A 229,124-nucleotide genomic window follows, 5' to 3' on the forward strand; every position below is an offset into this window, starting at 1 on the left:
TGCTCGCACAATCTAAATTACTACGACTTTGAAGTTTGAGCCTGTTGTGAAATGATTCTTTTTATGGACTAGTAATCAATGCCAGGGCAGGAACGCCTCAAAAGATGGATTAACAACAGGCCTCACATCCTCAGTTTCTGATAATCCGTGGTTGTTATGTCTTGTTTTTTTTTACATTTAATTACATGCCCGTTCAAAGAGCTTTATTATATAAGATGAAGACTCTGCAACACATAGAAACCAGAAGGGAGGAAGAGAAGAATGTGTGGTGTGACACACAGAGTACGTGAGCTGGTAGAGGGAAACTATAAGCATGAGGGATTGTTGCTTGAGACAGAAAAATATGACACAATGCATTTACTCTCCCCCAATTTTATTTCTTTTTAAATAGAAAACCTTGTCCATTTAGAAAGCAATAAAACATTTTTTTTAAAGAAAATCAAACCATGATGACAGCACAGTAACTGCTTGTGTGATCAGTGTTATAAATCATGTTGTAATGCTGCAACAAGAGCATAAAGCCAACAGAGCCCTACAGTGGAAGTTCACAGGCAGGCATGAAAAGAGGAAATGATTTACCATCAAACCTGTAAAACTAGACAGGAATGACACGCCTCTCATGTCAACATAAGAGGAACTGATTTGGAAAAAAGAGAAAACCATATGCGAGCAATCAAAGAGCTGCTGCTAATCAAGCTTGAAGTGGAAGCCAGATTTGCACCCACTTCACCCACTTAGAAGATCTGTGATATTTGTGCATCCTCCACTATGGAGCTAGTTTCATGTTCATGCCTGCAAAACACCACACGCACGCACACACACACACACACACACACACACGCACGCACACACCCACACCCACGCACACAGACCCACACCCCCACACCCACGCACACAGACACACACGCACACACACCCACACGCACACAGACACCCACGCACACAGACACCCACGCACACAGACACCCACGCACACAGACACCCACACACACACACCATGAAATGTGAAAGCAGACTGTGCAAACTCTTTGGTGAGAGAGCTTAAGGAAAAGAAAACTACACCACAACTGACAGGGCTGTACAACTGTCCCACATACACATTTCAGCAGATTGTAGAAAATGGAGCCTGCAAATTCAATAAATTAGATAGAAAATAATGAATTGCAGATTCAGCAGTTGGGTCTACAGAAATTAACAATACAAAATATATATATATAAAAAAGAAACAAACAGTGTTAAGTCATATCACCAAAACCATAAGAGTAAATGTAAAAGAAAACCACCTAAATTTGCTTTCCAAAGAAGTGGCCCTGGCAGTCACTGAGCTCTGATTGGAGTTTCATTCATTTGTAAACACACACAACCAGCAACTGAATGTAGTTCTGAGCCCTGCTGGTCTGAGAGGACAGGGACACCAGTCTGCTTTGAACACACACGCCACATATAACATTGAAAGACTTTACTGAGGCGAACATTAATAACCAAATTAACTAGTAGCCTGACGGGTAACGTATGCGCAAAAGGAGCCCCGGCAATAATCAGGAAAGAGAACAGACTGCCCGGACTACTTCTGGGAGCTGCTCATTAGGATGTTTCTTTAAAAAAAGAAAGATATTTTAAAAATATATCAATGTGAATTATTTCATTAAAAAATAAATTAAGCAGTGAAACTACTACTAAGAAGGGAAAGTGAGTTCAATTAATGACAACCCAGCACTTCTTACGCTGTCCTAACTGACCCATTGTTGCTGGCCAGCCTCCTGAAGCCGTGGTTGTTCTTCTCAAGCCAGAGCTCAGCCAACTGCTGGGTGGAGCCATGCGAGGAAGCTCTGGAGCCCAGGCACATCTTGTACTGCTTCACATCCAGGTGGGGGTCACATGTGACTAGATGATGAACGTGAACTATTCCTGTGTCTGTGCTTCTAAACAACTTGATCCCTGACTGGACGAATTTATTATAAAGATCTACATCCTCTAATCCCCAGCCCTGTATGGAAGTGTCGAAGCCTCCAGCTCGAACCAGGTCTCTCTTGTATACACAGACAATCCCAAATCCGTAGTTCCTCCACAGGCCTGTTTTAGAGGTGAAGACGTAGTGGTTGTTGCTGGGGACCTTCCCAGCATATACTACTTTAGGGTCATACTGACTGAAGATGATGGGGAAGTACGTCTGCTCCCCCAGGACAGCGTTAGTCCGACATCTTTTGAGGAATTCACTGGAGAAAAGCAGATCCACATCACAGTAGAAAAGCAGGGAATCATTAGAGAAGTGTAAAGAACCAACTTCCAGAGCCAACGCCCTGGAGAAGGAACCGGGGACAGGCTTTATCTCCATCTCTGCTCGAGGATACTTCATGTGATACTCCCTCATAAGTTCCACCTGCTTCACCCGCTCAGTATTGTTATCTGTGCTAAAGAGCAGGATCAGTAGTTTAACATTTTGGTTGGGGATCAGACATACTCGTTCAAAGTTAGCCATGAAGCGCACAAAGATGTCATAGCGGCCTGACAGAGGTACCAGGATGTTAACCTTCTTTTCTTTGGGCTCCCTCTGATCCTGACCTGAGGTAGCCAGCTTGAAGGGCACCAGCATCTTGAGCGAGTTGGACAGAAATGAGAGGGAGTCTGATTCCTTGTTGATGTGGCTGGCCAGACCTCGGGCATCCATCTCCTCCTCCTCTCTGAATTGGATCTTACTAAAGGTCTGCTGCAGGTAGGCGTGCCTCCTTACAGGAACTGTCATGGTCTTTCCCTTGTGCTTCTTGTACAACAGCAGCAGATCCAGAACATATTCTGCCCCGTACAAGGGATTGACCCTCCTGTAGCCATACTGAATTTCTTTGAAATCAATAACACGACCACGTGTTTTGGCATTGGCGTTGATCATCTCCATCACTTGCATGATGATGTCATCCAGGGCCTGCCTTTGAGAGGAATCCATGCCACGGCGGGGTGGCTGACTGTCAGACGACGAGAACAGGTACTTTCCCGTCAGAAACTCCCACTCCAGAACTTCCTCTCGTTGATGGGGGTGGAAGCGCATGAACGAAGGGGGCATGCCGAGCTGGAGGTCCTCTCGGTCAGGCTCGACTGCTCCGTAGCGCCCCATCTGGACAATCTCCCTGTGCAGCTGAATGGTGTGGTGGCGCAAGTCTGCGATCTTGCGGCTGAGCATGTAGCTGTGAAGGCGATACTGGTAGGGAGGGTTCTTGTTGGGGTGAAGTGTGATGGCTCGATGAATCTTGCTGTTGTGGAGATCTCGTATGTAGCCTTTCTTGTTTGGTTCATAATTCTCATAGAAGAGCTGCTGCATCTGTGGAGACAGGACATCATTGCTTTAAAACCAGTTGGCACTGATTAAATAAACTCATGCTAAAGCTAATATCTGAATAGCCAATATACTTGTGTGCATGCGTTTATTTCTATTTAAGTGCTTACTTTGAACACTGGCAGTTATTGTGTAGTATTTTGCTGATGAGATCTCCATGTGTTAAGGAGTATACTGCACACTGGTGAAAATACGAGTGTTAGAATATTTTTTAGGCCTGCTTTAGAAACCTCCGGCTCCTCGAATGGCACGAGCTTGACAGTGTAAATACTGGAGTCGCTGTTTTTGAGCCGTTAAAGAAGGCAGCGCTTGTGACGCTGTCTTGCAATGAAGGTAGTATCAGAACGGCTGCAGTCTGTAAGTCTATTTTGAGAAGACAACTCTGGACAGGCTATACTGAAAACTGGACAGGAGCAGTCGGAGCAAAATGAAACCTACAGCTAAATATGATCACAGGAAGCGCAAGGGTCTGACTTTGTTTACTTTAACCTACATTTCAGTGCACCCGAGAGGGAAACCAGCCCATCAAAACACGCTGGAACGTCTTCATAATGGGAAGTAAAGTGGAAAGGAGACATCTTCAACCTTTAAATGTTTAACCATGTGAACGCATGTGCAGCAACAAGTAGAAACTGAAAAGACTTGCAGCAGATTTGTCTGACAGGATGTCTGATTACAGATCAGATTTGATATTTATTCAACCTGTGATTGCAAAGTATAACCCCAATTCCAAAAACGTTGGGATGAACACCCTTGTTAACTGATATCAGTACTTTATGTTGACATATTATTATTTTGCTGAATGTATGTACTAACAGGCATAATAGCCACAACTTAGCATGGTTTTAACTAGCATGAATCAGCCTTTTGAGATGACTATGCACATCTGAAAGCAGAATCAGTGCACATATGGTAAAGTACATGTTGCTTTACTTAATGTTTAAACATTCAAAAAAGGTTATTATGAATTTAATAGCAGCACCAAGTCTCTTCTTGGTGTATCAGATGAGTTCTATAGAGACCGGTTTAGAGCAAGGCTTTACTAAAGTGAGGAATAAAAGTGGTAGTTTTTTTTGTTTTTGTTTTGTGAAACAGAAAAGTGTCCATTGCTGTACTTGAACCCACAACCTTCAGCACAGCAGCGGTAAAAGGCCAGCAATTTACCCAAAAAGAGCTGCTTTAGAGGTGAGATCAGGACTATGGGCAGACACAGGCCAACCAATCCACAAATGATATTCATATGAGGGAGGCATGACATGAGAAAACCAGCTTTCTCTCTGCGTACCGGTGAGAAAGGCCCTCGTCTCACAAAATCAGTCATATTGATTTAAAAACTTTGAGCATCCTGACAAGTTGCACTACACATGTGTATATTTTGGTGGGTGTAGAGTGAGTAAAAATGTTTGTTTTTTAACTTTTTAAAAAAAAATTATTTTAATTTTTGCAACTTGGGATTGTAATTTTGAGTCTAGTTGATGCTGATGTTGGAAGATCAGATAATCATCGGCTGACAGCCGCAATGTTTTCATGCCCCTCCCTCTATTGCTTCACCATTATTAACACCAACTCACTTCTTACTTAAAAGTCATTATTGCAATTTCTTCACAGTCATTGACATCACAACATCCTGTCTAGCTAATCAACATAAACAGTTCTTTTGCAACGCCAAGCCAAGAAGAAGTCACAAGTAATTGCTGCAAGCTGAAACCTTGTATGCCTCATTTTAGGCCCAGCTGTTCTAGTGACTGTTCTTACTCATTACATACACAGCGGCTGTTCCAAGGTCTCATCTCTTACACTGAATCCATTATGTTAGACACAACCCTGGGACGAGGCAGCAAAGATTTGTGCTTTTTCACTGAATCCTCAGACACTGCAAGTCTGTGTTTGACTCTAGGTATGTAAATAAGGACTTTAGTCTCAGGGGCCATATTTCCCTCGAATCCAACCGAATTCTCATTGGTCAGTCAATCATATTTTTTTTATTTTCATAAGGAGAAAAGTGCTACATTAACAGTCCGCTATATTTGGCTGGGCGCAAAAAGAGACTGCTTATTAAAAAACAGGGTGTCCGAGTTGAATGGAGCACCTTTGAAATGAACGAGGGAAGAAAGGTTGCTGCGCTACCAGCACTGTTATAAAAGCTAAACAATCTAATATCATCAAATATGCACAAGACAAAAATGGGCAGAAAACAAACAAAACAGCCCAAACAATTATAGGCTTTCATGGCCTGTTAGGGTTAGCATAGTAGGGTTAGCATAGTAGGGTTAGCAGGAGGGTCAGTTTGTCAGTATTTCTTGTGCTATTATGGTTTGATATTTAGAAATCAAGACAATCTAGCCAGATCCTTGTTTAGCTGAAAATTCACTGTAAAACACAACTAAACAGCACAAGTTTGAGAATGATATGGTATCATAATGATGTTATGCAGTATATTAGGATTATACCACTGGACAATGGTGTAACCAATCAAAGAAGGGCAAAGGAATTGATGATGGTTAAATTATCACCTTAAAGGTCTCATGACTGGATTTCAGTGCACCCCCAGTAACCCAAACATTATTTAACACTAGTTATTTTTAGAAAAGGATATTTAATCTCACCTCTAAACAGCAGTGTGCTAAATATCACAAATCTAAAACATGTCTGAAGATTCACCTGAAATTTTTAGCTGACAGTTCATGATTGCAATGAGCTCAACAGGGTTCATGCATTACAGCTTGACTTGCAGGCAAAGGAAAAAAGAAGCCTGAGGCTCACAGCAGGCGGTGAGGCCAGAGGGCCAGTATGCTTGCCATTCCGGCTGGGTTTAATCTGCAGGACAATAAGCAGTGCCTGCCTCAGAGTGCACTTTGCGAATCTAATTGGAGACAGCATTATGCTGCTGTAATTGGCTCTCTTGTATGCAGGGTTGATCTGTCTAAACAAATTTTTCAACTCAGGAAAAATCCTCCCGCACCAAAGACGGCAACACAATAGCTCTGGTATTGACATGTGTGATGGAAGGTGGTGTTCCAGTGACTGCGTTTAGACACTAGATGATTAGCCACCGAACCTGCAAACTGTAGCACCAACACAGAGCAGAACAGCAGCCTGAGCGCTATTCCAACAGAGGTCGATTATCTTCTTAACAATCTCACCTATTCATTACATGAGTCTGGAAATTGTAGCTAATGTGAAAACGAGAGCCTCAAATCAGAAGTACTCTGGAGTAACTCTTAAACGATTAACTTAAAGCAGTAACTTGTAAGCTGGAGAGGAAATGACGTGTCACATATTTACAGGAGCATCATTTAGCCTGGAGAAATAGTTTGCTGCTTTATAAGAAAGACCCCATTCCTACAAAACTGCTCAAAGAAGTCCTGCCATTAATTAATTCTTCGATCTTAAATATGATCAACCTATCTCTAATAATCAGCTATGTACCACAGGCCTTCAAGCTGGCTGTAATTAAACCTTTACTCAAAAAGCATCTCTAGACCCAGCAGTCTTAGCTAATTATAGGCCAATCTCCAACCTTCCTTTCATATCAAACATCCTTGAAAGAGTAGTTGTCAAACAGCTAACAGATCATCTGCAGAGGTTTATTTGAAGAGTTTCAGTCAGGTTTCAGAGCTCATCACAGCACAGAAACAGCTTTAGTGAAGGTTACAAATGATCTTCTTATGGCCTCTGACAGTGGACTCATCTCTGTGCTTGTCCTGCTAGACCTCAGTGCAGCGTTTGATACTGTCGACCATAATACCCTATTAGAGCGATTAGAACATGCTGTAGGTGTTACAGGTACTGCGCTCCGATTTGTACATGTAAATGGAGAGTCCTCTTCACACACAAAGGTCAATTATGGAGTTCCACAGGGTTCAGTGCTAGGACCAATTCTGTTTACATTATACATGCTTCCCTTAGGCAGCATCATTAGAAGGCACAGTATACATTTTCACTGCTATGCTGATGACAACTTCATATATCCATAAAGATATGAAGACCTGGATGACCTCTAATTTTCTGATTCTAAATTCAGATAAAACTGAGGTTATTGTACTCGGCCCTAAAAATCTTAGAAATATGGTGTCTAACCAGATTCTTAGTCTGGACAGCATTACCTTGGCCAGACAGACACTATCTCTACTTTTAAGATTAGGTTTCAAACTTTCCTCTTTGCTAAAGCATATAGTTAGGGCTGGACCAGGTGACCCTGAATCCTCACTTAGTTATGCTGCAATAGACGTAGGCTGCCGGGGATTCCCATGATGCACTGGGTATTTCTTCTTCAGTCACCTTTCTCACTCACTATGTGTTAACAGACCTCTCTGCATTGAATCATATCTGTTATTAGCCTCTGTCTCTCTTCCACAGCATGTCTTTATCCTGTCTTCCTTCTCTCACCCCAATCGGTCGCAGCAGATGGCCCCGCCCCTCCCTGAGCCTGGTTCTGCCGGAGGTTTCTTCCTGTTAAAAGGGAGTTTTTCCTTCCCACTGTCGCCAAAGCGCTTGCTCATAGGGGGTCATATGATTGTTGGGTTTTTCTCTGTATCTATTATTGTAGGGTCTACCTTACAATATAAAGCACCTTGAGGTGACTTTTGTTGTGATTTGGCGCTATATAAATAAAACTGATTGAGGCTTCGTTTTCAGATAAGCCACAGTATCCAGTCTTAGGCTGTACAGATGTAATACTATTATGATAACTGACCTGAGTGGGAGAGGAGTCCTCTGTGGTGGGACTTGACATTGAGAAAGATAACAGCGGATTAAAGTTAGCTAAAGCACTTTCAGAAAGACATCTACGGTAATGAAATGGATTCCCCACTGCTTTGTAATTCATTATTGTAAGTGCAAATGTTATTAAGAAATGATCAGACAAGAGAGGGATTTCAGGGAATACTGTTACATGTTCAGTTTCTATGCCATATGTAAGAACATGATCCAAAATGTGATCAATGGAGCTACAAACTGCTAATAGGAAAAGCCCTCATTCTAAATGGAAAAAAACGACATACTGACAAATGTTTATCTTTTCTTTAGTATTCTGCCAACACATAGCAGCAGTATGATTCAGCATACTGTTTTTCCTTTGAGAGAGATGCCCATAGGGCATCACAGGTACAGACACATTTATGTTGGTTCACTGCAGCACAACCATATGAATCTCTCTTACTATCATTTGATCTTTAATGCTTAGATTGGTCCAGTTCAGCAACTATACCCAGTCTACCAATCAAGTCTTTATGTTGTTCAGTTACAGATTAAGGCTGTCTTTGATGCTCTGACTAATTTGTTTACAGCATTGCCAGCTGGATATCACTGCACAAGCCACAATAAAAAAACAACAACAACAACAAAAAAAAAAAAAACCCAAAAACATTTAATTGATTAACTGACACTTAAAAAAAGCAGCTGAATTATTACCAGTTTCCTCTACTCAAGTTATAGTCTGCTTGCATCACTTGAGCCTTCAATGCTCTAGTACAATTCTAGATGAGCTGAAGGCAGCACAAAGGAAAACCGACAGCAACTCTTTGGGTCTGGACTGATGTAAAATTTGGACTGGGAATTTTACGCTACACTCCAGTATTTCAATTCCCAGTTTTATTTATATTGTGCCAAATCACAACAACAGTTGCCTCAAGAGACCGTATTTACAGGTTTGTACACATCCTGATATGCTGGCATAGAGCTACCATATCAGGACATTTCGACCATCATTAGGTAATGTGACTGCCTAAATTTGTATCATAAAAACTTGTAGATATAATGTAACCTTATTACTATATTATCACAAACACCATCACACATTCAGATCCAGTAGATAACAATAGAACGTGTATCACTGCTAACCAGCTAATGACTCATCTTCTATTGCGACACTGGCAGGTTGACTGGGTTACTCTTGCAGCAGCCCTTGATATCTTTCAGCTATTTAAGCAGACAGTCTCTTGTCAAGTAGCCTAATGAAGACCACATTCACTTGGTCTGAACTGAAACTGGGGACAGTAGTCTTTGTTTTGCCCTGGAGATCAGCTTTGAACCAGAGGGTCACTCTAACCAAACCCCACAGCAGGTGGAGAATTAAATCATGTGTCTCTGTGCTAAGCTCATCAAGGCTACAGAGCAGAAGAAGGACTACCGCTATTAGCTGCAGTTTAAGACAGTGGAGCTAATCTATGAGATGAGGAACTCACTAAAGAGGCAGATGATTATTGCTCTGTTCTTTATTGTCACAAGTACCTAATTTTTTATTAAATTTACCAAAGATTGGGAGTCCGCACACATGCTCATGGATCCACAGTTCTGTAACATCAACACAAAAGGCTAAATGAGAACCTCCTAGAAAAGCAAAGGATGACCCAATGGGTCCCCACTACTGAAAGAACTATATTCTAATGCCTGTGGGAAACACGATCTTGAAACTACTAAAAATATAAATAAATAATAATATAATATATATATATATATATATATATATATATATATATATATATATATATATATATATATATATATATATATATATGCTTTCTCTTTTAGGAAACTTATTAAGTTAAGCGGTTAGTTTTTTATTGTTTTATTTTGATATTAAAATCTTGACGACTTGCAAGGGTCTTCTATTAGTGATTGGTTGAAAGGGTCAGATGACAAAACATGGGAGTTTCTGACTCCAGCTCGTTGGTCCGGTGAACCACCGGTCACCTGACTCAAGCTGACTCTCCTCCACTGTCTCCATTCATAAAGTGCTTTAAAACCCCAAACTTTACGGCTAGCAGCTGGCCTTTCCCATGTCCATGCCAATAGCCAAATAATAAAGAAAGACTTACTGCTTAAGAGACAGAGTGAAAGCGGACAGCATATCCTTGGTTCCTTAACATAAAACTCATTGTTGCTGCCACGGGCAGCACAAAACTTACCCTTTTGACAGACTTTCCCCTGAGTTATTAGTTTTGTTACCAGTCAGCTCACATAAACTAATTTAAGTCTAATTTAAGCCACAACCAACCAACCCGATTATGCCATGTTCTGTACTTGCACAAGATGGCGTTTAAAAACTAATCCAACTACACAGAAAGGGCAGAATGGTGTAACTTAGCCTTTATCCATGAAGTGTTTCATGTCCACATTAACATCAACTTTAATAATATTAAAACAAATCCCACGTGATTTATGTGTGGTGCATTGCAACACTAGGATCGCCTTGATTAGTACCATTAACGCTGCCACGGACTACACTACTCCAGCATAGTAAGAGGCCTAAAGTGAAATTTGAACAGACCCCTTCGTTTGTGTGTCATCTGAGGATTGGATGGGTGACAGAAAACAGAAAAGGGCCTTTGTTCCCTCAGTCCACTATCCAGATGTCTTCTTCAGTTCAGCCTACCCAGGCGAGATGGGAGATACGAGCTATTATGTGAAAAATAGAGACTGAACCCTTTAAAGCCTGAAACAAATACTTGTCAGAAAATCTTTGAAAACGCAGTGTTTATTTAACTGTAGTGACAAATTAAAAATAAAAGTCAAGATTCATTTACATGATTTAGGTTCAATTTGTATCATATTTCCTACATCTGCCCCCCCTGCTTAAAAATATATTGTGCAAGTTGTTTTGGTTTTTCAAGGGAGGGAAAAACACGGATAATGTAACATTATCTGTATGTATGAAAGATAATACAGAGAAGATTAAGGGGTTAAGACCATGACAAAAACTAACTTCATAAAGTAAATAATAACAAAAGCTGAACCAAATTTCACACAGTGGGAAGTAAAAGCTTCCTTTGAAGGAACCTCTGGCAGATCCAGGCTCAGGGAGGGGCAGCCAACGGCCATGACCGATTGGGGTGATAAGAGGAAGACAGAACAAAAGACACCATGTTGAAGACAGCCAGAGATAAATAATAAGTAATGATTAAGTGCAACGTGTGTATGAATAGACAGTGAGTGAAGAAGAAACACCCAGTGCATCATGGGAATCCCCAGGAGCCTAGACCTGTGGCAGTATAGTAAAGTTTTAAGCCAATCTTAAAAGTGGAGGGCGTCTGTCTCACAAACCTAATTTTAAATATCGTAGGAACCACAAGTAAGCCTGCACTCAAATGGTACTATCACAATTATAAGACAATCCAAACATTTCTGACAACACATACGCTTGCTGTACTTTATGTGAGCGGATCTTGCTCACAGTTGTGCACAGTCACCTTGAAAAGCTGATTCCTACTATAATGTGCTTCATTTGCTTTAGTCTTGACTAAACAGTAACACATCTTTGAGTACAGTCGTGATCAGACAATAATGGCATTCATTAATGTTGTTTCTCTTTATTACACATGAACACTAGAGCTCTCTCTGAGGATGTGTGTGCATGGTGCACTCTCTGTACTGTAATAATAAACAGAACAATCTTGGAGGTATAGAGTACATTCAGCACTTTACATGTAGATAAACTATGAGAGAGGACTACACAACAACACGCTTCCAAGCAAAAGCAGAACTACAGAATTGCTCATCTTCTGCCAAAATATTGGTGTCCTTTCAAAGATGGACTCAGTGTACACGCTGGAGGGTCTTTGCCTTACAATATAAAGCTCCTTGAGGCAGCTGCTGTTGTGCTTTGGTGCTACATAACGTCTGCATCTTTCCCATCACTTTGGTTCCAGCTAACTATGGACCTCGTGTTATATTGAATATATCACTACTAAGCTGTGATAGGACAGAAATGTAGAACAGAAAAAAGATCCAAGACATCCCCCACTACTCCCTCACAGCTTCAATCTAACCCTGATAGGATGAGTCAAAATCACTGCAACATACTTATTTTCCTGTATTTGTTCATCAGTTACAATACCACTGCTAATGTTGTCTTTTACTGTGTAAGTTTAGGCAACTGTCCACAGCTACATATGGGCGTGGTCATCAGCTCTATATGGGCGTGGTCATCAGCTCTGTTGCAGAGCTATGTGCTATGAAATGCTACACATTTGTCAGCTTCATATTCATGATACAGGAATCCCTCTTTCCACCATTTCTCCAAGGCACCTCATTGAATTGAGATTTGGGCACTATCTGAGTACAGTGAACTTTAATAATTCAATAATCCAACTCGAGGTGATTTGACCTTTGTGACAGGTTGTGCCATCCGGCTGAAAGTATCCATCCAGAGACTGGTACACTATAGGCCTAAAGGCATGGACAGGCCTAGCAATAATCCTCAGGCAGGTTGCAGCATTTTAACTGTGTGCAGTTCAAATTAGACCAAACTGTGCCAAGAAACTGTCTCCCACACAGTTACACCACTACCGGCTGGGCAACTGCTTTCTAGCCTTACTTCACCAAGCACAATGCAGATCATGAGATGCAGCGGGATAAAGCACACTGCCACTGGACTCTGAACCAGCAGAGACATGTTCTCTGCCAGATGACTGTTGGTTCCTCCTCTGGCGTTAAAAGCAAGCGCCTTTTTCTTGGCATGAATACATACTGCTGCTCACAATATCAGACTTGCCTGAAAAAATGATGGCCCAGAGTTAACTGCTGTGAAATTTTAGCTTCATAGATCACATACTTTTCAAAATCGTCTTTTGGTCCATTGTCCCACTTCAGGCAGTGCCTGAATATGAATATCTCATATTTATGCTAGATTGGGCATAAATTTGTATAATATATAAGTACAGTTAGCGTGTTGTATCAGACTACCAACCATGCCATAACGGCACTTGCAAAATGACTCAGTCTTTATTCCAGACTCAGTCAATAGAATGGATATTTTTCATCATCTTCACTTCTTTTGCTATACTTACTTTTACATGTGAAAATATTTCTAATGGTACTTGTTGAGCTGTTCACCTTTGTTCTTGAACATTGGTACCAGTACACGTCTTTTCCATTTCTCAGAGATTACTTTCCAAAATTGAGTTATTAAATAATCTGGTCAAGAAGTCAACTGCTCTCTCCTAAACATCTCCACAGGTATGTCATCTTCTAGAGCTCATCCTCTTCATAGCTGCCCCCACCTAGTCTCTTTGTCTTCTTTTTTGCCAGCGAAGTAGCTATGACACTGTAGTACTCGCCAAAATGACCTGCAGTGACAGACTCGGAGGTTTTTCCAGTCTGATTAATTATGATACGAGTAAGGCCTTCCTGTCACTTCAGGCCCACAGCAGTTAGTCTAATAAGAAGGCAGCAGATGACAGCTGCTTCACAGAAGGGAACATGGGCGGGTCCACAGCTATGTTACATCGAGACAAAAGGCTAAATGAGAACCGCCCAGAAAAGCAAAGGACGAACCAATATTGGTCTTTTTTTTCTTTTTTTTTTTATTGTTGAATGTAATTATAGATGTGTGGTGGGCAGCAGCATATTTGTGGAGTTGTGAAGGTCCAAGCAGCTAGCATTTAGTGAGCACCGCCCAAGGAAGCCAGATAAACAGGAACTGGGTTATGGCTGTAGGAAAAGCTAAAGACGACAAATCCTAATATGCACACATCAAGCCCATAAATATACTCCTCGCCCTAAACAATGCCACCATTACAGAAACAAATCTGAATTTTAAAATCCACATTTTCACTCTGTCGTGTTTAGGGCTCTCATCAGTGTGTCAAAATAGTTAAATATGCAGGCTCTGCTGTGGGGCAGGTCTTTCCTGCTTCACCCTCTCAGAAGCTGTGAAATCACGAGGACAGAAGCATTAAAAAAAAATCTAACTCTCCATCTGACCAGTAGTGTCGTGGGAAACCTTTCCTTACAGACATCTGTATAACTTGGATACTAGTTAATTATCGTGTTACAGATCTGACTATTATTAATAGTGACTGACTTTAATTAATAAGAGTAGAAAATGGTAAAACATGACGTCCAACAACTAAAGATATTTTGTTAAAGCTTGGCACTTTTGTCTACTAAAGTCGTTCTGAGCATTTCTTCAGCATGAAGATAACAAGACAACATAAGTATCAATGGGAAAGCACTTAAACATATTCGGTATTGTTTAAATACAGCAAGAACTGATTTAACCGACCCAGATTAGAAAACAAAGTGGATTATTTAAAGTGAACAGGTAAGAAAATTTACCCAACTTCCTTGGAGAATCTTTGTTTTGTGTTAACAGGTAGAGCTGGCACTAATGGTTGTTTTAACATTACGCTGTTTTTGTTGTTTTGTTGACTTCTAGTCCTACACTGGTGGTAACACTGCGTTATTTCTTCCTATGTTTTAAATGAGCCATTCTACTATTAGAGCTTACTTATCATATAAATGCATATCATACATCATACAAGGCTGTTAGGACAATTAAACCCAGCGTGCTGTTTCGCACTAGCATCATAACTGCAGTAATCATCAAATTACTTTAAGTACTTTGGGGTTTTAGTTTTGGTCTGATGTGGTGTGATGGTGATTTCGTGTGGAAGTCATTTTGTCTCCGTGTTTGTTTACTTTTACTGCCCGTGTCAGCCTGCAGCCATTGTGAAATGAGTCTAAACAATCTGACAGGATATATCACACATATCTGAAATAAAAAACAGCCACCTGTCTAACACTTCTGTCACAGGTTTATGCTGTGACCACTAGTGCCTAAAAGACCTCTCCTTGCAAATAACAGAATAAAAAGCAGGACACCTCAGATTTTAAAACAACTTAACTATAAAGTCTGAGGATCTACTGTAAGGACCAGTAGTTTTGGTGAGACAACCATTTCCACTGAAGGAAGCAGCACGAGGAGAGAGCAAGAATATGGAAAACATTAGTGCACTTCAAGTCTGCACAGGTGGAAGAGATGGTTATGGTAAAAAAAAAAATAAATAAATAAATAAATTGTGTATACAGTATACACAAGGTATACAGTCCCTCTGCTTGAACTGCTGTTTACACAACAGCACTATTAAGTCAAAGCAAATATTGATATGCCAATAAACATGCACATCCATATTCAAAGCTGCTGAACGAGCTGTCACTCATATCTGAAACTCAGAAGCAGCAGCTCCTGCATAATCTACATATAGTCTGCTGGGAATCAACTGTTCAGACAGGGAGACTCACAGAATCTACTCAGCACAAAGTCAGCTCCATGCTTCACAAGGCCGAGTTTCAGTGGCCTCCATTTTTCTGTCTGCTAGCTAAGCCTCAGCAGAACTCATTGTTGCTTCTAATCTTAAAGCTCAAGGATTGTCAAATAGTGATGCAATCAATTTTAGTTATGAAAACATATCGTCCTGCTGCCCTCGGTGCAGGCCTTTTCTGGAACAAACAGTGTGATAAATAGACATTGCTGACATCCACAGAGCTGTCTTTAAGCTAGAATTAGTTTATTCCAAACTGGAGTAGATCCTGTTTATGTGCTCTTACAATGGCCCATAAAGTAACATGCCAGTTTGGTTCTATTCACACAAATCGAGAACTTGCCAGCTGACCAAATCATATATTCAATCAAGTGAACCAGTATGTGCTTCTAAGCCATCTGAGCATCCAATGCTGTTAGCCGTTAGCTCTCAGAAGCTGCTGAGTGAGACAAAAAAATACTGCACTGAGTGGAACGTGTTAATACAGGACTTGGAAAATCCCCATGTGACCAAGAATTAGAGTAATCCCACCTGTGGACCTGGAACTAGTGAATCTGTAAGTTAGACAAAGACTGTTAGCCTGTATATGGTGTTAACTAGAAGAAAAGACAATCTCAAGAAAACCTATAACAACCATGCACCCTGAAGAGCCAGCTTGCATCCAGCAAAGTTGTTATATTATGTTACAGATCAAAACAAGCACGAGATGGGTGTTTGGACCCGATGCTAACCGCCCTTGTGATGAAAACCTACTCAGAACATGCATGCAGAAATATAATGGTGTGCTTGTTGGCAGGTGGAGAGCAGCACATTACAGAGTGCGCTGGTTTGACAGCCCTGCTGACCACTCAGTAAAAATTAGGATTAGGAGGAGGATTCAAAGCAGTGCAGCCTTGTGATTCCCATTAGCAGGGTTGGAAGTTTCTTTTTGAGCTGGCATGCATGGCAGGAGAAGAAACAGTCTTTGTACTGCTGAGGACAGCAGATCAATGTCATCCATCAAAAACACAACTACAGACTACATCAGATGCCTTTATGGAGGGCTCTTTATCTGTTAACTACAGTTTAATGAAGTTCACTGGTAAAGAAAAGCTATTTATGGCATCACTTTTCTTCATACTTTATTGTCAGAGGCCAGAACTTTGTCAGTTTATGGTTCTGTGACAAACAAATTTATAGGCCTGATTAATCAGAGTTATAGGCATTGATTGTTAAAGGTGCCGTCACAGACTGTGGTTCTTTCCACAATGAGACTGAATTATGATAGAAAACGAGATTTTATACTATATTTGCTAACAGACATTTGACATCTCTGCTGCAGTAACAGCAGCCAAACACCGACACTGCCTACACTAGAAATCACAGGAAATTCTAGTTCTGACAGTAACAGCAAACAGTAAACACAAAACAGATAAATTCAGTGTGACAGAGGTCTGGCTCTTACTATATCCCCCAACACAGCCACATGAGGCTAAACGCGAGAAAGCAGTCTCACCAGAGACACTAGGACAGTGAGTAGATCCAGACTTGGCTGAATGCCTCTAAGTGCCTCTGGACAGCCAGTACGGCCTTTACTGCAGTGACAGAACCAAAGTAACAATTCTGTGGTTCTACTTTTGCATTTGAGACATCTTTTTTCCTCTCTTAACAATGGAAATTGGCTTCCATGCAACTAAGACCTCCAGCACCAGCTAGTTGAAACCCTTGTCGCTTCAATGTGGCAGATATATTTTACTCTGTACATCGTTAAGACATAACATTCTTCATTGTTTTGTGAGCTTTAGAAGCATTATAGTTTTATGAGTAGTTAGACATTTGGAGCCTGGGTTGGGTATAATGTCCGTTAAGGTAACGGCAGGAGGAAACAGTTTCAAATACACTTCATTATTATTTCAGTTTATTAATTAGCGCTTTCCTTCACTGTGTGACATTGAGCGGTACGGAACGTAAAATGCTTCATATTCGTTTTTGATGGCATTAAACTACTGCATGAGAGAAGCAAATGAAAATCACTGTTTTCAGAGATGCAACACTTAGAACTCAGCAGGCACATGCACAAAGAAGCCAGATCCTGCTCAAATACACTGAAATAGAGCTGACCGGGCTGATCTAAATATCGACACCAAAGATGCTAATGGTATTGGATCAATACTTTCTTTCTCTTTTCTGTGTTCAGTATGTAACCCACTGCATTGTGTTAGATAATTGTATTTCTTTTTTTAGAAGTAAAAAATGTATACCTCAAAAACACCTGAAACTTTTGCGTTGACCAGTAAGTCTATTTTACTTACAGCCTAGAGCACGTTTAACCAACAGGCATCGACATGAACTGCTTTAGAGACAGGAACATTTCAGGTCTCCGAAAAAACAGATGAAATTATCAAACTGCATTTTGAAAGTATTTGGGATCTCTTTGTATCCTGTGTTAAAGCACACTGAAATATGCTTGATTATCTGAAACAGTCAAGTGTGACAAATATGCAAAAATAAAAATAAATAAATAAAAAAGCAAGAAGGGAAATACTGCATGTTGTTGCATAATACAAAAAAAGGAACATCAAAACAAAAGTTCACCCTGTCATTACTGGGTTTGGCTGTTTTTGAACTTCAGTGACAATTAAAAGTCTCGTACTGTTTTCTTGCAGAATGTGCAGAGAGTGCAGGAGAAGCTCAATGGCAGCAAAAGGTTTTTCTCCAAATAAGTTATTAAGAAAAACACAAATGACAAAGCCACGAATACAAGAGAAAGTGAAGTATAGCGATGGGACGGACCAATCTAGTTTTTTCCAGGTATAATTTGATTCCACTGTTTAACCAATAAGCGGTATTACATCAGTCTGTCTGAGACTGGAAATCTGTCTGTGATGGCAATATGAGTTCTTTCACATGAGATTTGTGTCCAGCCAAAATAACATGTATATCAACAAGGGAAAATCATATTATTGTTATCAGCCACAATTGTTACAATAATATTTCAGTTTCTTTTTATGAAGGGGTAGCCCGTCTCAAGTGGCTTTAAGTGCTTCAGGAGAACAGAACAGTGCTGTATAAGAATCCGTCAATTTACTGGCTTGTACGGACTGATTCAAAAGCTACCGTAGCTGACATTGCCAGTCCAGGGTGCATTGTTTGTTGTGTATACGGTTTCATAGCCAAACGCTACCCATGCTGATCTCTGTCCGCTGCTCCAAAATGACCATGTGAGCATAAGTAATGTACCACAGAGCAATAGAAGAAGGTGGCTAGTCTGCTATTGCCTACCTGGGGAGCACACGACACCAAAATGCACAGTGGAAAGCAGGCAAGCAAGCAGAGGCCATGTGAAGTTTTGAGCAACGTTCTGTTGCTCTGATATCACAAGATGCCTTAATGGGTCTACTGCAGTCCATGCGTAGCCTCAAATATATCAAGAAAATCTGTGATATTGCTAAATAAACAATAAACATACTGAAAAAGATTTTATCAGCAATTGCATCTGGCAGCAAGCTGCATTTACTCGTGCAATTAACCCTTTCATGCATTAACTATGACAACCTCCATCAGGATTTCTTTTTTAATTCATCTTTAGTCATGAAAAAAAGATTTTTGAAATTCTTTTTTTTTTTTTTTAAAACATGTCCACTGTAGTGACCACTATCAGTGAAAGTTTAAAAAAAAAAAAAAAAGATCATTTTCCATCCTTGTTCTTCAATAGGGCATCATCATTGATGATAAGTTACCAAATTCAAAATGTGACTCTTGCTACACGGCAGGAGCAGCATGACCTGGCTTAAACAGTAGTGTATATTTGACTTAAGAACACACCAATTTTTCCAGTTATTTATTGCAACTACTTAATAGTGGTCGCAGTAAGCAAGTCTTAGTTTCAACTGTAAAGAGAAGACTTCGAGCTGCAGGTTTGAAAGGACGAGTTGCAGCAAGAAATTTATTGACACATTCATGACATCACTAAGATGCCAGAATAAGACAAAGAGGCTTGCCTGGGCCATGAAACACCGCCATTGGACTACTGAAGACTGGAAGAAGGTATTATGGACTGATGAATCCAAATCTGAAATCTTTAGTTCATCATGCAGGATCTCTGTACACAGTCAAGTAGGCGAAAGGATGGTTCCATAGTGTGTGGCATCAACTGTCAAACATTGAGAAGGAAGTGTGATGGTCTGGCGCTGTTTTCCTGGATCCAGGGTCAGTGACTTTTACAGAGAGAGAGGCGCCCTGAACCAAAAAGGATACCACAGCATTCTGCAGTGCCATGCAGTATGTATTCATCCTACAGCAAGCTAGGGCTGGGCGATATGACCCAAAATTCATATCTCGATATTTTTTAGCTGGATGGCGATATACGATATATATCTTGATATTTTTTTTTAAAGCCATAAAGTAAGAACAAACAGAGAGTTCTTAGTCAAAGCTGTGTCCCAGATGTCACACAGGCACTTTTATTAACATACAGCGCTGATGTACATGAAAAAAATTACTCAGAAATAAATTATGAGCATTTATTAAATAATAATGCTCCATAAATAAAAGAAAACTATGTTGTTTTTGTCCATAACAAAAAGCTCACAATTGTGCAGTCAAAATGTAAACTAACAGACGCTGAGCACAATAACAAAGAGACAGATTTCACAGCTGCTCTGTTCCCAACTTCTACTGCGTGACTGACAGCCTGGAGTTTGAAATCCGCTTCGTAACCATGACTCTGAACAGGTGCCATTTGTGGTCCTTATACACACACAGTACGGTAATATTACGTTGAAGCAGAGTACGTATCACTCCGCGAGGCCCCAGACTACGGTAGCCGTAATGCTCCAACAATCCATCAAGCGCTGCAGCTCCGTAGCTTACCAAAGTCGTACCAAAACATTTTTTGACAGATTGCTGAGCACCGTGTACCACATAAAATCGGTTCGCGGTCATCAAGCACAACCAGAATTCATACATAAGGCGCGCTGTCAACTTTTGAGAAAATGAAAGGGTTTTAGGCTGTGCAGCCCCTGTGGGCTGCATGGCGTTAGCGTGGTTAGCGTGGTTAGCTCGTTAGCGTGGTTAGCTCGTTAGCGTGGTTAGCTCGTTAACATGTTGACACCATGTCCATCTTGTCGTTGCCTGCAGATGAAGTGATGGGGGAGGGGGAGTTGTGTTCAGTGAAGGAGAGAGGCGAGGCCGAGTAACGTTGCGTAGAGACAAAAGTGGACGAAAGAGAGGCAAACTTGCGGCTCCACAAGTACAGGGGCTTGCAAAAGTATTGGGCCCCCTTGAACTTTCCCACATTTTGTCACATTACGGCCACAAACATGAATCAGTTTTATTGGAATTCCACATGAAAGACCAACACAAAGTGGTGCACACGTGAGAAGTGGAACAAAAAAATCATACATGATTCCAAACATTTTATTTTTACAAATAAATAACTGAAAAGTGGGGTGTGCGTAATTATTCAGCCCCCCTGAGTCAATACTTTGGCAGCTGCAATTGCAGCAAAAGGTGGTTCTACAGTCTTTCAGGGTCTGTCTCTACCAGCTTTGAACATCTACAGACTGAAATCTTTGCTCATTCTTCTTTGCAAAACAGCTCCAGCTCACTCAGATTAGATGGACAGCGTTCGTGAATTATTATGGCCCCCGGGATGATATTTGATTAGTATTAGAATCGGCCCGCAGGTCACGGCCGCCTGCCGGGGTTTTGCATGCACCAATACTCCATTCCCCACGATGCTCGGCTTCATTATTCATTCATTATTCATCAGCATTCAGAGCAGATGTCAACTCCCCTCCCCAATAATGGCTAAACGGAAGGTGTACGGTGAGCACAGGGAATTTCAAGCCCGGTGGGAGGCAGAGTACAAAGGCAAACCTGTTTGTCTTCTGTGTGGAGAAAGTGTGGCTGTAATGAAAGAATATAATCCAAGAAACCTCTAAGAAACACAAAGACAAGAATATGGACACAGAACAAAGGTGGAAGAATTAAAACAAGGTCTTAAGTCGCGGCAGGCTCTGTCCACAAAAGCAAAATCACAAAGCGAGGCTGCTGTCAAGGCGAGTTTTCTTGTGGCAGAAGAAGTTGCAAAATCAGCCCGACCATTTAGAGAGGGAGAGTTTATCAAAAACTGTATGCTTAAAGTCTGTGACGCAGTGTGCCCAGACAAAAGGCAGCTATTTTCAAACGTGAGCCTGAGCAGAAACACCGTTGCTGAACGTGTAGACCAGCTGTCCACCAATCTAAAAGAACAGCTTGTGGAAAAGGGGAAAGATTTCACTGCATATTCCCTTGCTGTGGATGAGAGCACTGACACAACTGACATTGCCCAGTTGTCAATTTTCATTCGTGGAGTGGACTGCAGCCTGACTGTAACAGAAGAGTTTTTGGCATTACGTCCGATGCATGGCACGACTACAGGACAAGATCTGTATGAAGAGGCATCCAGATGTGTAAATGAGATGGGACTGCCTTTGGAAAAACCCGTGGGATTGACAACAGACGGAGCACCCGCGATGTGTGGACACAGGAGTGGATTGGTGGCAAGGATACGCGAGAGGATGCGGGACGAAAATGTCACAGAGGAGCTGACAGCTTATCACTGCATAATACACCAGGAGTCGTTATGTGACATGTAATGACCATCATAACACGTGCAGTTAACGTCATCAGAAGTTTAAATCACCGCCAGTTCAGGGCATTTCTGGGAGCGTTAGATACAGAGTATGGTGACTTGCCCTATCACACAGATGTGCGATGGCTAAGCCAGGGAAAGGTGCTGCAAAGATGTTTCGAGCTTCGTGAGGAGATCTGTCTGTTCATGGAAAGCAAAAGGAAAGACACAACAGAGCTGCGAGATGAAACATTTATGTGTGAAATGGCGTTTCTGTGCGACATCACAAGCCATCTGAACGTGATGAACCTGCAACTGCAGGGACGGGGGCGTGTCATCTCTGATATGTGCAGTACGGTGACGGCGTTTCAAACCAAGCTGAGTCTGTGGGAGACGCAGATACAGAAAGAAACCTTGAGCCACTTCCCCAGCTGCCAGACCACGAAAGAGAAGCGCTCTACCGCTCAACATACTTGCCGCTGAGTTCCGACGCCGATTTGCTGACTTTGAAGCTCAAAGAAGCAGGTCTGAACTACTTGCCAATCCTTTTGGAGTTGATGTGGAAAGCGCACCACCGAACCTCCAGATGGAGTTGATTGAGCTCCAGTGCAATGACACACTGAGGGGAAAATATGAGCGAGCGGGTGCCGCCGAGTTTGCACGTTTCATCCCCGACACAATGCCGCAGCTGCGCATCCAAGCTGCTCAGACGCTCTCCATGTTTGGCAGCACATACCTGTGTGAACAGTTGTTCTCTTTGATGAAGCTAAAAACATCACACCGGAGCCGTCTTACTGATAAACACCTTGACTCAATCCTGAGGACTTCCTCAGCTCAGAGCCTGACCCCGAACATTGATGAACTCGTACAACAGACGAGACACCACCAAGTATCAGGCTCAGGCTCAGACAAGTGAGCAGAACATTTACGTATTTCTAGTTTTTAATTCAGTTACATTTTTTACATTTGTTTCTACAAGACGGGATTTTTCTTTGAAGTATTGTTTTGTCTGTGTGCCATAGATTTTTGTATTTTATCTTATTGTATTTTATTTATTTATTTATATGTATTTTTCAGTTAATGGACTCAGGGAAAATTGCAGATAAGAGCCATGAGAAAGAATACAACTGATTTGATTTTTTTTTTTTCCAATTTTCTCCTTTTACTATTGGAAAGCAGTAACTGGTAGGATCACAGAGCAGCACAATATCGCACTTTCAGTTTACAATGCGTGCAACTTCATTTATGCATTCATCTTGATATTAAGGAGCATATTTTCTTTATGAATGACATTTACTTTTTTGCTGTTTGCCTGTTGAAAATGTTTTCTTTGGAAATAACTGACAGAGCCATCAGAAAATATTGGATTATTAATTTAATCGTTAAATAATATACAGTACACTGTGTTAGGTCTTGGTTCAACAGGTTATGTGCAATCATTTTAATGTTTTAATAAACATTGAACCAGTCCGGCCCTCAGCTTGTAGCAAATTTGTTTTTTGGCCCTCTGATGTATGTGACTGTGACATCCCTGATATAGATGATGAGATATTCAAAGTCTTTGAATTTTAATTTGTAGATGCAGTTTTTATGTACTGGTGAACGTTAACCCATCTTTACTTCTGACACTGGCAACTGGTCAGTTACCACTTACTTGTCCACCTTATTGTTGCACCCCATCTCAATCTTTTTGGAAACTGTTGTTCTCGTGCTCCAGTTTAGCCCAGTGGGATGAGCAGCTGAACGTAGGCCCGGTTCTCCCCCCTCTCTCTCTCCCTGCTTTCCTGTCTCTCTCCAATAAAGGCCAAACTTGTTGAACTAATCAAATTCAAAATGAGCTAATATTAGTTCCTGGGACTTGCGAACGATTGGTTTCTTTCCAGTTTAATTGGGGTTGTAATATTAGCACAGCTGTCATACAGGGTCCATGGAAAATGGAAGCGTAATGTTGGCTGGAGTCAGCTTGTATGGAGCTGGCTACATTTTTGACTTGTTTTACACTAAAATATGTTGTATGTCAACTGGCACCATTAAAAGTATACAGTGTTAGCACTTTTGTAATGCATCCCAATACAGCTAGTAAAGATACTGAAGCCTTTTGTTGTGATTACTAAGTGAATTTATGGAAGTTTATTCAGAGACAACAGCATGTTGCGCTAAATCGGTCTTAAATCCTTCCAGGTAAATCCTATACCACTTCCTCTGCCCACATACACTCAAATCCACCCATAACTCCCTTGCACCTCACACTTGGAAGCCCTGTGTACAACAACTAAATTACTACACAGATAAATAAATAAACAAACACCTTACCTCATACGACCAGACACACTGAACACCTGCAAATCTCCTGACACACCGGCCCACCTCCACATCTTCATGGGTAGTGTACATCTCCTGTAAACACTCTCTGATATGGGGTACCATCCTCTTAAGAACTTCACGGCTCATGATGACGCCTGGCCCACCCATACAGAAGTTCTCCCCAGGCTCCAGAGCCAGTTTCCCAAGCTCATCCCGGGCCCCCATTCCCGTTTGACCCAGAAAGATGGCCTCACTACTATTGAGGCTGCGCAGGAAGCTCTCGAGCTTCTCACTCTTGATGTAGACATCATCATCAGCCCTCATAAACCATTCATACTTATCCAGGTAATAGTCATGCATGTACTTAAGCATCATGAAGGACTTCTTTTGGGGAGGGTATGAGTCATCTACATTCTTCAGAGCCACTATCGGGATCGGTATGGAGGTGTCAGATCCTTCACTGGAGAAGAACTCCACACGACCTGGAATTGTCTGTGCCCATGTCCTGTAATGAACACAGACAAAAGGAGAGGACTGGTGTTATGATGATATGTCTAAGACAACCAAAAACAAGTGTGTATTCTGCAGAGGACACCACTAGGTACATTCATCTGGGTATGGCTGAAACAGGTGGCACAGTCATAAATGTTCAGCATTTAGAAACCAGCGGCTATTTCAGAGGTAGAAAGCTCATATTTTAGTGATATTCCTAATTTGCATCATAACCTTCCAATAATATTCCTGCTAAACATCAAATATTGTGACAATAACAGTTTTAGTCATTTTGCCTCTGTATAGCACCACATCGGAGTTTAAATCAAAGAAGTTATGGTTGAAGCGCACACTTCCAGCTTGAATTCAAGAGGTTTAACAACATGTAACTGTTTATCAATTACAGGCATGTTTTGGAGCAGGTCCTGCTTCTTTGGGGGTATTCCTGTCCTCTGATTGTCTTCGGTAACAATTAAAAACAAAACAAAGTAAAAAAACCATCTGCGTGTGTGCCAGAGAGAGAGGACGTGAACGCCTGGGTTTGTCATATAACGGACTTAAAGTGAAGGTGAGACTGCAGTAATCCCACCCCATGAGAGCCAGAGGCAGACAAGGAAATGCCCAGGAAGCCCTGGACCTCCACCGCACCCAAGAGAACTGAAGATCCGAGGATAACAACCACGCGTCCACCGACGCCCACCAACCAATTGTTTTTTTAAAGGTGGCAGACATTTCTCCAAACTGTTGTGATCTAGAAATACATTTCTATATTGAGTAGTGCACAAACTGATTTTCTGAGCAGTGCATAGGGCAGTGAGGACTGTAGTCACCTAAGATGCACAGCTTGGCGGAGGTTGGGATACAGCAGCTAAACCATGTGGATCAGTCTTCACATATCCTCTGGACAGGTATACACGATCCCATATCATACATTTAGTTCTCGTAGGATTTGCCTGTGCAGTAGGTTACAGCATAGCCATATTTTGAGTCTGTAAGACCCATTTTGAACATCCTTTGTCCTATAGATCTGAGAGAGTATATAGCCCTGCAGATTGGAAGAGCCAGAGAGTAAACCACTGACCTTCAGACTGGTAGACAAACTGTTCTACCTCCCAAAGTGACCACATACTACAGAATATTATACAAGTGTTCTATGTATGAAAAACGAAAATCTTAATTCTGAAAACAAAAGCGTTAACTGTTACAAAAGCAAACAAACAAGGTAGAAAAACAGATCGCATAACTGCAGCCGACATCAATACAAAATAAAATAAAAAACAATACTGTGCAATTTATTTTGTATAGATTCAAATTGTGTTGGATTATTGGGAAACAACTTTCTAATGTGAACAAAGGACAAAATAAACAAAACTGACAAATTCAGCGATTCTGTTATTTACCTACCACAAAAAAAAAAAAATCAATACATTTACACACACGAGAGATCCAGTAGTGTCTCAATAAAGCGAACTGTGAGGTTCATCTCCGGATCAGATTTGCAGCTTCAGAATCAGAATTCTTTATTAATCCCTGAGAAAATGATGTGGGTTACAGTTGCCCCAAGAGTGTAACAGTAACAGACTAAACTATTTAAATAACAGAATGTTACAGATTTGACAAATGTTCAGTTCAAACTGCACCAATATATACAAATCGCTCAAATATAAATATCAAGAATATTGACAACGAATATTACAGCGGTGGAATATTAACATTCGACTCTAACCTGTAAACTTTGTCGTGTGCAGAAAGGCTGCAACTACTGCAGTGTTTACAGTGTGTTAGATGGAGGAGTTGTACGGGGAGATGGCCACGGGCAGGAATGACTTCCTGTGTGGTTCAGTGGTGCTTTTTGGTCATCTCAGTCTCTCACTGAACGGGCTCCTGTGAGTAGCCACAAATCCGATATGGTAACAACGTTTGACTGTTTCTTTAACCTCTTTACAGCAGGGCACAGGCCGTCTGACAGAAAGGTTCATGGCTAAAGAGTTGGCAACCTGAATTCAATTACTTTAAAAACATGCTTAAAATCCAACATTTTCAACTGTGCTTACTGGTATAATGTCCTTTAGAATAAAACGGGCGGCTGCATTGGTGATATCACTGTGCCACTTTATTTTATCTCACAAGGCATGGACTGTGAAAAAGTATCTGTGCAAATAAAATTCTGTATTGTCTGAGGATTGCATTGTGCACGTATATTGTCAACTGCGCACTGTGCAAGGGTGGCACTACTTAAGATGTTAACATTTTATGGTGCTACCTGCCTTTTTGGGAACACACTTGACACAGTTTGCAGAACTCTGCTTCTTTGTCCAAACGGCCAAAAACTCTCCACGTAACTAAAGTCCTCTTCAACAAGTTCCTTGTCTCTTTAGCCTTAATATTCGACTTTGCTCTGTGACTACAGCAGGCACTACTACATGGGAGGTTGGTGGTTCGATTCCTGGCTGCTCTAGTCTACATGCCAAATATCTTTAGGCAAGACACTAACCACAAATTGCATATTTGCTAACCACAAGTATGGTGTTGCATATCAAGCCAGTGTACCAGATTGGTGATACAGCCATTTCTAAAGTTTCGATTAGGTTTATTTGGGTTTTTTAGTCTAATGACGTCCTCCTTGTGGGTGGCTGTAGCTGAGGAGGTACTAACTGTATTCACTAGAGGGTTGGTGGTTCAATCCCTGCCTTATCCAAGGCACATGTTAAAATGTCCTTGGACAAGATACCAAACCCCAAAACATCTCCTGATGCATCCATCAGAGCGTGAGAGAAATCATTTAAGGCATTTAAGTGCTGTATGAATAAGTGTATGTGGCTTCTAGTTAAAAAGAGACCGATTCAAGTGGCTTCTTCAGTCTCAGCGATTGCAGGTTTCCCTTTTAAACAGTACAGTTACGTAATGACTAAAACTTGCAGCATTGTTTGCCAGTAGTGCAAATGCTCGTCACTGAAAGAGTGGCCACTGGTACACTCACTGGTGGTGAGTACAGAGTACAGCACTTACGATCTCACTTAGATTATCTTTGAGTTAGTGATATCACGGACACTCAGATACTGGTGAATGATTGCTGAGAGTGCTGGAATCAATCTCGCTCTGACACGAGGACCTGGAGATTTAATACATCATTAATGAAAGAACAAGATTTCCTTAAATAATTCAAAAACAAGTGGCTGACGTATTTAGATAATAATGACCTACCAGCAATATCGCCATGTGTTCTATGGGAAGCAAGAAAAGCAGTAATGTGTGGCAAAACATTATCTTACTGCTCATATAAGCAAGAACCCCACCCCCGCTTGTATTAGAAATAGAACAAACAATTCAATCATTAGAATATACCTATGCTCACCACAAGAGCACATATTTAACAACCTGAGAAAACTAGAATAAAATGAAATATTTAACGAGAGAACAACATTTCTGATGCAAAGGCTGCGTTTGGAGGACTTTAAACATAGTAATAAATCTGGAAAAGTCCTTGCTAAAGAGCCTGTTAAAGCTATAAAAGGAAGAAAACTATTTATTCTATAAAGGATTCCACTGGGAACATTACTCATGATCGACAACAAATAAATGAATCTTTTAAAGACTTTATACAGATGAATCCCTCCAACGCTGACATTGCAAACTTTCTTAACAATACAAATCCACCAAAATGAAATGACGAACAGATTGTGGTTCTGGATTCACCTCTTTCTACATCCAAATTCCATGAAGCCCTACGGCGTCTCCTAAACAATAGAGCCCCAGGACCAGATGGAGTAAAGTAACAGTCCTGCCTCTGAATTGTAATTTTCGAAATGCCACAACTACTCCACTACAGTCAGGTAACACTAGAGATCTAGGTATAAATTGGCTGGACCTAGAATAATAGTTTTGTGAAAAAGCCTTTCATCAGCTCCACGTAGGTCACAATGTATAAGGCCATTCATGTGGCGTTGCTGGCTGTAATGCGGCAGCACCGCTGTGGACGTGGGCACCCGACCTGGGGCTTCCTTCCTTATACTGCTGGGATAGGTGTGCAGAAGCTGTATGGATCGGACGGACTTGTCACTGTTCGGGTGTCATAGGTCACAGCGATACGAGCAGGTACAAAAATGTGATGATGTCTGACTGCATGCCACTGATTGGCTGGTCGGTGGCATCACTCGATGAGTCACAAGAGATCAAAACCAAAACAAAAATCAAAACCACCACTTCCCGTGTCACAGACCGGGCAGCGGGTATATTCTTGCCTCGATGGCCACCTTTGTTGTACCTTTCATGTCGCATATTAATTACGCCACCAATGCTAAGCTGCATTACCGTTACAGCGACCACGCACATTAGCTGGTACTTGATTGTAATGGAAAACCACTCAGTTGATCAGAGTAGGTCCTAATGGAAAAGGGGCTTAACACGCTCTCTCCCTCTCTCACACTACAAGAACATTGCTGATTTATACATCTCTGCATTTTGGAATTTGTGTTCCAGATGCTGTAGGTTTGTTTTTTCTTACCAGAGTACTCTATCCTTTTATTCCATCTCCCCCTATCCCCCACCTTTCTTTTTTCCTCCCTGTCCTGCCCTTGTGATGATGACGTCTGCCTTAGACATCATCATGACAAGACAAGAAAGCTCCTTACTACGTATGGATGGTTTCATCTCACGTCCAGCACCCTATAACTGTAGATAGAAGATAGAAAGCTGAGGACAAGTGAGTGCCAAAAGCACTATGCAGGATAAAACAACATAGATCCATTAGTACTTCAGGAAAATGGCCATAACTGTTCATGTGCCGCTGCACGCCACGTTTCACCGGTCAATAGAAAAAGTAGCTCATCCTATGGCTGGACCAAAGTTGGATTGAAAGGTGCACAGGAACAAGCCCTAAGCACAAGAGCGATAGAGTCTGGGGTCTACCACACCAGGCAAGACCCCAGGTGCAGCCTGTGCAAAGATGCACCTTAGACACTTCAGCACAGACAGGGCATACTGGAACACCATTACCAAATGGCTGGCATAGTATAAAGGAACATCTATGCCGAGTATGGTCTAGAAGTCCCAAGGTCAAAATGGGATACACACCCTAGGTTGGTTGAGAATGACCAAGCTAAAATCCTGTGAGACTTCCAGGTATAGACGGACAAGCTGGTGGTAGGTGACCAATATGACATAGTAGTTGTGGAGAAGCAGAGGAAGATGCCCATTGTGACGATATAGCTATACCAGCAGCTTGAGAAATACCAAAGGCTGTGAGACAAGTTAGAGAAGATGTGGACATCTCAACTCTGGAAACAGTAAGGAACAGCCAATCAGAGGAAAGTTAGTGTAAAAGCATAGACAAAAGCTAAATTGTTTGGAAAGTTAGTAGGTTGAGTAGCTGTATCGAGGCCTAGCAGTGTATATAGAAAAGAAAAGAAATACCAAGAGCTTCAGTCCAAGATGGTAAAATATTAGTTCGTAAGGAATTTACAAGATGTAGAGAAAGTATTACTTTGTTTTTTTACTGTCACAAACTGTTTATGGTATTATTTATTAAATAAGTTAGGAAACCATGTAAGTGCCTCTTTCTACAAACATGCACACATACAGGGTGTCTATGTATCTACACATTATGCCTCAATATCACCACAACCAGTCGAGTTCTGTGGGAATTACTGGCCAGTAAAGGACAATAAAGATTATTTCAAACTGTAAATCTAAACTTTTTAATGACACTGAAACTGATGGAATATGGTTCCTCTCCAAAAATAAACATAAAAGCAAAAGTAATCTTTAATGTAGAGTAACCTGAAAGGTAACACTGCTACACTTCTTTTAAATACTTACAAGATGTCAGACATTATCTTACACTGTATTGAGCTGCTTTTTGTTCACTGCAGTCACAGTTCCATCTTTTTTCTTCACCATTTAAAAAAAACAAAACAAAAAAACAACATGTACCCATGTGCTCTCATCACTTCCAGATGAACTACAGTTTTTGGCACACATGCTGTCTACAGTACTGTGGTACTAAAGAAAGAAGAGTACTTTCCTCTTTTCTTTCTGCCTGGGTCATGGCCAGAACTTTCTGTTGAAACATTTTTTATTTTTACTTCTCTACTTGCTCATAAAAGATTATCTGGCTGTTGGGTTTTACTCAGTTTTCTCTTTCTTCTAAATTGTAGGGTCTATACCTTTTGATATGAAATGACTTGAGGTTGTTGTGAATTGGGACTTTGTCAATTGAATTGAACTGAACTGGACTTACAACTTTAAAAAGGAATCACCGTCCTAAGCACAGCAGTAAATTAACCAAAATATGGCTTGAAAAGCGAAAAAGCACAAACTGGGTTTATGATATTACCTTGTACATGTCCAGACTTGAATCCAATTGAAATTTTTGGAGGAGATGTGAAGAAATGTGAAGTGGGCACTACATGCAAGTAAAGCTCTCAAAAAAACTGGTCACACTTTTCAGCAAGCCTATAACAGAGACTGATTTTTGATATTTTTGTTAGAAATAGATTTTTAAAAGTTAAAGGTTTTTCCTGTCTGTTTGCCATCAGGTATGTCTGCTTAAAAAAGGGTCAACTGTTTGCTAATATGTTAAAAAAAAAAAAACGAAAAGAAGAAATTGTGATTAACTTCGTCGTGATCCAGTTTGATTATCTACAGCTGACGATCTCGTCCACCTCCTCAGCCACGACCATGCCAAAGTTAAAGCAGTTTTACTCTCCATACGAGCTGGTAGCGGACAGAACATTGCTATACATGTCACATAATGTGGCATATTTTTGTGCTAACATATAAATATCATTATGTTTCACGTTTTAATACGTATAGCCGGTTAACTGAAGAGGCTACTGTACAAGAGGCCCGTGCGTTTCCAAGTTTAGTTCTTTTATATTAAATTGATAGGTTCGGGCATTGTTCTGTAAGTGGCGTCACATACCTGTGTGCTGCCACGGCACGGTTGTTCAGGTACTTCTGGGCAGTCATGACGCCAACAAATAGGAAATTGTTCGATCTGGAAGCAGATTTCTCAGTCGGCGGTGAACCGTTAACTTCAGGCCACAAGACTCCCCCGTATTCTTTCCCGAGACCCCCGTTGAGCCCACACCCGGCAGAGTTGGCTTTTCTTTTCTGTCCAGCTTTCTTCAACTCACTCGCCTTGGGTAAAATCAGCCTGGAAGCCAGTGTGAACCCAACAACCAGTCCCAACAGAACACTAAACCAGGCTCTTCGACTTCGACCTGCCATTCCCCCAAACTTCATTAGCTCTGTCGGTAAAAGCGATAAGCAAGACTCGATCGTCTCGATACAAACACTGAAGACTGGGTCGATAGAGCTCGTTTTCCGCCAGAAAACCGGGCTCACGCGCAATCTCTCATGGTAGAAAAGCCCTTTTCTTCCAGATGCCTACGTAGCATCGCAACAGTCTTACTGAAGCCGTCACTTCAACAATTCTCTGTCGTTGGTCCTTCGGGCGATCAAGCCGTCCCCCGCTGTCGATCATGGACGAATATAACAGCGATCGAAAAGCGCAGTAGCTTTTTATCACTTAGCGTTCAGTAGTGGTCCGACTCTCACCATTATCTAGACATGGCAAGAATGTCTGTCGAGAAGAATGATCGCGAAGGGTTTAACAGTGGTTTGACCCAACGGCAGCTCCGTAGAAATCTTCTAATCGCCTCCACCCCCGTGGGCCCGACGGTGCTGCCTTTAAGCTGCGTGTGAAACCACACTCACACATCTAAATTCATCTGCTGTGTAAATGTAGCCAAAGCGTAGCTTCTTTCTGCCATAGTTAATAACACTTTACATTAAAGCAGTAGTAGTTATATAGTTAGTGACTATAAGTGTCACTAATGCACGAGCTATTGCGTGAAACTGTTCTAACAAAAGTCACATTGCTTGATTGTGTACACACATGCTGATAATGCTGAGTGTGACGTGTAAAAGCCTATTAACATAAAATCGTTTTTCCAAGACAAAAGTTTGTATCAGTATGTCATTTTATTACGCCGTCATTTATTAAGATCTGTGGCCGATAAAAGAACGAGTCACAATAAAGTTGTGAAAGTCTAACGTCCTTAAATGCAGCATGCTTGTTCTCTGAACTCTAGCGCCCCCAAGTGCTTGTGGTGGCGTTCGTCACCACGTCGAAAACTGTGCCTTGTCTTCATTGTGGAAGATTTTACAGCATGTTTCTTTTTAGGCCACGTCAATAAGTGACAATAAAAAGCGCTTCTGACGTGTATGAAATTGACGGTCTCTGTGAACTGCAACGTTCTGCTGGGAAAACCTCATGAAAGTCGTCATGAAAGACTCCCGGCACTCTTGTTTTTGACACACACCACCCTCTTAAGAAACAATGGTTTCCCTATTTATCAAAAATGCCAAACTGAACATTCTGAAAGTAAATGACAAAAATCATTTGTTATTAACAGTTTAAAAAAAAATTAAGAAGATTTATTTTCAAGATTTTTCTTGTTTGTGTTTTCAATTGAGATAATAAAAAATACTGAGCACAAAATATCACCATGTTTACTTTTAATTCTGCAAAAGTACACCTCCCATATACATGTCATTTCAATTCAATTTTATTTCTATAGTGCAAGTCGCACTTTATATTATAAGGTAAAGACCCTGCAATAATAGAGAGAAAATAACAAAAATCAGACGCCCCCCAATGATCACATGTTTGCCAAAAGTGGTAAGGAAAAGCCTTGTCGTCTGGGTTTTTCTTCCTGTTAAAAGGATGCAGTCGTAACAACCACCAAGCGCTACAACAAAACTGGCTCACATGAGGGCCGCCCCTGAACAGGAAGACCAAGAGTCACCTCTGCTGCTGAGGATAAATTGAATCAGGTCTTTATTGTCAAATAGCTGCCAAGAAACTACTACTAAGGAAAAGCAACAAGCAGAAGATATTTCATCTATTTTAAAGAAAATACATCAAGAAACAGATTATATTAGATTTATATTTCAAATATGACAAGTGCTGATTTTATAGCAACAAAATTATTATCTTTAAAGTTTAAGCATTTAATAAGGCAGAAAGCCTTGCACCGAGTGGATAGTCAAACAAATTGAATCATCATACATACATTATTGTATATTTATTACTTTTCAAAAAAAAATCTTATTACTTTATTGTTATAGCACTGGAGATAAATAACAAGGAAATGATTCCGGATCAGCACCATGATCGAAACCTGTTGCTGTAGTATGTAAAGTATTCTGGAGAAGGTATAATATGTCACTGTACATGCATGTGGGTGTGCGTGTTTTATGTGTATAGATATTTTAAAATGATCACTCATGATATAACACTGTCCAGACCGGCCCTGTAAGGAGAGGAGGAGGAAACAGTGAATACATGAGCTACAGTGGATCTCTCGCCAGCTGGATCACAAAGAACACAGGTAACAATAACACACGTACCAGTTGTTGCATTGCAGGAGTGTTCAAGTAGAAAAACAACAATAAACACAACTACAATGTTTTGGTTCTATAACACTTTTCTATCATTACTTTATTATGGATTAATGGTGCAGAGTTGTTAAGTGTGGATAATAAAATAACAGATTAATGCAATAACAAATTGTGCTTTGTTCTCAGATGGACAGCAAACGGACAGTGGTAGATGAGATGAGGAGAGTGAAGGAGGAAGAGAGGCAAAGAGTGAGTCACAGGCAGAGCCGAGTTTATTTGTCATCTGTGGTCATGAAGTCATTTGAGCGCCTGGTTCTCTCCTATCTCAAGACCCTCACGGCCCCCCTCCTGGACCCCCTGCAGTTTGCATACAGAGCCAACAGGTCTGTAGATGACGCCATCAACATGGCCCTACACTTCATCCTGCAGCATCTGGACTCCCCAGGAACCTACGCCAGGATCCTGTTTGTGGACTTCAGCTCTGCCTTCAACACCATCCTTCCAGACCATCTCCGAGGCAAGCTTTCCCAGATGAATGTGCCTGATCCCATCTGCCGGTGGATCACTGACTTCCTGACGGACAGGAAGCAGCATGTGAGGCTGGGAAAGAATGTCTCGGACTCTCGGACCATCAGCACCGGCTCCCCTCAGGGCTGTGTTCTTTCTCCTCTGCTCTTCTCCCTGTATACTAACTGCTGCACCTCCACCCACCAGTCTGTCAAGCTAATCAAGTTTGCAGATGACACCACCGTTATTGGACTCATCTCGGACGGGGATGAGTCTGCCTACAGGAGGGAGGTTGAACGTCTGGTGTCCTGGTGCAGCCACAACAACCTGGTGCTGAATGCCCAGAAGACAGTGGAGATTATTGTGGACTTCAGGAAGCACACAGCTCCACTCCCCCCCATCATCCTGACTGACACCCCCATCACCTCTGTGGACTCATTCCGCTTCCTGGGTACCACCATCACCCAGGACCTGAAGTGGGAGCCCACCATCACCTCCGTCATCAAGAAAGCCCAGCAGAGGATGTACTTCCTGAGGCAGCTGAAGAAATTCAACCTGCCAACACGGACGATGATGCAATTCTACACTGCTATCATCGAGTCCATCCTCACCTCCTCCATCACCGTGTGGTACGCTGGAGCCACTATCAGGGACAAACAGAGACTGCAGCGTGTTGTGCGCTCTGCTGAGAAGGTGATTGGCTGCAGACTCCCATCTCTGCAGGACCTGTACACCTCCAGGACACTGGGGCGTGCAGCTCGGATCTCAGCTGACCCTTCTCACCCTGGACACAGTCTGTTTGACCTGCTCCCCTCAGGCAGGAGGCTCCGGTCCATTCGCACCAGAACCTCTCGCCATAAGAACAGTTTCTTCCCCTCTGCTGTTGGACACATGAACAATAACCGTATGACTGTTCCCACCACTAACACATGACCCTACGCTGTGTTCACTGCATCATTCCATGTTTGGCACTGATCACCACCTGCACTCATGTATATATCTATCTGCTTAGCACTTTTAATTCTTACTCTTACTTTTATTTTTTCATGTCTATTTAAGCGTAATTTATGACAGTATGTTTGCACTGAAGCACCGCAGCAATTTCCTAATGTTGTAAACCCGCTCAACATTTGGCAATAAAACCCTTTCTGATTCTGATTCTGATTTCCCACTTTTTATAAAAAAATCTGTTGCCTCATGGATCCAAGCGCTGTCACAGATCTTTGCATTTTATTATTATCCCATAACACTTGTTTAATCAGCTACCAGCTCTCCTTTGGAGATTGTAACGTCTACAGTCTCAGCCCTCCAGCACTATCAGCAACAACCCATCAACAGCAACACTGAACCCCATGAGGTAAAACAGGGACTTCTTTTGCTTTGCATTGTCCCCTCCTGATGACGATCATATTCTTTGGTGTTGTTCTGAGCTCGTTGGTAACCTTAATAATTTAGAAACTGCACTTTGTGTTTATTTGTGTTATCTTTTTCCAATATTTAAATTTGTTTGATGATCTGTGTCTCTAACTTTTATTATGAAAGGTATGAAGAGGAAGTGACCTGTTTTGCGCGACACGGTCGCGTGCTCGAATGATTCATCTGGCTTCCGCCAACACGTCATCGTAAATAACCATCTACATTTTGTGTAGCAAGTTTTAAAGAAGATCTTTGGAAAAGAAAGCAGTTACGAGCTAACAGAAGCCTGTACGCGACGCTGTCTGTGACGGTCAGCTCGTCTGAGTGTGGAATGGATGATGTAACGATCGAAGACGATGATTCCGCTTTCCATGTGAAGAAGCCACCCTTAAAAAACCAAGACTTGAGTTCCCTAAGCCTGACTGGTAAGCGTGTACGTTTAATTAACCAACTTAAATGATAAAGAATATAGGAATACAGTTACTAACGTTCGTAAGACGTATCTGTCGCTCCACGGTAGCTCATGTTAAGGTGGGATGAAGGCGACATGTTGAGCTGTAGATAAACCCGCAAACATTTAGTATTTTATTCTTTTAAGATTGTATTTATTGAAAAAATGTTGTTTCCATCGTTTCGTTGTTAAAATGTCACAGCTACTTAGATTATTGTTTATTTCTGTTGTAATTGAATTGCTGTAGTTGAGGAGTTCGTGGCGCATTATGGCTGGTACCTGGTGTTTGGAGCTGTGATGTTCTACCTGCTCATTCTGCACTTGAACAAGAGGAGATCAAGCCAGCGCAGCCCAACGCCACAAGCCTCACAAGGTCAGCACAACTCACTCTATATTCGTGCAGCAACTACAGTATTACAAAGATAAGCATTATATCAGCACAAAGTGCACCTTCCAGTATCCAATGTTATGCTGCAGCAGGACAGTGAGAGCTTGTTCGACGTTTTCAGCAACAAGTCAGGCTTGTTCCTCGTGGGTGTAGGACGCTCTGTGGCAATTAACAGCTGAGTGTGACGTAGCACCTCTACGTTTGAGTCTTCAGCCAGATAAAGTGATGAAAGGAACAAGTTGTTACCTCCAGCTGGATAATTTACTGGTTGATCTACATTCTTGTCCTCATGTATGGTCACAAACTCTGGGTCGTCATCAAAAGAACGAGATCTCGGATCCAAGCGGTGGAAACTTGTTTTCTTCCCACAAGGGAGGTGTGGTGCTGACCACCTTTAACTGGTTCGTGCTCTGAGTTTAACGTCACATTGTGTGGCGCTTCAGCGATTTTTGTAACCCGGTGCGCCACATCCATTGAGCGCGAATTTTTTCCGAGTTTTTTGTGATTGTCCTGAATCTCACTGTTTAAATAACCTTACCAGTGAAATTATAGGCAGATCCTTTGTTAGTGGGCAAACTTACAAAATGAATTAGGCTTCAAATATTTTTTCCCTGACTGTAATGGTTTTACTGCCATTTTAATTAAATTCCACTACAGAAACTTGGGGATATACAAATGTATACATTTAGAGATGTAGAAAGACTTTTTAAACCACGAGGCTTTGTGGAAAACTCTTTTCAAAAAGCACTCCTTAAAGACATTGCTTCCTATTTTGACTTCTTCTCTTCCTATAAGAGCGTGTATGTGGCGGTAATGCCTATCGTTCAGTAGAACCCTGCAGTGACTTCCTGTGCTGATGACATGATGTGGACTGGTTCTTATATAGTGCTTTTCTACTCTGAGCACTCAAAGTGCTTTATGCAGCCTGCCTGAGAGCAACTTGACGTTGGATCTTGCTCAAGGATATTTGACATGCAGAGTGGAACAGACGAACCTGAACATCATAGCTGATTAAACTGTGGATTCTATTCTGTACCAGAAAATCCTGCAGAAAAACTTCCAGCAATTAGTTTGTACCCTGAAGCTTGAGCACTCTTGGGTTATTGGCAATGACCTGAAACACGCTCACAAGACCACCTCTAAATGATTAATTTAGGAAACAAATGTGTTTTTGAAGTGGCCTGATCAAAGTCAGATTAAAATGTTTCAACATGACCTTAAACAGACTATTCATCCCCGAACTCTTCAGTGTAGCTAATTTAAAAGAAAAAAGAAAAAAATCCCCCCCAGGCGATGTCAAATATGCATTGCTGTTACTGAAAACGATCCACTGGGGTTCTTGCTGGCAAGAGTTGCACAACCATTAATTAGGTTAGGGGGCAATTACATTGTCACACTGGATCAGGTGTGTTAGAATGTCTTGTCCTTAATCAATGAAATCATTTACAGCAGTAATGGATCACAGGCCCATTCAAAGTTCTCCAGTCTGTTCTCTTTTTGATGTTTCGAATCCCGTTTTGTTGTGGGTATCGGTCACTGTTGTTATCCAGGCTTTCTTAGAGAAGAATAGAATAGAAAAGAAAAGAATAGAATAGAATAGAATGCACTTGTTGTCACTATACAGATGAGATCCAGAGCATCTCCAACTCAGTGCAAACATGTGGGAGAAGAAAGGGGGTTGAGGTGCACATTTTTTTTGCACACAGGTGGCTGTAGGGAAGGCGTTGATGCTGTGTTCTCCATGTAATTAAAGGGGATCTGGTGTTATATGCATTTTGTAAGTCTTTGAAAACAAATTTGGGACACATGACGTTTAAAAACCTTTTCCACATATTTCTGAATTTTTCTATTCTCAGTTCTCTTTCCATGTTTGTTTGTCTCTGTCCTTGTAATGTACTATATGTACTATAGCTAGAACGTCACGCAATATTATTTGACTTGGAAGTCCTTAGACACAAGTCTGATTTTTCGGGTACTACATCTGTCTTTACGAAGTGTCTGATCTGTAGGTATATAGAAAAATCTGCCCTTGGTAACCTGTATTTCTCTTGAAGTTATGTTATTAGATATGTTATTGCATCGTCCTGATTTAACTTTCGATTTCTATTTGTTACATAAAGATCCAACACTGGTGGAAAGGAGAGAAGAGGCTATGGCAGCAGCCAGGATGAAGATGCAAGAAGAGCTTGATGCCAAAGCGTCCATCTTTAGAGAGAAACAGAAATTGGTAGAGTTTGTAAAAAAAAATAAATCAAAGAAGGATGATTTTCTGTCAATATCAGATGTCAACACACTGTTTTTATTTAATTTGTGGACAGCAAGAAGAGGAGAAGAGGAGGCAGAAAATAGAGATGTGGGAGAGTATGCAGCAGGGAAAGAGTTATAAAGGAGCTCCAAAACTCTCTCAGGTAATTTTTCATCTGAAACATTTGTATTTGTGCTGCTCTGTCCTCAAGTCTTTTCTTTAAAGTACGGCTGTTATGATACTCTTTCATTTAACAAGTTATTTAGACAATTTCAGTAAAGCTTGTGAAGTTAAAGTATATTTACTCTTGTAGCTGTTGACGTGGCCTCACATTGAAATAAAGAAGCGATCTGATTTCCCGCAGTTTCCACACAGCCATACATCACAATGTAATTAGTTTGTTGAAGGGGTATAGCCAGGTGTCATCTCTGGCTTCTACTTCTTGTTCCAGATCGATTCCCTAGTATTTCACCTCGTAATGTAAGCTACACTTACAGTTTCCTCGAACTCAGGATTTTAGAAGGTTTTTCCTGTTTAGCTACATGCACAACTGCAGGTGTATGTGTAACTTGTACATATCGTTCTAGTGTAAATGTAAATGTGTCTGTTATTGTGTAAATACTAGGGGTGCAACGATACTTGTATTGGTATTGAACCGTTCGATACAGTGCTTTCGGTTCGGTACGCATATGTATCGAACAATACAACATTTTTAATTTATTTTATCAACTTTCCTTCTGACGATGCTGTCTGTGTTGAGCGCTCAGTGGATCTGCGCTCGACTACTCCGCCTAGGCTGCACTGTCGAGCGCAGATCCACTGAGCGCAGCGCAAGCTAGCGGGACTGTCACTACCCGATCCGTACCGGAAACCCGATCCGTACCCCGCGTGCGCAAATCTTACGTCACTTCCTCTCTTTGCCAACATTGCGACATTCAATATATTTGAGTGATACGGTTAGTGCCCAGTTAGCTCCTAGCATTTCTCAACAGCTCTGCCTCCTTTTTGACTACCGGGACATTTAAGCAATGGATAATCCGTATACAAACAAATTCATGCTTTCCTCCTCAACAGAGAGCGTCCCCCGATTGAACAACAGCGCCGTAAAATAAGAAGAATGGCGCCTAATTACAGAGTTAATAATACAGACTTTGTAATGTGTCACGTGAAGATTCATCAGCCAGATGAAGTGTTTACTGACAACTGACAGTGATAGCGGACATCATCATCACTATTCCAACAATCCTCTCCACACAGACAAGCATAAACACACTCGACTATCACTAAATCAAATTTAACACATGTTTGTAATGATGCTAATTCAGTTTACAATAGGGTTAGACCGCTCGGTCAGCAGGTGGCAGTATCCTCTTACACTGGGGAGTAAACTGCCATTAAACGAACAGAAGAAGAAGAAAACGTCTGCACATGCGCAGTACGGATCGGGTAGACCCGATTTGTACGGTCCGACAAATTGGGGAGTCCTGATCTGTCACTATCTTTTTATTTTTCGTTTTTGTCTACATTATATTGAAATGTTTCATTATTGAAAACATTTTGAGAGATACTTATTATTCTTAACATCTCAACAGATAGTCTGACCCGTAACTATCGTTACGGTATGGATCGGGTAGTGACAGGGACAGAAGTTAAGCTCCTTGCAACATGGCAACTGCCTCAACGCTAGCCGAAATTGAACCTCCCCGACCCTCATTCAGATCTGGCGTTTGGAACTATTTTGGTCTTCATGTGAAAACCTGATATGTTTAATATGCTGCTGAGAATATAGCCCAGAAGAAGCGTATAGTAGAGCTTTTATTTTGGAAAGAGCCATTTCTCTGTAATAAACTCTTTTCCAAAGATGAGTGATTTCTTGATCAGATAGATTTATTTTTTTAAATAATTTTGTTGTTTCAGCAACATTAAATTTAAAAACTGTACTTTTGAGTTAAAATATATATTTATAATTTTAATAAATGACAAATTAAAAAGGCATGAACATTTTTTTGTATCGAAAAAATATCGAACCGTGACACCAAAGTATCGAACCGAGCCGTGAATTTTGTGTATCGGTGCACCCCTAGTTAATACTTACGCTATGGTGTTCCTCACACACATGGAGAGATGCCAAACTGCCTTTTATTGTTCTTGTAACAGTGACAATAAAGATTTTATTCTAATATGTGTCACTGCAGACTACTGAGGAGACCAGCTCATCCCAGACGATGCTGAAACCAAAGAAGGACAAGAGGCCTTTTCGCAATGCAGGTACGTAGTAGATGAGGTAGGGTTTGTTTATATGACTGACATATGTGCTGAGGAGGCAACACAATTACAACCCCCCCATATGCAAATGAAGCACGGCAGCTGAACAACAGGCACTAAAATAAGAAAAACAAAAATCCCTCATTTGAACTAGAGATGGACCGATCTGATATTACATATCTGTATCGGTCTGATACTGACCTAAATTACTGGATCGGATATTGGAGAGAAATGAAAATGTAACCCGATCCATTAAATATCACAAAAGCACCTCAGAAAACTTGCGACACGGCGTAACTCAGCTCATAACCGTAGCACGTCGGAGCAGTGTGCATCACGTGATAGAGCGGCTGTGGCGTGCAAGACCTGTTGGCGGTCTGGTTCAGCATTTATAGCCTCACTACCAACCCGGCATTTCATCTCTGAGAAAGTGATCCCAGAGAGAAGTAAAGCAAGTGTGTAAGTTCATCCCTGAATCTTTGTAAAGCATTCCCACGTTAAGCTTAACAAACGATATATGGAGCGACTGCCTCTCTCTCTCTCTCTCTCTCTCTCTCTCTCTCTCTCTCTCTCTCTCTCTCTCTCTCTCTCTCTCTCTCTCTCTCTCTCTCTCTCTCTCTCTCTCTCTCTCTCTCTCTCTCTCCTGCTGCTACTTCAATCATGAAACTGATCAATGATCAGCTGATCGGCTTTTCTCTTGTTTGTTTTTGGCCCACTTTGCACCAGAAAGAGGAAACCAGCGGCTGAACAACAGCAGCACGTTTAAGCTTGATCAGCTGCTGTTAGAATGTATTTAATATTACTTTCTACACCAGGATCTTTTTCTACAGCTGACGGCTGTAACTGTGCAGGGGCGGATCTAGCAAAGTTTAGCCAGGGGGGCCGATAGGGCATGAACAGGGAAAAGGGGGCACAAAGACATACTTTTCTTTCTTATTCTCATTTAAAATGTCCAGCTTTTAATAAATAATTATCTGAATCTTACACCCAAAGTTTTAATCTTGTGTAAAATGAATAGAAGTCCATTACTGTATATAGTAACTGTTAAGTCTAATACACCCTAGTAAGCTATAGTACTTTTGGGAAGATATAATCAGTGCAGTCTGCAACTCTGTTGAAGAAAGATGTTGAATCTATTTAATTATTGTAGAAAAATAATAGATTTCTGTGCATTTTTTTTTTTACACATGCATTAAAGTAAAGTTGATTACGTTAATTAAGCATCATGAGGAAGAGGGTGGTTCCCTTTTTTTTTTTTTTTTTTTTTTGCTGGGAGTCTGCAACCCTATTAGTTAGGTTGTTTAATATTCCTGCTAACTACTCTTTAAAACACCAGAATAGTGAGGATGGAGCAGATTTAAGTTTATTAGCTTGATGAGTGTTGCTGTGTTGCTAACTATGAAACATTTTGGGTGCAGTGTATTTTTTGAATACAGGTATAGCAGAATAGCTTTAGTGTTTGTTTGTTTTTCTAAAACTTGACTATGAACTTATACACAATGCAGCAAGATATTAAAAAACACTATATCGGATTCATATCGGTATCGGCAGATATCCAAATTTAGGATATCGGTATCGGACATAAAAAAGTGGTATTGTGCCATCTCTAATTTGAACGTCGGGAAGTTCGCGAGAATACAAAGAAAAGGATTGGTTTTATAACAGTGTTCTGTAAATACTTCCTGTCAATGATTCATGGAATATGGTCTACATGTGGAGTCGGTGGCCTTCTATGGGGGTTGGAGAGCTGTTCGAACGATCACCTGATGTGTGACAAAAGAATCTGCTGTGATGGTAATGACAGTCTGCGCTCTCTTAACGGTCTCTTACTGCAGCTATTTATCAGAGGGGTGCAGAAGGGTTAAAAAAAATTCAAGTGGTTTACAGCAGGCACTTCACTGAATTTAAATCCATGTATGTAATCCATACATTATTAGTAAAACTACTGTTAAGATGTACCAAATTTCCCCTTGTTTTTTAGGATTATTCTATTCTACTACGTGATACATTTAACAAGTTGTGTTATTAAAGTGTTTATTTATTCATCGTCAGGATTCAGACGATTCTTTCCCATAAATGTTTGCTTGGTTATTCCCTACATTCAGGTTAAGGGGGTGTGATCATAATGAAGCTTTGATTGCACAATAAGATAAGATAACTCTTTATTATCATTGCACATTCATACTTAGTACAGTAGTATAACGAAATGGGACAATTGTCCCACGTCAACACAACTGAGCACAACAAAACAGAGCACAGTAAACTTTAGATTGGATAAAAAGTGCAAATAGGTATGGCCTAATATATTAAAGAATGAATGTTTATTGCACATTATTTCCTACCAGAAAAGCCCAGGGAGGTAGCTAATCAGGTCAGCTGTTAGCATTGGTTAGGGCTATTGCCTTGTTGTAAAGACTGTCCTTGAGTCTGTTTGTCTGTGACCTCAGCAGCCTGAATCCAGACAGCAGCAACTTAAACACCCGGTGTCCTGGGTGTGTGCAGTCCTGTAGGATGTTGCAAGCGCAGCAAGCGCTGCATAGGTCCTTTAGGGAGGGCAGAGGCTGTCCAGTGATTTTTTTTTTTTTTTGGGCCATATTAATGACCATCTCAAGTGCCTTTTTGTGTGCCATGGTGCAGCTGGAGATACAGTACAGTCTGTCAGCACACTTTCAATGGCACAACAGTAGAAGACAATGAGCAGCTCCCTCTTCAGGTCCATTTTTGGAGGATTCTCAGAAATTGGAGACGCTGTTGGGCCTTCTTTAAAACCTCTCAGGTATTTGAGCTCAATTGGAGGTCGGTGTCTATGTGCACACCCAGGAACTTGAAACTGGACACCCTTTCCAAACACTTCCTGTTGATGCTGATGGGCTGTAGCACTGACTTCGTCCTTCTGAAGTCCAATACCAGGTTGTTGTCTGCGCACCAATCCAATAGCATCTGAGCCTCAGCTCTGTACGCTGTTTCGTCTCCCCCAGAGATGAGCCCCACAACGGTGGTGTCATCTGTGAACTTAATGACTGCATTGTCTTGGTTGGGTACTGACAGAGTCGTGTGTGTACGGAGTGTTCAGGAGGGGACTTAGTAAACAGCCTTGTGGAGAGCCGGTGTAAAGGCTGATGAAAGCTGAGGTCCCACTCCAACTCTCTGTACACAGGCCAAGAGACGTTTCTGATAAAAGGAAGTCCAATATGCAGCAGTTTTACTGTCCGTCTGTATCAGTTAACGTAGAACTAAAGTCAACAAAGAGCAGCTTGTTCTTTATATGCAGATGATGTTGTTTTGTTCTTGTCAAACCCTGAGCGATCTGTTCCTGTACTCTTAGATGTGGTGAGGTCGTTTGGGGAAATCTCAGGTTATACAATTAATTGGCAGAAGAGTGAGTTTGTGGCTTTAACTTGGATGTTGATCTTTTGAAAGTTTTGCCTTTTAAAATCACAGACAGATTGAAATACTTGGTGTTATTTAGCCTAAGGATCCTAAATTGATCTTTAAGTTGAATTATCTTGAACAAGTTGAAAAATTGAAAAAGGACATTGAGAAATGGAGGGCTCTCCCTATTCCCATGGTAGGTCGCATTAATGTAATCAAAATGGTTTCCCTTCCTAAATTTCTATATTTATTTTTAAACTCACCTATCTTTTTGAATAAGCAACTTTTTAAAGTGATCGACTCAGTAGTATTACCATGTGTTTGGGGCTTTAAAACTCACAGGATATCAAAAGTTCATCTATGTAAGTCTAAACTTCAGGGTGGATTTGCTCTGCCACTGTTTCAGTTTTATTATTGGGCTGCAAATGCCAGAACTCCTGCTCACTGGCAGGAAGGGTACAAAATGACACACTGAGGGAAAATGTTTAGACGCCTTATTTGAGGTCTGGACACAGAAAGGTGTTATTACTCTCAAAGACTTCTATATTGACAGGCAGTTTGCATCATTTACTCAGTTGCAGAACAAGTTCTCTCTCCCTGCGTCACATTTTTTTTCATTATTTACAGATAAGAAACTATGTTTGTCAGAGTATCCTAAATTTTCCATCTCTTCTGGGAGAGGGGTCAATTTTTGCTCTCCTTCTGAGCTCCTCGGATTCTAAAAAGTTGGTTTCTGGTTTTGTGAAAGCTTTTTCTGGGTATTTAAATTTTAAATCTGACTTTTTGAAGATGGCATGGGAGGAGGAGCTTGGTTTGCAAATTGGAGATGAGGTGTGGGAGAGGAGTCTGTGTAGGATCCATTCTTGCTCTACAGGGAGTGCAGAATTATTAGGCAAGTTGTATTTTTGAGGAATAATTTTATTATTGAACAACAACCATGTTCTCAATGAACCCAAAAAACACATTAATATCAAAGCTGAATGTTTTTGGAAGTAGTTTTTAGTTTGTTTTTAGTTTTAGCTATTTTAGGGGGATATCTGTGTGTGCAGGTGACTATTACTGTGCATAATTATTAGGCAACTTAACAAAAAACAAATATATACCCATTTCAATTATTTATTTTTACCAGTGACACCAATATAACATCTCCACATTCACAAATATACATTTCTGACATTCAAAAACAAAACAAAAACAAATCAGCGACCAATATAGCCACCTTTCTTTGCAAGGACACTCAAAAGCCTGCCATCCATGGATTCTGTCAGTGTTTTGATCTGTTCACCATCAACATTGCGTGCAGCAGCAACCACAGCCTCCCAGACACTGTTCAGAGAGGTGTACTGTTTTCCCTCCTTGTAAATCTCACATTTGATGATGGACCACAGGTTCTCAATGGGGTTCAGATCAGGTGAACAAGGAGGCCATGTCATTAGTTTTTCTTCTTTTATACCCTTTCTTGCCAGCCACGCTGTGGAGTACTTGGACGCGTGTGATGGAGCATTGTCCTGCATGAAAATCATGTTTTTCTTGAAGGATGCAGACTTCTTCCTGTACCACTGCTTGAAGAAGGTGTCTTCCAGAAACTGGCAGTAGGACTGGGAGTTGAGCTTGACTCCATCCTCAACCCGAAAAGGCCCCACAAGCTCATCTTTGATGACACCAGCCCAAACCAGTACTCCACCTCCACCTTGCTGGCGTCTGAGTCGGACTGGAGCTCTCTGCCCTTTACCAATCCAGCCACGGGCCCATCCATCTGGCCCATCAAGACTCACTCTCATTTCATCAGTCCATAAAACCTTAGAAAAACCAGTCTTGAGATATTTCTTGGCCCAGTCTTGACGTTTCAGCTTGTGTGTCTTGTTCAGTGGTGGTCGTCTTTCAGCCTTTCTTACCTTGGCCATGTCTCTGAGTATTGCACACCTTGTGCTTTTGGGCACTCCAGTGATGTTGCAGCTCTGAAATATGGCCAAACTGGTGGCAAGTGGCATCTTGGCAGCTGCACGCTTGACTTTTCTCAGTTCATGGGCAGTTATTTGGCGCCTTGGTTTTTCCACACGCTTCTTGCGACCCTGTTGACTGTTTTGAATGAAACGCTTGATTGTTGGATGATCACGCTTCAGAAGCTTTGCAATTTTGAGACTGCTGCATCCCTCTGCAAGATATCTCACTATTTTTGACTTTCCTGAGCCTGTCAAGTCCTTCTTTTGACCCGTTTTGCCAAAGGAAAGGACGTTGCCTAATAATTATGCACACTGGACATAGGGTGTTGATGTCATTAGACCACACCCCTTCTCATTACAGAGATGCACATCACCTAATATGCTTAATTGGTAGTAGGCTTTCGAGCCTATACAGCTTGGAGTAGGACAACATGCATGAAGAGGATGATGTGGACAAAATACTCATTTGCCTAATAATTCTGCACTCCCTGTATAAATGCAGGCATCGGTTGATTCAATTCAAAGTGCTTCACAGACGTCATTATTCAAAAACTAAACTGCACAGGATTTTTCCTTCTATTGTAAACTTGGAGAAGGCTCTCTCACTCGTTTATTTTGGACTTGTCCCAAATTGCATAACTATTGTTTGGACATTTTTAAATGTTTTTCTGGTATCTATAATTGCACATTAGAGCCGGACCCAATAACTGCATTGTTTGGATCTTCCTCTTCCCTTTTACACCTCAGCTCTGCTGCACAAACTACAGTTTTGTTCGGAATGGTAATTGCTAAGAAAATTATCTTGACTCTCTGGAAGTCGGATATTGTACCTCAATTCAAAATGTGGCTGACAGAACTGACTGCTCTACTGCATATGGAGAGAATTAGGTACACATTAGCAGACAAACTTAGTAATTTCTTTGATGTGTGGCAGCCATTTTTAGATCATGTATTAAAACAAAGTCCTGTTTGATCGATCGCCAATAATTCAGCCTACCACCTTAGCGTTTTATTTCTGTTTATTGCCAGTGTTGAAGTAATATTTTTGTCGTTGCAGTGTAATCTTTTGCCTTATTTGTGTGTCTTTGCCCTTGCTGCTGTGTTGTCTGTTGTTTTTTTTGTCTTTTTTTTGTCTTTTTTTTTTCCTTATATCAAAAAATCTCAATAAACATGCTTAAAAAAACAAAAAGAAAGAGCAGCCTGGTGTAACACCCTTTGTTGTTCTAGCTGGGAGATTGTGGTGTGGATCGTTGTAACAGTGGCGCCTTCAGTTGATCTGTTTGCTGTATGCGATCTGGAGTGGGTAGAGTGTTGGGTGGCAGCCAGGACATCACGTGGCGTCGGACCAGTTTCTCAAAACACTTCAATCCCAAGAAATGATTGTGTAGAAAATACTATTCCTGACCTGATAGACTCAACCTTGTTTACAAAGAAAGGAATTGATTACATACGTCAGCAAAGGCTTTCAGGGTGGTCGACTGTGGTACATTTAGAAAAGAACTGATAGTCTTAAGAATATATGCGTATATGCGACGCCACAGGGGGATCTTGTGGGTGCTGCAAGATAAGTCTAATATGGCATAATGTGTTACCAGTGGTGTTCTTGGTGACTTTGGTCCCAACTGCTTTTAGATCATTAACAAGCTCCTCTTGTGCAGTTCAGGGCTGATCCACCTCCTTTTTCATGATCGTCCTCACACCATGAGCAAGGGTGCATGTAGCTCCAGACCTTGGGTTATTGATGTTTCTTCTGTTTCTGAATAATCACAGTTGTCACCAAGCTTCTTGTCGATGGACTTATATAAAAACATTCCACTGTTTAGTGATGTACTCAATAAATACAGGACTGTTTGTTAAATATGGAGTCATCCTCCGCTGGTGTGAATAAGGGTCAAAATCAGGCAGGTAAATAGTTATGCTTACTAATGAATGATCAGACCTCCTTAGCCCTCATTCACTTCTGACTTTTCAGGAGATTTGTTGGATACAGATTTTGCAGCTCTTGTGGGAGGCGTCTTTTTCGAGGTTGTACAGAAAGTAGGAATCATTAAACATGAACATGTACCAGTGGGAGCTGAGGAAAGACGTCCGCTCAGTCTGACCGTATCATGCAACGTTGTGGAAACTTTTTCAATGATGACAATATACATATTGAGTTTGAGCGGGGGAACCTGCAGTCAGCTGAGACTGAAGAAGGCAGTTGGATGATGACGAAACGTTTCTCCCAGTGATAACGTTATATCCAGAGGAACCGAATATAACTTGGAATTTCTTTAACTGCATCAAGTCTGTGAAGGTTCTCAGTCATCCAGGTCATCGTAGTTAACTGCATCGAGACATTTCTCATTGATATTCTCTCTATATCATTAAGAAATTAAATGAATGGAATTACCATCAAAAATTAGAGACTCTTTCTTTTTTCTTTTTTTTTTTCTTTTTTTTTTCTTTGGAGGTGAGCAAACTTGAAAAGAAGTTTGAAAGTGAACAAATGATCAAATAATTTTTCCCCACTGGAATATTGGCTTTAAGAACAGATCAGCTGAAACACTGATTTGAAGTTTATTACAAAGAAAAACTCAAAAAAAAAACCCTCAACTCTCTGCGTTTTAGAACAAAAAGCTTAATTTTGTTTTAATGTGTTAAATGTTTCTTTTGTCTGCTTCCTTTCTTCTTTGCATGTTTTACAGATTACAATCCCCTCACTGGACAGGGAGGAGGTTCTTGTTCCTGGAGACCTGGCAGGAGAGGACCCTCATCTGGTGGATGAGGTTAAAAAAGGTTGGAGGCGCTGGACTGCTGGACCTTTGACCTCTGACATCCTGATGTACACACTGGCTGTGGAAATTAAGCTGATAATGTCACCTATCCCATGCTTTATTAGAGTTGAGAATACTTCATAGTTGTTGATCAGTTGGCATAATTAATGACATGTACCTGCACCATGTTTTATTTCTCTTCGGTGTTCACTTTCAACCCATTGTATGCTTTTAGTAGATAACTGAACTGAAAATTATTTGCTTGTCATGAAGCCATTCCTATAAACGGTTAAAACCAGTAGGGTTGGCTGATGATTTTCACACAACCAGTGTATGTGTGTGTGTGCGTGTGTGTGTGGGGGGTCTCCTTATATATTTTATTTTGTTTATACCTAAGTGTGCCACTATAGCTGAATAGTTTATATTACTCCAGGACTCTAGCTGGTGGATAAAACAGAATGAAATTGAACTTTCGGATTATATAGTTGAAAAAATTGATATATAAAAATGGAAGGAGGTTCTGTACATTGTTGTGCTCATTTGCATTATACAATAAAGAATACAGTCTGCAGGATTTTAAATGTGTTGTCTTATTAACAGTTACTGTGTTATTTACATTGTGTGTAATGTGGAAACCAGTACATTGTGCTTCTCAGACATTCCACAGCATATCTTTGAAGAACTGAATGTTGGTGTTACTGAAGCAGCAGTAACACCACAGTGTTCTTAAAGACAAATGGCTGTGTGGAGTCTAAACACTGTAGTGTGAAAAGTAAAACAGCCGTCCTTTTACTTATTACAGGAAATGACCTTGAGCTTTTTCATTTCACACAGACAAAACAAACTTCCTTCAAAGAAAAATCCCGTCTTGTAGAAACAAATGTAAAAAATGTAACTGAATTAAAAACTAGAAATACGTAAATGTTCTGCTCACTTGTCTGAGCCTGAGCCTGATACTTGGTGGTGTCTCGTCTGTTGTACGAGTTCATCAATGGTCGGGGTCAGGCTCTGAGCTGAGGAAGTCCTCAGGATTGAGTCAAGGTGTTTATCAGTAAGACGGCTCCGGTGTGATGTTTTTAGCTTCATCAAAGAGAACAACTGTTCACACAGGTATGTGCTGCCAAACATGGAGAGCGTCTGAGCAGCTTGGATGCGCAGCTGCGGCATTGTGTCGGGGATGAAACGTGCAAACTCGGCGGCACCCGCTCTCTCATATTTTCCCCTCAGTGTGTCATTGCACTGGAGCTCAATCAACTCCATCTGGAGGTTCGGTGGTGCGCTTTCCACATCAACTCCAAAAGGATTGGCAAGTAGTTCAGACCTGCTTCTTTGAGCTTCAAAGTCAGCAAATCGGCGTCGGAACTCAGCGGCAAGTATGTTGAGCGGTAGAGCGCTTCTCTTTCGTGGTCTGGCAGCTGGGGAAGTGGCTCAAGGTTTCTTTCTGTATCTGCGTCTCCCACAGACTCAGCTTGGTTTGAAACGCCGTCACCGTACTGCACATATCAGAGATGACACGCCCCCGTCCCTGCAGTTGCAGGTTCATCATGTTCAGATGGCTTGTGATGTCGCACAGAAACGCCATTTCACACATAAATGTTTCATCTCGCAGCTCTGTTGCGTCTTTCCTTTTGCTTTCCATGAACAGACAGATCTCCTCACGAAGCTCGAAACATCTTTGCAGCACCTTTCCCTGGCTTAGCCATCGCACATCTGTGTGATAGGGCAAGTCACCATACTCTGTATCTAACGCTCCCAGAAATGCCCTGAACTGGCGGTGATTTAAACTTCTGATGAAGTTAACTGCACGTGTTATGATGGTCATTACATGTCACATAACGACTCCTGGTGTATTATGCAGTGATAAGCTGTCAGCTCCTCTGTGACATTTTCCATCTGCAAATTCGTAGCCAGTGCACTGACACTGAGCCATTGACCGCTCAGGTTATGTCTAACACTGGTTCGGAGACCGCATCACATAATGAGCCACATATGATTGACTCCGAGCCAGAGCCCACTGAAAGCAAAAGGTCGAAAGTGTATACATTTGGAAGAGAGCGGCTTGACCAGTTTCACTGGCTAAGATACAGTAAAGCTGACAACATGATGCACTGTATTTACTGTCATGATGTGGAAAGACCCTGGCCGGCAATACTGCATTTGTGACTGGTGCTAATACTTTTCGAATTGAAACACTGAAAAAGCAGTGTATCCAGAAAACACATTATGCTGTGATAAATGCACTGCCCAAGTGTCCCCTCTCCCCACTGCCGTTCAGTGGTAGGCAGCAGTAAACAGGTCGTCAGAGGAGGCCGAGATGATGATTAGGTTTTTTTGTTAATATTTAAAACAAACAAAAAACCCTTTGGTTTTTCATTTTCATTTTATAGTTTGGGGACCTTGGCTATTTTTGACAAAAATAAAACTGTTATTGTAATGTATTCTGTCCCTCGGATGATTTCTGAGATATGTTATGAGTTAGTTATAGGACGGGTCATAGTCATTTGTGCTGTAAGTAATTGAATAGATCTGTCAACGAACGTGTTTATTCCTGGGATGCTCCTGGCAAAAGCTTGCCATCTAGTGGGTCAACAGCAGAAGATCCTAGAAGCTCATATTAAGGCAGTTTTTGCTCCTAGCACTCAGCAGGGAGGTCCGGTGTTTCGTGCTTCTGATGGTTCCTGCTTCTGTTTCACTTCAGATGGCATAATCTGGCGGAATGATTTATTGTACAGCTTATTAGTACCTTGTCCAGTGAAGTGATGACCTTCTTTTGTGTTTATGGAGTTTGTTACATTTACTGGTGTAAGTTAGCTGTTCATGCTTTGTTTTGCCTGTTAGCATGGAAAAAACACGCCATACGGCGTATGGGATTTGCTACACTACTTGCCATGCTTTTTTATTCTTATGTTGTGACATCGGATTGTTTTTTTTTTTACATATGGTAGCAGTATTGAATGTAGCATTTATGTATTTTTTATGTACACTACATGGACCTTACTCTTGGTCTCCTGAGTGGTCACTGAAGCCATTTATGTTTAGCTTGGTGCACAAGCCGAATAGAAGCATTCAGCTGAGGGAAGAAGAGTAAAAAGATTGTCCTCACATCAAGCGGATTGCCAAGATCCATAGACACTCCCCTCCAGCAACAGCAGACATGTCCAACCAAGGAGACACCTTGTGGTTTTCCCAACTGGAAGTTAGGGCAGAGTGCAGATCATGCCGGTCAGGTGGCTCAGCAGCGAGCCTAAGTGGCGCACAACCACGAGCCAATGGTGAAGCTGCTTGAGCCAGAGGAGAATGCGCTAAAAACCAAATAGACAAGGAGGCCGAAAAGGCCCGAATGGAGGCAGCAAAGCAGCACTTGCAGCAGGAAGGGTGCTAGAGGATGCGGCTCAGGACTAAGTGGAGTCTGTGAAGCCCGCCAGACTTTCCTGCCATTATAGCCATGGGCATCGGCCACACTCAAGCGTATGTAGATAACCACTTCTACAACGACACTAATACGGAAGACGGACAACGCAAGGCCAGACATATCAACAGCGGCTGCATATTCACATGAGTACCCCGCTAGCTCTCCGCTTGTGTGGCAGCCCAAATTTCCAGCTCCCCATTGGCCCAACCACGTTGAAGCGGCCACACTACAGCGACGAGGGGAGGTATCAGACCTCTCTGCCCTCCTCTCACGTCATGGCCTACTGATACCAGGACTGACAGTGTTTGATAATTAGCCTGAGACTCATATATCATGGAGATCTATGTTCCACAGTGCCACTGAAGATTTTTATATCTAAAATGCAGTGAAGAGCTTGATTTACTCACAAAGCGGCTTGGCGGTGAGTCTCTCCAGCCTTCTCTGAGAATTAGGGCTGTTCATAATAATCTAGAAGCGGGTCTTCAGCGTTTATGGCAAAGGCTACACAGGTATTATGGCTCATCTAAAGTAATTAAAGCTTCTCTGTTCAAATGCCTACAGAGCTTTCCCAGAGTTGCTCCGAGAGACAGCTCTTTCAGGAGCTTGCAGATCTCCTTTTAGAACTCGGGGCAATAAAAAATAGATGGATATCTGCCAGCCTCAGACTTTTCGACAGTCCAAGAGGAATAAACCCAAATGTGGAAAAGTTTCCTCATGCTTTGCAGTAGTCATGGATTAAACAAAGGTTCAAAGCTGCTGGAGTTTGGAGGTCCAAAGTGCTTGCTCACAGGGGGTCATTGTTGGGTTTTTCTCTGTATTTCTTATTGTAGGGTCTACCTTATAATATACAGCACCTCGAGGTGACTGTTGTTGTGATTTGGTGCTCTATAAATAAAATTGAATTGAATTGAATTGTCGTCAAGGAGCTTGGCTCCTCCTCCAATTTGACATGCCAGAATCCACTCTTCACGTTGCAGACAGTGAACACTTTAGTCTTCGACAGATCAGGCAAAATGTCCTCAATGGTAGGCAATGGAAAGTGGCTCCGTTTATTTGAGGGTTTTGGATCTTGCCCAGCTGTGGTACTTTACACTTTGTCAACCACTTGAAACTCCAACCAATAGTTTCTGATTTCTCGGGTTGCGTATCTTAACTTTGCACTTTTCCAACAGCTTTATCTTACTTTTGTTGGACATCCTCAACACTGTCTGTGTGTCCTTTAACTGTGTGTGCAGGCTTAGCATGTGAATTGCCATTACATTACAGTCCATCTAAAAATTTACAATCTCTTTGCCAATCAGCATGCCTGCAAAGAGTTTAGTGGCTCTCACTTTCTCTGTGTTTATTGTATTCTGTGTGTCTGCCTCTGTAACACAGAGAAGGTCCTCGTACTCATCACTCTCACATACTGTCACGCTGTTCTTCTCTTCTGCTCTGAATGGGCCTTGCATTTAACTGCAAAGTGGGGTTCTCTGCCACACTTTGAATTTTTTGTCTGTATGCCAGAAATTTTTCTTTCTTCTTTTCATGTGTTCTGCCCCAAAACTTTCAGTCCACTGTGTCGCCGATCTGTTTCTGGCACACAGCTCCCCACCCTGCATGTATGTCTTCCACTGCAGCTCCTGAAATGACTTTGCTGTGCTCCCGCAAAAGCTCTGCAGCTCTTCGGTGCTGTATGCACGCATCCAGCATCGTGTTTTTCTCACGTAGCATCCTCTCCCTCAAGCTCGGGTTGTTAAATCCACATAAAATCCTGTCACAATTCAGTGAGTCCCTTGATACTCCAGAATCGCAAGTTTTTGGTCAGCAGCTTCAACTCCGTCACATAACTGTCGATTGTCTCACTGCTGCCTTGGTTTCTCATGAAGAACCGATAACGCTCCCCAGTTTCATTAACTGTGGGATTGCAGTGATCATCAAACTCCTTAATAATGTCCTTAACTGTCCACTGATCTCTTGCCATGTCGATCATTAGCGTGTCTAGCAGCTCCCTGCCGCTCCTACCGACGAGGTAACTGAACAGGCTTACTTTTTTCTGTTCGCCATCTGGGTCCCCGGTCAGCTCCACATAGAACATAAACTCTTCCCTCAAGGTCTTCCATGTCCTCGACAGGTTACAGGAGTCCAATACCAGCATCGGCAGTGCTTTAAGGCCCTCCATTCTTTGCAGCAGTGCTAACTCGATTAGCCACTAGTTGCTCACTGTACCGACAGTCTTCTCCGAGAGGTTCACTCTCCCCGCTCAGCTTGCTCCGCTACGTGTGCCCTGCATGCACTGCTGCCACCATGTTATATTCTGGTCTCATTTATGACAGACTCCAGAATATCTGTTTCCTACCCAATGGGGTAGTAAGATTTATTAACAAGTCACGTGACTCCAATTGACTCTGCTGCAATACACAACAACATACAGCACAACGTTCTGGCCCACACACTCATTTCCTTGTGTCACACTCTAAAACGTCCGTGTAGCAACACAGCCTACTGTGGAACACAACTCAGCCTGTTTACAATAATTCACATTATTACAAAACTCACAGCCGCTAATGGTCTCAGTGATGTTGGTTTTCTCTTTGGGAAAGTCAGCCTGGCTCCAAAACCAGACATCACCATTCCCAGATTCCCACATAGCAAAATTGGTATGGCCCGGATCTGGTCCACACAATGTGCTTACACATGGCCCACATACCGTAAAAGAATGATAGCCCTTTGGCGCCATGGGCCATGTGTAAGTTGTGTGCAGCCATGGGCCAGTTGCAGACACACTGGTGGTCCTGTGCTGGCCCAGAACAGATTCAGCTCCGGCCCCAGATGTCAGCCTAATGTGTACCTTAATCAAGCCATGCAATAACAACATGTGCCAGAACATAATAGGGCAAAAGAAAGATGGACTTAGTGCTTTTCTATTCTCCCGGATTACTCAAAGTGCTCTATACAACATGCCACATTCACCCATTCATATACATTCACACTCTTGACATGCAGACTGAAGGAACTGAAGGATCAAACACTAACCTTCTGATCAGTAGGGAACCTGCTCTGTCTCCTGAGCTACAGCCACCCTGTAGGAAGCATGAGTAAACCCTCACTGGGTTTTGGATAAAGTGTACACTCACAAACCTGTCAAACCTGCATTTGAAAGGTTGGCTACCATAGCAATACAGTATAGCAACATGGCATTTAGGTCTTCTAACTAAAATAGGAAAATAGGGATATAAACAGGGCCATCATTGCCAGACCTGGTACACATCTGGCTGACATACACCCTGCCATGACACCAGTCAGTCAAAAGTGCCAGCTTGATGCCGGATCTGGACCAGACCTGTTTTCCATGAACCTGGGCCACATAAACCAAACCACAACTGAGCCATCTATAAACAGTGCCATCTACGCCAGGCCTGGCCCATATCTGGATGACATACCACTTACCATGCCACAGTAGTGGCCGAAATGGTCCAGCAGGAGCTTGACTCTGCAATAGATGAAGTGAACTTCTACACAGACTCTAAGGTAGTCCTTGGATACATTTTTGATGAAAAGAGACTTTTATGTGTATGTGCATAACCATAGACTCAGCAATGGCATTATGTGCCCACACAGCTAAACCCAGCTGTCCATGTCACACGAGCATTGCCCTCTTAACACCTGTGTCATTCTACATAGCTCAGTGGACCCGCCTTCCTTAGTGACTCAGGCTGAGGCCAACTACAGAAAGAACACTTCGACCTTGTTAGCCCTGAAAATGATACTGAGCTGCGTCCAGTTTCTGTAAAGAGGACTGTACCAAAATCCATCCTGAGATGTGGGCAAATACTAAGTCATGTTTTATTTGGGATCATACTGCTAACTTTATTTATCGAGCTTTCTCAAGTGCCTGGTTATACTTTACTTGCTTTTGTCTGGCTGTAACTGATAGTTGGTTCAGCAGTTAATAATACCTGTTTTGATGGTTGAAGTGTACATATTTAAATGAGGATACAGAATTACAAATGACAAGTAAAGCATTATATATGAGCTATTTTTAAAGTAAATAAACGAAAATAGCAGTTTATAGAATTTTATCATTGAATCAAGTTAAAAGAACAAATATGTCTTTATTCAGTGTTCCTGGTCATCTGTTCTTTTATACCTTGTTTTGAATGTCTACTATACTCTGGGGCTCTCCTCAGCTCTTCCCAGAAGTGTGGCACAGATGCCCCTCCGGTGGTCCTCCTTGGGCTCTCGCACTCTGGGGCCACTGGATGTCTGGGGCCTGGATCTCCTCCATGCCTGCTTCATGCCCTGGGGGACGGGGCTATGGCTCCCCACACCCTCTAGCAGATCGTTACATGTTCTACTGTTATTTACTGTTAGCAAGATTAATGTGACGATGCTGTGTTTATTATGTTGCTCTCTTTTCTTGCTTGTTTTCTCTTTTTTCTTTTTTCCTCCGGAAAAATCCAGGAGATTTTTCTTTTTAAGTGCCCTTTCTCACTGTCCCCTCTCCCCTCTGTTTTTCTTTTCCTTACTCTCTTTCTTTCTCTCTGTCCCATCCCACAGCTATGTCTGTCACATCTGTAACAACTGAAAATAAAATAAAATAAAATAACAACAACAGGTCGATCAAATGGACCGTGGCGATTCGTTTGGTAAAGTAAATCCGTTGGGTGTCTTTGTTGGTGTTCAGACAGACATTTAAAATTTTTTGAGCTATTGGGTTCTTAGACATTAACAATGGCACACACAAATGCAAGAGCAAATCATCTCTGAATAGTTTGTTAAACATAACAATGAGGTCTTGTCCGTCTGACCACTTTTGGGATGTAGTGGAATGCAAGATTGGTATCATGGTTGTGCAGAAAGCTAGCTCAACTCTTGACTCAATTAAGAATCACCAGAAATTGGGGAAGGAAACTATGTAACGTAATGATGGATTATTACACATGATCCAAAGAATGCATGCTGGCCACTACCTTTAGTGTGGCCTGATGAACACAATGGAGACAGGTGGGTGATTAAAAGATTAATGTCGAGCCTCTTGGAGTCTTAATTAATGTCAAGCCAGAGGTGGGGACTCAGAATGAGTCCCACCCACATGTGTTTTTGGGGGATGAAAAAATTATCATAAATAAATTGATGATTCATTTTGATAAATAAACCTTCCTTGTTTAAACATGTGTCATGGTGTGTTCTCCCTTTGCTTGTGATTGTTTGAAACTTCTAAAAATAATAGATAAAAACACATAACAACAGACTCTTATGATAGGTTGTATGCATGTGCTGTGTAATTGCTATGTAATTGATCAGTGGACAGGTACATTTATATAGAATATATTATAGCTTATATGTATAGTCTGTTTCTTATGTATGTTTTTGACTTGGGGTAAAATAAAAACATAAGACATAAGGTTATTCTATTTGGTTTTTATTTTCCAGATGTTGAATCCAGATTCGTCATTTTCACAAAAGTGTCTTATCTTATCTGATATGTCTCTGCAAATGCATACACATATCAATATCATCGTCAGACAACAGTGACATTATTTTAATTTTTAAATAACTCAAACAGGATTTAAGAGGAGCAGTGGTGACTGGACACTGGGAAAACTACAGTGCACTTTATAAATGAACCTGTTGCTTTAATGAGACTTTGGGCAATTTGCAGTTCAAATAAATAGATAGAATGATGCACATTAATTGGATTGGTACCCGTGTACCAATCTCCTCAGATGACTGAATATCAACCTCTCAAAATAAGAATATATTCAGGAAACTCGCCTAGGTTAACTAGTGATAGTCACAGACAGTTGATGGTTATTGTGAAAAGCAAATCATCTTTAAATAATCAATCCCAGGTGTTATGGGAAATGTTATGGGTAAATATGGCCACTGCTCCTTTTAAATCCTGTTTGGCATCTTTAACCCAGATCAGACAACAAACAAACTCCAGCAGCTTTGTGCTGAGGAAACGAGGTACATTTGCTTATTTTGTGCCGAATATTGAGATAAATAAAACATCAACACAAACTATCTGTGAACGTTCTCAGTTCAGAGATAGTTATGCACCTTCTGCAAAAGGAAACTGTAATTTAAACTTTCCACGGTTACAATGAGTGTGCAGTGTTGTCGCAGATGCTTCCTCCTCCTGCTAAGTCAAAAAACATATTAAATTAACAAAGACAGAACCAAGAAAAAAACAAAAACAAGAAAAGACAAAGACAGACTATGCTAAAACATTTGATGCTACAGCACTAGTCAAATATTACTGTGTTATATTTGTTTAAGGCGTATTTCTTTGTTATGGAATAAAATAAATTCTAAAATCATCATGAACAATAGGAGTGGAGATCTCTAGAATAACAATGAGGAAAAGGTTTTCCAGATAGTTAATTCTTGCGGTCTTGTGAGCATCGATGTAGTGACCTATATTTAATTGCTGTTTCTGCAGTTACCTCATAGATGGGAATATTACCAGGCAAACTTGAGAAAGTTTTAAATATTTTATTGGTCAAGAGTAATAAGAATGGCGAACTGTGTTTAGATTATGTCACAAAATGTCAATGTTGAAATCTACAGTGTTTATTTCCTGGTTAGTCCGTAGTGGCTCCTGAAAAGCAAGTCTACCACAGGGTCACCAATTTGACTGAGAGCTCAAAGCTCACCAGAACCGAGAAGAACACCTGACTCCGTCAGAGGTAGTAAAAGTACAGACATTCTCCACTTAAGCGGAAGAAGAGATATTTTTGTTAAAAACATACTCCAGTAAAAGTACTGATTTAGCATCTTTACGCAAAAGTGAAATAGTATAGTCCTTGAATGTAGCTTGCCATCACCAGTGTGTGAATGGGTGGATGACTGGATATGTAAAGCGCTTTGGGGTCCTTAGGGACTAGTAAAGCGCTATATAAATACAGGCCATTTACCATTTACCATTTGAAGTGTAACTACTCAAAGTACGTAATCGTTCTCCATCTCTGACAGAAGTTAGCTCTCATTCTTTCCTCTCCCTGGAAATACAGCAGCTGGACCTTTATCTAGCAACACACTGTGCAACAAATTACACAGGAACTAGAGGTGGGCAGATTGATCCACATATAGACAGTATCGATACCAACACTGGTATCAGTATCAGACTGATGCTAATGCAATTGGATTGATACTTTTTTTCTATCCTCTGTTTTCAGTATGAATCCCACTGAACTGTGTTAAATGCATTTTTAGTATATTTTTAAAAATATTTTTTAATGAAAAAATATAGCTCAAATTAGCACAAATGTAGCACAAACTACTCTATAGCACATTTAAACAACCGAAGCTGACCCAAAGTCTTTTAAAGACATGCAAATTTACATTAAAGGTGTCTAAAAAGCACAGTATCAATTTATAAGAAAAGCTGAAAGGTATTATTTTACTGTGTTAGCAAATTATTGTGAATAGTAAAAATCACAACACTGCCGCTTGGTGTTCTTTAAAATATCTTCAGAATTAGCAAATGTAAGCTGATTTAGCTCATCAATCATGACACACTGCTCTGACCTACACAAGCTCCCTTTATAGGTTAAAACAATCGGTATCACTAAATTAAGGAAAGTATTGGTATTGGCAATACTTTCCTTAATTTACTTTGTACCGGACTGATACCAAAATTTGTAGTATCACACAGCACTAGCAGGAACAGTTCGTGTGTTTGTTGATGTTTTTTGAGCTGACAGAAATGTTGTAGAAACGTTATGTCACTGCTCCAGAAATGACCAAATGACGTGTTTTCTCTTGCAAATACCAGCTGTACATTTTGGGCGTCTACTAAAATAAAAATAAAAGAATCCTAACATCAGATCTGTTTTTTTTAATTCAATAGGTAGCATGAGCTGTGTACACATGTGTAATGTATTTATTGTCTTTTAGTGTTTTAGTCATGTAGTAGGCTAACTATGAGTGTTTAACTGCATTTAGCTAATTAGACAGATCATATAAATCTCTGGATGTTTACAATGGCCATGAATACTAAAGGCAGGCAGTCTTTTCTGCAACCTTTTGCAACTGTTTCACGTTGATGATCTTTTTCTAGCCAGTCATTTGTGCTGAAAAATACAAATGTTAATTGAAAAAAATGCACAGTAAAATTACGAGGGGCAGTAAAAACACTGAACACAAAAGGCAAGTACGGACTTGCGTGATCAACTATTGTCGACACACTTGTGCCACACACTCCACCAGGCGTCATATATCCGTCACTGTTAGTAAAGCGCTTAAAAACAAACGAACAAACAGCTCTTATTATAATCTACCGGGTCACGCCCTCAGTTAGGACCACTCCTAAGCAAAGTGGAAGGATCAAAACCCGAAATGTGCATGCAACACCAGCCTCCCTCCGCGGGAGGCGCTATAAAAAATAAAGCAAACGTTGTCGCCACGTGATAGGAAAGACCTAAAGCTTTTGTTCCGGGCTGCCTGGTGTAGCGGTGTACGCTCTGGGACGTTTTGCTGTGAATTTCGAGACGTGATAAGGTTCCTTTTTGTTCGCTGAGATGGTGAAGTTGTCCGCGGAACTTATTGAGCAGGCTGCTCAATATACAAATCCCGTGAGAGACAGAGAGTTGGACTTACGAGGTGAGTTAAACTGTCCTTATTACAGCATACATAGAAAGGCCTGTGCTCATTAGCTTACGCACATTTTACGCGGGCCTTAACGTGAGCCTCATTCAAAAACGTAACCGGGTAGTGTTCAGTTTCATGCGAACTGCTGCAAAGATAATGCTGGCGTATGTCTAGACACAGCAAGGCTGATTTCACCATAATATGCTGCATATTAAAAGGGTACATTGAGTCATTCCATCTGAAATCTTAGAGCAAATAAAAACCCTTAACATCTTCTGCTCAGCCAACTCGGATTTGCCTGAAAATTGTATGTTTTAAAACGTTTGTAATAATTGCGATTACATTTTGTTTTCATATGTGAAGACTTTCTGTAAGTTTTGTTTCAGGGTATTTTAGGTGAATTGAAATCTGAGAATATGTTTGAACATAAATATCTCTGAAGATAAACTTTTTGTGTTTTCTCACCAGAAAAGCTAATTGTGGTCAGCTAGTATGGACTACAAATCCCATCATAACAGACAAAAACATTAATTATTAAAAACATTCCTGATTATATTTGAATAATATCTGTTAATTCAGGTTACATCATTACCAAGCTGCATTCTGATAGCAAGCCAATGTTTGCATTCATAGAAAGAGAAAACCCACAGTAAAATAACTGGATATGCAAAATGATTGTAGATGATTGTTGTCAGAGCTGACATAGTTATCTGCACACATTATGTGTGTGTTAGTGAGGAGACGTGATGACTTCCTGCTATTAATCGCATTATATGCATAATTCCACAATGAGTTAAAAAGTTGTGTATTGTATTTTAGTAGTATCAGGATGTTTTTTTTTTTTTTAATACAAGGTTTTCTTGTTTTATTATTATTATTTTTTTTTTACATATGCTTTTTAACAGCAGTATTCCTGCTGCGCAGTAGCAGTTGAAGTACTTTAATTTCAATTTAACCATGAATCTGATCTATTAAAATCAAATAGTTATTTGCCAATTACAGGGCATTGATGTTTTGTCTAGTTTGTTTTAGAAACACAAGTTACCCTCAGTTCAATGCAACAATTATAACATTACAAACAAAACATGTTAGTTCAAGAGATGTTCCTGTATTATTAAAATACGACAAATTAACATCCAAAAAACGAATAAATTGCGACTGAAAGGTGTGGTGCCTTGTCTTGTGCATTGTGAGTAATGCACATTATTCTACAATTCATGGCAACCATTTTAATAAAAGTTAAAATCTAAAATAAAATAATTCATCCATCTGCTTATCTGAAATCAGGTCGCGGGGCCTAAGCAGTGAAGCCCAGACCTCTCTGTTGCAAATTGCTCTCTCTAGCTTATCCAGGGAAAACACTGAGGCGTTTCCAGGCCAGCCAAGAAAGCCACCATGTCCTGGATCTACCCTGGGGCCTCCTCCCAGTAGGACTTGCCCAGCCAGAACACCTTACCCAGGAGGCAACAGGCTCAATGGCTCCTTTTGATGTGCAGATGTAGCAGCTCTACTTTGAGCCCCTCCCAAATGACCGAACTCCTCATACTATGCTGAGAGAGAGCTGATGCACCCTTTGGAGAAGGTTATTGGCTAATTACAGGCCAATAATGTGCCTTTAGCATGGAAACTCCTGTCATGCATCATAGCAGGCAAGATGAGCAGGCTCAAAACATGAGTAAGGCCCTGAAGGGAACTGACAGAAACACCACAGGGGAAAAAGATCAGCTACTGGTAGAGCATCGAGCCTTATGCCAGGAGTGAGAGTGACATCAGGTCACTGATCTACAACAATGATCTCAGAATGTCATTTGGAGCAGAGATGTGTAGTCAGATAGCATCTTCCCTCTCTTTGGTACTATCTGTATTTTAATTATTTTCTTTTTTTGTTTCCACCCAGGTTATAAAATCCCAGTGCTTGAAAATCTTGGAGCTACTCTGGATCAGTTTGACACTATAGATTTCTCTGATAATGAAGTCAGAAAACTGGACGGCTTCCCTTTGCTCAAAAGACTGAAAACCTTGCTAATGAACAACAACAGGATTTGGTAAGTTAGAGGTGTGTGTGTGTGATTGTTTTGCGACCACTGTTGTCTTCACCCTCTTTTCTCAAGCTTCTTGTGTTCCTTCTTATTGATGTTGGTGTGATTACACTCTGAGGAGTCGGCTATGAAGCACGTAGATGATACCCTGGTTGTATTATAAGGTGCTCAAAGGAGGAGATATTGACATAAAGACAAGAAAACTCCTTACCATCTCAAATCCAACACTCTGCAAAAATATGCTAGCCGAAAGATGGCTGAAGCCTGAGTGTCAGAACCACTATCCAGGGCGAATCAACAAAGCTCCTTGTGTAACCCGAGGAAGGACAGGCTCCTGCATGTCATGTACCATTGCTACTGGGAAATCCTACTAGTGGCTAGACAAAGGTGGGGTGAAACACAGCATGAAGGCACTAATCATGGGAGTACAGGAACATGCTCTAAGCATAAGACTGACTGAGGCATTCACCACGTCAGGAAAGACCTCAGGTGCAGGCTGTGTAGAGATTCCCCTGACGTAATCCAAGGGCATAAGTGGAACACCATAACCAAATACGCAAATACGCTGCAGCGAGGCTTTTGACAAGTACTCACATGTGACACCGTTGTTATCTCAGTTACACTGGCTTCCTGTTAAATTTAGGGTCAATTTTAAGATCCTGGTCTTGACCTACAGAGCTGTGCACGGACTGGCACCAGCCTACATCTTTGATCTGCTACAGCCCGATGTCCCCAGCAGGTCTTTGAGGTCGTCTGATCAGGGCTTACTTGCTATAAAAAATACTAAGAGCAGGACTCAGGGTGACAGAGCTTTGGCCACTGTGGCCCCGAGACTGTGGAACTCTCTCCCCCAAACATTAAGAACTGTGGACTCAGTCGCTGTTTTTACAAAACAACTCAAAACTCACCTTTTTAAAACTGCTTTTGGTTAATTTTTTACCTGTTTTAGTTTCTCTTTTTAAATCTTTTTATGACTTGTAATCTTATGTGCAGCACTTTGTGATTCTGTCTTGAAAGGTGCTATATAAATAAAAAGTATTTATTTATTTTTATTTATACCTGGGATAGCACTCGGCCATGGCGACTAACCTATTGGAGTGTGAATCTTGTGCATGGATAGGAAAAAAAGTAGTCAAAAGTATTGCAGCGGCTGCAAACAGTCAGCCAAACAATCACCTGCAAATTATGCCGGGCGACAGTCATAGCAAAGAGACGAAGCACTTTTTGAATATGGGTAAAGGCGAAAAGTGCGCTTCCTCCACTTCCGTACCATTGACTCATTAATGCCGAATTCTCTGGCAGCTGCTCTGTTCCCATGTTGTTCCAGTATATTAATGATTATCTCAGTTGTTCTCCTGACTGAAGTTTGGTCCGTTTACAGCATCCTGCCATGCGACTGCATTTGTTCCTAACTAGGACTGGGCGATATGACCCAAAATTCATATCTCGATATTCTTATTATTATAAATTATCAGCATTTTTTATAATAATGCTCCATAAATAAAATGTTGTTTTTGTGCATAACAAAAAGCTCACAATTGTGCAGTCAAAATGTAAACTAACAGACGCTGAGCACAATGACAAAGACAGATTTCACAGCTGCTCTGTTCCCAACTTCTACTGCGTGACTGACAGCCTGGAGTTTGAAATCCTCTTTGTAACCATGACTCTGAACAGGTGCCATTTGTGGTCCTTATACACACACAGTACGGTAATATTACGTTGAAGCAGAGTACGTATCACTCCGAGGCTCCTCGGTAGCCGTAATGCTCCAACAATCCATCAAGCGGTGCGGCTTTGTAGCTCAGCAAAGTCATATTAAAACATTTTTGACAGTTTTTTTTTTTTTTTTTTTTTTTTAGCGCGGTGTACCACATAAAATTGGTTCGAGGTCAGTGAGCACAACCAGAATTCATACATAAGGCACAGTGTCGATTTTTGAGAAAATTAAAGGATTCTAAGTGTGCCTTATAGTGTGTAAAATACGTTATACAGAAGAAAAGAATATATCGCGATATATCGTTACCGCACATGCTTTAAATTATGCCGTGATATGGATTTTAGGCAATATCACCCAGCCCTAAGCTGAAGACAGATGAGGAACACAAGGAGGAAACGTCATGGACAACCTGGCCCCTGCATAGGATGTACCACTGACAGAGGAAGTGGCTACCAGTGGCCACAAAAAAGGCTGGCTTGAAGGACCGCACAGAGGCTCTGATCATCATAGCACATGAACAGTCCCAAAGCACCAGATCCACAGAGGCAGGAGAGAACCACAGCAGAGATAGGAACCAAGTTGTAGAGTAGGCAAAGGTGCCCCAGAGGCTGTCCAGCAGATAGTAGCCAGATGCAAAATGCAAGCTGGGGCAGCATATACTGACAGGCACAAGCAAGTGGCTGGGATGGTATACTGGAACATCTGAGTCTCCAGGGAAACTCAACCAAAGGTGTTTGGTTGCCTGGCCAGCAGCTGCCTGGCAACATCAGGAAGAAGGAACACAAGATAATCGAGAAGTACCAAGGGCTGAAGATATATACAGACATGTGAATATATGTGCCTGTGTGAATATACCAAATCCAAAGTTTAAAAATAGTGTATAAATGCAGTGTGCCATTCTCTCAACTCTGTTCTATCTGCTGAAGCTGTAAGAAGTGTAGAAAGTCTTTGGTATTTAACTTTCATACACAAAAGCTGCCTTTGCTAACATTGGTGTGCTGGTAACCTTATGACATGTTCCTTCCAGTCGGATAGGTGAGAACTTGGAGCAATCTCTGCCCAGTCTCACAGAGCTGATCCTCACAAGCAACAACATTCAGGAGCTGGTGAGTGTATCTCAGTAACAGGAACAATGGGAACGGGGGTTCTTTGCTTTCTTTACTGCCCTCTCAGAATTCCTGTCTTTGACTAATAAGAGAATCATTTAGATGAATTGCACACAAATAAACGGATTTAACTATATAAATTTCTGCCATCGTCAAAACTGAGTAAGATGAGCTAAATAATTGAATGTTTATTTGAATTGCATTTTTATTTTAATGTATTATTTTAGTATATTTAGCTGCACAAATTAACTTTACAGATGGAAATGTCCCGTTAATCTCTTTGGAAGCTTAGCCTCTCATTTTAACATTGTTCTTCTCCTGCAGGGTGATCTGGACCCACTGGCCTCAGTGAAGACATTGACCCTTCTCAGGTCTGAATAAACAAACGCATTCTGATTATTGAACGGTGTTCTTCACCACAAGTCTTTCATGTGTTTTAACAATTCCTGAAATTCCAGCTTGTTGAGAAATCCAGTGACAAACAAGAAGCATTACAGGCTCTATGTCATCAACAAAATCCCACAGATCAGAGTACTAGACTTTCAGAAGGTAAAGCTCAAGGTAAGTCATGACAAGTTAAAAATCTCATTTAAGCATAATTATTGTGCAATAGTGTCCTCAATGGAACTGTACAGTGTTTGCAGCCACGACTAACACCATGCCTGCAGTTTATATAAGAAAGAAATTAGAATAACGTTGTGGACTTTACAATGGGTTTCTGCAGGTACCTCCTTTACTCCCTGCTCTGGGGTTCTGACCTGAGCTGATGCGAAAATGTGATATGAACAGTGTTGAGCAAGTTACTTTGTTACTTCTTCAAAAAAGTAACTGAGTTACAAGATTCTAAAAGTAATTAATTACTTGAAAAGTAACTATTGCGTTACTTTAAAAAAAAAAAAAGTTTAACCCTCTGGGGTCCAGGGTATAATTGACCATTTTTCAATACTTCTGATGTTTCCTCCACATTTCACCTTTAAAAACTGTTTACTTTGTCTTGTTTGGTCTCATTCTTTTCAGCACAACCTCACACGTCTGAATTTACAGTCATGTTTTCATTTTCATATACTGTATTAACACAATTGATCTAAAATCAGACAGAAAACATAAAATCATAGTAGAAAAAGTTATGTTTTACTGTAACAACCACAAACATGTTTAATGAATCATATTTCATAACTTTAAATGCAAATATAAATTGTCAATTTTAAAATCATACGCATAAGTTATTTGCAGCCATTTACCTTTTACCCTCTTTTTTTTAAAAATAACCATTTCAAACTATTTACATAACAATCAGCTGTTCTGCATTCAATACGATGCCACAAATTATTTGTGCCACTCAAAAAATTTCTGTCCACTATAAAGGAGAAGATCACAGCCTGATACCTGCAGACAGCAGTCACCTCATTGTTCTGACACAAAACTATCCACAACACTACACACTAACTACACACTCCAAACGCGTGCGCGAGCTCTCGCCTTCTCTCGCTATCACTCCTGAAACGTCCCCCTCTTCCTAAACAACCAAATGTCATGTTGCCATATCATTTTTAATTGGTAGACGTGGTGCATTTCCCCACCAACATGAAAGGGCTGTTTTTTGTTTGTTCGTTTGTGGGGTTTTTTCTTTTTTTGTTCATAAGCAGAGAGCGCTCGCTGCGCTGTCCTTAGACAGTAAAAGGGACGAAAGTATTCAGAAAAAAAACATGTATTGTTTATCATGACTCTGGCTTTGCGTGGCCTATCAACACAATTTAAAGACGGGTATATATCACCTTGTTGCTTTTTCATGTTGAAGTGGTCATGTGATTGGCTTACCATGGCTACTTTATTCTTCCTCAGTCAAACAGCAGCACTCATGCGATTGTTTTGCCCCCTGAGCTCCAGGTGTTGTGCCAAAAAGTTATCGTTGGGCAGAAAGTGATTGTCGTCCGCGGGAGCGCGCAGCTGCCTAAAGCTGTAGCGCCCAGATTACTTACAGCTACTTCCGTGCAACTGATATAAGATGCAGTAAGCTGAAGAGGGCTTCAACCGTCTGTTTGTTGAAGAATAGTAACGCGACCGCACCACATTTTCTTGTTAACGGTAACGGCGTTGTAACAATAGAAATAGTAATTAGTTTAGTCGTTACTGAAAAAAGTAACGCCGTTACTTGTAACACCGTTATTCTCATCACTACATATGAACAGATTGCATGCTACCGATTGTCCAGTCAATGGCATCTCTCCATGAGTCATGAAAGTGATTCCTTCACAAAAATCACAACACAATTCTTTGCTAAAGTGACCCCACCCACATGAAGTGTTACTAAGTTGTAATTGAAAATGGCCGAAACTGACTCGAGTTGGGGCAAGATGAGCCGAGTTGGTACTGGTGGAAAGGAGGCTTAGGAGGGAGGGGTTCTTGTAGCTGATTTTCACAACAAGGATGACATGACGAATTGGTCGTTCTCAGGAGCTTGGTGAATTCCAGAGTGTAGACTGATGATAGGATGGCTCCTGTGCAAAAAGTTTGATTGTGAAATTTCCTCCATACTAAATGTTTCAGAGTCAGCTGTTAGTGGTATAATAACGTGGAAGTGATTGGGAAGAACAGCAGCTCGGCCACAAATAAAAACAATCCAAAAGACAAATCGGGCACGGAGGTAGGCAACTCTCTGTAAAGTCAGTGGCTACAAATTTTATGTATCTCAACAACAGTGCAGTCGAGGGCTTCACAGAATGGGTTTGCATGGCTAAGCAGCTGCATCCAAGCCTTACTTTACCAAAGTGTCTCTTCACCACGCCACCACTGGACTCTAGAGCAGTAAAGACATGTTCTTAGACAAATCATGCTTCTCTGTCTGGGTTTGGCGGTTGCAACGAGAATGTTCAAACTTACTGCACTGCGTAAAGTTTGAACATTATGGTGTGGGGTTGTTTTTCCTGAGGTGGGCACAGCCCATTAGTCCAGGGAAACGAAATCGTAACCCTTCAGTATACCAAGACATTTTGGACAACTTGATGCTCCCAACTTTGTGGAAACAGTGTGGACATGGCATCTTCCTGTTCTAATATTACTGTACAATATAAAGACATGCTTGAGCGAGTTTGGTGCATAACGTTACTGTTCTATATTCAAATATAGTAAGGGAATGTGGCATCTCCAGATAATTACAAAGCAGCCTCTGTGTATTTTTAAGAGTCATAAGTTTGAGAGTGTTCAGTTTGTGTGAGCTTCAGTTACATACTATTTTATATATTCTTCCAAGCACAATATAAATTTTCTGTTAAATATGTACAAAAATCACCAACTCTCTTTTTAAAATGTACTTTAAAGTATTTGATATATATAAAGCTAAAATTTCACAACAATCATTCTGTGTCCAAACTTTTGAGCATAAGATTTTTAGGCGAATCAGAACATTTGTGATGGATGACCTGGCAGTGACGGTTCAGTCTCTCCCGTTGAGTGTTTTTTTTTTTTTTTTTTTTTTTTTTTTTTTTTTTTTCTTTTAAATTTCAGAATAACTAAGTCCACACTTTATCATGTAACTTTTTCATAATCTTTTCAAATCTTCTACCATAATTGTAAATTATTAGAGGTATTTTAAAACCTTTTTATTCACAAAAGTAGTAATAGTTTGTAAATATGTTGGGTAAATAAGGTTTTGACTTTCATTGTGTGATATTGCTGCAGGAACGCCAGGAAGCGGAGAAAATGTTCAAAGGCAAACTGGGTGCTCAACTTGCAAAGGATATTGGCAGGCGAACAAAAACGTAAGATGAAGTACCTTGGCAGCACTTCCTCGCCATCACTGGATCCTAGCTGAAAAAACAGATTTTGTACTACATAGAAATAAGGAATGCACACTATTGCTGTGTGTTAAAGAGTGAACATCTTTCTTCTATATTGAAACATCCCTACAAGTGGAAAAGGTCTCAATGTAGTGTGTCCCTTTCAGATTTACTCCTGGAGTGGCAGTACAGCTGGAGAAGAGGATGGGGCCCTCTCAAGCTGATGTGGAAGCCATCAAGGTTCAGTTTTTACAGTCGCCTCAATTGTAAAGAAGCAGGATTTTACCACTGTGTTCACATGAGAATCAAACGTTAGAGAAGGGTCCACTTTTACTCCTAAAGTAGTGATCATCAATTCCTCATATGGGGCCAGAGAAGAAAGGATGCTGTCCTGTTCTCATTAATAATTAATAATAATACAATAGTGCATATACAGAGTGGAATGGTGCAATACAGAAGTACTGGAAGTTAGAGGAGAGTGTTATGTAGTCCAAGACGTGTATGGAGGAGGGCAGCATGGTGTTGAGGAGCACTCAAGCGCTCCGCACAATCCTCTGCTCTGTGTTCAGACGTGTGGCAGTTTCCATACCAGACTGATGCAGCTGGTTAGGACGCTACAGGTGCCTCTGTAGGTGTTAAGGGGGAGGCGCACCTCATCAGTCATCTCAGGAAGTCAAGCCGCTGCTGGGCTCTTTTTGTCACCGATTTGTTGTTGCAGCCTGACTAGTAATGTAAATGCTGCATTATTTGCACTGTAACAATTCACTAATAGAAGGGAAATGAAAACATAGCAATGTTTTGTTTTTGTTAAGGTTTCTAAGCTGAACCTTAAAATGTGCATGGAGCGATGGACACAGTATGTCAATGAGATCTTAGAGGTTATGCAGGCATGCATGAGTCTTTTTTTTTTTTGGGAGGTGGGGGGGTGTATTTATATAATAGAGATTTTCATTTTCAGCTGCCTAGCTTCATGTTTCTCTGAGCCACTATCACTCGAGTGCAGTGCTCTTAAAGTGGAGATGAGCCACATCACAGCTTGAGAGTGATGGCTGGATTCATTTGAGCATCGTTCTACTGAAGGTATCTGTTAAGAGGGAATTCGTCCTCCCAACTGTCATGATGTCAGTGCTCAGAAAGGACATTTAGATCTTTATAAGAGTCCCTTGAGATAACTGTCGGTGAACTGGCATAAGGAAAATTAAATGTAACTTCATTTTTTTTTCCCTCTGGTATGTTAAGTATAATGGAAACCTAGAGCCCACTTAATGAGTTAATTGCATGTGTTAACCAGCATTTTTGCCGGGAATGTTGCACTTGATTTCTGGAGGGCTTTCGAGCTGCTATAATGCTTACTGCTTAATGTTTGGTGGCTCAGACAGAAGAGCAGAACTGCTTCTCTGCAGACAGGAGACATGCTGGAAAGTTTATTCCTCACTTCCAGCAAAAAGGGAGAAGACCGTGTCTGTATACCAGCAAGAAATCACATTTACCTGCTGTCCAGTGTGTACGCCGCTTCTTGTCCCCTCCCCCCCCCATAGTGAAAAGTGAAAGAGGATGGGTTATGCATCTGACTGTTGCATGCATATCAATGCATTCATAAACTCACTCTGAAGTGGGTAAATTGTTTCAGTGTTCAATCCAAATCAAATCCAGTGTGGCTTTAGTGTGTTCTTCCTTTCCCTAACTGAATGTGGCAGTGATGGAAGTATTTTAAACTTTTTTTTTTTTAATAAGAAAACTGCAAATTAAAAATAATCAAAACAAATGATGTACTAAAATAAATTTGGTGAAGAGCATTCAGGGCTAGTGATAACAGAATGTGTTCAGAGTATAGTAGCTAAGTGTTGCATCTTTGCTTGTATTTCAGAATGCCATTGCTAATGCTTCATCATTGGCAGAGGTAGAGAGATTAAAAGGGATGCTCCAGGCCGGTCAGATTCCTGGTCGTGATCTCAAACAAGGTCAGTACGAACTAAAATATATTTAAGAATTCAATTCTTGAGAAAATGGTGGGGAAATGTGCACTGGGGCAGTGGTATTGGAAGCCACTCACACAGGCGCTGTATAATGGAAAAACACCAGACCCCAAAATTAATTCTGCTAAGTAGCATTATGTCTAAATATAATGCTACTATACTATAGCCAGTATAGCCATCTTTTGTGTTTTATAGATTTGTTAACACACTTTTTAATAGTTTGTTTTAAAGAAACAAAAACAAAAGACAAATGTTGTTTAAAATGTTTATTAACAAAAGATTCATGAAGTTTGATTGGTATAACGTCATGGTATTTGGTGAGTTATATGTATGAATGGATATATTCATGTATAAAATTAGGTTCAGTTGTGGTGGAAGAGGAGGAGGAAGAAGAGGAAGAGGTTGGCCCTGCACAAACGGAGGCGCACATGGGTGGCACTTCTGAAGAGGAAATCATGAACATGGATCAAGGAGAGGATGATAAAAATATGGAGACAGGGTCACATGTTAATGGATCCTGAGTTTGCTGAAAACATTTTTTTCCTTAGAGTTCTTGTGTTGGATATGTTTACCATGGCTGTGTGTGTGTGTTTTTTTTTTTTTTTTTTTTGTTTTTTTTAAACTGTATAAAATGACTTTCATTAAAGTGATTTCTTCTACTGATTTGAATTGGAATATTTTTTGTTTGTCTGTTTTATCATAAAAGAAATCCCCATGTTTACAGACCTTTAAGGTCTTTTATGTGTTGTATATATCCAATACCAATGTTTACACTGTACCACACACAAAAGGGGACAAAGATTCAGTACCACTGTTGATTCATACAGTGCGTCCGGAAAGTATTCACAGCACTCCACTTGTTCCACATTTCATTGTGTAACAGTCTTATTCCAAAATTGGTTATTCAATTTTCATCTCAAAATTTAAACACACAAAGTGACAGTGCAGAGAATAAAGGTATGCTTCAAATTCATGCATATTTGTTAAAAAGAAAGTACTCCCACTCTTTGCTCAGTACTATGAAGTACCTTTGGCAGCAATTACAGCCTCAATCTTTTTTTTTTTTTTATTATTATTTAAGTATTGTGCTACAAGCTTGCCTCACCTATATTTTTATTTTTTTATTTTTTATTTTTTTGACAGTTTATTCCAATCTTTGCAGAACCTCTCATCCCATTCAGCTTGATGGAGTTTGTGTCTGCACAGCTATTTTCAAATCTGTCCCGAGTTGTTAAATCAGGTTCAAATCTGGGCTGCGGCGGACACCGCAGTGGCCCCAAAGCCACTCCCTTGTCTTGGCTTGACTTGTGCTTCAGGTCCTCGTGGAAGAAACCTCTTTTGTCCCAGTCTGGGGTCCAGAGCATTTTGGAAAGGGTCATTACTTACTTTTAAGGATGCGGGGAATTCCCATTGTCTGCTCATCAATACAAAAACCTAAGCCTAGACGTGAGTCACTTTCCAAAATTCAGCAACAGTTTGACATTTTCTTTCTCTGTCCCTGGATAGCACCATAGCACAGCACCAACGGACGTCGCAAGCGATGTCTTTCTCATGCTAGCAGCATCTGTCTGTCCCAGATAGCAAGATGACATCAATGTTGATTTTTCATCTGAATGATCTCGGTCAATGCTAAATAAATGTTGAATCAATGTTAAAATACCCATGACAGAGTAATAGTGATGACAATGGAATAACACTGATTCAAAGTTCTCCTGTTATAATTGATTGATCTATTTGTAGTTGACCTGAAATTAAAGCTATGATCAATTTGGACTGTTTCATGGCACACCCCTCTCAAAGTGGTACATCCCATATGTCCACTATTGAAAAGCCCCTGAGTTGACCAGGAAATTATATTGAAATGTCATTGATTTACAGTTGATAGAGAAATTAAAGATATTATCACTTGTCTTCCAAAAAGTTGATTCTGTTCAGCCTGCGTAACATTTTAGTGGGAGAAACGTTTCATCACTCGTCCCAGTGACTGAGGTTGTTTTCACCAAACTTAAAAATAATAAATCTGCATATTCACTGAAACTAGTGAGGTCAGTTTCTTGTTCCAGTTATATGCCTCTGTCAGTGCGCCCCAGGGCAGCTGTGGCTACAATGTAGCTTACCATTGCCAGTGTGTGAGTGTGTGTGTGAATGGGTGAATGACTGAATGTAGTGTAAGGCGCTTTGGGGTCCTTAGGGACTAAGTAAAGCGCTATACAAATACAGGACATTTACCATATGCAAATTGTCATGACCATTGATCAGTGGCCATTAGTACCATTTACAGAGAGTTGGGGTTGCAATCTTAGCACAGCCACAGTGCTGTAAGCTGGTGAAAGATGTAACTTAGACCCCCTCCTCTATTTAGAGATGGTCTTTCCCTTTTCACGTAAATGGCCTCCAGCATTCAACATCAGCATGGGGGAGAGGTAGTGGTTACAGAAAGAGGGTGATAGATTGTCTGAGACAGAACAAGACAATGCTCTTGACCCGACCTCACACCACCGGGGGAAGGTTCACCAAGTCTGTATAGTTTACCAAAGATACATAAACAGGGTGCACCTTCAAGATCAATTGTCTGTATGATCCACTCGGTCACCTATAACATCTCAAAGTTTCTGGCTTCGATCCTCAACCCATTAGTAGGCAGCTCTGAACACCACATCCAGAACACTACAGATTTTGTTTAGAAGGTGAGAGATGTCCTTATGGAGGCAGATGAAACAATGATTTTGTATGATGTTACATCTCACTTCATTTGTTTCCCAGTCACTGAAGCAGTAGACATAGTTTTAAAAGATTACAGGGTAACTCTTAGCACCAACCGAGTGTATTTGCTCTTGGAACTGTCTTCATTCCACCCATTTCACAAACAAGGGTGAGCACTATTGAGGAAGCCTAAGGGTACAACTCTCTCTGATTGCAGCCATTCACCAATTCTGTGTGAATTGCCTGATCATTTGTCATTGATCATTGTTCTTTAATAGTTATTGATTTATAGTTTACTGAGAGATCCATTAATCCATCCATTCTCGTCTGCTTATCCCTATATATAGATAAACAACCATTCACACTCAGAGTCGCACCCACATTCACACCTCTGGGCAGAATGACCAATTAACCTGCATGTCTTTGGGAGAAAGCCGGAGTACCCGGAGACAACCCATGCAAACACGGAGAGAACATGCAAACTGCACACAGAAAGGCCCCGGCCAGGTGGTGGGGTTGAACTCCGGACAGACACTGATACAAACAGATTTTGGAGGGTTGAAAAGGGCTTTCTGGGTATTGTCATTCCACTAAAAAGAAGGAGAGGAGAGATGAGATTTATGATAAGTGACAGAAATGTGAAATTGCAGATACAAGCTATGAAAATGAGCTTTCTCAGAAGGGTGGCTGGTCTCTCCCTTAGAAGTAGGGTGAGGAGTTCGATCATCCAGGAGCATCTGACAAGGATAGCTACTGGGCTCCTTCTGGGTGAGGTATTCCGAGATGTACCACTGGGAGGAGATGCCGGGGCAGACCAAGGACACGTTGAGGCTACATCTTTTGGCTGGCCTGGGAAGATTTTGTGTACCCCCAGACAAGCTCAAGGAGGTGACTAGGGTGAGGAAGGTCTGGCCTTCTGTGCTTAGGCTGCTGCCTCTGGGAAGCGCCCCAGATAACTGGAAGAAAATTGATGGATAGAATGAGGTTACACTGTAACAATGATGTGTCGTGAAATGGCTGTGCAGCACTCAGGAAAGGATCCAAACGCAGACTCACGGAGGCAAAAGTAAACGTTGACATAAAGACACAGGAGGATAACAAGGGAAGTGGGAACCTCCAAGATGTAGTGGAAAATCTCTATGTATTGATCACATATTGTAACCATAACACTTTAGTAATAGCAAAATCACTCCTGTCACCAGCTGTAGGCATGTAGGATGTTATCACAGTGCACCTCATGGTTTATTGCACCTTCACAGAGGTGAAGGTGCATTGGGTACGCATCAAACTGTGACACATCATTCACCCTACGATAATCGACACAGAACCATATAGACCCATCTTTCTTCACCACGAGAACTATGGGGCTACACCAGGCACTTTGCGACTCTTCTATTACTCCCATCTTCAGCATGTCGGCTGAAAACACACTGTCATGCCTGGCTGTGTTTTAATACGATGCTCAATGAGAGACGTTCGGCTGGGCAAGGGGGAGAAATCGTCCGCAAAGCGCTGTGGCAACCTGGCAACATCTGCTCTCTGGGCTTGTGTGAGATGGTTTATCACAATGGAGGGAGGCAGGAATGGTGGACTTTGGCACCTCCGGGTCAAACTCATCTCTCTCCTTAACCAGGTTCACCAGAGAAGCGCTTTCAGCCTCCCTCCAGGATCTAAGGGGGTTGAGGTGTTAAATCTGCATGGCTCCTCCTCCTCATAGTCAACGTCCCCCACTCGCTGTCTGGGTCAACTTTGCTAGTGAGAGACAGAGAGAGGCGTTGAAAGGCTGCTGCAACAGAACTTATTGTTTCAGAGGAAAACACGAACACAGCGTACAGTCGAGTCTTAACAGCTTACTTACAGCTGGGCTCGTCAGGCTCTCTTCTTGGCTGCAGTCGTTATTATTATATTTACATGCTTCCAGCTCCCGTTTCTGCTCCATGACAGCTCGTACTTTTCCTTTTTCTCCCTCCCTCGCTCACAGACACATAACGGGTAGTGATGTGCGATACCACTGATTTCCTTTCCGATCCGATACCAAGTAATATTCAGGGTGGTATCGACGATACTGATCCGATACTTTGTACAAAAACTTATTTTATTTATTGTATCTCAAATGATAGCATCATAATGATTACAGGACATCAGATTACTTGTTCTTATCACGTAATAATGCAGAGTTCATCATATAGAAATAAAAAAAACTGAAGTTGTGGCTATTTGAACACCTTGCCTGCCTGCAGCACTAAAGGACTCCGTGAGAGACGTCTGTCTCGCCCTAGCATCACCTGTCCTTCTCCTCCTCTTCAGTTCGCCTCAACATACGCTCCTCATATTCTGTGATATGATTTACTCTGAGGTGTTTGACGAGGTTAGTGATGTTGCCACAACCATACATGCCAACCCTCCCGATTTTTCTGGGAGAATCCCAAATTTCAGTGCCCCTCCCGAAAATCTCCTGGAGCCACAATTCTCCCGAATTTCTCCCGATTTTCCAGGACAACAAAATTGAAAAACCATATCGCAGAATTCATAGTGCGGCCCAGCCAATTCCAGTTTCCAACAATGACGGCAGCTACTTAGTTTTAATATTACTCTTATTTCTCTTTCTGGGTCACAAAAAACTTTTAACATGTTTTCAGGTGAGAATGTAGCTGTGTGAACTTCAAATATCTGAGCCGACCGACACATCGTCTTCAAACCCCCGCGGTCTTTCACCACTCGGGTTAAACATGATATATATGTCACTTTGATAACCTAAAAATGTTATTGTTTGGCTTTTTCAGTGTTTTATTTGTTCGTGAGTAAATCGGTTTGGCTGAGATTAAAGTTATTAGATTAGATTAAATTCAATGTAACTTTATTAATCCCTCGGGAGGGTTCCTCCGGGGTTTTCACACGGCTGAATAAATGACAAACAGAAAACTGATTAAACAGAAGTGTGAGACGGTCCAGAGTTTACGTCTGTTATATTTTAGATAGCAAGGAGCAGACGGCAGTTTGACTCCACCGAGGGAGCTCGTGCTGTACTACCCGGCTTTCTTTAGACCGCGAAGGCCGGTCCTCAGGTGGAAGCAGCCTCTGAATTTGGACACCCGCGCTGTTTCCTGGCCGGCCAATAATAACGGTGACATTTAACGTATTTTATCTGATAAATAAACACTGTAAATTTATTTATTCCCCTTCCCCCCCAACAGCCCCTCTGAATGTCTCCCTAATTCTGAGGTCTCAAGGTTGGCAAGTATGTCCACAACACCTCACTTTTTTGCCACATGGATCGCAAACCACGTCTCAGCTGTTTGTGGAGGTAAAATACGTCCGCACAATTACGCTGAGCCATTGTCGTGAGTGCGCACGCCAAGGGGCTGCGAGACATTTATACAGCAGTATTTCGCACAGTTTCTTATGAAAGGCGGAAGAGGAAGTAGTTCCTTTGAATGTAGACAATCCAAATGATATAGTTTCTTTCCACTGTGTTCCTGTTAATGATAAACTACAAATTTACCCTAAATTACTAAAATATCGATATTTTAATGTGAGAATCGATTCTAGAACATAAATGATTGGTATCGGAGGAATCGATATTTCAGGATCGATCCGCACATCACTAATAACGGGTATGGCAGTCCGTTCTCCCTGCACCACAGACTACACTGCCCATCAGGCTACATTGTTTAGGGCGATGCCTGTAACAATCTGCCGGTTGCCTTCATATTAAATCATTTTTGCATAATAATTTTTAGAGGCTCTTATTGCGTGTTTTGTTTGGGTTTCCACCGGCGTGGAATCACCAAAAATAGAGAGAATAGAATAGAATAGAATAGAATAGAATAGAATAGAATTCAACTTTATTGTCATTGCACATGCACAGGTACAGGGCAACGAAATGCAGTTTGCATCCATCCAGAAGTGCTTTAGTGATATAGATATATTACAATATATATTAGCAATAATATAGATATGTGAGTATATTACAGAAATGGGTCTATTATGGTATGTTATAATGTACACGGTATGAAGTATGTTGTGAATATTCTATAACTATAAGTATGTACAGGCTGTAGTGAGTACAAGCTATGTACAGGATATGAACAGGATATAAATATGAAAAACTATACAGAATATGAAATAAATAACTTTACAGAATCTGAGATATACAGCTATACAGAAATGGGAACTATGCAAGTTGTAAACAGCTGTAGGATTAAAGATTATCGAATGTACAGAATGATTATTTACACAGAGCTATACAGTAGTGCAGTTAAGATAAGTGAGGGTGTAGATAGTTTCTACAGAGGTGCTAGTGCTAGTGGTTGTGAGTGGTGGTTCAGTCCATGTTATTATTGTGTGTTTGAGGGTACAGTTGTCCATTGTGTGTGTGTGTAGGTGGTTGTGGGTGTGTGTATGTTCAGTCCATGAGTTTAACGTGGGTCAGATGTCAGGAGGCAGAGTTCAGGAGTCTGACAGCTGTGGGGAAGAAGCTGTTCCGGTACCTGGTGGTCTTAGAGACCATAGCCTAACATATGAAACAGGTAAATACCGCCATGTAATCCATTTATTTCAACAAAGTAACTGTATTCTCAATATCACCTATTGAACAGTAACTGTAACAGATACATTTACTCATATTTTGTATTTTAAATACGTAACGCCGGTGCATGTATTACTCCCCAACCTGCCTGTTGATGAGATCTTGTGCCTCCACCGGCCTCCAACTCCTAAAGAGACACGGGTGTCCCTAAATTTAGCGAATATTAGCTTCAGGCTAGCTTGCTATGACGAATAGGCTAATACCAGCATTTTACCACAACTTCACCAGATGTAGCTAAAAAAACTAAACTAATGTCCAGTCCAGTGGGACAGCAAGGAAAGATGACAAAAAATGATTACTTACTTGCGGTTTAGAGGGTCCAGCTGAAATTGAAGCAGCCATTGAAAGACGGGAAGAGAGAAAGATGGAAGCTTGGTCAGCACGAGTGGCCTCTATAATGTATGCAAATACATGCGGGCCGGAAACCCCCCCTCCCACCCCCTCCCCAGTTCAGGGAGCCAATCAATTGGGTCCTTAGCTGTTTTACCCTTCAAGGCAGCATAGAGAGGCTGCAGCAGATGCGCAGCTCTGGGGAGAAAGCGGTTGTAGAAATTGACCATCCCCAAGAACTCCTGCAGCGCTTTAACAGATGCAGGACCTGGAAAAGCCGAAACGGCCCGGACCTTGTCTGGCAACGGAACCACACCGTCAGCGGAAATGCGGTGGCCCAAGAAATCCAGAACCGGCAAGCCGAACTGGCACTTGGAGGGGTTGACGATCAGGCCGTGTGCCGCCAAGCGCTGGAAAACCTGATGCAGATGGGACGCGTGCTGACTTTCAGAGCAGCTGGCCACCAATATATTGTCAAGGTACACGAAGACGAAAGGCAGCCCACGCAAAACAGAGTCCATCAACCGCTGAAAAGTCTGGGCGGCGCCTTTCAGGCCGAACGGCATGCGCAAAAATTCAAACAGGCCGAAAGGGGTAATAACGGCAGTTTTGGGGACGTCTTCGGCGCGCACGGGAACCTGGTGATACCCCCGCACCAAGTCAATTTTAGAAAAAATCGAGGTGCCGGCGAGGTGGGCGGGAAAATCCTGGATGTGGGGAATGGGGTAACGGTCATTCTCCGTGACATTATTCAAACGGCGAAAATCCCCACACGGCCGCCACCGACCATCTGACTTGGGCACCATGTGTAGCGGAGAAGCCCAGGCACTATTCGAGCGCTGCACTATGCCGAGGCGCTCCATTGCGGCAAACTCTTCCCGAGCGACGGAGAGTTTCGCGGGGTCGAGGCGGCGCGCGTGTGCGAACACCGGGGGACCGACCGTCGGAATATAATGTTCAACCTCGTGCTTCGTTGCCGTGTTCGAGAAATTAGGAACAGTCAGTGAAGGGAACTCCAAGAGCAAACGCTGAAAAACATTCCCTGAAGTCACTAAATTAGCCCGATTCAGGGGCTCGATGGCGCGAGTGAAACAGGGCATTGAAGAAAAAGACAGTGCATCGATTAAGCGTCTGTTAGCGACATCGACCAGCAGTCCGTGGGCACAAAGAAAATCAGCGCCCAAAATAGGTGCAGAGCTAGCGGCAACAACAAAGGTCCATTGGAAATCCCGACCATGAAAACAAACAGTCACGAACCTTTCCCCGAACGTTGCGATGGGAGAGCCATTAGCCGCAATAAGCTGCGGTCCGCAGCCCGCTGCTAAACTGTCGGCTCCGGACGGGGGAAGGAGGCTCTTCTGGGAGCCGGAGTCGACCAGGAAACGTCTCCCAGAGCGCGAGTCTTCTATGAAGAGCAGTTTTTCTTTGTCGCCAGCGGTCGCGGCCGCTACAGCGCGCTGGCGGGGTCCATGTCCCAGGGTCGGAAAAGCGCAAGGCAGCAGGCAGCAGCGCGCTCCGGCGCCAAAATGCTGATGGTAGAAACAGAGGTCCCATCCGTGGTGTCGCTGTGCCGTCAGCGAAGGATCGGGTACGTCGTCGCAGGTCAGCGGGGAAGTGGAAGGCGCCGCCGGCGAGGCTGGAACTAGGTCGTGATCGTGGAAAGTGCGGGTAGCCAGGAGAATACGATCCGCATCCTCAGCCAGGGAGCGATAATCCTTCGTGCCCAGAAGCGGAGAGTTGGCAAGGCCGGCTCTCACGGCCGCCGGCAGCTCTCGGAGGAAAATGTGGGCGAAGAGGAATCCCCCGTCGTCCGGTCCGAGAAAGGATAGCATGTGCTCCATCAGTTCGAGAGCCGTACCGCCACCCAGGCCTGAGAGGGAGAGGAGCTTCTCGGCTCGCTCTGCGTCGGTGAGGGCATAGCGCCGAAGAAGCAGCTCCTTAAGGGCAGCGTACTTCCCTCGGGTGGGTGGGTCGCGGAGGAGAGTCAACGCACGACGGGTGGCTAGCAGGTCGAGAGAAGCCACCACATGGTGATATTTCGTGTCGTCACCCGAGATGCCACGAAGGGCGAACTGAGCCTCCACGTGCACGAACCACGACGGGGGATCGTGAAGCCAAAAGTCCGGCAGCTCGAGCGCCACAGCAAACGTAGCTGCAGCCGGAGGCAGAGGGCTGGTGGCTGCTGATGCATCCAGAGCGGAGTCAGCGCCACCATCGGACTGCAGCATGTTCGAGTCAGGGGTCACCAATGTGGAGGTAAACACAGACGACACGAGAGCTCTCGATAAACACTTGTAACACTGATGTAGTGCTAATGAATTAATACAGGCTAGGGATTGAGTGAAATATTATGGTTATTATTAATCAGAAGATTTAGGAATGCTACTGGAGCTGATGGGCAGTAATTAATAAATACACACAACACAAAAATGTTTTTGCAGGTACCATGTATTTAACCAAACCCCAAAAAAGAATAACAAGAAAAGAAAAACTTAAATAATCACTCCTGCTGCAGCTATCCAATTAATCAAAAACCCAGTGAGGGTGCACAAAGACAACTAAGCAGATTCTTCTGGCTTATACCAAGCAATACAGATTCTCAAAAAACAGTTCCCCCATAAACAACACATGTTAATATCAAATCCACTGATCCACACTGAAGTCCATGAGTTTTATCTGAATGTCCATGAGAGATGTCCAAGCGCTATTGTCCATAAATGAAGGGAATGGTGTGTATGATTGCGGAAATCAGTGTATTTGGAAAATGGGGACAGAGCGTTGTCTTTGATAGCTTCCTACCCAACCGGTGGAAGCTTCATTTGCAGAATGAGTCCTGCTCCTAGCCGTTCATTGGCTCGCCATCCTTTTTCATACCCCAAAAAGGTTCACCTGGCCTGTATTAAATAAACAAGGCCAATAAGAAATCACAAGAATAATACAAAAATGTCAGCCAATTAAGCTAAATACATTAAGTTATTCTTGTTCCTGTGTACACAATTTATAAATAGATAAACAAACAATATATTGGTTAAATATAATATATCTAACCAATAAGGATTTAACTGTAGTGCCAAGAATTCAAGCTTGTGAGCTGGGTAACAACTTTCACTGGATGACAAACCCCTACTAGCATAGGCTATCACCCTAAGTCTCCCCTCTTGCTCTTGGTAAAGGGCGGCGCCCAATCTGGTGGTGCTGGCATCTGTGTGGAGAATGTAAGGCAGTGCCGGATCAGCAAAACCTAGAACTGGTGCAGTGGTAAGTTTGTCAATGAGGGTATCAAAAGCCAACTGACATTCAGGACTCCACCTGGAACCAAAGGAGTGCTTGGGATCAAACTGTGAGCTCTTAGAAGTCTCATTTTTGGAGCTTTTGTGTGTGGATGGGTATCCACGTGTGAGGTTGTTGAGTGGCTTGGCGATCATGGCATATCCCTTAATAAAACGCCTATAGTAGCCAGCGAATCCCAGAAAAGATTTCAAGGTCTTCAAGTTGGTTGGAATTGGCAAGGATTTCAAGATGGCAACCTTTTCTGGGTCTGTCTCAACACCATTTTCTGAAACAATGTGGCCCAAGTATCGGACGGATGTCTGAAAGAATTTGCATTTTTCTGGAGAAAGTTTTAACCCAAATTCTTTCAAGCGATTCAACACTCTCAGCAAACGGTCTTCGTGCTCCTCAAGAGTGTTGGAGAATATGATCAAATCATCCAAAAACACCAGGACCTCTTTCAAGTGCAAGTCTCCCATGCACTTGAAAGAGTTTTTGGAACGTTGAAGGTGCATTAGTAACTCCTTGAGGCATTCGGTTGAACTCCCAAAACCCAATTGGCGTTACAAAAGCGGTTTTGGCTTTATCAGCTTCATCCATCTATATCTGATCTGCAGCGCACCAGACTGATTCGTGACAGTCTACTGCCTCCTGCCTGTAATATGGTGGCCACCACGTGGCTTTTGAGCTACACACTGCTCGTTTATTACTCATCACTACAGAACTGAACACTTTCCCTCCAAAACACAGCAACAACACTTCCTGAGAACTGGGTGTGAGTGGAGCCCTCCAGTGGTCCACCACAAGAGTGTCTATGACATTTATGAGGACAAAATCATCTTTTGTACTTGTTATTCAAGTATATAAAACAACGTGTGTGTTTCTGTGTGTGTGTTTGTGCACAGGCCACATCCTGCTTTCCATTCATTTCCTGATTTGGAGTATTTGAGCAGGACTTGTGAAATACAATGTAATAACAGCAAACCAAACACAGTCTCTGGAAGCAGAGAGAGGTACACAGTGTTGCTAAGAACACATAAATCCTCATCAATAGTCCTAGTGGAAAAACTAAGGTGAGGCAAGGCAGTACCAGACACACCCCCCAAGTTAGATCTTTCACAGTCAGGGTGGAAAAGGAAGGTATTCATAGTCTTGGTAAATAAGGATGTTTACTCAATTTAACATTTACCCAACTTGATACGTCAGTGAAGGCAAATTATCGTGACTGACTATACTAAGATGCAACCAAAGGGCATCTGTAAAAGGCTTCGTCAATAATTATTTAATGATCTTATATTTTAAACTACTTTGCGACTTTTTAAAGCCATCTTCTATAAAGGAATAATTTGAAGGTGATGTTACCTAAATTATCAGTGTCATTTGTCATGTTGCCAATGAAATTCTGCTGGTGTTGTGGGCGTATGCCGAAGATCATATATCAAAAAGATGACCTTTAGGATAATTTTGTCTCATGGTGAAGAAATTAAATATGCAAAAAAAAAAAAAAAAAAAATTACAAGAAGAGCTGCAATAGATCCAATCAAACAATATTTTAAAAGCCATTCCAGAATTAAATCCAGCACTTATTAGCTAAGCTCCTGTTCTCTTTTTAGAAGTGTCTGCGTTTACGGTATATCACCACACCTACCTAGGAATGTTAAGCAAGGCCATGTGCACACTAATATGTCTTCGTTTGAAAACCCAATTTTTTCTTTTTGGCCTTCCGTCCACAATGAGACGGCGTTTTTGGTCAAGGAAAATGGAGCTATTTGAAAACGCTCTCCAAAGCAGATACATTTGAAAAAGCTGTTTTCGCGGTGCAGTGTAGACTGCGTAAATGGAGACTTTTTAAAACGATGACAGGCATTATAGAGCAGTTTTTTTGTTTGCTCTCAGTTATGACAGCCCAGGTTAAAGATTAATATCAGTTTGTACATGCTCCAGATAGATTTTCTTCAAATTCTTTAATTCTCACTCGCTTTTGCAACTTTGTACTTTTGTGTTACTTGCAGCAACAACTCCACCTTATTGTCAGTCCATTTAAAAAACACGGTGCTTTTCCTCTACATTTTGCCGTGACGTTTCAAAGAGCCGGGAAATAAATAAGCGCCAGACAGAAATTATGCAGGTCGAATCGTCTTACGTTTCATCCATGCGCAATACAGGAACATAGTGTTTTCGATCGTTTCAGTGTGGATGAACAACTGTTTGGAAACGCTTAAAAACAATAGTGTGGACGCGGCGCCATAAATCGCTGTTTTCATATTTATCCGGATTTGTGTAGACGTAGCCCAAGTCTGATCTTCTTCTTAATTCTGTACTAGCTCATAGTTAACTACTTGTTGCATGTCATCCTTACTCTTTGTCTCCACAATGTCCTGTTTCTATCAAATAAAAGGCAGAAATAATAATAATCTTTCGGCCACAGGGGAGGCTTTAGCTCAGAAGGTCGAGTAGGTCATCTACTAATCACAAGGTTGGTAGTTTGATCCCTCTCTGCAGCCCAGAGTATCCTGGGCAAGATAATGAACCCCAAGTTGCTCTTCATTGTGTTCAATGGATTATGAAATTGTGGGATAAAAAGCACTTAGGTGTACAAAAAAGTGCTTGTATGAATGGTTGAATGGGAATCTGAGTGCTCACGTAGAGTAGAAAAGCACTATATAAGGATCAGTCAGTTTACTTAATAAAAACATGAATGTTAAAATAAAGTGCATCATGGACATTGATCTTCCTCACCAATGTCAGATCCCTCAAAAACAAAATGAAGGAGCTACATTCTACCATCCACAATTCTGAGATGCCACACTGGAGTTACCAGGCTAGACTCTACACCACCAGGACAGGGACCAGCAGGACAAAGCCTCGCCTCTGTCAGTGCGCCCCAGGGCGGCTGTGGCTTCAATGTAGCTGCCCTCACCAGTGTGTGAATGTGTGTGTGAATGTGTGGATGACTGAATGTGTAAAGCGCTTTGGGGTCCTTAGGGACCAAGTAGAGCGTTATACAAATACAGGCCATTTATTAGGCCATTTACAAAGACTCTGGTAGGGGAAGAGGCGAGGGGCTATGTGCCTATGTTCTTCAGAACTGGTGCCATAACCACAGAATTATAGACAGTAGAAGCCATGTCCATTGACTGAAGGTCCTTTTATCTACCTGGTGAGCTAATGGTAGTCGTAGTTATTGTTGTTTACGTCCCCATTGATGCTAATGTTAGCTCAGCCCTCAACCACCTCCAACTTGTCATCAGCAAACAGCAGCAAGAACACCCAAAGGGCATCCATGTTGTTGCTGAGGACTTCAATAAGGCACGTTTGACATCTGTACTCCCCAAATTCCACCAACATGTTAGGTTTCCTACAAGTAGGGACAGGACACTGGATCATGTGTACAGTGTACAAGGAGGCCTACAGGAGGAAGATAGAGAGCTTATATACACACAACAACCCCCACCAGGTGTGGAGAGGCATCCAAGCCCTCTCCAGCTTCAAAGGTCAGCCTGACACTAGCAGAGGAGCTGAATACCTTCTTTGCTCGGTTTGAGACCACCCTTCCCCTGACATCCCATTGCACCCCACTTACTACCTGTTCAGTACTTGTGTGCTTGTTGTAAGCAGAGATGGGCAGTAACGCGTTACTTGTAACGCGTTACTATAATCTGATTACTTTTTTCAAGTAACGAGTAAAGTAAGGGATTACTATTGCAAAAACGGCAATTAGATCACCGTTACTTTCCCGTAGGAACGCTGCGTTACTGCGTTACTAAAACCGTGATTTTTTTTGCGAGAGTGTCTCACGACAGTGACGTAAGCGAGTGCAACGTTCGTGACAACAGCTGTGTGCAGATCAACAATGGATCAGTATGAGCGTGCAGCGTTTAAAGCGTGGAAGTAGGGATGGGTACCGGTGTCCGGTGCCATGATGGCACCGGTTCTGACATAAACGGTAGTAACCAGACCGAAAAGCAGCGCACATTTCGGTGCTTTATTTCGGTGCTTTTTTTTCCTGAGCTGTGATACACTTCTAGCCAATCATTTTACGTTTCCGAGGATAGTAGGCGGGTCCAGGTACGTGCGTTCTTTTAGAGCAGAGCTACAGATTAAAAATGCCCAAGACGAAGCGGTCAAAAGTCTGGCTGTACTTCACAGCAAAATATGCAAACTCAGCAGCAACAAGTGCTTTAAGCTGATACTGTGATACTGTCAAAGGAGGTAACACCTCGAATCCGATGAAACACCTGGCGACGCATAGCGTTTTTTTTAAAAGCCCAGAAATGCGCCGTATGATAGCTTGCTGCGAGACCTCACACCGAGCACATCTACTGCGGGTGGGTTGCCTGGGGGGGGGGGGGTGGGGGGGGGGGGCGAGGGACAGGGTGGGCGTGGGCACACGGGGACAGACGGGAGGGGCGCGGGAAACAGGGGGCAGCACAGCTGCGGGGGGCGGGGCAGAAGACATGGGGACGGGGGCAGGAAGTGAGCAAGGGCAGGCCTCGAAAAAAGAAAGACAAAAGAAAACACAGGCAGGCCGGGGGGAAAGCAGGGGGGAAAGGGCCGGAGGAGAGGGAAGGGCCAAGGAGTAGCAGGGGGGAACAAAAGCAAAGAGAAAGGGACAGAAAGGGGGAGCAGGGGACAAAAACAGGGGAAGAAACAGGGCAAACCAGGAGCGAGGGAAAAAAAAACACACAGACGGAGAAACCGGCGGGGCCGCGGCAGACGGGCCGGCCAGAGCCGACAAGAAAGAATCAGGAGGAAAACCATTTTGAGAGAAAACCAAACAGGAAAATAAAATAAAACAAGAAAATCTTTTTTTTGGAAAGAATGATTAGGGTGACATATAGGATAAGATAAGATAAACCTTTATTAGTCCCACACTTGGGAAATTTGTTTGGTCATGGCAGAAAGGGGACAGTACAAAGTTACAGCAAAAAATAAGAAAAACAATAGCATGGAATAAGATAAAATAAAATAACATACTATAGGAAATAAAATAAAATACTGTGTTGCATCGGGAAATTACACCAGTATTACATAAAAATATATAAATGACATGGTTGTCATTTCTACACACCTAAAAATGAATACATAACCTTTTTGAAATAAAGTAAATAAACTAGGTGGAACATTTATTTTTATGCTTTTTATGCATTTATTTTAAGGTGTTGTTTGAATAAACTATTCTTATAAATACAAAAACTGTAAATACACGTGAATGCCAATTTTTGTATATTTTTTATTGTATTTAGGTGACTAAAGAAAGACTAATAAAATAAGTATTAAGTATTGATTAACACATTTCCTACAGGTTACCCGCACTTTAGTCGCAGGTCTTACAGTCTATAATTGTGTCATTGTTTCCTGCAGAAAGAATGACTTGTTGCCTGCAAACTGCACGTAATTACAGGGTACTTAAGCCTTATTCGCAGACCGTGTTCCAAAATGTTCTAAAATGTTCTAAAATGTTCCAAAATGTTCTAAAATGTTCTAAAATGTTCTAAAATGTTACTGTTTATCCACAATGTGGATGTGAGAAAACACAAGGGGGGGAAAACGTTGCCCCACTCTCAAGTTGTGGAGATCAAGTATCCTTAAGCAAGATGGACATGTTCATAAGGCAGAGACGTTACACTTTGTGAGCATGGAATAAGCTGAGAGAGAGGAGAGAAATAGCCTTTTTTTTGTCCCTTTTAATGATCTCTAGATTTGACAAGTCAGTCACTGTTCACCTTGCTTGTCCTGAGAGAACACCACTGGTTTCTTTTAATGTTAGCAGCAACTTTTCAAAAAAGTTCACAGTCATTCAGAAGTAAAGACAGGGAGGAGCTCCACTCTATGAAAGACTACAAAGGCAAATAGTTCAACAATTCTCTGTGCACAAATCACAGTCAACAATATTGAATAGTTGCAATCTTCAGCCCCTTTTCAAAAGCGTGCACACTGAAAATAGGCATAATTGTGTAGCAGAAATGATTGCATGGGTTTTCAAAACCATTTGTCATTGACCACCATTAGTTGCTGCATCCATAAATGCAATTTTAAAGGATCCTGAAATGCTTGGGTTTGATGAAAAAAAAAAGAGAATTTCTTTTTGAAAAAATCTACATGGGGGTTAGTGCACATTGGAAACATCTTAGCTTACACATCTACGAGGGCCCCTATAATACTGAATTATATTTATTAGATTTGGAGCAACATATGCTGTCATCCAATTAGCATAATTGTCCCCATTTTTAAATAGCATAGTTCTGTACTGAAAGTCTAGATGCAGACCTGTGACCTTTTTGGTTCATTATGAAATAGAATACGTAATGAAGAAGCCCCCCAATAAGCTTCATGATCATTTTATTGTGACTGTGCTGTACTACAGGAACCCCACTGTCTGTGGTGGACTATGCTGAGACCTGGAAGATAAATGGCCCCACAGAGTTCTGTGAGGAGACTGACATCAACCCAGTCCCGAGCTGTGGTGATAAGGTGAGTCTTCACTATTTCTCATTTTCAACACTGTTAAATTAAATTCAGTTTTAATTATACAAAATCAATAGGTGCTTTATATTGTAAGTTTAAGAGCCTACAGTAATATGGAGAAACTCCAATAATCAGATGACTGCCTGAGAGCAAGTACTTGGTGACAGTGAGAAGAAAAAGCTCCCTTTTTAACAGGAAGAAACCATTAGCAGGGTCAGTCATCCGGCCTCACCTCGGGGGTGAGGGGCAGAAGACGACATAAAGACACACTGTGTAAGAGGGCCAGAGATAAATAATGACTAATGATTACATGAAGATTGGTGTATAAATATTTGGGGGCGACCGTGGCTCAGGGGGTTGGGAAGCGCATCTGTAACCGGAAGGTTGCCGGGTTCGATGGGTTCGATCCCCATGCTCTCTGTCCCGTCCTTGGGCAAGACACTTCACCTACCTCCTACTGGTGTTGGCCAGAGGGGCCGATGGTGCGATATGGCAGCCTGGCTTCTGTCAGTCTGCCCCAGGGCAGCTGTGGCTACAACCGTAGCTGCCTCCACCAGTGTGTGAATGTGAGAGTGAATGAATAGTGGCATTGTAAAGCGCTTTGGGTGCCTTGAAAAGCGCTATATAAATCCATTATTATTATTATTATTATAAAAACATAATGGGTAAAAGAGGTGAGTGCAGAAACAGTGTATCATGTAAAGCCACCAGCAGCCTAGGCCCAATGCAGGATAGCAAAGGGAAGATTCAATTTTAAATTTGACTCTGGATTTAACAGGGAGCCAATGAAGATAAGCTGGTATTGGAGAAATATGTTATCTGATTCTTTACCCTGTCAGTACTCTTACTGCACTGTGCGTGAACTAGTTTCTATCTGAATTGAGAAGCAGGAAATTAGAGGTCATTAAGTTCTTTATATCTTAAAGACATTCTTGTAGTTTAACTAATGCTATCTTCACTAAAACTGTTACTGTGATGACAAGTAGTTATACTATTTATACAGTCTACAGAAAACAACAAATAAACATCAAGGTTAAAGTGCCGCTGTGAAACAGTGCAACATGTTATATATACACCTGTGATTAAAAATACAAAGAAAAGTAAAAATGTAAAAGCAAAACAGTAGCAGTAAGACAGAGACTATTTAAGAGAGCAGTGCAAATCAATAATATAAATGCATTATAACACAGTATAAATCTAAGAACAATAGCTGCATTAAAGACATTTGTGTGTTATCATATGCCTGACAGATGTTGTCACCTGGCACAGAATGAAGAGTTATTATTCAGGTTTATGAAGGATTGTAAAAATTATTTCGTGGGTTGAATTAGTCTGTGGGAGGAAGGTCTGCTGGGTTAGGGTTAAGTAAACACACTCTTACTACTATACTCCGCACGTCTGAGGCAGCTGCAGTGCAATATTAATAGTATTATAGTATACAGTATATATATATATATATATATAGTATTATAGTACTCATACCCCTTAAACTTTTGGAAATGTTGTCACCTTACAACCACAAACCAAAATGTTTTCATTAAGATTTTCTGTGATAGACCAATACAGAGAATCTCATAATTGTGCAGTGGTATGGAAATGATGCACGGTTTTCAAAATTTTAAGCAAATAAAAATCTGAAAACTGTGACATGTTTGTGGTTGTAAAGGTGACAAAAATGAAAACAGTTAAACATGAGAGGTTTAGACAAAGTTTGTGTTTTTTTCCATTGTTTAAGCACTGCTTCGCAAAGAGTGATACCATATATGCCCCATAGCTGCAGAAAAGGCTAACATTGTTATCTTTTTACAAAAAAACAGCTGAACATGAGAGGTTTTTGGACCAATTTTTGTGTTCTCCATTCTTTAAGCACCGGTTTGAGCACCGTTTGAAGCACGCGCACCGTTTCAAAAGTACCGATTGGGCACGGTATCGGATAAAACCTAAACGAACCCATCCCTACGTGGAAGTACTGACCTTATTGGAGTTTGATTCCAAAAAAGTGACAAAACATTAGGTCCGTGTGCGTGGGAAGAAAACTTCTTTTTACAGCGAAAAAAACCCCTAAACAAGCACCGAGTACGCAACGACGTAATGGGAAACTCACAGAGAAACTCGCGGATTCTCCACGGACCGCCGCGCGGCACACCTGCACCAGGGTAAACCTCCGCCTGCCCCCCCTGTTTACAGTGAAAATAGAGCAACAGGACCGCTGAGTCTGTGACTTATTTATTTTCTGCTGTTTTACTTGCATCTATTGAAAGAGTGAGTGTAAACACAAAAAATATTTTATTTTATGTGTGGAATGTGCAGAAAATAGGTTTAAATGTTAACTAATTTATTCAAGTCAAGAGAATGTTGCATATAATAAATTTTTGCTTGATGCATAAAGTTAAAAGATTAAAACTGATAAACAAGTTTAAAAAAAGAGACTTTTCCATTGATACATTTTGTATGATGGATTATGTAGAAAAAGAGAATTGGGCTGAAAGATCTACACTTTATCACCTCTTCAGGTTGTAATCGTGTTTTTAAAAGTAATAAGTAATATACTTTTGAAAATAAGTAATCAGTAAAGTAACTGGATTACTTTCTGGGGGAAGTAATCAGTAATTAGTTACTGATTACTTTTTTCAAGTAACTTGACCAACACTGGTTGTAAGTCATAAATTAACTGACTCAATTGCAACTGAGCATGTGTCTTACTAGAAGAATACCCAACAGAGAGCAGAAAAATCAACAACCGAGCTTCAACAAGGCAGCAGTACTTAAGCCATGAAGGACCTTCATGAAAGAATCTCTGCTCTGGTGAAGTCCATGGCATGCAGACTTGAGGAAGTTCATATATCAACAATGGCTGTAATTTGTTTTAAAAAAAGTGATATCATATTTTTTGTACTATTATTTCAAATATTTATTTAGGGATGTACAGAGACAAAAGTATTGTCACTGTCTAAATGTTGATTAACTTAATTTAATCTAGCTTAACTGTCATTGGCACTGCTTTCTGTTGTGGATTTTTGGATGACATGTATACCTATATAACTACATGCATTATATACACTAACTATATAGACTATAATCTATAGATTTGCACTAAACATATATACTGTAACTTTCATGTAGCACAAGACATTTTGCCTTCACCATGCTTTATTAAGATGGTACAGTAACAGGGCAGTTAATAGAATAGAATAGAAAGAAAGAAAAGTTCACACTTTTTCAACGCACTGTTATTGTAAACTCAAACAGATGTTACCTTGCTACCTTGAGGGTTCAAACTGTAGGCTTCTAAAAATGATTGGCAGTATGTATTTTTTTAACTGACTGACTTCTTTTTCAGCAATTCTGTGACCAGACTTTCTGCAGTGATCCCTTTGTTGATTGCCAAAACATTCTTGACGTGGAATCCTTTAGTAAAGCCTGTATGGTGGACACGTGCAACTCTGCAGACAACACTGCTTTTGTCCTCTGCAAAACACTTTCAGAGTTCTCCAGACAGTGCATCCATGCAGGTGGCAAACCCCAAGAATGGAGGAACGATACATTTTGCTGTAAGGGTGCAACATTTACAGTTCTGGGTCTCCATCATAGGCAGTGTTTTTCCTTATACTTTGCAAAATTCTTTAATTGACATTGAAAAACTTTTGTCCACAGATAAGAAATGTCCATACAACATGGTGTTCTTGGAATGTAGCAGTTCATGTCCTGACAGCTGTTCCACCCCTCAGGCCAGCCAGACATGTGACAGCCATTGTCATGATGGCTGCAGCTGCCCTGCTGGTATATTCACACTCCTTTTGCACTCCATCTCTTGCTTTCTGTCTCTCAGAGAGAAAACAATTGCAAAGTATTCTGGGCAATCGCGGCCAGGTTGTTCACACAAAACTAAAACTGCATAATTTGGATCTCAGATGTCGGAACTCGGGAGCCACGTTGCTCCTGAGTCAGCACATCCCTTTAATGAAGTCAGAAGATAAAAAAAAGCAGGGTTTGTTTTGCTTCTTGGATTGAGCCATTCATGCATCACTAGCAATATAGCATAATACCTCTTTTGTGCTTAAAAACACCATGGTATCACATTTGTGATAGAACCTGATCAGCACTCTGTGTATGGATTATTTAGCAAGTCACAATTCGATAGCAGTGGCAGTACAGATTAAAAGTTTCACCACTGTTTATGTTCACTGCCACCATCTTTGATTTTTAACTCAGGGTTGGTAGGGTTGCTCCAATTTTTTTTATTTTTTTTTATTTTTTTTTTGAGTTTTTGGATTTTCTGAGTTGAGGTGGCATTCCAGATAAATATTCTGACTGGGAACTTGAAATACAATGTACCACACATATCCAACAGATAAAGATTGTTTTATGGTCCCACAATTGTGTCCATCGGCAGACACGATTTCAGTAGGACAGAGAGGGGAGAGAGTTTCGACCACACACTACTTTGCATTCTGCCAAATGTTGATTGGTTGACAAGTGGACCAGAAGAGAGAAGGGGATGACAACAGTAAAAAAAACCAAACCCCCCCCCCCCCTACATGTAGTGATATTTGAGACCTTTCCCAAATAGCAAAATTGGTATGGTCCGGATCTGGCCCACACAATTTGCTTACACATGACCTACATACCACAAAGAATGACGGCCCTTTGGGGGCCCAGATCTGGTTTGCCAGAGGTGGCCCACACATGGGCCAGCACATGGCTAGTTGCAGACACACTGGTGGCCCTTTGCTGGCCCATGTGTGGAGTACTGTTCAGACAGTGATCGGACTGATTCTTGTATAACATTTTTCAAATGTCCCAGATTACTCAAAGTGCTCTATATAACATGCCGCATTCAGCCAACCACACACTTTCTCTTAACTGAGTGCTTCCTAACTACATCCACACCCACGACATGCAGACTGGAGGAGCCAGGGATCGAACCACTAACCTTCCGATCAATAGGTGACCTGCTCTACCACCTGAGCTACAACCACCTGCTGGTATAGATGGATAAAGTGTAAACTCACAAATCTGTCAAACCTGCATTTGAAACGTTGGCTACCATAGCAGTATAGTATTGCAACATGGCATTTGGGTCTTCTAACTAAAATAGGAAAACAGAAACATAAGTAGTGCATCATTGCCAGACCTGGCCCACATCTGGTTGACATACACCCTGCCATAACAACCGTCGGTCAGAAGTGCCAGCTTGATGCCGGATCCCGGCCAGAGCTGTTTTCTATGGGCCTGGGCCACATAAACCAAACCATAATCAGGCCAGATATGGCATGCCATCACATAAACAGTGACGTCATTGCCAGACCTGGCGCACATCTGGTTGACATACACCCTGCCATGACACCACTCAGTCAGAAGTGCCAGCTTGATGCCGGATCCAGGCCAGGCCTGTTTTAAATAGATAAATATGAAGGCATGCCAGCTCGGACGTCGCCCGGATCAACAAGTTCCACGTCAGGTGTTGAGGAACCAGGGCACCCTGACGAGAAGTGGGCTACTGGAACAAGAAGGCATCGGTGGGCAAGAGACGAAAACAGGGCGTTGTTGGAATGCTACTACGCAAGTAACCCTGGTGGAAGGGGTTACGTGAATAGGATGAGGGACCTATGGATATATATATATATTTTTTGCGTCTCTTTCTCAGGGATGGTCTTTGATGACATTGGTAACAGCGGATGTATCGCAGTCTCTCAGTGTCCATGTCTGCACAACAACGAAATCTACAAGCCAGGAGAGTCCTACTCGCACCACTGTGGATCCTGGTAAAATGAATTTGTGCCACTTTGTTGCAGTGTTAAAAAAATGGAAATAAAACATTTTTATTGTGTATGTGATACTAGAAATGGTAAAGACACGAATCTAAGAGTACCTTTGATAGGATGATTAAGTGTTAAAGCCATTTCTAAGTTACACAATTACAATCTCCCACAAAATTATTGTGTATGTCGGAGGTACTGCAAGTAAGAATGTTTTAGCAGTCTCCTCACATTTACAGTTTGTACATTTATGTGACAATTTTACCTTTTTAAACTTTTACAAACGTTAGTGACTTTATTTTAAGACATAGTAGAAAATGTAATGCAGTGTGTTACTAAAGCAGTTATATGAATATTTGACCATATTAATAATTTTTAATACATAAATGAAATGTGTGTGTGTCTTGACAGTGTATGTGAAAGCGGTCAGTGGAGTTGTACAGAGACAAACTGTCCAGGAATCTGTTCTGTCAAAGGAGGAGCTCATATTAACACCTTTGATGGAAAAATCTACACATTTCACGGCGATTGCTCCTATGTTCTAGCTAAGGTGATACTCACTGCTAGTCCTTCTCCACATACACATAACAGCAGCATCTTAAACCGGATGCACCATCAGAAAATAATATGCTAATATAATAATATGATTTGAGTACATACATGTGTAGTGTAATGTTTTTTTTTGGTGACTGATTACATGTTTTGTTTTGATGTGCGCTGCAGGACAGTAATGGTTTGTCCTACACTGTGCTGGTGGATCTGGTCAAGTGCGGGCTAAGTGACACAAAGACTTGCCTCAGAACTGTAACTTTGGCCTTAGGCAGCAATTCTGTGGTAAGCTGCAGGCATAAAAACACCATCATTACTCCTTGTGTCTGAAAAAAATCCAGATCTCACAAAATTTTGTGCTTTTTCTCACCAATAAGAATTTGCAAATCCTGGTGTGTCTAAAATGTGTCTTTCTGCAAAATGACAGGTTGTTAAAGTTCAGGCATCTGGGCAGGTCTATGTGAACCAGATTCATTCTCAGCTTCCACTGTTTACAGGTAAGTTATCTCACATTTCACTGTCCACATTTAGTAAACACATCTTCTTAATATAATGATCATAGTGTATGTATGCATATTTTCTCAGTAATAAATGTTTTTAAAAAAACACCCATTCATTCATCCGTTTTCTTCTGCCTCCTGCCTTCTTCTGATCGCGGGTTGAGGGTTTTCCAGCCTAAGCAGAGAAACCTAGGCCTCCTTCTCCCTATCCCCCTTCTCCAACCTATCCAAAGGAACGCCAAGGTGTTCCTGGGCCAGCAGGCAAATGTAATCTCTCCAGTGTGCCTACCCCATCAGCCTCCTGCCAGTAGGGAGCCCAGCCACTCTTTGGAGAAAGCAAATTCTATCTGCAGTCACATTCTTTTGTTCACTACCCAAAGCTGGTGACTACGGGTGAGGGTAGGGACATAGATCAACCAGTAAATCGTCAGCTTTGCTTTCACACTAAGCTCTCTCTTCACCACGAAAGACCGGTGTACTGCAGCGGCAGCCCGCTTCTCTCTGCTTCCTCCAAAGTCCCCACAGGCTAACCTGTGGACACCTTCAGCTTGAAAGCTCCCTTTGCTCAGGTGTCTACAATCTGGCTAAAGGATTACCACCATGACAGGCACCACCTCGCAGCCGCAACTTTTTGCAGCAGCCTCAACAATGGAGATGCTGAACATTGTTCATTCAGGCTCAATGTTCTCAGCCTACCTTGAAAAGCTGCCACCTCGCAGACAGAGCCTTCTGTCAGGCAGTCCCAACGCACCCTCACTATAGGTTTATTAGAAATCCAAGTACCTATATAATCATTTAATGATCCCGCTGCTAGTGCATTCTGTGTTTGCTTTTGTTTTATGTGACATTCAATTTGTCTTACTTGACAATTTATCACAGGTAAATTGAACGTGCTTGAATGTGACTTTCAATTTACACAAGCTAAGGGCCAGCAAAATTTGTATTTGCAAAAGAATTTTGTTCAACTCACTACAAAATATGTAATAAAGAATTGGAACAAAAGCACCACACTCATTAGTTGTATTTATTTATCTGCGTCACTGACGTTTGTATGTTTGTGTTTGAATTAATTGCTACAACATTTTTCATGTCTTCTGACCTCTACAGCTGATCTGAGAGTCTTTAAGCCATCTTCCTTCTACATCCTTGTAAGCACCACGGTGGGCATACAACTGATGATTCAGCTGTCTCCCATAATGCAGGTGTTCATTTCAGCTGACAGGTCCCTCACAGGAACCACCTCTGGTATGTCTCCACATTATTGTTAGTGTCTGGAACGTCTGGAATCTGTGTAACTGTGGAACTTCTTATTTGAAAGGTTTATGTGGAAACTTCAACGACATCATGAGTGATGACTTTAGAGTGACAAGTGGGCTGGTGGAAGGCACTGCTGCTGCATTTGCAAATGCATGGAAAACCAGAGCCAGCTGCCCAGACATTATATCACATTTTGGAGACCCTTGTAACAACAACATCCTCACAGGTACAGATAAAACTCCTGTATTATTATGTTTTATCTTATAAAAGTTATTATGTTATATGAAAAATACCATACTTCCTTGCTGTTTTTCAAGATTTTATTGAACAACAGATGATATATAACAAGTTTAATTCTGAATGTTTCTGTGTTTTAGAGAAATATGCTGATTTCTGGTGCTCCAAATTAAGTGATCCCGAGGGAGTGTTTGCTCCCTGCCACGCTGTCGTTAGCCCCAGCACATATAAAGATGTAGGTCTGTACATGCAAAGTTTTAATGAGAACTTTGCAGCTGAACTCTTGTTAATCGTTTCACGAATACTCTTTTGACAGAACTGTATGTATGACACCTGTAACTGTGAAAAAAGTGAGGACTGCATGTGTGCTGCAGTTTCCTCATATGTCTATGCCTGCTCAGCAGCAGGAGTCCACATCAGTGGCTGGAGGAAAACCATCTGTGGTGAGTAAAACACTAAGCATCCTTGAAAAGAGAAACACGGGTTCAAACAACAAATTTATCTGAACATGTTCTCCTTCAACTGCTGCTGTGTCCAGTTTTCAGTCCACAGGCATGATTTTACATTCAAAACATAGGACCATTTGTCTTCTTCTTCTTGACATGATGTGCCAATGCTCGCTCAAGCACATTGTGTTTTTAGTGAGGGGGTTTTCTCAGCAACAGGACTGAACCCTTTTTTTTTTTTAGATTGGCCCCACAACCCAATTTTTAATTCAATTTAATTCAATTCAGTTTTATATTGTAAGTGCCAAATCACAACAAGAGTCACCTCAAGGTGCTTTTTATTGTAAGGTAGACCGGATTGGAAATGAAAATCCTACAATAATACAACAGAGGACAAAATAACAATCATACGACCCCTATGGGCAAATGCTTTGGCGACAGTGGGAGGGAAAAACTCCCTTTTAATAGGAAGAAACCTCCAACAGAACCAGGCTCAGGGAGGCACAGCCATCCGCCGTGACTGGCTGAGGTGAGGGGAGGAAGACCGGACAAAAGACATGCTGTGGTAGAGCAGCAGAGATTGATGATTACTAATGATTAAATGCGGAGAGACCCACTGTTATGTCGAAGAAGTCCTTGGTCCTTATTTTTAAAAAAGTATTATGATATGAGTTCTGGTTTTGTATTTGGAAGCAGTTTATCGACAGGTTCAAAAAGGGAAATGTAACAGCAATTTCCCACAGACTGATTCTATACCAGCAATCAATGTATGAGAATAATAGGTCATTCTGATTTGTTGATTACACTTTAGGTCTATTTTTCATTTGTGGATTCGAATTTCATGAAATTTGAATGAGCTCTTCATTGACTGGATCATTAGAAATTTTTTAAAACTTACTTTAATCAGTCCTTGTCTTTAAATTTTTGTTTAAATATCATTTCAAGCACATCAAATAAAGAGCTTTTTTAAAAATAAAAACCCTCAAACATGTGAAAATATGCTGGCTTTTCATTTAAGATCCTTGAGTCTAAACATTAAGTCATCTACAGTTTTTTTAAATTCACTTTTTAAATGTAATAATGCAATGTATCAGTTTTCGCATCAATTTCAGATAAACATTCATTATTTGTCAGCTTATTGGGATATATTCTTCAGCTTTCAGCTCATCTAAAAACGGTCAGCCTGCCAGCTTCAACGATTTCAGCAAAGATTGAGCAGTTACAACAATTCAACTCAAACAATTCAGTTTTCAGCATTCATACTGCAATTGGAGTACACTTGTATAATATAATCGAATAATCTGTGCTAAATCAACAATGTTAGTGCTAAACTCACAGGAATATTGTACCTCGATGACCATGACAATTAAATGTGCCAGAACCCCTGTAAATTAAGGTCAGCAGCAGCAGTCACAATTTGAGGAAACTCTAAATTATTTGGGTTAATATAAATGTTATTATTACCATCACATTGTCAGCATGGGTCAGCTGCTGACACCATGTCTGTGTTATGGTGTTAACCCACCAGACATCTTTCCGTGCCATTCGTACTACATGAACAGTTCTTGTCTCCAGTACCACAGCTATGGCACATATTTTGGTATCTATTTTAAATAATGGCAGAAGTAGCAGTTCATTTGAATACAACAAATCTTAATAAATCATCTGTGTTTGATTCATTTTTGCAACATTTGAATTGAATTAAATTGAACTGAACTGTTGGCTCATTGTATAAACATCTCATATCTCTCATAACAGAGACATTCAGCACATCATGTGCAGCAGAAACTGTGTATAACTACAACATGACCAGCTGTGGGCGTACCTGCCGTTCCCTCGGCCAGACTGACTACACTTGTCAGGTCAACATCACCACAGTGGATGGCTGTGGCTGTTCTGAAGGAACTTACATGAATGAGGAAGGCCAGTGTGTAGCCTGTGAAAGCTGTCCCTGCTATGCTGAAGGCATTATTGTTCCTCCTGGACAGACTATCAGTAAAGATGGCAGCACATGGTAAATAACGACGACTAATTTTTCTTAATTCATGCTGAATCATTCAGGTAAGGAAATTTTCAAAGGTTGATTCTGTTCTTCTGGACATGTTTTCAGTGGAAGAAATATTTTGTCACTCATCCGAGTAACTTCTTCAGTCTCAGCTGACTGCAGGTTTAGCAATGTTTGCTACTTTTAGTCATAATGCAAATGTACTATTTATGTTTTTTCCAGTCCCCAACTCTCTATGGATAGTACTCATGGCCATTAATCAGTGGTCATGAGATTTTGCATCATAATGACCATGAAATTGACCAACTGACCATTCTTAATCAGCGGTGCTAGAACAGAATCAACTTTCTTGGATTTTTATGTTTACCATCACCAACCTAAAATGTTCATTTGCTAAAGTTAATTTGCTGTAAAAACAAAGTGAAGCTCAGCTAATAGATTTGTATTCACTTAATATGACACGTGTTAATGGCAGGGACGTGTTTGATCCGAACAAAACAGGAGGATTAAACGAATATTGAACTGGGGAACACAGGATGCTGGAAGCCGTATTCTGTATATATACCAACTACAAAGCATTGACTTGCAAGTTAGAGGAAAAATGTTGTTCCATTCTATAAATTCATGTTGTGAATGCACCAGTACAACTAGGATGTTTTTTGCCCATGAACATTTTAAATAACAAAAAGAATAATAAGAAACTACACGGTTAAAGAATGACTGAGGATATTATGTCATATAAAAGTATTTCTCATGTTCCCTCATAATTGTTCTCACAGTGTCTGCAGACAAGGCATTCTCAGCTGCTCTGGAGGAACACAGCTACTAAGTAGGCACCGTAATTAACATTATGCACACAGATTAAATGCTATTGTCGTTAATTTGTTTGATAAAATTAGTAGCCAAACATCTTCAGTTCTCTTTCATATTATGAAGTTTTCACTCAGTGAACTGTAAATAAATTGACAATGACAATAAAACTATGAATGTGAAGCTGTTATATTTTGTTCCCAGGTTTACCATTAGGTTCACCACAATGCGAATATCCCATGGTGTACTTTGACTGCTCCACTGCTCAACCTGGGGCTACTGGCACTGAATGTCAAAAGAGCTGCAGCACCGCTGACATGGCTTGTGTAAGTACAGCACAGTTATGCTAGTTTGGCTGTGTGCTTAAATGTGCAGTACATGCACAGGTCTTGCTTGACTTACTCTCTCCTTACATTTTTCACTCTGGTTGGATACAGATCCACACAGGCTGTACATCAGGCTGCATATGCCCAGATGGGCTGTTGTCAGATGGAGCAGGAGGCTGCGTCAATGAGACCAGCTGTCCATGTGTGCACAATGGACAAGTCTACCAGCCTGGAGAGACACTGACAGTGGATTGCAATACCTGGTTTGTACATGTCTTTACAAGCATACAAAGATGTATATTTAAATATTCAACAGCAGTATATAGGTTATAAGAAGAATTTATACATATTTCCACTACAATAAAGAACGTCAGTTAAATAGGTGACTTGTTTCTTATAGTACTTGTTTGAGACACAGCCGCCACTGCTGCCAAGGCTCACGTGTCAGAGCAGGTTTTCTACCAATCAAAATATCTGGAGATCAATCCAATCAAAGAATCTTTGGGGAAAAAACCCAAAGATTCTGAACCCTGAGTTGCCCCCAGTGCATTCAGCTGAGGGTGTGTTAAATGAGTTTGGATATAAATAAAAAGCACTGTATGAATGTTTGCGTGATAAGGCAATGCAAGACTGAAAAAGTAAGTTGTACTAAAATAACAGCTGGAGAAACATTTTGCAATTAGGTAATTTAATTGGCAACATGTCACTAACATGCTTAAAATGAATAATAAGAAACTACAAAAGTGGAAAACTGTTCTGTTGTCTGATAAATCAAAACTTCCAATTCTTTTGTTTTCCACAAAATAAAATGGCTACTGTCTTCTTCACACTAGAGGACATAAGTTATCAGGACTCAGTCCAAATGCCTTCATCTCTTAAAACATAACAAAACAAAACAAAAAGACATCTTTTTCAGGAAGACCTTGCATATTTCAGCAAAACAATGCTAAACCTTATACTGCATCTGGAACAACAGTATAGCTCTGTAGTAGGAGGCTCTGGCTACAGGTCTAGCCTGCGTGCATTCCAGAAATTACACTTGAAAACATGAATGAAAAATATGACAAAGAAAATCCAAGATTGTTGAACTGCTAGAATTCAATATCAGACATTCGTCCTCCAAAAGTCCAAGGGATGGTCTTGGTTCCCAGACATTTGCAAATTGCTTTTAAAAGAAGAGGGGATGGATGATACACAGTAGTAAACAACACTCTGTCCAAGCTTTTGTGCAACGTGTTGCTGCCATCAAATTTAAAATGACCTTTTCATTTATTCAAACATTTCATGTTTTCTATGGTCTACTGTGAAAAAGGTATGACTTTCTGAGATTTGCAAATCATTATTTTTATTTACATTTTATTTACGTTTGCAAGGTGTCCCAACTTTTTGGGAGTTGGGTTTCTATTATAAAACTTGTTTACTAAATAAAAACATGTCACTATATTTTCACTATTCAGCTATATTTGCTGTTATGTCTCTGCTAATTTTGTCATTGCACTTACACTTGTTTGGCCAACACGACTGAGAAGTTTTCCCCCATCTTGTAAAATAACACTAATTCAGGAATAATCAGGGTTTAAATGATACAATTTGGCAGTGTTTTCACCAAATACATGAGAATACCAAGTAGGTAGTTGGCATGCGACTGTACTTTTCAAATGTTTGAATAGAAAAAGTTGTTTTAATTATATTTGTAAAAACATAAAGGTAGGTAGTTAATTAATCACCAGCGGGTTTTTTTGTGGGGTTTTTTTGTATTTTGTATTCTTGATTACACAGATATTACAAATATTTTGAAATTAATTTAATAGTTTTTGTCGGCTGTATGTGTTTCTCCCCAGTTCCTGCAGTGGAAGGAAGTTCACATGTACCAACGAGACGTGTGATGCTGTTTGTGGAATCTATGGAGATGGTCACTACGTCACCTTTGACGATAAGAGGTTCGACTTCAGTGGACAGTGCGAATACACACTTCTACAAGTAAGGTTGCTAAAAGTTAAAAATGAAAACTTTGTAGCCTTGGTAGATTTGGCAACACACTGTTGTACCATCTTTCTTCTGCAGCTCTTCATTGTAAAGCTCACTCTGGCTACTGTTTCTTGTGTATTATTTTACCAGAACAGAAAGAGGCAGATCAACATTTTTATCAGTAAATCGATTTTATGCAACTCTTAAGGATTCTAACTTTAACACTGGTATACAGTAATTGCATGCACTGTGCTTTGCTCAGGACTTCTGTGGCACCTATAATGGCAATGGAAGCTTCAGAATTATTACTGAAAATGTTCCATGTGGAACAACAGGAACCACCTGTTCTAAGACCATCAAGATCTTCTTGGGGGTAAACACAAAATCCTTCAGTTGTGCTCATTTTCAAAATAATGACTGCAAAATGTAGAGTGAATGCAGAGTAAAATGTTTTAAGAACTCTTCACCAACAATATTAAAATTGCACAATTAATACTAGAAAAAGAAACTACAGAATCAATTAAAGGTTATATAATTTAACTGAAAAACTCAGCCATGTTTTGCCATGTAATCAGTTTTTAGATTCAATTTTTTGAAATCTTTTGAAAAAACAAAAGAGCTTTCAGCTTTTCAGGTTTGTTGCACATATATGGTTTCCAGGTAGCTTAAATTCTACAAAAATAAAATTCCTGTTTTATTCATTGCTGTTGTAACCCACAGGATAATGAATTCCAGCTTAAAGATGACAATTTACAAGTGGTAAAGGGCACTATCCAGGCGCTTCAGGTACAAAAAATGGGCATTTACATAGTGGTGACAATCAAGCCTGGACTTGTTCTCACGTGGGACCAGAAGACCAGTCTTTTCATTACAATCAGTCCACAGTTCCAGGTAAAAGAAATCTGCACATCTGGATTGACAGTTACTTCTTTTTACTGTTGAAGTATAATTGCTTAAGAAAGTTAATATTAAGAATTTCACAATAACAGAAATTTAGTAGTCAGTACAAATACAAATACAATTACACAATTATTGATACTCATACGTATTAATAATTGTGATATCACTGTAATTAAAAAAAAAGCATTAAAACGAGGGCTTTAATCTGTACCACTGCTTCCTTTCCTCTTAGGGTCAGGTCTGTGGTCTGTGTGGAAACTATGATGGTAACAGTAAGAATGACTTCACCACACGCTCCCAGGAAATAGTAGCAGATGTTCTACAATTTGGTAACAGCTGGAAAGTTTCATCTAGTTGCCCCAGTGCAGAGCTAATCAGTGATCCCTGTGCCTCAAATCGCTACCGGGCAGCCTGGTCTCAAAAACAGTGCAGTATCATCACAAGTGTCACCTTCCAGAGCTGTCATTCAAAGGTCAGTATGTTTGGTGGTAGCAAATATACAGAAATGGATACACACACACAAAAATGCACAAAAGAATATGCACTTTAATTTCCCCTGTGAGCTCTTTGTTCTTTTATCTTAATGTCTGGCATTTAGGAATCTTTACCTAATAGACATGATATGTGATATCCATCCACCCATGCATTTTATTCCACTTATTCAAGGTCATGGGGGGCCTGGAGCCTACCCCACCTACCATAGGGCAAGAGGCAAGGTAAAGCCTGGACAGGTTGCCAGTACAGCGACAGACAGTCATTCGCACTCAAATTTACCCCTATGGACAATTTAGAATGACCAGTTAACCTAATCCCACTAACTACATGTCTTTAGACTGTGGGAATAATCCAGAGTAGTGGGCGATAACTTAAACCTGCGTATGTCTACATAAAGGTAGTGTTGGAGCACACTGTGGTACCACACCCTCAGGATTTGGGCAGAAAGTTGTGTGTTGCTATAAAAATGGTGAGAAAAGGTGTAAATCTTTCCTACAAAGAAATTAAGATGCCAAGTGTCCTTCACCTTCAAAAGGCAATCAGAAACAGGGGAAAAGTCTACTAGAACCAAAACCTCAACAGAGTCAGAAGACAAGTTTCTGAGCTAGAAGCAGAGCTTAATTGTGGTCATAGTAAGCAAGCCTCAACTTCAACTGACAGGTCAAGTTGCAGCAACAGAACCAATGTGTTATGTGTGGCTGTGTGCAGACTCCAGAGACAGATGTGAACTCAAAACAGCTTTAATGTTAAACTCAAATATAACATAACTGGAAACAATCAAAATAAACTAACACCGGAGGACTGACAGAACACACAGCTCGGTAAACAGTAGATCACAACACAGACACAGAGAAACACAGGGCTTAAATACACAGAGGGAGCAATCAGGGAATGGGTAACAGGAGGGAAACACAGCTGGGGCAAATCAGGCCTAACGAGACAAGGGGAAGCGAAACCAGATACATTAACATCAGACATGGACTTTCAAAATAAAACAGGAAACCTGACGCAGACTGAACTAAAGACACAGACTCGCACGCACTGCAACAGAGGGAACAGAGACGTGGGACCAGGGCAGACACAGACACTGACTGGACACGGGGATATAGCCACTAAGGACACACAGAGACGCGAACTAGACAAGGGGATACAGCTGACAGGGGAGACAGAGCAACTAGAGAAGACAGAGACATAAACCATAAGACAGAACTCAAAGAAACCAAAGACTAAAAAGTATAAATAATATAATAAACTCAAAAACCCTGGGTCAACGACCCAGGCATCCTAACACAATGCTAAGATTTCAGAATAAGAAAAAGAGGTTTAAAGAGGTTTACCTGAGCTGTGAAACATTGCCAATGGACTAATGAAAACTGGAAGAAGGTGTTATGGAGTAATGAATCAAAATCCGAAGTCTATGATCTTTGTACAGTATTGAAGAGGCAAAAGGACAGTTCCTCAATCTGTACCCCTGAATACATTTTGGTTAAAAATGGATTGCATGATTCTTTTTTAACTTGAATTGTTTATTTGTTCTATGCTTACAGAGTAAAAGGAATAATTGAACTGCCTGAATTTCAATAAAAGAAACTGGAAGAATTGGGGTTCTGTGAAACTGACTGGTAGTGTATTACTGTATGTGTTCTAGGTTGACCCTGGTCCATATTTTGATTCCTGTGTGAGAGACTCCTGTGCTTGTGACACTGGTGGGGACTGCGAATGTCTCTGTACTGCGGTGGCTGCATATGCTAAAGCCTGTAATGAAGCTGGGACCTGCATTGCATGGAGGACTCCAAAGTTTTGTCGTAAGTCTGATTAATGTAATTCAATTCAATTCAATTTTATTTATATAGCGCCAAATCACAACAACAGTCGCCTCAAGGCGCTTCATATTGTACAGTAGATCGTACAATAATAGATACAGAGAAAAACCCAACAATCTTATGACCCCCTATGAGCAAGCACTTTGGTGACAGTGGGAAGGAAAAACATCATCAATGCTGTACAAGTCTAATAAGCAATGGTTTTGTTTCTTGCAGCTATTTTCTGTGACTACTATAATTCACCTGGTGAATGTGAGTGGCACTATAAGCCTTGTGGAGCTAATTGCATGAAAACATGTAGGAATCCATCTGGAAACTGCTCGTCACTCATCACCAACCTGGAAGGTACATTAGGCACAGTATTGATATGCCACTTTGTGGTCTCTTTATTTTTGTTTTAAATGTGGAGCTTAAGTCAACAGAACAACAGACCATATCCCTGCCTATGACACAGTGGTTCACAAGCTTTTTACATCATTCCCCACATGGCAGGAAGGAATATTTTCACGTCCCATCTAAACAAAACAATGACAGAAAAGCCTACCTGCAACTGTATTTAGATAATGAACACATTCACAATGAATCCTTCAGTAATTTTTGTTTTAAACAAGCAACTTTCATTTCAAACAACTATTTGTAACTTTTGTCACGAGACAGCTTCCTTAGTCTACACCACTTCTTCAAAAAAGCAACAAGTTAAACAGAATGTGAACATTGCCAAACATGGAAAAATACGGTCCAGTCTTAGTCTTATAAAAAAGAAATCCAGAGACTTGTGAACAGAGATGAAAAATATATAATTTAGTGAGGGTTCAATACTATTCACTCTTAGTGGCTGTAGTAAGCCTGTTTTTGACTGCAGAGCTGCGGCAGGGCGTGGTCTGCGGCATGGCTGCGGGGGAGGCGGATGTACATGAGCAGCAATCACACCTTGCTAGTGTTCCGGCTTAAAACAGAATGAACTAAGTCCTTTTGTGGTTGTGGTTGTTGTTGTTGTTGTTGTGTGTAGGCTGTAGCTGAAAAGCTGCAGCCACGTGTGCAAGTCGACAGCTGCAATAAAGAAGTGTACTGAAAAGTGTGAACATGTCTGTCCCGCATCGTTTACCCAGGATTGGAGCATGATAGGTGAAGGAGAGGCAAATTGTGAAATGTTTACAAAAAAGCTTTGCATGTATTGTACTTGTAAATTTACTCAAGTTAATCACTATTTTAAAACATCGTAGGCTGCTATCCACAGTGTCCCCCGAACCAACCCTACTTTGATGAAGACACTATGCAGTGCGTTTCCGGGGACCAGTGTGGATGCTATGATGACCAAGGCAACTATTACAACATTGGTGAAAAGGTTCCATCAGAGAACTGCTACACCTGGTATGTCTCACACAAGATTCATCATTCCATCCATTTTAGCACACAGTACATAATGATGCATGTAGAATTCAACATGTGGTCTTCTGATGTAAGTATATAAAATATAATACACGGTGCCATTAAAAAGTATTTGCCCACTTTCCGATTCCTTTTACTGGAGTCTTTCACATAACTTTAGAGACAAACTGTTTGTGTGAGACAAAACTCCTCTATACTCCTGGGAAGTTTCACTGCTGGTTCAAGTTTTCATTGTGTATGGATAAGGGTTGTCATAGTGGCTTTGTAACCCTTTTTAGAATTGTATATGATAAAGTTGTTTCTCAGGTAATTCTTAAGATTTTGGACTGATGAATCGCTTTTTAAGATCATTTAACCTACTGCACTTTGACAGGGGCAAAGGACTAGGTAAATGTAAATATTTTATTACTCTATTATTTCAATGATCTGAAAAAAAGGAAGTAGAAAGAAGGCAAAAACTTTCTCATGGCACTGTATGTGAAATATACAGTTATTGAGAAGTAAATGTGATGTTTAACATGCCACAGTGAGTGTATAACCAGACACAAATGAAATAACCACAACGTTGTTTTCTTTCAAGCTTATGTACAATGTCGGGGATACAATGTAACTACAGTGTTAACTGTAAGTATACTATTAGCTTGTAAAGCTATGCTATAAATCTATTCCTTGGCAAATTGAAAAAACATTTATTTTCAAATTTAATTTATTATATATAATATAATAAATCTTTATGAATTAATTTGTATTTACAAAAAGACAAAATGTTTTACTTGTAGATTGTACATGCATCATTAATGGAAAAATGTACAACTATGGGGACAATATCTACAACACAACTGATGGCCTAGGAAACTGCATCACAGCTGAGTGTGCAGAGAATGGAATTGTAACAAGGAGCATATACCCCTGCTTTATTACCACAACACCTGGGCCAACAACAACTCCATTTACGTTTAGTACAATACTAAACACCACTTCAGGTATTAAACTGATGATTTCTCAAAGAAATAGATAGAGTATTGAGAAATATTGAGAAAATTGAATTGTATTATGGAATTATATGCATGTTTTAATGTCATGTCATTGTATTTTGTCACAGTTATTAGTACTACATCTCCATTAAATACTACATTTGAATATGAAACCACATCGGCAAAACTGACCACACCAGAAGTTACAGAAATTACATCTGGGCCTTTCACTACCACTAAAGGAACAGCAACAACACCCACAGAGACAACAGCATTTGAATCCACAACAGCCACAGTTATGACAACAAAAACACCAAAAATAGTCACATCGGGACCAAACAACATCCTCTACCACATCTGCATCAACCTCAGTTGTTGTAACTGGGATCATCATTTTCCTCAACTGTAATTACAAAACCTTCTGGTTTAAACACAACTATTTTATCTTCAACATCTACAGGTTCAACTTCCATTGCTCCCATAACAGAGACACTTCCAGGCAGCACGACCGTTTACGCAACAAGTGTAACCCATGTTAACCAAAACCACATCGGGACCAACAACATCCTCTACCACAGGCGGTTGGTGAACCAAGACCACAGGTCCACATGTTGAAAGCAACAGTCAAGGGATCCACATCAAAACCATCTGTGAGTACTGAAATTACATCTGGGCCTTTCACTACCACTAAAGGAACAGCAACAACACCTGCAGAGACAACAGCATTTGAATCCACAACAGCCACAGTTATGACAACAAAAACACCAAAAATAGTCACATCGGGACCAACAACATCCTCTACCACAGCTGTTGTTGAAACCACGACCACAGGTCCACATGTTGAAACAACAAGTCAAGGATCCACATCAAAACCATCTGTGAGTACTGAAATTACATCTGGGCCTTTCACTACCACTAAAGGAACAGCAACAACACCCACAGAGACAACAGCATTTGAATCCACAACAGCCACAGTTATGACAACAAAAACACCAAAAATAGTCACATCGGGACCAACAACATCCTCTACCACAGCTGTTGTTGAAACCACGACCACAGGTCCACATGTTGAAACAACAAGTCAAGGATCCACATCAAAACCATCTGTGAGTACTGAAATTACATCTGGGCCTTTCACTACCACTAAAGGAACAGCTACAACACCCACAGAGACAACAGCATTTGAATCCACAACAGCCACAGTTATGACAACAAAAACACCAAAAATAGTCACATCGGGACCAACAACATCCTCTACCACAGCTGTTGTTGAAACCACGACCACAGGTCCACATGTTGAAACAACAAGTCAAGGATCCACATCAAAACCATCTGTGAGTACTGAAATTACATCTGGGCCTTTCACTACCACTAAAGGAACAGCTACAACACCCACAGAGACAACAGCATTTGAATCCACAACAGCCACAGTTATGACAACAAAAACACCAAAAATAGTCACATCGGGACCAACAACATCCTCTACCACAGCTGTTGTTGAAACCACGACCACAGGTCCACATGTTGAAACAACAAGTCAAGGATCCACATCAAAACCATCTGTGAGTACTGAAATTACATCTGGGCCTTTCACTACCACTAAAGGAACAGCTAACAACACCTGCAGAGACAACAGCATTTGAATCCACAACAGCTACAGTTATGACAACAAAAACACCAAAAATAGTCACATCGGGACCAACAACATCCTCTACCACAGCTGTTGTTGAAACCACGACCACAGGTCCACATGTTGAAACAACAAGTCAAGGATCCACATCAAAACCATCTGTGAGTACTGAAATTACATCTGGGCCTTTCACTACCACTAAAGGAACAGCTACAACACCCACAGAGACAACAGCATTTGAATCCACAACAGCTACAGTTATGACAACAAAAACACCAAAAATAGTCACATCGGGACCAACAACATCCTCTACCACAGCTGTTGTTGAAACCACGACCACAGGTCCACATGTTGAAACAACAAGTCAAGGATCCACATCAAAACCATCTGTGAGTACTGAAATTACATCTGGGCCTTTCACTACCACTAAAGGAACAGCTACAACACCCACAGAGACAACAGCATTTGAATCCACAACAGCCACAGTTATGACAACAAAAACACCAAAAATAGTCACATCGGGACCAACAACATCCTCTACCACAGCTGTTGTTGAAACCACGACCACAGGTCCACATGTTGAAACAACAAGTCAAGGATCCACATCAAAACCATCTGTGAGTACTGAAATTACATCTGGGCCTTTCACTACCACTAAAGGAACAGCTACAACACCTACAGAGACAACAGCATTTGAATCCACAACAGCCACAGTTATGACAACAAAAACACCAAAAATAGTCACATCGGGACCAACAACATCCTCTACCACAGCTGTTGTTGAAACCACGACCACAGGTCCACATGTTGAAACAACAAGTCAAGGATCCACATCAAAACCATCTGTGAGTACTGAAATTACATCTGGGCCTTTCACTACCACTAAAGGAACAGCAACAACACCTGCAGAGACAACAGCATTTGAATCCACAACAGCCACAGTTATGACAACAAAAACACCAAAAATAGTCACATCGGGACCAACAACATCCTCTACCACAGCTGTTGTTGAAACCACGACCACAGGTCCACATGTTGAAACAACAAGTCAAGGATCCACATCAAAACCATCTGTGAGTACTGAAATTACATCTGGGCCTTTCACTACCACTAAAGGAACAGCAACAACACCTGCAGAGACAACAGCATTTGAATCCACAACAGCCACAGTTATGACAACAAAAACACCAAAAATAGTCACATCGGGACCAACAACATCCTCTACCACAGCTGTTGTTGAAACCACGACCACAGGTCCACATGTTGAAACAACAAGTCAAGGATCCACATCAAAACCATCTGTGAGTACTGAAATTACATCTGGGCCTTTCACTACCACTAAAGGAACAGCTAACAACACCCTACAGAGACAACAGCATTTGAATCCACAACAGCCACAGTTATGACAACAAAAACACCAAAAATAGTCACATCGGGACCAACAACATCCTCTACCACAGCTGTTGTTGAAACCACGACCACAGGTCCACATGTTGAAACAACAAGTCAAGGATCCACATCAAAACCATCTGTGAGTACTGAAATTACATCTGGGCCTTTCACTACCACTAAAGGAACAGCAACAACACCTGCAGAGACAACAGCATTTGAATCCACAACAGCCACAGTTATGACAACAAAAACACCAAAAATAGTCACATCGGGACCAACAACATCCTCTACCACAGCTGTTGTTGAAACCACGACCACAGGTCCACATGTTGAAACAACAAGTCAAGGATCCACATCAAAACCATCTGTGAGTACTGAAATTACATCTGGGCCTTTCACTACCACTAAAGGAACAGCAACAACACCTACAGAGACAACAGCATTTGAATCCACAACAGCCACAGTTATGACAACAAAAACACCAAAAATAGTCACATCGGGACCAACAACATCCTCTACCACAGCTGTTGTTGAAACCACGACCACAGGTCCACATGTTGAAACAACAAGTCAAGGATCCACATCAAAACCATCTGTGAGTACTGAAATTACATCTGGGCCTTTCACTACCACTAAAGGAACAGCAACAACACCTACAGAGACAACAGCATTTGAATCCACAACAGCCACAGTTATGACAACAAAAACACCAAAAATAGTCACATCGGGACCAACAACATCCTCTACCACAGCTGTTGTTGAAACCACGACCACAGGTCCACATGTTGAAACAACAAGTCAAGGATCCACATCAAAACCATCTGTGAGTACTGAAATTACATCTGGGCCTTTCACTACCACTAAAGGAACAGCAACAACACCTGCAGAGACAACAGCATTTGAATCCACAACAGCCACAGTTATGACAACAAAAACACCAAAAATAGTCACATCGGGACCAACAACATCCTCTACCACAGCTGTTGTTGAAACCACGACCACAGGTCCACATGTTGAAACAACAAGTCAAGGATCCACATCAAAACCATCTGTGAGTACTGAAATTACATCTGGGCCTTTCACTACCACTAAAGGAACAGCTACAACACCCACAGAGACAACAGCATTTGAATCCACAACAGCCACAGTTATGACAACAAAAACACCAAAAATAGTCACATCGGGACCAACAACATCCTCTACCACAGCTGTTGTTGAAACCACGACCACAGGTCCACATGTTGAAACAACAAGTCAAGGATCCACATCAAAACCATCTGTGAGTACTGAAATTACATCTGGGCCTTTCACTACCACTAAAGGAACAGCTACAACACCCACAGAGACAACAGCATTTGAATCCACAACAGCCACAGTTATGACAACAAAAACACCAAAAATAGTCACATCGGGACCAACAACATCCTCTACCACAGCTGTTGTTGAAACCACGACCACAGGTCCACATGTTGAAACAACAAGTCAAGGATCCACATCAAAACCATCTGTGAGTACTGAAATTACATCTGGGCCTTTCACTACCACTAAAGGAACAGCAACAACACCTGCAGAGACAACAGCATTTGAATCCACAACAGCCACAGTTATGACAACAAAAACACCAAAAATAGTCACATCGGGACCAACAACATCCTCTACCACAGCTGTTGTTGAAACCACGACCACAGGTCCACATGTTGAAACAACAAGTCAAGGATCCACATCAAAACCATCTGTGAGTACTGAAATTACATCTGGGCCTTTCACTACCACTAAAGGAACAGCTACAACACCCACAGAGACAACAGCATTTGAATCCACAACAGCCACAGTTATGACAACAAAAACACCAAAAATAGTCACATCGGGACCAACAACATCCTCTACCACAGCTGTTGTTGAAACCACGACCACAGGTCCACATGTTGAAACAACAAGTCAAGGATCCACATCAAAACCATCTGTGAGTACTGAAATTACATCTGGGCCTTTCACTACCACTAAAGGAACAGCAACAACACCTGCAGAGACAACAGCATTTGAATCCACAACAGCCACAGTTATGACAACAAAAACACCAAAAATAGTCACATCGGGACCAACAACATCCTCTACCACAGCTGTTGTTGAAACCACGACCACAGGTCCACATGTTGAAACAACAAGTCAAGGATCCACATCAAAACCATCTGTGAGTACTGAAATTACATCTGGGCCTTTCACTACCACTAAAGGAACAGCAACAACACCCTGCAGAGACAACAGCATTTGAATCCACAACAGCCACAGTTATGACAACAAAAACACCAAAAATAGTCACATCGGGACCAACAACATCCTCTACCACAGCTGTTGTTGAAACCACGACCACAGGTCCACATGTTGAAACAACAAGTCAAGGATCCACATCAAAACCATCTGTGAGTACTGAAATTACATCTGGGCCTTTCACTACCACTAAAGGAACAGCTACAACACCCGCAGAGACAACAGCATTTGAATCCACAACAGCCACAGTTATGACAACAAAAACACCAAAAATAGTCACATCGGGACCAACAACATCCTCTACCACAGCTGCATCAACCTTAGTTGTCATAACAGGATCATCGTTTTCTTCAACCGCAATTTCAAATCCTTCCGTTTTAAACACAACCATTTTACCCTCAACAACTAGAGGTACAACTTCTTTTACTCTTACAACAGAGACTGTTCTAGGCAGCACGACTGTTTACGCAACTAGTGTAAGCCCCAGTGTAACCACAACCACAGCTGCTTCTTCATCACCCCTTAATACAACCTCGACACCATGTGTATGCATTGTCAATGGAGCTTCGCATCATGCTGGTAGGTTCCTCTTTCATTTTTGTTATCATTTAATTTTTCTTCAATTCTGAACACATGTTGTTAGGACACCTCTGTTTTTGTTTTAAATTTCAAGTTTAGACCCAGTTAGCTGTCCTATAGCAGGTTCTCCCAAAGCATCCAGGAAAACAGTTGATTGTGAGGAAGATGTGTAGTCCAAAACATTAGCCTTGGTACACCTTTACCTTACCCACTTGGCAACAGTCTTTTCAAGGAAAAAATTAGGTTATTTCTAACTATTTTTAGAGTCGTGATGGTAAACCCCAACTACTATAGATAATTCTATTTCTGGGGCCAGAGCAGGTGACATTGTAACTTCAGCTGCATGTTACTACTGTCTGGCTGTCTGAATGGTCTCCACAAAAACCAACATGGGTTTCATAGGGAATTGGGGAACTTTCTGCACAGTATGTCACTGTATATAGGTCATTAAGTCCCTCAATGTTGTTTTCATCCATTATCTTACCTCAAATTTAGAGTTTTATATTCTCATCTGAAGTTCTTATTTGAATGCATATTGTTCTAAATCCCAGAGCTTTTCATGAAGAAAAAGCATATCAGTCTTTAGTTAGAAATGGACATAACAAAAACTGTTAATTTGACACACACATACACATCCAGCCTGTCCAGTTGGATACCAGTACAGCGCTTGTTTAATTATCTGTGTTTTGTTTTTGTTTGTTTTTCCACAGGGGACTTTTTGTACAATGTCACTGATGGGTTAGGGTGGTGTTATGCTGCATTTTGCAATGCATCTTGTGAAATTGAGACACAGTCCAGTCCTTGTCCTGTGACACCAAGTGTGCCCACTACTGCACACTCTACAACTACAGTATTCAGCACTACTACAAAGGCCACAATTTCCAGCTCAGTACCTCTGACAACAACTAGTCCTGCCTCCTTTACTTCAAGTACATCAATAACTTCATCTACTCAAAATGTCTGCAATGATGTGTATCCACCGAGACAGGTGTGACATGATTACATATGTTTTTATTATTTATTGAGTGAGGGCAATGTATGGGCTTTTTGTTAAATACCACTTTGGTGCTGGTGTGACACCCTGAACCTGACTGCAATAATAGCTATATCTATTTTTGTCATTTACCACTGTGATGCCTTGGTGAATACCAGTTGAGAGGCTGTAGAGTGTAGATCCACAATAGACCATTTGGTAATTCCAAGTCCATGGTGTTGATTTGCTGATAATAGGCCTACCTTAGTGCACCACTGTGTACAGCCATGCTCTAAGCCAGAGGTTCCCAAAGTGTGGGGCCCACCCCCTAGGGGGGGCACAGAGCCATTGCAGGGGGGGCGCGGTATGAAAAGAGAGGAAAAAAAAGAACGTTTGGATACTGCTAGCATAATTGACAGGTTTTTAACGGGGCTTCCATACAAACACAAAGCAGGAGATGAAACATCGCCAAATATGTTTCCAAACCAACTCCCTTCCAAGCCAAAAACTAGAAAACATGGTGAAGCATATCTTCTCTTTGGCTTCACCTGCACAAGTGCCGAGGTAGAGCTCCCCACGCGTTGGGCTCTCCAAATCACGGACAAACAGTATCCTACATTCTTGATTTTTAGTTTACAAACACTTCTTATAATGATTAACTACTCCTGACATTTTGCTCTTTATAAAGTTACAGCGGGATACAAATAACATCAGGCTGATCCTGCCACGATTTATTCCCCCGGTTCAAATCACGGACAAACAGGATCCCACAGCTGTTTATGTTTTTGAACCCATTTTGCACAGAGAGGCATTTTTTGAAAAATGTATTGATGCAATGTTGAATATTATTACACAGGAAAAAACAACTACATGTAAAATAATCCCACCGTGACGCCTCTGCCTTTGTAAATGGAGGGACAGTAACTGTGTGTAAAACCTGCAGACAGTCAGATTAACAGTATTTTGTCTCTATCTGCCATTCTGCAATTCATCTCATGTAAACAATAACGTGCACACAGCGTGACATGAAAAAGGCACATACCTTTGACGTTGCGTGACGAACAAAAATGGAGTTAAAAGTTAAAAAATCTCAGTTTTCGGTGATTTGAAACGCCATTTACGTGTGGACGAAAAGCCCAAACGCATAGAAACAGCTGCGTTTTCAAAAATGACCGTGTAGGTGTGGACATAGCGTAAAAGAGTTAGTATGTGAAATCGGACCAGAGTCGAGATGTGAAATAAACCGCAATGGAGTTTGAAAGCAAAATATGAGTCTGTGTGGTGGGAGGATGTATTTGCGTGTTGGGGGGGCGAACATTTTTCTTCTAAAACAAAGGGGGGCCCAGCAAAAACAGTTTGGGAACCACTGCTCTAAGCTGAAAAAAACATATAATGCAGAAATGAAACACAGTGGCTGAATGGAGCCGTGGTTAGCACAGCTGCTTCACAGGATGAATGTTTCTGGTTTGAAAACAACTTGGGGCTCTTTGTTAGCATGTTCTGTACCCGTGGGGGTTCTTTCACATATTAATAATAATCTGGTGACTTCAGCTTTACTGTTACTTCACAGATTTACAAATTTAAAAAGTGGATCAAAAACTTCCAAAAATAAATAAACATATATTTTAGATATGTGCAAAATGCAATAAATTACTAAATAAAAGAGCATATGTCTGGGATAAGAATAATTATAAACCTAAATGAGATTATGACAATTTACTTGAAAGACAGTGTATTTTAAACAAACCCATGATCTCCTAAATCATCTTTTGTTTGTCAATACTTGTTCAGAATGGAGAGTCCTGGGATGCCGGCAACTGCACCACAGCTACGTGCATTAATGGGAAGATTATAACGATGCCAACAGTCTGTCCTACTATGCAGCAGCCCATCTGCACCAATGGACGCAGTGCTGCTAAGATCTCTGATGATGACGGATGCTGCCCTCACTATGAATGTCGATGTAAGCTTAATAATGTATATTATAAATACACACCAAAATATACACTGTACTTATGGTGTATATAAATACACACTATGAAATCTGTCTCTTTGATATACTGCAGATAATCTTGTGTCAGAGCCTTGAGGCTTGTAAATACATGAAAAGCCACCACTGATCAATGGCCATGAATACCCTTCATGTTGTTGCTAGTTATTTAGGCTGTTATTGTCTATCGTCTTTTTGTGGCATATTTATTGTTGTGAGTGGGCATGTGTCCATATAGTGAAGTTTTTACATTACTGTGCAATACTCTGTTTTATCTACAGCACTTTGGCCAACCTTGTATTAAATGTTCTTTATAAATAAAATTAGATCAGCCTGCATTCTGACTGTTTAGGCAGATCTATGGTCTTTTGTTAACTTATGACGCTTGTCTATTTTTCCTGTTCCAGTTATTACTTGACATTTCTATACATGATTCTTTTCACCCTGCAGGTGTGTGCAGTGTCTGGTGTGGATCCCACTACTTAACATTTGATGGAGAATCCTACAATTTCAATGAGAATTGCTCTTACTACCTGGTCAAAGAGATTATTGCTAAATATAACCTGACTGTTGTAGTTAACCGTGATTGTGATCCATCAAGCAGTACATTCTGTCCCAAGGTTCTTACTGTTACATATAAATCTTTCAAAGTGGTTTTGACTCAGCTGATGTCTTCAGGAATACCAACTAATGTGGTAAGCAATAATTCAATTTGACCAAGCGAAAGCTGATCTAATGGTTAATCTTTTAAATGAGTATGATGCTTGTTTCGCACTATTTTTTAATGTAAATTGTGTTGTTACCTACAGGTGTTTGTCAATCAGCAAAAGATCTATCCTGCCTATAGCAATTCTGTCCTGCGCATTACTAGCACAGATATAATCACCACATTGGAGTTACAAGACATCAGTGCAAAAATAGTCTATTCAGGCTCTTCATTCAGCATTGACCTTCCCTACTCCCTCTTTGAAGGAAACACAGAGGGACAATGTGGTGAGTTAGAGAATACTTCTCCCAATCTTTAACCCAGGTCTAAACAATGACCATTAATAAGCCAAATATTAATAATAGAAAAGATTCCTCGGCCACTTGCAATCAAATTTAACTCTAATCCAATATCCAATCTAGAAGGTGAGACAGCCTCAGCACACTTTGGTTAATAATAATAATAATGGACTGCATTTATATAGCGCTTTTCAACGCCCTCAAAGCACTTTACAGTTCCACTATTCACTCTCGCATTCACACACTGGTGGAGGCAGCTACGGTTGTAGCCACAGCTGCCCTGGGACAGACTGACAGAGGCGAGGCTGCCGTATCGCGCCCTCTGGCCTTAGTTGAACTAAGTCTGGAACTAAGCTTCAGTTTCAGACCAATACCAATTCTCTGGTATACTGAAGCCCGTTATAGCTATAGTTTTGTAATTCCTGCTGCATATCATTAAACTCCTCACCTCTTTTTACTGCAGTTCCAGCTGAGAGTCATGATTTTTTTTTAACTTCTCACATCCAACTAATCCCAAATACCTAGGAGAAATTAAAAATGCAACACAAACAAAGTTATATACTTTTAAAAAAAAGTTTTAGAAACCCCAATTTTTCCAGTTTTTTATTGCAATTCATGTCGTTCGGGTCCAATGAATTGCTTGAAATGGTACAAAGGTAAGTGGTGAACTGCCAGAGGTTAAAAAAACGTAAGGTTACTCAAAACTGAAAAATGATGTACATTTCAGAATTATCCAAAAAGGCCCTTTTCAGGGAACAGAACATGAGTTAACAATTTAAAGCTGTTCTGCAAAGCTGGTGCTACTAATTCCTACAGGTGTTCCAACTTTTCTGGAATGCTTACAACCCCCTCTGTCTGCATAAAAGCAGTGTTGGAATACACTGTGGTACGAAACCCTCGTCAGCATCAGTTGAACAATATTGTACTGCAGAAAGTAGTGTGTTGCTACAAAAAATGCAATTAACAATGGAAGAGACAGACCATCTTAACACTAAAAAGGTTAGGTCTTATCTACAGAGAAATTAGGAAGAATGTCAAGGTGTCAGTGAGTACAGTGTCCTTCACCATCAAAAGGCACTCAGAAACAAACTCTGGCAGGAAGAGGTCTGGCAGACCCAAAGCCACAAATGAATCAGAGTTTCGGAGAGTTAACAGCTTGTGTGATCGGCGGCTCGCAGGACAACAGCTTCAAACACAGCCTAATAGTGGTCGTGGTAAGGAAGTCCCAGTTTCAACTGTGAAGAGAAGACTTTGAGCTTGCAGCAAGAAAGCCATCGCTAAGATGCCAGAATAAGACAAAGAGGCTTGTCTGGGCCATTAAAAACTGCTGTTGGACTACTGAAGACTGGAAGAAGGTATTTTGGACTGATGAATCCAAATTTGAAATCTTTGGTTCATCATGCAGGATCTTTGTATGCTGTTGAGCATACACCACAGTCTCCAGACTTAAACCCCATCGAGCTGGTTTGGGATGAACTGGACAGAAGAGACAAAGCAAAGCAACCTAGCAGTGCCTCATTTATGGGAACTTCTGCAACAGATATGGGAAGAACTTTCTGAACAATATTTGATTTCTATTGTAGAAAGAGTGCCACAGGGGTGTCCAGCTGTTCTGACTGGACAAAGTCAAAAGTTTAGTACATTTTGGTCATTTTGTACTATGCTTTAATTTCAGAGTGCAGTGAGACATTAAACTGCATAATTTTCAATAAAAAACTGGAAAAATTGGGGTGTTCTAAAACGTTTGATCTGTAGTGGGTGTAAAACATTTTGATTGCCGCTAAAAATTATGTTTCTTCTGAAATGTTAACTAATTTCCCATTTAAAGAAATATCTGTACATGTCTTGAACAAACTGTAAATTTAATTAGAGTGAAGCTTAGATAAGAAAAAGAAGTATGTAAGTATGCAGGTATGCCTACATAACTTTGATATTGATCATATAATAAGTTTCTTTCTTAGGCTATTGCTCAGGCTTCATTCTGCTCCTTTTCCTTTACTAGGTACCTGTGACAACTCCCAGAGCAATGAATGCCGTTCTCCAAATGGCCAGGTGGGAAGTTGCTCAGACACTGCAGGCGAGTGGCAGGTCCCACATACACCCTGTGTTATCCCCACAACCCCACCAACACCCAGAACCACATCAAAGCCCACCACACCACCTGTTGGTGAACCTACTGTCTGTGATCTACTAACTACCAGGTAAAGAGAACCACAAACTGTTCAGCAAACTCGTTATACTTTTCATTTTGGTAGATAGAAAAATGTACTTATTCTGCACATGTAGAACAGAATGATTTGGGGAATGTGGTATAATGGTATTTTCTTTCCAGTTTGATTGTCAAGTTGACAGCCTGTGAAGGAGCGCTGCAAATATCCTAAATCAATAGTATGTATCATAAAGTGGCAGAGCATACAGATGAAGACGAAACTGAGACAGTACTGAATGACTTAGCCAAGTTCTGTTCCTAGTAAACAGTTCTCCAGTCATCCATTCCAATCTGATCTATTAAATAGATACAATTTGTCTCAGAGTGACGCTGAAAAACTAGTTCATGCATTTATTACTTCCAGGCTGGACGACTGTAATTCATTATTATCAGGAAGTCCTAAAAACTCCCTGAAAAGCCTTCAGCTGATCCAAAATGCTGCAGCAAGAGTCCTGACAGGGACTAGAAAGAGAGAGCAGATTTCTCCTGTTTTGGCTTCCTGTTAAATCCAGAATTCAAAATCCTGCTCCTCACATACAAGGTCTTAAATAATCAGGCCCCATCTTATCTTAATGACCTTGTAGTACCATATCACCCTATTAGAGCACTTCGCTCTCGCTCTGCAGGCCTACTTGTTGTTCCTAGAGTATTTAAAAGTAGAATGGGAGGCAGAGCCTTCAGTTTTCAGGCCCCTCTTCTGTGGAACCAGCTTCCAGTTTGGATTCAGGAGACAGACACTATCTCTACTTTCAAGATTAGGCTTAAAACTTTCCTTTTTGCTAAAGCATATAGTTAGGGCTGGACCAGGTGACCCTGAATCCTCCCTTAGTTATGCTGCAATAGACGTAGGCTGCCGGGGGATTCCCATGATGCACTGTGTATTTCTTCTTCAGTCACCTTCCTCACTCTCTAAAAAAGTTCCCCAAATTCATTAATTCTAGATGAAATAACTCTTACCATATTTTGTTTCTGTGTGCACATAAAATAATGTCAGCATCAAAAATTAAACCAAGATATTTGGAAAATATTACTCTGTTTAACAGCATTAGGGAAATACTTATAAAAAATAAAAAGAAGAAAATTTAATGGGAGGAGCTTTTATAATCTATAACTGGTTATTGATATAACTGAAATTAACACAAAAAGGAAGGACATTTTCCTTTGTCCTGGTATTTCTTTGTCGTAACAGTGCTTCTTGCCAATAAATAAAGTTTAAGACTCTTCTCAAAACATATTTATTCACTGAAGCCTTTGTTTAAGGGGATTGACTCAATTTGTTTGAACATGTTTTATTTTATTTTAGTTATTTATTTCATTTTATCTTATTTTATCTTATTTTAATTTTATTTTTACTTTGCTTATGCTATTTGCATATGTACAGCACTTTGTGAACTCTGGTTTTATGTTAAAGTGCTTTATAAATATAGATGGTATGGTACAAATCATAATGTTTTAGAGCCTGTTTATTTCCCCTTAAATGGAGCCACTGAGTTTAGTGTATGCGCCCATGAAAAACTTGCCAAATCTTCTCTACAAATGCCTTACAGCAAACTCTATTGACTGGTTTTGAGCTTCTGGTTACCTTATTGGTGCTTGATCAAAAACAACTGTGAGCATGGACCCTGCTACAGTGGTTTGTAGAGGTTTAGTACCGTCTCCAAATTGAAGGCCAAGCTTTATAAAAAAATGTACCACATTTGTGGGCAGAGCAGCAGTCTGGGTGGTTGTAGCTCAGGAGGTAGAGCAGGTCAACTCCTAATTGAAAGTTAGGTGGTTTGATCCCTGACTCCTCCAGTCTCTATGCCAAATATCCTCGGGTAACATATTGACCTCAAGTTGCTCACTGATGCATCCATCAGATGCATGTGAATGTTAGATTGAAAACACTTAACACACATAGGAAGAAAAGTGCTTGTCTGGATGAGGGATGTTGTACATTATGAGGCACGAGTGCTTAGGTAGAGTAGACAAGCACTGTCCATTCCACTCACCAATTTTGTTTTTGTTTTGGTAAAAGCACTATCCAGTCCTTTTACCAAAAACCAAAACAAAGAAATAATTGACCGAACACTAGTTTCTTCACTTTTTGTACGAAGTTTATAAGCTAAGCGATAGCACTGAGACAAGTAACTGGCCTATTACATATATGGATGTTTTTAGTCATTATATGATGTATGAATGTTTGTACACATTTTGTGAATAATCATTTTCCTGATACACTCTGGCTTGTATGTCTCTTCTAGTTTATTTGCACCATGCCACAAAGTTGTACCTCCAGGACCATTTGTGACATCATGTGTCTTTGACACTTGCAATCTTGGCAAAAACAGCTGCTGCAGTCTGGAGGCTTATGCCACTGAATGTTCTAATGAAGGAATCTGTATTGATTGGAGAAATGCTACCAATGGGCTCTGTGGTGAGATATACATATTATATCCATACAGTTGATAGTGCATAACACTACGGTTTTTGCAGTTCTGAACAATGTGCTCTTAACATACTTCCATCTTTCAGAGCACAAGTGTCCAAGCAACAAAGTGTACATGCCCTGTGGTCCATCCGTAGAGCCTACATGCAATAACGGGTAGCGTAAACCATATCAGTGTGAAGAACTTTTGTTTGTTTAATGATCCTGATGAATTTAGTGATGTGTATTTTCTGGGGGGGATATGGAATATTTTGATAGTAGGATTAATTAAATATATATATATTTTTAATCAAGATTAGCCCAATCTCTATTTTTGATGGGCTAATTCATTTTCTCTCATCAGATACAACACGGCATACCAAACAGTGGCATCCAGTAACAACACTAAGGAAGGTTGTTTCTGTCCTCATGGTACCACATTATTCAACACAGTACATGACATATGTGTTGACACCTGTGGTAAGACGAGATTCTGCAGAACACTATTTTGCTGGGCTTTGAAATATTTTTCTCCCAAACATCACCTGCTACTGTCTGTGATTGCCTTTCAGCCTGTGTTGGACCTGATGGAAAACCCAAACAGGTGAGAACTCTGCTCTTATGTTCATGCCTTCTTAACAATGAATAAGATGTGTGAATCTGAATCGGTGTGTTTCTTTTAAACAGCTGGGCGAGACTTGGACAAGTGACTGTCAAACCTGTGTTTGTGACAAGGACTCCATGAGTGTCCAGTGTGAGCCTGTTCAGTGCCAGTCTGTACAAAGTCCTAACTGCAGCGAGCCTGGCCAGCAACTGGTCAACAATACAGTGAACTGCTGCACAACACAGTCATGTGGTCAGTTTTAGTGTCTTTGAACTAGCTTTAAACACTGTCTTGCAGTTGATATCACACAAATGGATGACTGACACTGATGAAAATTGCCTTTCCTGGGACTAGTACTGTCTTTATGCTCAATTTTCATCTCAAAGCGTTTTTGTTACAAGACTCTTTCAGTCGATCACAGACATTATTCACGCAGCACTTTCATCCATCCCTCTGTGCTTTCTGACATTTACACACACACTCCATTGGATGCATCAGCGGCAACTTAGGATACTTGAATACTCAAACTAGAAGAGTAAGGTATCAATCCAACAACCTTCTGGTTCGTGGACAACCCACTCCACCTTCTGAGCCTAATATGCCAGGTAACACCTGGAGGTAGTCTCATGCCTGGCACATTCATAACGTAGTTATTTAGCTTAATGGAAAATATGCACATTTGCATTTCTGTTTGCTTTTCAGAGACAGCTTAGTTCTGTGTGATTGAAATCTCCATCTCAGTCAGTGAATAATAATGAAAACGAAAACTCAAAATCACAGAAAAATCAAGATCGGTAGAGCTCGTGCCAATGTACTTATTGCTGTTCTTTGAAATCATCACATGGTTGTTTAGAAAAAAAAAGACTACATTCACATTAATCTTTGATTACAATGTTTTGGAACAAACATCAGATCTCAGGGATAACGATCACGCTGCTTTTCTCAACTGATATAGATGAATGTTCTAGGACTAAAAGCGTGTCATATTATTTGATGAAAATGGAGATTATCAACCTACATAGGGCTTAATTCAAAGACACCCCAAAAATCAAAGTGAAAAAAATATGTGGCAGGCTAGTCCATTTTGTAAAATTTCTTAGCAGCAACTCAAAATGATATTTAGTTGTTTGCACGGAGCCCATGTGCTTAAATCTGGCAATGTCAGATATACAGATGGTCTCCTGTGGGATCTCCTGGGGGACACCATGATGGGAAATGCCAAGCACTTAACGGTGCAGGGTAGTGGATCACCGACTGTGTCCTGAGGGACTCCTCCCAGGTCTGTATTAGGGTATAACTGAGTTCTTGGACAGTCTAAAGTGCAACCTGGTGGTGTTGGATGGACCAAAGCGTAATGTTGTAGAGGTGTTATATGGGACTTTGTCAGGTAATCCTGGAAGCCATTCAATGATATTAATTCCTTTATCCTTGAGGAACTATCTGCATCCACATGAGCCTGTTCATCGTTGTGCACCAGGGTCTGATAATAGATCCAAGGATTTCATCCCAATGCTAGTCCGGCAGTCCGGGTGTCATCACCCCCATAAGTCTTGAGTAGAAGATACCGGTCCTACTCGTGGGTTAAGGACCTTCTATGGCCCTGTCCAGCCCTTCCACTGTGCTGGAATACACAACCAACCTTCTGGCAATGGCACATATGAGTATGTGTGGACCTCACAGTACCAAGGTACTGTACTGAGGTCACAGTACTAAGGTCAATACAGGTCAATACAGTCCTTCACTCTCAGACTGCTGGCTTACTTGTTGTTCGTAAGATATTTAAAAGTTAAATGGAAGGCATACACTTTCATACACCACTTTACATTTAATCATTAGTTATTATTAATCTTTGGGTCTCTTGTACAGCTTGTGTTTGGTCCTGTCTTTCTCCTCTCACCCGCAGCTAGTCACAGCAGATATAAGCCCTTCCCTGAGGCTGGTTCTTCTTCCTGTTAAAAGGAAGTTTTTCCTCCCCACTGTCAGCAAAGCGCTTGCTCATAGGGGTTATCTGACTGTTGGGGTAAGACCTTGCAATATTGTAAAGTCTTACCCTTGCAACATAAAGTGCCCTGGGGCAACTGCTTTTGTGTTTTGGAGCTATATAAATAAAATGTAATTTCATTTCATTGAATTAAATTAAAAGAGAGCTTGGCTCAGCAAAGTCCCTTCCCAACTTGTACTAAATCATGTAAACAGTTGCTTTCCTGGTTCTTCAAGTTATTGTTATCAAATGGAAAGTTGTGCAAATCTTCATCATCACATTCTGACAAGTTCTCGTTCCTTTTGCAACAGAATGCAACGTAAACCTGTGTCCTCCTCCTCCCACGTGCTTGCTGGGCTTCCAACTGAGCATTACCAATGGCACCTGTTGTCTATCCTACAACTGTGGTATGTCACTCTAATCCATCAGCCTGTCCTATCTGCTGTTGAACACGATATAATAATCTGAAGAAACATACCTAATTATAATACTAAAGAATATTCTTCCTACTTGTGTGTTATAGCAAGAATGACCCTGATAAGGAAGTGAATGAATAAATGGATGGAGTCTAGTGCAATGTAAACTACAACAGATCATCAATGCATATGTGTGAATGTTAACTAAACCCATGTCTCTTTGTGTCTGCAGTTCCTAAAGGTGTATGTGTCTATAACATGACTGAATACAAGGTAAGCACACAGTTCAAATTCTGGAAACAAGAAGTGGTTTTCCCTAATACATCAAACAAGGCCCATCTGTTGTCCTGAATTATACACATCATCAAGTGCAGCATACTGCAGCATACTGCACTTGATGATGGATATGTATGTATGATTTACATCAGTATATTCAACTTTTTAAACTGTGCCTGACTGAAAACTGAATGAAGCCCAGCTGTAAAGTTACAACAGTGAAAATTGTGTGAAGCTCTTTCGCTGGAATGTATGTATTCAGATGGATGGTTAGGTCTTCATTTCAATCGCAGCTATTGGAAAACAAGTAAATCAGTTACATTTGTAGGCAAAACTTCACATGGAAGAGTGTCACAGCTGAACACACCAAGTAGCTTTAACGTGTATTCAGCCCTGCAGTTCAAAGTAAAAGGGTTCTAATGTGCAGGCAGAAATAAACAGCAGCACAGAGACCGCGTGAAGTGCTTATAGCTTGAGTTAATTTTACTGCACTTGGCGATGAAATCACCCGTCTCTCCTATTTGTTGGAAAAGTGTTTTATTTTAATGTCAATTTTTATGTTCTTTATAGATCTCTATTACTCACTTCACTGATACGATCTTTGATTGGACTAGGGAGTGCTCAGTTGACATGTAAAACACCCCCTTATATATGTTATCTTTGACTGGTGTTTTAGATTTTGTCAAGCCAGCTAACTCTCTCTGTGCTGAACTTTGTTTTATACTCATCATTACGATAAGGCTTAAAATAAATATAGAGGTATGAAATATTCCTTGAAGCAATTAATATAATATATAACATACAATTCTTTAGCCTGGTACCAAGATCCCAACACCAGACACACTATCAGAACCCCCGCTGGAAGCACCAGAAGCACAATCAATGGCAGAAAAAGCATCAGTAACAACAACAACACCATCAGGAGCTGGAGAAATATCAACAACGTCAGAGTCGTTTACGCCCGGGCCCTGCCAGGAATGTTACTGTGGCCCCGAAATGGATCCTGTCACCAAGCTGAACATCGTTATCTGCAAACCTGTCGTCTGCAACAAAAACTGTTCTGCTGTAAGCTCATTCACATGCTAACTCGCATGACACATTCATTACATCATAAAGAGGAATCATCGCCCCACACTTCACACCAGCAAGCCAGCCTGAGCAAATCGCAGTATAAGGTCCAGAACAATAGCACCAAAAACTAGAACCTTAGATGTGAATTGAAATGAACAGCTTTGTGAAACTTGGTTAAAAAAACTCCAAAACAAAACACTGAAGCAGAGCTATTCTTATTTTCTGCAATAGAAAATAATGTTCATTGCTGAAATGGTATTGCTATGTTACATTAAACACAACTGTAGCTTCAAATAATGAGGCCACATATGTATGCACACGCAATCCTTCAGACTTCTCTAAACAGCATTTCTGCTATTTGTTTTAGTAGTAACTCGCTATGATGTCACTGAGATTGGATATCACTAATATCACTCAGGTGCACAACGTTTACTGGGCACATAGAAACACCACCCGTCTGTTGTTCAAATGTTTTCTTAATGAGGTGGAGCCATCCAATAGAAAGTTGGCCTTTATACCTTTAAGGTGAGAGAAGAATTAAAAGTACGTTTCAGATAATGAATTAAATGTTATTAAGCACTGTGGATTTTGAAACGCTACTCTTTAAGAACTTTATGAAGGCATCATTAACAAATAAGTTAGCCTCTAAGTACATATGTGTTTAACTTATCCTTTATATACTGGCTTTCTTCTTTCATTTTGTTGTGCAAATAGTAATGATAAAACCTTTTGAGCCCTTTACTGATTTCTTAGGTTTTTACATACTTGTCACACTTAGATGTTTAAGGTAGTCAAATACGTTTTTAAATTAGATAAAAATAACTTAAGTAAATATTAAATACAGTTTTTAAATAATGAAAAGAAAAGAATGCCTGACTATGCTAAAAAGTCATTGGCCCTTCAACCTACTAACTGGCTGTGCCCCCTTAGCAACAACTGTATTCAAGCATTTGTGATAAGTGGTCCTTCACATGCAGATATGTTTTAATTCAGCCACAGTGAAGCATATTCCAGCATCCCCAGGTCTACACAAACACACACATACTTCTTTCCTTACAAAGCTCTCTCACTCTTCATATCTCACTCTTTCGCAGGGTTATGAATATCAGACCAAACCAGGAAAGTGTTGTGGAACATGTGTTCAGATGGACTGTATTTTCACCACACCTGACAACGTGACGGTGCATGTTATTGAGGTCAGTACTGCAGCCAACAGCGAATAAATGCTAGCATTAGAAGCACCACAGCAGGACTCCTTTCTTTTTCGTTCTTAAAAACTAATCAGCAATTTAGGACCTAAAAAACAAAAGCTTATAAATTCAAAGCCAAAAAAGTATTTTTGAAATGAGATGACACACAGGTGTGTTTTGAGCCAGAATTGGTATAGTTTCTTTGTGACAACTGTCTTGGTTATGACTTTCATGTTTTACAGGTCAACAGCTCTTACATACCTCCTAATGACAAATGTGTGCAATATACCTGTGAGAAGCTCAACGGACAGCTTGTTACCAAGGAAACCAAGGCTACTTGTCCTCCCTTTAACCCCTTGGACTGTGAACCTGTGAGTTTATTAGACTTTTACAGATCAGATTGGTGGATTTTGCATTTTACTGCTGAATATTTCACACAACATGAAATGTCTTCTTCCTCCAGGGCACTGAAACAACAGATGCCAGTGGGTGCTGCCCAACCTGTAAGCCATCAAACTAAATAACTAAATACATGTTAAGAACAAAGTTTAAAAATGTGCCTCACGTGAGTGTGCAACTGTTGTTATATGTTCCAGGCAATATAAGTCTGTGTAAGACCCAGAAGGAGCAGAGAATCCTTGAACTGAACAACTGCAAGAGCGCACAGCCAGTTAACATCACATATTGCGCTGGACACTGTGACAGTTTCTCCATGTGAGTCTATTATTTGAAATTTAACCGAGAGCGCCTTCATTTCCCTTAACTGGCTGCTACATGTTCACTGTTTTTATTGCATACCAAAGAATACACTATTATTTATCTGCTGTAGGCAAACTCATGAATAATGAATAAGAACTCAGGATTAGGCATTGTACAGAACATTCATATTTTTCTGTTGATTAGTTACTGTAACTAGTGCAGACTTCATTAACTGGTCTTTCTCTGTGTGTGTTCAGGTACTCTATGGAAGCCAACACAATGGTACACAATTGCGAGTGCTGCCAAGAAGCCACCACAAGTGTGGAGCAGGTGGAGCTTACCTGTGCTGATGGGTCTAAGCTGCAGCACAGCTACACCATGGTTCAGTCATGCCAGTGCAGCAAAACAGAATGCGTGGAAGGGACAACGCCCAAACCACAGCGCCGCAGGAGACGCTGATCATCAGTAACTTAAATGCTTTACAATGGCTCGACCACCTCGACACTGATTGTGCCTCATTTTCTTATCTCTGGTTAAACAAATGCTCCTTTTCTGTATCACAACATACCACTGTGATGTAAACTGTCTTTTCTTGGTGATGAACATTAAAGTCTTTCTGCAACATGAACATTTACACCAAGTCTTTGTGGGGATTGAACATAAAAGTTTGAAAAACACTTGTTTTTCAAAATAAAAAAATATGGAGGTTTAAGACTTTTTGATGACAAATTTGACATTGCGAAGGGAACAATCTTACAGAAATGTTATATTCCATTTCCATTACATCTGCTATCGGCTGGCTTCTAAATCACCTTCTCACTTAAAAACATTCAATTCAATTCAATTTTATTTATATAGCGCCAAATCACAACAAAAGTCGCCTCAAGGCGCTTCATAGGTAGCAAAAACATGTGCACTACTTGTTCTTGTCTAGTGACATATGACTGCAATTCATGCTGAATCATAAATATTCTGAATATTCTGAAATCAGTAAACACCAATGGAATACCAAAGTTCCTGGACTGAAAGATGTGTATTACACTGAGATAACAGAATCACATGACACCACTGCACTTTCAACATTAAGAGTTTTGCAGACTGACAGTCTCATGGAGAAGAACTTTGGCAGACAAAATGTTGGCAGGTTACAGGTGTGAATAGAAGACTTAAGATTAGAATATACAGTCACCAAGGAGCATTGTGGGTCTTAAAACCTCTGCAGATGTCATACTGTTGTCCTCCATTCAGATATCAGTAGCAAAGTGACATCTTCAAACTCATTTGGAAGGTAACTGCACATCAAACCTTCATGTCCTGACTTAGTGATGGTAAACCTATATTAACTTTATTAGAGATGACTCACAGTGGACAAAAGAGTTCTTCTAACCAGGGTAGTCATTCACTCATTATTATTACTGCATACATTTCTATATATATACACACAATGAATAATTTGAAATGCACTACACACTTTACAGATACCAATAATACAGGAGGTTGTGATTTGCTGCAGTTATGGCAGGTGCAAAACAAACTGTTTACAAAAGCATCAACAGAAATATTTGGTGCACTGTGAAAATCCAATCCTGTGATTAGAGGGTAGAACACCCACTGAGTGGCTAGACCAAAATGACTGTCAGAACTTGGGAGCAGAGTTGTGTTTAAGCTCTAGGGACCTTATTTGAACTGGAAACAAAGCTCTTTTGGGAACTCAGCTGCTGCTGCACTGTGTGAGAGTATATTACTGTGGGAGGACTATAAACATGTCTATAAGAGAAGGGGTGGAGCTCTGTATATAGACTACTTTCACTGTGAATGCATGCATCTGTTAGCATGTCTGGTATCAGACTGTCTTGTATAGTTAGAGCTCCTCAGCCATCTGCAGCAGAGAGTTGATGGCAGCATCCTTGTTGCCTTGCTGTGCGTCCAGTACAGTGCGAACCACCTCTTTATCCAGGTTGGGGAACATGTCCTGCAGAGCCTTAAGGTCCTGCTCAGTGCATGGTAGGCCCTGGTTCCCAATTGCTGGCATGGTAGTTGGCACTGCCATAGGCATCATGCCCTGGTTGTAGACTGCAGGAACTCCTAGGAACACAGATGACACTGCTTATACAAGAACCAGCTTTTAACTTATTAGATACAAGGTTTAACTGACTGACCTGTGATGGGCACGTATCCTACTCCTTGTTGATATACAGATGGCATAAAGACGACAGGCTGAGTCATCATTCCTGCTGGTAAAGACTGGCACAAAGACAGGGTTAACAATTTCACTTCATGGAAATAAATGAAACAGAAATGAAAGATGGTTTTCAAGATATTTCCTGACAGTGAAGCAACACTTGATCATTTTGAAAGCCTTTTCCTTAAAACTAAATCAAAATGAATAATATATATTAGAGGCTATCATGTTCCAAGCTTTCAAGATTAGTTTTGTTACACTATACAAAACAATTTATGGAAACTGTGCCATTGTCCAAATACTTCCGGGAATAATAAACTGACTGTGGATCCATAGTAACAGCATAACCAAAACTAAATCTGTGATTTAACACACAGGCGTGTGAAGCACTTTCCATCTTATTTGATGAAGGGTGCGTGTAAATGTCCTCACAGTAAAAGACATAACCAGGTTGATCATGCCCTCCTTGTCGTCACCCTGCCGTCCACTCAGGCTGAACCACTCATCCACCACTCTGCCCTCCCTTAGGCCTTCAGGGATGGTGACATGTGTCCATGCTATCCTGTCATCCATAGAAAATGCTCTCTGTACATCAACACATGGAAACAATTATCAGGTCAGTGGATAAATGCAAATGTATACTGCTGGATCATTAACAGCAGAGTTCAAATTCAACGGTTTCTTCATTTGTAAGGCTTTAAGACAAGGAAATTACCAGAGTATGAAAACAATTCACACAACAGTTCAGCCCAGAATATAAGATGTGACCAAAACGTTCTGGGAAGAGGCCCATAACAAACACCTTGCCTGATTTAAATTTAGCTGTCTCTCCTTCAAGCTTGTTTGGCACCAAATATCAACAACAGTTTAAGGCACCTTATACTGTCAGGTAAAGACCCTACAAGAAAACCCAACGACTAGACAACCGCTTATGAGCGAGCACTTGGTTTTTCCTTGGTGAAGGAAAAACTCCCTTTTAACACAAAGAAACCTCCAGCAGAACTAGGCTCAGTGAGGGGCAGCCATCGTTAAAAAATTAATTAATTAAAAGAAAAACTGCCAGTCACTGATGCGCTGATGTAATTTCACCATAGACCTCAACCTCAAGCAGATAAACTTTCAACTTCTGTTTCAAATTGACTACATTTTGTGATAATGGATCATAACTGGCGGTGAGAGTGGGGTCTCTTGTTAGTGCCAAGCAGTTTGGAGAACATCCAGCAAGTATTTCAGAAGAACAGGTACAAAGGGACATAACAGGACTTCCCCCGAGAGATCTAAAAGGTAAGAGTCATGCTGAAGATGGTCCAGAGGCGCATTAGAACAGGATCTTTAGATTTTATGGGCCTTTTCCCTGAACCTTTTGATTACACCCTGTATCATCAGTAAATATGCACTGTTGATAGAGACAGAATGTAAGAAAACATAGTTTCAAGTGTAGTTTCATTTACTTTGTCCATCCTTGACAACACATTTCCTCATTTGAAGGGTGAAACTACAGAAACAAGGTGCTAGGAGAATTGTAATAGCACTGACACGGCATTATGTCCAGGAATACTATGCAAATAAAATCTAAGCATAAAAGCAGCCCAGATAGTTTTTCCCTGGAAATCTTAAGTAAAAAATTACTGCTTAACAAATAACCTTGTAACTTTTTAGCGTTCACAATACTGTCACATAATAAAACTGAAAAAAATATTAGGGTTATTCAAAAGTAATTTCCATCCACCATTTCACCCCCCTGACATACGTAGAGCTAGAGGAGTATTCCTGTAACCTCCACAGAGCTGTGTTTACTTGGCTAGCACATTACCAGCTGCTAACCTCCACGTTTGTAGCCTGCTCGTACTCAACAATGTGTTTCTGCCTCCAAGTGGTAAAAGACAAACAATTTCTTTCACCTTTAGAAGGAAGAGTTTTCTTGCATATTTTGTATAGTACTGTGCTTTATTGGAGGATGTTGAAGTAGCTGTTTTTAAATCGCATTGCATTGGATTTTGTCTTACAAATGCAGTTTGTTTTTTGGATGATACCGTACAGGTGCACCAGTGGATGACCTATTATATGTTTTTCTTATATATATATATATATATATATATATATATATATATATATATATATATATATATATATATATATATATATATATATATATAGGGATGGGTATCATTTAGGTTTTATCCGATACCAGTACCAAATCGGTACTTTTGAAACGGTGCCGGTGCTCAAACGGTGCTCAAACCGGTGCTTAAAGAATGGAGAACACAAAATTGGTCCAAAAACCTCTCATGTTCAGCTGTTTTTTTGTAAAAAGATAACAATGTTAGCCTTTTCTGCAGCTATGGGGCATATATGGTATCACTCTTGGCTGGAAGCAGTGCTTAATCAATGGAAAAAACACAAACTTTGTCCAAAAACCTCTCATGTTTAACTGTTTCCCTCTTTTTCTTTGGTCATTTTAGCCTTTTTGGCCAGGGTGAAGGGAGTATCTGCAATCAAACAAGAAGACAGCCGCATGTAGCTATGATGATGTTTGCTAGTTCACCTTACATGCATTAATGTAATAACGTGGTTAGCCTACTCAACGTAAATTACACACGAACAACATGAAGCTACTCACGCAGAGAAGAACTGCTGCTGCTGCATCATCATCCTCATCATTTCTGCTACACTGGCAGGGCTAGGGGCCAGGACTCTCCTCTTCGGGTTTTTGGGGGATGTTGCTAACTCCGGGTCTGATAACAGGCACCACACCCGCAGTAGATGCGCTCGGTGTGAGGTCTCGCAGCAAGCTATCAAATACGGCGCATTTCTTGGCTTTTAAAAAAAACACGCTATGCGTCGCCAGGTGTTTCATCGGATTCGAGGTGTTACCTCCTTTGACAGTATCACAGTATCAGCTTAAAGCACTTGTTGCAGGCTGCTGAGTTTGCATCTTTTGCTGTGAAGTACAGCCAGACTTTCACCGCTTCGCCTTGGGCATTTTTAATCTGTAGCTCTGCTCTAAAAGAACGCACGTACCTGGGCCCGCCTACTATCCTCGGAAACGTAAAATGATTGGCTAGAATCTAAAGTGTGTCACAGCTCAGGAAAAAAAAGCACCGAAATAAAGCACCGAAATGTGCGCTGCTTTTCGGTCTGGTTACTACCGTTTATGTCAGAATGGGTACACCGATACCCATCCCTATATATATATATATATATATATATATATATATATATATTAATTAGGGGTGCAACGATACACAAAATTCACGGTTCGGTTCGATACTTTGGTGTCACGGTTCGATATTTTTTCGATACAAAAAAAATGTTCATGCCTTTTTAATTTGTCATTTATTAAAATTATAAATATATATTTTAACTCAAAAGTACAGTTTTTAAATTTAACCCTAACCCTTGTGCGTGTTTTTTATTTTGACAGCGAATGCGCACCTGCGGACCACTTATTTAGCTCATCATATTGCAGCCACAGAAATTCTTTTGTCCATGAAACCATAAAGCTGCACTTTCTTTTTGCCTTATAGTCTGATTTGTCATAACTTCTCCGTTTTGTGGTAAGCTTTTCTTTGGCTGTCACTTCTTCACCCTGACCTGTCTTATTTGGCTCAGCAGAACTGAAATGCTTTTACACAGGCACTCACATAAGCTCAGCGATTCTCTGCGCGATCAACCTCTCACATGTTTAAGCTTGCTGCGGGAGATTTCACTTGTCATGTTTGCATAGTAAGCTAACGATTAATAAGACGATGTCAGAGGAATTGGTGCACAAATTATCATCACTCACAGATCAGTGCTGTCACTCTCTATACACAGTTCGCACGATTGCAAAGTGAAAGCAAAAAAACAAGCGCAAATTCAAACGCGACTTCAATATGTCACATATTGACGGTGGCTCACCGATGCCAATGACATAATTACCCAGCTACATTTCTGAAAGAATGCAAAAGCATTGACATATATTTTTCCTACAATAGCCCGACGGGCAGGGCAGAGATAGATTTTGGTAGCCCGACTGGAAAAATCTCTAGCCCCGGGACGTCGGGCTAGCGATTTTGCGAGCCCTGTATCTGATTGAGGAATCACTCATCTTTGGAAAAGAGAGTTTATTACAGAGAAATGGCTCTTTCCAAAATAAAAGCTATACTATCCGCTTCTTCTGGGCTATATTCTCAGCAGCATAAGGAGAATCATGTGCTAACAGCTGTCTAAATGACTCGGCTAAAGTTAGTAGCATGCTTGTTGTTTTTGTCTTTGCACTAGGATGATGTCGGCGTAAATGTGCAGTCATATTCGTTGTGTTCCCACTAGTGCTTTCAGGTTAACCTCGTTAAAATGACCTTAACGCCACAACACGGCAAATCTCCGTTAACGAGCTACCGCCGATCGCCCCGTGCATGGGGCTAGACGGCCAACACGTTAACGAGCTAACTGCGCTAACACGCTAGCTCCCACCCATGTAATTGAGCATTGCATGGCACATCCAACATACTGTTTTACTTTAGTCCATGACTCGCTTACCTTCAGGGTCATACGTCACATGAAAACCAAAATAATTCCAAACGCCAGATCTGAATGAGGGTGGGGGAGGTTCAATTTGCCATGTAAGGAGAGCTTAACTTCTGTCTCGCTAGCTTGCCCTGCGCTCTTCCTTCTGACTATGCTGTCTGTGTGGAGCGCTCAGTGGATCTGCGCTCGACAGTGCAGCCTAGGCGGAGTAGTCGAACGCAGATTCACTGAGTGCTCCACACAGACAGCATCGTCAGAAGGAAAGTTGATAAAATAAATTACAAATGTTGTATTGTTCGATACATATGCGTACCGAACCGAAAGCACTGTATCGAACGGTTCAATACGAGTATCGTTGCACCCCTAATATATATATATATATATATATATTAGGGGTGCAACGATATCCGATTTTTTCAGTCGGTTTACCAAAATCTATCTCTGCCCTGCCCGTCGGGCTATTGTAGGAAAAATATATGTCAATGCTTTTGCATTCTTTCAGAAATGTAGCTGGGTAATTATGTCATTGGCATCGGTGAGCCACTGTCAATATGTGACATATTGTAATCGCGTTTGAATTTGCGCTTGTTTTTTTGCTTTCACTTTGCAATCGTGCGAACTGTGTATAGAGAGCGACAGCACTGATCTGTGAGTGATGATAATTTGTGCACCAATTCCTCTGACATCGTCTTATTAATCGTTAGCTTACTATGCAAACATGACAAGTGAAATCTCCCGCAGCTTAAACATGTGAGAGGTTGATCGCGCAGAGAATCGCTGAGCTTATGTGAGTGCGTGTGTAAAAGCAGCAGGATATATATTTTAGTTCTGCTGAGCCAAATAAGACAGGTCAGGGTGAAGAAGTGACAGCCAAAGAAAAGCTTACCACAAAACGGAGAAGTTATGACAAATCAGACTATAAGGCGAAAAGAAAGTGCAGCTTTATGGTTTCATGGACAAAAGAATTTCTGTGGCTGCAATATGACGAGCTAAATAACCAGGGCTGCACATAAGTGGTCCGCAGGTGCGCATTCGCTGTCAAAATAAAAAACACGCACAAGGGTTAGGGTTAAATTTAAAAACTGTACTTTTGAGTTAAAATATATATTTATCATTTTAATAAATGACAAATTAAAAAGGCATGAACATTTTTTTTGTATCGAAAAAATATCGAACCGTGACACCAAAGTATCGAACCGAACCGAACCGTGAATTTTGTGTATCGTTGCACCCCTAATATATATATATATATATATATATATATATATATATATATATACACACATACACACACATACATGGCTTTATGTTTGGTAAGGACAATGAGGGAAAGAGGGAGGGGAAGGCATGCAGCAGAGGGTCTCAGGTCGGACTCGAACCTGGTCTGGCCGCTCCCAGCTTTGCTGCATATGCTCCCCTGCTCATTCCAGTGAGCTAAACCGATGCCCGACCCATTATGTTGTTCTAATTGTGTTCCATCTTCTTCTTATATTCCTCCTATTTTCTCCCCGCTTCTTTTTTCTTTCTGTCCTTTTGTTTTTTTCCTCTGACTGTCAGCTCTGTTATTGCCATATTTCACAGCTTTTGGCCATACTACCTTAAGCGTGCCCAATCTCATCTGATCTCGGAAGCTAAGCAGGGTCATACCAGGTATGTATGCTTGGCTTGTCTGATCTTGGCTCATCTGCTAACCTGAAAGGTTGGTGGTTTAATCTCTAGCTGCTCCAATCTGCATGGCAAATATCCTTGGGCAAGATACTAACCGCAAGTTGCCCTCCAATGTAACAGTTTGTAACAGTTTGTAACAGTTTGTAACAGTTTGTAACAGTCACACCCACATCAGAGTGTGACTGTTACAAAGCACTTAAGATTAAAAAAGTGCTTCTATGAACGGATGAATAGAAACATGTTTTAAACCGCTTTGAGTACTCAGGTAGAGTAGAAAAGTGCTATATAAGAACCAGTCCACTTACTTGCACAATATGATAATGATAAAATGAAACAGACAAATAGATAAAATGAAAAAAAGAAGAAAACAAATAAGAAGACCCTATAGAGATAATCTTTGAAAAGCTGTGCCCATGTCTAACCATTCAGAAGAGAAGCTCTGTGACCTCCTCACCTCATCAAAGATCTCCAAGTAGAAAGAGTCAACCCCAGGAGGCACCGTGCACTGGATCACCTTGTTCCAGCGTGGGTTTTTGGCTCCATTATGAGCAGTTGGTGTCTCATAGACAGCATAGCCCAGTCTGATCCTACAGTATGGATCCATTCGGGTCATACCATAGTTTTTAGCCAGTTTGGCCTACACAATAAAACAAGACAGGTGGCTTCAATTAACTGATTAATTTAAGATTTGTGTATTACAGTATAGCTAGCACGTGTACTCCTGTGTTTAATCTAAGTTACACACAAAAACATAAACACTAACTAAAACTTAGTTTAGTTTATCAAGATCCCCATTAGCTCCTGTAATAGCAGTAGCTACTCTTCCTGGGGTCTGAGGAACTTTTTAACCAAAAGGTTTTTCAGACATAAAACGTGAACTACATGAAAGACAAAAAAGATTTCCATGCCACCACTGGGTTAGTGAACTGACCTCTGCATTAGACTAGGTCAACAAGGAGGAAACAAAATAAACCTGTCTGTCAACTAGCACATAGAATACGGATGAAGATCCAAAAAAATAACAGTTTGTTATAAAGAATTTGTGGCACTTTTGCTATAATGACTTTTCGGTTAAAATTTAGAACTTAACAAACTAAACAAGAAGCTTTTACAGTGGGGCAAAAAAGTATTTAGTCAGCCACCGATTGTGCAAGTTCCCCCACCTAAAATGATGACAGAGGTCAGTAATTTGCACCAGAGGTACACTTCAACTGTGAGAGACAGAATGTGAAAAAAAATCCATGAATCCACATGGTAGGATTTGTAAAGAATTTATTCGTAAATCAGGGTGGAAAATAAGTATTTGGTCAATAACAAAAATACAACTCAATACTTTGTAACATAACCTTTGTTGGCAATAACAGAGGTCAAACGTTTACTATAGGTCTTTACCAGGTTTGCACACACAGTAGCTGGTATTTTGGCCCATTCCTCCATGCAGATCTTCTCGAGAGCAGTGATGTTTTGGGGCTGTCGCCGAGCAACACGGACTTTCAACTCCCGCCACAGATTTTCTATGGGGTTGAGGTCTGGAGACTGGCTAGGCCACTCCAGGACTTCCAAATGCTTCTTACGGAGCCACTCCTTTGTTGCCCGGGCGGTGTGTTTTGGATCATTGTCATGTTGGAAGACCCAGCCTCGTTTCATCTTCAAAGTTCTCACTGATGGAAGGAGGTTTTGGCTCAAAATCTCACGATACATGGCCCCATTCATTCTGTCCTTAACACGGATCAGTCGTCCTGTCCCCTTGGCAGAAAAACAGCCCCATAGCATGATGTTTCCACCCCCATGCTTCACAGTAGGTATGGTGTTCTTGGGATGCAACTCAGTATTCTTCTTCCTCCAAACACGACGAGTTGAGTTTATACCAAAAAGTTCTACTTTGGTTTCATCTGACCACATGACATTCTCCCAATCCTCTGCTGTATCATCCATGTGCTCTCTGGCAAACTTCAGACGGGCCTGGACATGCACTGGCTTCAGCAGCGGAACACGTCTGGCACTGCGGGATTTGATTCCCTGCCGTTGTAGTGTGTTACTGATGGTGACCTTTGTTACTTTGGTCCCAGCTCTCTGCAGGTCATTCACCAGGTCCCCCCGTGTGGTTCTGGGATCTTTGCTCACCGTTCTCATGATCACTTTGACCCCACGGGATGAGATCTTGCGTGGAGCCCCAGATCGAGGGAGATTATCAGTGGTCTTGTATGTCTTCCATTTTCTGATGATTGCTCCCACAGTTGATTTTTTCACACCAAGCTGCTTGCCTATTGTAGATTCACTCTTCCCAGTCTGGTGCAGGTCTACAATACTTTTCCTGGTGTCCTTCGAAAGCTCTTTGGTCTTGGCCATGGCGGAGTTTGGAGTCTGACTGTTTGTGGCTGTGGACAGGTGTCTTTTATACAGATGATGAGTTCAAACAGGTGCCATTCATACAGGTAACGAGTGGGAGACAGAAAAGCTTCTTACAGAAGACGTTACAGGTCTGTGAGAGCCAGAGATTTTCCTTGTTTGAGGTGACCAAATACTTATTTTCCACCCTGATTTACGAATAAATTCTTTACAAATCCTACCATGTGGATTCATGGATTTTTTTTTTCACATTCTGTCTCTCACAGTTGAAGTGTACCTCTGGTGCAAATTACTGACCTCTGTCATCATTTTAAGTGGGGGAACTTGCACAATCGGTGGCTGACTAAATACTTTTTTGCCCCACTGTATGTGTAACATAAAAGAACAAGCTGTTGGTGTGTATATTTTATCCTCAATGGTACAAATACTGTAATGACATCCAGTTGTGCTTCTAATAGTGAAGCTGTGCTCACCTGGACCACTGTAATGCTAAGTCGTCCTACAGTGCTTATGGAGCCTCCATACTGCAGCTGCCTGGCTGCCTGCGCATCCAGCTGGACCTGCTGCTGCTGCTGAGTGGGAGTGATTCGCAGAAAATCCTGTGGAAGCTCCCCAATATACACCTGAAAGCAAAAAACTGGTTTAAGTTTTACCCAGAAAAACTTTCACCAGCATAAAGGGGGCTGGAGGAAGAGAGGATTGCTTGGTGCTGTACTAAGAGAGATACTAATTCATGCAAATGATTTAACATTGTATGTATTTTTTGAGAGAGAGAAAAGAACAAAAATACAATCTATGGAAGAGAGAAACCAAAAGTTACTGACATGCAGTATGTAGTATTGCCATATAACTTAAATATGGGATAAATGAAGTGCTTATTGAAACTAAGATGAAGGCGAAGAGGAGAACAAGTGGAAAACAAATGAAGTCCTCTAGCAGGGTGATCCAACCCTGAATACAAACTCAGAGCTGGTTCCACAGGAGAGGGTCAAGTAAGCTAGAAGCTCTGCCCCAGTTCTACTTTTGAAATCTCTCGGAACCACAAATAAGGAGAGGAAAGTGCTCTATTGAGAAAATATAGTATTATGAGGTCTTTATAGAGTATATTCATTCAGGTATTTGTATGTAAATGTAAAAAAAATATATATACCGTATTTACCGCACTATAAGGCGCACGTAAAATCCTTAAATCTTCACAAAAATCGACAGTGCACCTTATAATCTGGTGTGCCTTATGGATGAATTTTGGTTTGTGCTTACTGACCTTGAACCGGTTTTATGTGGCACACTATGCTCAAAAATCTGTCAAATTTTTTTTTAGAGGACCGTTGCCAGGAGCCTCGCAGAGTAATACGTACTGTGCTTCAACACAACATTCCCGTGTTGTGTGTGTATAACGACTCCAAAATGGCATATTTAAGCGTATTTTAACCTTCGAGCAATTAGTTATGCAGAAGAGAATGGAAATAGAGCAGCTGCGACATAATTCGGCATTAATGAGTCCATGGTGCGCAAGTGGAGGAAGCAAGAAGATGACCTAAAACAAGTAAAGAAGACCAAAAGGAGTTTCCGAGGGAACACGGCGCGATGGCCGCAGTTAGAGGACAAAATTGAACAGTGGGTTATTGAACAGAGAACAGCAGGTAGAAGTGTCTCTACAGTCTCTATTCGACTCAAGGCAACAGCGGTAGCACGTGACATGCAGATCAACGACTTTCGAGGGGGACATTCTTGGTGCTTCCGTTTTATGAAAAGGCATAATCTCTCAATCTGCACAAGACCTACTGTCTCACAGCAACTGCCAAACGATTACAAAGAAAAGTTGGCCATTTTCAGCACCTACTGCCAGAACAAGATCACTGAAAAGAAGATCCGGCCAGAACACATCACTAACATGGACGAGGTCCCCCTCACCTTTGACATCCCCGTGAACCGTACTGTCGAGAAAACAGGGACCAGTACGGTATCTATACGCACCGCAGGGAACGAGAAGTCATCCTTCACTGTAGTTCTGGGCTGCCAAGCTAATGGCCAGAAACTACCACCCATGGTCATTTTCAAGAGGAAGACTTTACCAAAAGAAAAGTTTCCGGCCGGCGTCATCGTGAAGGCTAACTCAAAGGGCTGGATGGACGAGGAGAAGATGAGCGAGTGTTTGAGTTTATGTCAAGAGACCGGGTGGCTTTTTCCACAAATCTCCACAAATCTCCGTCTCTTTTGATCTACGACTCCATGCGCGCCCATCTCACCGAGGCTGTCAAAACCCAAGTGAAGCAAACTAATTCGGAGCTTGCCGTCATTCCGGGTGGATTAACCAAAGAACTCCAACCATTGGTCGTTCAAAGTTAAATTACGAGCTGCGTGGGAGCATTGGATGACAGAAGGCGAACACACATTCACCAAAACAGGGAGGCAACGCTGAGCGAGTTACGCCACTATCTGCCAATGGATCGTGGCTGCTTGGGCTAAGGTATCAGTCTCAAGTGTCGTCCGAGCTTTCACGAAGGCTGGAATAATCACTGAACAGCTAAGTAACAGCAACGAGACTGATTCAGACAATGATGAGAGGGATCCGGGTATGCTTGATGCCGAAATTGCCCAGCTGTTTACCGTAACTCAGACACTGAAGGTGAAGAGTTTGAGGGAATTGTGGAAGTTGAATGAACTGAAAACGTAAGTGTATTTTTCAGTATTTAATGTTTTACAGCTTAACAATGTTAATCGTTACTGTGAATGAGTTGGTTAAATTTTAACTCATCCGATTGTTTTATTTTGCTGAATGTACTTTAAACGCCTTTTAATCCGGTGTGAGAGGGATCCGGGCATGCTTGATGCTGAAATTGCCCAGCTGTTTACCGTAACTCAGACACAGAAGGTGAAGAGTTTGAGGGAATTGTGGAAGTTGAATGAACTGGAAAAAGTGTGTATTTTTCAATATTTAATGTGTTACAGCTTAACAGTGTTAAGAGTTACTGTGAATGAGCTTAATAAAGGTCGAGTTATCTGACTGTTTTGTTTGTCTTAATGTGTCATATAATATGATGCGCCTTATGTATGAAAACAGAGCCAGTCTTCAACAGTGCGCTTTATAATCTGGTGCGCCTTATAGTGCGGTAAATACGGTACTGTAACCTTATTTTGGGGCAAAGTCAATAAATATTTGAAGCAGTTTTTATCTTATTTGACTGGTGATGTACTAGTGACGACAGAAACGTAAGTTAATTTAGATAATGCTTCAAAAGTACTACCTGAAAAAGTCCCCAGAGGTATTTCTAGGTTACTGCAAGAGTCCCGTCTACAAGCAGGACTTCGGTTAACGTTACATTCTTAGACACCCGTATTCAAATGAGGGTTGGTGGACTTAATCGTGTTTTACATATCAGCATGCTAATTTGAACTCTAACTAGCAGGTACAACCTACAGTCAATTAAGTGAGTCATGATGAGACAGGTTTTTTGGTTTGGTTTGGGTTTTTTTTTTTAACTTTTGTTGAAATTGTTTGAGAGGTGTTGATTTATATGTATGGCTCACTTGGAAGACATCTTGGTGATGCTGCTGAATTTTAGTTAGCAACACTTAGGTCCATCACTTGTTGTAGAGAGACTCAGTTTTCGTAGTTATCTAGACCACCACAGTTGAAAATCCTTTCAATCAATGAATGACAATCAATGACATGCGTGATGTCACAAACATCACCACATGCTTTAGTTTGTTTTTTCTGCATAATGGCCTCGTGACAGCCTTCCTTGCTGTCATCTGACATCTCTTGGGTTTCATATTCACAATTACAGTGAAAAGTTACAGAATACAAAATTCTTCACTCTGAATCAACTTCAGATATTATGGCTGCTTTATTTGTCATGTGATAACAGTGCAACAGGACCCATTTAACCTGTCTAAACAATTAATTCCAAAATTTTTGGTAAAAACTCCAGAATTAAAACTTAACGTACGCATTCTGATCACATATTGTCCGATTTAAAATCCAATGTGGTGGTTTACAGACAGAAAACTTTGTCCAACAAATTCTAACTATATAATGACGGATCTTTTTACTGCTCTGACCAATCCAAATGAATTCACTCAGCGGGTGCAAATGCTGCTAGCAGTGTTCAAGCATGAGTCTTTTTCCCCAGTCATTACAGCCGACTATATCTCTCACTTTCTGTCTTCCACGAGTGAAACTGTACAAGAGAGAAGGAGCAAGGAATGTAGCATTAAAAAACTGCAAGACGTAGTGGGGTAAATCAGTTTGTCTTCATCTACCCGAATAAACACAGAAAATGATGCCAACAGGACTTTTTAGGATTTTGTGAGTTTAAAAGACGTAACCCATGCCTTTAATATGTTTATCTAGCCTTTCTTCCAACATTTTAACTAGTGATGGGATTTCCGGCTCTTTTTAGAGATCCGGCTCTTTCGGTTCGGCTCACTAAAAAGAGCCGGCTCTTTCGGCTCCGAACCGGCTCTTCAGGTTGTTTTGTTGCTTTAATTAATTTATTATTAGCAATAATATAAAATTATGCACAAAAGGAATTACTAACGTAAAAAAAAGTGGTTTTATTTATATATGTTTATATATAAATATATGCGGTGGCCCCTAGAGACAAAACACGTACAAACTCCAAAACACATTTCTAGCATGAACTGAACTTCCAAAGCAGAGCTACTAGATCACTTAAATTACACAATTGAAAGCATGTGTGTATTGTTTGTGTATTTATACACAGGCACTCATATATATTCAAATAATTTAAAAAAAAGTTCATTTGCCTGTTATTACCACACACCAAATCCGGTCGTTGGTACTTGCTGGCTTGTGTAGCCACAAGATAACAAAGGCTCAACACTGCGCCCAGCATCCTGTAGCACTTCTGTTGTCTTTTGTACGTGTTTTGAGTTTTTATGTGCTTCTGAGTTTTTATATGCTTCTGAGTTTTTACGTGCTTCGGAGTTTGTACGTGTTTTTACGTGTTTTGGAGTTTTTACGTGTTTTGGAGTTTTTACGTGTTTTTACGTGTTTTGGAGTTTGTACATGCTTCAGAGTTCGTACGTGATTTGAAGTTTGTATGTGCTTTGTCTCTAGGGGCCACCGTAAATATACTTTTATTTATTCACTCCACATAAAATGTAATAAATAAATCATATAATACAAAAATCAACTATTCACATTTCAAGTTTTAACTATTTAAATTTTCAGCTTTTTCCTTTTACAAATTTAAAGTGAAAAGAACACAAAACACTGCAAACCACAACACAATTAAATATAAATTATAATATGAAAACAAACAGAAGATGCACATTCTCTGTCATATGGACCTGCATGAATAAACTTTCTGAATCCTTTATCATCTGCAACCGAAAATAGTTGTGGATGATTACTATACCTTTCTAATGTTGTTGTCCCTGCCTCTTTCTCTCTCTCTGGCTCTGTTCCTGTGCTACTGAGTGTAACTACCGCCCCTCCCCCCCTCTGCCCAGCGTAAAGCACAAGGCTCGCGTGCAGAGTGAAGCGGAAAAAAAGTGCGAGAGAGAGGGAGAGAGGGTGAGAGAAAAAAAAAAAAAAAAAAAACCCACGTGACGGCTCGCGATAAGGAGCCGGCTCGCGTCGTTCACGTCAAAGACCCGGCTCTAAGAGCCATTTCGTTCGCGAACGACCCATCACTAATTTTAACGTAATGCTAGCACGTGGAAAATATTGGACGTGAACACCGTTTTGCTCAAGTCTCAGAACTTCATTAACTTGTAATTAGTCGGTTTCTGAGTAATCATTAGATCAGCTCACCACAAATCAAAGGCTTAATTTTTTCTGACTCTTTCTAATCACAAAACATCCGGGGTCCTCTGAGCAGCAACACAGAAACTGAAATTCAGCTTCCCAGATCTGAAGCACGGGAGTGAAACTGTTCTTTATCGTTTGTTGTGTAACACGGAACACGTCAGTGTTGCTATCCTGGCAGCTTAATCCTTGAGTTGCTATTAGCTACCTAAGCTAACGCTTATCCGTTAATTACTTTCGTCGACGTTTTGAATGACGGGTATTGAATGCTAAGCTAGTGTCCGTGCTGTGCAACTCTTTCTTGATCATTTAATGAACCAGAACTACAATCCAGAGCAACGCCTAGCTGTGTGCGTGCCAGTGCGAACAAACTAGACAAACACCGAGGTCGCTACCTGTCCCCTCTGGGTGCTGATGGTAGTTGCCATGTCGTCTCCTCTTTATCGGGATTTTCTATTTTTTCTTAAATCACAAGCTTGCGGCGTTGAAAAACAAAACCACATATACTGTCCACTACAACGGATGTTTACCCTTCGAAAGACCTCCTCTTCCTGCTTGTTTTTTTTATATATGTCATGTGACAACCAGTATTACAGTGCTTTACCGCCACCTACTGCGTTGGAGTGGGCAATAGACCCACTCTAGCCAAACCACCTTCAAGATTTTTCAGTTACTACAGAAGGTGAAGAGTCACACCTGATCCACAAATGAATGGAATGCACTGCATTCAGTGGCGGTCCAAGGCTGTTTGGCGACCTGGGCGAACACTCTCTCTTGCCCCTCCCCCCCAATAACAAACAGCAAACGACTAACAAACAGCCATCATAATTCATCATACAATGAGAATAGGACAAATCAACAATTGACACTGACTAATTAATATTGTGCTGAACACAGTCCAAAAGATTCAGTAAGCTACAAAGGAAAGTGGCAAACAAACGTAAACAAAAGTTTTCACTATCACTACTAATTAATTTTTTTTTTCACTATCACTACTAATTTCACTATCACTACTAATTTCACTATCACTACTAATTAATGTTATCTTCTTGTATCCCTGTTGTGGCCAGTGCTATCCTCTATGTTGTTGCATGCTGGGGCAGCAGGTTGAGGGTCACAGATGCCAACAGACTAAATAAACTGATCCACAATGCCGGTAATGTTGTGGGGATGGAGCTGGACTCTGTTAGGGTGGTGTCTGAGAGGCGAATGTTGTCCAAGATAAGGATAATCATGGATAACACCTCCCACCCATTCCATGAAGGCCTGGCTACTCACAGGAGCACGTCCAGTGAGAGACTGAGATTACCAAAAAGCACCACTGACCGACACAGGAAATCATTCCTGCCCGTGGCCATCTCCCTGTACAACTCCTCCATCTAATGCACTGTAAACACTGCAAAAGATACACTTTTTATACACGCTCTTTTCTATTCTGTAATATTCTTGTCAATTTTCTTGATATTTATTTATAATCACCTCTGTTAATCCTTGATATTTATAATTGAGTGATCTGTATATATTAGTGCTATTTCTTAAATGTGTAAAATCTGTAACATAATGTATTGTTTGGAGTTTAGTCTGTTACTGTTGGAGTAATTGTAACCCACATAATTTCCTTAGGGATTAATAAAGTATTCCGATTCTGATTCTGATTGTTTCAGGATAGATGACCTGCCATTATCCAATGACACATCTGCTTACCTGTATCTTTTGCTCGTTTCTCCTCCTCTTCTTTTCTCTTTTTTCTGAACTGAGAACCTGATGGCTTTGAAGTTTTCTTGTCCATTTTCCATTGGTTTTAATTTTGCACTCCAGTATGAACATAAGCCCCCCAACTCGAGGATCACCACAACATGACCTTATAAATCTAAACCTTAGTTCACAGATTTGCTTTGTTAAGGGTTTATTTCTGGGATTTCGCACAACCCAGGATTCAAATCATGAATACATTATGAACATAACATTATAACATTATGAATGAAATGGGCTCTATTTGGAAGCAGCCGGTCCATATATATAAAACACCCAGCACGCCCCTGCGGGCGGTTTATCCTTCAAGCTCGGGTCCTCTACCAGAGGCCTGGGAGCTTGAGGGTCTTGCGCAGTATCTAAGCTGTTCCCAGGACTGCGCTCTTCTGGACAGAGATCTCCAATGTTGTTCCCGGGATCTGCTGGAGCCACTCGCCTAGCTTGGGAGTCACCGCACCTAGTGCTCCGATTACCACGGGGACCACCGTTACCTTCACCCTCCACATCCTCTCGAGCTCTTCTCTGAGCCCTTGGTATTTCTCCAGCTTCTCGTGTTCCTTCTTCCTGATATTGCTGTCATTCGGAACCGCTACATCGATCACTACGGCCGTCTTCTTCTGTTTGTCTACCACCACTATGTCCGGTTGGTTAGCCACCACCATTTTGTCCGTCTGTATCTGGAAGTCCCACAGGATCTTAGCTCGGTCATTCTCCACCACCCTTGGGGGCATCTCCCATTTTGACCTCCGGACTTCCAGGTTATACTCGGCACAGATGTTCCTGTACACTATGCCGGCCACTTGGTTATGGCGTTCCATGTATGCCTTGCCTGCTAGCATCTTGCACCCTACTGTTATGTGCTGGATTGTCTCTGGGGCATCTTTACACAGCCTGCACCTGGGGTCTTGCCTGGTGTGATAGACCCCAGCCTCTATGGATCTTGTACTCAGAGCTTGTTCTTGTGCTGCCATGATTAGTGCCTCTGTGCTGTCTTTCAGTCCAGCTTTGTCCAGCCACTGGTAGGATTTCTGGATATCAGCCACCTCCTCTATCTGCCGGTGGTACATACCGTGCAGGGGCCTGTCCTTCCATGATGGTTGCTCGTCTCCCTCCTCTTTCTTGGGTTTCTGCTGCCTGAGGTATTCACTGAGCACTCAGTCAGTTGGGGCCATCTTCCCAATGTATTCTTGGATGTTCGTTGTCTCATCCTGGACTGTGGTGCTGACACTCACCAGTCCCCGGCCCCCTTCCTTCCGCTTAGCATACAGCCTCAGGGTGCTGGACGTGGGGTGAAACCCTCCATGCATGGTAAGGAGCTTTCTTGTCTTTATGTCAGTGGCTTCTATCTCCTCCTTTGGCCAGCCGATTACCCCAGCAGGGTACCTGATCACGGGCAGGGCGTAGGTGTTGATGGCCCGGATCTTGTTCTTACCGTTCAGCTGACTCCTCAGGACTTGCCTGACCCTCTGCAGGTACTTGGTGGTTGCAGCCTTTCTAGCGGCCTCTTCATGGTTCCCATTCGCCTGCGGGATCCCCAGGTACTTGTAACTGTCCTCTATGTCTGCAATGTTGCCTTCTGGTAGTTCAGTCCCCTCAGTTCTGACTACCTTCCCTCTCTTTGTTACCATCCGACTACACTTCTCCAATCCGAACGACATTCCAATGTCATTGCTGTATAGCCTGGTAGTGTGGATCAGTGAATCGATGTCTCGTTCACTCTTGGCATACAGCTTGATGTCATCCATGTACAGGAGGTGGCTGACAACTGCTCCGTTCCGTAGTCGGTATCCGTAGCCAGTCTTGTTAATGATCTCACTGAGGGGGTTCAGGCCTATGCAGAACAGCAGTGGGGACAGAGCATCTCCTTGGTAGATCCCGCACTTGATGGTGACTTGTGCTATGGGCTTGGAGTTGGCCTCTAGTGTTGTACGCCACATCCCCATTGAGTTCCTGATGAAGGCTCTTAGGGTCCCATTGATCTTGTACAATTCTAGGCATTCCAGTATCCAGCTGTGGGGCATTGAGTCATAGGCCTTCTTGTAATCAATCCAGGCAGTGCACAGGTTGGTCAGTCTGGTCTTGCAGTCTCGGCTGATTGTTCTGTCTACCAGTAGCTGGTGTTTTGCGCCTCTGGTATTCTTGCCAATTCCTTTCTGTGTCCCACTCATGTATTGACCCATGTGCCTGTTCATCTTAGCCGATATGATGCCTGACAGGAGCTTCCATGTAGTACTGAGGCAGGTTATTGGTCGGTAGTTGGAGGGGACCGGTCCCTTCTTGGGGTCCTTGGGGATCAGGACCGTCCGACCTTCGGTTAGCCATTCCGGGTGTCTCTCGTTAACTAGCAGCTGGTTCATTTGTGCTGCCAGACGCTCGTGGAGTGCAGTCAGCTTCTTTAGCCAGTAGGCGTGAACCATGTCGGGCCCTGGTGCTGTCCAACTCTTCATACTGGAGACCCTGTCTTGGATATCTGCCACTGTGATGGTTACTGGACCCTGTTCAGGGAGGTCGCTGTGGTCTGCCCTCAGATCCACTAGCCACTGAGCATTGCCGTTATGGGTTGCGTCCTTCTCCCATATGCTCTTCCAGTATTGCTCCGTCTCCAGCCTTGGTGGTGCTGTTCTCTTATTATTGTTCCCTTGCCACTGAGAGTACACCTTTGCTGGTTCTGTGGAGAACAGCTGGTTTATTCTCCTGCCTTCTATCTCTCTGGTGTACCTCCTCAAGCGGCTGGCCAAGGCTGTGAGTCTTTGCTTGGCCTCAGGTATGGACAGCTTGCTGTATTTCTTATGCACCTTCTTTGTCGCACCTTTCTGCAACTCTGTTAGTTGGCTAACCTCCCTCCGTGCTACTTTGATCTTGCCCTCTAGCCTCCTTCTCCATGGAGGGTACTGCCCCTTGTGGCTGTTCAACTTGTAGCCAAGCATCTCACTGATCACTGCTGCCGTATTGTAGATCAGCTTGTTAGTGTCGGTAATCGTGGTTGTAGGTATTGTCCGTAGTGCTGCATTAACATCATCTAGCAGACCTTCTGAGGGTACTTCACATAATCTTGGTAACCGGCTACGGGGGATCCAGATTTCAAGCTTGGCCATGATCCTATTTTTCAGGTCAGTTCCTCTCGCACTCAACGATCCTTCTCCTATCGCACTTGGGGCTATGTACCCAATCTCGGGTGGGGGTGATGATATCTCCCCCCTGACCTGGCGTCCTGACTCCTCCTTGCCGTAGCATTTGTGTTGTACCTCGTCAATCTCTAGCTGTGAGAGCAGTCCCTTCTTTCGAATGTTGGAACACTGAGCTACTAGTTGTTTCGCCGTCATTGTGGATGTTGGGTATCGAAGAATCCATAGGTCCATCATCCTATTCATGTAGCCCCTTCCGCTGGGGTTACTTGCGTAGTAGCATTCCAACAACGCCCTGTTTTCGTCTCTTGCCCACCGATGCCTTCTTGTTCCAGTAGCCCACTTTTCGTCAGGGTGCCCTGGTTCCTCAACACCTGACGCGGACCTTGTTGATCCAGGCGACGTCCGAGCCGGCATGCCTTCATATTTATCTGTCTCGCTCATGTCTGCGGTAGGCTCGCTTAGCATAGGGGGTCTAGCCTTAGGACCCTTACTGGATACAGACGCCCCAGGCAGGAATCGAACTTGCGATCCTCTGCTCCAAAGGCGTGTAGTCTAACCACTACGCTATCCAGCTGCTTTGCGGTGTATCCATATAAATGGCCCACCCTGTATATATATATATATATATATATATATATATATATATATATATATATATATATATATATATATATATATATATATATATATATATATATATATATATATATACAGGGTGGGCCATTTATATGGATACACCGTAATAACATGGGAATGGTTGGTGATATTAAAGTCCTGTTTGTGGCACATTAGTATATGTGAGGGGGCAAACTACTCAAGATGGGTGGTGACCATGGTGGCCATTTAGAAGTCGGCCATCTTGGATACAACTTTTGTTTTTTCAATAGAAAGAGGGCCATGTGACACATCAAACTTATTGGTAATGTCACAAGAAAAACAATGGTGTGCTTGGTTTCAACGTAACTTTATTCTTTCATGAGTTATTTACAAGTTTCTGACCACTTATAAAATGTGTTCAGTGTGCTGCCCATTGTGTTGGATTGTCAATGCAACCCTCTTCTCCCACTCTTCACACACTGATAGCAACACCGCAGGAGAAATGCCAGCACAGGCATCCAGTATCCGTTTCAGGTGCTGCACATCTCGTATCTTCACACCATAGACAATTACCTTCAGATGACCCCAATATAGCAGTATATATAGCAGTATATAGCAGAGATGACAATAAAGTTTACTTTGATTTCAGCACAGCAGCAAGCAGGCGCACCGAGGGCTCTCGTGCTCTCTTTTTGCGTATAGAATTTGAAAAAACATTAGTGCAAATTATAAGTCTGTATCATAATGTCTGGTGTTTTCGTGTTTGTTGGTTCGTTTTTATTTTGTTTTATTTCATGAGTTGGTTATTGGATGCCGCTTCAGCCATCCAGAGAATCTCCCGTCACCCTGCCCCTCTCCTCCCTGTGCCGCAAGCAGCAGGCGCACCTCGCCCATGATCACAAAGTCCTGCGACTTCATGCACAATTTTAAAAAACTGCACCTTATCTAAATTTGGACGGAGGGCGCCCTTACTCCCAGCAAATGGGCGATAGAAAACCAATCGGTGCCTATGATATCCCCCAAATGCGCTGGCATGTTGTCGGGGCAGCATGAGTACGAGCAACTTTTTGTTTTTTGCCGATTCCCGTGATGCCGCCCCCACCACAATGCCACCCTGGGCAACTGCCCATGTCGCCCTTATCAACTGCATTATACTGCAATGTTCTAGTCTTACTGACCATAACTACACTTTACCCTTCAAGATAAGATAACTCTTTATTGTCATTGCACAGTCATACCCAGTACAATAGTACAATAAACTTGGAAACTGTCCCGCGTCAGCAATATGCACAACTAAACGCCACAAAACACAACACAACACACTAACAAAACAACACAGTAAGTTAAAGGGGATTTTTTTTAAGTGGAAGAAATGTATGAGCAAAAAAGAAAGGTAAAGGAATGACTTAATAAATAAATAAATAAATAAATAAAGAGTGAATGTTTATTGCACTTTGATATTATTACTCAGGGAAAACCCACGCAAACACGGGGAGAACATGCAAACTCCACCTACACTGTAAAATCTAATATTGTGTTTAATTAAAAATATTAAATAGGCTGAACTCAATTTTTTTTTTATCAATTTGTTATTAGAACTCAATTTAAATAAGTTACCAGTACTTTTTATGCAAAAACACTGATCAGCTCAATTTATTTGAGTTGTCTTAACTTAGAAAAACCAAAAACGAAATTTAGCTTCTCAGTGCAGAAGGATGAAAGATGTGTTTTGAAAATGCCACGTCACTAAGAGAGTTCTTAGTCAAAGCTGTGTCCCAGATGTCACACAGGCACTTTTATTAACATACAGCATAGATTTACGTGAAAAAATTACTCAGAAATAAATTATCAGCATTTATTAAATAATAGTGTGGTGACAGGCAGGACATGAGGTGGCGTTGGACCAGTCTCTCAAAACACTTCATTATAACAGGTGTTAGAGCAACTGGTCGGTAGTTATTGAGGCTGCTAATGTTGGTCTGTTTAAACAGTGGGATAAGTGTGGCTGACTTAATCACGGCAGGATGCAGAACTGGGACAGTGAAGCGTTGAAGATCTTAGTGAAAACCCCAGCCAGCTGGGTCACCCCATCTGGACCGGTGGCCATCCTGGCGTTCACAGCCCTCAGTGTGCGCCTCACCTCATATTCCTGCACCACGAGGCTTGGGCTGCTGCTGCCGTTCGATGTTTGAGCTACGGCTGCCTCTGATTCCTTCACCTCTAAGTGTGCAAAGAAGTTGTGCAGCTCCTCCGCAAGTGCCATGTTGCCCTCAGTCATCATGGTTTTGCCAGGCTTGTAGTTTGTTAGGTGTTAAATTCCCTGCCATACCTGTCGCAAATTGTTGTTAAGTCGTCTTCAATATTCCTCTTGTGCACTGCCTTGGCCTCTCTGATACCTCTTTTCAGATGGCTGCACTGTACTGCATACTGTCACTGGATCTGAAAACACCGTCACTGTCACAGCGAATGGGATGAGCCGCGTGGAGAAAATAAATGAGGATCCAAATGCAGGCACTTGCTGAGATGTGAAGGTGGTTTATTGTAGAGTAAAGCAAAATGTGAAAAATGGCAAAATGGAACAAAAACTAATCTATACTGGGACAAACTAAACTACTAAACAGCAAACATGAACACAAACATGAAGGAGGATGAGTGGAGGCATAAGAAGGTGGACGGAAATCAGACAGAAACTCCGCGTAAGGCCCAGGTGGATGATAGGTGGCAGCTAGGGTGGTGGTAGAGGCTTTCAAATGAATGAAGTCTGTCTGGGTCTTTGGTTGATTAATAAGTTGGTGTGGAATATTGGTGCCACACCACCCCCTCAGCTTCTGCTTTGGGGATTCTGATAGTGTGACTCAGGATCCATTTAAACTAACATAATCATCCTGTTGTAACCAGATTTCTGTATGGCAGAGTCAATTGATTTGTTGATCAATTTTTAATTCCTGTGCTAACAGAGACTTGGAAGAGAGAGACTTAATGTTTAATAAATCACATTTCACTGTTTTACGCTTTGGTGCTGCTGGGGATGCTGTATTGTTCTTTGTGATTTTTTATGTTTAAGACACTTTTTTTTTGCTGGTTTTTAGTTTGTTTTTTGTATGTTTCTAATGGGATGGTGCTTTTGGGGGATAACAGGAGGAGAGAAGCTGCAGAGAGGCATGTAAGACTGAACATCTGCTTCCTTGTCTCAACTTTGAATTTGGAGGGATTAATAAATTTAACCAGATTTCTAGAAATGGATGACATCTCTCCTAACAAGACCAAGTTTCTGCCAGAAAGTTTCTCAATTACTATTAAGAAGAAAAGGGGAAAATTAGAAAAACATTGGATTACGTCTGGAAGATGTGGGAAAAAGGAGGATTGGTCTCCACATATCCCAGGAGCACAACTCCTAAATAATGACACAATAAAGGTCCTACATTAAAAAGCAAAAGACGAACATGATAAGGCACGTATGGCACATCACTGATGGTGATATAGAATAGGAAGTTCTTAGACATGCTCCTGAGGGGAAGTTTTTGTTCAGTATTTGGTATTTTGTGCTCCACTTTCATTCTTAAATACACAACTTCAGATGCCATTGTTGGAGTATGGTGGGGGTCCTGGAAAGTGAGGATGAGATCAAAGAAACTGGAGGGAGGATATTGACATAGGAGATTTCCTCCCATGGGTTAAAAGGTTTTTTTGTTTTCTTTCCCTCTGTAACAATTGGGTCATCATTTCCAGTTGACCACTGACCTAAGGCTAATGGCCTGTAACATCCAGTAACTACTATTATTAGAGACATGGGAGAATATTATCAACTTTTTGGGACCCGTGAAACAGGTCTAAGGGAGAAAGACCGTTTCGGTCCAGCATCACACCTGTGAAGGATACCAAGGAGCAGCAAGAGGCTTTCAGCTGGGTTATGGATTTATTTCAAACCAAATAAGGGAAACTGCGGTTTTCACCCAACTTTCTGACCAATTACATTAACATTGTGTATTTTATGTCTTCATGAATGCTCAGTAATCCAAGTAAATCCCAATAGGTTGATTCTGTTCATCTGAACGTAACTTTTCAGTGGGAGAAACGTTTCGTCACTCTGCCTTCTTCAGTTGCAGCTGACTGCAGGTTTCCCCAAACTTATAAACAGTACATTTGCACAATGACTGAAACCAGCCCACTGAAGGAACAATGGGGTGTGATGTCAGTTCCTTGACCATTAATATGCAAATTGTCATGATCACTGATCAACAACCATTGCTCAAAGACCACTGATCATTGATCAAAGACCACTGATCAATGGCCATGAGTACCATTCACAGAGTGTTGAGGAATGGCTGCAATCACAGCATTGTAAGATGGTGACAGATGTACCCTTAGGCCCCCTCATCGATTCAGAGATGGTCTTTCCCTTTTCACATAACTGGCCTCCTTGACTCCCCACTCAAACCAGTGTTCCTCCCTGTCCTGGATGTGTACATCCTCATCACTGAAAACGTCTCCACAGGCTTTCAAAGTCCTGGCCTGACAAGTTAGCTCTTCTGTGTTGCACCATCCCCTTAGCCAGAGGTTATTTGGTTTCCCTGATGTATAAAACATGGCACTCATGGTGTTTTGGAGTTTAAATGCCACAGAGGGCGCCGGTTTAGCTCAGTTGGGATAACCACATTTACTCAGGGCCTTCTCGATGTAATGGGGATGGTGTTCGCTCTATGTTGTAGCATCTTGATGACACCCAGTTTGTGCTCCAGTGGATGTTTACACTCAAACCTTAAATACTGTATGTATGTATGTATCTGTATGTGTATAGGTTTACGGTATACATTAACATTTAAATGGAAAATCTCACAGTCTAAGAAGGCAAACTGCAACTTTTCATATCATCCCTGGTGAATTTGATGTGTTGGTCCTCCTAGTTAATGCGATCCGTTAATTGCGGTACGTCCTGAGATTTGATTTTCACCCATCATGATGTAGCCATGAAGCCCACATAGCCTCCATTTCTTCCATGTACATGTTCAGTCAGCTGAGACCGAAGAAGTCACTTGCATGAGTGACAAAATGTTTCTCCCACTTAAAACGCTACGTCCAGATGAACAGAGTCAACCCTTTGGGATTCTGTATTTCACCACATACAATAAAAGTGTTTACTGCTTGCATGAGGCATCCTTTGTCTCATGTTTCTGAAAGGTGGAGGTCCATGGTGCCATCTAAAACTAATTTGAAAATGTTTGATAATAAATTGTGAAAACTTATAATTTGAGCATATTTGTCTTCTCTCTCTAAAGAAGAACACAACACCACCTAACAGTGGCAACAAGGCAGCAACTTCCAGAAAATGCACTTCTTGTCACTTTTCCATTTCAAACCAACAACAGTAAATTTCACTGATAGACTTTTATTGGGTTTTAAAGCTGTAGGGTTTATTTTTTTAAACAACAGGGTTTGAAAGGGAGCATTATGCACACAGAGCATCAGGGATACGAAAGCTAGGTTAACACTAGCAAGACAGTTTATAAACCTCGAACTAAACTGCAAGAAGGCACAAAAACAGTTTGCATAAGAGTGTACCATGTATAAGAATCACAGCAATGCCAACAATAACCCCTCATGCTGAAGCTTGTGCTGTTGTGCCACTGTACCCAGGTGCTTCTTCTCACTGTTTTTATTTTTTATCAGCCTTTTTCAGCAAAGTGACGTGGCTCATATGGTACTCTCAGCCGTGCACCATATGACTGAAGCTTGTTGCCTTCTCACTCCACTCAGCTACCAGTGGTAATTATTTGTGGTTGAACCAGAATGTCACTTAAGGATTACATGTTGTCATATAAATGTGCTTGCCTAACATCATTAAAATTTGCCTGATAACTGTTACTTCTTGAGTTATTTCTAAGCAAATCAATTAAATCTACTTTCAGTTTAATTCTATTTAGGTTTTGTCTTCTTTCTTAGTCATACTTCTGAAAGGGTAATATAACATGCTCTATTTTGTGATTATCTCCACAGTACTTGCATTTTCAATTGCAATATTTCCCTAAAATGAATAATGTGCACGTCTTCTGCTTGTTGGTTTTCCTTAGTAGTGGTTTTTACCAGCTATTTGTCAATAAAGGTCTGATTCGCACAGTCTCCTCTGAACAGTTAATGCAAAAATCTGTCTGCTACTGCATTTATCTGGACTTTAACCAGAGGTGCTGGTGATTTGGATGAATTTATCCTCAGCACCAGAGGTGACACTTGGTCTTTCTTTCCTGGGGCAGTCCTCATATGAGCCACTTTTGTCATAGCGCTTGATGGTTTTTGCTACTACACTTGGGGACACATTCAAAGTTTTAGCAATTTTCCAGACTGACTGACCTTCAGTTCTTAAAGTAATGATGGACTGTCATTTCTCTTTACGTAGCTGATTGGTTCCTGCCATAAATATGAATTGCAACAGTTGTCAAATAGGGCTTTACACCTGTGAAGTGAAAGCCATTTCAGGTGACTACATCATAAAGCTCACTGAGAGAACGCCGAGGGTTTGCAGTTCTGTCAACAAAGCAAAGGGGGGCTACTGTTAGGAATCTAAAATACAAGATATATTTAGAGTTGTTTATCAATATTTTCTTTGCTACATTCTATATATATCTTGCTTCATATATTTGATGTCTTCAGTATGTACCTGTAATGTAGAAAGTAGTAAAAACATTATATGAGAAGGTGTGTCCAAACTTTTGACTGGTAGTGTATTATAGTGAGTATAAGAAATTCCTTTTTTTTTTCTAGCACAAATGGTGAATGCAGAAATGTATATCCGAGTGTCCCTGTCCATAGTCAGCTATTGACAAGTGAGTGTGATAAAGAGCAGTCTAGACCCCGTTAATGACCCATAAGTGGACAGACTGTTATTAATACTGTTGAAAAGTATATGATGAGTACATTCATCAGAGATCTCCATGGTTGAAATGTATATCTTATATTCTTTGTATATTTTGTATGTTGTATAATGCTGTACCCTCGTGATTTTGTTTTCTACTGTCCCAGGCACCCGGGACAGCAAAATGAATTAATGTGTAGCAATTTCCCTTCAGCTCCACATTACAAAATTATTTATTTATGTATTTTTAGGGCCTTTATTTTGATAGCAGAGTTAGGACAGAGCTGGGTAAAAACACACTGGGCTTGGTGTGCTTTTTTCTACCTCCAGTGGGGGCTTCCCAGTATTTTTTGAGCCTTCCCACTGCTCTACAAAGGTGAATTTCACGTTCTCTCATCGTCACCAGCCAGTTTTACACACGTCTATAGAATTTCACTAACCTTTCATAGCAGACGCAACGTACCTGGCCTGCAACACTGGGCTGCCTCAGAACATGGTCTCAGAACGAAGGACATCGTTGTCATATCTCTTATAAACATTAGATGGCAGTGTTTTTCCCACGGACGTTATCTGCTCTCAGAAGCAAAACGAAATAGGAGAACTTCCGGTCTCTATCGACTCTCCAAAAATGGCGGATGTTTGTGGTCAAGTGTTATTGGGATCAGGGCTTACTGTGCTCTCCCATCCTTTGATGTACATTAAAGTCCTGATCCAGGTAAGAGGGGAGAGTTTGGACAGATTCTGTTACGTTTCCTTCCCGGGCCTGATTCAGACACTCTGTACTTATCGTTGTAAATACTGTAACTCTCGCTAGTATCTTACTAGAAGAGGAAATTGTCATTCATTTTCACAGCGTATTGCCTCGTTTACCAGTAGATTAGTAGGTTTGTAGCACACACAGAGACATTTAATAAATCTTGATAACTATTTATTTGAGAATATAGCAGGAACTGTCCCAGTAATAGGATCAGCCACATTGTTGTCCCGTCTGTTGTCCCTGTGACCTTCTGCTTCCTCATTGCTGTGCAATGGGCGGAATCCGTGTGTTAATCGAAAGTTAATAATTAACTGCAATGTTACCCTGCTTCATTTATATTCTGTGCGCAGATTGAATAAAAACAATCTGTGTTCTACAGACATAATTCTACACAGTTCGTACATGGCTTATTTTCCAAGAAAGCCAGCGGCGTTAAGTTGTTGAACTGCTAGAGATCACCGCCAGTTAGCTGCCAGCTGATTAGCTCCAACGCCGCTTTCTGTAGTGTTTTACACTGATGTCTTCAACACACCGTGTATATTCACAAGTTTGTCATCGGGAGAAACGTATACTGTTTGCTTCTCAGTTACGAATACTGCTAGCTCGATGCCTTTAGCGCCTGAAAAACATGAAAATAACGAGCACACAGGAGCTCCGGGGACGTTTGCTTAATTACAACCAGAAATAGCTTCATGTTGATCTTAATGACAGGATGAGTCATACGGAGCGATAGTTTTACTAGATGCTAACAGTTGTCTGCCTTGTGTATACCGCGTCCATATTTGTGGCAGTCGGCTAATCATCACCTGTGTGTTAAATATATGAATGCAGCACAGCGCGCACACTGGTGCCCTGTCAAACTTATGTGATCTCAGGAAACATAGTTTTGTAAAAGAAAAATAACCAAATAAGTGAATCAAAAGTCAAAATCATCATTAAAAAAATAAAGATTTGTCTGTCTGTCTTCTTGCTATATAGCATGTGATGTGTTCTGTCTCCATGGTCTCTCCACAGCACCATTCAGTACTGGACACAGTGCTTCTCTGCTCTGTGCAAATAATCCAAGTCTGTATGTGTTGGTAAAAGGCACAAGAGCAGATATCAAGCTCAGGGCTGTGCGCTATGACCATAATCTCATATCACGGTCTAAGATATTTACCGTTCTGACAACGATATAAATCACAAAAACTTAACATTTTTCTGTAAATTCTGTGAACCTCGGGCAACTCGACTTGCTTTTAGTGTTTCCAGGTGTTTTTGGTGTTTTGCTGTATTTCTCTAGGATACATAAAGTCAATGCTTGCCCCCTCCTATGGTACCCTCTCATTGTTTTTGGTGTTGTGTGTGTTATCAGGTAGGACATGAGCCACTCCCTCCCACCCTGGGTAGGAATTTATTTGGAAGACAAGTCTACCAGCTACCTGGACTGTTTGCTTATGGCAAGTTTGATTCTCGATATTTTTATAAATGGAGTTGGTAATAGTATCACTGTGCTTTGAACGATTGTATGTGGATATTTAACTTTGTAGTTTTACCACTATTTACACCGTGTCCTGCTCTGCACTAAATGTTTCAGCAAAACACATCATTAAGATTGATGGAAGAGCTGGTCTTTTCAAAGGACTTGGTCCGAGGCTTTGTGCAGGCACCATTGGCACACTCGTACACAGCAAAGTTGTACAGGTAAGCTGAATAGATGGGTTTGCCACAGAAAGATGTGATCAAACAACCAGTTTCTGTCCAGTCTTTTCTTTGAATTTTTTTAGGTGGTCATTTATTTCAATCATTTGTGATGCATACTAATGGCCTTCATAAATGAGCTATGTGCTGGGACTGACAATGGCATTGACTTTGAACTCCGTTTCTTGCCATCTGTGTTGTAAGTGTAACTGAAACTGTTCATTCTGGCAGCTTGATAACCTCTATCCTCTTCCAGAAATGTCAAGAACAAGGCACCCCACAGGTAAGTTTTTGTTTCTGATCCTGTTTGTAGTCACAGTATGATAAGTTCAAAATGTTCACTGACTCCCCATAAAATGCAGCAGTTTGGCCCCTTCAAGATCCTTTTCCTGTGCAGCAGCACTTCCTGCATTTCTATGTTAAAATCTGTTGTTCTTTCACTTCTGAGAACTTTAACAGACAATGTGCACTGTATTGCCTGCATCACTTATAGCAGAGCATCTAATACTGTTTTCAGGTTATTTTTGAAAATAAATGTGGTAGAAAAATTTGTAAAATAAAGTACATTTATTTTAGTAATTGAATAATCGATTGATTATTCCATTGATTAATCGAGTAATCAGATAAGAAATCCTTTTGCCTTATTAATGAGCAACCTGTCAAAAAGACACCACTAAACAAAAACTAAACCCTTTGATTGTATTTACATGTCATATGGTTTTGTTGTTGTTGTTTTTTTAAATAATGCGTTTTCACAAATGCAAAAATATATAATCGATATAAATAATAATAAAGTACAGTGAAAGTCAAATAAAATAAGATATATACGCAATCTAAACTAACGCGTAAAATATTTACCATAACTGTCATTTTGAAGGCTAACTGACATTAATAAGAAGTTTTTATATTGCTGAAAACAGGCCTTATGATGCTGCAGACATTAATTAATATTAATAATAACTAAGTGTCCAACCTAACAACCAGCAGGTCGGTGGTTCAGAGTTTACTGGCCGATACACATTTTTATTGGCTTGTGAAAAAAGCTTTTATTTTTATTTTTTAAATATGAATGTAATTTAATGAATGCACTATTAAACCGGGCTCGCAAAATCGCCCGTCCGGCTGTCATATAGCATGACGGGCGGGGCTGAGATAGATTTTGGTCCCCCACCGGAGATATCGCTAGCCCCGGGACATTAATATACCGTGTTACACCCCATGGTTCACCTCTGTTTACTGCAACTTTCGTTTCCATGTAAAAATAGGACAGCTGCCATCAGCCTTCAGCAACATGTATCATTTAACCAGTTTGTTTAAACTTTTATTTTTTAAAGGTTTGCTGTCTGTACGAAGCGCAGGTAAAGAGCAGACTGGAAGCTGGACGCATTACATTTAACTGGTCGCTTCTGCCAGGCTTCGGGATCTTTTTCAGTCTTAATTCCATATTAGTAGTCACTTGATCAAAAGTTTGTCATATACATACAAATATTTGTAACCATTAAGTATGGTTAACGTAAGTTGAACGTGACATGGAACAAATGTGAATGCAGAAAGTCACATTCACATGGGGATGATACATAATATGTAGGGAAGTTAACATAACAGTTATGCAATAAAAGATCAAAAGCCTTGATGTTGTATGTACAACCTGAATGCCATCTTAGACCAGGTGCCTGCAGTCCTATGAGAAGTGATTGACTCAGTGCCAGCTCATGGCAGTGTTTGACTGTCCAAGAATGCAACATAACCACCCTGAAATAGCACCTAACCACTGATAGCCAGAACGCCCAGAGTTGGCATATCACTGCTCACTTTTAGATCTTGATGCTGTTGGGACTTTCTCTCTGAAATGTCCCTCAGTCTTCCTCCGATATTCTGCTTTTGCCTCTGATATCTTTCTTGATATCTTTCTGTAGGTTGGATTTGGCACAGGGGTGGCTGTAGCTCAGGTAGCTCAGGTGGTAGAGCAGGTCACCTACTAATTTGAAGGTTGGTGGTTCGATCCCTGTGTGCTCCAGTCTGCATGCCAAATGTCAGTGGGCAAGATACTAACCTCAAGTTGCTCTCTGATGCATCCAATGGAGTATGAATGTTAGAAAGCACTTATGTAGGAAGAGAATACATAATGTATAATTATCTATCTGTCTATATTTAATGTAATTCCTTCTCTTCTAAACGTAAGGGCAGTGTTGGGGTCTCTCATAAACTGACATCCCTGGTCATCCATAGTTTCTTCTGATAACATCTGCCTCCTTTGTCCATCGTTATTCTGTACAGTTGTGGATGTAAAACAGGGCAGTGGGTGTGTAGGCTTCTATGTCCTACAAGGCAGCATGGGAGACGAGACTACAGCCGACCCCCTCCACTAAGTGATGGGATTGATCAGTGGGGGCCAGAAGGAAACAAATTAATCCAGTTGGTTTTTTGAAGAAGCAGAAATGCACTATGGATATGCACATCCCATATACTAGGAGTCTATGGGATGTGCCTATCTAGTTCATTTATGTCCCCAATGACGCACAGCTGGGGTTAGGTTGGAATACAGCAGCTGAACTATGTAGATAAGTCCTCACATGTCCTTTCCAAGAACCTCTGAACAGGCACATAGGCATGCATATACAGTACCAGTGAAAGGTTTGGACACACCTCCTCATTTAATGGTTTCTCTTTATTTTCACTACTCTCTATGTTGTAGATACATACTGAAGACATCAAATCTATGAAGCAAGATATATGGAAGTATATAGCAAGAAAAATCCATAAATCACTAAATGTTTCTTGTTTTTTTTTATGCTTTCCCAATCAAAAGTTTGACCACTTGATGGCGCCTACAATATTTTTCATGGTTGGGTCTTAAAAAGGTTTCAAGTAGAGCTTCAACATGCAACAAGAGGAAATGGGAGTAAGACAAAACAACATTTTGAGCATGCAATTTATTGACAACAGCACTGAAACTGAAACAAGCTGTTTTACAGCTGATCAAAAGTTTAGGTCCACATGCCTTTAAAAGGCCAAATCTAAGCAAAAATATGGATCGATGTCAGGCAGTCACACTGTCATAATGTTCTGATGGCAAAAATGTTTTCCTCTTTTGAACGAGATCAGGTTGCTGAACTGCATAAGCAGGGTGTCTCACAGCACGCCATCAATGCTGAGGTCAAGTCAAGGTTGAATTCAGAGTATTGATGTGTAAATAATTACATTTGAAAAAGGGGGTAGGAACAGGAAAAGTATAAGCTTCATCCTACTCCTTTTCAAACACACACGTTCTGCAGACATAGAAATATATATGAAAACTTGATGTTTTTAAGTTCTTTTCTTTTCTCTTTGTTATTTCAGTTAAATTTGCATGTTCAAAATAAAATTCTGTCAGAAAAACAAGCAAAACAAATTTACAATAAAACGTTTGAGGCAGAGCAAAGTCGCTGCGTTGATGTGTGCTGCCTTCAGCAAATGCTGCAATGAACTGAATAACTCAAGTAACTCGATTATTTCAAAAATATCCTTGTTGAAAATTCTTTGTCTTGATACTTTGTTTGTGACCCGTTCGTATTCATCACCATGTAAACGTGAGCAGTCCACCCACATCTCTGACGACAAATAGACCTGCCATAGAATCGTATTCAGGAATATAAAGCATAACAACATTAAGCCCATGCAGACCCCAGCTTTTAAACAGACTAACACACCAGCAGAAGTGACAGTGAAGCTGTCATAGTTTAACATACGTCTGCCCACACACACATACACACTGCGACGAGTCGTTACTCGCTAAAGAAAGAACGTAACTGCCAGCCAGTGACGCCTACGAGAAGCAGAGGTGAATCTAAAGGGGGGTGTGGGGTGCACTGTATTTATTTGTAAGGCTTGTGTAACATTTTTCAGATATAAAGTGAAATAACATTATATGATATTAATAAAATTGTGTTAATGTTCAAAAATATAAACATTGGTATTTTCAGCATACCAATATAAAAATGTACCTGGGCCAGTAAAACTAACCTGTTAGGCTGGAACCTTAATTATTATTATTAATAATAATAAAACTGCACTTTAGGAACCACAAACTGTTGCATCAAAGCCGAGGCAAGCTTCAGAATAGGCTTGCTTTTCATTATTGCAGCCACCCTGCACTCCTTTAAAGGCTCGCAGGTGCATAACTGACTCATTTACACTTAAACAGGCAAAGACACAAAGCACATACGCATGAACAAACACCAAACCTCGATCAGGAGATGCAATGCTGTTACAACTCTTTTGCATGCTACGAGTTTAAGAGACCCCCGCCCTAGTAACACAGTAAAGGGTCTATTAAAGGGAGTGAAGGGAATATTATTTATTACCTCTGTTTAACTTACATGCACACCTTATCTTACGATTACTGTACTTGAGATTTTTTTTTTCAATTTTTGCACTTAGGAAAGTGTTTTCTTCAAAAACGTTAATTTTATTATGACATAAATTCAATGACTGGGTTCAGGGCTTGTTTTGTTTGTTTTGGCAGATTTTGTAATGGAAATTTTTCAAAGACCTGTGTTTTGTTTTTTCATTTTTGGAGTAATCGGTTAAATACATTATTACTAAAATAATCTCCAGATGCAGCGCTACTTTTAACATGCTGGCCTTGGCCCACACTGACCCCACTTAACAAATGAATTGTGTGTTGCTCCTCATCGCTCTCCTCAGGCCATCTGTACACGATTTCTTAATAAGGGTATAAAGTGTCAAAATAATTTTCAGGATGGTGACGCTGAGGTTTCTCTGATTTCCAGATACTGGGAGGGCAGCAGAAGGATAAAAAGAGCTCTCTAGAGCAGGTTGTTAATGAGGTAAGACCTATGCAATCCCAAAGCTAAATCACAACACTACACAGCCACACTGGACTTCAGTCAAGTCTGGTCTAAGCACTTTACCTAATAAGGGCAAAACAAATACTGTTATTAAGGAAAAAGTGATAAAGTAAGCATTTTAGTAATACTTTAAGAAACTGAGCACACAGTTAATCAACACAGTATAATGTAAGACTGGGTATATTTAATTAATAAGCGTAAAGAATACTTCATTTGGCTAAAAGCAGAAGAACTGGGAGCAGCAGAAGCCCAAGGTGTAATTATCAGTAGTGAAAAACAGACACAGCAGCTGCAGTTACAGTGTGCACATAAAAGCTTGCACATACAGTTTGTCTTAGTCAAGTGTGTTAATGAATGTCTGATACAGACTGATCGTCGTGGCCCTGCCTGTGCTTTGTCAGCCTAACCACAGTGGAAAATGTCTGTAGTGATGGATGTGGGAACAAAGCTCAGGTTTCAAAGATGTTGACAAAATCTCATCAACCTCGTGTGTTGCCTCAGCAACAACTGGAACTGTGGCATCTCCATTCTTCAGTGGAGGCTTGTTTTGAAAAATACAGCATTTTATTTACAGCTCAAATACAACTCAGGCAATAACAATGTTAATTATACACAGAATGGACACAATTTCAACGTAAAACACTTGAAGTTGCACACACTAAATGCTGCTAGTCTGATATTAACCAGAGTTAGCTTGCTAACGCTTTCATACTCGCCACTGAGCAGAATGAAGTTCTGAAGATTACCCGATGCATCAGAATCAATTCCAACAAATATGCTTTGGTGACACAACTTTGTACAAATGTGAAAACAGCGGCACGTGTTGCAAGTCGCGTGATCAAGGTCAAGTATTAGCCTGAGCTCACTGCTGATTGGTTGTTACCATATTTGTTTCAAACCAAATGATGTGTCGATTATTTACATCAGGAAATATCTTTAAAAAATGATTTCTGCTTTCCTTTTCTAGCTGCGGCCACAATAACAAAGTATCACTACAAGTGTACTTTGAAGCTAAATCGTATTGTATTCAAAAACAAAGGCTTTAGACTAAACTGAAAATATAGGTTTCACATAATACAGTTAAGTTGAGTACAGATGATATTACATGGAAACTGTTAGTCATGATAATAACAAGCTGCACTTACAGTACTGTTGTTATAGTGCTGTTGATGCATTAATAGTACAATTCATCAATACTTGAACTTTAGTGACTTGTTGTGTGTTTTCAACAGACAACCAGGGAGATGGTTGCCCGCTCCTGTGCCACCATCGTCACACATCCCTTCCATGGTACAGCGTGACTCCGTTCAGACATTTTTAAATGATTCAGCACAGTATAATGCCTGCATACCTTTAGGAAGTCTGAAATGTTTCTCTTGACTTGTTTTTCAGTGATCACTTTGCGATGTATGGTGCAGTTCATTGGAAGAGAAACCAAATATAGGTAATTTTAGTATTTTAGTTGTGACACTAAATGAGAAGAGCCATGAGATTTATTAAGAGTTTACAAAATTGTGTTCTCAGTGGGGTGTTTGATTCCATCATCACAGTCTACAGAGAAGAAGGCATTCTGGGCTTCTTTGCGTAAGTGTGACACTATTTGTCTTTAGGACAACAGACACTTGTGTTGGACGTTAAGTGGATGACTTGGGCAATAAGAGAAAAAGATTGTTGCAGAAGTAGAAACTAAAGAAGCTTCCTTCAGTGTGTCATCAAAGAGGGAGTTGCCGAAACTGTTTTATTAGTAATTTAGTAATATTATTATCTCCTTTTTTTATAACAATGACAGAAAAATCTAAATCTTGTCTTGCTGGCAATAAATTGTTATTTTTGGTAGTAAAATGTTTGTGACAGGATTGTATCTCTATATGCACCTCTGTCTCTCTCAGCCATGATGCCAGGGGAAGTGCTATGTGAATGGCTCCATAATTGGCACAGTACCAAAACATTATGCTGTACATTGTTCTTTGTCCTGTAGATGATGATTTTCATTTCTTTTACACATTTGAGTAGTGTATGCATGACAAACTGAAAAGTTATATATATATTCTAGTTTTTCAGGTTTTAGTCACAGTTCTTTTCGGACCTCTACACGCAGAATTCCCCAATAACACAAATTGACTTTCATATACGTTTCTTTTTAAAGCTCTAGTCTGGAGTATTTTAGGTTGTCTGAAAATGCAGTGAAAAGAGCATTTTCCACATTAAGGCACCTGGCACATGCATGGATTGCTTAGATGACAGTTAATACCAATTTTCCCTCCTCTTAGTAAATCCAGTAATAACTCGCCCACAGTACTGTCAACATTCTGTAGTGTAGACGTCGACAGTTTTTAGGGACTTGTAGACGTGTGAACCTGGTTGAGTTGAAGGAGCAAACCACGCCAAGCTTACTTTCAATAACTAGAACCAAACAGGTTCAGTTTTCATGTCCTAAATAAAATAAAATTAGACAAAAATAGACGACATTGCTGTAGAAGGTGAGATTTCCAGTAGGTATGCACTCTTATGCCGGGCAAGTGCAGACTGAAAATGACATATTTCAGATGTGAATCCCATTTTAAAGTTTGGTTGAATGTTTTTGAATTCTTATTATTGTTTGGTAGTTGGAATGTGTTGAGTAGATCTGACGTTGCACAATAATATTATTAATAATAACAGTGTGAAGGTTTGAGTGGAAAACTGATTTAGAAATTTGCTGTCAGAGAGACGAGTCAGGAATGTTTGGGGAAGCTGGTTCAGTGTTTGGCCACATGTTGAGTTATTCCTTTCAGATACATCCTGTCCGGTCTGTCTCAGACATGCTGAGAGCTTGTGTCGTCCTTGACAGCTTTGTTAATCAGTATCCTGTAGTTTCAGCTGTTGCCTCTGTGTCTGTCGCTGCCTGCCTGGACAACCCCGAAACTGTTTACAGCCATATTTTTTGCATCGTGTTGATGGTCAGTGTAGTGGCTGTATTTATTTCTTAAAAGTTCTCTCTTTCTCTTATATTGAAAATAACGACACTACGACAGCGTTGCTGGTAGCAACACACCCAGGGTGTGGTTCCGCCGTCCGCGTGTTTATTTTCCACATAAACCTTTTCACAATAAAAATAAATGTGAAATAATGAAAATATACATTATCCTCAAACATCAAGTTTTAGAATATGCATCAAACAAATTCCTGCTTTTTCTTTGAGGTAATTATAAATGGTGCTATAGTCCCCGTGTGGATGCAGGCACAGAGAACAACCATGGCCAGTAAAACTGAGGCAGAAGCAGGCGGCTCCAAACAGACCAGTCAAAACAAACTGAGGACCTTATTCCTAGACGAGGGGCTCCCTCTGTAGCATGGACAGGGTTTGGCTATGAAATAATTTGCATAGTACGGTTTTCTGGTCCGTCTGACATGGACCAGAAAACTCTTCTACCACCTACGCAAGAATCACGTGAAGGAGTACGGAGCGAGTTCATGGATGAAAAACAACAAAGATCCATCAGGTGCTCAAATAGACCTTTGCTTGCCTTCTAGCTGGTGTTCGGCACTGCAGTGAATCTTGCACCAAGTCTCAGGAGAACTTGGTTCACGGGCAATTCTCTCTTTCTTCATTGATCATAATAAAAAAACAAAACCGTTTGCATATTAACGTCTTGACATGAAAGATCGCCGTTTATTATACATTATGATCAGACAATTGGCATTCAGACTTTAACCATACATTTATATAGTGGTTTATTCTATAGCCTTTTTTTGTTATATAATATTTTTTTAATCTGAAAAAATATTGTTCTCATAAATATACACAAATTACTTGTATGTAAGTGCATCTTCCAACAATTGTTGCAGTGATGCACCTTGAGCCTCATTTCCTGAAGTCAGGGCTCCCAACATATGCATTGAAATGCTCATTCATTCTTGATATTGTTGCAGTTACTTATTAGCAGATCATCAGTTGTCACAGTGCTAGAACTTGAAATCCAATTGAATCAAAACAGATCCCCTGGAAAATACTGGATCCCATATTTGATACAATATGAAATATTTCCTGTTATTCAGATTTGATCTTTGCTGGCTGCTTAAATCCTTCCTAAAGTGTTCTGGACATTAACTACTTCATCTGTTCAGTAAGTGGGAGAGTTGTGTGACATCCTGTTTGCAGCGGTGCTGTGTGAGGTTGTGTAGCAGCTGAAGGAGTCAAAGGCAGCACTGGATAAAGTTTCACAGGACTATTCAGCTCAGTATTGATTTTTATTACATGAATCTATCGACTATTCTATCGATTAATTGGCTAAGAAATATTTTTGTCTTATCAATGAGCGATAGTAAATGATCAAGCACAGGTTTCACAGTGAATTTCTCGTTGGTTTTCATTTTAGAAACTGCAGTGTTTTTGTTTCATCTGTAATCTGTTTCAGTGGCTCCTTTAAAGGATGATGTGGTGAAGCAAACATTAGCATTCTGAAGTTTGCCTTGTGCTTTGACGTAAAGTTATTGTGCTGCTGAAAACAAGATTTTATGATAAATTAATATTAACGATAATTGGGTGTACGACCTAACAACCTTCAGGTCAGTGGCTCTGAGTTTACTGGCTTGTGAAAGACGCTTTAATTTTAGATAATAATATGAAGACCTGCCACCTGTACTCGCGTTCATTTAAAATAGGAAGGTTGGTCTCAACATTCAGAAAGTTGTACAACTGAAACTAAGCTAACAGTTCATCTGCGTGTGTTTGTGCAACTCCTGGAGGCTACAGTCGATTTTTCGCTGTGTGAAACAAACGGCGCTGAATGAAGCAGCTACACATATTCTTTGTTTTTATCATGTCAGAGTTTGCTGATCAGGACTCTGATTACACAAACAACGCTGCTTTTTTGAATATGTGAAACCCGTTCTCTTCAGCTGAGCTCTTTGCTCCTCGCAGTGTGTAAAACAGACTCCAGCTCTTTGTTAGACTGTGCCAGCGTCGTCATCATCACTGCTGCTGTTGTGGTATCAGTGTGTGTCAGGCATTATATTCACACACTGCTAATAAATACGTTGTATTGAGTCTGTTTTTAGTTTAGTAAATGTGGCTGAAATGCTCGTGTTCGAGTTTCCATGGTAACAGTGGCGCTGCAGAGGGGTCCCTTAACGACGCATCGAAGCAAAGAACTTTTTGTAGTCGAATTATTCGAAATACTCAGTGAATTGTTGCAGCACCATATCTGAGTATCTCTTGTTTTTCTTCAGGCCAATGACAGTGAGTTAAGCTAACATCATTGCAGCCAGTGTTAGGCTTCAGTCTCCAAACAACCCAGTGTTTGATCATAGTATCTCTACTTTTTTCTCTTTTATCTAAGGCGTGTGTATCTTTATTTGTTTGTGTTTCCTTTTTCCTAGTGGTTTGATTCCTCGCCTGCTGGGTGATGTCCTTTCTCTGTGGATTTGTAACCTGCTGGCTCACCTCATCAATACATATGCCATTGATGACTCGGTATACTATGTCCTTCAGTTAGGGGGTTCTGTAATCTAAATACCTTTTTCCTAAATACCTGAAATTCAAGTTAGTGCATGCAAAAAATCAAAACAAAAACGCAACAGCCATCTTTTGTTTGTTAGATTTTTTTCATTGTATGTTTAGGTAACTACTTTTTTGTATCGCACTGACATAGATCTTGAGGGTTTTTGTCAAGCAGTCTTAAATTGAGGCTCTAACACAGACTAATAGTGACTCTTCTTCTGAACAGATGAGTCACACAGGAGAAATCAAGAACTGCTCTCAGGCGATGACAGGGGTGAGTGTAACAGACGGTGTCAGTGCAGCAGGCTGTTTGTGGCTCAGTCTCATGCTGTTCATCCTCTTTCTTGCAGTTCTTTGCCAGCATGCTCACCTATCCTTTTGTTTTGGTGTCAAACATAATGGCTGTCAATAACTGTGGGTAAGTTAGCTCGTCATGTTCTGCTGTCAAGCTTGCTAAATTCAAGCAGACTCATATTATAACTTTCTCATTAGGCTTGCTGGAGGCAGAACTCCCTATGCGTCAGTATATCCCACCTGGGTGGACTGCTGGATGCATCTTAGCAGAGAGGCAAGTATATAACTAATCCAGCTCCTTTCAAACATTTGCTCAGTAGTAACGATTCACAAAGATGGGTTGAACCAAACAGGCTGGCAACCTTCTCAGCTGCTGTGCATACACCACTGTACTTTCTGTGTCAACAAGGCACCGAAAGTTTGGTTCATCCTGATGGGCTTTGAGGTAAAGGTCATTTTGCAGTGTTACAATTTCCACCTGTCCAGCATCCAAGCTGAACATCGCACTGAGCAATGCACGTTGTTTCCACGTTCATGAAAGGTTTGGAAATGAACATCACACTTGGCTTAAACTGATCAAGGTCCCAAAACCTGTTCTCAAAGTCTTGTCCAAGTCTGTTTATGACTTAAGAGTACTTTTCTGCAACTTTGTCAAAAGTCTCAGATGCAGAAGCATTGTCTTTTCAGCACAGAGAGGAAGTGGAGCACCTTTTTTCTCTGTAAATGCACAGAGAAAAATGTCCCTCTGGGCTGTAAATGCATTTAAAGCACTTATGTCAGCAACAGTCTTACCTTTGCCTTGCAGCTTTCAGTTTCCCAGTAATGTCCTTTAAAATGAAAGGTCAAGTGTCCACTCGGAGTACCCCAGCATAAAGTTTAGGAACTCCGTGTCACCTTTTCAGTGAGGGATGAATCCTGTATGTTGGCTGATCATAGCAGGAGCCCTGTCGGTGGTCACTGATACCAGCTTTTCCACCGGTACCTTTTTCTCTGTGAAAAACTCCTTCACAGCGTTATAGATGTCAACTCCTCATAGACCTCATAGTTGTCTTTGGTGACAGTAGTGTCAGAAGTTCTTCTTTTGTGGAGAAATCGTCAAATACCATCCAGATGAAGACCATCAGCTGTGCTGCTGCTGTCCACAGACTTGTTACACTGGATGCTAAACCACCTGCACTTTGCCTGATCCCAGTCCAGCTGATCAGCCAAGTTCCCGGACATAGCCGACTCTCTTCTAACTATTGTAGTTGCCCCCAGTTGGACATTGGAGAGAATGGAGATTACATCAGTTCCATATTTCTCCTCTTTAAGCACAGTTTTTGCAATTATCATGATTGCTTCTTTGAAAACCTTCCCGTCTGAAAATGCCTTCTTTTTCTTAATCAAGAAATGTGTAGCTCTAAATGAGGCTTTTTGGGAGTTTTTCACAGTTCTCGTGAAAAAAGACTGCTGTTTGCTCAAACCTGCCTTTAACTCGCGGGCTGTTTCTGCTCATAGTGTGCTGCCCATCGGGTAGTGAGCATGGCAGCTTGTGTGACACGTTCAGAAACGTCTCTCCACATGAATCGTTCACAGTAGTGAAAACTCTTCCTCTAATTCACTGTGAAATTGATGTTTTCTTTTTCTTTCTTACTTCTTCTTTACACTTTTTTTTACTTATGTGTTTATACACCACCTGCATTTAATTATTACTAATTTCTGTCTCTTCCAAAACGTGTCTTTTGTCCTGTCTTCTTCCCCTCACCCCCAACCAACAGATGGCTGCCACTCCCTGAGCCTGGTTCTGCCAGAGCATATTTATATATGTATAAATATCTGAGTTCAGTTGAATTCAATGGACCATGGTGCAGTAGTTACTAGAGATGGACCGATCCGATATTACGTATCGGTATCGGTCCGATACTGACCTAAATTACTGGATCGGATATCGGAGAGAAAAAAAAAAAGTAATCCGATCCATTAAATATCACGAAAGCACCTCACAAAACTTGCAACACGCCGTAACTCGCCTCAGAACGTTAGCACGTCCGAGCAGTATGCATCACGTGATAGAGCGGCTGTGGCATGCGGGACCTGTCGGTGGTCTGGATAGCATTTGGAGCTTCGCTAGCAACCCGGCATTTCATCTCCGACAAAGTTATCCCGAGAGAAGTAAAGCAAGTGTGTAAGTCCATCTCTGAATGTTTGTAAAGCATTCCTGCGTTAAGCTTAACAAACGATATATGGAGCGACTGCCTCTCTCGCCCTCTCCCTCTCTCTCTCTCCTGCTGCTACTTCAATCATGAAACTGATCAATGATCAGCTGATCGGCTTTTCTCTTGTTTGTTTTTGGCCCACTTTGCACCAGAAAGAGGAAACCAGTGGCTGAACAACAGCAGCACGTTTAAGCTTGATCAGCTGCTGTTAGAATGTATTTAATATTACTTTCTACACCAGGATCTTTTTCTACAGCTGACAGCTGGTAACTGTGCAGGGGCGGATCTAGCAAAGTTTAGCCAGGGGGGCCGACAGGGCATGAACAGGGAAAAGGGGGCACAGAGACATACTTTTCTTATTCTCATTTAAAATGTCGAGCTTTTAATAAATAATTATCTGAATCTTACACCCAAAGTTTTAATCTGATGTAAAATGTATAGAAGTCCGTTACTGTATATAGTAACTGTTAACTCATTCACTGCCATTGACGATAGACGTCAATGGCAGTGAATGAGTTAAGTCTAATACACCCTAGTAAGCTATAGTACTTTTTCCTTTGGGAAGGTACCATCTGTGCAGTCTGCAGTTCTGTAGAAGAAAGATGTTGAATCTATTTAATATTTCTTGAAAAATAATTGATTTCTGTGCATTTTTTTTTTCACACTGCATCAAATTAAGGTTGATTACGTCGATTAAGCATCATGAGGTGGAGCGTGAGGGGTGGTTCCCTATTTTTTTTTAATTTTTGTTGTTGCTGGGAGTTGGAACCCTATTAGTTAGGTTGCTTAATATTTATGCTAAGTACTCTTTAAAATACCAGAATAGGGAGGATGGTGTAGGTTTGAGTTTATCAGATTGATCAGTATTGCTGAACTATGAAATATTTTTTTTTGCATACAGGTATAACAGAATAGCTTTAGTGTAGTTGTTGTTTTAAACTTGAGTATGAACTTATACAAAATGCAGCAAGATATTTAAAAAACAGTTTTGTTGATTAAAAAACACTATATCGGATTCATATCGGTATCGGCAGATATCCAAATTTATGATATCGGTGTCGGACATAAAAAAGTGGTATCGTGCTATCTCTAGTAGTTACCACTGTTGCCGCACAGCAACAAGGTCCTGAGTTCGGCTGCAGCATCTCACCGGGGCCTTTCTGTGCAGATCTGCATGGACGTCATTCAAACATTATACGGGCCACAAGAATTTGCACTTTTATTGACTACAGCCATATTTTATATGTTTTGTTTTTTTTCCACAAGAGCAGTTTAAGTTTGATGAAAAATTAGATTTTTCATGGGATTTTCCCACCACTGCACGATCATGTGACCTGCTCTAAAAACAGTTTGGAAAATGTCTTTTTTTCCCACCCAAACCTTTTGTCTACATGTATAATATATACTTCGAAATGTAGCTGTTGTTGCCCTCTTTCATCCAGTGTAATTCCTCTTGAGCTGGGATTTATGGTTCTCTCACAAATGCTATCAAAGCACAGACTCCTCCCTGTCCCTCTCCTATATGCATCTCCTATTTTAAATTGGAGTCCTAACACTTTATCTCCCCACTAGGCGATTGTGGCTCAAGAGTTGAGAGTTCGTCTTGTAATCGGAAGGTTGCCGGTTCGAGCCCCGGCTTGGACAGTCTCGGTCGTTGTGTCCTTGGGCGAGACACTTCACCCGTTGCCTACTGGTGGTGGTCACAGGGCCCGGTGGCGCCAGTGTCCGGCAGCCTCGCCTCTGTCAGTGTGCCCCAGGGTGGCTGTGGCTACAATGTAGCTGCCATCACCAGTGTGTGAATGTGTGTGTGACTGGGTGGATGACTGGTTGTGTAACACGCTTTGGGGTCCTTAGGGACTAGTAAAAGCGCTATACAAATACAGGCCATTTACCACTAACATGCAGTCTTTAAATAAAACCTACATAACAGTTAAGGATTAAAAATATTTCTTTTCTGCTCATTTGATGCCAGTTCCCTTCTCTGTCACAGACGCAGACACACAACAGATATTTTGCAAATGTTCTTTTTCTATTTGAGATTCTTGAATTTAGACATTTTAAAACACATAATTTCACTCTTCAAGTAATTTCAAGAATTTAGGCTTTCAGATTTGTTTGTGGCCAAATTTTCTTTTGTCATTAGTCAACTTTCTAATGCACATTTAACTTCTACAACTACTTTCCAAGAAAGGTGAGAAAAAGAGCACCTTTGTTCTGAAGTACTACCGACTGATTTGCAATCACGATGCCAGGGTAGTGAGTCAGTCACGTGACTGAAAACTATGGATTGTTTTATGACAACTGACCCAGCAGCATCACTCAGAATTTCTTCAGAAATGTTCTTTTCTAGTTCTGTCTTTCGGTCATGCATTATGTATGTTTTATTCTTGTACAGCACTTTGGTCAACGCTCCTGTTGTAATTAAATGTGCTATATAAATAATTAAACTATGTGTAAACTGACTATTACTAACACTTCCTACCTCTTTTCATTACAGGGCAACATGAGCAGAGGCAACAGTTTATTTTTCCGAAAGCTTCCAGCAGGAAAGACATACGCAGTCGACCAGAAGAGATTTTTCTAAAGCTTCAGGAGCGCTGAAATGAACATAGTTGTGATAATAAAACAAAAATCCAATATTGCCTGATTTGGGAATTGGACAGTCAGCTTTTTGTATGCATTCGTTTGCCCTGAATTAGTTTTTTTTTCCTTAACAGCTTGCCAGCTTAGGAACTGAACAGTTTTAGTTAACTGCAGAAAGATTGTTTAAATGAAATGACAAAAATATTAAAGGGCAGAGCTGTAAGACAGTGACATGTTTTTAAAATATGAACTGCCTTTCTACTTCCACATTTACAAAAACTAAAGCTGGCATAATGATTATGTAATTTTTTCCCTTCATGTTTTCTTTTTTGTTTTTTATGCATTTGGTAATGTCTAAGATTTGCCACGTTAATGATCATGTGGGATCTCTTTTCATCTGGTATTGTATTGATGTAATTATTCTGAAGGTGACCTCTGAGTGCATGTGTAAAGATAATTGGGGGTGAGGACAAGTGGTGGTGGTGGTGTTTCTGAAGTATATACACTGAGACATGTGTAGAGCGGTCTGGGTGGACTCGACACCTGAGGACTCTGAAAAATGAAAGTACTTTAGCTCCTGATTGACCCAAATAAAAGGAAAAAAATGTCTTTCCTGTAAAAGGTTTTTGGGAAGTATGTTATGTGAAGTGGTACAAGTGTACAGATGTTTCATTTTTAACATAGTGTGGCACTTATATGTGCAGAGCCATTGGCACATACAGTTGAGAGGCAGTTGGGGGGGCACTGACTCCTCTGGTTGTTGAATGACAGTCAGTTTGTTCAGAATCTTAAATGTTCCTGCTGCTGCACTCTTCTGAACAGAGATATCTGATGATGTGCCTGTAATCTGCTGGTGCCAAGTATAAAACTGTCTGGAAGTCCCTCAGGATCTAAGACTTTTGGGACCTTCTCGACTACCTTCGTCTCGGGAACTTCTAATCGACCTCCTAGGACCCGGCGTCCATATATGTGGACGTCATATTTTGGGTTGTCTAGACCAAAATACAAAATCTTGCTCTATAACGGCCTGATATCCACTTACGAGGACATTATACTGTAGCTGTTCTATCAAATTTAAAGCAAATCTCATTTTTCTCCGAAACAAAAATCAGGTAAAAAAAAAAAAAAATCACGTAATTCTTTGTTTTTACATTCATCAGGTTCCAATCAGCCCAAATAGCAAAATAGAAATTGAAAATGCATGCCATGAAAGAGTTTGGGTCTTAGTAGGTTAATATGCAGCACCAATGTTCCTCTAGACAATTTCAGTGGAACCCTGACTTACGAATACCCCGTTTCACGAAAAAGTCAAGTTACAAAGGCACTGAACGGCAATATTTTTGACCGTGTTGCAGCAAAATGCCCGAGTAACGAAATCCGCTGGTACAGGCCGATGTACCTCAACAGAGGCTGTCTTAATTTTACAGTAAAGTTTCCTTGTAATCATTGATTTTTAAAAAAGTTATGTTGTTCATTTTTCTCAAAACGTCTTGTTTAGAGCCTTCTCTATCCCAGCAAAGTTTGTCTGCATTTGTGATTATGATGAAATTAGCCTTTTGTCAGATTTTCAGTGCAGTTTGCTGTGCCTTGGTGAGGTTATGTTTTATTTTCCATTGTCTTTTATGATTAAACAGATGTGAAATGCCTCTTTCTACTAATCAGCAATATGCGTCAACAGAGGAGTTTCAGTGTTTAGGATGAATGATGCTAAATACAAAATTGAAAATAACTTGAAATAACTAAAATCACTCACTGATTGAAACCAACTTAAAACATGTAATTTAACTAAAATAAAAGTAGCATCATTTTTTTTTTGAAGGAAATAATCAACTATTTATCCCATACAACTGCAAACGCCATGGCCTCGCCGTCATGGCTGCATGCTGTTGCATAAAAGCTGTGCTTTTATTTGTTTAATAAAAGGCTTCCGGTCTCGGAAGCTCGCTATGCTAGCGCTAGCGCCTCACTTGACTTTACAGGGGTGTCTCATGGCAGGGCAGCAGTCGCCAGTCCTGAGAGTAAAACAGGTCGCGGAACTCTGTGGTCACTGTATAACTACGAACTTTTTTCGCGACTCCGTTAATGTTAAACTACATTAGGTTAGTAAATATAAACGGTGCTAAATTACTTAACCGCGAAGGACTGCCGGTATTGTTCCGTTGCTACAAGTTTGCTCAGTCCAGCAGCCGTTCAGAAGCGACCACACCCTCCTTGCTTCCTGATAGTACTGTAGTGGGAGCGCGCAGCTCTACTTTGAATCGCTGGGAATAACGGCCACTTCTTGTTGCTGCGCTGTTTGGATTCGGTGTCGTGGACCTACAAAACAAGTGATTTATATGTTCAGAGAACACTGGCTGGTATGGATATGAAAAGTGAGCGCACACAGAGGATATGCGGGGCTACACACTCTCGAGTCCCGAGTTAAGACGCGGAGGAGGACGTGGAGGGCGGACTGACGGACGATGCATATGGAGTCGAGAGGACCGGAGCAGTCGCTAGCTTATAACCCAGCGCTCGGATTGAAAAAGAAGAGGTTGAAAGTGGACTGAGAGGCTTCTTCTTCCTGGACAGTGGCATTTTCGGTGAATTTTACTCGGGAGGACCCGTGAAATGATGGTGTTGGAGGATAACTCCAGTCCTTCCACTGACCAGAACAGCTTGCCGGGTGGTTCCCCGATTGTAACCAGCATGAGAACGCCACACTCGGTGGGAACAAGTCGGCCAAGATCTCGGTGCTTTTTCTGGCTATTTGCTGTGACGCGAATGGCCACAAAATGATATCCTGAAGTTAAAAAACAGAGAGAGCGAGAAAGAGAGAAAACTCAAAAGGCACCCGTTCATTGCTGAGGTGACGTCTTCTTTGAAAGGAAAAAAAGAGCACCAAGGAAGGAAATTTGACGTTTGCTGATCAGCAGAGATTCACTTTGGGAATGTTCTTGATGACAAGGGGCTTGTCAGTGTGTACTTTCCCGTTTAGAAGGCACCTTGGTGGCACTGCTGTTTGTGTGTGTTTTGTTTGTATTTTTTAATTTAGAAGCCTGTGAATTCCTTTCCCCCCACAACAATCTGGGACTATACTTAGAATAGTGACTATGTTGTTCAGGGCATTTAAGTTAACATTTCCAAATAAGAGCGTATATCTTGTTACACTGATTACTTTAAAGTTGTAGGGCTTTTTCTTGGGTGTTTTGTGTAATAGATTTACTAACAAACTACGGCAGATAATGCTGAGAATATATTCACATGTACTCCTATTCTTAAGGCTTTTATACAGACACATATGCGTTAACTATTTGGGGTAAATGTAGTAATTGAGTTTTGCTCTTTCCGCATGTTTACACTGAGCGTACGTGTCTTGTGTTTTAACATGTAATTTACAATTAATAACCTAAACTCTGAAGGAACTTAAGGAAGACTGTTTGGCCAGTTCTTATTTAAAAGTTTAGTTTTATTTGAGAAGTGTCTTAAACAGTAAAATGCATTGTAGCAGCAGAAAACGAGATATCTGAACCCTTATATAAGAGCCATTTGACCCTCTCCCCCTTCCTCTGACTCCCTTCATTATTATGGCTAGTGGTGGCTCTGGCAAATCAGCAAGTGAGGGATCAACCAGCACACCCGGTGGCAGTTTGCAGCAGAGGAAGCGGCTCTCCTTCATCTGTGACACATGTAAGGGCAAGATGCAGCTCGTGGCTGACCTCCTCCTGCTGTCCAGTGAGACCAGGCCTGTCATGACATCTGAAGGTGTGGCTGTGGCTGACACCTTCGACCAGTGCCGTGACACGGTCATTGCCCGCACTAAAGAGCTCTCCATTCTCACCCATGACATCCAGAGCCAGCTCAACATGGGTCGCTTCACGGAAGTAGGGGACCGCCTCCTGGAGATGACTAACCTTGTGGTGTCTTTGACTGAGTGCTCGGCTCATGCTGCCTACCTGGCATCTGTGGAGACGCCTGGCTCTCAACAATGCCTTCCGGGTCTGGTGGATCGCTACAAGGTGACCCGCTGTCGACATGAAGTAGAACAGAGCTGCAGCGTTTTCCGAGTCACTCACCTGCAAGACCTCACCCCACAGCTCCTCCTCGAGCTCTCTCAGAACATCTCCACCAACCTCAAGACTCTAACGGACATCTCATCACTGGCCAGCGAGAGGTCCAGGGATCGCTTTGCCAAAGAGCAGTTCAAGCTGAGCGTCAAGAGCATGAGCACAAGTGGCACGGCCTTCCTGGCGTGTGTGAAGGAGGTGAAAACCCAGCCCAGTGAGCTGACCAGGAATCGATGCATCCTCTTCAGTGCTGCTCTCGTCCAGGCTGTCGGCGCCCTTGTTGGGTTTGCTACAGAGCCACAGTTCCTGGGAAGAGCTGCGAGCATCTCTGCCGAAGGAAAGGGGGTGCAAACGGCAGTGTTAGGTGGGGCCATGAGTGTGGTTTCTGCCTGTGTCCTTCTCACTCAGGGCCTCAGGGATGTTGCCCAGCATCCCGAGAGCAGCTCCAAAATGGCAGACTACCGTGAGCGTCTGCGTAACTCGGCGTGCGCCGTGTCCGATGGTTGCACTCTGCTTACTCAGGCACTCAGAGAACGCTCCTCTCCAAGGACTCTGCCACCAGTCAACTCCCATTCTGTGAATTAGTTTAGGAAGGGGCTATGTAGGTTCAGTCTCTTGTTTCATGTACCAAAGAGACTCACTTTGGGTTAATCCCTATTCATCAGGTGTAGAGTAACATCCGAAGAACACTGTGTGTGGGCCTGTTCTTGTGGTTAAAATTTGTGTGTAGAATGCAGAAAAGCACTAAAACAACCACTGCAGGGTTTTTGAGGTTGCGCTGGATGTAACTTAACTTAAACCATGCTCAAAATGGACCACTTCACCCACTCTGGGTATGAACTGGGCTCAGCAGACAATGCGCTTTCACCAACAGACAGCAGCTTTCAGACCTGAAAAGTTTACCTCAGTTTTCAGTTGCAGTGAAAACACCAGCCTCGATGATGGATGTAGCCTCGCAGTATGAACCTATAGTTGGCTGACCTGCTCCATTATATGGGCTTTGTGAGATTGGAAAGAGTGAGCCGAGTGTCAAGATGCTTTTATTTTTTTTCAGTGTGTGTGAATTTTTTTTAAAGCTGCTGTGAGTGTGTGCCCTAGGGTTTACACTATTTACCAGACTTCCCCATATTATTTTCAAGTGTTTTGACCATGCATGTAATGGAGTATTTATTTCATCTATTAAAAATGTTTCTTATATGCTGTTGTGGCTAAAATGTTTTTGAAAATCCGGCTAATCACTTAATCTAAAAAACCCAAACATTTTCGGTTACTTTTTTGTGCAAGCTATCTCTGTGAGAGCTGTAGACTGCAGCTTCTCAGTCTGTACATTATGATCTCCATTAGTGATGAAACAGGAGGCACGAGCAAGCTAGTATGTACTTTGAGACTGACATGCTGCTTACCCGAGGGTAAAGCTGACCATGGCTACACTCAAGGTAGACCGTTTTTAATCACTAAGATGAAACATTCACCCTTTGACTGCATTAATGAATGAAAGCAGGTTTAATATGTGAAAGACAGATAAACTGACTTAAGTAATTGTGTAATATTATCTGTGTGAGACTGCAAACTGTAACTTTAATGCTATTTCAGCATCTTTCTTAAAAAATATTAGACATATTTTCTATTGATGAACAAACATTCATGAATTCATTAGTACCTGTTCTATTTTAGGCCTTTTGGTGTCTGTAATGAACATTCATGAATGTTTCATTTAGCCTGAATTGAACAGTTTGTGTGTTTGTTGCTGCTCTTTGAAAGCATCAATGACAAATGTTCACTCACTCATCTGTCAAACTCTGCAATGCATTGGACTCATTCCAGACAGTCACCCCTAAATTATTTGACACAGTGCTTCCTTTTACAGTTTTCTCTCTTTTTTTAAATTTGTTTTCAGATTCAGGTGATCCATAGGCCAGAGTATATTCACCATGTGTGCTCGGGGCTCTTTCTCTCATGGTTTCCAATCAGGCTGATCAGTTTTATCTGTGACATTTCTGCTTCTGTATTATGGTATTTGTGGTATTCATAGAAAATATTATGAAAAGGCTTTAGTGACTAAAACTAACCCGCTCAAAAAATAAGGATATGCTCTAATACTTATGGCATCTCGATGAATTAAATATTCAAATTTCTGTACATTGATAACAAAATGACATAATAATGGTCAGTGGAAACCAAAGTCAGGGATTCAATTCAAAATTCCACTAAAAATGAAACTTTAGTTAAATCACAAAAACGTGTTCATCTGTAATTTGATTTGTAATCATTTGTACAGCAAAGCAAAAACATGACCTGGGTAGGCATGCTGATAGTTTTTCACTTAGTAACCAGCTTAGATGCTGATATTTTGAAGCAGGGAAATGTAGGTCCTCGCACACTTATGTGAAGATAAACTGCATAATATAACACAGAACATACATTTATTTAAAAACAGGTTAATAAATAGTTGAAACCATTACCTTGCAACTACCAAAAACTTCAGTGACTTTGAGTACTCATGGTAATTAAAAAACAGTTGTAGTTTTAATGTTTTCAATTGTTTATTGGAATTTAATGGCTCCAAACCTGATTGCTGATATCATGGCACATTTGTCTGACAGTGGCAAACTTCTAAACAGTGCTGTCAAACTTGTCAGTGGAGCTTATGCATATCTGATTTACATGTAAGCCTTCTTTATACTCTTTGTTTAACAGTGTTCACATAATAATTCAGATAAACTGTAGAACAGAAAATTGGTAGTATACAACGAGGAAGTTGATATTTCCATGTATGGCCCTGCCTGTTAGCATCTTGCACCCTGCTATAATAATGTGAAGGGGCACAAGTTTTTTTTTCAAATGCAAAGTTTGCACCATAATTCAATAGCTTGTGGAACTACTTGTACCAACCATAACTTCAAGTGATTGTTTTCTGTATAACTGTCAGTTTGTCAAATCATTGTAGAGGATTTTTGGGTTATTACTCTTTACAACTTTGGTCTGGTTCATTTAATATTGTATTTGTTCAGGTTCTACCATTGTATACCAATCAAGTTGAGGTTGACTTTGACTGGGACATTTCAACACCTCTTCTTTTTCAGCAGTTCTGCTGTAGATTTGTTGATGTGCCTTAGAAAAGTCTGAGAATTAAGAAAATATTTCTGAGTAAGGGCTAGGTGGATGATAGATAACAAGAAATAAAACTTTTTGTTTTTAGTATTCCAAACAAATTAAAACTGTCTGGGGGTTTGGTTGACGTGGCATTATTAGTGGCCTCCACCTGTAAAATGTCTAATTATTGCCCCTCTAGTTCACCTTTTAATTAAATTCAGTTCAATTCAATTTTATTTATAGCACCAAATAAAAACAACAGTTGCCTCAAGGCACTTTATGTTGTAAGGTAAAGACCCTACGATAATACAGAGACAACAGAGAAAGTCCCAACAATCAGAAGACCTCTAATGAACAAGCACTTTGGCGGCAGTGGGACTTAAAAACTCAATTTTAAAAGGAAGAAACTTTCGGCAGAATTAGACTCAGGGAGGGGCGGCTATCTGCCTCAGCTGTTTTGGGTGAGGGGAGGAAGACAGGACAAAAGACACACTGGAAGTGAGCCAGAGATTAATATTAAATAATGATTAAATGCAGATTGCAACCACATAGTGAGTAAAAAAGTATGAGTGAAAAAGAAATAATTGTGAATTGTGGGAAGCCCAAATTAGCCTAGTCCTATTGCAGTATAACTAAGGATTCAATAGGGAATCAGTGAAGAAAAGTCGGTGTGGGAAAATATGCGCTCCCTGTCAGTAACCTTGCTGCAGCAATTTGGACCAATTTGCGGGAGTTTTATAGGACATCCTGATTAGGCCTGCACAATAAATCGAAAATATATTGTCATCACGATATCAGCATGCGCGATGGGCTCATCGCAAAAGACGGTGTAAACTGCGATAATGGAGTACCTTAAAATGTTTACACATGTGCTTTAATTAAAGAATTTGCCAATCAAAGAAACCCCTTTACACATTTGACCAGTCGAATAGAGCCCTTCACGGCATTAACCAATCAAATGGATTAGAGGCCCGCCTCCTACGCAGGTGGGGAGCGAACAACGCTGCAGCGACGAGTCGGAGTTGTAATGGCTAAGAGCGAGACGCATGACGAGAACGCTACTGACTATGAACTCGTGGCTAAAAAAATAGTACCTCGCTTATTTGGAGGTACTTTGGATTTGATAAAGACGACGTTCTCCAAACACAGGTGCTCTGCAAAACTTGCCGAACACTCGTGGCAACCACCAGAGGAAACACGACTCCACCATCATCTTCAATACAACCACAGAGAACTGTTTGAAGAGTTCCAGAAAGACAGGGCTAGCCAAACAAAGGTTGCTAATGTTAAGACAAAGAGCGCAGCAGTCCAACGGCCGTCTCTGTATCCAAGTTTTTCAAGTGGAACTCCTTATGAGAAAACGTCAAAGCGCTACAAAGAAATAACAGAGGCCATTACACATTTTTTGACAAAGACATGATGCCTATACATACAGTTAGCAGAGAGGGCTTCACCAGTCTGATACATAAAGTGGACCGGAGATACCGCATCCCCTCACGAAACGACTTTTCCCATGTCGCCATTCCACAAATGTACGAAACATGCCGCTGGACCGTCAGGTTTGAACTGAGCCAAGCTGAAAACTACACCAGCACTACAGTAAAGTTTCCTCTCCAGTTTTGACTTGCATCATAACTACTTGGTGAGTGGTAAAATGATGAACAACTGCATTGAGATAATTTGCAGTATAATTTCAGTTTATTTAAAACTAATTATAGGGATGGTTGTTCGGCAAGCTTGAATTCTGAAAGGATGTCTTTCAGGATTCAAGCCTCAGAATTTTTTATTATGGGGGCAATGTTTCAATGTTAAAGTGCACTTTGTTGTTACACTGCTAATACAGCAGCTTTCTTTAAATAAAACTGTTGCAGTAAAACGGAAATTATGTATTCTTTTTTGTTTGTTTGTTTTGCTATTTATTTTATCGCAAGTCATATCGTTATCGCAGTATCGATCACAGTTATCGCACATCGCAGGTTTTCCTAATATCGTGCAGCCCTAATCCTGATAATAATGAATTACAGTCGTCCAGCCGAGAAGTAATAAAAAGACAAACTAGTTTTTCAGCATCCCTCTGAGACAGGATGTTTCTTTTTGTTTTTTACTTTTTAAAAACGTAATAATATCTTTAACACCAAAGCAGCTGAAACTGATTAACAAACCCCTTTGTTACTTAACTGGATAGATAATTATCCCAGGACTTTAACTGACTTGATGCTTGATACTGCTGCTTGATTAAAAAGTATTTCTTTATTATCTTTATCAGAATATATATATTTTTTAGAGAACACCAGAGAGGCAAAAAACCTGTTAGTGGTATCCTTGGGAATCAGGACTCATGGAGTGCGGTCAGCTTCTTCAGCCAGCAAGCGTGACTCATGATGTAGCCTGGTGCTGTCCAACTCTTCAGACTGTAGAGCATCTTTGCTGTCTGTCGCTGTGACACTTACTGGGTCCTGTTCAGGGAGGTTGCTGTGGTCTGCTCTTAGATCCACTGCCACTGAGCATTGTGTTGTTATTAATCTCTGGCTGTCTTCCACAGCCTGCCTTTTGTCCCGTCTTCCTTCTTTCACTCCAACTGGTTGCAGCAGATGGCCCCGCCCCTCCCTGAGCCTGGTTCTGCCGGAGGTGTCTTCCTGTTAAACAGGAGTTTTTCCTTCCCACTGTTGCCAAATTCCTTGCTCATAGGGGGTCAATGATTGTTGCTTTTTGTTTTGTATGTATTATTGTAGGGTCTACCTCACAATATAAAGCACCTTGAGGCAACTGTTGTTGTGATTTGGCGCTGTATAAAAATATTGAAATTGAATTGAATTGTTGTGGGTTTCATCCTTCCAGTATTGTGTCATCTCCAACCTTGGTGGGGTTATTCTCCCCTACCACTGAGAGTACACCTTGGATGGTTCAGTGGAGTACACCTGGTTTAATCTCCTGTTATGCCTCCTTAAGCCACTGGCCAAGGCTGTGAGTCTTTGCTTGGCAGATTCCAGGGCCTCCGATAGGGACAGCTAACTTGCCCGCTAGTCTCCTTCTCCATGGAGTGTACTGCTACTTGGGGCTGTTCATCTTATAGCCAAGAATCTATGTGATCACTGCTGTAGTGGCGTAGATTAGGTGGTTAGTTTCGGTGTGTTCGCAGTAGGGATTGTCTGTAATGCTGATTTCAAGTTTCAAAGACGAGTAGTATTACCACTACACTATACCAGTCAAAGGTTTGGACACAGCTTCTCGTTTTTCTTTATTTTCATGACTACTTACATTGTAGATTCTCACTGAAGGCATCAACATGAACACATATGGAATTTTGTAGGAAGCAAAGAGTGTGAAATAACTCAGAAGATTGTGTCATCTCTACAAAAATCCATAACATCCACCAGCAATCTCAGTTCAAATCTTGTGTCTACCCCCTCTCCAGAACCTTTTCTCTATTTTGAGCCCTTTTCCACGTTTCATCTTCCTGATTTATCTGATATTTCTGAGTTTATATGTAAATCAAAGCCTGCCACATGTCATCTTGACCCTGTGCCTACAGGGCTTGTGAAATCCTGCCTCTCTTCCTTACTCGCACTCATCTCTGCTATCATTCACTCTTCACTCACCACCGGTATCATTCCCTCCTTATTCAAGACTGCTTCAGTCACTCCTATACTGAAAAAACCTTCTTTAGATCCTAACAACTTTAACAACCTCCGTCCGATTTCTAATCTGCCCTTCATCTCTAAAATACTCGAAAAAATAGTTGCAGTTAATCTTCATTCACACCTGGTTAATAATAACATCTACGAGAGATTTCAGTCTGGTTTTCGCTGATGTCACAGCACAGAAACTGCTTTACTTACAGTCACTAATGATCCTCTAATCAGAGCTGACTCTGGTCTTCTCACCATTCTCGTCCTTTTGGATCTGAGCTCAGCCTTCGACACCATCTCTCACTCTGTCCTTCTAAGCAGACTTTCCTCTCTCTGCATCTCTGAAACACCCCTAGACTGGTTTCAATCATATCTCCTTGACCGCTCCCAGTTTATTCAGCTGAAATCGTTCTGCTCTCGTCTATTCCCGGTCACTTCTGGTGTACCCCAAGGTTCAGTCTTAGGCCCTTTTCTCTTCAGAATATACATCCTCCCTCTAAGTACCATTTTCTGCAAATCTGATCTTCACTTTCACTGTTTTTATGATGACGCCCAGTTATATCTCTCCTGCAGACTTGATTCCTTCTCCCACCTTCTTCCCTTACAGAATCTGAATTAAAATCCTGGTTTAGCTCTAATTTTCTAAAGCTCAATGAGGATAAAACTGAAATCCTCCTTATTGGCACCAAATCCAACCTTTTGAAGGTGAACCATTTCTCACTCACCATCGATAACGCCTCAGTTTTCCCTTCTCCTCAGGTTAAGAGCCTTGGTGTCATCCTAGACCAGGGGTGGGCAATTCATTTTTACAAGGGGCCACATGAGAAACCCAAGTTGTGTCAGAGGGCCACATCAACGACATCTTGAACCCAAGTCTGCTTAACTTTCTTAAATTGTAAAATTCACTAAATTATATATTACGAATAGGTGGTACTGGTAATCAGAAGAATAAAAATAAAATAAAGTAAATATTTATATTGGGCTATGCTATGTGAAATTGTGGTGCATATTTCCAATAAAACAAAAACAACCACCGAATCAATGTCATTTTATTTTAACATGTTTAACTCAACAAACAAGATGTTTATAGAAATGCAACAATGCAATGACTTGTGTCATGTTTTCCTCCTTTTCAGTGAGAATAATCCAGCCCGTTCTGGGTTTGAACAAGGGCATTGAAATCTGGCTGAATGTCTGAGGTGGCTATGTGAAGAACTGCTGAGAGGTGGTCCTCAGTGACAGAGGACCTGTGTTTGGATTTGTTGAACTTCATCACCGAGAATGTCTGTTCACATACAGAGGTCGATCCAAAGAGGACTAGAATCCTCTGAGCATGACTCCTCAGGTGTGGAAAGTTCTCTTCTTTGAGGGAGGAATGAAAGTCCAGCAGTGAGACTGACCTGAAGTGCTCTGCCAGAAGTGTGTCAGACTGCAGGCCAATGAGTTCCATCTGAACATCACTTGAAGCATTATCCACACTGCAGGTGAAGGGAGAAGAAACCATGTCCATTTCATTTTCAAGAGCTTTGAAATCTTGAAATCACCTTGAAAACTCTGCATGCAGTGCTTCTAACATGGCTGAGTACTTGTGGAGGTGATTGGCATTTGGAAGAGCCTCCTTTAGTGTTGGCAAGTGGGTCAGAAAGTTGTCCTTCACTTGGCTTGAGATAAGCTGCAACTTCCTCATGAAAGCCTTTACTGCACTGTACATCTCATGCACAAAAAGTCCCCTGCACTGCAGTTTGACATTTAGTTGGTTCATTAGTGCAGTCACATCCGCAGCAAACCCGAGGTCTGCCACACAATCTTCATCTGAAAGCTCTGGGACGTCATGTCCTTTCTTCACACAGAAATCCTGAATCTGGTAGTAGCTGATGTCACCATGTTCCATCTCATTTTCCTCCAAAAGAGCAATAAATTGTCTGTGATTTAATGCTCTGATGAAGTTAACTGTTTTAGTTACAACATCAACAACGTGGTCTATCTTTAACACTATCTTACACAACACTTCCTGATGTATAATACAATGCAAAAATGTCAATTTCTGCACAGGATTAATTTCTGTCACTTTATCCTGCATTCTCTTTAAAAGTCCTACATTTTTCCCAGTCAGATTTGGACAACCGTCTGTTGTTACACCTGCCAGATTGTCCCATTTCAGTCCTAATTTGTCCAAACATGCATTTACCTCTGTGAATAAGTCATTGCCGTTTAAGGTTTAAGTTTATTACACTGATACATATATACCAACAAGACAGTGTCCATCACTGTGACAACAGCGTTTGTTTTCATTCAAAGGCTTCATGGTTTTTCCTATAATACCTGGTGGGCCGGTCTCTAGTCAAAATGCCCGGGCCGATTTTTTGTCCCAGTCCAGCCTTGGTCTCACCCGTTCTGCGTATTTCCATATACGCAACATTAACAGATTACATCCTTCTCTTTCCACCCAGTCCACGTCCATTCTTGTCCACAGTCTTTTTACCTCCCGTATTGACTACTGCAATTCTCTTCTGCATGGTCTCCCCCAAAAATCCCTCTATAAGTTTCAACAGGTTCAGAACTCTGCTGCTCGCATTATCACCAGAACCCCTCCTACCAGCACATCACCTGTTCTTCGGGAACGTCACTGGCTCCCAGTGAAATTCCGGATAATATACAAACTTCTTCTGCTCACCTTCAAGGCCCTTCATAACCTCGCACCTCCTTACCTTTCTGACCTGTTAAGCACTACCTTTTCTGCCCACTCACTTCGATCTTCTTCTTCTATCCAGCTTTCTGTGCCTTCCTTCCGCCTCACCTCCATGGGAAGCAGAGCTTTTAGCCTTTTAGCTAACCCAGGGTGTCTACCTCCAGATACAAGAAACATTTGTTCTCTCCCCCAGTTTAAATCTCAACTCAAAACCCATCTGTTCAAATCTGGATATTCACTGTGAACCCACTGTTTGTTCATTTTATCTTGTGCTTTTGTTTTATTGTGCTTCATTGTGTCATTGTTCTATTGTGTGTTTTATCCTATTGTACAGTGTACTTGGGTGTCTTGAAAGGTGCTTTATAAATAAAATTTAGGATTTTTTATTTTTTATTCTTAAAAATAGCCAGCCTTTGCTTTTAATACTGTTGTCCACTCTGTTGGCATTATCTCGATGAGAGAGGTAGCCACCTAAAATGGTTTTCCTACAGTCTTGAAGGAGTTCCCAGAGGTGCTGAGCACTTGTTGGCCTTTTTTTCCTTCACTCTGCGACCCGTCTCATCTCAAATCATCTTGATTGGGTTTAGCTCAGGTGACTGTAGAGGCCAGGTCATCTGGTCAGCACTCCATCACTCTCCCTCTTGGTCAAATAGCCCTTACACAGCCTGGAGGTGTGTTTGGGGTCATTGTCCTGTTGAAAAATAAATGGTTGTCCAATTAAACGCAAAGCGGATGGGATGTCACTGTAGCCATGCTGGTTCAGTTTGCCTTCAATTTTGAATAAATCCCCAACATTGTCACTGGCAAAGCACCCCCACACATCACTCCTCCTCCTCCTCCATGGGAACCATCCACGTAGAGACCATCCATTCACCTTTTCTGCATCGCACAAAGAGACAGAGGGTGGATTTAAAGATCTCAAATTTGGACTTATTAGACCAAAGCACAGATTTCCACTGGTATAATATCCATTCCTTGTGTTTCTTGGCCCAAACAAATCTCTTAGAATTCATATAATGGCATAAAGAATCAGCTAACAGTTGTCAGATAGGTTTGTACAGCTATGTACAAACCTGACTTCTGCAGAACCCAACTGATGGTTCCAGCCCCATTAACAGAGCAAGATATTCCACAAATGAAGTCTGACAAGGCACACCAAGTGAAAACCATTTCATGTGACTGCATTATGAGGTTTATTGAGAGTAGGCCAAGGGTTTGCAGTGCTGTCAACAAAGCAAAGGGTGGCTACTTTGGGGAATCTATTTAGAGTTATTTATCAAATTTTTCTTTGCTAGATAATTCCATATACCTTGCTTCATATATTTGATGTCTTCAGTATGTATCTACAATGTAGAAAGTAGGGAAAATAAAATAAAAACATTAAACAAGAAGGCGTGTCTAAACTTTAGATTTTTTTTACCCTTGATAATCTTCATTTAGAAACTGCATTTTGCGTTTACTTGTGTCATCTTTGTCTAATATCTAAATCTGCTTTAAAAACAATCTGAAACATGAAGTATATCAAACAGAGGAAAGAAATACTATATCAGGAAGGGGGCAAAGATTTTTTCACACCACTGTAGCTGTAATTGTTTCTTAATTTTTCTGTGATTAAGTTAATTTTTTTCAAACAATCACATGGCCTGCAATTACAAACCAATATCCATTTTAATCTGAAACTGACTGCATGAATTCATTTAGTCACATTTAAATTAACAGTAGGACTACTTAACAAAAAAATTGTTTTACTTGCAAATGTAGCACTTTAGCCTTTTACCTGGGTAGTAGTAGATTGAAAGGCTCTCTCTTAGCCCAGCATTTTGCAGCTATCTTGAGAACTCTAGGTGAAACTAAAACTGCTGGTCCACAACAGGAAACCTATAGCCTGTGCTATCAGGAGCGACTTCCTTCACACAACAAAACGCTGTAGTCATAATTTCGAGCAAGGTTTCGCCCATTTCCTGCTGCAGGAGGGAAACACTTGCCTATCCTTTTCCCCAAGGGAGCGCCCATCCCTTTAGCGCTAAAGACACCCTTTTCTGAAGAAGAAAAACCTGCTGCAGTGTTAGGAGAGAATTCTGATATGCAGACATGGTTTGATTACCAGCTAAACACAAGTTTAGTTTGTTGGTTGGAGCCGTTTGTCACTTGGATAGATTAGTTTTTTTGTTCTTTAAATTCATATGCTGTTTGACACTGCAGTCCTTTCTGTGTTCCAGACAGGCTGGAGCCTTACTACCAGGTGTATTGTAATCTGAGAAAAGCAAGCTGATCCTGGGTGCATTATTTATGAGTCTGCTTTGAAACAGGCTTAGTGAACACTATGCTTCTCATCTGTTACCATACTTATACGTTTAAATACAAGGCAATTCAGTATTTTCAGAAGATTGATCTTCTTGAATTTTAGCAGCAAGTGACCTCTGACATCAAGGAGGAAAACATCTCAAGTCCACACAAGTGAACTGGCAGAACACTGGATCTCCTTTTTCCTTTTCTTTGGTCATAAGCAGACTGTACAGAAATTCTCTGATGGACAACTAACCAACAGATTTCTCAGTCAGTTTTCTACCATCACTGACCTGTTGCAGCTTTTCTGTTTTTTCATGATTTCCTAAACCATTAAAAAGCTTTTCACATAATACACAACACATGTGTCATGTTCAATTTTGCCCCCCCCCCCTTTTTTTTTTGTTAGTTAGCCTTTTGCTTCTGTTTTGTTGACTCCTGCTTTTGCCATCTAACAAACCTGTAATTTTGAGTTCATGTCTGTCTGCTGAGTGCTGCATACTGGGTCTATTATTATATGTGAAATATATGGTAAATGGATGGATTCTTATTATTATCTTATTATCTTGTGCTTTTGTTTTATTGTGCTTCATTGTGTCATTGTTCTATTGTGTGTTTTATCCTATTGTACAGTGTACTTGGGTGTCTTGAAAGGTGCTTTATAAATAAAATTTAGGATTTTTTATTTTTTATTCTTAAAAATAGCCAGCCTTTGCTTTTAATACTGTTGTCCACTCTGTTGGCATTATCTCGATGAGAGAGGTAGTATAGTGCTTTTCTACTCTAGCTGAGCACTCAAAGCGCTTTGTACAATTTGCCTGATTCACCCATTCAATTTTTTCTATGTTTATTTTCCACATAAGTACTTTCTAACATTCATACATATTTGCACCACAATGGATGCATTGACAGCAACGTGGGGGTATGTTGCCTAAGGTATGCAGATTGGAGCCAAGGATTGAACCATCAACCTTCTGAGTCACCCCTGCTTGTCAGAGCTGACTGGCAGGGGAAAAAAGACAGACAGAAAAATGAAAGGGGGAGAAAGTAGGAGAAATATAATAAGAGGAAATAGTACAAGAAGAGTGTTAAAGACCTGAAGCCACACATCCCAAAAACAACTGAAATGGAGAGAAATTTGTCTCAGAAGTCTTAAGAATGCATACAAAATGATACAAAAGTGTAAACTAAAATTTACAACTGTGTGCAATGATTTGTGAGTAACTTTTGAGGTCTCACGTGTGCTCCAATCCACACAACAATGCAAAGCAATTTGACCACATGCAAAAGTATTTTACAAATGCATACACCAAAGCATGAATAAACAATGATTACTTACGCACAATTTATTAAGTTGAGCTTCACAAATTGAATAATGTTCTCTTTCAAAAACCTTTCTGTTTATTACAAATGGAGACAGGTGGCTAAACTCACAAGCAGGGGAGGCTGACCAGCCCCTAGGAGGTGCAGGTTCAGAAATAAAACAAACATCTCTAACAGGCTGAGATACACACAGTTCAACAATTTTGTTGAACTAAAAACTAGGAACAAGGAACTCAAGCTAGGACACTGGAAAAGTAAGACAGAGTAGCAGGAATCACAAGAAGCACAGAGGAAATACATCTGTACCTATCAGGTGATTGTTGCACCAACATTTAAGGTTTTGCACGGAAGTGAGAAGGATGTTACGTGTAGTTTTAGACATTTGTGCGCACAGAAAGGGTTTTGAAAGAGAATATTTTATGTGTGGTCAAATTGCTTTTGAATTTTTGTGATGGGAACATGCATCCTACATACAAATTTGGAAATCCTAGTTTACACATGTGGATCATATTGTACAGATTCATAACACTTTCTTTCCGTACAACTGCTTGTCCACCCCAGCAGAAGAAGAAGAGAAGCCCCAGATAAAGCTTTTGTAGCCAAAGGTCAAGATTCCCAAAGAACTAGAGGCAACAGGCATGCCACCCCACTAGAGCCTGGCCATTACAGCATGAGCCAAGAACAGAGCCCAGGGGATCATGACGCCAAAGAACCTCCAAGTGTGAGTGGGCTTCCCACCTCAATGCCAGTTATAATAATAATGGATTGCATTTATATAGCGCTTTTCAAGGCACCCAAAGCGCTTTACAATGCCATTATTCATTCACACACTGGTGGAGGCAGCTACAGTTGTAGCCACAGCTGCCCTGGGGCAGACTGACAGAGGCGAGGCTGCCATATCGCACCATCAGCCCCTCTGGCCAACACCAGTAGGAGGTAGGTGAAGTGTCTTGCCCAAGGACACAACGACCAGGACAGAGAGCCCGGGGATCGAACCGGCGACCTTCCGGCTATAGATGCGCTTCCCAACCCCCTGAGCCACGGTCGCCCTGTTATCCACTAGTCAACAATAGACACACAGAAAAGCACATGAACTGGTCTGACTCTTAGTCAAGCTCCAAGGTAAAAATTCTCCATGCCCACATTCTGTATGAATCTGAAATGCACAAGATCTCCTGCTGAATTTGGTGATATCAATCAGGAATCCAGAAAAATACATTACATAAAAGTTCTAAATTGATTTCCATGTCACTGAGTGAAAAACGTGTTTTTATTTGTTGTTGGTCATTGTCACTCACTCACTCTACAACCCATATTCAGTGTTTTGGTTTAGAGAAGGCTGTCATCCAAGATTTTTCAATATATGGCTCAGTCTACTGGGTGCTTAATGCACTAAAGTTATCCTGTACCATTAGCAGAAAAATGGCCTCAGATCATAACCTGGAGTTCAACCTCCATGGTTGGCAGTGGGGATGGTGTTCTTTCTTTCATGTTTAGCATTTCTCCTTTTCCAGTCTGATGCCAAATTGATGATTTTGATTTCATTTGATGACAGTATTGTCTTCTAAGCTTTCTCTAAATAATTTAGATGTTATAAACATAAGGCGGCCCACGCAGCAAAATTCCAATACGTAATGGTGTAGGTGTGTTGATGTAGTGGATCATCAAAAAGCTCCTTGTGTTTAGTTTTGGGCTCATCAGCCATCTTTCTTGTGTTGATCCTTACCTCATGAGGCATGATCTTGCACGGAGCTGCAGACTGAGTGATTGATGGTCATTTTAAACCATTCACACCTATGGGCAATTTAGAGTTTCCAGTTAACCTAATCCAGGGGTAGGCAACTCCAGGCCTCGAGGGCCGGTGTCCTGGGGATTTTAGATCTCACCCTGGGTCAACACACCTGAATCAAATGATTAGATCATTACCAGGCCTCTGGAGAACTTCAAGACATGTTGAGCTGTGTTGGATCAAGGACACATCTAAAACCTGCAGGACACCGGCCCTCGAGGCCTGGAGTAGCTCACCCCTGACCTAACCCCACTAAATGCTTGTCTTTGGACTGTGGGAAGAAGCTAGAGCACCTGGAGAAAACCTACACTAACATGGTTTGCATGCAAAAAATACAGAGGAAAGAACCCAGCCTGATGGTGGAACTGAACTCAGCACCTTCTTGTTAGAGGGAACAGAGCTTACCAATGTGTCACTGTGCTGCCTGCTTGTGTGCAGTTCAGTTCAATTTTATTTATACAGCACCAAATCACAACAACAGTCGCCTCAAGGCGCTTTATATTGTAAGGTAGACCCTACAATAATACATACAGACAAAATTTAACAGGGAGCCAATGAAGGGAAGCCAATATAGGAGAAATCTGCTCTCTCTTTCTAGTCCCCGTCAGCACTCTTGCTGCAGCATTTTGGATTACCTGAAGGCTTTTCGGAGAGTTTTTAGGACTTCCTGATAATAATGAATTACAGTAAAATAATTTTTCACCATCACTCTGAGACAGTGAATTTTCTCTTGTGGGACAACTAAAGGATTATTCTATTCTATGCTATTCTATCCGATATTTCCAATTTTAGAGATATTGCATAAATGGAAGTTAAAAAAAAACCGTCCTACATATTTGCTTAATTCGTGCAGTGAAGGACATATCCTGGTCAAATATGACCCCAAGGCTCCTCATAGTGTTACTGGAAGCCAAGATAATGCTATCTAGAGGAATGACACAATATTGTGTCATCAGACACAATATTTCCTGGAATTTTAGGGTCAAGTACAAAGGGAAAGTTGTCACCAATCTTTTTGCCAATTCCAGCCTATTTTCAGTCTACAGTCTATTTTCTTAAATTTGGGATTGATATTCAGTCTCTCGCTATTAAAATGAAACCATAAAAATTACAGACTGTTTATTCCTTCATAAATGAGCAAATTCTGGATTCAGCAGAAGATCAAAACATTATACCCTCCTATGTTTAGAACCCTGTCAAATATACAGTCCTCATGAGAACATTTCTCATTTATCTAAATTAAGAAAGTTTTCCTTTTTAATAAATTGTGTATTTGAAATGGAACAAAAAGATTGCAGGCGATAGAATCAAACATGTGGGCTGCTCTATCTGACTGAAAACACTCCCAATTAACATTCAGCTCCAGAATTTAAAAACTTGGCTGCCTCTCAAGTTCATATTTAATCTCAGACCTAGACCTTACACCATAGAACTGAAACAACCGTTATACTGAGCCATGTCAACCCCATTGTTTTTCATGACTGCAGGGAAAAGGTGGTCATTTGGATTCTGTAGACCCACACAATGACCTTTAAGCCCCAACAGTTTCAGGATCTTATTCTGGATCCTGAATCACTGGATAGTTTCCTCCTGATGGGCAGGCACAGTGCACATATTGTTAACAGAAACCCACTCCTTCATTCACAATACACAGTTTCTTTCCTGTCCCTACCACACCCTGCTTACTATTGTCCTCGCATACAAACACAAAATATCATATTGGGCTTGTCTGTAGTTCACCTCCACAGGCACAGCTTTTACTTTCTCAGTCTTTCTTATTTCTCCATGCCTGAATCTTTTGAGCCAAGTCACTATTCTTTGCATTCATTGTAATCTGTCATTCTGTCTTTGTGCTGTTATTTCTCATTTGGTAACTACCAAAAATATTGGTACTTATAAAATGTTACCTTTCTACACAACTTGAGCACTCAAAGTGCTTCCTACTACAAGTGTCTTTGAAGTATTCCCAGTCACCAAGATCATGGTAGTCTAAGGGGCTTGGAGATAAAGTGGCCAAACTTCTTTAGGTTTATTGAAAATGTATCATGTGCTTCATCACATGAGTCAAGATTTGAAAGATCTGTTTAGACTAGAGATGGACCGATCCGATATTACGTATCGGTATCGGTCCGATACTGACCTAAATTACTGGATCGGATATCGGAGAAAAATAAAAAAAGTAATCCGATCCATTAAATATCACGAAAGCACCTCACAAAACTTGCAACACGCCATAACTCACCTCAGAACGTTAGCACGTCGGAGCAGTATGCATCATGTGATAGAGCGGCTGTGGCATGCGGGACCTGTCGGTGGTCTGGATAGCATGTGGAGCTTCGCTAGCAACCCGGCATTTCATCTCCGACAAAGTTATCCCCGAGAGAAGTAAAGCAAGTGTGTAAGTCCATCTCTGAATGTTTGTAAAGCATTCCTGCGTTAAGCTTAACAAGCGACTGCCTCTTCTTGCTGCTACTTCAATCATGAAACTGCTTAATGATCAGCTGATCGGCTTTTCTGTCGGGACTCCATCTCTCTTGTTTGTTTTTGGCCCACTTCGCACCAGAAAGAGGAAACCAGCGGCTGAACAACAGCAGCACGTTTAAGCTTGATAAGCTGTTGTTAGAATGTATTTAATATTACTTTCTACTCCAGGATCTTTTTCTACAGCTGACGGCTTAACTGTGCAGGGGCGGATCTAGCAAAGTTTAGCCAGGGGGGCCGATAGGGCATGAACAGGGAAAAGGGGGCACAAAGACATACTTTTCTTTCTTATTCTCATTTAAAATGTCCAGCTTTTAATAAATAATTATCTGACACCCAAAGTTTTAATTTGATGCAAAATGAATAGAAGTCAATTACTGTATATAGTAACTATTAAGTCTAATATATATATACCCTAGTAAGCTATAGTACTTTTTACTTTGGGAAGGTACCATCTGTGCAGTCTGCAATTTTGTTGAAGAAAGATGTTGAATCTATTTAATATTTCTTGAAAAATAATTGATTTCTGTGCATTTTTTTTTCACACTGCATCAAATTAAGGTTGATTACGTCGATTAACCCTTTACAGCCGATCGGAGCGGGCACGCTCTGTTTTGCGTAACTATTTTTAAATCCCGGTAGCTCTGCAACCACGTAAGCTAGCGCAATAATTTTTTTTGCATATGAAACTGGAGGAGTTGTACTTACATCTTATGCCATCAGCTTGTCCTAGGTCACAGTTTCCTTCCACATAAAGCTTTGCAAAAACTGCATAAAAATCACTTGCAGCAACAAAAACATGATATTCCAGAAACACGCTTCGCCGATCCAATCAGCTGTTTGTAATACTTCCTACGTCCATCAGCGTGAACTATCACATGACCGCATGACCTGCCCGAAACCGGAAGTGACGTCATTTTGCGGAAATGTAGTTTTTTTTTACCATCGTGGCCTCATGAGCTTATACTTGTGTTTTAAAAAGTTATGTTTGACTTTATGACTTTCTGTGTCGTTTCTGGGATGCTTAGGACTTATATTGCACTGCTGGAAATAGTTTATTGTGATGCACATGCTGTTATTTTGCAAATTTGCACTATAATATTTATTTTCGTTTTTCCTGCAGTGTATAAAAATTGGTGTATTTCAAAAATAAAACTATGAAGACACTTAAAATAAATTTCCTGTGGTGGGAAACTAGTTTGTGCAACTTTTTTGTATTTACAGTTTTGAGGGATAAGCCTCTTAAATTTCTCTAACTAGAAATATATGTTAAAAAAACAAAAACGATTTTCAATTTTTTTGTAGTTTATTGCACTTTTTTGCAATTTATGTAATTACTATGCACCTAATGCAGACATATTATTAAAGTTTGGGCTATAATGGTTGTATTGATGTATAGCAACTTGAAATGCTCCCAAAAATGGCTCCACAGCATGTAAAAATATAATATAAGCTCTGGCGGACTTGGTTCTATGGTAGGTCTTAAAGGGTTAAGCATCATGAGGTGGAGCGTGAGGGGTGGTTCCCTATTTTTTATTTATTTATTTTTGTTGTTGCTGGGAGTTGGAACCCTATTAGTTAGGTTGCTTAATATTTATGCTAAGTACTCTTTAAAATACCAGAATAGGGAGGATGGTGTAGGTTTAAGTTTATTAGATTGATCAGTATTGCTGAACTATGAAATATTTTTTTTTGCATACAGGTATAACAGAATAGCTTTAGTGTAGTTGTTGTTTTAAACTTGAGTATGAACTTATACAAAATGCAGCAAGATATTTAAAAAACAGTTTTGTTGATTAAAAAACACTATATCGGATTCATATCGGTATCGGCAGATATCCAAATTTATGATATCGGTATCGGACATAAAAAAGTGGTATCGTGCCATCTCTAGTTTAGACTTACATTACAAGACTTAGACTTCAAAAGAAAGTAATTCAAAGAAAGTAATTCATTATATTACTTTCTTCTTACTCCATAAAATGACCTGAAACACACTGTCTCATAATTGCTAGTTAACAATATAACCCTACTCTGGGCTATAGTTCATGATCAGAATCAGAATACTTTATTAATCCCTAAGGAAATTTTGTAATTCCACACACGAACACAAATTCCTATCCTAATGAGGACCAGTGTTGGTCAAGTTACTTGAAAAAAAGTAATCAGTAACTAATTACTGATTACTTCCCCCAGAAAGTAATCCAGTTACTTTACTGATTACTTATTTTCAAAAGTAATTAATTACTTAGTTACTTTTTAAAACACGATTTACAATCTGAAGAGGTTATAAAGCGATAGATCTTTCAGCCCAATTCTACTTTTTCTGCATAATCCATCATACAAAATGTAATCAAATGGAAAAGTCTCTTTTTAAAACTTGTTTTATTAGTTTTAATCTTTTAACTTTATGCATCAAGCAAAAATGTAATTATATGCAACATTCTCTGACTTGAATAAATTAGTTTAACATTTAAACCTATTTTCTGCACATTCCAGCACATAAAATAAAATATTTTTTGTGTTTACACTCAGTCTTTCAAATAGATGCAAGTAAAACAGCAGAAAATAAATAAAGTCACAGACTCAGCGGTCCTGTTGCTCTATTTTCACCTGTAAAGCAGGAGTGGGGTAGGCGGAGGGTTACCCTGGTGCAGGTGTGCCGCGGTCAGTGGAAGAATCCGCGAGTTTCTCTGTGAGTTTCCCATTACGTCGTAGCTACTCGGTGCTTGTTTGGAAGTTTAGGGGTTTTTTTCGCTGTAAAAAGTTTTCTTCCCACACACAGCGGACACTAATGTTTTTGTCACTTTTTATGGAATCAAACTCAAAGTAAGGTCAGTACTTCCACGCTTTAAACGCTGCACGCTCATACTCTCTCTGCACTCGATATATGATCCATTGTTGATCTGCACACAGCTGTTGTCACTAACGGCGCACTCGCTTACGTCACTGTCGTGAGACATTCTCGCAAAAAATCACGGTTTTAGTAACGCAGTAACGAAGCGTTACTACGGGAAAGTAACGGTAATCTAATTACCGTTTTTGCAATAGTAATCCCTTACTTTACTCATCTCTGATGAGGACACAGGCATTATGTTTCTTTTAGTTTTTAGGTATGAACACAAGGCTGACAACACAAGGCAAAAAGAAAAATCAGTTCAAAGAGACTTCAAAGTGATTGTCATAGTAATTCTAGTTTAGAAACATGATTTTCTGACTGCTCCTAACTGCTTTTGTTACTTGCTGAAGATCAGGGTCTGGCTGCTGTGCTGGTGTTGGCACGAACTCCTCTTTAAAATCATTCTGTGTTCTTGGCTACCTTTGAGTTAGCAAAGAGGTGAAGTTGTGTTAGCAGCATAATGCAGTTGATTCTGTCCTGAAAGCAGTTTGCACTTGACCATTGTGCTCTTGTCCTTTTGTGCAAGAAGAAACAAAGTCAATGTCCACACTGCACTCCTGAAAAGCTGTATCGCTGTATCACTCCACTATTTTCCTTCTCCTCCACATGCGCAGAAACCAGGTGATTCTGCAGGAAGAAACTGTTTAGATTTTTTTCTATCTGCGCAGACAACTGAAGAACCACTGTCATTACTTTATCTGTAATGTAATTACCAAATATGATACAATTACACTACATCATTACTGAAAAGTGTAATGTGATTACTGTAATGTGTTACTTTGTAACACGTTACATCCAACAGTGGTAGATGGCCTGCTCTACCACTTGAACCACAGCTACCCTTATATTTTGTGTTTTTAGTGAAACGTTCAGTTTTTTTCTGTCAAATAGTCGAACTCATTATGGAAATAAGCAATACAAGTAGGAGAATTACCTTTTTGTGTCTATTTTTAAACCATGAGCTACACTTATCCTTTGGACTGTGCACTTTCTAAGCAATTTACTCTTGTAGTGATTGCAGCACTAAAACAGTTTTTTTAGACGAATTGAACGTGCCTTTTTGAGACAGAGAAATTAATCAGTCTTTTTGGTGATTAGAATCCCAGCATTGATAGGATTTAAGATAGAATTCCCAAAGTTTAGATTGTAATGCTGGTCGAAAATGAAGATTAAAGCTTAATGGAGCTCTGAGTTACTTGGGTGAGGTGGTGATGGGAATTGATGCTGGGGTGAATATTTGTTTTTAACAGTTATCTGGTTTAGTTAGCATTGAATGCATGGTACTTGATCAACAGTAGTCTGAGAGCCTTGTCTTTTATAGCAGTGAAGAACAATCCTGGCAAAGATGGCTTCATTATGGTTTTCTCCACAGACTCCCTCTTGAGGCATAAGGGTCCTGAAAGAGTTCAGTGTATTGGTGATCATGATATGCTTGTGGAACTGAGGTGAGATCAGGGATGTGATGAGTGGACAGCTCTGGGTTAGCATTAGCAGGGATAACAGTGGACTGGAGACAATGTGAGAAACAGAATAGACTCCAGCTCTAAATGTGCCTCTTATGAGATCACTTGATGTATAGATTGTGTCTTTCTAACCACAATAACTCAAGAATCAGGTGGGGCAGGGGGGGTTAGGGGCAGAGAAGAAATAGACAGTTACTTCTTGCAGGGATTACTGGAAAAAACAAGATGACTGGGTTCTGTCTGGTGAGTGAAGGTGGTGATAACATGACCCGTAAGAGTGGGAGCAGTGACTGGACTCTCCAAGGGCTGTATAGGGCTTTGGAGTTGACGTCACGCCACAATGCATTGTGGGAGCGCGGCGCCATTTTCGGGGTCTACAAATCAAAACAAACACACTGTGTTGGAATGACGATTACAAGATGCTTAAAAGCAGCTCAAAAGAGAATGGACTGTATAGAGACCGATTGCGTCCAGAGGCGAAGCGGCGGTACTTGCAGAAAATAGCGAGCACTGGAAATGTGGACCCGTATGAAATACGGCCGTGGAGTAGAAACCCTGAAGACCAACCGCTACTGACGTAGCCTGACATATGTTCATACCTTGTCTGTGGAGTCAGCGCGTACAAGTTGTCATTCAAACAAAGGTAAGTCAGCTCGAGTACTGCGAGTAAAATGTTCAAGTTCAAGTTCAAATTTTATTCACCACATGCAGTGGCAGGTTGCCCAGCAGTGGAATGAACCCGCCCCCCGACCTTACACACACGACACAGACATCACATGGGGATACAAGTCAGAGAACGGTTGCATTACAGAAAAACCACTGAAATATACACTACAATGGGACAGTACAAGAGGAAAAAAAGAGACCTCTACTCATGCTGGGCTATAGGAGGACAGCATGAGAACAGGAAACAAAAAAACTCCTCTGCACAGAAAGCACATAAATGTCCACAGCACAACATTATGGAGCACGTGACCAGCAACAGGGTTGGGTAGGGGGTGAGGAGCAATCCCAGGCAACACAGCAGCCATCCTGCCACTGCGCCGTCTCTCCAGCGCGGGCCCAGACCCGCCTTGTGTTCCCAGGAGGCAACAAGCATCGAAGGCATTGGGGGGGGGGGACGAGTGAGTGCTTATCAGTGTAAGTGTATATGTGTGTGCGTGTCCATAGTTCAGCTGAGACAGTGTCCTTCACCCTGCCAGGCTAAGTAAACAGTCTACCAGCCAACCCAGGTGGCCTTGCATGGAATGGGAAGGAACAGACTCAACACAGTCGTTATCAGGGAGTTTTTGTTCGGCTCCAGCCTTGAGCCCACAGCTGGCGCCGAGGGGATATCCGCATCATGATGTTGTTGATGTTGATGTTGTTGATTTTTCTTTTATGCGAGCAGCTCAGGAGAGTTTCAAAGCTGTTCTTTAACACTCCGACACTGGTCTCTCAATCTCCCGTTGGAGAGCCGCGAGCTTCTTCATGATGTTATCAAACTTGCGCTCCGTGATGTTGTCATTCTTGTGCTCAGAGAGCCGATTCTGAGAACTCACGACTGCAGTGAGCTGTTCCATGATGTAATCCAACTTTTGCTCAAAGGTGTTATTCTGAGTATTCACAGCAGCCATAAGCTTCTCCAAGGTCTTAACCGTGCTGCACTCAGTGAGCCCATTCTGAGAAGTCGCGCCTCGTCCCGTCGTTTCAATCCCAGCGGGCAGCCTTGGGGGGGTTTGAACAACCGGTTCCGCTTTCTTAATTCTCCGATAAGCCAGGGCCAAGCCAGCTCCGATCAGCAAGAACCCTGTTATCATGGTTCCGAATAGGTAGATATCTTCAGCGTCCTCGATCGACAGTCCCGCCAGGCACACGATCCTCCATGTCTGCCACCCGTCCATCGTGTATCCGGCAGGGAAAGTCCCTCCAGGGCACTCGGGCTCTTCCGAGCTCAGACTAATGGCATCTGATGCAGGAAATTGTTCCGTGATCATTTTGCTTGATCTTAGCACTGCCTTTGACACCATCGACCACAAAATCCTACTCAACAGGCTGAAGGTTCTGGCTGGTGTATCTGGCACTGCCTTAGACTGGTTTTCTTCCTACTTATCAGACAGGACTTTTTCTGTTAGGACTGATAGGTTCTCCTCTAACACTGCTGCCCTAACCTGCGGGGTTCCACAGGGTTCAGTATTGGGTCCATTATTATTTTCTTTTTATATGCTTCCTTTAGCTGGCATTATTCAGTCTTTTAGTGACCTGTCTTATCATTTCTATGCCGATGACATTCAGCTGTATATGTCCTTTAAGCCTCATCAGCTGGATAGGCTGTCCACCCTAGTCCAGTGCTTAACTCAGGTTTCTGACTGGCTTTCTAACAATTACCTTGTTTTAAACATGAACAAGACAGAGACCATGATCATAGCTCCTCCTGATCTATATTCTAAAATCAGTCAGGTTCTTGCCCCTTTCTGTTCTTCTGCTAAGCCAAATATTTGAAATCTTGGAGTAATATTTGACTCTTCTTTGGGCCTTGACTCACACGTAAAATCTCTGTCTCGTTCCTGTTTCTTTCATTTAAGGAATATTTCAAAATTGCGACATATGGCCTCCTTAGCTGAATTGGAAAAAATTGTCCATGCATTTGTGTCATCACGTTTAGATTATTCTAATTCCCTGTTTACCAGCTTGGATAAATCATCTCTTTCTCGCCTCCAAGCTAAACAAGAATTCGTTTTAAAATCATTGTTTTAACGTACAGAGCACTAAATGGCCAAGCCCCAGATTATTTATCCAAGCTTCTCACAAAATACACTACTGCTCGCCGTCTCCTCTCACAGACTCGGAGTTTGTTGGTTGCTCCCAGAACACGTCTGAAGACGAAAGGGGGCGGAGCCTTTCAGTCTGTGGTACCCAGGCTGTGGAACAGTCTACCTCTACAACTACGTTTGGTTGACTCTGTGGAATCCTTTAAAAAACAGTTAAAAACTTTACTGTTTAAACAAGCTTTCTGTTGACCAATGCTTTTTACATTTTTATATTTTAAATTTACATTTAAACTCTATATTGTGTATATTGTGCATTTTGCTATTTATCGTACTGTTTATTTTAATCTCTGTGTGCAGCACTTTGTGACTACCTGTCTATGAAAAGCGCTTAATAAATAAACTTTACTTACTTACTTACTTACTTCTCGTTGAGAAAAGGGTGTCAATAGCATTCAGAGACCAGTTGATCAAATCCATAATTCCTCTTTTAGGTTTTAGACACAGACTGTGAGAGAGTGTTCCAGGGAAAAGTAAAAACACAAGACAAGACAAGGACACAAGAGGCTAAGCAGGGAAGATAAAGGGAAGGAGAGGAGAAAAGTGTGACTGCCTTCGCCGAGAGCCAAACGAGAAAATGCGTTTGATTCCCCCCCGAACATTCAGATTAGTGCAGCATAATTTCATTCATGAGGGGAAATTACAGTGAGAACATGTGGAGGCTGTTAGAGGGATAACACAGTGAGTTCAGTGCATTGATGAGACATTGTCCTGAATAGGGATGGGTATCGTTTAGGTTTTATCCGATACCGGTGCCAAATCGGTACTTTTGAAACGGTGCCGGTGCTCAAACGGTGCTCAAACCGGTGCTTAAAGAATGGAGAACACAAAATTGGTCCAAAAACCTCTCATGTTCAGCTGTTTTTTTGTAAAAAGATAACAATGTTAGCCTTTTCTGCAGCTATGGGGCATATATGGTATCACTCTTGGCTGGAAGCAGTGCTTAAACAATGGAAAAAACACAAACTTTGTCCAAAATCCTCTCATGTTTAGCCGTTTCCCTCTTTTTCTTTGGTCATTTTAGCCTTTTTGGCCAGGGTGAAGGGAGTATCTGCCATCAAACAAGAAGAAAGCTGCATGTAACTACGATGGTGTTTGCTAGTTCACCTTACATGCATTAATGTAATAACGTGGTTAGCCTACTCAACGTGAATTACACACGAACAACATTAAGCTACTCACGCAGAGAAGAACAGCTGCTGCTGCCATCATCATCATCATCATTTCTGCTACACTGGCAGGGCTAGGGGCCAGGACTGTACTCCTTCGGTTCTTGGGGGATGTTGCTAACTCCGGGTCCGATAACAGGCACCACACCCGCAGTAGATGTGCTCGGTGTGAGGTCTCGCAGCAAGCTATCATACGGCGCATTTCTCGGCTTTTAAAAAAACGCTATGCGTCGCCAGGTGTTTCATCGGATTTGAGGTGTTACCTCCTTTGACAGTATCACAGTATCAGCTTAAAGCACTTGTTGCTGCTGAGTTTGCATATTTTGCTGTGAAGTACAGCCAGACTTTTGACCACTTCGCCTTGGACATTTTTAATCTGTAGCTCTGCTCTAAAAGAACGTACGTACCTGGACCCGCCTACTATCCTCGGAAACGTAAAATGATTGGCTAGAAGTGTATCACAGCTCAGGAAAATAAAGCACCGAAATAAAGCACCGAAATGTGCGCTGCTTTTCGGTCTGGTTACTACCGTTTATGTCAGAACCGGTGCCATCATGGCACCTGATACCGGTACCCATCCCTAGTCCTGAAGGATTTAGTTATTCTTTATGGTTAAAGAAATTGCAATAATTTATTCATATTTATTATAAATAATCCTAATTATACATCTTGCTTCCATGTTTGTATCTAAAAATACATTTGAAGTTGAAGCCGCCCACTGCAGCTGTATGGCGGGAGTCCCAGAGACCTGCACCCACGTCACTGCTCTGCTGTTTAAAGTAGAAGCAGCAGTGTTGATCCGTGGCACAAGGACTGTTACAGATGAACCTGCATACTGGGTTTTGCTGGGTAATATGACCAAGATACAGCCAGAGGTTGGCCATAAGATAGACTTCTCCTCTTCAGCTGCCCAAAAAAAGGCTCTTGATCAAAACATAAACAGACCATCTGTAGTGACAGGTAAAAGGAGCCGTCCTCAAAACAGAAAAATCCCACCTGCTACTGTGGAGGAGTCGTCACTGCTATAATGCCATAATGTTTTATCTAGGGGTCTAGATTTATGCCTGTAGTGCACTGCCATGTAAATAATTTGCATTTACTGAATATGTACTGACTGAGTCCCACTGTTCAAAAGTTGAATAAAGAAACAAACTAATTTTTGCCTCTTTTTTTTTTTAAATTAAAACCACCTTATAGAACATCACATCAGTTACAATGATGATGTCATTTATAGTTTACAAATGACAAAATGTTTACATAAAATCACGAGTGTTTACATGATATCACCCACTACTAACATTATTTACTGTATCTTTTGAAAAAATACCGCTATTTATACAGCAAAAGACTTAAGAATATTTAACAGGAGCAGGTTTCATTTTCCCTGGTTTTATTGTCACACTGTTCACCAAACGCAGCAAACCTTCATCATCTTATCCAGGAGGGTCACCTCTTCACCCTCACATGGAAGAAGTAATCTGATTGGCATGGTGGTATGTTTGCAGCAGGTCCCTTGTGTAGCGCTGGAACCCAGTCACGATGTTTCATCCATTTCATAGGCTGGTTTGCTGCAATAATGCCAAATAATTAGCAACTCTATAAATAGAAGGTAGTTCTGCAAAATCACTCAGTAGGATGTTTGTTCTAATTTGCTATGAGCTCAGAGCGCATCGAAAATAAAACTAATAGGCTATAAAGAGTGATATGAACATATTTAGAACTTACCGGAATGAAAATGTCTGGAGCACCAACAGATATTTGGAGATGGAAGAGAACTGGATATCAGCTCGTCTCACAGCTGCTATCCAGACTGGACGCCTTCGTTTGGTAACATCGATACACGAGCTGCCTCATGTTGCTTCCAGGTTGGGAAAGAATGAAAAGACAAACCCTTTTCAAGCTTATTCTCTTGCCGGTCGTGCGATCGAACATTGCAGCCGACCACACAGCAAGAACGAACCATGGCTGTTGTGTGTGCCTTCGCTCCCTTTTCGCTTGCGCTTTGCCCACCCCGTGACATCACGCTCCAAAGCCCTATTGATGTCTAACTGCTTAGCTAAATTAGTGTTCAAAAGATTCTTTTCAGCCCCAGAATTTGCTAGCTTTGGAGAGAAAGAGTCCATCTGATAGCTGCCAGCAGGGATGTTTAGCTTGGGAGGAGCCATCCACCAGTATCACTGTCACTACTGGCAGGTAAGCCCTTTTGGCCGCACAGAACAGTTTCACAATGAAATGTCCTACTTTTCTGCAATAAATAGATGCCTTTGCCTGTGTTGTTCCTCTGGCATCAGACTGGACTGTCCAGTCTGCACTGGCATTGGTATGCTTTCACTGAAATGATGAGGTGGAATGAAACGGAAGGAGAGGGCATGGGTGAAATGCTGGTGGTCCCGGACAGCAAACTGGAAGTGGAGATAGTCGGGACTTAGAGTTCCTTTTCTTATTTGTTTTATTTGAAAGAAGAAGGCTCATCGTTGGAAACTATTTGATCTTTTATTTGATTCAGTTCAATTCAGTTTTATTTCTTTAGTGCCAAATCACAACAACATGTCCCTCAAGGTGCTATATTGTAATGACTCTACAATAATACAGAGAGAACACAGATACCCCAACAATCATGCAACCTCATATGAGCAAGCACTTTGGCGACAGTGGGAAGGAAAAACTCTCTTTTAAAAAGAGGAGGGGCCATCTGCTGAAATTAGTTAGGGTTGAAGGGAGAAAGACAGTACAAAACACACACTGTGGAAGAGAGCCAGAGATTAATAATAGCTAATGATTAAATGCAGAGTGGGGTATAAACATATAGTGAATGAAAAAGGTGACTGAAGAAGAAGCACTTAGTGCGTCAGTGGAAACCCCGAGCAGCCCAGACAGATTATATGATAACTGTAAGGGAGAGTTCTGGGTCACCTGATCCAACTCTTATTATATGCTTTGTGTAGCCCAGGCGAAGAAAAAAAACAGAGGAAAACCAAGAGTTTGGGAAAAGGAAAAGGAAAAGCCAGCGTACTTACCTACTAGAAGTCCAGAGCCAAGTGACTGAGTGAAGGAAAGAAGTAATGTAAGTAAGACGAGTATTAGTTGGATGAAAAAAACACAACTTGTAGAGCAGGGCTGTGCAGACATGTTTGGCTGAATAGCAACAACCCACATTTATCAATAATCAAATTTGGAATCAAACTATATCACTGTCATCAGGTGGGGATAACGCAAAGCAAACGTAGCTAATTTTGAACCTGACGGGTACAATGTTACTGTTGAGGGGCTGCTGCTGCTCCTGCTGCTGATAGTGCTGGAGGGCAGGGCTGTGTTGATTTGTCTACAGGAGAGAAAAGTCTATAAGAGAGATGTTAGCTGAGTTAAAATTAAAGTGTTATGAGCTAATAATAAAATGGAAAGATTGGTGAAGGGCTTGGGAAGCTACGGCTCTGCCTGTGACTCACTCTTTGCCTGTCTTCCTCCTTCCATCTCCTCATCTCATCTATCACTCTCCACTTGCTGTCCATCTGGGAAAAATCTATTATTTAATTATCCACAACTCGTGTGCCTAATGCATAATAAAGTAATGATAGAAAAATGTTATAGAACCAGAACATTGCAATTGTCTTTATTATTGTTTTTATACTTGAACACTTCTGCAATGCAATGTTGAGACGATATGGCCATTATGGACTCTATGGTGCGCCTCTTCATGTTACATATGTGTACCCAATTTCATACATGTATGTAGGTCATTCCCAGACCAGGGGCTCAAGTTTTTCATTCTTCTAGGTGGCACTACTGAGCCATTTTACCCTGCCCATATCTGAAGCCATTAAAATACGTTATTTTTCACCAGACCTGATGCGTGTTTAAAATTTCATGGGTTTTTGAGCATGTTAAAGCCCTCAAACGGGCACTTGTTTTGCCAGATTATTATTATTATTGATAATAATAATAATAATAATAATAATAGTAATGGCCCTAATATTAATGATCAAGGAACTGAGCTCACAGCCCATTGTTCACCATTTATTGCGCAAAGGTACTGTGGGGGAAGCCTGCAGTCAGACTGAGACTGAAGAATGCATCCATGTGCTAATTTTAGCTTTCTGACCTATGTGACGTGATGATCATATCATACACAATTAAGTTGTGATGCACTTTGACATAGTTTTAAAACCTTTTATTTTTTCTTCATTAATAACTCTGGAGTACTTCTTTTTGGATTTTTTTAGGCTTTATTTGCACTCCTGTATTGCTTTAAGCCACAGAGTGTATAATACTTGTATGTTGTGATATTGTTCACAACTTAATTTAAAGAGACTATAACTGCTCCTGAAGGTTTTTCATGTTTGAAGTAGAATAAAGGGCCATGCTCCAACTGATGTTTAACCAGTATTTTAATCTTCTTTTCACCAGCAAACACCGTGAAAAACTATGTTGAAATGATCAATGAAAAACACAGATATTATGTCAGCAGAATAAAAATTACAATTCAAATAAAACATACACACAAAGTAAATGCACCAACATACTGTGTGCGCCTTTCTACTCAACATTCATGAGCAATTGTGGTCCATATTTTCCATATTTTCACCTTGTACACAAGTCAGCCTACTCCCATTTGGTTCGAGTCCTCAGTCTCTGGCAACATGTGCGCTTAATTACATATCACCCCAAAGCACCACAAAGCGCCATACTCAGGTCGACCAGTAGGTTGCGACAAAACAACATGAAACCAGATTAAACACCAAATTTTGAACACTGCAATTGCATAATAATTACATTTTAATGCGACAGCTACAGAAACTGTATGAGAAGCAATTTATTTTTTTATTTTGTAGTTTTCACTGTGTTGAAACGATGTCCAAAGAATCGTCAGACATTGCTCAGAACTGTGTTAGCTGAAGAAAATAGATGGTAAATGGCCTGTATTTGTATAGCGCTTTTCTAGTCCCTAAGGACCCCAAAGCGCTTTACATATCCAGTCATCCACCCATTCACACACACATTCACACACTGGTGATGGCAGCTACATTGTAGCCACAGCCACCCTGGGGCGCACTGACAGAGGCGAGGCTGCCGGACACTGGCGCCACCGGGCCCTCTGACCACCACCAGTAGGCAACGGGTGAAGTGTCTCGCCCAAGGACACAACGACCGAGACTGTCCGAGCCGGGGCTCGAACCGGCAACCTTCCAATTACAAGGTGAACTCCCAACTCTTGAGCCACAATCGCCACAATAGATTCATCGATTGAGTCATTAATTGATTCATTGTAGCTTGTGGAACCATGTTTACCAGCAATAACTTAAAGTTACCATTTTCTATATGACTTTAACAGTCAGTCACATCATTGTGGAGAAATATTGGGCCACACTATTCACAATGTTGCTTCAGTTAATTGAGGTTTGTGGGCATTTGTTTATGCACAGTTCTATTAATATCATACAACAGCACTGTTCATTTTTTTAAAGTCAGTTTTTAATTTTACTATCATGAACTTTAACATTTAAAATCTAACTGAGGCCTGTAAAGTCTGAGGTGTAGCTTTGCATATTTTGCAGTTTCCTTGAGCTTCCACGGTCTAAACTTGAGGTAAAATAACTGAGACTTCCACACATGGGAAGATTGGCAACTGTCTTGAATGTTCTCCACTTGTGACTGATATTTCTCACTGTATCATTCCTCAGATTGCTTGAAAATCACCTTATAACCCCCTTCACTGATGGGCAGGAGCAATTGCTTCTCTAATATCATTGCTGGATGACTCTCCTTGGGGTTTTGTTAAAAACACCTCAATATTCAAAATCAGCAACTGTAAAAATTACATAAATAAATTATTTATTCCTTATTATCATTTTGCATTTTTGTACAACAAAACCTTTTTCAACTGCAGTCTTTTTCACAACAGCATATACAATAAATAAAGTATAAGAAGAATAAAAAGAACATAGTAGATGCTAAACGGGCTATTGCTAAGTTCTTTGAGTTGGAGAGTGTAATTAAGAATAAATACAAAAGAATAAATAACACACATTATAATGTCCACCTCATTCCTGACAGGACCATGACAGATGCCTGGTGGATTCCTGACTGATTGCCGGCTGATCTGTGGCTTTAATGATATCCCCCACCTGTGACTTGTACAATACAAGGAATATTAATGCCCCCTCGCAGCATTTCTGAAAACCAGTGTTAATGTCTTGTACATCCACCAGGGGACGCAGTGCAAATGGAAGTTTATTCATGTTTTTGCATTGAGCAGGGGTTCTATAAATATAGCAGAGGTTGTGCACACTGAACACGCAAGAAAACAAAAAGTGATGCTTACACTTGGTGGTAGAGCAGGTCAGCTACTGATTGCAAGGTTGGTGGCATGTAGACTAGGGGGTCTGCATGCCAAGTATCCTTGGGGAAGATACTAACCCCCATCCATCAGAGCGTGAAAGTGTGTGAATGTTAGCTAAACAGCACAAAGTATAGAAGAAAGTATTTGTGTGATTGGGTGAATGAGTCGTGTTGTATAGAGCGCTTTGAGTACTCCGGGAGAGTAGAAAAGTGCTATATAAGAACCAGTCCATTTACGAATGTTGTCTTTGTTCAAAAATGAAAATCGAAATTTTAACTCAAATTGATTGGTTGGTCCTGTCAGAGAAGAGTGCATTTTAGACGTGATACAAAAGGCCAAGTCAGACAGAGAGCACCATGGTAGCAACAACATTCATGTGCTTGTGCATTCTGTCATAATAAAATCTACGTGCATCTACTGTACATGTATTGGCAATCTGTCCACGCCAGTTACTGTATGCATTGGCTTAGTAAATAAATGAGCAAACATAGCAGCAATGATCGCATTCACGCATGGTTACTTTCAGCAGTACTCAAAGCACAAAGTTGCCTGCTGCTAATATTTGTACAGTACATTCCTTTTTTAATATTGTGCTGTGAATTGGACACTCCAAATGCAACAACAGATAACGGTTTGTTCAAAATATTTCTGATGATTAATAAGGTAAGTGAAATGCTGCTGTAGAAGTTCACCAGGTAGCTCTTGCACTGTGCTTAAAACTATTGGTAATTCTTGCCATTTACACTTTCCAAATTAATCAAAAGTCATAGCAGTATTTTTATGATTTATTTTAATAATCTGTTTCAAAACTTTTGCACTGTGAGAGAGACACGACAGGGAAACAACCCCCATGCCTTCCTGGAGATCTTCAGGGCCACAGCAGAGACGTGTCGTTGGCCAAAGGAGTGGTCGCTGGGGCTGCTTCTGCTGCAGTCTGGCAGAGCCCAGGCAGTGGCTCTCAGCCTGCCCACAGCAACAAGGTGCAGGTTTGCGGGTGTCCACCGAGCAATCATGGATGGCTTGGGCCTCGCGCAGGAGGGCTATCGTCAGCATTTATGGGAGGGGCAGATGGGGCTGAAGGACTGGACTTTCACCTACGCTAGGTGACTCAGTGTGGTGGCGGCGTGGTGGCTGCAACCCGGCGCCGCTGGAGGGGAGGCTCGCATCATGGAGCAGGTGGTGTTGGAGCTATTCACTGCGGGGCTTTCAGCAGAGACCGCAGGATGGGTCCGCTGTCACCACCCAGCCGGCATGGATGCTGTTGTGACCCTGGCTGGGGATTATTCTCTGTACAACCGGGGAAGGCAGCAGAGCTGTCATGGATGGTCTCTGGGAGATAGTCGATTCCAGCTCCAAGGGGGAGGCTCTGGGGTGCTTCAACACCACTCGCGGCTGCTGCTCTGGGGCAGCGAGCCACAAGTGGACACTGCCCTAGTTCCCTCTGCTCTCTCTCCACAGGTGCTGGCCGCTGCAGATGCCACACCCCACTCAGCAGGAGCCACACGACCATCGGGGCAGACGTGTTGGAGGTACTGGTGACCAGGACATCTGGGCTGGGAGTGCCCACGGATGGAGGTGGGACTGGTGTTCCATGTCCATAATTCTGGGAACAAATTGGCCGGGGTTTAATAACCTGTTGGGGAAGTGCGTGGGGATGTGTTCACGGCATGTGGTGTCTGCAATGCATTCAGCAGAGATGTGGGGTAGTCCGGACCTACTTGCGTTTTGCATTATTGAAAGAAAGGCTTTATTGATTGAGTCGTGACACTCACACAGAAGAGGAATGCCATTTTGGCGGCTCACCAAAATGCCATGACAGGGCATATGGAATATGATAAAACTCTGGAGCAAATAATGGCCAGATTTTATTGGCTGGGAATCCGAGCAGATGTGCGCTGATGGTGTGCGCCCTGCCTGGACCATCAGCTGGTTAACCAGCTGGCCATCGCAAAAGTGCCTTTGTGCCCATTACTATTAAAGGAGGTCCCATTTGAACGCATTGTCAAGGACCTCATCAGGCCATTTCACCGGAGTGGATATTGCTTTATATTAGTTCTGGTGGATTATGCCATGCAATATCCCAAAGCAGTGCTGGTTGGCTGAAGCGGGGCGGCCAATGAGTAAACTTTCAAAAGTAAGTACTGAATATTATGTCACTTATTTATGTGTGAATGTTTAATAATGAAGAACATTAAAACATTACTTTCAGCATCAACTTTGTTTTAAAGCCTTTACTTTAAAATATACACCGTTCAATAGTTGACCTTTATCTTACAGAGATTGTGATGATTTTATGGATAATTAAAGTCAGTCATATATCCACAAACACAACAAGCTGAAAGTCAGTGATGCTGCTGTCCCGGATATCACAGCACAAGCAGGATTCACTGCACTGTTAATGTTAGCTATGTTATATTGCTGCCTCTGTTCGGTGGTGTCGAGCCAATCAGACTTCAACGTTTGTTTGAACGAGCTGACGGTTCACTCGTTAAGCTGAAAGAAAGATGCTAGACAATCTGCTCCCTGTTTGTGAAGGATTGCTAGAAAAGTTTATAAAAAAATTATTAGGCAAAAATTAGGTAATGTTAAAATAATGTGATCATCCCAGTGTTTTCAGTGTGGGAGAAAGTACTCAGGGCCTTCAAGTTACACACTATGAAAGGCAGCAACAAGTTTAATGTTCAGAAACCTAAAGTATGTATCAGCAGCAGAATGGAGCTAAAAATAAATGTTGGTTTCAGTTCTATGAAGCTTTGAGTATTTTGGATCAGTAGCTGCTGTGTTTGTTGCATCATATTGCTGTAATTGTTTATATGCTTTATATATTCTGAGCTAAATTGATCTATAGTGTTACATCATATTCTATAAGGATGTTACGTGTTTGTAGACTTTCTGCCCAGTTTGACCCATTTAGCAGAAGTCAGCCTGTTTAAGGCTCTGATATCTATTCTGTATGACTTAAAGCAGTTATGACATGGTCTGATTTTCTCACCCAATAAAGGAATATTTAATATATCGGTCTAGCAAACATCTTGCTCCTCCCCCTTTTGTGAGTGTGGACGCTTCCTCTCTTTGCTCTTTAAATGCTTTGCGTCTTTTATTGATTTTTATGCTGATTTTTTTTCCCCTTTTTTCCGTATGAGCTTACCTGCAATAGCTTCTGGACACTTATAGATCATTAGGACTAAAGTGTTCTTAACAGAAACAGCAACATTTTTATAGTTACCGTATCTTCAGCGCTCTGTGTGTCTGTGGCCTAGACACAGCTGAAGCCTGATTACAGCGTCTGGGCACCGAACAGCCTCGATAGCCTGGAAAGGTGCTAACCGCTAGGCTAACTAGCAACAAGATGCCTTCCCTCTCCACAGATGACTACCACAGCCTCCTGCAGAAGATTGCAGCACTGGAGACAAAAATTTATCGCTTAGAAGTAAACGTGGAGGTAAATGGACTGTGTGGAAATGAAACAACCTTGCCTTTGATTCAAAACAATGGCGATGAGCAAGCTAGTACACAGCTAAGGAGCACAGATAACATGACCAAGAAAGTAGACTCTGTGCATTATAATAAATCCTCAAGCGATAATCCCCCCTTGGACTGTCTTGGTGCAAAACCAAGACATAAATCATGTCTCCTGGAAGGGGGAGGACGCATCACAGGCAGGGCACAGCGAGCTGAAATCTCTGAAACCGACTGGCCTTCACTTCCTACGAGACAGAGAAGCTCTTCTACCCCTGTATATGAGAGGAAACAGGACTGGACAACCGTGAATAGGAAGGTTAACAAGAAACCTCCAAAACAACTGAATGTGACAGAGGTGTGGACTCGAGTCACATGACTTGGACTCGAGTCAGACTCGAGTCATTAATTTTATGACTTTAGACTTGACTTGAAAAAATGTTCTAAGACTTGTGACTTGACTTGGACTTTTACACCAATGACCTGGGACTTGAATTGGACTTGAACCGGTTTACTTGAAAAGACTTGATATTTCACCCCAAATATAAAATTTAACATGCATATTATATAGAGATTGAAAATGTGACGTCATTCACGGGTAGAACCGCAAAGGATTCTGGGAACTCGTGGCAAGAGGTACTAGCGCACGCAGGCTTTCAATTGAAATCAGTTACACAGCGATAAAAAGAAACACAAAAATGTCAAGAAGCTGTTGTATTATTAACTGCAATAGCCGGTCGCATGACAGCCACGGGAAGCCGACGAGTAAAGAGATCGGTTGTTATCGGATTACGTCGTTGAAGAGAAATTGTTCGAGCCATGTTTCCGAAGTAACAAAGAGGCGACAGGGTGGCCTGGATTGCAGCCATTCAAAGACCAAATATAACGTCCCAGAACACTCCAGCTCACAGGTTAGTCTGCTCCAAGCATTCCCACAAAGGCAAGTCTTCTGTTGTAGTTAATGCGTCATTTTCATAACATAACTGGTGATATAGGTTACAAGCAAGTCTGGTGCTGAACAGAAATTGTCGCGCTATGCTCCTTTATTTATTGTGCATAAATAGTAAATTGTCCTGACACAATATTGCGTTTCGCTTCTGTTATTATGGTACACTGACAAAAACATATACTTTTATTCACAGGGTAAAACAGTTGTTTTGTATCACTAATTGCCCAGTGCGATTACAGCATACAGTATTATTGTCACTGCTACATTTCTGTGATGCTACCAGAAATAATTTCCACTACTAATTAATTACCGTTGAGCTCAAAGGTCCTATTAATAAACGGTTAACGAATGTGTATTTATGACGACGATTTGTGAGACTGGTAAACTTATGATATGTACGATGGTCTTTACTTTCTACACGGTGCATTTCAAGGTCCTGCACCCATCCGTCGGTAAACTGTACCTGGGCTTGTTGCAGTGACCGGAAGTTACTAAACTTCACGAGTGTATGCACTCACAAGAACCGTATGATTATAAATATGCATATAAATATGCTACGATGAGATAGCTGACTTCATCTAACTAGCAAATGTTTTCCAGGCTACGTTGGTGATGCAGTTTTTTTAATGTGTATGATATTTTTGTCATGCGATTTTAAAGCCAGTCCTACAACCGCATCCAAGAATAACATGCAGCTTATCTCAGAACTGTCGGTGAAAATTATTCTTGGAGCTAGGTTTAATTGAGCTGCATTTTAAAGAGGTGCAATTTCACAATTTGTGTATATTTTCTAAGTTCACTATTTTGTCATGTGTTGAGAAAAACACAGATTTAAAAATTACATGGTCTAATATTTACATTTAGCATATAACTGCGACATGCTTTTTTTCGTTTTTTTTTTTAAAGACTCGAAAGGACTTGAAATTCAAAATTTCAGACTTGTGACTTTACTCGGACTTTTACACCAGTGACTTGAGACTCGACTCTGACTTGCCTGACATTACTTGAGACTTGACTTGAGGATAAAGACTTGAGACTTACTTGAGACTTGCAAAACAATGACTTGGTCCCACCTCTGGAATGTGAAACTGCAGAACAGATCTGCTCCACTATCAAAGGACCCTGGATCTATATCGGACAACCATCCATCTAAAAGCAGCGAAGTAAGGTCTGAAAATCTGTTGAAAAGTAAAAGACCACAGGGAAAGCTAAAGGCTAGGCCTGAAACGCTGATTGTGGGTGACTCTGCCGTAAAGGATGTACAAAGGATGTGCGGTAAGAACACTAAAGTCCTCTGCTTTCCTAAGGATATGGTCAACATCCTGAAGGAGAGAATGCTTCAAATTGCAGATGAATATCCAATTGTGACAAACATTGTTCTGCATACAGGGTCAAACGATGTGTCCAAACAACAATCGGAGGTTCTGAAACGGGACTTTACCGGTTTACTAAATACTGTAAACTCTCTGAATGCAGCTGTATTCATCAGTGGACCTGTACCGCCGGTCAGAGGAGGAGACGAGAGATTCAGCAGGTTGTTTACACTGAATAAATGGCTTATATCAGCATGTACTGACCACTCAGTGCATTTTATCAACAACTTTAATATTTTTTGGAAACGCAGGCATCTGTTTAAAGCAAATGGATTTAATTTTAACAAGTCAGGGGTGAAACTGTTCACCTCCAACTTGTTTTATTCCATACGTCATCCATCTGTGCTTGGTGCCAAGGCTGAGATAAACGAGGAGTTATCTCATAAAGAGGAACAAACAGTACTGCAAGAACAGACAAAGCCCAGCAGAAACCTTGAGGAGGAGCTCCATCTGCCCCCACCCGGGAAGAGCCTCAGAAAGGAGAGACATCTGAGGCAAGAAGAGGCAAGAAGAGGGGTCCCTATTTGCCTCCAACTCTCTCAACAACAACAACGACCAGGACCAGGACCAGGGACCACGATCTGCCCCAGTCCCCCAAACCCCTGACAGGCCATCACCCCCATCACCCTCCTCCCCCTCCCTTTCTCCCTCCTCCCCACACCTGAAATTCACTGAGGAGATGATGGAGCGGGTCAATGCTGGGCTCAGATCTACCCCCCGGCCCAATCCCTCTTTGTCCCCCATAAACCCCCCACCAGAGCAGCCAAAGGTTCGCCATCGAGCCCCACCCTCAACAGAGCAATCAAAGTCACATTGCCCAGCCTCGCCCCCCTTAGTTCCTCCTTACCACCTTCATGCCCTGTCTCCACAGTCTGATGTGTGATGTGTGGAGGGTCCGGGCTGCGAGGATTATGGCAGTGGTGACTTTTCCCAGGAGAAGCTGGGACCCTGTTTACTAGAAGGTTTTAAAATCTCTGTACTTTTAGGTGACAGAAGACATGTGGCCTGGTCAAAACACAGAGAGCTGCACTCTAAAAGATCTTTAAACATAGTAAACATACCTTGTGTGCCACAGACTGCTCCCAAACACGAGGGGACAAGTAATACCTCTAAAACACTTAAGTTGGCTTTGTTAAACGTTAGATCTTTAGCTGGGAAAACATTTTTAATTAATGATTTAATCACTGAGCACAGCCTTGATTTTATGTTTCTAACTGAAACTTGGTTGGACCAAAGTAACAGTGGAGCTGTTCTCATCGAGACGACCCCTCCTAACTACAGTTTTATCAGTGAGGCCAGGGTGAGCAGGAGAGGAGGAGGGGTCGCTGTCTTATTTAATGAATCATTTCAATGTAAGCAGCTATCTCCTGGAAGTTTTCAGGCTTTTGAATATGTGGCTTTACAGCTGAAGGCCCCATCCAAAGCTGTGTTTCTTAATGTTTACAGGCCTCCCAAATACTGCACAGACTTTTTTAATGACCTCAGTGAACTGCTGTCTGATCTGTGTTGATTTCGACTGTGTAATTATTGTTGGGGATTTTAACATCCATGTGGACAACCCTCAGGACAAAGGGACTAAAGACCTGAGTAACACTCTGGGCAACTTTGGGCTGACTCAGCATGTAACAGAGGCCACACATACAGGAAGTGCAGAATTATTAGGCAAGTTGTATTTTTGAGGAATAATTTTATTATTGAACAACAACCATGTTCTCAATGAACCCAAAAAACTCATTAATATCAAAGCTGAATGTTTTTGGAAGTAGTTTTTAGTTTGTTTTTAGTTTTAGCTATTTTAGGGGGATATCTGTGTGTGCAGGTGACTATTACTGTGCATAATTATTAGGCAACTTAACAAAAAACAAATATATACCCATTTCAATTATTTATTTTTACCAGTGAAACCAATATAACATCTCCACATTCACAAATATACATTTCTGACATGCAAAAACAAAACAAAAACAAATCAGCGACCAATATAGCCACCTTTCTTTGCAAGGACACTCAAAAGCCTGCCATCCATGGATCCTGTCAGTGTTTTGATCTGTTCACCATCAACATTGCGTGCAGCAGCAACCACAGCCTCCCAGACACTGTTCAGAGAGGTGTACTGTTTTCCCTCCTTGTAAATCTCACATTTGATGATGGACCACAGGTTCTCAATGGGGTTCAGATCAGGTGAACAAGGAGGCCATGTCATTAGTTTTTCTTCTTTTATACCCTTTCTTGCCAGCCACGCTGTGGAGTACTTGGACGCGTGTGATGGAGCATTGTCCTGCATGAAAATCATGTTTTTCTTGAAGGATGCAGACTTCTTCCTGTACCACTGCTTGAAGAAGGTGTCTTCCAGAAACTGGCAGTAGGACTGGGAGTTGAGCTTGACTCCATCCTCAACCCGAAAAGGCCCCACAAGCTCATCTTTGATGATACCAGCCCAAACCAGTACTCCCCCTCCACCTTGTCTGAGCACTCAAAGCACTTTAGTCGCTGCAACAGCATTTTGCAGATGTGTTCTCCCTGCTGTGCAAATGGAGCACCATTTTGAAACACAGCCTGGCATGACAATGTGTTTACGGCCCTACAGGGTACCTGAGCATAAGAGACAAATTGTTCAGATTGAATTGGCCAAAATGCTAAAAGTGGGAAAAATAGAAAAGTCACACAGCACTTTGTGTAGCCCCAAGGCTCCTGTGGTGAAGAAAGATGGTTGTATACGGTTCTGTGTTGATTATCGCAAGGTGAATGAAGTGTCACAGTTTGATGCTTATCCCATGCCCCAGGTCAACGAGCTCCTGGACCAGTTATGCACTGCTCGCTTTTTCATGGTTCTCGATTTAACCAAGGGCTACTGGCAGATTCCCTTGTCTGGGTGCGGAGTCCAAGGAAAAGATGGCCTTTTCCAGTACATACAGTTTGTACCAATTTGTCACACTTCCGTTCGACTTGTTCAGAGCCCCTGCCACATTCCAGCGCCTGATGGACCGCAGTTGCATGCTGCATATGCTACCGCCTTTTTGGATGACATCATCACAAGCCTATGAAATACTGGGAACATATAGTCTGGTCAGATAAGACCAAAATTGAACTCTCTGGATGCCATAATACACACCATATTTAGAGGTCAAAAGACATATCACCTCAAAAATACCATACCAACAGTGAAGTTTGGAGGAAAGGACAGAGATACTCTTCATAAAGATCTGCTGCCATCTACTGGGACGATGAAGATGAGATGAGGATCAATGTTTGAGCAAGACAGTGATACCAAACACAAAGCCAAGAACAACCTCAATTAGTTTCAGAGGAAGAAATAAAGCTGCTAGAATGGCCAAGCCAACCACCTGACCTGCATCTAATTAAAAGTCTATGGAAAAAACGTAAGAGCCCATGAAACCTTCAGGATTTGAAGACTGTGTGGAAGAATGAACCAAAATCACACCTGAGAAATGCATGCAACTAGTTTCTCCATACAACAGGTGTCTTAAAGCTGTCATCACCAACACAGGCTTTTGTAGGAAGTATTAAATACATTTGAGTAAGCATGTCAAGTACTTTTTCCCTGTGTCATTATTACAGATAACGTAATTTATCCATCGTCTTTGTTGTGTGACACTTTGGTAATGAGACGCCTTTTTATAGGCCATTTTCCCGTATTATTAATGTAATTTATGGACATCTATGGTATGATTTCTTTGGCTGGACTGGAATAAAAGAATCCTCTCTGACATTTTTGGTCCAGGCGGTCCATCCCTCAAAAGAAAGAAAAAAAAGCATCCATATATTATGTACACATTTCATATTGTTTCATTATTGATATTGAAAGATTTTCTTGTTAATCAGGTTTGAATAGTTGTTATTGAGTTAGTTATTAGTTGCACTGCTAATAGCTAAAGCTACACTTTAGCTATTAGCAGTGCCTCGTGGTCAAAGCGGCTATTCATTTTACCATCTCCACGGGACAAGACTCATCTGTCCATCCGCATCATCCGCAGATGCCAATGTTCACATTTTGGACAGAGAGGACAGATGGTTTGAAAGAGGAGTGAAAGAAGCATCTATGTCCACTGTGAACGACGTATTTGAACAGAGGCGGGGTTTACGACACCAACTGTCTGCCATCTATAATCCAGTTTTGAGATCCCTTCCCAGACGCCTTAACGCCCACTCACATCCTAGACCATTTGACGTCAGGAAATCACATGACAGGGTGGGGCCAGGTTTCACAATGAGCTCACCCGAAACCTTGGCTGATTGTGACACACACCCGTTTTCACACCTTGGCTTGTGTGATTAAGTAGAGGATCATTAGGGGGTCCATTGTCCCACTCCACAGGGCTTAAATCTGGGACCCTCCACCATTTGACCCTAGAACTGAAAAAACTGTTCGGATGAGAAGTGAAAGGTCTTCAAGCAACTTAAAGAAGTCCAGACGCTTTTCTTTCCAAGCTCCTTAGAATATTCATTTTACCCGAATCCTTGAATCTAAGTATGTCTCTTCATCTATTTTCTCACCACCTTAATTTCACCTCTTCCTCACTCTGTTGTTATGACTGCGGTCTCGCCTCCTGTAGTTCTCCTGTGACTATGTGACCTGGTTACTGGTTCTTTCTGGTACAGCAGCAGCAGGGCCTCCCACAGCTAAAGTGGTTAATTTGACACATTTTTCTGCATTTATTTTTAGTTAATTTGCCATGTGTAAGTGATACATGCAGGTTTTAGAATGTGAAACAAAACATAGCAACAAACTGATTTTCTATTACTTTGAAACATTTCTAAATGATCAAGGTGTACTTTCTTGGTATCTATCATACAGCACATGGTATGTCTGGTGTTAAATACATATAAATATATATGGTATTATTAATACTGTATGCTGTTCATTAACATTAATTATTAACTGATATTTATGCAAATGCTGGTTGTTGCTGTGGTTTCTCTGCTGTATCATTTCTTTTTTTTCAGCAGGTGTTGAAGCAGATTCTCACTGTTTCTTCTCTCTCTTCCTCTCCTTTTGTTAAATTCAGCTGTTAAAGTAAGAACGGCATATTTTTACATCAGGGGACGAGCGAAATACTCAGTTCTCCTCCGCCATTGCTGCGTTTGAGTTTTGGACGAAATGCATTCTGGGATATGTATGGAGAGACATTTGGCCATATTTGTGTACTTGCGTTCTCATGAGATTCTGATACCCAAAGTAAAGCATGCATCATGTCAAGTACGCTCAAAATGCGTCCTCGATAGAAAGGGAGGATGCCACGGACTCGGTGCAGCCAATATCGAAATATCGAGTTATGGACGAAATGCATTTCGTCCATAACTCAAACGCAGCAATGGCGGAAGACAGCGGCTAAAACTACAAGTAAAGTTTGAGGGGGTGTCCAAATTCATGGGCTGCATCCTCCTGAGGACGCATTTGTAGACCGATTACGTCACAGCGACGCGCCGAAGGCTGTCCAAATTCGTAGACTCCTCCGAATGCAGCCGACAAATGCGTCCTCCTTTTCCCCGAATTTGAAGGATGGGTCAGGTGCGTCCTTCGTAGCCTACCATATCCCAGAATTCATAGCGCGGCCCAGTTAAACTCCAGTTTCCGGCAATGGCGGCCGCTACTAAGTTTTAAAATTACTTTTATTAATCTTCCTGGGTCAATAGCTAGCCGGGAGCTCGAGGGTCATTAGAGCCGCAGAGAACGGCAAACTCCCGGCACATCATTTTCAGATCACCGCGGCCTTTTGCTACTCAGGTTAAACGTAATATATAAGTCACTTAGACAACCTAAAAATGTTATTGTTTGGCTCTTTTCAGTGTTTTATTTGTTCATGAGGCTGAGATTAAAGTTATTAGATTAGATAAAATAAAACTTTATTAATCCCCCGGGTGGGTTCCTCCTTGGTTTTCACACAGCTGACTAAACGTCAAACAGAAAACTGATTAAACAGAAGTATGAGATGGTGGAGAATTTACGCCAGTGTCCTGTTATATTTTAGATAGCAAGGAGCAGACGGCTGAGTTTATTAAACTCCACCGAGACAGCGGTGACGCTGATCTGAAGGCGAGACCGTCCAATTTCACAGCCGCTTACTTCCGGCCTACCCGACCTTCTGAGGACCCGGCCCACGTAGACCGCGAAGGCCGGGTCCTCAGGAGGATGCAGCCCATGAATTTGGAGACATTACTTTGTCTGTGACACAAAAAAAACTTTTAAGATATTTTCTTAAGAATGTAGATGTGTAAACTTCAGATGTCTGCTAGCTTTACCAATACATCACATATTTGCAAAAGTGCTCCGACGTTTTGGCAGATGTCTGTTACCCCACCAGCTCGGTAGTTGACCGGGAGATGAAGAGAGCCGGTGAGGACGACTTGACTCGCGGCACATTCTTTCTAGCTAAATAAAGCCTTAAATTTAAAGCTTTACTTTAAAATTAAATAAATATTCAGCTCAAAATATACTGACAGCTGTCATTATATTTTGAACTGAACCTGATGTAAAATGTTCTGTTCTTACTTTAACAGATGACTCTGAATAAAATCTAACATATTTTAATCCAGGAGGAAACATTTTCACCAGCATGTTGATACATGGCGATCCTGAAGACTGTTCCATTAATGATGAAATTGTGTTTTTAGTATTTTTTCAATTCTCTTCCAAACAGCAGCTGTCTAGTGTAAGTTCTGAGTGTTTAATAAAATAAAAATAAAAGCATTCTATTATCCAATTTGTTTTTATTCAATAAGCAACTCACTTTGACTTTTGACAGTTTGGAGGCGGAGTCTAAAGGAGACCAGCGTCCTAATGTGATTGGTCACTTTTTTTGGACACTTCAGGTTACCTCGTTAAACTGAGTTACACTGTGGCAGCGACAGAAATGCTTTTTTAAACTGTATTTGTTTACAATTTGAGAAATAAAGTTTGCTGAATTAATTATCAACCGTTGATATTTGCTGTGCAGCAGTGGAAATGCAGACAGCTGTCACTGGATTACGTCAATGTTTTGGAAATATTTAAATCAGAGGATTCTGAGACACATTCTGAAATACTGCCGTCTCATTAATCTTTTGTACAGTATTACATTGCTTCTATGATTTAAAAACTAAAAAAAGAAACATCCCCAAAATCTCTTAACGGGAATCAGGAATGGAAGTATTTATCAGAATCTGGCAGTTATAACTGGCCAAAATACTGCCAAAGTTGCTCAATCTGCAGCAAACACATGTAACTGCACATACATGACTGGATGCCAAAATGCGACGTTTTTTAAGAAGTTTTTCAGTATTAAAGTGACGCTTAGTGATAAATCAATACATCCACTGCAGCACATTAGAAATAACAGCTGTAGTTACACTGGCAAACTTTTCAAAAAGTCAAAACCTCAAGACTGACGTGTAGCACCGATTAATGCTTACATTAGAGATGTGCAAAGCAGCCGGTATTTGTATCGCTAATTGTATTTGTTGGGGGGCGGGTTCACTGAAAAGAAAATAACATAACAGCCAGTACCTCATCCACATTTGATCAGAGCTTTTGTTCACTGTTCATTAAGACATTGAACAATAATCTTACTAATAACCACAGATCTAAGTAAGAGCAGAAACAGCTCTTTACTATTGTTCTTGCTAGTCTCTTTATGAACTCAATTAAGATTTTTAATAAACAAATATTAAACAAAGATGAAAAGAACTTGAAAAGAAATTGATCATTGACAACAGGCGGCAGATAGATGTGTGGTGTACCCTGTGGTCTTCAAGTCCAGGACCGGAGTGACAGGCGGCCAGTGAGTGAGGATAAAACAGGAGTAATATGCTCCCTTCTCCTTGTAGCAGTTTAAAGCCGTGTGGCAGCCACGAGCTGAAGATGTGACAATGATACCAAGGTACAATGAGTTATAGAAATCCAGCCGAGTTGTCTGGAACCAGCAGCTGAGCGCCTCTGAGGCAGAGTTGATCTAAGTCTGATGTAACAGAACTGAAAACTGCGCTGCAGTGGCTGTGACAATGCCATGCAGGAGCGTGGTTCTTAATGCACCTCATGGACAATACAATGTCAAAGAACACAGGCTTATGATCTGTAGACATTGCATCTAAAATCATCAAGTTGTCAAGTTAGAAAGAGGCAGGCCATAGGCTGAAACAAGGTCCAAAGTATGTCCACGTACTTGTGTAGGTCCGTCCAGCCACCCACTGTGTAAGATTAAAAGAATCTCTTTAACCATTGTTTATCAGGACAACACACATGGATCTCCAACAATAAAGACGTGACCATATTTAGGCATGACTTCAGCTAAGAAATCAGAAAGTCACAATCACCACAAAGCATGAAGCACATATAGCACGCACCAGCTATGGTGTGTAATACAGTTATTTACACAGCATAATGATGCGTGCTTCTTAGTATGATGACTTGTTATAGAAGCTATGTGATACTGCGCACAGATTATTGGGACAACAATACTTCAGAACTTGCCAAAGAATCCTCTGATTTAAATATTTCTTCAACATTAAAGTAACGCGTGTGGCTGCTGAGTTCTGCGTGTGGGCGTTGTTGATTTTATGCACAAGTAAATTTAAATGCAATGAAATGATTTACTCGAATTATGTTTTTTCTTGCCCTGGACTTATGATATTATCCATACAGTTCCTAAAGAGTCAATGTAATACAGTTAATACTGGAGGAAATTGCAAAACTGACATTGTCCACATACTTAGCTAGCTGTGTCACCATGTGGGACAGCTGGCTGGTAAAAGCAAGATGAACTTGGATTTCAAGCAAAGTGAACTTTCTTTTTCTATTCTGCCCTGTCCTGCAGTAGCTCTCACTTGGAGAGCTCTCAGTATATTTGAAAATGAATCTTTTGCTCGTTTTTCAGTTTGAGTTTCAGTCGTGTAGTAACTGTTGGTGTTTGTGTTCTTATTAGGCACGATGAAACACATCATATGAAAAAAAGTGCTTAAAATACTTAAAATTCTATTTTTTGTTACTTCAAAATGTGTAATATGTGTAATTTCCATTGCAAATAACAATCATATTTAAATTGGGAGGATGCCACTAAAAAACTGGGCTGAGCTGAACTGTGATGTTCCCCAGGTACACTGAAACTATGTGCCTTCTTCTTGTGTCGTCTCACTAATCTCTAGCCCCTGTCAGTACTCTTGCTGCAGCTTTTGAATTACAGTAGTCGAGCCTGGAACTAATAAATGCAGCTTGATGATTTGTTTTATGTCTTAACAAATTACACAGTGTGAGTAAAGATTTTCAACTTGAATATTTCTCAGGTACAGTGAGGACAGGCTTTCTTTGTATGAATTAATTTGCTGAAAAATTGTATTAGATATGATTGTGGATGGAATTGGCATTTCCCACTAAAGAATCTGCTCAGTTAACATACTGCTGTCAATATGATGCTTGGCCTTGTTCACTGTGACAAGGTCAGGCTGTATTGACAGCAATATGTTGAATATCTCACGCTGATAAGAACAGCGGATGTTTTTTTTCTCAGACAGACTAACACATGATCAAACTCCAGCGACGTCTCAACACATTTATATGCAGGGTGATTCTTACTTTTGCTTTTTAGAAATGTCAGTGAATTATTTGCCTGTATTACTTTAGGTCTAACCGTGCTGTAGAAGAATAGTCAAAAATATCCCATCACTTACAAAAACACCTAAATACATGTGCTTGACAATAATAATAGATGGAAATGGATTTATACTATAGGCAACATTTTACCCTCTGAGTACTCTATCTCCTCACATCCGCAGACAAACTCCCAGAAAGCCTCAGATCAGCTGAAACACTCAGTTTATTTAAATCCAGGTTGAAGACTCACCTGTTCTCAGCTGCATTTGAATAAAGCACCAAATCCACACTTTAAGCTTAAATTTCAAAACTTACATTTAACTACTGATTTTATCTGTTTTGATTTTATATACTGTTGTTTGTTTGTTTGTTTGTTTGTTAATTAGTTAGTTAGTTTATTTGCTTGTTTTAATCAATTTTAAATCATGCTTTTTATTTGTTCTTGTTTCTAATGTCTCTGTAAAGCACTTTGAATCACCTTGTTGTTGAATTGTGCTATACAAATAAACTTGCCTTGCCTTGCCTTGCCTTGCCTTGCGGATGTGAGGAGATAGTCATCAGTTAACCTAAAGAGCACATCTTTTGAGGAAGGTCGAGGACCTGCACAGGTATGTTGAAAACATGCAAACTCCACATGTAAACCCTAGCCTACTGGGAGACCTCAATCCAGAACATTCTTCCTGTGCAGTGACACCACTATGATAGCGTCTGTCATAGGATGGAGAAGAGGTGGAGTGGACAGGCCATTACATTAACAACACAAAGAATAAACCGAAAACACTCATTAATACCAGCAAAGAATTTAGAGTCATCACTAAATTGTGCTACCTGTTTAATGCAGTTGGGTATATGCTGCGTCAAGCTATAAAGTACTGTTTACTAAAAGTGGTCCACACATTTACAAACCAATTAAATTCAATTTTATAAATGTTTTAATGTAACAACAGTTGCCTGAAGGTGCTTTATATTGTAACAGTAAAGATCCTATAATAATACAGAGAAACCCCAACAGTCAGACGACCCCCTGTTAGCAGGCACTTGGGTGACAGTGGAAAGAAAAAACTCCAATTAAATAGGAAGAAACCTTCAGCACAATCAGGCTTAGGGAGGACAGGCCATCTGCGGATGGTTGGGGATGAGGGGAAAAAAACAGGACAAAAGACAAACTGTGGATAAGAGCCAGGGATTAATAACAACTAATAATTAAATACAGAGAGGTATATTAACACATAATGAGTGAGAAAGGTGTGAGAGAAGAAAAAACACTCAATGCATCACGGGAATCCCTCATCAGTCTAGACCTATTGCAGCATACTGTAACTAAGGGAGGATTCAGGGTCACCTGATCCAGCACTGACTACATGCTTTAGCAAAAAGGAAAGATTTAAGATTAATGTTGAAAAAGAAGAGAGGCTATTCTGTCCCCTGAATCCAACCTGGAAGCTGCTTCCACAGAAGAGGGGCCTGAATGATGAAGGCTCTGCCTCCCA

At 41.0% G+C, this 229,124-nt stretch overlaps 8 protein-coding genes across 9 annotated transcripts; 5 read left to right on the forward strand and 3 right to left on the reverse strand.

Moving 5' to 3' along the window:
• Window positions 1-356: 356 nt before the first annotated feature.
• Window positions 357-32,405, reverse strand: chsy1 (chondroitin sulfate synthase 1). Of its 2 annotated transcripts, none has more exons than XM_040002200.1 (3): window positions 31,686-32,405; window positions 24,281-24,776; window positions 357-3,313 (listed from the first exon to the last, which is right to left on the reverse strand). In XM_040002200.1, exons 1-3 carry the CDS (start codon window positions 32,006-32,008, stop codon window positions 1,721-1,723), a joined length of 2,412 nt encoding a protein of 803 aa, XP_039858134.1. In that variant the 5' UTR covers window positions 32,009-32,405; the 3' UTR covers window positions 357-1,720. The 2 variants fall into 2 exon arrangements, with proteins under 2 accessions (XP_039858134.1, XP_039858135.1); XM_040002201.1 differs by lacking the exon at window positions 31,686-32,405 and adding an exon at window positions 31,098-31,639.
• A 3,845-nt stretch (window positions 32,406-36,250) lies between these two features.
• Window positions 36,251-50,095, forward strand: selenos (selenoprotein S). Its single transcript, XM_040002208.1, has 6 exons — window positions 36,251-36,519; window positions 36,793-36,918; window positions 39,054-39,160; window positions 39,252-39,341; window positions 41,374-41,446; window positions 49,446-50,095. The coding sequence occupies exons 1-6, from the start codon at window positions 36,426-36,428 to the stop codon at window positions 49,523-49,525; spliced, it is 570 nt and encodes a 189-aa protein (XP_039858142.1). The 5' UTR covers window positions 36,251-36,425; the 3' UTR covers window positions 49,526-50,095.
• Window positions 50,096-61,315: 11,220 nt separating this feature from the next.
• snrpa1 (small nuclear ribonucleoprotein polypeptide A') lies at window positions 61,316-72,784 on the forward strand. The gene is made up of 9 exons (XM_040002205.1): window positions 61,316-61,515; window positions 63,401-63,548; window positions 66,290-66,368; window positions 66,693-66,739; window positions 66,827-66,929; window positions 70,047-70,126; window positions 70,312-70,384; window positions 72,012-72,105; window positions 72,481-72,784. Exons 1-9 carry the CDS (start codon window positions 61,434-61,436, stop codon window positions 72,639-72,641), a joined length of 867 nt encoding a protein of 288 aa, XP_039858139.1. The 5' UTR covers window positions 61,316-61,433; the 3' UTR covers window positions 72,642-72,784.
• Window positions 72,785-79,483: 6,699 nt separating this feature from the next.
• LOC120715277 lies at window positions 79,484-84,026 on the reverse strand. The gene is made up of 2 exons (XM_040002169.1): window positions 79,850-84,026; window positions 79,484-79,538 (listed from the first exon to the last, which is right to left on the reverse strand). The coding sequence occupies exons 1-2, from the start codon at window positions 81,967-81,969 to the stop codon at window positions 79,484-79,486; spliced, it is 2,175 nt and encodes a 724-aa protein (XP_039858103.1). The 5' UTR covers window positions 81,970-84,026.
• A 5,323-nt stretch (window positions 84,027-89,349) lies between these two features.
• On the forward strand, window positions 89,350-130,230 carry LOC120715296 (mucin-2-like). The gene is given in 47 exon segments (XM_040002209.1): window positions 89,350-89,485; window positions 92,820-93,030; window positions 93,134-93,259; window positions 95,127-95,244; window positions 95,650-95,788; window positions 95,962-96,072; window positions 96,215-96,284; window positions 97,395-97,532; window positions 97,606-97,770; window positions 97,922-98,016; window positions 98,098-98,224; window positions 99,986-100,241; window positions 101,012-101,061; window positions 101,247-101,368; window positions 101,480-101,631; window positions 103,210-103,348; window positions 103,599-103,709; window positions 104,057-104,227; window positions 104,469-104,708; window positions 106,380-106,536; window positions 106,771-106,899; window positions 107,778-107,925; window positions 108,524-108,567; window positions 108,723-108,926; window positions 109,046-109,244; window positions 109,696-110,557; window positions 110,559-111,947; window positions 111,950-114,208; window positions 114,210-114,786; window positions 115,497-115,774; window positions 117,551-117,722; window positions 118,200-118,444; window positions 118,559-118,742; window positions 120,757-120,955; window positions 123,207-123,379; window positions 123,478-123,547; window positions 123,735-123,850; window positions 123,943-123,974; window positions 124,058-124,226; window positions 126,267-126,362; window positions 126,604-126,644; window positions 127,461-127,712; window positions 128,813-128,914; window positions 129,151-129,279; window positions 129,372-129,411; window positions 129,505-129,622; window positions 129,865-130,230. Coding segments are annotated over 46 exon segments (11,043 nt in total). The 5' UTR covers window positions 89,350-89,485; window positions 92,820-92,903; the 3' UTR covers window positions 130,067-130,230.
• A 202-nt stretch (window positions 130,231-130,432) lies between these two features.
• Window positions 130,433-146,654, reverse strand: LOC120715294 (toll interacting protein). Its single transcript, XM_040002207.1, has 6 exons — window positions 146,490-146,654; window positions 140,789-140,938; window positions 138,421-138,603; window positions 132,222-132,374; window positions 131,767-131,851; window positions 130,433-131,692 (listed from the first exon to the last, which is right to left on the reverse strand). Exons 1-6 carry the CDS (start codon window positions 146,520-146,522, stop codon window positions 131,469-131,471), a joined length of 828 nt encoding a protein of 275 aa, XP_039858141.1. The 5' UTR covers window positions 146,523-146,654; the 3' UTR covers window positions 130,433-131,468.
• Window positions 146,655-159,000: 12,346 nt separating this feature from the next.
• mtch2 (mitochondrial carrier homolog 2) lies at window positions 159,001-176,884 on the forward strand. The gene is made up of 13 exons (XM_040002204.1): window positions 159,001-159,133; window positions 160,530-160,614; window positions 160,752-160,858; window positions 161,112-161,138; window positions 165,628-165,684; window positions 166,938-166,995; window positions 167,098-167,149; window positions 167,230-167,289; window positions 171,067-171,160; window positions 171,414-171,461; window positions 171,538-171,605; window positions 171,680-171,755; window positions 176,174-176,884. Exons 1-13 carry the CDS (start codon window positions 159,047-159,049, stop codon window positions 176,258-176,260), a joined length of 906 nt encoding a protein of 301 aa, XP_039858138.1. The 5' UTR covers window positions 159,001-159,046; the 3' UTR covers window positions 176,261-176,884.
• Window positions 176,885-178,157: 1,273 nt separating this feature from the next.
• On the forward strand, window positions 178,158-181,513 carry tlnrd1 (talin rod domain containing 1). The gene has a single exon (XM_040002202.1). The coding sequence runs from the start codon at window positions 179,826-179,828 to the stop codon at window positions 180,888-180,890; it is 1,065 nt and encodes a 354-aa protein (XP_039858136.1). The 5' UTR covers window positions 178,158-179,825; the 3' UTR covers window positions 180,891-181,513.
• Window positions 181,514-229,124: the final 47,611 nt, after the last annotated feature.

This window comes from Simochromis diagramma, unplaced genomic scaffold (genome assembly GCF_900408965.1).
Source record: "Simochromis diagramma unplaced genomic scaffold, fSimDia1.1 OVJJ01000430.1, whole genome shotgun sequence".
NCBI classification, from domain to species: Eukaryota; Metazoa; Chordata; class Actinopteri; order Cichliformes; family Cichlidae; genus Simochromis; species Simochromis diagramma.

Excerpts from the sequence above, each read along its gene's own strand:
- mtch2 (XM_040002204.1), top strand. The coding sequence starts at position 159,047 with ATGGCGGATGTTTGTGGTCAAGTGTTATTGGGATCAGGGCTTACTGTG. Across the intron at positions 160,615-160,751 it reads ACCTGGACTGTTTGCTTATG|CAAAACACATCATTAAGATT; the intron begins GCAAGTTTGATT and ends TAAATGTTTCAG. Across the intron at positions 161,139-165,627 it reads AAGAACAAGGCACCCCACAG|ATACTGGGAGGGCAGCAGAA; the intron begins GTAAGTTTTTGT and ends TCTGATTTCCAG.
- LOC120715277 (XM_040002169.1), bottom strand. The coding sequence starts at position 81,969 with ATGCTGCAGTCCGATGGTGGCGCTGACTCCGCTCTGGATGCATCAGCA. Across the intron at positions 79,539-79,849 it reads CTCCCTGAACTGGGGAGGGG|GAGTTGGAGGCCGGTGGAGG; the intron begins GTGGGAGGGGGG and ends GTGTCTCTTTAG.
- LOC120715294 (XM_040002207.1), bottom strand. The coding sequence starts at position 146,522 with ATGGCAACTACCATCAGCACCCAGAGGGGACAG. Across the intron at positions 132,375-138,420 it reads ACTTGGAGATCTTTGATGAG|AGAGCATTTTCTATGGATGA; the intron begins GTGAGGAGGTCA and ends GTTGATGTACAG. Across the intron at positions 131,693-131,766 it reads AGGATACGTGCCCATCACAG|GAGTTCCTGCAGTCTACAAC; the intron begins GTCAGTCAGTTA and ends CTGTGTTCCTAG.
- chsy1 (XM_040002200.1), bottom strand. The coding sequence starts at position 32,008 with ATGAAGTTTGGGGGAATGGCAGGTCGAAGTCGAAGAGCCTGGTTTAGT. Across the intron at positions 24,777-31,685 it reads CGTGCCGTGGCAGCACACAG|GACATGGGCACAGACAATTC; the intron begins GTATGTGACGCC and ends TGTTCATTACAG. Across the intron at positions 3,314-24,280 it reads AGTGTGTCTGGTCGTATGAG|ATGCAGCAGCTCTTCTATGA; the intron begins GTAAGGTGTTTG and ends CTGTCTCCACAG.
- tlnrd1 (XM_040002202.1), top strand. The coding sequence starts at position 179,826 with ATGGCTAGTGGTGGCTCTGGCAAATCAGCAAGTGAGGGATCAACCAGC.
- snrpa1 (XM_040002205.1), top strand. The coding sequence starts at position 61,434 with ATGGTGAAGTTGTCCGCGGAACTTATTGAGCAGGCTGCTCAATATACA. Across the intron at positions 63,549-66,289 it reads ATGAACAACAACAGGATTTG|TCGGATAGGTGAGAACTTGG; the intron begins GTAAGTTAGAGG and ends TGTTCCTTCCAG. Across the intron at positions 66,740-66,826 it reads AAGACATTGACCCTTCTCAG|CTTGTTGAGAAATCCAGTGA; the intron begins GTCTGAATAAAC and ends CTGAAATTCCAG.
- selenos (XM_040002208.1), top strand. The coding sequence starts at position 36,426 with ATGGATGATGTAACGATCGAAGACGATGATTCCGCTTTCCATGTGAAG. Across the intron at positions 36,520-36,792 it reads GAGTTCCCTAAGCCTGACTG|TTGAGGAGTTCGTGGCGCAT; the intron begins GTAAGCGTGTAC and ends GAATTGCTGTAG. Across the intron at positions 39,342-41,373 it reads GAGCTCCAAAACTCTCTCAG|ACTACTGAGGAGACCAGCTC; the intron begins GTAATTTTTCAT and ends GTGTCACTGCAG.